The sequence below is a fragment of the Clarias gariepinus genome, chromosome 15, assembly GCF_024256425.1.
Source record: "Clarias gariepinus isolate MV-2021 ecotype Netherlands chromosome 15, CGAR_prim_01v2, whole genome shotgun sequence".
Lineage (NCBI taxonomy): Eukaryota > Metazoa > Chordata > Actinopteri > Siluriformes > Clariidae > Clarias > Clarias gariepinus.
Genome location: NC_071114.1, coordinates 7,882,010 through 8,141,511, shown reverse-complemented (window position 1 = coordinate 8,141,511; position 259,502 = coordinate 7,882,010). Strand labels below are relative to the sequence as shown.

Below are 259,502 nucleotides of genomic sequence, written 5' to 3'. Positions count from 1 at the left end.
TTCTAGTTGGTATTTGTTGTTTTTGTTGTTTTGTGGGATGGTGATATACAGTACATGTTTAACTCGGTTAATAACTCATGACTAAACTTTCCCCTTTTCCCATGATGAGATCATCGTCTGTAGATGAAATGCAGTTCTGTGTACACTGACAAACAGAATGATTCTGTATACTTTATTCTGCTGCTCATTCTGCTACTACCGTCATTAGTTACATCCCCTGTATGGATTGTTGAGACTGTTCCAGAAGCAGCCATGCAAGCCCAAGCCTTGACATTCAATCCACTCTGCTTGATCAATGCTTGTTAACTTAGTATCATGATCAGATCCTATTTTTATCAACAGTTTGTCCCTTCCTTTACATCTTGGTTCCAGGACATTTGTTTTTTATTTCTGTGTTTCTTTGTGAATTCCAATCTGGCCTTCTGATCCTTACTGCTGATGGGTTTTGTTCATCTTGTGATATGGCCTCTATATTTCTTCCCTTGAAGTCTTCTTTAAATGGTGGATTGTGACATCTTCACCCCTGCCCCGATGAGGAGTGGTTTTTAATAGTGATGTCACTCAATGCTCTTTGAATTTCTTTACAACTGTCAGTTTTTTTTTTCTCATGTCCTGCTGTTGCTTTCCTCGTCCTACCTGTTCCATGTCTGGTTGCTAGTACACATGTGTTTCTATCTTTTTTTCCAAATTGTTGTACTGGTTATACTCAATGCTTGTGCAGTGGTTCCAATTTTCCCACTTTTCTCAGAATTGCTTGCTTCTCTCACATGGCTTGTTTTCTTGTCTTTCTGTGCAGTCATAACAGGGCTCAAACCAAGAGTATACCTATTCAGAATGGCAATCAATCCAACAGGCCACACCTGGGCAACAAGATCAATCATGTGTTCCAATATTTTTAATGACGACAAATATAATTAAAAGGTGGCATCTTATTTACATCATTTGGCAGATGCCCTTATCCAGAGCAATTATACAGTACATCTAAGCATTTGAGGGCCTTGGTTAAGGGCCTATCAGTAGCAGCTTGGTGGTGCTGGGGTTTGAACCTATGCACAGTGTTGGCTCAGTAGATAATAGCAGGGTTGGAAATTTAAAAGTAAATTAGACTCTTTACATCGTCAATAATACGAAAACACATTTATATCTCCAGAAATGTATTTATTAATTTTATTTGTGGTAAAATGATTACAAACTAAGATAATATATGTAACCAATATGATGATAAACTACAAGATAAACACCTACCTGGGGTTTTAGGTTCCTCCCAGTGATAAGCGCCATCTAGTGACCTGTTTGACAATGTTTACAGTTGAGCACAAAGCACATTCAATTTGTCATTTATCATTTTTGAAAACATAAGAAAATACAATTAAAACATTGAGGTGTTAGTTAAGGTCCACTGAGTTAGATATATATTAGTCTTTCTATGTTATTTATGTACTAGATTGGTAACCATCATATGAACTCCAGATGTGATTGCATCATTATAAGCCTACTGCACAAAGATAAAGCAATATAATGAAATTTTTAATTTCCAATTTTTAACTACTAAACAATTTTGCCACTAAACAAAGCTTTTAGCCACCCGCTATCTTTGGTCCTATGGGCCAACAATGGGCCCAAGGACAAAATGTTGACATTTTGACGATGACCTTGGGCTGACCACTGGTGCCAACATGGGCACAACGTATGCAATTGCCGTTTGTCCAACTTTGGCCCGACATAATTTTGCTGACGTTGGGCCAACAATGCAGTGCTTTCTGCTATCTTAATCTTAATATCAGAAAATGCAAACTGAAGCCTTTTTTTTGTCTCAAATTCATTCTCAAGTCCTAAAAACTGGTTTTGCCATTCCAATACTTTTGTTAGACAAAATACAATTTATCTCACAAAAGTGTTACCTTTGTAAAATTATTATTATCTGCTATTTAAAAGCTTCTCTTTATTTGTTTATTAAAACAACACTAACAATCATTGCTTTTGTTCAGGGAGAAGTAAAAGAAGAAATATAAAAAGGACTGGCAAGCTGTGACATGTTCATAAGGGCAGAACATGAAGAATTAGGTTAAAAAACCACACAATTTATGCATGGAAATTCACCAGGGCAGGGTACCCATGCTGCTCTGACAAGGCTTTTGCAGCCTCACGCAATCTGACTCATATAATCTCTGCCCCAGTTCTACAGTTCTCCACCCCAGTTCTATCATGAGTTTGCACACACGTTCATGATAGTACATGCACAGATGAAATGACTGAATACTTAAAGATGGACATAACACGTTAGATTACTCGTTACATGAAAAATAGTAATCCAAGTACTCTAACGCGTTACTTTGTAACGAGTTGCACCCAACACTGGTGGTTAGCACTGTCACTTTGCACCTCCAGGTTCTGGGTTCGATTCCTGTGTTTGTTCTTTCATGTTCTCTAAATGCTTGGTGGGTTTTCTCTGGGAACTCCTGCCTATCTAAAGACATACAGGTTAGCCTATTTAGTCTTCCCAAATTGCCCGTAGCATGTAAATGCTGACGGACGTGGTCCTACTATGGTCATACAAAATGGGAGTAAAAACAGTGGTCACCATTGATCTCCATGGTCCCTAGTTAAACTACAGAGGTTCCTGGATGAATGGATGGTAGTAAATAAAAACACTAAACATGACAATTAAGTTGGATAGTTTAAGTGCTACTAAATGGTAAAGAAAGAGAATTTCTTTACTTTGTAGAAAAATACATTACAATTGAAAGCTCCTGGTAAGAATTGTAATCTTTTATGTACTGTATATCTAAAGCAATGTTGCTGGCCAAAACACTGGAGAATGTCACTGTGGAAACTGGTGATTAAGACATTAAGACAAAGGAGGTCTGTTCTGAGAAACTGACTTGGATCCAGGCAAAACAGCCAACTTTGTAATAAGGTTTTAGTTTACTGCTTATGAGTGTTGATCTGCTCCAACTCTTATTGGTCTTGGAAAAAATAACTGCTAAAAAATATACTTTCTAAGATACATTACAGGCATATTAAGCCATAATACATTACAATGCAGCCTTTATATATTTGGGAAAAAATGGCAAGTAATCATATGTGTGTATTTGGACACCATGATTTGTGTTATGTGTAATGCATGTATTTGTGCATGTGAAGATGGGCTATGACTTCCAATTATTTCACGTTTAACTTTGCAAAAGCAAAGCCTTTAAAAGTTTGCATTCATAAACATGCCTTTGGGATGGATATATTTGTGATTGCAGGAATGTTGGCCCATATTCATTTTCGAGCTTGTCTCCTGTTAGTGCTAGTCTTTTCATGTACAACAATATTATAGCAGGATATGTCATCCGAATGTTAATTACACAATCCTCCTGTAAATACACTTTCTGCTGCCAGGTCTTCTGCCCCTGGCCATATTTTGGGTGGGGTGTAAAGAGGTGATTTTTTTTTCTCTGATCCCCCTCACCCTCCCCTCAGCAGGGCAGCATATAAAGTGCCAACCTCTGTCTTAGTTCTGTAGTCTCTCTCCTTCTCTCAGAAAAAGCCACTGCTTGCTCAAGAGTGCAACCATGACAAGCTACAGCAGTTCCTTCAGCAGTAGCTCCTCTCGGGGCCCCGGTTTAGGTGGATCCTCTCGGCTTTCCACAATGAGCAGTGGCGGTGGGCTCCGCTCGATGACTTCGCGTGCTCCAAGCATGTATGGAGGTTCTGGAGGATCTGGTGTGCGCATCTCCACTGTCTCCGTACGTAGTGTCGGAGGTGCTCCAGGCATAGGCTTTGGAAGTGGAGCAGGTTATGGCAGTGGAGGAGGAAGTTATGGCGCTGGATCAGGAAGTTATGGCAGTGCATTAAGCTTTGGTTTGGGAGGTGCTGGAGGAGCTGGTGGAGGAGGTGGGTTTGGCTTTGGTGGGGGTTTTGGTGGTGAAGATCTGGGCATGGGGGCGACCAATGAGAAGGCCACTATGCAGAACCTGAATGACCGCCTGGCATCCTACCTGGAAAAGGTACGCAGCCTGGAGAAGGCCAATGCTGACTTGGAACTGAAGATCAGACAGTTTGTTGAAAACAAGGCCTCCCCTGCTGCTCGAGACTACTCCGCTTATGAGGCTATCATAAAGGACCTTCAGGATAAGGTACCACTTATCATAATTTAATTTGTTACGTATTTGGATATAGAACAAATATGATTCTCTGAATATTTGCTAAAATTTTTTGCTAAAAAATTGACCTAAATCAAAAGCAAGAAATTAGTTTTTTAAACAGATATTAGATTCTGTGCAACATTTTACATATTTATTTTTATGATTCTACAGATCCAGGATGCTACCAGAGATAATGGACAAATCTACCTGAGCATTGACAATGCTAAACTGGCAGCAGATGATTTTAGAACCAAGTAAGTATTCAGTGTTTTTCACACTCAAATACATAGGTCAGATAAATTGCCCCTCACCCATAATCGGTTCCTGAGACATTCTGTGTTTCTGCTCAGGTATGAGAATGAGTTGGCCATGCGTCAGTCAGTGGAGGCAGACATTGCTGGGCTTAGAAGACTCCTGGATCAGCTGACACTGACGAGGTCTGACCTGGAGATGCAGATTGAAGGTCTTAAGGATGAGTTGATCTTCCTCAAGAAAAACCATGAGGAGGTGAGTCATGTTACTGAACAAAAGCTCATATGTTTGAAGCAGTCAAAAGCACCATGTAGTTCCTATTTGAACTGCATAATTTATCTGAAGATCATTTCTCACAAATATTCCCACTTTTTAACCTAGGAACTGGAAGTATTGCGTAGTACCATGTCAGGTAGTGTGAACGTGGAAGTGGATGCAGCGCCTGCCGAAGACCTGAATCGCGTCCTGGCTGATATTCGTGAACAGTATGAAACTGTGGCTGCTAAGAACCAGCGTGAACTAGAGGGATGGTTCCAGTCCAAGGTGAAGGAATTATTTATTATACTTTATATATACATTTTTTTTACGCCAAGTATTTATTGTACTACTGCTTCTCAACTACCTTTCAACATTTTAAGTGAAAGAAAGAATATATATCAGGAACATACTGCTAAACTTTATTTACTGCTCCTTTGTAGATAGATAATCTGAACAAGGAGGTGGCCTCCAGCTCAGCAAATCTAGAAACATCCAAGACAGAGATCACTGAGGTCAGACGCACTTTACAAGGTTTGGAAATTGAGCTACAATCCCAACTCAGCATGGTAAGTCATATATAACTTACTTAATATATGTATTGGCAGATTAGGCATCAGTATTAACATAATTTTCCCAACGATTTCCTTTAAACCCATTCAATCATTAGAAAGCATCTCTGGAGGGTGCTCTAGCAGATACCGAGGCACGCTACGCCATGAAACTAGCTGGACTGCAATCTCAGGTGACAGGACTGGAGAATCAGCTGGTCGAGCTGAGAGCTGATATAGAGAGGCAATCTCAGGACTACAAGCTTCTGCTGGATGTCAAGACCCGACTGGAGATGGAGATTGGTCAGTACAGGAGTCTGCTGGATGGAGAGGGTGCGAGGTAAGAGGAAAAATATGACATATTAAAAAAAAAACTAACATAACATGTTTTTACATAAATTAACAATTTTACCAGCTACTCTACTACTACTACTAAAAAAAGGTAAAACATAAAGTTTTATTTTTAATAATTGCAGTGTCAAAACATTCAACCCTAAAAGTGTGACGGTGAAGACGATTGAGGAAGAGGTGGTTGATGGTAAAGTGGTGTCATCCAAAACTTCTTAAATCCAGTGTGGCTATGCTCAACAGCCTGAAACAACCTGATTTCAACCAATCTTAATTTCAACATGCATTATTCATGCGAAATAATCTGCACTGGAATGAAAAAAATAAAATCACACATTGGGACAACTACACAATGACTACTGTTTTCTATTATGCCACATCTCTGTACAGAATAGTAATCTTATTTGTATAGGAATATTAGTTACAAATAAATATATCCTATTTGGTACTTTTGGTACCTATTGTAGACCTACTGATGGTGGTATAATGTAACTGACATTTGGGTACACTCTACATTTGGTCTGAATAATCAGCTATTATTCAGTAAAGTTTAGGGAAAGTTTTCCCATAGTTCCCCATTTCCAATGTCTTTCTTTCATGACTTTTAGGATTTTTTTTTTAGAGACAACAGCATGTGTTGATGGTCTACAATGGTTGACCTGCAGCTTTTTTTTTTTTTTTTTTTGGGAGTACCACAAGTTTTAGGCATGTAGTTAGTTTGTATTCTTTTCAGTGCAATCTTTGCAGTACCAAATAACAGTCAGCAGGGGGAGCCTCTAGACAGGGAAAACAGGGAAACCAGACAGGATGTTTTGTAGTAACTGTTGTTAAAGACCATCCTTTTTATTATGTCAGGTGTTGCTCATTTAAAGGAGGTGAACATTGTGTATTTGCTTAACTACTCACCAACAGCCATAACAGTAATTACTCACCATTACTCACCAACAGCCATAATGTTAGTTGGCCAGTGAAAGAAGTTAATTTTGGTGCCACAGCTATATTGTTCTTGTGTTAATATACATCTGTGTATAAATTGGTTGCAGTTAAAAAATGTCATTCATAAAAATAACATGATGAACATAGGATTAGTATTAAGTGTATCACAGTATTGGTACAATTAACATTTTATTTTAATTATGGGTGGAGTTCACTGGTTCCCAGTTATGAAAATGAAAACTTAAAATGCACAGTATTACACTGAAAAAAAGTGGTAGGTGTGTTTTTGTGAGCTATCCGTTAAACTGGGATGGTGTTCTTCCAGATTTTATAAGGCAATCGTTCAGGATATACATGTAAATTTGCTAAATCCTCACATTAAGCAATCTTTACAGAAACTGTACTAGCATTACACCAATATACGTTATATATATATGTATAATATATGTTTCGATTAAATAATAATAATAATAATAATAATAATATTAATAATAATTATTATTGTTATTATCATCATCATCATCATTATTATTATTATTATTATTATTATTATTATTATACAAAAAGGTTAGGTTAAAACTTGATTTAAAAAAAGCACATTTCTGGTATGAACAGAAAATACAGACAAATGGTTAAAATATTATTCATTACCATAGTATTAGAAAAAAAATGGAACTGATCTAAAGTATAACATCATGAATACGGAATAAGATGATTAATTAAATGGTCTAAATTCTAATGTATTCATAGTTCACCCAATGGCAGAAAAAGTATTGCATTTTGCTCTTTCTTATACAGTGAAAGTGCAGATCCCATGTAATAGCCTAGTTATTTTATCTTAGCTATCTTTGCTATGTGGATAGAATATAAGCAGTAATGATTTTAACATTTATAAAGATGACATTGAAGAATAAAGCCAGAACTCTTCTTGGAATGTTAGCTAGCTGGCAAACATAACCTGGATGATGACTACAGTAGCTATGAGGTTCTTACAACCAACAGGTAATATTATTTTCATCTATGCAATGACTTGAGCTTTTTGAGTTAGTTCATAATTAGTCAAAAAAATCTTTAACGCTACATATATAAGGTATAACCTTCTTGTGCGCAGCTGTAAAACGTGAAATACCAGAGAGACTTCCTGTTATATCTAGGTTTCTTTTATTGATTTGTGTTCCTAAAGTGTACTGAGCAAATACATGGCAAAACTGATTAGTGCAGCTGATTATTTTAAACATGGATTATTCTTACAGATTCTGACAATCACTCAAGCCAGAAAAGAAGACGCTTACCTTGGGGGTCACTATAAAATAAAGGATAAATAATTACATTAGCACAAGTTTAATTAAACAAACATCCATAAAAACAAAACAGATTCATAAACTCTGTACGTGAAATTCATCTGTTCTTTCCTTCTAGCAGTAACTATCAAGGTGTCATGGTCTTGTTTGTTTTTGGTTATGTTATCATGAATTTACTTAAGTGTGCGCTTCGGGTCAGTAATAATACTTTGGAGCTCTGATAGCTGGGTTGCATAATGGTTTGCAGAGTCCTGTGGACTGGCTTCAAAGGACATTTTTCAGCACGGCATTTACATGAGCTATTTGGTCTTTACCAAAATATACTGAACGTTGAGTCTTTTATTTTCGAACAATATTTATCTGTCATAAAATTTGACGTGTGGTGCCACCAATGAACATCAAATATTGAGCAGCATTCATGACATTGTAGAGTATTATGTTGTTGAGTTTAATGCTTATCTGTCATCTGAGTAAGAATCTGAGCCGGCATTGTGAAGTGTGGTTAATTTTTTTTCTGTCTTTTTGGCACATAGTTTTTATTAAGGTTACAAAGGGCCCTCTGATTGACCTTAAAATTCTTCAGATATTCCAAGGCTTGGATGATAAGATTAAATTCTCCTCCAAAATTTCTTCTTTGAAGACGCACAATGCCCCAGTACCTTTTGCAGAAAAACTGCTCATATTATGATAGTTTCACCTCTGTACCTTTTCTGTTCTTGGAATCAAAAACACAACCCTTTTTGCTCCAAACTTACTAATGCAATTTTGAAACCAAAATGCTTTTCGTTGTGTTTATATTCTTATTTGAAGTCTGAATGCTGCCCTACAGACACCCCTCTCTGTTTAGGGTATCTCCAACTGGAAATGTTGGAATGAACTAAATAGATATAGATATAAGGCTATAGATATTACGAGCTGGTACACAACCTAAGAATAACTTAATATCTCAGCTCATGTCGACAGTATGACTTTGATAAATGTGGAAGTCACTAATAGCTTCAGAAATTCCACTTGTAATTAATCATGAGTAATTAACATAAGTGTTAAAATTAGCTTGTTGTTGTTTGCTATCATTAAGTTAATCTATTTGTCACAAAATTTTAGATGACACCGACATGGAATTGTGCTTCCTTAAAATATTATATGATGCCTCTGGCTAATAATTGTTTTATTACTAGAGTATTTAGCATATAAGTATAGTTAAGAACGCTGGTTCTGCCCGTTTTGGAGGGATATGTGTTGATTGAAGATAATAACTGGTTTAAAAAACTAACAAATAATAATTAGTAGATAAGTATATATAAGTTTCATTTGTAGAACTGTTGTACAAAAGCAATATCACACTTAGGTTGTGCTGTCAGTATATGCTGATATACAGTACAACAGCACTCCCTCATGTGTAATATTATTTAAAACACTGTATATGCACTAGAGGAATAAGAACAAAACAAGTTTAAAAATACTTATTATGTAGAAAATGACAATGCCATCTTTATGATGAATGTGCATTCCATTTTATATACACCTTCTTATTTTAATTCTATTTAACTTTTATTATTTAAGGCATCTGATGGAGAAATCCCTACATCCATGTTTAAGAACAGTCCTCCACATTTCCTGCTCATGTATTAACTGGTGATTTAAATAAGGTGAAGAATAATCCAAGTTTCCCTTGCTATTGCCAAGAAAGTAATGATTTTGGCAGTCCTGATCTAGAAGATGTTTGGAGAAAAAAATGTCTTTGTAATATTATTTCCTCTTTCGTACTGTTCTCCTACCATGCAAGAAAGTCATAAATGTTGGCAAGGATAGGGTTGGGCTTGATGCATCATGGCATACCACTCATTAAGGCTGAAAAGTGGTATTTTGTACAATGGAAAAGGCCAGCCAGTCCTTCCCCCATTTACATGTTGCTGCAAGCTTGAAAAATTATACTTTTGTTTAACTTGAAGGAGGAGTAATTTTGTCTGTGTGTGGCAGATGGAGCCAGCCACTCCTTGGAAACCCATAAAACCAAGTGCTTACCATATTGTGTTGGGTCTCAAGGTCAATCTGCAAGCTATGAAAGGAGCTCTTCAACATTTTAAGATCTGAAGTCATGTTCTCCAAATCATCAGTCTGATTGACAAACTTTTTTTTCCATAGCAGGAACCTAAGATATGAAGTATTTACTCATAGACTTATAGACGATCTTCTTATGGAACCGGCTCACAAAATAAAATAAAGATATTTTGCACAAGCAAATGGTTTACTTTTCTTCAGTTAAATTTTATGGTTTGTTTGATGTATTGATTCTTGGCTGCCATATTGTCTCATACTGTTCTCAGAGCTTTGTCAGAGTCTTCTTAGGTCTATAGAGGGTGCTGTCAGCTGGCCTCCAGCAGCTTCATGTATCTGAGCCCCTAAAAGACACAGCAAACACACTGCATGGATTTAAAATGGATGCCAGTTCGATTAAATAACAATGGAAGACACATATTATTCCATTGTGATCAAATATATATATATATAATATATATATATATATATATATATATATATATATATATATATATATATATATATATAATATATATCTTGTGTAGTCTTGAGTTGTCTTTTGGCATACTTATAAATACTGAAAGGAGAATCTTTGTGTGTGTGTGTGTGTGTGTGTGTGTGTGTGTGTGTGTGTGTATGCATGTGTGTTGAGGGGGGTAAGGGCCTATTTAGATAAAGCCAAATTCCAGTGTAAACTCTATTTATCTTGCTTCCTTTTAAAGCATGTGTGTGATCTAATTGTCAGTAGCACTACATTTACATTTAATTACATTCAATAAGTTACTAGGATGATAAATAACAGATGATTATGTGTAGAGATGATTATATGTAGGCCTACTTTCTGTTTAAGTAGCTGAACGTGTATTACTAAAATACAGTGTGCAACATTCCTCAAAAATCACACTATGTGATTAAAGCAAATGTTTCATTTCCAAACTTTGATGTTCTTGCTGTTGCTGTTCTTCCCTTCATGTGGTTCCACTCAGTGTCATGGTACGCTGAGTTTGGCATGGTCAAGATTTTAGGTATGCCCGTCTGAAAACTCTAAAAATCAAGGTAGCGTTTCAGATGTAAGGCCTACTAAGGAATTATCTTTCAAAAGCTTAAAGATAGAAAAACAAAAATATGAAGAAAATTTATTCGCCTTGCGATCGATTGACACCGGGTATAGGCTCCAGGCCCCTCACGGCCCTATACAAATGATAAGCATCATAGAAGATAAATTAATAAATGAATGATAAATGAATTATTTAACTGATAATTTTGGGGGCTCTTGTACTATCCAACGTCTGGCACAAAATTTTATACATGAAACGTTCATTGAGCAGTGTTTGCACTTAATCTTTTTTTCTTCCTACCTTGTCATGTTGCATTATCACAAAGGGAAGTCATTGTGTAATTGTAGGGACGACTCCTTTCATCACGTTCTGCTAATTAGATGAACAGGATCGCCATATAAGATAAATAACTCCAGAATTTATTTATATCTTCTTACTTCACAGCTAAAAATTCTTACAGTAGACCAGATGTGTACTGACCGCACCCATACTCTTTACTTTCCACCATTAGGGGGCAGACTGAATAATCCAATAATAACTAAAAACGTCTTGTTGAACCAGATTCGCCCTGCTTTCTCTCTTTTCATAACTTTTTTTTTATCACCAGATACTGTCTGCATTTTTATGACTATTAACCAACGTTAAATGATTTTACCAGGAATAAACTGTGATTCCACACAATGACTATATACAAAGAATTGATAAATAATTCCATACAATTACTATATGCTAAACCATAATATGATTAAAATATAATTTGGGTTTTATGTGGCAACTACACATAATAGATGTTTAGTCACAGCTCGCAGTAACTGTTTATTATTCTTTAGTTATGATATCTCTTTAGTTATGTTAACTGTTATAGGATGAATATGAAAATTATACCAAAGTTACTATAATTGCCATGGTCATAGTAAACTATAGTTGGCAAAACATAACTTTAGTTTGTCGAACATTATTCTAAAAATGTAGTAATATTATTTAAAATGCAAAACCACCAGTTTGTGTTTGTAATGGAAGAGAAAACTGCAAAAGAGTACAGAGCATAAACAACTAAGGGGAGGAAGGAAAAGTGCACTGCATTAGTCATACACTGTTTCCCTTAGTGAGACCTCAGTGTTTTGGTTAACTTCGTTGGAGCTGGCAGTACATAGTAACAGAACCAGCTTAAATTTGAACCTTGTAGCCAGATCATGTACTTTACACCCTATCTGTGTTTTACAGGCTGTATCAATAACTAAAGTAATAGATACAATACACTGGTCTTTTTCTGCACTTCATTTAAAGTGATCATGAATTAAATTTCACCGGGGAAATTTTATTACATTTAGTTAACCCATGTATAACTTTTAAATAAAAGTTTTTAAGTTTGAGGGAAAATGATGAAACATGCACACAGCATATTGCGAGCTGTGCCTGGGTTGAGTTTGCAGGCAGTGTTGGAATGCCAGGGCAAATGTGAAGACAGACACACCTTTCTTTACAGTAAAAGAGGTAGGCACAGCATGAGTGGGAATATCAGCTGCAGTGTTAGCTGCGTTTGCAAGCATTTGAGCTTCAGTGAAGCAAAACTTTTTAATTTGTAAAGAACTGATTCTATAACAAAAAGAGTAACAGTAGGACTTTAGATTTTAGCACTGACTTTCTGTGTGCCTTATAGTAACGTTGATGCTTAAAACCCGATGGCTTCTTTATTTCACAACAGTTCACTAGTTCACTTCATATAGAGGACTTAATAGCTTTCAGATTATTACCATTTCATTGATGCTCAATCCCAGATTAACAACCTAAAACTATTTGCCTGTTAAGCCTTATATGTGGCAGGCTGTGATGCACTGGGTGTTCTATTACCTTTCTTTTTTTTTTGTAGTTTTTTCTATATTAGCTTTTCTGTGGGATCGTACCAAACGTGCTAGTCTTTTGTCCGCACAGGCATGGATAAGCCTTGAGTGCCCATGATCCTGTCACCAGTTTACTGCTATGTAATTGTTATTAAACTTGATGGTGGTATTGTTGTGACTGATCTGTGTACAGTTTAAGTATTCAAATAGAAAAAACATGATACCTCCTTAGGCAGTACCTTCTTATAGTTCTTTTTAAAAAGGACACGTTTCTCCAGCAGGTTTTTACATGTCATTTCCAGACTTGAGCGGATTAAGGTAATCTCATCCACAAACATCCTGAGGTAGGCAGTCTCCTCCTCCACCACTGATACACGGACAGCTATCTCCAAATCATACCTTAAGTGAGGAAACAGATTAGTAATGGATTAAGGCAGAAAAAAAAGCATATTCCTAACCCACACATTTTTCTCACTTAATTGGTTCTGAAATGTTCAGCAATTTTTAAATAAGTCTTAACATAAGAGGTAGAGATGTGCTAATGCTAGTGATTCTAATCACTGTTAGACAATATGCTTTATGCTAGTAACCGGCTGCTAAAGACATGAGCAGCAAATACACTACATTATTAAACATGGCTGTCTTTTTACAGAAGTGGTAGACAACCTTATTTGTCCAAATCAGTTCTAGCTGCAAGGTTTTGTTCCAGCTCTAAAACAGGAGCATGTCTGATACAACTAATCAGCTGAATACTGACACAATCCAACAATCAACAACAAAAAGAAGTGCTCTTGCTTTACTTAAAAATGCAGCAACACTGGATCTGTCACATTTATTATCACATCTCATTCAGATAAGCTTTATATGCTGACCTTATATGAGTTACATTTGTAACACGTTTTCATTAAACACCAACTAACCACAATCTATTTAACCCTTGTGAAACAGCTTTGGGGAAAAAAATTTAATTAAAAAAGTGTAATTTCAGGCTTACTTTTGTCCAACATATATTATAATGGTACATCCATTTCGACATGAGCACTTCCACCATTTTTCTAATCTTAGCTGGTCTTGTAAGCTTTTAATGGTGGCCAAGTATTTCGAGTACTCATGGAATGGCACAGTGTGGTTTACTCCTTAAGCTTCCTCTCCAGATCAGCCTAACTACTTTCCAAAGACTGAATCTTCTGAATAGAGGATGGCAGATGTTTATTTAGAAAGATTATGGCTTTTTTGTTGCCTGAAAATGCAAAAGTGTGCCCATGAGCACAGCTGGATCATGAGCACTGGCCTGGAGGATGAAATGTAGGTTTCTTGGTCCCCAGCACATTCATACACACTAAATGTCTTGGTGCCATAGCTTTTAGAAGATAAAGGCATGTTGCTGTTTAAAGAGTGTCTGCTTGCATCTGACTTTTAAATGCTTGGTAAGAATTTGTCCTGTATGTGATAAGGCTTGTAAATATCCCCACATTTCCATTTTTGCCTGTATTTTCTTTCCAGTTAAATGCCCGTATTTTCAGTGACATAATAATATCATAAATAATATCCATGACCATCACTATGAACCTTTTCAAAGGGCACTCATTCCATTTCAGGAACTTCTTTATTCAGGTCATTGTCATAATGGGTAGGAACCCTGTCCTAGAAAAAAAAACAGTCACTTAACCATTATTTTAGAAGTATTTTCAGGTAAAAACTTGTAAAATAAATACATTTGACACTTGAAATTTTTCCTTGTATTGAATGCTGGACATGCAAATTTCTAGATATGAATTTTTTTCTGTAGAAACCTACTCATCCAACCTGTTGGAGCAGGACTGTTCATCTGAAATGAGCTTTCTTAGAACAGCAGGTAATACCATATGGGGGTGTGCAGAGTAAATTTGTGATACACATGTATAAATAAGTCTCAGTGTTCTACATTATACAAATATGATCCAACATCATGCTGAAATGACAATGCTGTTATAGAAAGTTGTCTTACAAATACAGTGCAGATTAATATAATGAAACATATCCAAAATACAAATTTGACTAGAAAAGAATGTAAAATATAAAATCTACAATATGTAGTAATACTGTTACAATATAACTGTATAAATAAACTGTATAAAGTATAAGGAATGTGCAATGTGCAAACTGCAGCAGTATGGGTGGCCATGGAGTGTGAGGTGAGATGATAAGCAGTAGTGGTATTGACCATCTTTAAAGCATACCTATTCCTCATGAAGGGAGTATCACAAGCACATATTTGGCTCAAAATGGGTTTGGCAAAGAAAACAATGCACTGGACAGATTTCAAATGTCACACCCCCTGTGCAAACAATAAAAAATTCAACCGTATCAAGTAATGAAGAGCACTTATTCCAGCCTTATACTGGACGATAGCTGGAGGTTAGGATAACTGGATAGAGACTGTGGTCTTTAATCTGAAGTCCATTCTTTATCTTTAACTTTGACTCAATCTAAATCATGTTATTAAAAAGCTTTTTCTCTAATTTTGGCCCAGTTGGTTGAAACTTAATGTTTATGATGAGCATTAAGAAAAATGGACTAAGAAAAAAATGGACCCAATTTACAGCTAAAAAAGAAAAACTGCTCCCAATGGATGTATATACACATATTATCTGGGTATGAGCTATTCGGCTAATTAGATCTCATAGTTATCTAACTGGTTCCGTTAAAGTGTATTGTTAATTTATGTTGTGTTGTTAATTTATGTTTTTGCATGCATGTAGCACCTTGGTCCTAGAGGAACGTTGTTTCGTTTCACTGTGTACTGAACTGTATATGGTTACAATGACAATAAAAGCCTACTTGACTTGTTTTGACTATTATATAATTTGATAATATACTGTATCTTATTATACGTGAATACACCTTCTAAAGGTTATATGACTATTTCATGCACTTTGCATGAAATTTCCATAGATAAGCATAATACTGAGGAGTACAAAACAAGACAATACAAGAAAGAACATGCTATGCTATAAAAGGGCTAAATTGCTATTCTAACATATAACTGTGGTTTGGTATGCAGTACCTCAGATAACCTTCAGGGATGGTGAAAATCATTTGGATACCTTCTTGATACCGTCTTGTGCAAATGCACCCACGTGCTGAGTGTGCAAATGACCTGATCATTAAATTGCCACTGTGTGGTCTAAATACTATGTGGAGCATCTACTAGGCATAAAAAAGAGCCAGAGACAGAAAGCCTAGGTTTAACCACAGTGTGAAATCATTAAAGTAAAGATTACAGTCACGTGTAAAAGTTAGTGCCCCCTCTTTTGATTGTATGGGGGTTTTTCATGTGTAAAAACTTAATAAAAATCATCTGATCATTAGTCAATAACAACCTTGAACAAACAGCACATACCAATTTGGAAGTCAACATTATTCTTTGAGAAGGATTATAAACAAGTGGAAAGCATTAAAGATGGTTTCCAGTGGACGCCACAGTATCTGTCCGTCAGCTAAAGCTTGGTCAAAATTTGGCCAGGACAATGATTTGAAGCACACCAGTAAATCTACACCAGAATGGCTAAAGAATAAAATAATCAAGGTTTTAAATAGCCTAGTCAAGGTCCAGACCAATAGAAATGCTGTGGCAGGACTTAACAAAATTGTGCATAAGCAAATGCCTAAAAAACTCAATGAACCAAAGCAATATTGCAAAGAAGAAAGGACAAAATAATGTGAGAGACTGATAAAGCCATACAGAAAGCAGTTTCCACCTGACAGCATGCAACAGGTGAACATTGCTAGATTATAGACCTCAATAGAGGGTCAAAACTATAGCCTTGTGTAATGTTATTGAAGGTAATCGTTCTCGTATTAGTGAAGAGATCCGACTGTGCCTTTCCAAAATCTGTAAATAATGGCAAAGAGAATAACTGCTGCAGCTTCAATCAGTGACTCAAGTATCTTCAACAGGAGCTGGTACAGCACATACTGTAGACCCTTGCATGGATTTGATTGGCAAACAAGATAAAAAAGAATCTATATTTGTGGTAATGAGCATGTGGAATTATGAATTACACATGATTTGATGATGTAAACCAGTCCTGTGGTTGCAGGGCATATACACTATAACATCTGAAAGGATGACATTCTTAGTCCTCTGAAGTCCAGATGGAAAACACCCTGCTGCCTTTGAGCAGTGGAGTACATTCAGAAGAACCCTTTGTTCTCAACCATAGAGTTTAGATTTTAGATTTTGTTCCAACCAAGATTGAACTTCTTTTGGTGGCACATGAACAAGAGTCCCAACACAAGGTTTGTACCCAACAATATTTTTATCAGGACGAACTAACATGGTCTGATGTCTCTACCGTAATGACCAAAATTCTAAACTTTGATGTGTCCCACCAAAAGGCCCCGCCCCTCATGGATGGGCTCTATAAGACCTTTTAGGGGCGGTAGACACGATTTTTCAGTTTCTGAAATTTGCAAGCCTTCTTTAGTCACAGTTCCAATTAACAAATATGGCATATAGGTCAGATTTCACAAAGCTGATTTCGAAGTGTCTGGCAATGCAGACAGTGCCAAGCAACACTGACAGAATGTCACCACATGTCCTTGTCTAATTCTCCCATTGCTACAGTATAAGCAAGGATTTACTCCTTCACAGAGGGCTTGATAACTACAGAATGGAGTGAGGATTCCGAGGCAAGTAAAAGAATGGTTAAAAAAATGCTTGCAAAAGCTGTACAGTGGTGGCCTAAAGTATTGAAACAAAAGTAAAATAACATTTTTAATGGCATTTTACTATAATTTTTTTAATAATTAATTTATGATTAATAAGAATAATTTGCTATTGCGAACAATGAAATTGCTATACAACAGTCAACATTTAGTATAAAGTCCTTTATTCCTCAAAACTTGATGGATCTGCCTAGGTACGGACTTAAAAAGACATCTGCAGTACTCTGGTGTTACTTGCTGATTTCATGCCTACTGGATTGCTTCCTGAAGTTTTTGCCATTTGTGTGCAGAGGTTGATACCCCGGCTCCAGAAAGTAAATGTCTGGCCACATATTGGTTTTATTTATTAACTTATTCAGCTGATTCTAATTAGCATCACTCTTCAGCAAAATCAAAGTAATTAGTAAAACCACCTGTTTTTAACTATAATGCATGGCATATATTGTTTCTAAAACTTTTGCCCACAACTCTAGGTGAAGAAATAATAAAAAATCTCCACAAACTGTCATCTGTGTGTCTGTGTTAGATGTTCGGGCGTTGTTCCTTTGAATGTCATCTGGGAAAGCCTCCAATTATGCAATACAAATGTCATTTCAGATATGTGGACTGTCTTGGTCTGTTTATCAGATGTCATATAACCTAAGGCACAAACCTTGGAGCCTGGGTGTGGTACAGTATAGCAGAATACCTTTACCCAATAATTCTAAGCAGTCAATTAAACAGTGGTTAATCTGTCATGGTTAATAATGGATGTCTTAAAAAAACAATAGTATCAAATGATTTGTGAAATGACTTGAAAAAAAGTTGTCATTACAGCTAAGGAGCTTTTTTTTTTTTTTTTTTGCAAATGTTAACCAAACCATAAAGTATGGAAAAAAATTAAGATTTTTTAAGGCCAACACACATGTCGTTGATCCAATTTGCAAAAGCTGTCATGTTTATTAGCACTTATTGCCCAGACCTTGTTCTTACACTTCTTGAGCAATAATTATATAAAATATCTGCATTTAATTACTGATCTAAAATGTAACATTTTATTTACCAATGTGATATAATAGTATTAAACATTTAGAGATAAATGGCTTGCTGTGAAGATGACCTGATTAGATTAATTTGTCATCTAACTAATCATTTAAGCATACACACTGTGAGAACTGCAATCAAGCCTTTGTGAAAACTTCCAGAAAGTCTTTCACATCGCTGTGAAGCAATTTTGGCCCTCTCTTCTTTGCAGAACTGTTTTAATTCAGCCACAGTGAAAAATTTAGGATGGGAGCAAACACTTTTTTATGTCACTGTAAGACGTTTCCTTCAACCTGGGAAATCTCTCTAGCAGCAGGACTATGACATGACTTCATTTTAAGTAACAAGTTGTTTTATTTTAAGTTATAATAATGCACATGCATTTTCTATTAGAGTTTATGTTAGGATTATGGCCTGCTTCCAAGGTAACTATGGCAATAACAAAGTTATTTCCAAAAATGAACAGAACGAAATCATTAGCCTAAAGCCTTCACACTTCATTAACAAATGTAAGTGGCTTGTCATTTTGAGTATTCACACACAGCTTGTAGAGACTAATGAAAGATGTGCTTGAGCAATGCAGTGGGTGTGTTGCTATGAGTGGAGTAGATGAGTCTGAGATTTGCCATCGGGTTATGCTATGTAAACAATTTGCTACCCTGTCTCATGTGTTGTATCAGAAAACAATGGGTGTCGTAGCAGTCAGAAAACTCGAAAAACTGCACTAGAAAACTGTTTTTAACATGCCCTGTCTGAGTAAAGTGAGGTGTTCTCAGATGAATCATCGTTATTAGTCAATATCTACTGAGCTGTATTACTTTAAATGGTGTATGTTTATAGTCTGTTTACGACAAAAAATGTCTTGTCCAAAGGAGCAGGTGAAGTAGAGCCTCAGCACTTACAGTATATCAGCTATTCCAAAAAACGAATCTTTGTAAAGTTCTTATATACAACTTCGAAATATTTTAAATGTCATTAAAATACTATTTAGGTCGCAGATTGGCTTAGTGGTTAACACTTGCACCTCCAGGGTCCCGGTTCGATTCCTGGTCGATTCCTGATTCTGCCCCTCCCCCTTCCCTGTATTTTTATTACAGACAGATAGTTAATGACAGGGTTGCAAATTAAGCTATAATTGTTTTTAATTACTTAGTTTACAGCAGATAGTACAAGTGCAGATAATGTGTCTACAATGTACAAACCACTGAGAAAAGTAATGAGGCAGAGAGGATAATTGAGTGCATAAAAACACGACAAATTCTTGTTTCTTATGAAAAAGCTAATTCAAAGAATAAAAGGATTAAGAAAAATTGTTATGTAGATCTAAGGCATTTCAGTATTTTTAACATTTAGCTGCGTTGGAGATTTTGCTGAAACCCACCAGAGCCACTGTACAATCTCATTGTAGGGTCAAGCATTCTTTACAGCATGTGTTACTCCAAACATGCTATCATCAATTTCTCGGGAATATGCTGAAGGATGACTCATTATATTTCCCGCATGCGCAGTCCAGAACATGTGCTTTTTGCACTGCTGGATTCTTAAATGTGCATTTGTCTTTGTAAATCTTTGAAGTCTTTAGTCCTCCTAATCCTCCTCTACTATAATGACCCTCTTTATGTAGTGGTGGACAGATTGTTCTATGTTCTATGTGTATGTAGTTGTGGACAGATTCTTCTAATCCAATTACTCTGTCCACTGACATGGCCGTGACCTAATGAACAGTTGCTCTACTGTTTTTTATTCATATCATTCTAATACGTAAATATCACGGTCATTTGTTTTGCACTCATAGCTTTCCTTATGCTTTAAAAGGAAATGTCACTTTAGTCACAGTTCCTATTAAAACACAAAGAGTTAAAAAGCCTTTGTTAATGAAATAATAGCAATCTTTCATCAAAAACCCTTTTCCTTTAACCATCTTAGATCAAATCTAACCCCTTTAAAATGAATAGAAGGGGCTTTCGATATTAGCTCTGTTTACAAGCTCTGTTTTTTTGCTGTATAGTCTCACTCAGACACCATATAACCTGGCAGTAGAATACACTATTGACAGTCTGGCCCCTGGCGCAATGCTGCGAATGCTACAAAAGATGAAAAGTATGCACTTGGTAGACCAACGGATCTGCTTCGCCTTTTTTATCATGGAGATGATGGACTCTTCCACTGTGACTGTTGCTTGTCACGGGGTCGTACCATACACCAAAGTTTTGTCACTGGTAATGATCCTTGACATGAAGGACGGGTCATCTACTGCACACTGATGGAGTTCTTGGCAGACTTTAATGCGATGTTTCTTCTGCATCTGGGTCAGCAGCCTGGGGATGTACCTGACTGCAACACGGCGCATGTTCATATCACATGAGGATTGCCCGGACTGTTCTGTTGACAAACCAACAATGGCTGCAATGTTGGGGATTGTTCTGATCATGCACAAGTTGCCAAATAGTTTCGACTTTATGGGGGGTTGAGTTTTTATGGAGGGAAGGTCTTCCTGATCATCTTTCAGTGATGTTCTTTCACTCTTGAAGTGCACGTGCCACTCAAAACACCCCGAACTAATCGCAGCATCACCGTAAACTTTCCGAATCATGTCAGATTTGCCCAATTTCACTCAGAATTTCACAATTCCTCCTTGTTCTAACTTGCTGTCTGTGATGAAATATCAGATGCGATAATGCAGCTGGTCAGAATAGCATCAGTTGCACAGCTCCCGATGTACACAGGTTGATGTCTTTTGGCACACTGACTTATGAAGGTTTATAACACACGCACTGTGAATGTGTGTGCGTGTTACAGTACAAAACTAGTCTTGCATCTCTTTGGACTGTGGAAGAAACCTACCAGAATACACAGAGGAAACACACCAAGCAAGTTTTTAATGGTGAAAAGAGTTCAAATGAGTACAGACCACTCAGGTGAAATAAACACATGACTTGAATAAACTTGGTAATCAAGAAGATAACACTTATTCAGGTTAAAAAAAATTCTTCCTTGATTCATAAGCTAGCTAACTAGCTAGCTCATATTAATTTATACATGTTTATAATCACATAGTCAGCTATTTAGTAAAGCACTCTGATTTATTTATAACACAACAGGAAATTATATTGTTTATAGTGACATCTTAAAGTTAAAAGAGAACTTAAAATGAAGCTAGCTAGTCTAGTACACTTACCTAGTTTAAGGCTTACCTGTATATGTACAGTTTGTACACGTTGGATGTTGAGTTATGAAATGCGAGTGTCTCTGTGGAATGTGGCTCACATAATTATCACATAACTGCTCATTGTCATGTGGTTTCTAAGAGTGAAATTAAAACTGAAGATGCTTGATTAACGGATTTAATGATGCTTATCTGTATGTACTGTTATAAATCAATGTTTAATCTGGTGCCAAAAGAAGACACTCTTGGCAGCGGACTTCATTTTGCACATACTGACTTTAAAATTGAGTACAGTCTTCCAAAGTTAAACACGTTAACACGAGGGCTGTAGCAAAAGGAACTTCAATTTAGTGACAATAACATTTTATAATATTTACAAATAGTCATTCAAATCACACATGCAAACATAGGCATCATGTTTGCGGCATCACTAAACCCAACTCTCAAGTCCTTTTTGAAAATCCCCTTTGTTGCTCTCAATGGTCTCCCACCGTTTGGTTTGTCTTAAATTGTCGTTTCCACATCATGAATCTTCCTCATCTATCTGTGCACATTGCTAGTGTCAATGGTGTCATCTCATAAACATTTTATAGAACAGTGGGTTTGCAAGGAGGATTCAAGAGTTGGAATAAATGATGGCAAAAAATGCATTGCTTTTGATGGAGACTACGATATTGAGTTATTGTTGGTCTTTCGGTTGCTCCCGGCAAGGAGTCGCCATAGCGGACAATCCGATCCGCACACAAGCTTGGCACAGGTTTTATGTCAAATGCCCTTCCTAACGCAAACCGCTCATTTTTATCTGGACTTGGGACTGCTATAATGACTGGGAGTTGGGCATTAGCTGGGAATTGAACCCAGGTCTCCGCATGGCAGATGAGAAATCTACCAATGAGCCACCTATATCCCTCCCCTAATTTGTTGAGTAGTACCTGTGGAGCAAGAGTAATTCTACCAACGTGCAATTTAAACAACCTGTGCCAGTTATAAAAAAAAGTCATGCCCACTTTACAAATAAGAGTGATTGAACATTAATGGACAGTAGTTGAATGTTTAATAAAAAAAACTAAAATAAAAATAAAGTATTTTGATTTAATCATTTGAAAAATGGCAATGAACAGTAAATTATTACCTCAAGCACTGTAACAAGAGTGCAAGTATTTGTTGCTTTTTACTCTTGTTAATTCCCCCTGTCAGAGTGTCACCTGAATAAATTTGTGGCTCCACAAGTGAGGCTCCATTTAGGGTGTTGTTCATATATTTACACAGTGGTTGGTGTATCACCGGTTAGGCAAGAGGCAAAAGCTATTATAACTAATATTTGAAATGGACTAAAGTAAATATGAACTCACATTCATCAGGCACACATTTACTCAGTTACTGTGCGATATATTTTTTACTTTGCTCTGTTTAATTGAGAAAAAAATAGCCTACCTTTAGACCTATCATTTTCCAGGAAGTATTTATGAAACCACAACATGGCTTATAGTCTTTCCTTACAGAAAAAATTTGAAAAATGATACAGGATGATGGGTGTAGATCTCACAAAGCTCAGCTTTCAGGTATTCGGAAACAAAAACATGCACCACCCAGGTCCATTCCAAATGGTTGCTATTAGGCCTTATTATCTACTTTATGTAGGAGGAATCTCATGTCTGCAAATCAACAAAAAATAAACTAGGTAGTTTAACTGAAAATGTAGAGCACATCATCGGGTAATGAGTGATATTCAAATGTGCATGAAAAATTTATATATAAAATGAATTTAAATTGATATTGTGAAGCCGTGCACTGTTATGATCTTCATAAATGGCTTGAATGCTGGCTGAAATATTTTCTGCAAATATTAATGCGCATACAGTACTGTGCAAAACTCTTGAGCCACCCCTTATTTCTCCATATTAAATAAAATTCAATAATGCCGATTAAATTGAAGTTTTTTTCCTGCAACAGGCAAAAGATCAAAATTGGTTGATTATGTAACAACCTCAAAAGTAACCTCATGTCCCATCTCGTCTGTTCCAACCACTCAGTATCTTACATCATCAGTATACTAATCATCTGTCATCATCTGCACCTGTTTCTCATTGATTCATGCATTTGGATCTGTATGATTTATAGGTCACTGTCTACCTTAACAAACAAAATCATTTCTTTGAAACTGCTCAGGTACAGGCAATAGACTGAAGATGTATATAAAAACGTGCCAAAAATGTCAGAAAGTCTTCCATGAAGCCTGGAGAACTGTTTTTCAAGAATAATTAAAATGCAAGAAAGTCTGGCTTACTAGTGGCAAAATATTGAAGGCTCTATATATTACACAGTAAATTAGCCTTGAGTTCTTGTTGCATAATTTACATAGAAAAGCTTTTATTTTCACTCCTAAACATAGTTAAACATATTTACTTCATTGGATTTCCCCCCAAAATGTGTATGGCTTTTCTACATATTATTTTTGCATATTTTTTGCATCAGTTATTAATTGATGAAATTGCATTCTGAAATCTCTTCCAGGCAGATTTTGCATCTGCAAGCAGTGCTGGCTAGTGAATTGGTGCACCACCACTTGTGCATTTTTAAACTTGCTGCAGGTTCTATGAGCAGCTCCATCTGGAATAAAAAAAAAAAAAAAGGTTTTAATAGATTATAATAATCATGTGGTTTCTTCCACAGTTCATCCAAATTACTACATTTTAGTGACATTTTGGACAGTAAAATTGTGAGCTGAAAGCAGTTTTTTTGGTGAGACATGAACTAACTTCATTTAAGATGCTCAGTCAAGTGGCTTTGTAAACGATTAATTATAATTGTTATTATTAATTACAATAATATAATTGTTATTATTAAATTATTCCCAATGACAATTCTTTATCTTCCTAATGAGTCCTTATGGCCAGTAAAAGCCTAATGAATTGATTATATATTAATAAAAACCTAATGAGTTGATCTTTATATCTGCAAGGTTTTAAATCGAATATAAATGACCAGGGGTGAATCAAAAAATCACTTCAAGCTGTATTGGAATTAAGCCTACAGTATATACAATAATATACAATAATATACAAGAGGCATTCAAATCAAACTATGACTTTAAGCACACTAAGAATGGTGGAACTGTTTTAAAGAAGGCTACATCTGTGAATGACAATCACACCCAAGGCAGCCCACTGCAGTCTTTCCTGTGAACATTTATTGAGTGGAATGCCTGATCCTTATCGACACACAACTTGTTGCCAACTTGCAGAAGAGGTGCATCTGTTAGTGGGAACAATCTTTCACCAGTTCCCAATTCACCATTCTTGCACAGTACAAGAATTTTGCTCGGCGTTATTGCCACATCCCCATACAGTCCCGTCCTCGATATAAGCTGTTTACACATGCCATTTACAAAGTTTCTATGGAGCGAGTCTGATCATGGCACTGGTGTACTGAGAAAACCTTCTATCTTGATGGTATCTAAGCATTATTGTAACACTGGGATAAGTGCATTGGTGTAAAAGGGGATTGCATAGAGAAACAAAAACCTTTTCTTTTTTCATACTTTGCATTCTTTATATTTAAAATATGTGAAATGATATTTTAATTAGATAGTATTGTTTGGAATATGGCTTAACAATATGTTATGGTTTGATTTTGTGTTATCGTTTTATCATTATGAGGGCATGGCTTTTCTCCAAGATCTCAAGTTTTTAATCATGATGATTCCTGTTCCAGCAAAACAGTGTGTCTGTATACAATATGAAGACATGGTTTGCCAAAGTTGGACTGAAAGAACTTAAGTGGTCTGCACAGACAGAAAAACAGATTTTTACTCTCATAACTGTTATTCAGCACAATCAAAAGTCCAATTTGCCTCGATCCCCCCTTGTAGGAACAACTAGCTATAAATGTATTAATATGAAAAGTGATTATTCTCTCAGAGCATAACCTTAGCTACTGTTTATGAACATCTTCATTTTGTACCACATAGTGTTATAATTAAACAACTTGCCTGGCTTATATTTTTTTTTTTATCAATTAAAAGATGGCACAATGTGTGTTTATGATGGGTGTATACTATACAAAGCTCTATTTTAGGCAAAGACAAGCAATAACAAGAGCTAAGCATAAGGAATTTATACTACCTAAGCCTCTCGGCTCCGTCGGTTGGGGATGGTAAATCCTTGTGTGATTCACTCTAAATCACCAAGCTTTCACTGCTACTGTGCATATTCTTTTGACCAACAGATTTACTTTTCTTGCATGTATTGTATCATGAAAACACTGTGCTTCTGTACAGAAGAAAGAGTTGCATATGCAATGTGTTGTATTTCAACATTTGTCTGTGACACATCTCTGCAATAAATCAACAGAGAGTCTTCTGTCATCATTCGCTTGACAACTTGACACATGACAAAATATGTGAATTCTTGGCACTTTTTTAAATGAATATAAAACCAGAATTAAAGATATATGGCTATAGTTGTGCAAGGAAACGTATCACGGGGGAAGCAAAATATAAAACGAGGGCTTTTTAGCAGCACTATGTAGAATTTCCACATTTGTCACAGTGGCATTTAACAGGTTCCAAACACCCAGGATATATTGGAAAATTTGACACCTTGCTTGTGCACGAAGAGAAATGTGCCAGCCTGGGAACAATGTCGCCCTTCATTTCATCTCCGGCTCTACACGCCCATACCTGAGTGTGTTTTTACTATGACATGATTCAAGAGTCAGAGTCTTACAACATGGGAAAACTGTAATATGCGGCAGAATGCCAACTTCTGCAGTTTAATACAGGCTATGACACTGGCTAAAACGATGGAATCTCACACATCCTGCCATGAACAATAGAACTTATGAAAAACAATACGAAAGAGGTCATTTAGTTTGAGTGTTGTTTAGTTACCATGGCACTATGGTAGATTAAACAGTAGGTTTGCACAAAAGGCTAAATGTGGATTTAACTGTGGAGAGCATGAAAGCACATATAAGTGAAGGCAATGAAAAAGCACATCCAGTTAGACATATTGCACATTAATATTAAATCCAAAATAGAATTAGTATCAATATAATCTTGATAATGTTACAAATAGGATGAGTCTCAAATTGGCCACCTTGTCAGTTAAGAGGGTGGTTTCATGAAAATCAAAGTACAAAAGACAGGAAGCACAGTAAAGTCAGGCCAATGTGCCTCTCCCATGCTATTACTTTTATACCATATGAAGGAACAAAATAATAATGTTACCCGTAGGAATGCAATTGTATTTCTCAATCTACTGTTAAAGACAATGGCGGACAAGGTTTTTTATTGTTTGAAATCATTAGCCTGAAAAGTCAAGTTCCGCTTTATGTTTTAAAATATTTTGTTCTTTTATTTTTGTACAATGGAACAAGTGCTAAATTTACGAAAAAAATATTCTCATGCAAGGTGGACATTTGCAGGCTGTGAGGCTCAAGGGTGTGGTCAGTGTGACTTCTAAATGTAATCAATGCTGCTAGAACAACCGTGTATTTCCATGCCTGTCCAGGCCTGTTCCCAAAAGCATGCAAAAGATCTCTTTCAGCAGACTTTTCAAACAGACCACAGTCGAACCATGAGTAAGTCTTATCACGGCTGTCACCCAGAGCTGAGCACACCTCTACACAGGGGAGAAAGCACAAAGGTGTGGGGTGTTGTTCATACAATGAATCATGGCTCTCATGAGTCTCAGCTAGCTTAAGACACTAAAGTATCTCAGACAAAGGTAGAATCGAAGCTCAATTAAGTTTTAGGGACAAGCCCTATAAGGTTTTTGTTGCGCACAGTAACCGGGTGGTACACCATGTGCAGTAATTCATCTTATTTGCTTCACATTCCTACAGATTACTACAGATTGTGTACAGAAAGGCTTGTCTTGTTTTTGTTGATATAAAGAAGAAGAAGAAAACTAGGAACATTTGATTAATACTAAAGCATAAAACATATTCATGCATGTGTGTAACAGTGTGTCTGCTGTTTCAGTTTCTGGGAGTGGTGGCCAGTATGTAGCAAAACTGGTGCACAGTGTGGCTCACATCAACGTTTGGTGGGGGGAGGTGAGATCATCTCTGAACTTTAGCCAGCCTTTTCTCCCCCATCCTCCCTTGGACACATCTGGAACTCCGTATCACACCAAATAGCTCACTAGTGAACAATAGCAGGGGAGAGAAAAAATAAACATATAAGACAAATAGAGATTGTCTCTCACAGCACTGGCTTGAAAATGGGTTTAGGAAACTTTACAAGCAGGTTATTGTGACTTTTATGACCTTAACTTTTCGCATACTTTGCAATACTTAATATTTAAAGTATGTGAAATGATATTTTAATTAGATAGCATTGTTTGGAATATGGCTTAACTATATGATATGGTTTGATTCTGTGTAAATCATTATGAGGGCATGGCTTTCATCCAAGATCTTCAGTTTCTAACCATGAAGATTCCTGTAGGTGCATTGCCCCTTTGTGTGTGCATATGTGTGTGTGTGTGTGTCTGTGTGTGTATGGTATTCTTTAAATGTCCTCCCAGCATGTACTCCTATCTCACTCCTCTTTTCCTGGAAGTGAGTTCTGGATCCATGGGAGCCCTGATAAGGATAAAGTGTTTCAAGAAAATTAAGAAGAATGCACTTAAAGGAGGAAGAGAGATGCTTAAATAAATATGATCATTTGAATAATTGACCACAACACAATTTTAAAAACTATGCATATAATTGTATCCTTTGGACTACTAAATATCTAAATGTATACTATATGACCCAAAGTTTCAGACCACCAGATCGCTGGAAGCACACAATTGTCTAGAATGTCTTTGTATACCCTAGAATTAAGTTTTTGGGGCCTCCGAGTGGTGCAGTGGTAAAGCGCTCGCCCTATCATCCAGAGATCGCGAGTTTGATTCCCAGGTGATGCTGTAACCTCTTGCAGCCAGAGAGCTGATTGGCCGAGCTCTCTCACAGGGGAGGGATGAGAGGTACTTGGTGCTCCCACAGTAATCACGGCTCTAAAGCCAATCCGGGGTGTCTGTAAGCTCGCGCAAGTGGAAGGAGTGGATAGCGCTGTCCTCCAAGTGTGTTACGCCGACCCCCAGTTCGAAAAGATACGGTCGGCTGGCGTCACCTGATTCGGAGGTAACACATGATAGTCTTTGGCACTCCCGACTGAGTGGTAGTAGTAGCCTTAATGTGGGAGGCCCTTAGTGGCAGGGAGGAATTGGACACGACTAAATTAGGGAGGAAATCTGGGAAAAAAAAAAAAAAGATTTTGTTTCACTGGAAGGGACCAAACCTGTATAAAATAAAAAGACACGGTTTGCCAATGTTGGACTGAAAGAACTTAAGTGGTCTGCACAGAGCCCTCAAACCCACTGATCATCTTTGGAATGAATTATAACATGCCATGCCTCCTCGCTGGTCATGTGCATAATCTCAACCTGACGTGCTCTTGTGGTTGAATGAGCACAATGTTCTACAACCACTCTTCAAAAGCTGGTGGAAAGCCTTCCCAGAAGATTAAGTGCTGTTCTAGCAGCAAAAAGGAAACAATTATACGCTACCAGTCAAAAGTTTGGACACACCATCTAATTCCATGGACTTTCCTGATTTTAATTTCTTTCCACTGTAAAACAATGCTGAAGGCATCCAAAAGATGCAAAAATCTCCTTTGTACAGTTAATATTAAGATGTCTCTGCTTATGCTCTGTAAAGCTTCATAACGGCTCTAATCTGAGGTGCTGTTTGTTAATTGGTCATTTCTGAGGCTGGTACCTCTAAATGAGTCTCCTCTGCAGCAGAGGTAAGTTTTGGTCATGCTTTCCTGGGGTGGTCTTCATGAGAACCAGTTTCATTATGGTGCTTGATGGGTTTTGCAAATGCACTTGCCAATACTGTTCTTGCTAGAACTGTTCCGGCTGAACAGCTGACCTTCATGTATCAAAAGAACAACGGACTGTTGCTGTTATTAAATTACCCAATGCCAAATGTGTTTTTCGAGTATTGCTCTAAAATGAAGAAAATAAATCCAAACTTGTGTCCAAACCTTTGACTGGTACTGTAAATATAAGAATGCCCATGGTTTTGAAACGGGATGTTTAACACTAAGGTGTCCATATACTATTGACCATAAAATGCATTTGCTACTAAAGCTTTCAGAGGCTGAAAAAAAAAGAACTTAGCTATAACTATGCGATATGAAGGATAATATGAAGTTGTTATTATTATGAGCATCATGGTTTTTTTTCGCGTTTGTCTCTGTACCACACCTTTTTTTTAAAACTGAATTTTGTAATGTGGCCAGGCAGGTACAACACAAGTTAGGCAATTGCTGATAACTTCCAGATAAGCTATAAAGAGTAATATAGAAGACCTTACAGTCAACAGGCAGGACTTTGTCCAGCACTGGATTTGTTAATAATTGATAATATGTCAGTTGTTAAAAAAAAAAAAGGATGCTTTTACTAAATAGAATCCTTTATGGGCATATGCATACTTTATGCAACATTTAAGTAATGTGAAGGGATTAATGTTTCATACATGAACAGTTAAATGTAATACAATAAATACTGCAGAGTTTATTTTCCTTTCCAGAAACACACCAAAGATATAAGTAACTGGCTGATCATAACCATCATAACCATAATAAAAACATTAATTTTGTAAATGATTTGAATATAAGCAGATCTGATTTAGAGTTAGGTTTTACTCCATTTACACACATTAAACTCTGTGTGTATTCCAGCTCTGTCAGGTATTTAGAAAGGAAAGCTGGCAAGCACTGAAGAATGCACACCCTCAAAACTTTTATTGCTTTAAGCATGGTATAAACCTGTTGGTTCTCACATTGTACTCTCTCTTCTTTAGTTACTACTCTTATGGACACACACACACACAAATTCCAAAGTTGTTTCCTCACTGTGGTGGATAGTGGCCTCCCCCTTCCTCCCTCCCTTTTGCTCACACACACACACATGCACGCGTGCACAACGCACACACACGCGCACAGCAGGACACGCCCCAGGGCTCAGACTATATGAGGGGCCAGAGCTGGATTCAGTGGATCACTCCAGGAAGATTCTAGCTTCACGGTAGCTTCACTGTCTCTGAAATTCCTCTTTCAGCTTATCTCTGAAGCCATCCATCAGTCAGCATGTCTATGTACGCACGTAGCTCCTACTCCACCGGCCCTGTAGGCTACGGTGGAAGCACTGTGGTCACCCAGCGCCGCATGGGCACACTGTCCTCAGCCCCTAAAGCCTTCAGCGTCTCCGGAGTCGGTGGTGGCACCAGAATCTCCTCAGGATACGCAAGGAATGTGTCTTCTGGCTTTGGTAGTGGTATTGGCATGGGTGGAGGTGGTGGCTTCAACCTGGCTTCTGCCCTGGACAGTGACGCTACCGTTCATATGAATGAGAAGGCCACCATGCAGAACCTGAATGATCGTCTGGCCTCCTACCTGGATAAGGTCCGCTCCCTAGAAGCTGCCAATGCAAAACTGGAGCTGAAGATTCGTGAGTACTATGAGAAGAAGGGGCCAGTTGCTGAGAGAGATTACAGCGCATACTGGGCCACCATCAACGACCTGAAGGATAAGGTAATGTTAGAAGTTTGTGTCGAAATTAGAACTGTGGGATGTATGGCTTGTAGATTTATAGTTGTATGTCTAAATGTGATTTTCATACAGTCTGATTCATAAGTTCTGCTCTGTAAATAATGTCCAACAATAATTGTCCCTGTTTCAGATCAAGAACGCCACCATTGAAAATGCCAATATCCTCCTGCAGATTGACAATTCCAAACTGGCTGCAGATGACTTCAAAACAAAGTAGGTGCAACTAAGTCATTAAAACTATATCTACAGTAAAGATAGATAGTCTTTAGATATACCTGTTTTATTAAAATCATAAAATAATGTCTATAATTAGAAATGACCACTTGGTGTTAACCCCTTTTTCTTTACTGATCAGATTCGAGCATGAGCTGATAATGCGTCAGTCCGTGGAGGCTGATATTGCTAACTTGCGACGCCTATTGGACCAGACCACCCTGACTAAGGCTGACCTGGAGATGCAGATTGAAGGTCTGCAGGATGAGCTGGCCTACCTAAAGAAGAACCATCAGGAAGTTAGTATTGTCATTATCATTGAAACTTTGCATCAAACTAGGTGATAATAAATATGTTTGAGGAATTGGAAAATTATGGAATAGATAAAACTAGCAATGTGACATTATTGTTAATGCACTAAAAACACTTGGAAAACAAGGATAATTCTACAAGGAATTGATGCTCTTTTAGAATAGGCCAAGAGCAGTCTTATGCCAAGAATCAGTCGGCTAAAAAAAGATGCTATTTTTAAAATTGTCCATATTTGGCAGCAGGCCTCTTCAAGCATTCACTTAGGATTTTGCAAAAGAAAACACCAGAGTGAACTCTGGAGTATTTGTAACTTCAACTTGTATGTGTTGTAGGACCTGGCAGCTATGAGAGCTCAGCTGACTGGAAATGTGAACGTGGAGGTAGACGCTGCTCCACAGCAGGACCTGAACAAGGTTTTGGACGAGATTCGTTCTCAGTACGAAGCCATCACAGAAAAACACCGCAAAGACCAAGAGGCTTGGTTCAATGAACAGGTGAGAGTGGGTGTTTTATTTTTAAGAGGCATGTGGTCATTATTATTATTATTATTCATTGTTTGTGGCCTACAAGATAAACTTTCTAACATATGTTTATCCCTCTGTTTAAGTCGGCAACACTAAACCAGGAGGTGGCCATCCAGACAGAGACCATTCAGACTTCCAAGACAGAGATCACAGACTTGAGACGGACCCTGCAGGGCTTGGAAATTGAACTCCAATCGCAACTAAGCATGGTGAGACTCCAGAAATAGTAGAAACTACTGAAAATGGCAGAAATAGAGACAGATTAAAGGAGAGAATGTGTTATAGCATTCATGGAAATAGTTCCCAAAAAAGTTACATAAGAGGTCAAATGAGGATAATAAAGATGGTAAGAGGGGAGGCTGTAGGAATAGATGGGAGGAGGCTGGCCTGAACGAGGCATATTGGCGAGGAAGACTGCCAAGGGTAACTTGTGTCCATATCCCAGAGAAAAAGAAGGATCCAGTGAGTAAGGAATGTGGAGACATTTTGAGGTGAAAGCAGGCAAATCTGCTAAAGATCTCTGGCTGTGAACATGCAGCACGTTGGTGCAACTGTTGCCATAGAGAATTTTGCCAAATATTTTTTAGACAGGACTTTGAAAATGGTCTGTCATGTATGTGTTGATTTTGACATCTAAAAGTTAGAGGTTATTTCGGGACCTTGCTTAAATGCAATCCTTTTGGCATGAGGCAGACTTAATAAAAAATGCAATGGACACTTTGTCTAAATAAATATCCAAGATTTTTGTGCACTGTCAAAAACTTCCACATCTTCACAACTTCAACATCTTTATTCCCATGATCTGAATGTCATACAGAAAGCAGCCCTGCAGAACACGCTAGCCGAAACAGAAGCACGATACAGCGCTATGCTATCAGGTTTCCAGAACCAGATCAACATGCTCGAGACAGAGTTGGCACAGGTGCGTGCCAGCATTGAGCAGCAGGGCCGCGACTACACCATGTTGCTGGATATCAAGAGCCGTCTCGAGCAGGAAATCGCCACCTACAGAAGCCTCCTGGAGAAGGAAGAATCTAGGTAGTGTCATCATCCGATATGTAAACACATTCTCAAGCATAAAAAATATGACTGATCATTATAATAGCTAAAGTATCTTTTTTTATCTCCTTTTATTAGGACTCCTGGCACAGGTAAAGGTTCATTCTTTTTTTGTGGTTATTGATATACTTTTTGAATTCTCAAGCTTATTTACATAATCAGAACAAATTACAGACAGTAATATATTGTGTTTTTTTTTTTTCCCAGGTGGATCCAGCACGATCACTACCACCACCACCACCGTGCGCCACTAAGCGCGGGACAGAGCACTGCATTCAGAGAAACACACACACACTAAAACATTGTTTCAGTGGGTCATGGCTTATGGTATGCCAATAGCCAATTGTCAACCATGGTCATAATACCCAGGAAATAACTGTTTAAATTTGATAAAGAATGAATCTACTTTCTTGTTGTGTTTGTGAAAGAGTAAAACTGTCTCTGAAAAATAAAGCTGCTGGCAAATTCACTACTGTTCTTGTCTGATGTTTTTAGATCGCAAGAATTAAAAAAATCACTGGTTTGTCTTGGTACACAGACATAAACATGCACAATATAAAAAGCAAGCTGCAGTCTAAAAGCTATGCCTATCAAATTACATTAATAAATTATTATTCATTCATTTTTTAAGAATATCTAAAACTATGGTTAGGATGCTCCAGAACACCAGATAAAAATAACCTTGGAATGTGCAGTTAGTGTGTAAATCAAATGTTCTGTTCACACATGCCAAGTTGGTGTACAGCCTGATCCACTTTGCCACCATTACGACAAATTTGAGTTGGCAGTTAGGACACACTCTTACAGCTCCCTCACAAAAGCCCCCTTTCAAAACCTGGAGACTGTCGCCAGGAAACCACCCATAACAAAAACACTTAGTGGAAAAGCAGAGTTTAGCCTTTAAAAAGTCAGGAAATTGTTCAACCTCCCTTTATCAGCAGTGCTCTTTGACCTTGTGCTAAAGCGAAATGGGAAAAAAAAAAGCAAAGAGCCTCAACATAGGAGGAAGAATGAAAGGGACACACCAAGCATTATTTTAGTATTATCTGTATTAATATTACCTTTGTTTTCAGAAAGAAATAACAAAAAACATTTATTATCTTGGGAGTGTTTCTTTCTTTTTTTTTTTTTTTAAATCTTGAACCTTCTTTATTACTGAATACAAAAATCTGATGCTTATAATAGATATGTGCAAAAAGCACTACCAGTAAAACATGTCCCTAATTATGTTGAATTAAATTCAGATTTCCTGGGCAGAGACGAAGTTTATTGTCATTGAATTTAATCAGTAATTACATAATTGTTGTATTCATCTCCCAGAATATATAATAGCTGTAATAATTTCATATTGTGTCCTTTTTATTCCAAGATTAAGAAATGTTAAGATCATTTCTTTTTTAACAACGCTAGACCAACGTCCTTGTGCTTGTGTAAAGGCTAGACTAGGTGCGGCTGCACTGTTTACTCAAGGGCAGGAACTCGCATTCAAAGTACAGAGTGTTTTCACAGTTAGAGGCCTTTCATCTGTTCTATGCCACAACAATAAATCCATAAATCAATAGCAGCTGTCACATCTGGTCTTAAACGAGGGCATATATCAATGCTTGTAACTTTGCCAAGCAGGGTGTGCATATACAAAGCAACGTAGTGTTAGTCATCAAATTACTGCTGAAAGCTGTAACATTCTGGAACTACTGTCAAATTCTTAATAGCATTTTTAAAATACTTCAAGTCATTATACGCTGCCTTATACAAAGTCACTATTTCAGCAGAGTAAAATTACTGTCCTGCATCAGGCAAACAAACCTATGTTTATTATTGAAAGTAAAAGCATTTCCACATATACAACGAAACAGTTTTATGGACATGACAAAACCACATATTAGTGCTACTAATCAAGCAACAATGTTCCAGTTTCTTAGGATAGCATAAAATATTGGACTTTGGAGCAATGCAAAAAGGTCATGTGGTCTGATGAGTTCAGATTGACCCAATTTCAGGGTGGAAACGGAAGCACATAAAGTGGTGCACCTTTCATGCATAGTACCCAATGTACAAGCCTCTGGAGGCAGTGTTATGATCTGGGGTTGCTTATGTGTCACGTTATGTGGCAATAAAATTAAGTCAGCTGATGACCTGAATGTACTAAATGACCAGGTTATCACACCAATGGATTCTTTCCCTTCCCTGATACTGTGAGCATATTCCATTACCTAAACCATGGTTCTGGGAGCGTGGGGAAATAATTTTCACACATAAATTGTACATCAAACTGTATGAAAGCTAAATTTAATTTTACTGTCAGTAGCTTTTCTCTGGGACAGGCAGTGCATGTCTGCTCGATATTTAATGAATAGCTAAATTCAAGAGATTTTATTTGGTATTTGTACACATGCCAACAAGTATGAGTGCATTAGAATTTTTTTGTGCAGAAGCTCTCTGAGTCAGTAATAAAAGAAAGTTTGAAAAAAAGTTAATTAAACATATGAAATTTATGTAATGATTGCAACTTTAATCATTTTTTTCATCACTTAGGCATGGCAGACATTGTGCTCTGCTTTAAAACGCTGTTATCCAAGCTGCTGCATTAACATGTGGGTCTGTGTAGAATAAAGTGGCTAGTAAACATGAACCAGTGAAGGAAAATGCTGCCAACTAGCCTACATTTTTATTGAGGCAGAAAGGGGGCTTTTCATGGGAAAACAAGTTGAACTTCAGCACCATCTATAATTCAGTTGACATTAATGTCCTGTTTCTGTTTTGGTGCAACTGTAAGTATGTTTAATGATCATTGTAAGGTCAGCTGTGTGAACATTCATAAGGTTTCACAACTTTAAAAATCCATGGTAGGCAAGTTTGCTTAACTCGGTATTATCATGTGACCAGTAAAGACATGATACTTGGAAAGCTTAGTGTTATCTAAACATTCGGGCAACTTTTTAAGGTTACTCTTTTGATTATACAGAATAGCAGTTTATAGTGTGCTATAAAAATGACCACAATGGAGCAAATTTACAGATTAGTTTTTAATTTTTTTTATTGTTCAGTATTTGTTATGTTAGAAACAATGTAATGTAGTCTGCGTTTAAGTGATGTTCCAAGGTTAAGGATAAGATTGTGAACTACTTAGTGCATAAAATAAAGGGCACATGTAGGCTGGGTAAGGCAGTATGTATTCAGTGCAGATCAGTTTTCCATTCAGCCAAACAGCACATACAGTAGTCAGAACAACTGAGCAAACATGCACTAGTGATATTCAAAGCATGTTGTCTAAGGTCATTGAGGTTCACACACACAAAAAAGGATGGTTAATACATTTTAATAATGAAAAAAACTGAACATTGTGTGGATGGATGTGTAAACAGGCTAGAGTTCAGGCAATGAAACAATTAAGCAATACTGTATCTATATCATTTAATACTTTATGTAGTCATAATTCTGTCAATGCATTCTGTTGGCTTTGTACTTCTTCCATAAAGAATAACTTTAAATCTAATCTAAACTGGTGTAATAAACAATAAACAGTTAAAACTGAGTGTTGAATGAGGTAAATGCTATAAAATTGTGAGGAAAGTGTCAATACTTTATCCAATAGCAGCACAAGATTAATGCTTTATAATAGAGATGACGTCGGCCAAATATTACAGAATTTATTTATTATATACATAAGCATGAGTACACAGTAATGCCAGTGTGACAAGCAGCTGGTAATTGATTAAAATAATTATTTTATTTAGCGCCTCCTACTGGCCCTGACTTATACTTCAATAATATAAAGTTGTAATTTTAACATGTTTCCAATAGGAGGCAGTGTAGTGCCAACAGTAAGATACATTTCAAGATTTTGCCATAAGATAAAGAAAACGGATCAAAGACAAGACATTTCAGAGAGTTTATAACTTTAAATGATACTTTATTTCTGCACATTTTTATGTTCATGCTATGTGAACTCAAAACAGTTATAAAGTCAGTTTTAGGTGTAGGTGTTTTAGGTGTAGTCTGTAAGATTTGCGCATTTAGGAGCCGTGAATAAAATATATAGTTGTGCGAGTGTGAGGACAGTGTGTTGTAGTGCTGTATGGTGTGTTTGAAGTTGTTGTTTAAGAAAGTGTGTGTAAAAGACTGAGTCCCGCTGTATTACACAGGCTGCACTGCAGTGTCTATTCACAGGCGCGATCCCACTACTGATCGGCACGGGGGCTTTGACCTGCTCCGTTCCCGACCTGGGCCGGTGCACCCCTCCTTAGGCGACCTGGTGGTCCCGAGCTCCCTCAGGAGCACCATATCGATACCGAACTTAGTGCGGACACCCGATCGGCATAGTCCACTGCAGCCCAGAACCCCTGAGCTCAAACGATCCGCCAGCCTCAGCCTCCCAGTAGCTTGGATTACAGGCACGCGCCACCGCGCCCGGCGAGAGCAGCGCGCAAATCAACAGCATTTAAACCTGCTTTGAGCCGCTTTCTATCGCCATCTAGTGTCAGATGTGCAAGTCGCAGCGACTACGAAATGGAAATCTGTAAAAAGGATGCGGTTTGACATTTAAACAGGACACGTTTTATCTTTTCTCTCTTTTTTTTTAACATGGATTTTTTTTAACTAACGACTGAAATTGTTCTAAAAATCGAACCGTGTAGGATGGAGCGTTAGCATTGTGTGCTACGTGTTCACAGACTGGCTCTCTACAGGGAAAAAAGCTGAGGGATGAAAAACTGAGTAGAAACGTGATGTGTCTCTGGTCTTGTAAAGACCATGTGAAGTTTTTAAAGTATTTATTTAATCCACGAAAATCGTCAGAAATATTGTATTTTTTATTATAGGATGGATCAGAAAAGCAGTTTTCCTTCATATACACTTATGATAAATATCTGCCTTTAAAATGACAATGTAACAATATGGTGTGCAATTGCTCTGTCTAGTGTGTGTGTGTGTGTGTGTTGTGCTGGCATATATTAAATTTAGATAGATTAACATAAATCTTATGTATTAGTAAATGAGATTAGTTTAACTCATTATTAAATGTGACCAGTAAAGACATGTGTACTTGGAAAGCTTAGTGTTATCTAAGCATTCCAGTAAATTCTTAAAAGTCCTCTTTCTAATCTACAAAATACCAGTTTATAGTGTGCTTTATGCTGTAAATGATCAAAATGGAGCAAATTTAGAGATTACTTTTAAAATTTTATTTTTTCAGGATTTGTTGTGTTAGAAACAATGTAGTGTAGTCCATGTTTGAGTGATGTTCTAAGGTGAAATAAAATTTAGGATAAGATTATGAACTACTTAGTGCATGAAATAAAGGGCATCTGTAGGCTGGGTAAGGCAGTATGTATTCACTGCAAATCAGTTTTCCATTCAGCCAAACAGCACATAGTCAGAACAACTGAGCAAAGATGCACTAGTGATATTCAAAGCATGTTGTTTAAGGTCATTAAGGTTCACATTAAGATCATTAAGGTTTACAAGAGGTCATTAAGGGTTAAGTTCCTTGTTGCAGACCCACCTTGAACTTCTGTGATACCTACAGGATATCTCACCACTGTTTTACAGCTCTCATGTCCTGCACCACTCTAACATATTTCTCTGCCACTCCAGACCTCCTTGTACAATACCACAGCTCCTCTCTTGGCACCCTGTCATAAGCTTTCTCTAAATCTACAAAGAAACAACGCAACTCCCTAATGTCTTCTCTGTAATTCTTCATCAGCATCCTGAAAGCAAATACTGCATCTGTTGTACTCTTTCTAGGCATGAAACCATATTGCTGCTCACAAATGCTCGCCTCTGCCCTTAACCTAGTTTAACGCTTTGCTAATTTTTGCTACTTCCTGCTCCACAACAGTCACCTCTTATACTCTTCGTTCGCTTTCATTTTCCTCATTCATCAACGCTCTAAAGTACTCCTTTCAATTTGCACCTGTCCGTACATTTCCATCCCTATCCTCAATCACCTGAACGCACATCATTTCCTTCTCTATCTTTTTCCCCTGCCAACCTGGACAGATCTATCTCTCCCTCCTTACTGTCCAACCTAGCATACAAGTCCTCATATGCTCATTGTTTGGCCTTTGCCACATCTACCTTCACCTAACACTGCATCTGCCTGTACTCCTGTATACTCTCTTCTGTACTCTCAGTGTTCCACTTCTTCTTAGCTATCTTTCTCTATATACACTCCTGGACTTCCTCGTTCCACCACAAAGTCTCCTTGTCCACTTTTTCCTTTTCTGATGATACACCAAGTACCCTCCTACCTGTCTCCCTTATCATCTTAGCTGTAGTTGTCTAATTAACTGGAAGCACCTCCTGACCACCCATAGCCTGTCTCAACTCCTCTCGGAAAACTGCACAACATTCTTCCTTTTTCAACTTCCATCACTTTGTCCTCTGCTCTACCTTTGTCCTCGTCACCCTTCTCACTACGAGGTTCATTTTACGCACCACCATTATGTGTTGTCTGGCCACACTCTACCCTACCAATACTTTGCAGTCACTGATCTCTTTCAGATTACAACGTCGACACAATATGTAGTCCACCTGAGTGCTTCTGTCTCCACTCTTATATGTCATCCTATGTTCCTACCTCTTCTGGAAGAAAGTATTCACTATTGCCATTTCCATCCTCTTTGCAAAGTCCACCACCATCTGTCCTCCTGCGTTCCTGTCCTGAAGAACAAACCTGCCCATCACATTCTCATCACCTCTGTTCCCTTCCCCAATATGTCCATTAAAATCCACACCAAACACCACTCTCACCTCTGGTAATGCTCTGCAGTACTTTATCTAACTCACTCCAGAATTTCTCCTTCTTTTCTAACCCACACCCTACCTGTAGGGCATAAACACTAACAACATTACACATCACACCTTAAATTTTCAGCTTCAGACTCATCGACCTATCTGATACTCTTTTCACCTCCGGAACATCCCTTACAAACTGCTTTTTCAGGATAACTCTTACTCCATTTCTTTTCTTATTAACACAATGGTAATACAACTTGAACCCTGCTCCTAAGCTTCTAGGCTTGCCACTTTTCCACCTGGTCTCCTGGACACACAGTATATCCACCGTTCTTCTCTGCATCATGTCAACCAACTCTCTTCCCTTCCCTATCATAGTCCCAACATTCAAAGTCCGTACTGTCACTCCTTAACTCTTGCCTTTCCTCTTCTTTCTCTGCCTACAAACACACCTTTCTCCTCTCCTTCTTCGACCAACAGTAGCCCAATTTCCACCAGCACCCTGTGGATCAACAGCACTGTTGGTGGCTGTTGTTAACCTGGGCCACAATCCGGTATGGAAGTCCTGGTATGGAAGTCCCGAAGACCCAAATTTAAGGTCATGATTCGATGATTGATCTGCCAAATGTTTTTGTTGGCTGCCCTTCCTGCCACAACCCTCTGCATTTATCCAGACTTGGGACTGGCACAAGAAGACACTAGATAGTCATAATTATATAGGCATTGCATTCTGATGGTTTTGTACTTGTTTTCTACACAATAACTTTGAATAAAATCTAAGCCAGTTTAATAAATCATTAGGTAAAGACAAATAACAAGACAAACAGAAAAGTGTCTTCTTTCCCTTAGCAAATATTAGTCTATATCCAGGAATGGACAGTATTTACTAGCTTTTTTTCTGATTAAATAATAATAATAATAATAATAATAATAATAATAATATCTTAAAAATATAATTTAATAATAAATTGTTAAAACGAAAGAAAAACCAGCTGTTAATGAATGATGGGTAAAATTGTAAAGAAAGAGTCACTGCTGTAAAATCTCTAATCACAGAACGAGATTAATGCTTTATAATAGAAAAGCCTTCAATCAAATATTACATATTTTATAAATTACTGTATAAGCATACACATGATTATACAGTAATGCCAGTGTGACAAGCGGCTTGTGATTTTTTTTAATAAAAATGTTTTATTTAGCGCCTCTTACTGGCCGTGACTTGTGCTTCAGGAATATAAATTTGTAATTTTTAACTTTCTCCAATAGGAGGCAGTGTAGTGCTGATGGTCAGATACCTTTTAATATTCTGCCATAAGATATAGAAAATGGATAAAAGACGGAAAATCGAATGAGTTTATGATTTAAAATATCTGGTTTTTACCATTTTTAGGTTATGTTTATAATTAAAATATTTAATACAATGCTATGAGATTACAGTGGAGAAGCTTTATGTGTAGATGTAATGTAAACGGTAAGATTTACGCATTTATGAGCTGTGAATGAAATGTAAAGCTGTGAGAAGACAGTGTGTTGCAGTGATGTAGAGTGTGTTTGGAGTTGTTGTTTAAAAAGTGTGTGTAAAAGACTGAGTCCCGCTGTATTACACAGGCTGCACTGCAGTGTCTATTCACAGGCGCGATCCCACTACTGATCGGCACGGGGGCTTTGACCTGCTCCGTTCCCGACCTGGGCCGGTGCACCCCTCCTTAGGCGACCTGGTGGTCCCGAGCTCCCTCAGGAGCACCATATCGATACCGAACTTAGTGCGGACACCCGATCGGCATAGTCCACTGCAGCCCAGAACCCCTGAGCTCAAACGATCCGCCAGCCTCAGCCTCCCAGTAGCTTGGATTACAGGCACGCGCCACCGCGCCCGGCGAGAGCAGCGCTCAAATTCACAGCATTTAAACCTAATACCTGCTCTGTCCTCTAGTGGTCAGTGCCAGAATTGCAGAGATCTCACTTTTTTTTCTCTTCTGTTGTGTTTGATGACAAATTTTAAATCGCTTATATTGAAGATTTCCTATGTTTTTAATATAAATGCTACCATATAATGTTTACAAGGGGTCTGCTTATTGTTTCTTTTAGTTACTTCCACATACAAGGCAGAAATGTTCTTGTTAAACTTTGTAATGACGTTGTGCGTTTATTAAAATACTGAATGTTTACGCATTCACATTTTTGCTGAATTATATATATATATATATATATATATATATATATATATATATATATATATATATTAGTTTGTTTATTGTGTTTTGCAAAATAGCATGTTTTGTCTTATTTGTCCAAATAAATAGCATTCACAAACTGTCGTTTTTTGCTGGTTAAAGATGACAGCATATATATTCGTGAGATAAGAAATAACCCGATTTTGAGAGATTTTAAATTCAACGTCAAACACCACATAAACGAGGAGGACAGTGAGATCCCTGGAATTCCGGCACTGACCAGTCGAGGGCTGTAGCGCAGAACCGGTTTAAAAGCTGTTGATTTGAGCGCTGCTCTCGCCGGGCGCGGTGGCGCGTGCCTGTAATCCAAGCTACTGGGAGGCTGAGGCTGGCGGATCGTTTGAGCTCAGGGGTTCTGGGCTGCAGTGGACTATGCCGATCGGGTGTCCGCACTAAGTTCGGTATCGATATGGTGCTCCTGAGGGAGCTCGGGACCACCAGGTCGCCTAAGGAGGGGTGCACCGGCCCAGGTCGGGAACGGAGCAGGTCAAAGCCCCCGTGCCGATCAGTAGTGGGATCGCACCTGTGAATAGACACTGCAGTGCAGCCTGTGTAATACAGCGGGACTCAGCCTTTTACACACACTTTTTAAACTCAGAATGGGTAGAATACCAACACAACAAATTATTTGAAATAAGCTCAGTGGTGGGAAAAAGATGCTTTCACATCTACAGATCCAGACACGACCAAGTCGTATATACAAAGTGCCGTATAGGCCATACAAGTTTAACCCATGCATATTTATTGAAGGGCGAGGAAGCTCCAAAATGTCAGCACTTCAGCATTCTGACTATAAAACATATACTTTTGACTTGCCCAAGTTTTAATACCATAAGAAAAACAATTTCTGCCAGATCAAAATTTAAAGAACTTATTCTGCAAGACGAAACCAGAAAAACCTTTTAAAAAAAAGTGTTTTAGCAAAGTGCATCTAAAGAACATGGTGTAAAATCTTGTTCTTCTGGCTATATATACAGTGAGGTCAATAAGTATTTGATTTTGTATTTGTATTTTGATTTTGCAATATATCTTACTTAGAAATCATGGAGGGGTCTACAATTTTCAGCATAGGTGCATTTCACTGTGAGAGAATCTAAAAAGAAAAATCCGGAAATCACATTGTATGATTTTTTAACAATTTATTTGTGAATTACTGTGTCAAATATTAAATCAAAATCAAAGTATTTGATCACTTGAGTCAATTTTTTTTATATTTGGTACAGAAGCCTTTGTTAACAATTACAGAGGTCAAACAGTTTCTGCAATTCTTCAGCAGGTATGCACACACTGCGGGAGGGATTTTGGCCCACCCCTCCATACAGATCTATTCTAGATCTGTCAGGTTTTGTGGCTGTCACTGAGCACACGAAGTTTCAGCTCCCTCCAAAGATTTTTTATTGGATTTAGGTCTGGAGACAGGCTAGGGCTCCAGAACCTTGATATGCTTCATACAGAGCCACTTCTTGGTTTTCCTAACTGTGTGCTTTGGGTCATTGTCATGTTGCCACAACCCGTCTTCAATCCTCTGACTGAGAGAAGAAGGTTTTTGCCCAATATGTCACAATACATGACCCGTTCATCCTCTCCTTAATACAGTGCGGTCGTCCTGTCCCCTGTGCAGAAAAACACCCCCAGAGCATAATGCTTCCAGCCCCATGCTTTACTGTAGGTATGGTATTATTGGGATGATACTCATTATTCTTCTTCCTCCAAACACGGTTGTTGTACAGAGTTTTACTTTGGTCTCATCTGATCACAGGACTTTCTCCCATGACTCCTCAGGATCATCCAGATGATCCCTGGCAAACTTCAGACAGGCCTGGACTTCAGGGGAACCTTCCCTGCGATTCAAGATTTTAAACCATGACATCTTAGTGTATTACTGATAGTAGCCTTGGAAACAAAGGTCCCAGCTCTCTTCACAGCATTGACCAGCTCATCCTGTGTAGTTTTGGGCTGATTCTTTACCATTCTTAGCATCATTGATACCTCACGAGGAGAGATCTTCCGTTGGGCCCCAGTCTGAGGGACATTGACAGTCATCATTAGCCTCTTCCATTTTCTGACAATTGCTCCAACAGTTGTTCTTTTTTTACCAAGTTGCTTGGCAAATGCCCCCTTGCCCTTTCCAGCTTTGTAAAGGCCTACAATTTTGTCTCCTGTGTCTTTTCATAGCTCTTTGGTTTTGCCCATGTTGCTACTTAGACTTTGGCTGATTGTGGGGTGCACAGGTGTCTTTATGACAGCTAACGACCTCAAACAGGTGCTACTAATTTAGACATAGTGTAGCTGGACTATTTAAAAGCAAAATAACTGGTTTTTGAGGGTCAGAAATCTGGCTGATAAGCAAGTGATCAAATACTTATTTGACACATTAATTCACAAGTAAATTGTTAAAAAAAATCATACAATGTGATTTCCGTTCTAGTTTTCCGATTTAGTTGAATGTTTAATATGTATCTGCCATGAAATAGCCTGTGAAGCTGATATGGCAATAAACCCTAATACAAACGAACAAACTCACTTTTGAGTCTTACAACGCAGATTTTTAGACAAGTGGACACCTTCTTATTTATGCAATTTTTTTAATCAAACAACCATGTCAAGCATTGTCATTTTAATCAAATATAGCTTTTACAGTATAAAATTAAGCAAATAGTTTCTCCAGCACTATAGTGCTTGCTTTATAAAACAACACAGAACTACATGACCAATAACTAGACTACTCTGATCTACATGGGTCATAAAGCATACAAGTGCACATAAAATCAAGCCCCAGCTAAATCTGGGAGCAAAGTTACTTTTATTTAACCAGCCATTTAAATTCAATTTATTTATTTGAATTAAAATGACATAGGCTTCTCCCAAAAGATAATAAGACAATGTACAAGAGGCACCATTGTGGAAAAAATATTTCTCAGCTTTTACATAGAAATTTACATAGAAATAGTTCAATCTGTTCTACAGCATTCTAATTACCCTGATTCATTGGGCACAGCTGTTTTTAATCATTTTAACACATGAAAAACAGAAGCTTTTTGCTGTTGGTTTGTAGACATTCATGGCTAAGACAAAGGAGCTCACCGGGAACCCGTGGCTGCGCATAAGTCAAGACAGGGCTATAAGACCATATCTAAATGTTTTGAAGTTCCATTAGCTACAGTGCAAAGTATTATTACATTATTATACAAGACGCACTGTGAAAAATCTCAGAGGATGTGGTTTTGACAAAATTGACAGCTGTGCTGGCCAGAAGGATAGTGAGAAAGGTAAAAAAGAAGCCAAGGATCACCACTAAGGCCATCCTGATGAATCTGGGCTATGCTGGTAGTAACATCTCAAGGCAGACAGTCCAGTGGACACAAAAACACACAGCAAAAGTGGTGAAGAAATGATTAGCAGACATAAACATTAATGTTTTGTAGTTGTCCAGAGTTCTGACTTAAATCTAATTGAAAATCTGTAGAGGGCGCTAAAGATCCGGCTGATGGCACAGAGACCCTCCAACTTTAAAGAGTTGGACTTCATCGCTAAAGATGAATGGGCAAAAATAACAGTAAAGACCTGCAAAAAGCTGGTCAGCAATTATAGGAAGCATTTGATTGCTGTAATAGCCAATAAAGGCTTTTCTATTGATTATTGAGAAGGGTAGGAAAACGATGCCTCTTTTACATCTGTCTTATTGTCTTCTGGGAGATGCCTGTGTCATTTCTAATCAAGAAAAAAATTGGCTGGTTGAATTAGAGTAACTTTAAGTCCGAATTTTCCAGGGGTATGAATAATTTTGGGCTTGACTGTAACAAAAGCAAGGGCTGTGAAACATTGTCACAGTGTGAGGAGCAGCAGCAAGTTGACTGCACACTCCATTCGCAGGTTATGGTAGCATGCAGGCATTGGGATCTGCACATGGGCAGAGCCATGAATAACATCTTTCACAGGATAAAACAGGATCACAGGCGCATTATGAAACAGTATAGTGCTAACCAATATACACTTCTAGTGTGGAACACGGTGAAAACAAATATTACAATATAATAACAGATGCTTCAATGTAACATAACATACTAGGCAGCAGAAACAATTCAGGTGGTCAGAAAAAAATTATATTTAAGTATATATGTGCAAAAACTTAAAGAGAGTGGGATGGTGTTCGAAATCTATATTGGAACCAGACCACTTTGTATGGTTGTGGTCAGGATAAAAGCATTTCAGAATACATGCATTTAACTCATCAAACCTTGTAGATGATGGGCTACAACATCAGTTAAATTTTTGGCAAACAAAAACAGAAAGTTGATGCAATGGGCACACCACGACCGAACAATTAATGACTGGTTTGAGGTATCTTGATTTCTGCTGAGGCATACAGGTGGTAGGGTCAGAATTTGGCACCAATAGCATGAACCCATGTACTCAATCTGCCTTGAATGGATAACTTAAATGTCCTTCATGTCCATAGATTACTCATCTTCTAATGGCTACCTTCAGCATGATAATGAACCATATCACAAAGCAAAAGGCTAGTTTCATAAACATGACAACAAATGCAGTGTTCTTCAGAGGCCTTTTCAGTCACTTTCCACTTCTCAAATCTAAAAGCGTTTGGGATGTTGCAGAACATGGAAAAAATGTCCAGGAACATCTTGTGGAATCCGTATCATGAATAATCGAGACTGTTTTAAGACTAAATTATGACACTTTTCAGTATTACTACAGTGTTCCTAATAAAGTGGTCGGGAGTGTTCTTCCAATGTGCGAAAAGCCGCGAGTAGCGTTTTAGGGTGTAAATTGCGCCTCCTGCTGACCGTAACCTGTATTTGAGAGATATAAAGTTGTAATATCTGTCGTTTTCCAATAGGAGGCAGTATAGTGCTAATGGTCAGATACAGTTTAAAACTCTGGCATAAAATATAAAATGGACAAAAGACGGGAAAAGGTAGTAAATTTATGATTTTAAAATATTCCGGTAGTTTTTAACGTTTTAGGTTATGTTTATGAATCCAAAAAAGGGATGCTATCCATGAAACTAAGGTGTAGGTGTTTTAGGTGGCGTCTATAATATTTGTGCATGTAGGAGCCGTTAAGGAAATGTAAAGCGGTGAGAGGACAGTGTGTTGTAGTGCTGTATGGTGTGTTTGGAGTTGTTGTTTTAAAAAAGTGAGTGTAAAAGACTGAGTCCCGCTGTATTACACAGGCTGCACTGCAGTGTCTATTCACAGGCGCGATCCCACTACTGATCGGCACGGGGGCTTTGACCTGCTCCGTTCCCGACCTGGGCCGGTGCACCCCTCCTTAGGCGACCTGGTGGTCCCGAGCTCCCTCAGGAGCACCATATCGATACCGAACTTAGTGCGGACACCCGATCGGCATAGTCCACTGCAGCCCAGAACCCCTGAGCTCAAACGATCCGCCAGCCTCAGCCTCCCAGTAGCTTGGATTACAGGCACGCGCCACCGCGCCCGGCGAGAGCAGCGCTCAAATCAACAGCATTTAAACCTAAAACCTGCTCTAGTGGTCAAAGTATGAATTACACACAAGTCACTTTTCCTTCTCGTTTCTCTCGTTTTGCACGGCGTATTTGAATGTCTCAAACAGTAGGTTGGTGGGGTATTACGTCCTGTTTATTTTTATTTATTTATTTATTTTTAAAGATAAACTCTACCTTATGAAATGAATGGACACACGTTGCATTCGCGGTGTCTCCAGCCCTGTAGGCGACGCTGTTTCCCGAGATACGTCTCAGGACTTTCTTCACTGTTGTTAGAAGGAAGAGCGTCGTTTTCAAAGCTTTTTGTAACTGCTAGTCGTTGCCTTGACGCGAAAGAAAACATTGTGCTGGACGAAAAGGTAAGAATATTATTTTTTATTATATATTATCCATATATTTATTTTGTGTGGTTTAAAATATGTAGAGATACATAAAGGCTGATGTTTTTTTAAAACCTATAAATCCAAATTAAGGCTAGCGATGTTAATTAGGTCGATATTTCTTGTTGTTGTTGTTGTTGTGAGGTTCTTAAACATTCTAGGTTATTATTATTATTATTATTATTATTATTATTATTATTATTATTAAAAAGCCATAAGAACCCCCTCACTATGTATAAAAGTGAGCTACTTATTTATTTTATGCACACAGCCCAAATATCAATATTAATGTGTTAGTAAGATATACACAGTCCTGTTCTATTCATTGGAGCTGGAACATTAGAGCTTTACATTTCTCCACTTTCTACTCTATGAACATATTATCATTTAAAAATAAAAACTTTCCACTACATTTAAGTTGCCTTGTTAGAGTTTAGTTGTTGGATCTCTTTAGCCTCCAGCACAAAGATATAAACAAAATAATACAGGAAATATATTTTTGTTGCTTTTTTCATATTTATTCTTAATTGATAGCAAATGGAAAATCTTGACTTTTCGGAGGAAGAGATCCAAGAACAGCTGGCTTTGCTTGGATACGAAAACATCACGAAACAAAGACTGCGTGAATTTAAACAAGGTAAGTTTTGGAGTAGGAATGTGAGAACGTTGGTACGATGGGTGTTTAGGACCTTTTGAACTGGGACATTTTATTGCAGAATAACAGAAAACATGCAAGTGTATGAGACATAAACTTCCTTTATTTTTCTATATAATTCCCTGCTACACTAATGCACTTATCCCAGTTTTTCACTAGTGCTTAGGTGCATATCATTAAGGTATTTTATGATTGGACAGTGTCTGAAACACTGACCTCTCAGGAACTCTATTAATGGCCCAAACATGTGAAAATGGCTTGGAGCAAGATCAGGACTGTACGGCGGGTGTGGCGGGGATAGTCATTCACGGATACATGGCCTTCTATAAAATTTTAGCACCAATACATTTGGAAGTTTTACTATAAATAAGAGTTCCCTTACCATACTGTGTTTGAAGTCTTCTGTAAAAATCGGTTTTACACCTTCATTGACAAGAAGTTTCATCACAAGTTCCTCGTATTTGAAATCATAAAAATAATAATCATCACTTTTCCTGACCTGATCATCACACCTGAGCTGTAATTCAGAAGTGGATTTGTGGACTGTCAAAGCACAGGAAGTTTAATGATTATCTATAGGGAATTGATGAGAAGTTGCATTAAAGTAAGGTTATAATAACATAAAAAGATATTCTTTCAACATGAACAGACCATGGTGTTACTATAGTATTAAATCCGGATATATTAACAAGGTCTTGAGTTGTGCCATTACTGTACAGAAGGGACATAGCATGTGATTGTGATCCAGGCATGTGTTTAGGATACAGGCACAATTCAGTGGCCTAATAGTAATTGTGATAATAAATCTACCTTTCTGCAGATCTTGACTTGCTGATCCTCCATGAAAAGTCCAAGAGCAGCACTTCGGCTGAGTGGAGCTCACCAAAATCTCATAACAGTTCATGCAAGAGTCCACCAGCATTTATTAAAGAAAAAGGTTGGTGGTAACATAGCTGAAAAAACAACTTGATTTAATCAACAAGTTGATTTAATGCCTCTTGTTTGGCTGCAAAAGCCCAGATCGTTAAATTTATTTATTTATTTAGTCCAGGTAGCCGGTGCTGCTTCCAAGTACAGCTGCGTTTTCTCTGGCAATAGCGCAGCAGACCAGCACAGACGGGTATGCACTTACTAAAGCTCTGAGACTTTATCAAATATTAAATCAAACTTCTTATGTTTATATGATTTGCCTAACAACACTATGTTGAACAGGTTTTACATACCTTTTCTAAAAGTGATCCAAAATTGTGCTTTAGTGAGAGACAAATTTTACCTCTCCAATAAAACAGGATGTTATTTAATTGTTAACTGATTCTGGAATGAATTGCAGATGTTTTGACTTCTCAGAAGGACACACTAGTTAGCTCAACCCATTTCTCTCATCATACTATATGCTCTCACCTTCTGTAAAAGTAATTGGATAATAGGGTTATTCATAATAAATATAATCCATCTGTGCATGATTCTGATTCCCTTTTTTGCTGTTGTGTTGTACAATATAATATAAAGTTTTCTCTGAAAACAATATTGCTACTACAAATCTAGAGGTAATCTTTGATGATAGCTAAAAATTTGGCACAGGCCTGTGAGTTTAGCACAAAATACATGTTACATAAAATCATTTGTCTGTGTGCCACTCCCACATTAAAAAATCATGTGTAATATTTAGTGCCCCCTCTTTTAATTCTGTGTGTGTTTGTTTAGGAACATAATAAAAATCATCTTATTATAGCGGCTCTTAATATTGAGCAAATACAACCTCAGACGAGGTTTTTTATAAAAAATCTTTGCTCGTCTTGTGGTAGTTTCGCAAACCGCGTTACTCGCAATTCAAGGCTCCACGGTACCTCCATGATTTAGTAGCTTGTAGATCCACCTTTAACATCAATACCTTAAAGTAATCATTTCTGTTCTGACTTTTTTCAGTATTTCACGTTGGTTTGGTTCATTCTTCTTCATAACATTTCAGTTAATTAAGGTCTTTAGGCATTACTTATGCCTAGCTCTCTTTACGTCACACCTAGGGATGCTTATATTGACCGTTTAACCGTTAACCGAAAGAATGAATTTTGAGTTAAACGTTTTAAAATGTTTTTTAGAAATATATCTAAATATTTTAATTATTATTATTATTAGTAGTACTGTAGTATTAGTAGTATAAAGTTTTGCAGCATAAATATGCTACACATACGCTATTTGTTAACTCATAGGGCATTATCATGTGCAACCATACGTGCCTTCAGACGTATATTGCCGGGCAAGAAAATGAAGCGAGCTAAAAGAGATGCCTGCTATTTTTTTTAACCGAAAAAACTTGTCAATGTCTGAAAAAAATTGCCTATGCCTGATCGTCAAAGCTTCAAAGGTATTTTAGGGTGTTTTTGTTTTGTAATCTTGATTTTTTTATTTAAGTAAAAAATATTTAATGCAGGCCTATTTATTTTATTCTTTTTATTTATATTACTTTGTTTTGCTCTGTTGTCGGAAACGCTGCAGGTGCGTAAAATTTGACGATTTTGGAATCCAAATTCTGTTCTTGATATGTTCTGTGCACATGTTAAAATAAAAACTGAAAAAAAATGTTTGCATATTTAATCAGACACTCTTCAGTTCTATTTTCATTCAATTTTAATTTAATATTCTAATCTGATCAGTTAACGATCAATGTTCGGATAACGAACGTCGGTTGTCGGTTGGGAAAATTAACTGAAATGAGCATCCCTAGTCACACCCCCGCATTTTAGTTGAGTTGGACTTGGACTTTTCTCAGCCAATCTGATGTACATTCTCTGGTGTTCGTCCAATCATCGCTCTGTTGCATAACCCAATTTTGACCAAGCTTTAGATATTGGACAGTTAGCCTTACATTTGACATTAGAATACTCTCGTATACAGAGGAGTTAATGTTTGACTAATTGGCTGCAAGGTGCCCAGGACAAAACAAGCCAAAATCATCACTGCCTCCATTGCCGTGCTTGACCGAGGGTATGAGTTGTTTCTTCTGAAATGCTGTTTGGTTTTTACACAACATGATGCTGGTCATTAAGGCCAAACATCTCCACTTTGTGTCACCTGTTAATAGGACAATTGTTCCAAAAGTCTTGATGAGGTTTATTTTTGTGAACCTCAGTTGTGATTCCATGTTCTTCTCAGACAGAAGTGGCTTTCTCCTATGACATTGCACGGTCTGACTTTGGGGTGAATGTGCTGGGATGCCCACTCATGGGAAGAACTGTCAAGACGGTTACCAATTCAAGAAAGTTTTCCACTTGTGATTAACCTTTCTTACCGAGTTCTTATGTTGAACTCCAAATTGTTTTAAAATGGTTTTATAACGCTTTTGAGATTGATGTGCAGCAACAGTTGCTTATCTAAGACCATTGTTTTTGTCATTCCCTCATGTCATTGAGCAAACTGCCTAAACTTTTGCACACCTGCTGATTATCAGTTAAGCAAAGACTGATGGTTAGCAGCATCATCCTTCCCTCTTAAATTATGTGGAAGCAGTAAGATGGTACTTATGTGGAAGTAGTAAGAGGGTACTTAGTATTATTATTTTCTTTTTGGCTTCATATTTGTTAGATAAATCATGATACAGTGAGAAAAGTTATTTGTTTTTTGTGGTTGTATTTGTGTAATACTAAGACCCACTACCATTATATGATTGTTTTTACACAAAAACACACATAATTAAAAGAGGGGGCACTAACTTTTACACATGATTGTACATTTCCTGTCAAGAGGTTTCTTTTTGTGGAAAAATTGTAGTGCATGATACCCACAATACAAAAATGTTTAACTCTAACTTCTTGTGTTCATCATCAAGGTTCTGACCTCAACATTTAACGATGAAAACTTTGATAGCCTAAACCTGGGACCTAATGACTCGTATATAAAACACTCAGTGACTCCCAGATACCTCAGACCCTCTACAGCTCCTAACAGGATTGAGGTCCAGGAGAAGCCTGCATCCTCTCACATTTATAATTCAGTCCTGAGAGAAAGAGAAGCTGTAAGGGCCCAACGAGACCTTCACACCAACGCAAAACCAGCTCTCAAGAGAAAAGTGCTTAGGTAAGCTTTCTGTCATTAAAGGCAATGGAGAAGTAACCTAATAAACAATGTAAGTAGGATGGTTTTTGATGTGTCGGAGTGTTTTCACATAGAATGCAAACTTTTCTTTCAACTTGTGTGTGTGCATAATAAAAGCTGAACAGTGAGAGAACTAATTAAATGATGTATACCTCCTGAAGGCCGTATGGTGGTGCAATATGTTTTTATTGTATCTAAATGTGTTATTATTATCCTCATTTAGAAAGTTGCACTACTGTTCTTCCAAAGTCAGATTTCGATTTAGAATTTTTCAGATAAATAATTGAGATATTTTCCCCCCCAGGAAGCATAGAGGACATTCTTGGGTGTGTGATGAGTCTACATGCAGTGAAGACACCGGTACGTTTAGGAGCAATTTAAACCTATTCATAGTGGCCGCTGTGTGTCATTGTACTCACTGACTCTCTTGCAGTCTTGCTACCACGGTGTGGTGCTGTAGAAATAGAATCCCTTCGCAGGGAAGCTTATTAGTGCTAATCTCTTTTAAGTCACTCCACCTCTTTGGCTGCCATCTGCCAAAGGCTCAGTAAATGGACTGAGATTTTCAGTGAATTCTGTAAGCAAGCAACCCTCGGAATATATAATGCTTATTACAGAGACCTAGAAAATGTCTGTGAAGATGAGAATGAATCTCTGTCCTCCTCTTTCTGGACTGACCAAGAAAGTGAAGACCAGGAAGAACGTTGTGTAAAGGATGACATGATGGAGACTGAGTTCGAACTCTACAAGCAGGAAATCACCAGAGAAGAGGAATGGTGTATAAAAGACGTCAGTGTAAATGAGCAGACAGGAGAAAAGCTGCAAGAAGGTTATGCTTGCAGAAACAGAGGAGATAATCATTTCGACGAGCAAAGTAAGAATGAGGATTCAGAAAAACTAAGCGGTGAACAGGTGAGTCATCATGATGAAAGCAACGTGAAAGCCAAAATAAAAAAAAATTATGAAGACGTAGTGAAGAGAAAGAGTTGTATAACAGGACCTGAAGATGTGCAGAGTGATGATTATATCAAGAAAGGTTGTGCTGAAGAGGAAATATCAAGAAATAAGCACCTAATACTTGAAAAATTACATGAGTTTGTGGAGTGTAAAAATGAAAAAATTGATGGTAAAGAGGAAGGAAATGATCCAGACATAAATGAAAAGGAGAATGAAGAGGAAGACCAGAGCAAGTGTTTTTTTGATGACATAAGCATGAGGTTGCAGAAGGAGTCTGAAAGCGATGATTTGGAGAGTGAAGAGGAAATAGAATATTTTGTCAGTGAGATTAGCGAGGCCTTAATAAAGGGTGATGAATCAGAAGGAGAAAGTTTAAAAATATCTAAAGAATGGAAAACTTTTGTAAATCATGATGACATTAGCAAACCATTGATGAATAATGAACAGAACTGTACAGAAGGACAAAAATATAAGAAGGATCAAAACACAGAAAGGAGAAATTCTTTAATGTTCGAAAATCATTCAAATTCCGACTATAAAGATGTCTTATTTGTAAATATAGACAGCACTAACGAAGCAGGGTGGATTGACGAAACGTATACTAAGCACAGAGAAAACAACGGCTCTGCTGAGCAGGTTTGTAAGCATAGTGCTGATCCATGTGATGAGGGAGAATATGGTGAGGATTGCCATGGTAGTGTGAGCAGCCTTACAGCCAGCATTTTAACCTCTGGATATGGAACCTATAAACCAGAGTCCCTTAAAGATGATCTTGATGTTGAAGATGACTTTAGTCTGTTTGGACTGGAGATAGACACTGAAAACACTCAGGATGACCCCATTCTGTCCTGGTATCAAGACCCGCCTACTTCAGAACCAGCTGAGCAAAAGAAACCGTCAGAGTCAGTAAATAAAGGTGATTGGACTGCTTTTGACTCGGTCGTTACTAGCGATAGCAATATGTATAATCACCCTGACCGAGTTCAGGGCACAACTGGTGAAAATAGACTGACATCTACTTCTGCATGCACTGAGGATTCCACTGAGATTTCTCTTTCTGCAGAAAGTGTTCATCATGCAAAAAGTGAGAGGAAAGTCACAGATAGTATTCATCTCAAAGTAACAAGAGAGAATAACCAAAATGTGGCATTTTGCAGTGAAGACTGGAAAGACATTGAAACGTTTCGTATATGCAAAAAACGTACATTTAACACGAGACACGTTGACTGTATGACAACAATAAAAGCTGAAGATGGACGCACAAGGCAGGATTTCAACAAGAGAACGCAAGTAAAGTCGCATCCTTTTAGACGTGGGTAACTTTTTTTTTTTGAACATTACCTATTATTGCTTTTTAACAGCTTCTAATACAACTAATTGAACTTAAGTTAATTTCCTGAGTGCTGTTTGTTTTTAGTCTTAGTGATGTGTAATACTATCAGCTTATTCTAATGGAACCAATTGTTAGCTTGGCCAGTACAGTTCTGGCTATATTCTTAAACCCTGGTTGGTTTAGATCCTTCAGTTAGTGCAGCATCTGTGATGGCAATAAAATCTAATGAATTTAGGATGGGGCTGAAGGCATCTGTTTTGAATCAGTGTTGCTTGAGTCTCTTTGTCTCTCTGTCTTTTATTTAGAACCAGTAAGTGAGCTAGAACAGCGTTTAGAGCAACTACAAGTTTCTGCTCCTCATGAGCAATGTGAAAGTTACTCTGAGAGTGAGGACACAAGCGGCTACAGTGACCGACACAGCTCTGCAACAGAGGAACTACCCACTGCCTTTCAAGTCTACCTTCAAGACATGGTCAGTACAGACCACCATTAAAATCTCTGACTGTCCTACACACTGTTCTATATTGATGATGCTAACATTTTTGTTTTGCCTTTCTCTTTTTTTTTTTGCCTTCTTTCATGATGATAAATGCTTTTACTGTTTTTATTAGACGAGATCTCGCAGTGAGAATGACATCAGACCTTGCCCCAAATCCTGTAAGCCTTTAATATACTCTCGCATAAACCCTTTCCAATAGGTTTGAGTCCAAAATCCCTAATTCTTTGATTTATATTTTCCTCAATAGTAACTGACCATGTCATGGCCCTTTTTTTTATATTAATTTCTGTACTACATAACATGGACATAGACTTTTATTTCTATACAGCTTTTAATACTATTTGTTTGGTAACTTTAAAATAATTTGTTATAGAAGAACTTGTATTTCTGTAGTGATTTGTTAATTAACTAAAGCACATGACAAGTTTAAAATTTGTTTTCTGTTTCGGCCTCACGTAACTTTTAACAATCTTTTCTTAGTCATTCGTCCAGTTATGGATCACCCACACACAAGAAACTTGAAGAAAACAGATCCTGTTGCAAAGTAAGATTTTTTTTTTATTAATAAACACCATCTCTATGCTTATATATGTAAGTTTCTTATCATATAATGGTTATATTTAAATAAAACAAATTTCCTTCTCTTCCCACTCAGGTATTTCCAGTACAAACAAGAGTGGGAGATGTTTAAGCCGCCTGGAGAGAAACGCAGAAAAGAGCTACACTGGGCCATCAGGGTACTAGTACTTTATTTTATATTACTTATTCAGGTCCACCATATTCACTGCTCAGCCAAAAAAGCAGCTATTACTATTATTACTATGTTGCTATTATTATTATTATTATTATTATTATTATTTAGCTTTAATTACAGCCTGCATCACCATGCATTGTTTTGATTTTAAAGGTGCTTTAATCTTGGCATGGTTAGGGTCAGGACTTGCAATGGCCAGTTCATGTCAACTCTGAACCACTCTTTCACAATTTAAGCCTGACAAATTGTGAAAAAATGGTATTGTTGTCCTAAAATATGCCTGTGCTATTAACAAAGATTAAAATCTTAGATGTGATAACCTGGTCATTCAGTACATACAGGTCATCAGCTGACTTTATTTTATTGCCACATATAAAGTCTAGACCTAACCAACAGCAGCAACCCCAGATCAGAACACTGCCTCCAGAGGCTTGTACAGTGGGGACAGTTTGACCTTTGCGAACACGGGACTATCTTCCACCACCATGTGACACATTGTCTGACATGTTTAAAAAAAATTGGAAGCTACTCACTGCATCAGCTAGGCTTAAAAGAATTTTTGCCAGCAAAAATATGTTAATCACTGCAGTAATTAGCCAGTCAAAGGCTCTTAAGTATTTGGCAAACAGTGGTGATATTTTTTAAACCAGGAAGCGCAATACATTTTTTTTAATAGCATTATATTGGCAATATGTTAAAAAAAAATTTAAAAAAAAAATTAATGGAGCATATTATGTGACTAACACCCCCCCCCCCTTTTTATCCTTCAGGAACAACTCGCATACCAGCCTCCACCTGTAAGTTACATCTAGATGATTTATATTTGTATCAAATTATTGCTCTTTTTTAAAATCATGTACAGAATGTGGTTTTCTAAAGATCTTTTTTTTGTGTGCAACTTAATTATTTGCAGCCAAAGCCCCAGAGAACATATGTCCCAAACACTTATGTTGTGCCTACAGAGAAGAAGCGTTCTGCTTTACGATGGGAAGTTCGATACGATTTGGCAAATGGCATAATTCCTGCAAAAACACACTATACATAACATAACTTAATCAAATGATTTTAACCTCCATATTAATTTATAAGCTTTTTATTTTTTTCCATGTTTTCCTTTTGTTGTGTGAATGAAATAATTGTCATTTAGATCAGTGTTTATGAAATAAATTTTTTTAATACATAATTGTTCATGGCATGTCACTATAGGACAATTTAAATGGGTAGAGCGGTGTGAAGCGAGAGTCGTGCCACAGCAACTTCTTTTCTAGAAACTTCACCGCCTCCAACGTGAGAACCAGACTTTCATGTTTCAGCATGCTGTGAACATTCAGGCCTGTAAAATGCAAGTTTATGGGAAATGACAGTAAATGGTTAAATGACATGAGACAGCTACCAAACATGTAAATGTTTGCAAAAGGGGCAGGAAGCTTGACTTCCTAGTAAGTGCATTTACTCACCTATGGCTGGAATGATATTTACAGTCTTCAAATTTTCTGTGGCTTGCAGAATGTTGGGAGAGAACTCCTCCCCTCTGAATTGGATTAAAAAAAAAAGTAATAGTAGTAGTTATTTTTGGTAAAAGGGAATTGACTGAGAAATGTTGGAAAAAAGTGATCAAATGTTGCATAAACATAGGGATGTAAATGCATAATGTGGGGAATACTCACACATCCACAATCAGGACTGAATCCCCCCACTGCCTGTGTTTGACCAGTTCCTCTAGGTAGTGTGGGTCTGGAGTGGGAATCTCCAACGAGTCAAGAACATGAAGATAACCCTAGGTGAATAATAGTAACAACAGCTTAGCACATTTAGACAATGACAACTTGGAGCACTTGATTTTGAGACTAATTACAGAAGTAGTCCTAAACCCTCTGGTCTTTATTCGTAGTCCTAAATCCTCTCGCATCAGGAGAGTAAAATCAAATCTAAACCCTTTTTACAACACATTAATTTCCGTCTTAAAATAAAATAGTAAATATTAAACATTGTATGGTGTTTTTCATGATTGTTAAATATTTAAACAAAAAAAAAAAGTGATATTTTTAGGTCCAGAGGGGAAAAAAAATAGTTACTTAACCTTTAATATGAACTCTGTGTCTTTGCTAGTCTACATTACATAATTTGTGTGATATTTCAGTGTTTAATATTGGAAACAGATTTATTTATCGTACCTGCGTAAATTTGGCAGTCAGTGCGATTTTCAGTCCTTGTACTCGCACCTTCATGGGCAGCATGTAATAATAACTGGTTGGGCCTCTTGGACCATGAGCAACTCCACCTAAAATGAAACAACACTGCATTTGAAATTGGATCACTTCATAGCCTTCTTTTTCCTATCCCATGATTCTTTGCGAGCTGAAGAAGAGATGATAGTTGACCGGGGAATATTATTAACTAATATAATATGTACAGTACCGTGTAAAGGTCTTTGTTATAGATTGTTTGTTTTAATTTTAGTAATTTATTATTGAGTCTGGACAAAAAGTATTCCAAAGCAAAATTAAAAGTTACAGAAAACTATTTGTATGCCAAAAACCAAAGTAGTACATCATACAAGCGACCACTTATTAAACAAAAAACAAACTGGAAGCTGCTGGGTTTTGCCTACAAAAATAGGAGATGCAACAATACTCAGAAAAACTCTGGGTTTTTCTGCATGATGCTCAGTACAACTTGCCAAATTTCCTTATAAAACTGCACAAATTGTACCCGACACTTATAGGTAAATTTGTTACACCATATACTGACTTTGTTTAATAAATTACTGTTTACTATATTTATTATATAGTGTTTTTTTCTTTAAGGCATCCTTGCTCTACAGCATTTATTTGCATATGCCTAGGACTTTTTTCACAGTACTGTATATAGAATTTTTTTTTAAATATATAAATAATAATAAATCTGCTCCCTGAGACACAGATTTTCATGAAAGTTTTTTTTAAAACCACAATTATTGTGTTTTTATAAATAATTTATACTTCATATTACAATGATGCAACAGTAAGGGCACAAACAGCTAAAGACGCAAGCAGTCATCTAGACTGTTGCTTTTCGGTTTGAAATTCGGCCTTAAATGGTCTACATGGTGAGCGAAGGCCACAAGCCTATGAAAATCACGTAGACTGCATACTTTAAAGGAAGCAGCACACAAAATGACACAGCCTATATACAGTATGTGTATGTTAGACTGTATTTGTTTCAGTTTACTCTTACCTCCTCTCCACAGCGGGGAGCGAATGCTTCCTTGCCGAGCACGTCCACTTCCCTTCTGCTTCCATGGTTTCCTGCCTCCTCCTCTAACCTCTGCCCTGCTCTTTACCTTGGCATGGCTCTGTAGATTTATAAACGAATGATTACATAAGATGTTGCTTCAGCATGACAAACAAATTATATAAACACTGAACATCTTCAGTCAAAAGCAGGACTGTAAACTTTATAAGCTTGTTGTGATTGTGAATGCTGGTGTTTGATGATCATGATTGGTTATATGGCTACTTACAATTCTTTTGAAGTTTCTCTGCCAGACTTCCACAGCATGGAGTATATCGAGCCTTGTTTGTGGAATTAAACAGACAAAACAAGGAATAAATGCCATTTTCTCTATAAAATTATATTATTGTGTGTATTATATGGTTGTATATATTAGGATTAGTCATAATAATTGTTCATGTCTCTCTGATGTCAGATTTTCACACATCAGTGCAGTAAATAAATTCACTAGTTACCTGACAGGGACAGAAAACACATCAGGGTGAAGATCAACAATTCCCAATGGTTCGCTCTCATAACTTCCTATGGAGTGCAGCCAAGTTTGAACAGGTGCAAGGTGAGCTGGAATATCAGCATCACATCTGCGCAGGACAGGAAGCTCAGAACCAGTGGGGAGAGCTGCCTCTAAAAAATTTTTTAAAAAAGCACTCACAAAGGTGTACATGCGTTACAACATACAGGTAATATCTACAACACTGGGTCACTCGGGAGGGGATTCAGAGCACAAGACAGGGCACAGAAGAACACACTCACTTACACACTATGGGCAATTTAAAAATGCCAAACACCTGACACTGCATGTCTTTGGACTGAGGGAGGAAACCAGAGCACGCAGTGGAAACAAACGCAGCACAGGGAGAACAGGAAAACTCCACACAAAGACCCGAAGCGAGAATCAAACACCGACCCTGGGGGTTAACCCTGGGCTGACTGATATGCCACCTGTTATCAAAACCTTAATTTTTGGAAATACTATAGAGCATATGCAACTGTGGTGAAATTATTTAATTTTACAATAATAACATCTAAATGCTAGCAATCTGAAATTTATTATATTTTTAAAATTCAAATCATTTTTTTGCAGAAGCCAAACTAATGAAAAATCCAAAGTTTTAGAAATGCTGATGTCTGATTTTCATCATGCTTGCATACACGTTGTAGAACGATCACCTGAAAATTACAGGTGAATTCATAGAGTCACAATAATTGTTCATGTCTCTCTGATGTCAGATTTTCACACATCAGTGCAGTAAATGAATTCACTAGTTACTTGACTGGGACAGAAAACACATCAGGGTGAAGATCAACAATTCCCAACGGCTCGCTGATTTACATGATTTACATTTGATGACGCCCTCAAAACTCCATGAAAAGGCAAAGCTCACAGGACTGAAATTATTACAGTAAACACCAAAAAGGACTTTCTCATATGAAGTGGATGTTTTTTTGAATCATGTCTATGCCAATAAAATGTATATTATTTAAAAAATATGTAAAAAAGGCCTAAACTAATGAAAGTATTGATACAGTGCTCAGCAACGGTCTTGAGCCACCCACATTTATTTATATTCTGCTTCCAAAAAGCCAGACCTTCTTATATTTTACATGTAGTCTTGAGAAATAAGTCCCAGTACCTGAGCAGTTTTAAAGGAATGGGTTTTGTTTGTCGAGCCACATAGTGACTGAATTATTCAAGCACAAAAGCATCTAACGTAAGGCATGAACCAGTGAGCAACATGTGCAGATGATAAGATGATCAGGCCGGTGATTAGTATACTGTACTGGTGATGCTGAATGCTGAGCAGTTGGAACAGATGAGAGGGGAAATGAGGTCGCTGCTAAAGCTGTTACATAAACAACCCGTTTTTAAATTGTATCTTTAGGCACTTGTCACGGTGAAACTTTTTTTCCCCTATAATTTTATTAAATTTACATCATTTAAATTATTACAATACATGTCATAATAATTGCAATGTGATGTTTTTAGTGCATCCCTGATTAACAGAACTGCACGAGTGTCAGGGTTAAACCAGTGGATATCTGACATGGGTAAAACATGCTGACACCTTTTGTACAGCCAAATGTAGTAACTAAAACGTCATGTTATATTATAGATGTAAAGTCTGAGATTCTTACTTGGTCTCGGAGCTCCTATGAGATTTGATGGAAGACGCAGGTTTGATGGAAGAGTGTTTTCTCCAGAGACAGACGAGATCAGCTGGTGTGGGGGAAGAAAATAAAGTACTGGTAAAAAAAACCTTCGTCAGATGTCCATTATAAACCAGAATATTGTTTCTGAGGCTAAACTATCACTAAAAATCACTCAAAGTTACACGGTCTGAGCTAGCTTAGCTTATGTTAGATTACTTAGCATTACATTCTAGTGCTATAACGCTGTTTTTCCGTTTCTAGACATTTCTCCTTCCTTACCCGTGCAGTAATGCCTCTTGTACATATCGTGAATGAAGCACGGAACATGATTCTAATCAAATAAACACTTCACAAGCACTCAGTTAATCAACACATCGTACTGTCAAAAGCCTTCTGTTGGAAGGTCGTGTTGGCTGTGTGCCGTCGCTTACATATGACGTTGACCGCTGTTTTGGGCGCCTGAATTATACGTGTTCCAACACGCGAGGGCTCAAAAGCCAAGATAGCATTATTAGCATCAACAATAACGTTAAAGTAAATAATGTTCTATATGATTCATAAAGCGGTATAGACGATAAGTGATTTATTCTATATGAGTCTTAGTAAATTATTGTAAGTTTGTAACTTCTTTCGAAAGTTGCTCATGTATTGTCATGCACTTCATGGTTTTTAAATTTACATTTGATATCATTTCCTCTTCTACTTATTAATCAGGCTTACAACTATAACTAACAAACAACCATCACAACCTGGTTTAAAATTAGTAATGGTCACCACTGATACACAATAAAAAAGGGTGAATAAAAGTTTGTCACCTGACTGACCATTTGACCACAGACAATCTTTAAGAATGTCTCTGTATACTGTACCACAATGATTTATTTTCTCTGGAACCAAAAAACCCAAAACTTATTCCTGGATACAAAGCGAGATCTTATCGACCAACCTCATTTAAGTCAAACCTTTATTTGCTTCATATACATTACTGCATGTCAGCACAGCTGGGGGTCAGAGCCAGTGATACATGATACAGCAGACAGGGATAAAGGTCTTGCTCAAGCACCCAACAGTAGCAACTTGGTTGAGCTGGGGCTTGAATTACCAATCTTCCTTTCCGTAACCCCATGCTATAACTCTTAAAGCTACTACAACTTCACTTAAATGGCTGTAAGCTGAATGAACAGACCCGTTCTCCACAATCTCGTGGAAAGACTTCTCAGAAAGTGGATATTATTATAAGAGGAAATAACCCAATTTTTAAAACCTAGAAATATAAGATCTCGTATGAAGGCAAAGTTTAATTTTCTCTTCATTTAGTAGGACACATTTGAATTAGATTAGCATATTCAATATAATGGTACAAAAGAAAGGGAACAAAACTAATACCTAAATAAATACTAATGTGTCTACACAAAACTAACAGCAACTGTTGCTGGAGCTAAATATTAATATTATATAAGGTTTGTGTAAATAGTAGACTAAAAAGGAACCTAAATCTAAATAAATTACAAATTAATTAATTAAGTAATGACCAAGGGTAATAATACTCTAGGCAAAAATAATTTGCTCATACTGTACCACACATGATTCTGAGCCACCTGCCAGTGTGTAAATAGTTTAGAGCGCATCACCTGTCGGATTTTGGAGAAACAGCAATATTTCACTCTTAAATGCAAACAAATAATAATAATTTAAAAAATCATCTTCTATACAGCTTAAACTGTAAAGTGTTGCGGAGGGCTGGATCCTATCTTTGGCACCTGGACAGCGTGCTCTCATTGCAAGGCACACACACAACCGGCAATTTGGGAATGACAATTACCTAATCTGCATGTCCTTTAAACCCATGTCTTAAACCCACCAAGCAAATTCCACACACATCAACTCGAAGCGGGACTTGAACCTTCAACCCTGGAGGTGCGAGGCTACAGTGCTAACCACTACAGCACCAAGCCACCCTAAATAAAAATATATATATTTAAAATTCAACTTTGGAATCAGTGTGGTGATACATGAACTGCCACACAAAAGAATCACAAAAGGATCTCTAGTACCAGTGTTCTTGAATTTCCTCCATTTATACACAATTTGTCTAACTGTGGACTGGTGGAGTACAAACTTTTTAAGAGATAGTTTTGTAACATGAGGATCATCAACAACTCTTTTTTTGATGTCCTCCAAAAATTTCTTTATTTTTGAAGAATTTAAACACACAAACATTGTGCAGAAATAAGACTTTGATAGATTCCTGTAAATAAAACAGTGTACTTATCATCCTATCACTTGAAAACACCGACTCTGATTTTCACCATAAAATGTATGGTAATTCTAGAGGTTCACGTACTTTTTGCCACACACAGATGTGTCATTGGATCAATAAATAATGAACAAGGATAATAATTTTTGTCTCATTTGTTTAATTAAAGCCTCTTTAGCTACTTTTAGGATGTGTATAACATCTGGGCCCGTATTCACAAAGCTTTTTTCTTAGAATTCTCTCAAAGAGCTCCTATCTTAGCTTAAAAAACCCTAGCTGGGAATCCTAGACTAAAAGTGATTTAGAAAACTTCTCAAAGCAACTCTGAGTAAAAAAAGTACAAAACCTTTATCTTAGAGAGGAGATGCGTTTGACCCTGTTGCTAGGGATGATGCAGCAATTCTAAGACTGTGATTGGTTGATAAAAAATAACCTCAGACCTCTGAGAAGGTCTTGAAATGTGCTCTTTGTGAAAATAGAATACATGATAATAGAACAGGCAGTGAAATCATAATGTTTCGAATCATTTTATCTTTACTAAGATTGAGTCCTAAATTTAAGGGTAAATTCTAAAAAACTGTCATAATTCCAATAGTTATTACTAGTTCTAATAGTTTCCTAAGAATTTCGTCAGTAGGAGCAACTCGGGCTTAAAAAGCTTTGTGAATATGGGCCCAGATGTTTTTTAAAGTCACATTTATGTAATACTATAGACAATTCTAAAAGGCTTCACCAACTTTCAATCACCACTGTATTATTTAACATAATGTGCTAATTATAAATATATAAAAAAGAGAACTTATGAAGAGATAGTGCAGTTTGCACAAGTGACTGACTTTATTTGAAAATGTTATAAATGTTATGGTTGCATCGTATCATGCCTCTCACTTCTTAAGGAAAGGACGATGACAAAAGGCACAGTTGTTATTCTTTCCAAAAGCTGATTTGGGTGATTGCATAGGGCTCAGAACCTCAGCAGATTCAAAATTATTAGATTATAGTATATGAGCAATGCAAATGAACGAACTACAATCAAACAGACAAAATCATAGTTAAGCAATCACTTAAATCAACAGTGAAACTGCTATTTGTGTGTGATAAAGCGAAAACATAAGTAGGAACTGTATTTTTTGTTGTTGTTGTTAAGTAAATTAAGATCTAGGTCTAGAGAAAAATTTAACCTGTTTACCAAAAGAACAATTTGCTCCAGTGCTTGTATTACTTTGGCCAATACTTCATGCTCTTTCAATCCTAAGGGAAAAAAATACATCAATAATCAAAACAAAATTTCAAGTATTATCTTAAGGATCCCAATAAGAATGGTCCACAGGATGGGCTCATCTTCTTCAAATTCTTCTGAAGTGCCTGGCTGTGGGTATTTGGGATGTTCGTGATTCTGCTCTGTAGAATACGAATCTTTTTGAAACAGGTCCTCGGTTAAAGCAGTCTGATCATAAAACACCTTCATCTCAAACTCGCTCTCTGTGTAAGAGGGGTGCCCATAGATCCCAATGCCCACCGGTCTAACAAAGTCACTTGGGACGACGACCACGTCATGGCCGCAGGTGACCGACTGTAGCTTATAGGTATCAAAGTCCGGTCGCAGCGTCTTGTCCGAGACGTATAGGTCGGCATCGCCTTTAAGGCTGAGCATGTGTAGGATGATGCGTCCGTCATGGTTGAGGCGAAGGTAGCTATAGTTGCCTGCGCCGATGTGGCCTTGAACAACATGAAGCAGGACCCATTCATCAGGCACTGAGAATTCCTCCAGACCCTGGATGGATTCTTGGACCTGAGAGAGGAGTACCAGAAAGAACGGGATACGGAAACACAGCATGGTCACTGCTGCCAGCCACCGAACACATCTGTAGCTTTCCTGTAAAGACAAGTGGATAAAAGCACAACTTTTAACCACTATACCTACTAAAGAGAATTTTTAAGTATGCACTCATAGATGCCCTTACAAAATAATGTGTATAATGAAATCATAAATGAGAGAAGAAGATTTACTTAGTATTGTGCATATGGTTTTCCTGATTTATTGGAATAAGAAACTGGCTAAAATATTATCTACAGTAAACTTATTTTAAAATTACATAGACCATCACATGTCATTTAATAAAAAACACCTGAAAGCAATTAATGAGGAAGAGGTAGGCATTGTTAGTATAGTACTATAAAAGTGAATTTTGCACTTACTATTTTATCAAAATTACATTTAAAAAAAATCCATGGTAGAATTTGAGACCATTGCAAATTCAGCTATACAACTTATTTGCAGTAAATTATGGCACAAACTTTAGTGGATGTTCAACTCAAACTGGGACTTTTGCTGTGCAGAATTAAAGAACACAGCAATAACAGTTAAAATAAATAAATTAAAAAAACCTCAAGTGTTTCACTAGTACTTGGATACCATCAATGTTTTCTCAGTTTGCTGGTGCCATGATCAGACGAGAGAAAAAAAATGTTGATGGTCTTTGTGCTGATTTCCCGTTCTTCAACCATCCGTGCACAAGACTCTTGTCAATCTACTGTAAATAAAACTTTCTGTAGCGCAGTGGGCAGTGTGTATGTGTAATACATGCATTATACATAGTACATATTATAGAGGACTAACACTGAAAATTGTATTTAAAAAAAAAACGGTACTGTCAAGGCAATGGTTATTTTTCCCTTGATATTTTAAGGATAATTTGGCGTTCGCTGAATAAGTATCTCACTAGTAATAAGATTAAACATTTAACAAAAATTCATTGAACATTATCCTAACATTACTTATGTGGTACTGTAATATTTTGCCTACAGAATAAAGGCACAAAGCTTTCTGTTATTGCAACAGATCAAAGGTGGTTTAGTTGCTGTAACTGGGGTTGAGACTAAAGTCATGACATTCAAATGACCCAAACAGACTAATAAATATAAGAACTCCGTCCACAAGCAGAATAACTATTATAATATCGGTATGTGATTTCCACATACTTTTGGAATCAGTGACTTAAACAACCAGCTAAATGCTTTAACAGCATTATATTAAACGGTGTTCGTTGGCAAGGCAAACATTTACATTTTAGGCTTCTAAAACCAGACGAAACACTTCTCTCTATCCCTGATAATCCTCCCCAGAGCTTTAAACTGAGCTAAAAGTTTAATAAATGATTTTAAACCTTGCTCTCCACTAGAACAGTGCACGCGCGGATTAGCCATACCGACCCTGGGTTAGCTAGCTGGCTAACAAGAAGTATATCCTGACAACCTACATACGCATAAACAATAATCTAATATGACAATTACGGATTATTAATAACGAATGTCGTGTTTTACAACTTCTTAATACGTAAATTGCGCAGTGATCATGTCTTACCAGTGCATTGTGAAGAGTATTCCGCTTTGAGCGAATACTGAAGTTCTCTCTCTTCTTCATGCATTTCACAAACCAAAGGCGCTGTACTGCCACCTGCCGGCGCGCCAGGTGTACCTTTCATCACAATCCTCAATTTAATTAATCAGCACAATATTTTATATATATAGGCTATTATTGTTTTTTTAATATGTAATAAATACCCACGGAAAACACATAACGTTGATAGATTTCTTCGACCTGGAGTATACCTTGTGAAGTCAATGTAATTTCTATTCTGACCGCGGTAGCGCAGAGCAGATTTTAGGTTTAAATGCTGTTGATTTGAACACTGCTCTCGCCGGGCGCGGTGGCGCGTGCCTGTAATCCAAGCTACTGGGAGGCTGAGGCTGGCGGATCGTTTGAGCTCAGGGGTTCTGGGCTGCAGTGGACTATGCCGATCGGGTGTCCGCACTAAGTTCGGTATCGATATGGTGCTCCTGAGGGAGCTCGGGACCACCAGGTCGCCTAAGGAGGGGTGCACCGGCCCAGGTCGGGAACGGAGCAGGTCAAAGGCCCCGTGCCGATCAGTAGTGGGATCGCGCCTGTGAATAGACACTGCAGTGCAGCCTGAGTAATACAGCGGGACTCAGTCTTTTACACTCACTTTTTATCAAACAGCCTCACAGTAACTTGTACAGCACTACAACACACTCACAACTTACAACATACATTTCATTTACAACTCCTAAGTGCACAAATCTACAGTCTGCATCACATTTAAACCTAACACTTATCATAACAACAATGTGAAACTAATCAGGGATCGTCTCCAATAATGAACTCTCCGAAATTTCCCGTCTTTTATCCATTTTCTGTATCTTATAGCTGAATGTTGAAAGGCATCTGACCAGCTGCACTACATGAATGCAGCTGCACTACACTGCCTCCTATTGAAAGAAGATTAAAATTAAAATTTCAATTTATATTCCTTAAGAATAAGTTATGGCCAGTAGGAGGCGCTAAAATATATTTTTTAAACAACACGGCTTGTCATACTGCTGCCATTACTGTATATATTATACAATATGTATATACATATATAAAATATGTAATATTTGACAGACGGCATCTTTACTATAAATCATTAATCTCGTGCTGTGATTGAAAATTTTGCAGCAATGACTTTCCTCACAACTTTATCCATCATTCATTAACAGTCAGTTTTCTGTAGTTGTAACTTTTTAATTGTTTAGTGGCAATATATTTTCGGGCTTAAAATTATTATTATTATTATTATCAGCAGAAAAAGCTAGTAGCTACTGACAATTTATGAACGTAAGCTAATATTGGCTAAGGGAAAAAAGACACGTTTCTTTTTTCTGTTTGTTTTATTATTTGTACCTACCTAAAGCTGTATTATGCCAGTTTAGATTTAGATTAAAGGTTATTATGTAGGGAGCAAATACAAAGCCACCAGAATGCAACGACTATATAATTATAACTACATAAATTTATTATTAAATGATATAGCTACAGAATTGATTCATTGCTTCATTGCCAGAGGCTTCTAGACTGTTTACACATCCATTCACACAATGTTCAGTTTTTATTAATAAAATGTATTACCCATACATTTATTGTGAACGCTAATAATGAATATTTATGATAGTCGGTTATGTTTAATAGTTGCCAGCAGCACACAAAGTGAGCTACTAAATTTTTTATAGAAATCATGAGAGTTTATAGCCTATGAGGCGCCGTATAGGGCTTAAATCAAACTTTACTCATGCACACACATATGAAACACTTGCATACACATATATGAAACACTCACACATACATATATACTACTAACTGCTCAAACAACTACATATGAAACACTTGCATACACATATATGAAACACTCACACATACATATATACTACTAACTGCTCAAACAACTACATATGAAATGCGCGCGCACACACATACATACTTTCCGCGCACATACATACATATTTTCCGCGCACATACATACATACTTTCCGCGCACATACATACATACTTTCCGCGCACATACATACATACATACTTTCCGCGCATTATTATTATATTATTATTATTATTATATTATTATTATTATTATTATAGGTTCATATATAGATAATCTGCTTTTCTTAACTGCCATATAATTAAAAAAAACATATTTCTGGCGGTTTTTGTGGACTAAATAAACACTTTTTAAAACCTAATATGGTCTTTATAAGATCAGATACACATCATGTTTCTTAATCAGTTTTTCATCACTCAGCTTTTACCAAGTTTTCAGTCATATGAAGAGCTTAATGCAAACTTTACATCCTACACGGTTCGGTTTTTTAGAACAATAAAAAAAAATCCCTATTTTATTAGAAAGATAAAAGATAAAACTCGTGGTTAAAATGTTACACCGATTCCTTTTTACAAATACATTCTATATCTTTGCCTAATATTAAAATTTGTTTGATAATCTGAATAATTTAAGTGTGAGAAATATATATATTTTTTATTTTAGTTTTTAGAACAATTTCGGTCGTTTGTAAATTCCATAGTTTAATGAAAAGAAAAACGACAAAACTCGTGCAGTTTAAATGTCGCTGCAACTTGCACATCTGACACTAGATGGCGATAGTGAGAGGAAATAGAGCAGGTTTTTTTGTTTAAAAGTCGTTCAGTTGAGGGCTGTTCTCGCCGGGCGCGGTGGCGCGTGCCTGTAATCCAAGCTACTGGGAGGCTGAGGCTGGCGGATCGTTTGAGCTCAGGGGTTCTGGGCCGCAGTGGACTACGTACAGCGGGTGTCCGCACTGACTTCGGTATCGATGTGGTGCTCTGATCTTCCAGTAGGTCGCTATTATTGTGCACCGGTTCACCACCTCCCTCTTCAGGCTTGGTCGGTAACCTGGGAGCAGAATGCAACCCCGTGCCGACCAGTAGCGTGACCGAGTCTGTGACTAAACACTGCAGTGCAACCTGAGGAACTCTACGGGACTCAGTCTTTTACACTCACTTTGTAAACAACTCCAACACACCCAGTTACCGCACTACAACACACTGACCTCTTATAACTATACATTTCATTGTTCCTGTGAGGTATTTATACACTTACGCCTTATATATCATGAATGGTGATTTTGGTCACTTTTCGGATTCATAAACTTAACCTAAATGGTCAAAACCACAGGGAATAATTTAAATCATAAACTCACTCGCTTTTACCGTCATTTATCGATTTTCTGTATCTTAAGGCCAACTGTTGAACGTATGTGATCATCAGCACTACACTGCCTCCTATTGAAAAACTATTAAAATCACAACTTTATAGTCTCAAAATACAAGTCACGGACAGTAGGAGGCGCAATTGGTACACATTGACCTCTTAAAACTAGGACAAGGAGCTTTTCATTCCGCTGGAACTACCCTCACACTATTGGGATACTATTATTGGGATACTCTCAAAACAGACTTAAACTCATTCTGGATTAACTACTTTACACACTGAAGTATCAGCCTTCATGCAGACAAAACTTCTGAAATTAATTCCCTTGCTCAGGTGACACAAAGTTAGTGCTTTCCTTTGGTTGTTACAGGGATTGTGATAAATGGAAATACAGATAACAGTCTTTTGATTGGTGGAAATTTTTTTTTTGGTTCTCCAATTTGGGGAAAATGTGATCACTATTGTGCAGGTTCTGTCCAGGCCTGCTTTGACTGCAGTGTTTATCTATTGAAAGCAGACCTATTATGGCCCAAGCACTATGACAGCAGCATGATGACAACATGCCTATGTCGTTATCTCCATTGCTCCGATAATGCTGTTTTAATAGTGCTGATGTCATAAATGTCAGAGGGTTCATTTGTTCTTCTAAGGATTATCATTAGGGCCCAAGAACTATGACATTAGCATGATTTATTTCAAACATACAGGCACTTTGGTCAGTCTTAACATGCTCAAAAACCCATGAAAATTAGCACCCAGTTTGGAATCTGCTGCCACTATGAGGCCTTCAAGTCTGTGCCCTGAGTTCATGGTGGATTTTGCTGCATAGCCCATAAACACTTGCATGTATACATGTCAAACTTGTTACACTTTTGGTATACTTTAGTGCCTAATGGTAAGACCTGCTATAATGAGATCTTATTATTGTTTTACACAAAAGGGGACACAAATCTTTACACATGACTGTATGCACGATAGATAGATAGATAGATAGATAGATAGATAGATAGATAGATAACTTTATTGAGACAGTTGTAGATTGCACCCCTATATCCTACATATAGTCAGTATAAACACAGTAATGTGGGAACTGACCAGACAAAGCAATGCTAGAACAAAAAATACAAGATATTAGAAGCATATAAAAATATAAAAAGCATATAAAAAATTAAATGACAAGAGAATTGAGGTTAATCGCAGTGCAGCCATCAATGTGCAATTTTATATGTGACTAAGTGGAGGTGCAAATGGTATTAATTGTTCAAATACCGAAGTATTTACAGTAATCTCAGATAGGAGTTTTGTGGGTGAACTCCAAAGGGCTGTAGTTGGTGTGTAGTCACATTCTGTCCCGACATATTCCTGTTCCCCCCCAATAGCTTGCTTGATTACTTCTCTTCAGTGGACAGCAATGGTTCTTCTGGGTGGTGGTTTCTCCCTTACCACATGCCACCTTGGCTTGTATGTCATCGGGTCTGACCGTTGGAGTAGGGGTGTGGAAGTGTTTGCGCATGTAACTATTATGAAGTATTTTGTGAGATCCTTATCTTCTACATAACCTACCTCTCTGTTAGTAAGCCTCAGCTGCTGTATGTGGAATTGGTTTGTCATTTATGCATCATAGTTTGCTTTTATAAAAATGGTTTGATATAACAAATGTCTTTATCCGTTTATCCTAAGTACAACAAACTGCTCCCAGCAATCCCGATTTAACTAATTTACTAATTAACAACCTTTCCTTGAGAATAGAAGTGGGTGTGTTAGAGTAGGGGAAAAAACTAAACTGTGCAAATCACCGAGTCCCCAAGGACCAGGGTTGGGAATCAGTGGGTAAAGTAACCTTTATTACATATGATAATAGATTTGGATTAAATAAGATCTGTGGGAGACACTGGTCAAAGCTATGGACCTCTGGCAATAAACCCCACCATGCACAGTATACTTGGTAAAGTATGATATAAATAGTAGTATGCCTCTGGGAGTTGTTTGTGGAGAATTTTAATGTATTGTACACAGGACTTAATGGTATTGTCACACATTCACAGACAGGTTTAAAATTACTAATAAAAATATTATAAAAATGCTATTACATACCTGAGGTTTAAATATATATATTTTATACTTGATTTTATTGTCACAGCAATTTTATGTATCATTTGTTCATTTTTTTTTTTACTGGACACACATTGCTTCTTCCTTCGTGTGCTCTGTTGAATAGTTGTTTGTTTGTTTTTTTTGGCAAAAAAAATGCAGACTTCATGGCAATCTCTTCCTACCTTAGATACACCTTTCTGCCTCTTCTAAAGCACAAGGGTCAAAAGCTTTAAGACAGTCTCAGAAAGCTCTCAGACCCAAGACCACCAAACTTGGCAGCCAAGCATGACGCCTTGAATACTGAAAAAACGCTTTAAACTTATAAAAAAAAAAAAAAAAACAATGAACAAATGATACATGCATTGTGTTTTTCTGTATCACACCTGATGACAGCCAGAGGTGGTGTTGAACATCCTCTAATACCAAGACATCAAAAAAAAAGTCTTAAGGTATTTTTCATTTCTAATTCAGTTTGTGCTGCACAGTATATCTTGATTCTTGCTACTTGATTCTTGCTCTTGGAAAGTTGCCACTGTCAATCCATTAAGCGTGCTACTGCAAAAATGAAAAGATAGTACATATAATATAAAATCAGGTGTTTACAATGCTGTGCCTCATTAAGATGATAAAAAAAATAAATGCATCCTGGATGATGGTAAATAATTTTAATCTTATAACACTTACGGGTGACACCTGGGAATATCATCTTATTGAAGTTGATTAGTGTCTTCATGATTTGGGGTCTTTTGAATCATGGTATCTCTTTGCTCTCTCTCACTGGATAAACTAAAACATATTAAAAGGTATTTACTCAGAAATTAAGATAAAGTATCTGAACTGGTTTGTCTATTGCCTATGGTTTTGGTAATATTTGAGATATCGGGGGTGGGGGAGTTTTCATTTAAGTTAAGAGACTAAGGGACTTGCCCAATGATCAAACTGTAAATTCATGTCTTAGTTTGGGCAATCTGAAGTTATCTTTAAACTATATTTAAAAGCAAACATGTACACAGTCCTAACTGCTTTCTGTTTTTGAGCAAAGACATGCAGTCAAGAGCGGCAGGTGAGGGAACGTCTCACTTATTATATTCCATTAGAAAAAGATTTAAAGAAATCTTGTTTCTCTGATCTGTCTCATACCGTAAATGCGTTTCCAGTATGATTCGGATCTTTTTTTATGGTTAAAATCATCCATTTGCTGAGTTTGACTGTAAATTCCCAGCAAACCACAATAAAGTGCAGAAGCTGGGAGTGCTTCCTCACCATGGAGTGTACAATTCTATGAAAACTGAACTGAGCTTGGGGAATAAGCACATGCCTATGACTATTTGTGTGAATCCCACAAATATACTGTTTGTAGACCTCTTATTTGCTCGACATCACCTTCCATAGATGGGATAACTTATTTCACACAACTGTAATAATAGTTATTTTATATAAAAAGCGACCATTATCTCTGCCATAATAATAAGGATGTGTAAGAGCCCAAGAACTTATAATACTCCAATTCTTTCTAGTGTTTGCTAGCACTAACACAAATTTTACGTTGGGGGAAACTTAATAGCCTACAAATATTTGCAATGCAGTTACAGTTCCTCTTAATTTAGCTCTGCTTACCTTTATGCTAAATGTCTCTAGACAATTTGTTAAATATAAGTATACCATATATAATATAACAATTTACTATAAGACTTTCACAGAAAAAGGCCAGTAATAAAGAACAGAAGACCTATGCCAGAGATGACTGGACTATTTCCAACTAATAGACCGAAGATATCATAATGAGAAAAACTGGCTATGTGGCTGTGCTGTGAAGAATCACCTTTACTGCTTTCCCTGCCTTCTGTTTTCTACTGAAAAAAAGTCAGGAAATTAGTATGAAATAAATATGTAAAAATCAGCATTATTAGAATGTCCTTTATGAGCAAGCTGGGCGCAATAGTGGCAAAAAAAAAACTCTCTGAGATAGCAATAGCGACCATTCTCCGCTGGTAGCTGAAGCGACCATAGAGCGACCATAGTGTCCACCTAGAGAAGGACCTCAGCTGGTCCCTCAACACCAGCTCCCTACACAAGAAAGCCCAACTGCCTGAGAAGACTGAGGAAGGCCCAGCTTCCACCACCAATCCTGACCACCTTCTATAGAGGAACTATCGAGAGCATCCTGAGCGGCTGCATCACTGTCTGGTTTGGGAATTGTGCCATATCGGACGCAAGACCCTACAGCGGATAGTGAGGACAGCGGAGAAGATCATCTGGGTCTCTCTCCCCTCTATTGAAGACATCTACACCACACGCTGCATCCGCAAAGCCACCAGCATTGTGGCTGATCGGACACACCCCTCTCACACACACTTCACACTCCTGCCATCTGGAAAAAGGTACCGAAGCATTCGGGCACACACATCCAGACTGTGCAACAGCTTTTTTCCACAAGCCATCCGTCTCCTCAACAAAAAGGGACTGGACTGATAAACACAAACACACTCACACACACACACACACAAACACAAACATTATCACACAGCTTAACTCAACTACCTCAAAATATTGAGACTGGACTGACTAATCAACACACGTGCAGACACACTGACCTACACCACCAAATTATCGTACACACCAACCTGTTTTTAACAATCTTTTGCACAATGATCATTACTGGACTACATTTTGCACTAATTCCTCAATTCTTGCTGCTGTTTTAAGGAATGTTTATGTTTACCCACTACCTCAACACCATATTTGATGTTCTGTTATGTCGTGGTTGCGCACTGTCACTTTGTTGTTGCTCTTGTTTGCACATTTGCACGTGCACTTTATGTTGTCTATAAAAATGTTACTTAGCTAGTTCGTTTTTGTTCATTTATGTTGTAATTTATGTTAGGTCTCTCTGTCCTGTCTCTGCTAGCCAGCTAACTAGGCCTCTTGGTTAGCTAGTTTAGTGTCTATGGTAATTTATGTTGTAAATTTATGTTGCATGTAGCACCTTGGTCCTGGAGGAACGTTGTTTCGTTTCACTGTGTACTAACTGTACATGGTTGTAATGACAATAAAGCCTACTTGAACTTGAACTTGAACAATAGGTAGAAACCTTGGATGAAACTAGGCTTAAAAGGAAACCCCTCTTCATTTGGGCAATATCAGCAGGAATTGATTTGGAGTTATTCTGTGTGTTAGGTGTAACTCGAAAAATCTACCAAGAAGCCTGGACAAACATGAAAGAAACATTTCTTTAAAGACATTTGTAACTTCAAGGATCGATCAGTTTTTGGATGAACATTGGAGATTAAATATCAGCATCAACAATGCGAGGGTAAACCCTGCTTTCCAGCTAAACAAAAATGAGCATTCTCTGGTAACAATGAGTGCTAGTAGGAGGACTGACAAATGACGGCTATCATCTCTGGCAATCATCTCTATTAAAACAGACAGACTTAAAAAGCAAAGACGGGTTCTACAACAAAGTAGCGTACGTCTTTGTTCAGAATAATAGATGTCCGCACTGTTTGTTACTCCTTTTGAATAACTATTGACACAGAAGCTAGTGGAGTAAGCACATGTCCTTATGGAGAGCCAGTGACAGACACTGGATACTCAAGGTGGTTTTTTTTTTTTTTAAATAAAAAAACAAAAGAAACCTGAATCAGGAAAAAACTTTGACTAAAAAATCTATCATACCCTCAGGAAATTAGAGGATTCTGCTTGATATTTGGCCTCCATAGCCTGCTGTTGCCATTTAGAGAACTCTGTAATTGCTCCTTCTGCTGGGTCTGCTCTTGCACGTCCCCAGCCTTCTCTCTGCATCTCAGCATCTAGTGTATCCACCACAATCAGTCACAATCAGTCACTTAAAGGTATACAGGGCTCAAAGTGTATATAATATGCCAATATGTGTATTAATCTTACATCTCCCCCATGGATGTAGTTTTTGTACAGTTTCATAAAGTTCTCTTTTAGCATTTTTGGTTCCCCGATGAAGCTGGAACATTTTTGAATGTCAGACTTCATCCGTTCCACCTGTGTCCTCATCTGTCTGACCTGAGATGACAATGACAATACAAACAAAGTCAACTTTGGTAAATTGTAATGCTTATTATTAAGGGCGGAACTAAACCTAGTTCAATATTGAAGGGAGTTGAAGATCTTCATCCATGTACAGTAGGTGTGTCTGAGGACACACACAGTTAGACCAAAACAACATACTAAAACAATAGGCTCTACATGACTGGGATATGTGAAAAAATTGTTCACAGTGCTGTAAAGTACATGTGACAAAAAGTTAAATAAAAATATCCCAACTGGTGCAGTTGAATAGCAGAGGAAGGGTTGGATGCAACCAGGTCTCACACAGGGTTGGGGAAATATTTTGCTTGCCAATACCAATTGAGAAGCTCACCTATATTTTGAATGATTTATACATTATTATTATTAATATATTAATGATATGAATAACAACATGCCGGATCCTGTAATTGGCAAAAAAACTGATTCAATTTATACATTTGTCAAAACACAATAGGAACTACAAAAGTTCAGATAACTTGGAATAAATTTTTTTCCCCTGAACTTTTCTCCTCTTAAGGACACAGATTCTATATTTGCCTTTGTGTTGTCCTTTTTGCCTGGATGTAGCCTATTATGTTTCTTGAATTATCTTTGAAACTACCTGTGATGGTAAATCATTACAAGTTCCCCAGTGAGCAATGATCGCCATGTGCCCTTGACTAAGTAATTATTGATAATTATTTTAAAAAAGCAATTGTGGATAAACCAACCCTCCGCCTCTCTGTACACAGCTCCTTTTCTTTTATTTTCAGCTTCTGCTTAAGGTCAATGGCTTTTATCTCCGCCTCAGCCTCGAACTAAAATAAAAACAAAAGGCAAAAGGTCATATTTTTCCGCTTGTAGAATCTCAGAACTTAGAATATAGATGCTTTTTTTAAATCCTACATAATGTCATACTGTTAAACTTCTCACCTTCTTCTCTTGAATCATGTTCTGCAGTTGCTCAGGTTCAGTTGATTTGCGTTCTTCAATTGGTTCAATCAGTTGTTTCTTGATGCAGATTGTATTGTCCTCAATCTGTTTAGTATAAAAAAGATCTTTAGCAGTTAAGTAATGACCACTAGAAGAGTGAATAAATTTCTGCGTACCTGTTATAAAACACAAGAATAAATAATAATATACTGTATACACATATGTTTACATATATAAAAATAACATATACTAAATATTAATACCAGAAAAACAAGGAAGAACACTAGATAAAGGAAATCATAAAACTGGAAAACTTAGAAAACACAACAAAACAATACAGAGCATACATGGATATAGGTAGCAAGATGAGAAAGGTAAGGAAAACAGGATATTATTATTATTATTATTATTATTATTATTATTATTATTATTGTTATTATTATTGTTATTATTATTATTTATTTTGTTGGGAGGTTGAGTTATTCCCTTTTTTTATAAAAGCCATATTTAAAACTCACCATTCATACATTCTTTAGATGACTGTGTGGTGTTGTTATTATTATTAGTATTATTATTATTATTATCGTCTGAATCAAGCAAAAATATTTAAAAAAAAATATTCATCATACCTTCAGAATAGTTGCACAGTCTCCTTGATGAGCTTTGACATGGATACCATGGCCTTTTTTCTGAGAGAGCTCTTTTTTCTTCTGCTGTTCCCTCTGCCTGGCCTGCTTTTGCAAAAGCCAAGCCCTTTCTTTAAACTTCAACATCTAAAACAGTCATTAAAGTTTGTCAGGTGCTTGTATATTGTTTGGAATGGTACATTTGTATACACAATATATTATTTGAATATATGTATATATTAGGGCTGCAAATATTAACGTGTTAATCCATGTGATTAATCTGGACATTTTAATGCTTTACTATTTTTTCTTTACGCAAATTAATGACATGACCAAGTTTGATCCTAATGGCTTCCCATAATTGCAGCACAGTTACACCTTAAACGTTTAACATCACCAGGTGTGCTGAACAGCCAGGTTACTGTGCTGCAATAATGGGAAGCCATTAGAATCAAACTTGGTCATGTCATTAATTTGTTCTAGATGGAAGTTGTGTGCTCAAGCTACATTCAAGGTAAACTATTTTTAAAAGAAAACACCAACTATAAGATACTGGGAGTGGTTGCTCAGGTGGCTACAGCTCTAGGTTGTAGATTTTTGGGTCTGAGGATCTGGGTTTGAACCCCACTGTTGGTGGATTGCCACACCCCGACTACCCAGCAACTGCATCAGGCTGGCCCCATTCGAGAGAATTGAATTTTAACATTTGTTAAATGTTAATGTTTGGGACATAATAAAACTGTAGAATCTGTTTCTCCAGGCATTTCCCTATTCCAACATCACACGTTTATAATACAATTAAATTGTGATTAATCACAGGCTATGACTGTGATGAACTAGATAAAAAATTTTTATTTTTTTATTTTAGAATAAAAAGATTTTTTTCGATTGACAGCATTAGTATATATATAGATACTAATGCTGTCAATCGAAAATAAACTATATATCAATAAAAAAAAACTTATATATATATATATATATATACATTTGTGTGCATGTGTTTGTTTGGGTGTGTATTTTTCTCACCTCTGCTTCGCGGATGTAGGTTTTGCGCAGTTTTAGAAAGTTTTCCCTCAGTGGTACAGGCTCATGGATGAAGTTTGAGCATTGTGCGATGTCAAATTTCATCCACTGCACGAGAGTCTTCATATCATTGACCTAAGGAGGCGAAGACATAAATAATGAGAATGGTAGTTAAATTTCAATGCTTATTATCAGTATTACCAAAAATCTCAGTGGTTACCAGATGCCGAATCCTAACACATCCTAACAGCAAGTTATTCATTACAAAATAAACTGCTGCCCAAATAACTTGAAATAAAGTCACTTATTTTTCCCCTTCTGTATTCAGCTCCTAGACTTTAAATCAATTATAAATACACATTTGCATCCCATTGCTCATAAAAAAGAATGGCAAAAGATCATTTAAGACATTTTTATGACCATAAACCAGACACATTATGTTAAAATAAACCCTGTTCTCTCAGTGCACACCTTTTCTTTCTCCTTGTTTAGCTTCTCTGTCAGCTCTTGGATGGTTTTGTTGTCCTTGGTGGCCATATCAAGACTGTACTCAATGCTTTCTTCCTGTTTCTCTTCTTTAATTGTCCACAGCTCCGACGTCTTACAACGAACACATGAACAAATCTTAACACAATGGTATGGATAAAACACATGAAAATGGTGTAAACAAAATCCTAAATAATCATAGACACTTAATTTTTTACTTGACATTACCAATTTTTCTTCTACAGTATTTCTGTACAAATAAAATCAATTTTAAAATAAAATTTTCCTTACAACAATCAATTTGTAGGGCACATACCATATGCTATATTTATTCATTACTATATGATATTTTTTTAAATGGCTTAACAAATCTCAAACATCCACCTGCTGCTGATCCAGGCTTGGTGTTTTATCGTCTGAAGTTTCCCTCTCTGCCTTATGTCTGTATCGCCGGCAGATTTCCTTTAGCTCACATTCAAGGTTCTTCCGCGTTTCAGTCTGTGTCCCCACAGACTTTTGCAAGGGGTCCTGTTGCTGTAAAATTAAAATGAAAAAAGAAGATGCACAGCACAAAGCAAACGCTTTAAATAACCTCTAAGACTTGATAAAAAATGGATCCCTATTCACCATATACAGGATTTTATAGATAAGTAGACAGACACACAGACACACAGACACAGATAGATAGATAAAGAAGGGAAGAACACTAAGAAAAGGAATTATGAAGACTGGAACCAAACAAGGTGAAAGATTTAGCACTGCAGAATTTGGCACATGATAAAACAATACACAGCTCAGACCTACAAAATAAAAAAAAATGAGAAATTGCAAATTACAGTGTTGCACTATTATTATTTACTCTCATTTATTGTCTATACCACTTTATTCTGTATTTAGGGTCACGGGGGGCCAAAAGCCTATCCCAAAAGCCTTATGGCATGAGGTGGGTTACACTCTGGACAGGGTGCCAATCCATCACAGGACACACACACTATGGGCAGTTTGGGAACACCAAATAGTCTAATCTGCATGTCTTTGAATTGTGGGAGGAAATCGGAGTACCTGACGAAAACCCACCAAGCACATGGGACAACAGGTAAACTGCATACACACCACAACGGGAATTGAGCCTGGCCAGGAATCAAACCCAGACTCTGGAGGTGCAAGGCGACAGAGCTAACCACTATACCACCGTGCCACCTAGTATTATTGCAATTTGTGCCATGTTCCTGTTGTTAATAGATTATTTTCTGAGTTTGAGGAGTAAGAACACTCCATCATGAAGAATCTGAGTAAGTGAAAGACATGCTGGATCCCTAAAATGCCTTTCCCCCCCACAAAAAATAAAAAAAATCAGCAAAAGCACTAATAAAATAATCTGTCATACCTTCAGGATACTAGCCTTCATAGACAGCCTTTGCTTCTCAGCGACCTCTGTCCTCCGCAGGTGATCCTTTTGCCTAGTCTGCTTTGGTACAATCCCAGCCTTCGCTCTAAATCTCAGCATCTAGTGCAGAGTGTGTGTTTGTAACATGTTATATGTATACAGCGTTTATTAGGGATAAGCCGATTATTAATTTCTTTCTTGATATGATCCGATACATGATATGTTTACCATATGATACGACCTTGATAGAATACAATTAAAAGTTCAGCGATGGCTTTGTATGACTGCAGAACACCTGTGATATTTTCTTTTTTCTTTTTCTGGAACTAGTTTGATTGAATATAAAAAGAACAACCATATTATGCAGCGAAATGTATATTACTTTTCTCAAGAAAATTACATTATCTGATAAACAATTTAACTTGCTGTATTGTATTTTAATTAGTTTTTTATGCTATGGCTGATCAGTGCCCCGACATGGCTTGTCGCAAACTGCAAACGGAAATTTTAAGGTTTTCTTTTAACAATAACTTTTTCTTTCCACTCTTCCATAAAGGCCAGATTTGTGGAGTGCATGACTAATTGTTGTCCTGTGGACAGATTCTCCCACCTGAGCTGTTGATCTCTTTCACTCCTTCAAAGGGTCTCTTGACTGCTTCTCTCATTAATGCTCTTCTTGCCTGTCCTGTCAGTTTAGGTGGACGTCCATGTTTTGGTAGGTTTGTGCCATTATCTTTAAATTTTTGGGTGATGGATTCAATAGTGCTTCGTGAGATATTCAAAGCTTGGGGTCTTTTTTAATAACCGACCCATGGCTTAAACTTCTCCCCAACTTTATCCCTGACCTGTCTGGTGTGTTCCTTGGGCTTCATGATGCTGTTTGTTTACTAATGTTCTCTGGACTTTATTTACTAATTAGGTGACTCCTGAAGGCAATTGGTTCCACTGGATTTTCGTTAGGCGAATCAGAGTAAAGGGGGCTGAATACAAATGCACACCACACTTTTCACATTTTTATTTGTAAAAAAAAAAAATAATAAAAAAATAAAATTAAACCATGTATAATTTTCTTTCCACTTTATAATTATGTGCCACTTTGTGTTGGTTTATCACATAAAATCCCAACAAAATACATTTTACATTTGTGGTTGTAATGTGATAAAATGTGGAAAAGTATAAATACTTTTGCAAGGCACTGGATATGGCTCCATGACACATTATCTGAAGCAGCCAATCTGAATTACCGTCCCACAGTCCCTCAGTCAAAGTGTGAACCGAGCTTCTATGCTCAGAGTTTTTACTCCAGAATGAGACACAAATATAACGCCATACAGTATATAGCTCTATGTTTATGCTACTGTATTAACACCACTATGCAGCATATGCATTTATAAATTGTATAAAATGTAATCTTTTAGGTCCACAAGTCATACATTCTGTTATTTTAATTGGAAACAATAAAAAGTTACTAGTTTAAGTAGTTCACACGATACATGCTGCAATATCAAGCGATACCTATCATGATCTGAATCGATAGATAGATCAATTCATAGATATTGGTGTAGATATTTATCTTACCTCTTCTTCACAGATGTACATTTTTCGTAGCTTTATGAAATTGTCCCTCAGTGCAATTGGGTCATAGAGGAAGTTTGCGCATTTCATAATGTTGGTTTTCATGCCCCTCACCAGATCATTCTTTTTTGTGAGCTAAAGAAACAAAGACTTTTAAAAACAGTGCAATTGGTGGTAAAATTGTAATGTTTATTATTCACAAACCATGTGTTTAATCCATGTGGGACATTGACAAATTATGTTTAAACGGAAAAACGTATAAACCAAGCACATTAAAAACTTACTTTTAAACATTTCTAATATATAATGAAATACAGGTATTCCCTGACTTACGAACAAGTTCTGTTCCAGGAGCACGTTTGTAAGTCCGATTTGTTTTTAAGTCTAACAAAGTGAGTCTTACATGCTTTTGACACGAACGCACAATGTAAAGCATATCAATTCACTTTACATTAAATCTGTCCCCCTTTCCCACACTGCCATCATGTGGTCAAAAGCCTTAAGGAAATGAATCGCACAGTGAAATGTTGTCTCTGGGTTTTTAAATCGTGAGGGGAATCTCAGATGTAATTTTGTCTCTGCTTTCCACTCTGTTTTCTCTCCATTTCGAGCTGTTTTCCACTGTATTGGACTTTTTTTGTTGAGTATTTTCCGAAATCAGGATTATTCACAATCAGGACAGCTTTACAGGACGGCCATTTTCGTCATCGTGCTTCTTTACTGATTCATTGAAACCGGTGAGGCTGACACATTTCTCTCGCCCCCCCTACACGTGCACACATACAATATACTGGACTTTAGACATTTTATACACTCACTTAGATACTAAAAATATGTTATATAATTGTAAATATTGGCATCTGGAGCACTGCAGAGTCTTTTTTTTTTTTACAATACACGTGAGCTACTTCAGTGATTGAACCGGAAGTAGAACCGCAGTCTGTTCGTATCCATACAAATGTTCGTAAGTTGGGGACTACTTGTATCATTTTGTTTAAAATTCCTGGACAAAACTCAAACCACACACCTGCTGCTCCAAGGTTTTATTTTCTTGTTCCAGCTCCATGATGGTCTCCTTGTCTGCCTGGAGCTTCTGCTCGTACTGGAGGTAGATTTCGTTTAGCTCAGATTTATGCTTCTCTCTTAATTCCTTCTGTATATCCTCAGACTTCTGCAAGATTTCTTGTTGCTGTAAAGAGAAGATGGAGAAGGAGATACACACAACAGTGTAAATACATTTCAGTAACGTTACCATTATCTTCAATATGTATGGCTTTTGTGTCTGATGCCTCACTGCAAGTTAAAAAGAACTATAAAAATAATCTAAGTGATAAATATTAATGATTACCTAAGCATATTATGTTGAAACAAACCTTCACGTATCCAATATATAATCAGATTTATTAAAACTTAGTATTGAATTTTTTAAAATTCCATATTATTTAATACTGCTTCACAAAACTCAGACACACACCTGCTCTTCCATGAATCTCATTTCTTTTTTCAGCTTCGTGCTGCTCTGCTTCTTGGCACTAAGCTTCTCGTCATACTGGAGGCAGATTTCCTTGAGCTCAGATTCATGTTTCTCAATCAGTTCCTTCTGCTTCTCTTCAGCTTTTTGCAAATTGTGCTGGTGCTGTAAAGCAAAGATGGAGATGGAGATGCACATCATAGTGTAAACACCCCAAGCACACTGATCCTCCTCTGCTTCTTTTGGTGCACTATATCTAGTGCATTCTGTGTCAGATTGAGCCATCAAATGTAAATTTGAGAAAACTAATAAGAACACTATAAAATAGACTAAGTGGGACTGGAACTCAAAAAAATAAGGAAGAATGAATTGCAAAACAAGACACAGTTTAACAAACTTGATAACAGTAAGGTGTGAGCAGAGTCATGTTCTGGAGATGAGAAGAACTGCATCCTAACAGAAATTAGAACATCATTATAACTTACTTACCTCCTGCAGCCTGTCATTATACGTCAGCTTCAGGTCTGTCATGGTACGCAAATGGATGTCCTCTTGTTTCTGTAGACGCTCCTCATAGTTCTGCTGCATGGCCAGCATTCTCTGCTTCAACTCTTCATGTTTCTTGAGTGCCTTAAGCATCTCATCTTTGTGGTCATTTCCTGGTAATAACATTTTTTATGCAATTTAAATCACATATTGTTTTAACCTGAAAAAAGTGGTTTCCCTTTTATTTAAACAGGACATTGTTTCTGCTGCATTTAATTAGAATCAAAGAGCAAACTTTTATTAGAAATATTAAATGCACAAAGCTTAAAACAAAACTGTTTGCAGTGAAATATAAAGAAATGTTATTATGGGGTATAGATAAAGTGAATGTATTTACCCTGTTCCTTCATTTCTTTGGCATGTCGTTCTATTATCTCAGTTATGGTCTGCTTCTGAAAGACTTTCATCTGCTCCGTATCCTTTTTCATCATCTGACGTGGGATTAATAACTGTTATTGAATTAGTCACCAAAATCTACTATTACTTTGGTACACTAACTTGATATATGTTTCTCAAAAATACATACAAATATTTGATAAAAAAAGAAAAAATAAATGATTAAAGGTAAATTATAGCTGTCTAAAATCACACAAGACACCAAATATATTACATTAACCTATAAATTATCTACTGCACTAGTTGGACTAAATTGTCCTTAGAGCTAAATTTTAAGATGTAACTCCGTACATACTGAATCTAAAGTTTAACTTAAAATAGATACCTGCTCCCCTTATAGATGATTTTATATAAAGAGCTGGGCCATGCATGAATCAAGTGTTTCAGATTAAGCTTTTTGGAATACAATAATGGTAACTATACATTCAATATGCAGTATGTAAATGATTACTCTATCTCTGCTTCTTTTGGTGTTGGCAAAATATTTGGTGTATTATGTGTCAAATATCAATACCAGAAAAACTTAGTGGGACTGGAACTCAAAAAATAAGGAACAATGAATTTCAAAACAAGAGAGTTTAACTAACTAGATGTAGATAACAATATTGATATTGATTATAGACATGGTCCGGAGCATTATAACTTAATTACCCCCTGCAATCTTTCATCATGGGTCAGCTTCATGTTCATCATGGTACGCAAATGGTTTTCCTCTTGTTTTTGTAGACGCTCCTCATAGTTCTGCTGCATGGCCTGCAATCTATCCTCCAACTCCTCATGTTTCTTGAGTGCATTAAGCATCTCATTTTTGTGGCCATTTTCTGGTAATATAATAAGTCATGCAATTTAAATCAAATATTGTTTTGACCTGAAAAATTTAAAATATATATTTTATATCATATTTTTATTAATACAATAGTTCAGCCGAGTTTTTAGTGCATGTCATTAAAGACAAAGAAAAATCGCAATAGGTCTTAAGCCAGTGATATCTGAAATCTTAAAACAAGACTATTTGCAGTGTAATAGAAAGAGATATCATAACAGTGTATATACAGTGGATATATCTGCATTAATTTGTCATAAAATGTGATCTGATCTTCATCTAAGTCAAGAGCATTGACAAATATAATGTGCATAAAATAATAATACAAAAAAATCAGATTTTTTATGTCTTTATTGAGAACAACCATAAAAAGCTCATAGCATACCTCGAGTCTTTTAAAGAAAATGAGTTTTGAGGTATAGTGATGGATAAAAACCATGCAAAACGTTTTAAAATGTAAAATTCTTATGTGAGCCATGCCTCACCAAAAAGAGCTGTAAAAAGTGAGTGTGTTTACCCTGGTCCTTTAGCTCTTTGGCATGTTTTTCCATTATCTCAGTTATTGTATTCTCCTGAGAGATCTTCATCTTCTCCATCTCATTATTCATCATCTGCAGTGAAATAAACAGTGTTTTTTTAATTACAGATTCTAAAAAATAAACTTTTATGAAATTAAATTACAACAACCTAGAAATTATCTGCTGTCCTAGTGTGACTAGTACGGCCTTAGCGCTAAATGTCCAGATGTAGCTCTTAAATTCTAACCTGGATTTGGTGTTTGAGAGCCTCAATCTCTTGGTGGAAATTCTGTCTGACATTGTCCCACATCTCCTTGCAGGCCATTTCATTCTGAACCCGTTCCTCCTTCAGAAACTCCACCAGGGCGTTACCGTCTAGGATGCTCTAGAAAGGTTTAACACAGAAAAACACCAGATGTTGAAGATCAAATCAAAGCTTTAGAATCATATAAACCAGGGACACTAAGTCTGAAAGGCTGCAGTAGTATACGGAAAACATTACTCCATCAGTTGCAAAGATAATAGAGATCATTGTAAGATCAGATTAATCTTTTCATCCTCAAAAAGTTGGGCACAGCAAACCTCCTCGGGATGATCTGTTTCTTTCATCACACTCAAATTGCGTCCCTTCTGGTCAGTGATGGTCCAGATGAGGAGGGAGCCGTTCACGGAGGCAGTGAGCAGATACTGATTATCAGGTGTGACTGCCATCTGCACACATGATAAAATAAATAATTGTGAATTGAAAGTTAAAGGTTTGTTGAAAGCAACAAGAACAGTTTTGAACATTTTAAGAAATCAGGCAGTCAGTAACTGTACTCAATAAAACTCACTGTGCACGTTATCATGCACATACTTACTCTAGTTATGGGACCAGAATGCGCCGCATACTCTATCAAGGATTCCTGATCGTCTAACGGGTACTGAATGACTCTGACGTTACCAGCAGCACCTCCGCAAAAGATCGCCTGGCCACAATGAGTCATGGAGATGGCTGTGTAAGTTGAGCCATTTGAGGCCATTTCCTTGTGGATCTAAATGGAAACAAAAACACATACAAATAAATTAATTCGGTCCATCGACATGCAGACTATGAATCACATCAGCAGCTGGTGTCAACCTTCTGAAATATTTTTGTTTGCTAGCTCCTGCACTATATTGCACATAATATAAAGTACAAGCTTATGCTATTCTGTATATAATGTGGTTTTAAACCAATAATTTCGTACCTTGCAGTGAGTGTGGATTATAGTCTTTGTTCATTATGTGTTGTGAAACTGCTGTAATTAGACTTTATGCATGTTTGCCGGAAACAAATACCATATCCAGTGTTACTTGCCTCGCCATCTCGGAACTCATTTAGATTGAAGCCACTGGCCACAAGCAGAACGTTCTCTGTATTCGGCAAGAACATCCCCTCAATGTAGTTAGATGGTTTCGGCAACTTTGTAGACTTGCTGGTCCAGGTTCCACTGTTCCATTCACATATGGTACCATCTGCTGCACATGACACCAGACGATGGTCATCTTTGCTCCACTTTACCGACTGCACCTGAAAAGTCAGGTCAAATTTGTTTTAGGAATGTGACCTGAAAATCTTACCAAGTTAGATACTTGTACAGTATAACAGGATTTAGTGGCCCATACTTCCATGAATGAACTCATGGTCAAACTTTCCACCGTGTGCTAGTAAAATGTACTGACCTTGTTAATGTGGCCATGCAGACTGACTTTTTCGCCTGTGCTGCTGTGGAAGATGTTGACAAAGTTGCTGGTGACCACAGCGAACATGCTGCCCTCATGGCTGAACAAACACTGTGGACACAAAAATGTACCACTTCTTTATTTTCACTCACTTACTCATTGTCTATACCGCTTTATCCTGTGTACAGGGTCGTGGGGGCCTGGAGCCTATCCCAGGAGGCTAAGCGCACAAGACAAGGTAGGATGAGGTGTCAATCCATCACAGGGCAAACACACACTCAGACACACACTACGGGCAATATGGGAACACCAGTTAACCTAATCTGTATCTCTTTGGACTGTGGGAGGAAACCAGAGCACCAACAGAACATGCAAACTCCATGTATACGGACCTGAGGCGGGAATAAAACCCAGAACCTGGAGGAACAAGGCGACAGTGCCGCCAATTCTTTATTTTATGGGATTCTATCGAGGGATAGACACAGGTAGCAGTGTGATAAGAAGCAAATGAAGAAGACAACCTATGCTGCAGGAATCATCTTTGAGAATTTCCTATAAATGCTTCTTAATACCCAACTAATCATAAATCATAAAATCATAAGAACATAATCAATATATCCCTTGCTCTGCATCAGTGTAACGCATAGAAATAGATGCAGTTTTTTGAGTACTTACCTCACTGCAGTCGTTTATTCTGAACTCCTGGATGGTGCGGAATTCACCAACCAACAGGCTCATAAGACAGACGTTATCACCAAAGCCCACCAAGATAGTGAGGCCATTTGGGTGAAATGAGATGCATTTTGGCTCTTGAGGGAACTCCTTAATCAGCTCCAGAGAACTGCAGAAAAAAGACATATCCATAGTGGAAATTAACACTATGGACATTTTAGTACTGTAAGATCTTTGACTCGGGGAGTACCACAGACACACAGACATGGGGCGAGATCTTATGGAAAAAGTGTAGTTTTATTAATATTATTAAATACGAAAAAGAAAGGGACATTTAAGAAGAGAGGAAGGTGAGGAAAAGAGTGCGGTTGTGAAAGTGGGAGTCGGAAGCAGTGTCCGGCTGTCATGTGGTGGAGACAGAGTGGCCAAATGGGCTTATGTAGACAGCAGGTCTCGCAGGTTTTGCAGCGACATTAGCTTGTCACTTGCCCATTCTTTCTTTTGTGTGGCTGCAGGAGGTACAAAGGCCGGTTTGGCTGTTGTTCCCTGGTGACTGCTGTAGCAATCCCAACTAGGGAGGTGGGCCTTAACGCTGAGGCAGTGGCCTTTTCCCTTTGCAATGCCTGTCTCTAAGTAAAAGTTTGTGCAGTTCTTCAGCAGCTGCAGGGCGCTTAAACAGTGGTGTACTGTTCGCCTTTAAAATCCATGGGTCATCCAAATGGCTCTCCACATGTGCAACTCTGACTGCTGACTTTCGAGTGTCTTCTCCTGACTTCTGAACCCTGAGGTGAGCTCCATGCCTCCCTTTTAAAGAGCAGAGCAGAGGTGATCATCTCCCACCAGCCGTGCCAGATTTAGAAGCCCTGCCAGCTGTGCCAGATTTAGGAGCCCTGCCACCTGCTGAAGAGGAGGTAGCATGCCAAGTGTGCTTCCTGGAGTAAGCAAAAAGTGTATTTTGACCGCACACCCTTCACAAGAGAATCCGTGATATTACCCCTTCCTCAGCTCTGAGCTCATGGTTGCCGCTGATACTGCCTGGCCATAATTAAGACCTCAGCGTCATTCACGTCCTGTCTGTGCTGGGTGCCGCCAGATCACCAATGTATGATCTTTGACTTCAGGAAAAACCACAGACACACAGACACAAGGCAAGGTCTTTCAGGGAAAAAATCGTGGGCAGTGATAGTTTTGGAACAGACACATGGGGTACCAATTATACAATCTATGCTCAAAATATACAATATCCTCTACAGTTCCCACACATCAAATTGAAAGAGATTTTTTACTTAGATGATCTCACTCACTTAATCATTTTCTATACTGCTTTATCCTGTATTCAGGGTTGCAGGGGCATGGAGCCTATCCCAGGAGGCTTAGACCCTTGACAGGGTGCCAATCCATTGCAGGGCACAACGGGCAATTTTGGAACACCAATTAGCCTAACCTGCATATCTTTGGACTGTGGGAGGGAACCGGAGTACCCAGAGGAACCCACCAAGCACGGGGAGAACATGAAAACTCCATGCACACAGAGATGGGAATCGAGACTGGCCCGGGAATTGAACCCGAACACGGTGCTAACCACTACACCACCGTGAACTCAGATGATGATTATTAAAATTCTAATTTCTATTTAAAAAACACTTTGGGGAACTTATTTTCCTTTAATGAGTAATAAATGTAATCATCATTGCTAACCTTAAGTTTGAGAAAGGTGCTAAAGCAAGTACAATATTAAATAAAATATTAACAGCTCCTACTTGGTCTTGTAGTTCCAGATTCGCACGGAGTTGTCCTTCGAGCAAGTGGCAAAGAGTGGTTTTGAGGAGCAGGTGGACAGACTGGTAATGCTCCCCGAGTGAACAGCATGAAACAGGAACCTGAATTCAGCCTGCTCACCCTGGAAAAAACAAGAAAAGAGAAAAAACAAGAGTCAGGACAGTGAAATTCATTACATTAGAATGACAAAACACTCTTTTCTGAATGTCTCCTTTATAAATATCACACTCTTTTTTGCTCTATTACCCTTATAATCTCAGTCGAGTCAAGCCTGACATGGTAGATTTGGCCTTGACGAGTACTTATGGCCAGCGTCTTCTCTGATGGACTTAGGCACACTGCTGTAATCCTCTGCTCAGACTGACTTGACTGATTGCTGCATGAATCCTGAGGAATCTGCAGATCAGAAGGACATGGTTCTGAGTGATTATTTAAATTCAGGATCAGTTCCACTCTATAAATGTAGGGAGTGTCAGTACAGGGATCCTTTAGAATGACAAAAAACCCAGCAAAATCCAGTAGTTAGTTAAAACTCAGGCACTGCCAGAGATCCACATGTGGATCAGTCTCTTAACCATAAACATGCTGAGTGATCTCCCTTCATACACTACTGTACCTTGTACAAGAACATCTGGTGAATTAACTGAATATGAATGCACTTACTCTAATTTCCGAAGTCTGCGTGTAAGACTCCCCTCTTTTGTCATAAAGACAAACAAGCCCTGGCCCGGCTGCACAAGCAAAGCCTTTACAGTACTGCGTGATGGCTGTGATGCTCTGTAGTCCACCTGTGGATGAAGAGTCCGTCCTCATTGTTTGCCTGCCGAGAGAGGAAGTGTGGAAAAATCCAATAACATTTTTACCATGGGATGATCCATTAATGATGTTAAAATAGAACAACAAGAGGATGTTAAAGAGCTTCATTGCACCCATCTTTGTTTCTACCTCTCAGAAGCTCTCCCGAGATCACGCCAGCGTCCGGCCTTCAGCATGAGGAGATTTCCTGTTTCTGTCCCTAAGATAATGCTATCCTTAGACATCCACGCATGGGATGTGATGTTTTCCATTTCAAATGACGAGGACTGATTTAGGGAGTTTTTTTCCAATTTAAAAATTTTGAAGACACACTTTCCACTCACACAAATTTGTGTGTTATGCTTTGGATTAAAGCTGACCTGGCATCAAGAAAAGACAACATTCACTATGGAAACTTTCTTTTAGAACAACAATAAAACTATTTCAAAACCACAACATCTGGTTTACCACAAAATCAGTGTGCACAGAACATGTTTCACAATGTCATAAACTACATCCTACTGTTTTACATTCATGTCAAACTTTGTCTTACACAACTCTTGTACACAAAAGTACACATCTACTTGTTTTTAAAGCAATATCAGCAGGATAGCACATAGACCTCCAGGCTCCAGGTCCACCATGACTCTGACCAGGATCAACCAGTTACTGAAGATGAATGAATGAGGGTGGAAAGGATAGTGTAGTATGTTTATGATCATGATAAACATTGTTCTTTTTTCTGAACGCACCAGATTTAATGACCAAATTAAAAAAGTATTTAATGGATGAACTTGGATTATTATTTCCTGGATAGGCCTATGCATGTTTTAACTGAAGAAATATCCTTAGTATTACAAAGTCCACCTAATTTGTAACTACAAGACATTCAGGGTTTTTACCTGACTGACAAAGCCAACTCTTGTGGTTTTCACTAAGGCAATGACCTCATTCTTTTCCCAGTCCCAGTAGAAAAGTGTCCAGTCGGGTGCTCCAGACTGCCCCAGCAGATATTTGGAGTCAGCAGAAAAAGCCAAGCAAACAAACTCTTGAATGTCGATGCTGCCCCCTGTTAGCACTTGTTTCTTGAAGCACTGCTTGTTCTGTAGGTCATAGATGGTGATTGTACCCTGTTCTCTTCTCTCCGACACTGCCAGGTAATGCCTGTCAGGACTAAGAGCCAGCGCTAAGATTCCTTGTGGCCCTTGCTGGTCTGCGTTTCCACCTGTGAGGCAACATGTAGGTGTGATAACTATTCATAGAGTGTATTTACCATTAACCTCTTCCCAGTTGTGTTGGACTAATGCCACTTAGTTATTAACCTAGTTAACCCATATGTATCCAATGATGTAAACTTTAAAGCACCTTTTGTAAGTCGCTCTGGATAAGAGCGTCTGCCAAATGCCTAAATATTAATGTAAATGAAAGACACAGAATTGCAAAGAAATTAAAAAATGTGCAGGAACTGCAGGTAGATTGAATGTTTTGTACTGAAAAGATCTGAAGTTTGCAAAACCACTACAAACCAGGGTAGGTGTTGAAATGAAGAAAATATGTGTCTCAGTACAATGCTTAGTTTGTTTAAAAAAAAATTAAAAGTCAGAAGGAAGTGAAGTTCTTAGCAGCTTACCTGGAATGAACCTGGTCCATCGTTGTTGCACGTTGAAGCACACACAGTTGTTCCCGCTTGGAAAAATGATGGTTTGCTCATTCAAGAAAAGCAAGTTGTTTCTTATTTTTTCAGAAAAACCAAAAGCATGGTGGAGTTTTAGTTTAACTGTCATATCTATTGAGACGTTTGTTAAAGTCCTCTGAAATAAGAAAAAGAGAGAATAAACTTTAAATATGGTGCAGTTTATATGCAGTTTATATTTTCAATAGGAAATTTTCTGCTCCTGGAAAAGTTAGAAGATGTTGATGAATGACATCACGGTCTTACTTGCATATTGATTTTGTAAATTTTATAGCATCCAGCAGCATAAGGAGCAAAGAAAATATAATCTGGCCATTTCATATTATACTCCAAATTACACATCATTATTATTACCTGTTCTTGAAGCTCTAGTTACAACTTGTGAAAGAAATAAGCAATTAACCCAACAGTAATGTTGCTGTATCTCTTATAATATTATGTAATAATACATTAGAATGCCACCACTGTATAAAGCAACATATGCCATGCATTATATCTCTCTCTCCCTGTGCACAAAATAGGTGATTTTACATTATTAGTTTGAACCTATTTGGCGGAAGAGCTGGGCTAAATAACTGGAAAAGTAAAAAAATAACTATGTGACAATGTAATTCAGCTTCTGGAGCCAAGACCTAAGACCTAAACCCAATAGATATCTGTTAGACAATGGTGAAAAAGCCATCTTCTACACATGATTTTTAGGAAGCAATCAAGCAGGCAGTGATTGAGCGAGTGAGACCAGAGTACTGCAGCGTCTTTTTTACTCTTTTTAACAGCCAGAATTGAGTATATAATGTTAATATATTCACAAAATGAATATATTGCAAGTTGATAAAATTATCTGCAGTAGCGGAAAAATCTGCAGAAAAAGGGACACTACAAAATACGGTATTAGATTTCTCTCATGTTTCTGGCCCTCCACTGTGTGTATTCATTCACAGGCTGCAGCGCACACACAGGGAAATAGGAGACTGTTGTTTTAGAGTGGATGGGAGAGAAGAGAGCTGTTCATTTACTATAAATAAATAAATAAATAAATAAATAAATAAATAATATAAAAACATAATATGATCTGTTCTATAGCCCATCTGCTTTAACCTATTTTTTTTTAATTATTATTATTCATAAGACAACCTTTCAGTTTTGTAAATATTTTAGATATAGTGTGTTAAGTCTTACTTTAGGTTAAACTAAAGAATTAGACCATCCAGCTAAGATAAATGTTATGTCGTTGATTGATAAAATCTGGATTAAGGATATTTTATTTTATTTTGTTTTATTTATTTAATTTTTATTTTTCAGTTCCCCCCTAAGGGATTGCCACCTTATTGTGGTCAGGGGGTTTGCGTGCCTCAGTGACCTTTAGAGCTATATCAGCAGGAGCTTAGTCTTCAAGTGGGACACCCAAGTTGGACAGGTCTAAAGGTAGGCCTGACAAAGTGCATTCTACTTCTCCAGGCTTTGGACGCAGCTAACAACACAATTCAGCAAGGACAATACTGTTACTATAAGCACAGGTAAAAAAACAGTGATGTGTACACATGATGCCCCCTTCACATTTCTCACTGCCCCCCCATATGTGCCTGTCTTGAACCGGCACTGGATAAAGTAAGTTTTGAAAAATATTACTGAGAAAACAAATTATTGATATAACTGGGAATGTCAGAATATATGCAGGCCTGGTTGGGCTCTCTTTGCATGAATTACCTGGGCTAAGGACAAAAGAACTAGACTGTTGCTCGGTGCGCTAAAGTCCTCTTTTCAGATTAAAGTTAATTTTGCATTTTATTTAAAAATCATGGTCCCATAGTCTGGAAGAAGAAAAGAGAGGCACAGAATTCAATTTACTTGAGTCGGATGTAGAGTTTGCACAGTCAGTGGTGGTTTGGGGAGTTATGTCATCTGCTGGTGTTAGTCCACTGTGTTGGATCAGGTCCAAGGTAAGTGCAGCTGTCTACCAGGACGTTTTAGAGCACATTGCAAACCAGTTTTATCAAGATGCTGATTTCATTCTCCAGCAGAACTTGGCACTTGCCCAAACTGCCAAAAGTACTAATATCTGCTTTAACGACCATGGTATCCCTGTGCTTGATTGGCCAGCAAACTCGTCCGACCTAAACCCTATAGAGAATTTATGGGGTATTGTGAAGAGAAAGATGCGAGACCGAACAAAACAGAAGAGCTGAAGGTTGCTATCAGAGCAACCTGGGCATCCATAATGCATCAGCAGTACCACAGACTGATTGCCTCCATGCCATGCTGCATTGCTGCAGTAATTCATGCAAAGGATGAATTAGGAAATGCCAACAAAGCATTTCCTCTACCTGGAAATATATCAGTCGCTTCTGTGCCAGCTCAACGCTTGATTGTCATTCACACACAACCAGCAATTTGGGAATGCCAGTTAGCCTAATCTGCATATGGGAGAAAACCGGGGCACCCGAAACCCACATCACAAAATATTAAACACACACACACACACACACACACACACACACACACATATATATATATATATATAGTATATAATATACTGCACTACATGCTGTGACTGCAGGCCTTAGCAAGTGTGCAAGTGTGCATGCAGCAAGGCATCCGGTCATTAAAACTAGCATTAAATAGTACAATAATTAAATGTTAGTTATATTAAACTATTAAAAAAGTTTTTTTTAACTTTACTTTAAATGTCAGTAATGATAAGTGTTAAAGACAGTGTTAAATGTGTTTGAATTTTAAGGACTTTACCTGTGAGAAAACAGCAGGAACATCAGTTTGGAACTCATTTGATCTCGAGAAAGGTCTTTCCAGGAGCACTTGTGCAAAACAAGTGCTGCGTTCCCGTGCCAATTATTCTCTTTAGAAGTGAGTTTTCGAGCGTTTATGACGTCATATTCTGCATTGTTGACGATTATGGTGCGTATGTGGCTGTTGGCATTTACGTGCTGGAATTTAGAATTGCTCCTCCTGTCCATAACCTGGACAATGATTTATTCTCTCACCACCCAGATACACACCACACCTCCTCCTCCGTACTGTCCCGGACCCCTCGATGTCCCTGCTGCACGTCCACACACATAGCGGAGGATCAATCATTAGAATTTGGATCAGTCAAAGACTTTTCGTTCTACCCCGTGGTTTACACTTTTTATTGATATCCGATTTAACCGCGCTTTCTTAATTTTCTCCTCTCGGCTTCCGAAATCTCGGGTCTCAGCGGGAAGTTTAACGCCCCGGAGGACTGGCTCGTTATTTTAACGGTCGATTCAAATGCAGGTTATTACCTTGGATAAATATAGTAGGCTATTGTGCGAAAGTCTTAGGCACACGTAACTGCTGTAGAGCAAACACGCTTCCACATCGAAAGATCAGTAATGTATTAACCAGTGTCAATAATGGGTGTGCCGACCCTTTGCTTAGACATTTGCTTATAATAAACTGATCAGCTATCATTATAATCACATGCCTAATATTGAGAGGTCATGGGACATGTATACTGCTAAACTTAGGACAAAGAATATTATTTGAGAAGTCAATAAGGGTACTAACATCAATATAAGGTTTGTTAATTTTATTATTTAAATTTAACATTATTACTGTACATTACACAAAACTGAAACCATGAAATGTATTTACAAATAAAGAAAATTCTTAAAAGAAAAAGTATTAATAAATTGGCAAAAATTATGATCCATTAATATGCATTATGAAAACTAACAAAAATTTTTTATTATCATCATTTTAGATAAAAAAAATGAGAATGCCATAAAAAAATGAATTTTACTTTCATCTCCCACCACTTTTTACCTTTATTTTTACTTTCACAGCTTTTATCAAAGACATTTCCCCATATCTCGTGTATGACCTACCCTACACACATTTGATGTGTTTATAGTTGCTCATATCTAAAGGTTTAATCTTCAAAGCATGTCGACCTTTAGCTTCTTGTGGACTGCAGATAGGTTTGGTCTTGGGAGGTTTTAGCTGTGTTTCAGCTGTGAATTCTTTAAGATTGCCAGACTGCAGGTGTCTGGAATGCTCTTCGTGTCTCATTGTGCATGATTACAAAAATGAAAGTATAGTTTAAGTTGTAATAAAATATGATAATAAATTCTGAGAAGATTGTTTGTCCTTTTTTATTGTTTAAATGTTTTATATACGACTTCACCTGCTAAATAACTACAGGCACGTCATAAAAAATATATATTTATCACTTTTGTTACTTGCTTACATGCGGGACAGTCTTGATATTTTGATTTATACACATTTAAAAGTCATACAAACTTAAATTATTCTTTTAAATGTGTAAAGCTGCTTTGGGACAATGCCAGGTGTTAAAAGTGCTATACAAATAAAGTTGAATTGAATTGTTATTGAGGTTGCTCTGTGTACTGGTGGTTGATGATCTTAAACCTTCTCCTGGCTAGGCTCTCCAGCTGTTACAGTACTCTCCTACACACATATACAAAAACATATTTAAAGTGCATTCACACTGTTAAAATATTGAGCTATGAGAATACAGATTCAGATTCTATATTCTATGTAATATTCTTGATACAGGTTAGATTTGTCAAGATATTCATTGTCACATGTGTACCTGATAAAATATTATTTAATTGTATAATTGAACATTTACATACAGTAGTTTTAAAAAGATGTCTGAACAGTTTATGGACTGTGCACTATGTTCAGACTGTGGACTGAAAGTGAACACTTCGTAAGCATCAATTATACAGCAAGCAGCCAGTGTTACATTATGATCCAAAATAATTTTATCATAGTTGCGTCTTGAGTTATTATTAGCAATTAGGGGCCTTCGATAACTGTAAATTCTTTACTTAGCTTAGACTATCTTAAGGTCTTATACAAGCATTATTTTAAAGTAAATGTATACATTTATCTGACTGGACTGCTGAGCATTCGTGCCAGATTCCAGCTTTGAGGAATTATTCAGACAGAAGCTAGAAGCCACTTAATCACTTTATAGACAGTAAGTATATGCTGCCTCTAAGGAGATTGATTGACAGAGACATTGAATTCACAAGCAAAAAACTAACTAACTCGTTTGCCTTTCTTCTAAATTATTACAATCCAGATTGATTTTTTTCCATGATGAAAAGTTAAAAAGAAGATTGCACATCTTCTTTCTGTGTTGGTCTTGGTTACATCATTATCATACTGGAGCCATGCAAGGTGGCTCATTTCTTGGGCAAGAAGACTTTAATTTCACCATTTTTTTAAACATTTTTTTTTTCATATTTGCACACATTGGTACACATAAAAAAACATTCAAAAACACACACACATACACACAAACACTAACAGCATTTAGCATGTTCAATGGAACCAGACTGATGGTTTATTATATAATTTATTTATAATATTTCAAATTTTGAGTAGATAGCCATCCTCAACTTTGCAGGGAAAAGTTTTTGAGTAGTAAGGATTTTTTAGGAACTGCACCAATCTCTTTTGCTTCCACATCCTTACCTTACCCCAATGAAACACATCAGGTTGAACAGCTTCAAAATGGCACAAGATCTGCACAAGACCACCCCAGAATGACATAATGTAGCCCAACTGGGAAAACCGCCCAATCTGTCAACAGCGTCATTTTCTGGACTGTTGTGATCAGTTGACTTACTTAAACCAGGCCCAAGGTCAGTACATCATAATTGTGTGCGGTGTTCCTCATGCAGTTCAGACGTTTACCAGGTTGAAAAGTTAAGCTACTACGTTTGGCCTGGTATAATTTCATATATTTTGTGGTTTGAGCGCATTCAGACATGAAGAAAATTCAGTAAGATTTATGGAAATGGTTGTATGTGCAAAAGGAGCTTAAGTCAACCAAGGCCATTAAAAGAACAAAAGTCAACCTGACCTTAGACGATTTTAAAAGGCGTATATTGTGTAAGATGAGAAATAAACGTAGTAGTCTTTATATAAACAATATTTAATTATTATGAACAATTACATTCTCACGATTCATATTCATATAGCTCCAGAGGGCGCTGTTTTCCTCTTTATCTTTATACTCACTGGAAGTTTTTGTGTGTGATTTGGTGCCTCAGAGCCAGCGTAGAAATAAAGCTGAACCATGGAGCATCATGAGTCATTCATATAGCTCATGAGAGCCTGAAATAAAAAAGGTTTAACTTACATAAAATGTGATACACCTTATTTAACCAAGAAAAGTGTGTTGGTAGTCTTAAGTCAGATAAGTCTGCTCGAAAAGAAAACTGTTGTGTCACTACTTATTTATTTTACCTGAAAAGCACTCTGTGGTGAACTTCATACTAAAAGCCCTCTGGTGGGTTTCAGACTCCTTATGATACCTGACTAAGACACACATCATACAGCAATAACCAGGTTCATGCACTTAGATTTGCTTTCAACAGTTGAGTCCTCCTCGCTCGTCTTCCATTTCAAGTCCACTTTGCCCCAATCTGCGACGGATGGTGCGATTTGACACTGATGTACCTTGACCTTGGAGTTCACCTCTAATCTCTTCGGAAGTTGTTCTGGGCTTTTTGGTTAGCAGTCTCTTTAATTCGTCATCAATTTTCCTCCTTGCGGCCTGGGAGGTTGGCACAGTTAGGTCGACCTTAAACTTGATATGTGCAGCTGCGGTCACAGTAACATCAAGCTGCTTGGATATTATAGCCTTTACCTTTAATGTGTTTGTCTATAATGTTCTTTCTTATCTCATGAGACAACTCTCTCTTCAGCTTTCTGTGGTCCATGTTCAGTGTGGTACACACCATGATTCCAACCAGCACAGTGATTACTTTTACACCCTTTCAATAGGCAGACTGACTGATTACAAGTCTGATGCCTGTGATGCCAAATACAGGACACACTTTAGTTTACCATGTCCATATGGTCAAATTATTTGAAATCTTTTCTAGGGGTACCATCATTTTTGTCCAGGCCAGCTTCATTAGTTTAAGAAAAAAATGCAAAGCTTCTTTTGAACCACAATTCAGTCTGATTTTCATTTGTTAATTTTCAATTTATTTCTACTTTTTATTATTTTTAAGTTCTTTCGGGGAACATTGTATGTTTTTCTTTCTTTAACAGAAGGGTAACAACAATTTTGTCCATGTGTATTTTCTGTGTGGTAAGTGTGTTGTGGGGCAATTTATACTATTGTGTATGAATCTTCTCTCTGTAGTCATAGTATTACTACTACTATTGCTACTACTAAATTAATGGCACCCCTGCATCTAGTACTTTTTGCAACCTACATTTGATAAGTAATCAAAATATACCAAATGGTCAGAAAAATAAAAGCACACTCTAATATGTTATCGAACTGGCTTTAGCCTTTATTCTGGGCCCACATTTGCAATTGCATGATTTCATCAGGCTTATGCAATTTCACCAAACTTATGTCCATCCAGAGTTACCTTCTAGAGGACTTTTGAAAGGGCCCTTTTTACCCTGACCCACAAATTGCTGTGAAATAGAGTCAATTTGATCTCGTCAGACCACATGACTTTTTTCCATTGCTTTAAAGTCAAATCCTTATGACTTTTTTCCCCATTTTTTTAGCATCATAAATTAGTGGTTATCTTATGGCCACACAGTTCTTTAATCCTAGTCCTGTGAGTTCTTATTGCTCTTATCTCATTGCAATTCCTACCACATTTCTTATATAAATTTGACACTATAATGCACTGGAGACTTAACTTAATTTTAGTCATTTCAGCAATGTTCTCAGTCTTAGTTCTTGTCATCTTTCCTCAGTGGAGGCCAATTATTTTAGTAACACCTTTTCCAAGACAAATTTTTTTTTAAAAAATTAGAATTTACTCACTGCATTGATTAGGTTTAAAAGAACAATCAAAGTTTTTGCTTATTTAAAATTTGACTTTTTTTTTTGGCTCAGCAGTGTACTTGGATACTTGATTTAGGTTCCATATTTGAAGTGTATTATTAGATTAGCTTTTTATACTGTCACTGGGTATGTGGTTTAGTATAGTAAAGAGAAGCTGTAATTTTTCACTTTTTTTCTTGGGTTTTGTCTCTTTATCCTAAGGGTTGCCGCATCAGATAATTTGATGGCAAGTTCTGGTACAGGTTTTATGCTAAATGTCATTCCTGTCGCTAACCGGGCTTAGGACTGGCACTGCATGCACATGCTGGTTTGTATGGGGTGTAGAGTTAAGGGTCTTTCAATCAGCAACCAAAACCTTCAACCACTTAAGCATTCACTGCCCCAGAAGCTGTTTACTGAGAAACCGAGAAAAAAGAAAGTAAAGAAATACACTAAGGACATTAATTGTGTGAAGATTGCATGTGAATTTGTTCAATAATGCACATTCTTCATTTACAAAAACATGCAGAGCTTTATCAAAACCATTTATTAACCCATTTTCACAAACTGTAGGTGTGACATTTAACCCTTTAGAAAATAAATAATATCAGTGAAAAGTTCACATATTGACTGTGCTTTTGTGGTCAAATTTAGATAAAGACTTAATTTCATGTAACTGAACAGATTTGCATCAGAACAGATTTTTTAACGTTTAAAGGATTTACACTGATTTAGATTTTTTTTCTTTTTTTAATTTTAAAGATTTAACAGTTGGATATGAAGAACAGTCAATGTGAGGTAAAGATACACTGTATTTACATTATGTACTAATGTATAAACATTTGGCATTTTAAATGTGACTATACAATAAGATTTATTTCATTTCACAATTTTGTATGGTTACTTTAAAAAACAGGAGTGCACTGGTATACTTTGAATTAAAAATAACTCCCCTGGATGTATTATGTAAGTTTTTGTATAATTGAAAAAAAAAAAGAATTAGTTAATGTCTTTTATTCATCTGTTTCAAGTCCTTTTCTGCATACTGGAACAGTTAGCCTTTTCAGAATGTAAAGATGTCTCAAATATTTCAAGGCTTAAATTCATCCATGGTTTAGCGTTAAAGAAAAACAGAATTCACTCTGGACATACCAGTCATAGTGTGATTGCAGAAAAACTACTACACTGGATACCCCTGAAAAGTCAGACTGCATTTGGTGAAGGGTTTTCCTTCTGTTAGTCTCTGAGATTTAGTTTTGCAGCCACTTTAAAGTCCATCTGGTCCCTTCATGCCGGACTCTTTGTAGGGTGCTGGATCTACTGCTCTGAGGGCACACTGTGATGGCTCGCAGTATCCGTTAAGACCAGAAGGCCCAGGAGGTCCTGGAATGCCAGGCATCCCGGGTACACCAGGAGGTCCTCTCATCCCATCACGCCCATTGTTGCCATATGCAGGCTGCCCTGGTTCACCTAAGCGATTACAAAGGCACAAACAGGTGTCTGTGAGAGCTCTTTTGACACTAATAGTTAACTAACAGCAATGGATTCTGTATTCTATAAGTTCAAGGTTTATAGAACTAAAAACACAAATCTTTTATTTGATTAAAAAAACACTAAAAAATAACTTTAAATCCGTACTGCTGTAGAATTCTCAAATCTTCCCTATGTCACCTTATTAAAGTGGGTCATACTGACCCAAGCAGAACTTACCTGGAAGACCTGGTGGCCCAGGAATGCCTTTAGACCCGTGTAGTGTCGGCCCTCTGTCTCCTCTGTCTCCCATGTCACCTTTATAACACAATCATATATTAATTATAAGACATTTGCAATTTACTTTCTGCTTGGCATCGGACTATAGATGGAGTTGGAGTCCTTTGGAGTTTACCAAATGCTTTAAACGTTATGTCTAACATAAGATTATATCCAACCATCTCATGTTCTTGACTTAAAGACAAAGCAATGAAACTGACATATATGTTTCAGCCTGTACCTTTAGGTCCTTTTAGTCCAATATTTCCAGGAGGTCCTTTAAGACCTGGCAATCCTCTAGCTCCAGCATGTCCTGGGAAGCCGTTCACTCCAGGCGAGCCAGGGGAGCCGGGAGGGCCAGGAGGACCTGGCAACCCGGCAATGCCAGATGGTGGCCTTGTCAGGCTTGCTGCAAGCTGAGCGAGCTGTTCTGTGATAAAACAGGTTTAAGGCTTTAGTCAAACTTGAGCCGGTAATAGCGGACATGTATTATGTTCTGTATGTTACTCAGGCTGATATTATAATGGCAGTGTTTTTTTTTAGTGTTTTATATATTAAACACGAACCTTGCATAACCCTCATGCAGACATGCTTGATGTGTTCATCTGTTGGTCCTCGACCCTGAAAGATGGTGATCCAGAAATTGTTATTTTTAATACAGGGACAAGTTCAGTCACACTACACACTCACATGATACACAAGAACAGAATGCTTGATAATTAAAGAGGATTAGCAGCAAAAAACTGTCAGCTCTCATACTTCAAATCAGCATCCGGTTGGCTTTCACGGGTCAGTTGTATATTAATTAATCTGCCTGGATGTGTTTAGAATAAAGATTGTACCGGTTTTCCTTGTATGCCAGGTAAACCACGGTCTCCCCGTTCTCCCTGCATGCCTCTGGGTCCTGGCTGTCCCGAGTCACCTTCAGTTCCCGGCTGTCCACGCATTCCCTCTGGACCTTTGTTTCCGATATCACCTGGTTTTCCAATCTGAACAACAGCAAGTCCATGCATGTGGAAGTGACATGGCATGTACCAAAGTAACAACAGGCTACTCCTAATTTCTTAATTTCTAAGTTTTATGCCAAAAGCTAATCAGGCTGCACTCACCGATCCTTTCTCGCCTGGTTCTCCTTGATCACCCTGCGTAAAAGAGGGAACTTTAGAAGTTACAATCTTGACACAAACTCAATATTATCAAATCAATAATTATGAGACTCTGCCTATGAAGAGAAATACACTGCCTGGCCAAAAAAGTCACTGGATTTGAATGAGCAAATGCTTTAAAACCTTGGATTGGATCATTTATTTACAAACAACTAGTAGATTGTTGAAATTATTAAAATTTGTTAAGATGTTGGGTGTCCAACATATTATCAACACCTAAAAGAAATCTTAAAAAAATAACTAATGACTGTGATCAGAGATATTATATACAGTGGAACCTTGGATTGCGAGTAACTTGGTCTGCAAGCATTTTGCAGGACGAGTAAAATTTTTAAAATAAATGTTAATAAACGAGCGAGGTCTTGATAAATGAGTAGTTTTGTCTGACGAGCATCGCGTGTTCAAAAATGAGCCAATGGTTCTTCTCTCTCACGTGCTGCAGGATTGTGGGTAATCGTCTCCCATGCTCAGTCCCAGTGCACGTGCATCACTCGTATATTCAAAATCCGAGCACACGTGTACTGTTTATTATAACATCGTGACCACGTGTGTGCGCACATACATAAAGTAAAAGCCAGTGTCATTAGAGAGGTTCCTTGTTAAAGAACCAGTTTCCAGAGTCTCTGACTCCCTGTAAGAAAGCAGTGATTCTGTTAGTATGTGCGCGCCCATGCAAGTGTCATTTGAGTGGTTCTTGTTAAAGATGTTTCCCGACAAAGCAGTGTTTCCGTTAAACGTGTGTCTGTTTGTGTGTGCACATGCAATGCGATTCTTTTCAATGCAGTTTAATTTGTTTTATTCTTATTTAATATTTTGTATTCATTATTTTTATATGAATGTTTCGGGTTGTGGAACGAATCATTAAAGTTACCATTATTTCATACAAGGTAAGGTTTGATATATAAGTAATTTGATATATAAGCACACTTCTGGAACGAATTATGCTCGCAATCCAAGGTTTAACTGTAGTTGGATCATACTCACAGAAACTCACAGAATTGTGACTAAACAACCGTGTAAGCATATGAAAGCCAATTGTAAGTGACATTAAATGGCTAAGAACAGGGTAAGAAAGGAAGCACATAAAGTGATGCAACCATAATACATAGTGCCCCTGGTCCAAGGCTCTGTAGGCAGTGTTATGATCTGGTGTTGTTTCAGTTGTTCAGGTCTAGACTCAGAAACATTATGACGTCAGCTGATAACCTGAATGTACTGAATGACCAGGGTTAACATGTCTATGGATTCTTTCTCCTGATGGCACGGGTATAGGACTTAATTTGTAAGATTATTGGCCACACCATAATCAAACTGATTTTTTTTGGTCTGGAAGAGTAAGTCACCACAAATAAAGGACAAGAGTAGTATAAATATTTAATTATTTAAATGATTTTTAAAGTTACGTACAACGTCCCCTTTTTCACCTGGAGTGCCCTCCTCACCGGGTGCCCCCTAAACAGAACCGCACAGACAGATTTTATTTACTACAGATTACATTACTACAGATAACAATAATAAAAAATATGTATAATACAGACATACCTGCTCGCCTTTGGGACCAGTTAGACCAACTCCGCCCTGATAATAGTCAGATGAGAAGTTAGTAAAGTATAGTAAGACTTTACCACACCAAAGATAAAACACTTTTTGCTTCCTTTAGTCTGAGTCATAGGAAATACAGACATGTTCGATATTTTGGTTCACATTACAAGCTACACTGATCAATTTTTTTCTCATATATGATTTTTTTTTTTGTTATAACAGGTAACATTCATAATTTTCAAATGGAACTCATGCAATACGTCTTTTTGCTCAAAATATCTGAGTTAAAACATGTCACATTTGTGGAAATGCTTATTCATTTTAAACAATTGGTGAAATTTTAGCTGAAATCTATGATTAGGATTTTTGTTCTGGAGGATGACAATCAGTTGTATTTATTGAGATCCTGAAAGCTAAATTCCTAGGGATTTCATAGCCTCATTTTAGCTGTTTTAGCAGCTACTGCTAGCACTGATATGAAATCCCTGCACTCCAGGTGCTGACTGATGATGTTAGCACCCTACTAATGCACAAAATTTCACATGAATTCCAGTCTGCCCGTTCTCATTTAAGTCGCAAGACCGCACATCAGATATACTGTAAAGTAAATAAATACTGTCAGTATACGGTAATGCTTCAGGCCTTTTTACTGCTATGTGTCATTGGCTCATAAATAATGTTTCGGCAGTAATATAATACATGATTTACTCTTTACTTTTTCCGCACTTTAATTATAGACTTGATTAAAGTATTAAACTGAAGCAAGTTGCAAAAATGCTAGTATTTGCAGTAAGTTTGATTTTGGTAATGTGGTAAAATGGAAAAATATATAAGATTATGAAAGACACCACAGCACTGTAAAGCTTTTAAATCTGGTTGGTCAAACTGTGAGGATTCACTATCTATAGTAGCATCCCTGACAGTAGTCTTGGTTAGAATTCAAATAATCTTACTGATTCTATAATAAGAGCTTATTTACAGATAACAGATCATCTCAGACTAATTATCAACATTATTTTTTATAAATTATTATTTGAAAAGAGGATGTATGACCACAAAGGCAGGCTCGAATGCGTCAGCACTCTGTAATGGTCAGTGTATTCTCCACCACAGGGACAACTTCTTTTTGCATTTGGACTTTACTGTTTCTCAGTAACAGGTTGCATTTTATTTATTTATTTATTTATTTATTTTCAAGAAAAGTTCAAGAGAGAGAAAAATGTTACTACTGTATATCTTAATCTACAATATTGTGCATCATAACAATAAATAATTAGTTTCATAGTCATTTCTCAACATCAAATGTAACAATAAATAGTTAAAAAGTGCATGTTGTTTATTAATAAATTCTAAATCATTTTTAAATTGCTGTGGTATAAGACAAACAATTAAGGACTACTTTTATAGGTTTAAATCACCTTTGAGTTGGTAATGATCCCCCCCCCCCCCCGCCGCCACCCCCACCACCAAAAAAAACGTAACACCACTTTAACACTGATTGTTTTCCTATAACAACATAGCCTTTTTAGTAATTTTTTAACATTTATTTTCTTTAAATTCTTTGCCTCACCCTGTCACCTTGTTGACCACGAAAACCAGGTTCACCTGGAACGCCAGGTAGACCGAGATTCCCTTTAGGTCCCTGTACACAAACACACATACACACACACACACACACACACACACACAAACATATTTAACACTGAATCATTTATGCACTCTGACTTCAAAACCACAAACCATGAAAAAAAATGACTTTATAAGTAGTCTGCCGCCGGGGCTAGGTGCCGTTAGCTGAGTGTAGATGTGGGCCCTGATCGACTGATGCCCCTAGTCGGGCTGGTTTAAGGAATTCCTGTTAAACAGAGGGTTCATTCAGACCCCCGTTCTACCCCGAATATCCTCTTACCAAAGAAAATAACTCACCAGAGCTTCAATAACAACACTCTATTCATAGTTTTTTGCAGCACTGATCGCTGTTGCACAGTGAGACGGCTCTCTAGTGAGACATTTCATTACAATTCTAACTTGGTATGAAATCTGAAAATATCGACCTGGCCTAACATTTGTGGTATTGATAAATATTAACATTTACCAATGTGTTGAAAAAAGGGAATTCTAAGGATAATGAAGTATTCTCAGCTAGGAGCAATTTAACACTGCATACATGTTTTCTCTTCACACTAAACGGAAACTGATATGTGTATACACCAGGTAGAACTACATTTTCACTTTCACATATAAAATTGTATATTACTCATATTTGTTAAAATAGGGAAAATGGTATAATAAAAAAGTTGATTTTAAAAAGATTTTTCTAATTCAAATTCTTTTGATTTGCATCCCCCAGTTTCTCTCTCATTCTTCTACCTATCCTTGTTGTTGCTCTTTTGCCCCTTTCTGCACTGTTAAGCTTTCATCCCTACTTCCTGGGGTGCTCCCAAATATTTTTCTCCCTCTACCTTTTATCTCAACATGATATTCTGTCTCACTTTCAATTTTATCTTTAATATCTTGAATACTTTATTGCCAAGTATTATTACTGATAATTTCTTTACCTAGAGTTATTAGATACTTACCCTTTCACCTGGCGGCCCTTGAGGCCCGTCTGGACCCCTCACCCCTCTCTCACCCTACAGAATCCGTGAGAGAGATTGAGAGAAAAAAAAGACAGAGAAAAAGAGGAGACACCAGTACAGACAGAATATTACGTTATTCAAACAGTAGTTCTGTGTTGCTGTTTGGAGTGATGTAGAAGTGGAAGCATACTCACTGGCCCACCTCTTGGTCCTATTGGTCCCACTTCTCCCTGTTCACCACGTTCACCCTGAAATCATTCAGCCAAGCATTATTTAGCTGATAAAGAAGCATCCACTAGATCAATGCATTGTGTGTCACTAATTTTGTTAATTATTCCACAAAAATGGACCATTGGTAACACAATTACCTGTTTTCCATTGTTTCCAATTGGTCCTGCCACACCTGGATCACCAGAATTTCCCTACAGGAGACCAGAGGTCATAACGTATTCTAATACACGTATACACTCTAATCTGTGTAGAATAACTTGCTACTCAAAAGATGTGCTTGTCCACAATGTGCTACTATACTAATCTTTTTGTTTTGTCATGTCTCATTGTATCCTCCACCCATATAGGACGTTGCTTATTGTTATCTAGAGAAAAAGAGGTCACATGGTGCCTACCTTCGGTCCGCTCACCCCCTTAGCACCAGGAATGCCTGGCAAACCCTAAAAGAAATAAATAGTTATAGGGATTCAAATGCCTGCTTGAGGAAAACATGACAATGCTCGATTGGTATTTAACATCGTTCTAGTTCTGTTCAAACTGATGTCCTTATTTCATTCTCTGTGACTCCTTTATCATATAAACAATGGGTGCGAACCAGAGAAGAGGAATAAAACCCCAGAGCTGTAAAGCATCTATGCCACTGTGTGCCGCCCTGATTTCTTAATCTTTAGTGTGCATGTTCAAGAGGTCATACTTACAGGAAGGCCTTGACTGCCAGCTTCACCAGGAGGACCCGGTTTGCCAGGGATACCCTAAAACAGCAACAGTGACAGATTTGAGGAACAATTCCACCAACATTCAAACTCGCTTGTACAGATATCTTAGCTGCAGCATAGCGAAGAATGAAGGAAGAGTTTATATTTTATAATTTTGTTTTAAATTACAATGATATGATATGATGATCATGATATTACCTTAGTGCCTGGCAATCCTGGGATGCCCTCACGAGCATCTACTCCTGGCAAGCCCTTTGGGAAAGAAACCAGGAATACTCACTATACTTCCTACTACAATTGTAGTGAGATTTGTATTATACAGGTTGTCTTAAAGGTCTCCATACAAAAATATAAAAATGAACATAATTAAGCAATTAAATGCATTACACCAAATGTGCTAACATGAATTCATCAAGAGTGGGAGAGATGAATCTATGTGTACAAAGAATTGGTGATTATGTTTTGTGAATAAGTTTACATTCGGCTAAAATGTGATAACCACACACATGGAGAGCACTAAGTCCTGCTGAGTATGGTCTGTTTTAAGATAAATAATCCAGAAAATATTTTTGGAGTGCTTTAATACTAACAGTTTTTTTGTGATTGCTAGTGATTGCAATTACTCTAATACTTTTAAAACACCTTAGATCTTGTAGCACACTGGTACAAGTACAGTATACAGTACATCCAGTATATCCAGTGTAACCCCTCTTGAGTCTGATTGAGTCATATGAAATTAAATAAAATTACATGGATTAGATCGTAAAAATGGGAACAATTTTTTTACTGTGACTGGCTGCTAAGTACCTAAAGATGCAATAAAAAGCAGTAGCAACCTCATTTCCCCTCTCGTCTGATTTGAATGATTCAAAGGTCACTGTATGGCTTAACAAAAAAAAAAAAAAACACATTCTGCTGAAACTGGTCAGGTACATGAACTTCAGTGACAATGAGAGACAAAAAGACCTTTAGTAAGCCTGGAGAACTGTTTTATAAAAAAATTTTAAAAATAAAAATAAAAATAAAAGAAAGTCTAGCTCTTTGGAAGCGAAATATGAAGAAATTAGGGATAGCTAAATTTTTTTTACATTTTTATTTTTTTTACATTTAAGTTTTGTTGAATTAGTAATATATATAATACATCACCCTATATATATAGAGAGAGACCTTTGAGACACCATGAATAATTGCAATATTAATGTTAATAGATGTGGACTTACAGGTTCTCCTTTAGGTCCAGGTGGACCTAAAATGCCTTTAACTCCTGGAAGCCCCTTAGATGATACAAATCATAAATGTTTTTAATAAACCACAAAAAATGTTTAACCACTGTCCTGTGTTGCTCTATTTGGTTACAATATAAATAAGTGTATAAATTATAAATAACCAAATCCTGTATAAATCTTGTTTTCGTCCTATAATTTTAATGTACTGATGTTAAATGTTTTGTTTTCTAATACTTACTTGAGCTCCCATTGGTCCGGTCTCACCCACTTTGCCTCTTTGCCCTTGATCACCCTAAAGAGATGTTAATAATTCCATCTAATTATTATAAATAAACACTTTAAACATCAGGCTAAATTCCTCATTATTTCATAACTCTATGTAAATGTAACACTTTTGTAACTGTGTAGAGGTAATTTTTATATTTCAATATAATTAAGTCATAAAATTTGAACAAGTCATGGGGTCTGGTTTGGAAAAGTAATTATCAAGATATCATCACATATAGAAAGCACAGGCAGGTTCATACTGTAGGCCAGAAAAATATGTGATATGGATTCTGAAACTTACAGGAGCACCTTGAATGCCCTGAGCACCCACAACTCCATCTATCCCACGAGGGCCCTATTTAAAAAAAAATACAAGACGTATTATGCTTAAGTAGACACTTATTAAAGCTTTCAATTCTAAAACATTAAATATGTCTTTACCCTGTCACCTTTAGGACCCATCAAACCAGTGATCCCTCTTAGTCCCTGTGGACCCTAAAATTACAACATGCACATTCAAAGTGGTTGAGTACACAAGGATGTTTAATGATTATTATAAATGTAACAAAGGCTTAAAATAAAACTAATAACATAATTTCTTAAAAAAATATGTCTATAGGGAGCACGTTACAGTTTTGCCTTGTGCACCAAGGTCTCCAGGGGCTCCTTGTTCTCCCTCTTCACCCTTAAAGAAAAAATGAAACACACCGTCTCATCCACAACTTCTACACTTAATCTTGACAAAACGTCCGTTTAAAATACAGGAATGTGGCTGACATGAAAAACACAGAATCTGTATAATTCTTAAAACCTGAAATTCTGTCAATCATACAAGAACCCATTTATAGCTGTTACCTTATGTCCTTGTCTTCCTGGTTCTCCAGATTCACCTTTGACACCTTTGTGACCCTGCATGCACAAAGAACAACTTTCGAATCCAGTTTCTCAAAAAGATTTACTTGGATTCAGCATTCAGTGACATTTTAGTTTCAATACAACAAACCTTCATTCCTGGTAGTCCACTATGGCCGTTCAGTCCACGTGTGCAGGAGTTTGGACACTGCGAAACAAAATTAGAACTGTGATTATGACATTACCACATGACTAAACCACGCTGCACACTTTTCCATAGTTAGGTTGTCTTGGATGGATATAATTTTGAAAATCTTTATAATATTACAGTCCTTTATGTGTATGTGAAATCATGCACCTGTAAAATAATAATTCATAATTCAAAACAAAACTGTTAATTATATTATCTAAAAATATGTTGTATAACAATTTCTTACCAATTCTTCACCATTCCAAAGACCAGGGGGGCCCTAGAGAGTGTTTCAAACAGAAGATTGTATGGCAAGTGTAACAATGCTTAAATTGAGATTAATCGCTTAATTATACACAGTTATAAATATGTGAAACAAACATTTAACAACAACACTAGTGCAGTATAAAAGTTCACGCAGAATCATATTTAGCAGGACTTACTCTTAGTCCAGGGTGTCCTGGAAGACCAACAGCACCTCTCAACCCCCGGCTGCCCTATTACACGCCACACACAACGTTAAAATATCACTGTTAGGTAGGTTGCTTGGTAGCACATAAAAAAAAAAAAATTATAACAGTTTACATACTGGAGGTCCGGCTTTGCCCAATTCTCCTGGCAATCCATCCTCGCCATCTGCACCCTTCGAAGGAAGCAATGAAATTATGGGGAAGATGGTGATTCAAAAAACCAACAAAGAAATTACAAATTTAAATTAATGAGTTGTAATTTTCAGTAATAAATAAAAATAATATAAAGAATACACTTACAGCTTCTCCATCCTCTCCAACCCCCTTGAGTAAAAAGAGAAGTCAAAAACTGAATTAATACAGAAATGAACTACGGAAAGTACGGAATTAGTGAAGAAAACTTTAACTGAAAAGATGTGCAAATTTATCAACTTTTAAAAATGTATTATTGTACAATGTGTATAAATCATGAATAGAATTCTACTGCATAGTTTTAATAGCAGTATAAGAGAGATGTGCAAATTTTGAAAAAAATTTAAATGCATTTATTTTTATAGTTTCGAGTTTATAGTCTTGTAAATTGAATTTACTATATCTAAACATCATATAAATTTAACAGGTTTAAAACAAACTAAGGATTTTTTATGTATTAGTATTTATAGTTCACTTACAGGTTTTCCTCTAGGTCCAGGATCACCAGGTTCACCCTAACAACATCCAGTAAACATGAACCAACTTAGAGTGAGACCATATTCTTTGTTCAATCAATTTAAATTACTGTACATTTCATAAAATAGATCTCTGCATTTTCAAGATGTGACTCACTTTTGGCCCAACGAACCCAACTGGGCCAGGATCTCCGGCAGGCCCAGTCAAACCCTGAGGAAAATTAAACATTGTCAATTACAGTTTATACTTATACTGAAATGAAATGTATTTTATTTAAATCAGGATTTTTGCAAATGATTTCTTATAAAAAAAAAACATTATGGTACTCAGTCTAGACAAGTCAGTGTAACTCCACCCTGATTTTTCATTTCATTGTTTAAAACAAACTAATTTATTATTGGCATCGAGTAAAGCCAAGTGTAACAAAATGCATGTAGTGAGAAATCAGTAATAAACTTTATTTGTTAATTTATTACTTATTGATCTGTTGTGCTTTTTTTACTGCATTATATTCACCAGAGCCATGATCAGAATATCTGCTTCATGTCTGATACACTGGCCTCCCAGGAACTCCATGACCCAAACATGGTGAAAAGGCTTGGTGCGAGGTCAGGACTGTAGTTTCTTGTAATGTGCAAGTGGTGTTGGTGGAGGATTGTGTGTACAGTTTCCACCGACAGATGCGTCTCTTTTGTGAGTTGGGAACAAGTTATTTGTCGATTTTCAAGAATCGTGTAAGTAATTTGCTGAATGTTTATTGAAACGTCTGAAGTGGGCTATGAGTAATTTCGGTCAGGGTCGCCGTTTTTTAAAATGTATGCATTAAATGTTAAATGTGTGAGTCTCATACTATGCTTGAAGTCTTCTGTAAATCTTCATTCACGAAAAAAAGGTTTTAATCTAAAATAAATAAATATAAATAAAATTTAAATAACCTTATTATTATGATTATTATTATTATTATTATTATTATTATTATTAACAATTGTGTTAAAATAAATGGCTATTTTATAGACTGAGTGTATTTTAGATTGCTAAACTAAGACAAATTCGCAAAAACACTAAAAAACGAGGGCTGCTAAAAAGAGACAACTAAATTAATTTTAAAATCCTTAAATTAAAAAAAAAGAATTACAGAAAATGTTAAAATTTAATTAAGAAAGTTAAAAATTGTTTTTAAAAGCACTAAAATACAAAATAATTTCTTTGCATATACAGTATACTGAACTCGTTTATAAACATAAAAGCGAAACGTCGACTTGAAATACATCCCACGGATTGCAAGCATCTAATTGTGCAAATATGACAAATTGAATTGAATTCTTAAGGCTACAAAAAAATAAGTAATAGAATTTCTATTGAGATGACCAGAGGTCAGATGTCTATAAATCATATCAAAACAAACATCTGACTGGTTTCTGGTCTACAAATGGTAATACAGCTGGTGTGTATTTGACTCCACCCACTGCCACTTCAGTATATAAGCAGCAAAGCCAAGAGATTCAGCATTACATCGATGATATGCCAGTGTAAATTGTGTTCAATTGCCTACAACCCATATATGCTGTGCAAAGGGTGTTGTGGTGCTTTTCTATTGTGGCCAGCTTAGATTGTTTTTTTGCCGAGTTGTGCTGTGGGATCGGCCCAGACAGGGTAACCTTTGGCATAACTGAACCTTGGGTGACCTTTATCCTGTCACCAGTTTACTGGTACATAATTAGTAATCAGTGTTAATGTGTTAATGTTTTGTGGTGTTAATTTTATGGCTCATCGGTATAGGTGGCCCGATTCACCAGTGGTCGGTGAAAGCCCAGATGAAGTCTTTTTTTTGGGGGGGGGCTTCACTATTAATCACAAAACAAGGAATTACAAAAAAAATTGACTACAGCTGGGTTTTTACAGACTGGTTTACATATCCACTACTAGTTTGTTGCTGTTGTGGGGCATTATCTATTATTAGCAGTTTGTACATAAATTCTTTTTTATTTTAATTTTTTTACATTACATTTAATTTCTTATTTAGTACTATGCATTGTAACATTCGTGAATAGCATTTAGGATCCATTTTGTCTCGTCTCCCTTAGCATAAGGCAGCATTCCATTGAAAGCAGTGGAGATCCAGACCCCCAGCCTTCTTCCTGACACACAAAAAGGCTTCTGTGCATGAAACCCACATGGGGCTCTCACTCCCTCACTCCGTCTCTCTCTCTCTCTCTCTCTCTCTTCATCTAAAAGGCCAAATTGATGTTTATTTAAGTTTTATGAGCTTTTTTTTGTGCCCCCCCCCCGCCCCCCATTCACCCTCCTTTTCTCTCGGGGCTAAGGTAAACTACAGAAATTCTATGTGCTCTATAGAGCATCTGTGTCATGCCACTACAGATTTTGCTTGGAGATAAAAAAAGCTTTCATCACTGTTATCAATCGATGTCAAAAGGCATGCAGAAGGAATCTGAATATTAAGACCTACGTCTGCTCCTGGATTTCCTGGAAGTCCGTTAGAACCATTTTTCCCATCGTCTCCATCAGGGCCCTGATTTATAATAAATAGTGAAACGTTACCATGTATACATTGTGAGTCAAAAATTTGAATTTAACTAGAACTGGATTGACTACTTACGGGAGGACCATCTGGACCAGGTCCTGGACCCCTCTCTCCCTGAAACAAACAAAAGGAAGTGCTCATATATGACATGTCACAGAGAAAGACGTCTCACTTGTGATGAAGTGTTTGTTCTGATAACTTCTGAAAATTAGGCATAAAATTATGTTGTTAAAGATGTCTTAAGCAGGACTTACATCAATGCCATCGATGCCAGAAAAACCTGGAGGGCCGGGTAGCCCCCTGGGACCAATCGGGCCCCTCTAAACACACAAACATATAAAAGCATCATTTGTTAACGTTATGACAAAGTTAAAATTCATGTTATAATATGTGAAAGATTGTTTCACATCAGAACATATTTAAACCATCAGCATCATATTTTACAACAATAAAATCACTTTGATTAGGTTATTATTATCGATGATTTCTATTGATTTATTGGAACTTTTATTACATTTAATATCAAACAGCCTTTAATAATACCCCCAAATTTAATTAGGCTTTAATTAAATGCTTAGAGGCGCCACAGTGGTGTAGTGGTTGCACCTCCAGGGTCTGGGTTCGATTCCCGACCAGACTTTGATTCCCGTCTCTGTGTGCATGGAGTTTGCATGTTCTCCCTGTGCTTGGTGGGTTTCCTCCCACATTTAAAAATATGCAGGTTAGGTTAACTGGCATTGCCAAATTGCCCGTAGTGTGTGAATGAGTATGTGTGTGTGCCCTGCGATGGATTGGCACCCTGTCCAGGGTGTACCCTGCCTTGTGCCCTAAGTCTCCTTACATACATTTGTAACTATATTATCCAGATAATTTTAAGAAACTAAAAACATTTTAAATGCATCACTTTTACACAGCACAGCAACTTTCTTCACAAACTCATCAGACTCTACTTGTATCTAAACAACATTGTACAGTATGACGGTGAGTAACTTACCTGTGCAGAACAGATGAGGAATATTTGCAGTAAAATCACCAGTATTGATGCTCGGAGACTCCTGGAGTACTCCATGGTCTCCTGGATGTTTCGGAGAACGCAAAAACCTCCTTTTTCTGTCAATATTCCTCAACTGAGTCACGCCACCGTGCGCCGAGCCGCTGGAGCGACTATTAAAAATTCATGTTTATTCATGAGCACGTGCTCAGCATCGAAACGCGATTGGAGGATACACAAGAAATGGGCGGGTCGATTCTCGTCCTCGTTCCTGTGACCTGAAACCTCTTACAACGCAGCAATAATCATAATAAAGTTTACAATACAGCTAGTGATTAACACAGCAAGTTCTAGAATATTTTTATTTAATTAGTATTTTTTATAATTAAATGAAAATTACATTTCTTTTAGTATTTATTTTTTTATAAAATAAAAAATAAATACTAAAAGAAATGCTACAGTAATGATGCGCGATGCGTCCTCAGTCCTGTAGGTGGTGCTGTTTCCCGAGTTCAGCTTCAGCTCAATGTAGATTGATGTACTGTAGTTTTGTAGTTTTTATATACTGTATAGCTCATATGGTAAAAATAAAAATATTTACTTTTCCCCCCTCACATTCAGGTATTTCCGGTACAAGCAATATTGGCGTATATTTATCCCCCATCGAGATAAAGAACCCAAATTACAAATTATACTAGGCCATCAGGGTAAGACTTACTCACTCACTAATCATCTATACAGCTGTATACAGGGTCATGTGTGGCCTGGAGCCTATCCCAGGGCACAAGGTGGTGGACACCCTGGATGGGGTACCAATCCATCACAAGGCACACACATACACACACTCATTCACACACCATGGGCAATTTGGGAAGACCAATTAGTCTGTGTACAGTAAAGAATAACGTTTAACAAGGTTCAGATTGTGATTGCTAAATGACTGCGTCAGAACATCTTCTAAACTGAAGGTCACGTAAGGGGGTACTGGTATGAAGTGGTAGAGGAAGTGTAATGCTCAGATCTTAATCCAATCCAATCCGTTAACATCCATGCCTTAGTGCGTTAGAGTTGTTTTCTTCAGGACCTGTTAATACGTTAATAGCTATGTGGATTTAATGTCATTAAAAATTAGTATTTATATGGCTGTGTATTAGCAGTTTGTATAAATTATGTTGAAAGAATGAAAGAACTTTGTTGATCTGCAGGAACAACTCTAATAACAGCTTTCACCTATAAATGATGTCCAGATGATACATTACATCAAATTATGTAATACATTACACAATACATTAGTATCAAATAATTGCTCATCTTTACATTTAGTCATTTGGCAGATGCTCTTATCCAGAGCGACTTACATTTTTATCTTATTACACACTAGAGCAGTTGAGGGTTAAGGGCCTTGCTCAAGGGGCTAACAGTGGCAACTTGGTGGTTGTGGGGTTTGAACCTGGGATCTTCCGAACCTTAGTCCAATGCCTTAACCATCATTATGTGTAAGGATTTTAATTACTTATTATCATAATGCATGTTTTTGTGGGTAATCGTCTCCCATGTCTCAGAGCGCGTGCGTCACTCGTACTGTATAGTCAACATCCATGTGCGCGTGTACTGTTCATCATAACATTGTGACCATGTGTGTGCGCGCGTTAAGCAAAAGCAAGTGTCATTAGAGAGGTTCCTTGTTAAAGATCCGGAGTCTCTCTTGTTCAGAAAGCAGAGATTCCGTTAGTGTGTTAGTGTTAAAGACGTTTCCTGACAGAGCAGGAATGTGAAACACAGACAATACACACACTAAACACTGCTTTGTGATTCTTGGTGGAGCTAAAGTGTAGGTTAATTTGTTTTATTTTTACATTTTGTATTAATTATTTTTATATGACTATTATTGGGTTGTGGAATAAATCATCAGAGTTTCCATTATTTCTTATGGTGAAATATGAGTGATTTGTTATACAAGCACGCTTCTGGAATTATGCTCGCAATCCAATGTTTAACTGTATTTGTAAATCAGTTGCAATATGAAAGCATATAGATGCACTGATTGATCAGTTTAAGGAGAACATGGAAACTCCATGCACACAGAGAGCAAAAACAAGATTTGAACCCCCAGCCTTGGAGGTATGAGGTGCCAATGCATAACTCTTAGTCACTGCACCGCCCATATTATAATATATATGTGCATATATATGTATAATATATAAATGCATGTTTTTCTTGTATGATTAATGGATTAATATGTGTTGTTCATTGTTTGTTTTAAATTGCATAAAAAGTCCTATAAATTAAAGTTACACTTTATTATGATGGTCATCCACAAATAAAAATCCTAGTGCTAGCCGTTTTACGTTCGAGGGCCCCCATGACCATGTACACAGGATAAAGCGGTATATACAGTGAGTGAGTGACAGTACAGCTATCCATAGCTAGAAGCCTTGGAGGACAGATCAACAGCCTTGAACTTTTGCTTGTAATCGGTGATGCATACCTGCTCTGATAGCTTTCTATATTTGCCAGCATAAAAAACAAAAAAAAGCAATTTGGATCAAATAGGGTGGCCTTGGGTCCTCACAAGGCATAGATGAGTCTTGGGGGCCCATTATCCTGTCACCAGGATCCTGTCATTGATAATTAATGCTATTGAACTCACAAAAATGTTTTGTCTTCCCAGTACCTGTAAAATACCACATTGTCTCCGGTTCAAGAGTGGCTATGAGATAGTCGTAGCCCATGTCCTGGATACGTGTATGTGTGGTGGCTCTTGAAGCACTGACTCCAGCTCCTTGTAAATCTCCCCCAAATTCTTGAATGTGCTTCGTTTTTACAATCCTCTCAAGGCTGCGGTTATCTGTTGTTGCTTGTGCACCTTTTTTCTACCACATTTTGTCCTTTTATTCAACTTTCCCTTAATGTGCTTGGTACAGCATTCCGTGAACTGCCAGCCTACTGACCCAGTCTGAGAGACCACATAAAGGCTCAGGAAATCTTTGCAGGTGTTTTGAGTTAATTAGCTGATTAGTCTTTTTCACAATATGCTAATTTTCTGAGATACTAATTCTGGGTTTTCATTAGCTGTAAGCCATAATTATAAAAACTAAAAGAAAAAAACTTAAAACATATCAATCTGTGTGTTATAAATCTATATAATGAGTTTCACTTTTTTAAAGTGAATTACTGAAATAAATCAACTTTTCGATGAAATTCTAATTTACTGAGTATACCTGTGTATACAGCACTAAAGCAAAGTGGGATTTACTAACAGCTCGGCCATCCTAGCTCACTTTATTTGTTTGATAAATTCTACTTCATGTATGTTTGAGCTTAACTAAAGTTAGTTTTGTATCCTTTTTTAGAATGTTATTTTTTTAATTATTGGAAAAAAAGGTCCCAAAGGCACCAATGTCAGAAATCACCCAATTTATTACAATATTAATTTTAACCTCCTATTTAACACAGTTGAAAGGAAGCTTTTCTTAAATACTTCTAAATAAGTGTTCTGTGCCACCTAGTGGTAAAAGGTCGCACCTTCTGCCAATGTAAATAGCAAGAGCTAATGTTAACTCCTCAGAGGCACCAAGGGTTTCTGTCTGACAAGAAACTGTTCCGGAAATAGATGTGGGCAAAAAGCTTGTAAATGTGCATGAAAAGTTTTATATTAATGTTTAGAGAAGTTATTCTTCAATCAAAGTATACCAGTAAACTCTAGATTTTAAAGACAACTACAATTGTGAAATGAAATAAATTTTTAATGTATAACCACATTTAAAATGCTAAATGTTTAAACACCTGCAAAGGATTGGCACCCTGTCCAGAGTGTACTCTGCCTCGTGCCCAAAGTCTCCTGGAATCCACTCTAGGCCTCCTGCGACCCTGAATGCAGGATAAAGTGGTATAGACGTTGAGTGAGTCATGTTTACATAAGTTTCATGAGTCATGTTTACACAGTAGTACATAATGTAAATATGTACCTTTACCTAACTGATTGTTTTTCATATTGTATAGAACTGTCAGTTCTTCAGAATTAAGTAGTTCTTAATAAGTTTAAATAATTTTAACCACTCACTCTGTTCAGATACATGTAATTAGTTCTTAATATTCATTAACCACAAAAGTACAGTCAGAAATACAAAAAGTAATTAAAAAAAAAGTTTTTAAAGATTCATACCTACATTTGTAAAAATTAGTAACATTTCTTTTATAAAGCTCTGCATAGTTTTGCAGATAAGTAAACAAAGTACAAATACAAAGTGGAGACAACTCATGTCCTCAATGTGTTACTTTATTTTATGATTTCTCTCATCAGTGAACAGTTACAACTTCTCTCACTATGCTAAAACACATACCCAGTGATAGTATAAATAGCCAATCTAATAATACACGTTTCAAATACCGTACATAAATCAAGTATCCAAGTATTTTAAGTTACGCACATCAAATAAAAAGGCATACAAAATATCGCAGAGGTCCAGTTTGAAGCCAAAACACAAAAATCACACTATTGACATGGCAGTAATTAGTAAACAAAGTTTGGATAAACGACACAAACTAGATCCCATACCTTCCACGTATACAGAATTATTTTTTTTTTCATTACTCAGGTTTTATCCTGCGTTGATATATATATATATATATATATATATATATATATATCTGCAGCTGTTCCCAAATGCCATCACGTTATCCCCACAAAGCCTCTATTCATTTTAATAAGGCATTTTAAGATCTTTAAAAACAAAATAAAGATTTAATGATCACTATGCTGTCTTATAGTTGTAAAAAATACTGTTTGGCAGAGGGTACTCCTGTAACAGTTTGACAAAATATGGGTTTACAAGTCAATGGCTGGAATGAAAGATGCAACACATTAGCATCTGTCTAAATTTGAACAAAATTATACACCAAAGCACTCACTGCCAACAGATGCAGCATTGTAAAATCAACACAAAAGGGGATACTTAAGTGATTTTTTTTTCATCTTTTCAGTATTTTCACATTTATCAATTAATAAGTAGTAACTGTCCACATCACATAAATTCATGGATTAAGTGGTTCCAGCAGGGCTTCGGCACAAGATTTACTGGATGCAGCAATTGTTGCGATGGCCGTTGGAATCTTTGAAGCGAAGACGCATCTTTGGGCGATATTTCTCCAGGTAGAAAAGCTGCTTGCTATTAAATGCCCCACGGCGCTTCCTGATGATACGGCAGAACAAAAATTTAATAGAAATAATCCTTAACCGTGCATCTTTTTATTTAACTCCCTAGTTTGACACCAAGCTCTTTATTAGGAACAAGACCAAGCTCTTACATGCAACTTCTAATCAACCAATTGTGTAGTAAAAATGCAAAGCATAAAATCATACAGATTCAGGTCACAGCTTTGTTCACATCTCTGATTTCGACTGTGACATGATTGTGCAGTTTGATTATTTCTATAACTACTCATCTAAATTTAATTAACTTAGTCATTGTTATAAATAACAATGAGACAAACGCACAAACCAAAAAAGTGTGTCTATTATATGTGCTGCAGCAATGAGTCCAGTTCACAGTTATTGTAATAGTTTTTACATACAACAAAAAGAATAGTGCATCCTACAGAGGTGATCACACTTTACTGTTGGTGTGGCAATTTTTTTTTTTCTTGGCAGTCTTTGGGACTGTTAATGCCAATCAATAATTAAATAAATGCCACAGACTATTTGAGTATTGTTACTGACCATAATCACTTTGTGGGCTGCTACAATTTATGCTGCTATTTCCAGCATGATATTGCACCATGTCACAAAGCATAAATCATTTCAGTCTGGTATCAAAGAAAATGAAGTATCCTTTAGTTGGCTTCCCAGTCATCAGGTCTATATCCAAAAGAAATCTGCAGAAATTGAAGATGCTTTAATGTCAACATGGGAAGACAACGAATTATAAACGCTTTATAGTGTGATTTCTGATCTGTTACCAACAACCAAACCACAAAGTCACAGAGGTCACACCTTTTCTTCATTCTGATTCAACTAAAGCTCTTAATCTGCATCTGTATGATGTTTTGCATCGCCCTGCTGCCGCATAATTAATTGGTTAAATAGCTGCATGACTGAGGATGAAAAAATTATGTGGTTTGGACAATTTTTATAATTTCAAAAACTGGCAGTTACCCGGGGTTCATATCTATTAATAAAATGTTCTTAATAAAGTGTCTGCTGAGTATATATAACCACAAAAAAAAGCCTAGTGCTAGGAAAGGCTAGATCAAAACGAGATCCAATGACACTGTCAGACTGTTTGGTTTCAGCATTCTCCTTCTTTAGCAACATGGCACTCACAAATTTAAACACACTTACTGTCGGATGAACTGAACGGCATCTTCATACTTCATTCCACACTCAATCATAGCGAGAGCAACCAGGACTGGGGCTCTGTGGGAGGGGAACACACACACACAAACACACACACACACAGTTAATGCAAAGGGTTCAGTAACTTTTTCCGTATAGGCAACAATTACTATACTACATTTTAGAGCTTGCTGGGTTGCCGATTGACAACAACCCACACATGGCCAAAAATTTGTGGACACCTGACCATCACGCCTACATGTGTGGAGCCATTACTATGTACGTTCTTAAAAGTGGGACTTTCTATACAGAGATTAGATGTATTCTCTTAGTCAGTCCAGTTGTAGTTATTGTACGCATGCCTGTTGTATGCATAAAACCCTTCTGTAAAAATGTAAATTTACAGTATACATATTTCCTTATAAATATGCAGTTAAGTACCTCTGCTGTATAGTTCAGCGCATAAAGACTTTTGAGACACTATAGACTATTCTACATCAAAGTTGGCTACCAACACTAATCAGTTTTCTTTTTATAGTTAAAAAAATTCTTACAGTCTTACAGTCTTTTTTATTCAATGTATGAACATTTTTAAAATTAAAAAATTATTTTGAAATCTGAGACACTCATGACAATCAGGAAACATTGACAAGTTTTCAAGCGAGAAAGTGCTCATCAGTGTTTAAGGTAGCTGTGCATAAAAATCACAATGTTCTACAGTTCCACAGTCCTATCATATCAGTCCACATATCTCCTGTATTCATACCCATCAGTTATGACAATAAAACCACTGACAGATATGACAAGTTAGTAGCTGAATACAGCCACCATGTGAATAGTTAGTTCTTGAAAATTGTGTTAACAGCCAGAAAAATGTGCAAGCGTAAGCATCAAGCGACTCTGACAAGAGCCAAATTGTTAGGGCTAGGACAGGTGAGTCAGAGCATCTTTAAAAAAAAAAAAAAAAAAAAAAAAAAAAAGCAGGTCTTGTAGGGTGTTCCCAGGAAATAATGGTTAATGCCTAACAAAAGTAGTCCAAGAAAAAACAACTGCTGAATCAGCAACAAACCCATGGGAGCTTGTGGCTGACCGATGTGTGTATGGGCAAGAAAGGTACGCTGTTAGGTCTAATTCCACAGAAGTGTTACTGTAGGAAACTGCTGAAAAAGTGAATGCTGGCTTTGATAAAAAAAAGTGTCAGAACACACAGTTCTTTACAACTTTCAGACCACTCAGGGTGCAGAGGCTCATCTGCTACAAAATGCACATAGGCTTCAGAGATGGATCATGAAGCAAATGAAAGATGATGGCCTTCGCCGATGAGTCATGTTTCTTTTTCTTTATGTCATGTGGACTTTGTGTGGGTGTTTACCTGTGGAAGAAATGGCACCAGAATGCACTATGGGACGATGGCATGTCGGTGGAAGGAGTGTGCTGCGCTGGACAATGTTCTACTTGGAAACTAGAGTACTGGTATACAAATAGTTCAAGTTCAAGTAGGCTTTATTGTCATTACAACCATATACAGTTAGTACACAGTGAAACGAAACAACGTTCCTCCAGGACCAAGGTGCTACATGCAACATAAATTTACAACATAAATTAACAGAGACACTAAACTAGCTAACCAAGAGGCCTAGTTAAATAGAATACCTAGCTAAACTATTTTTTTTTTTTACTGTAGACCAAGTACATTCCTTCATGGCAACATTATTCCCCAATTGCAGTGACCTGTTCCATCAAGATAATGCCTCGTTCCACCCTAAAGAAATTATTCTTCCAGAATGGCCTGAGGAACCAAGGCTTTAAAATTTACCAGATCTCAAACTAATGGAGGGGGATCTACAGTATTAGGCCTGATGTGTTATGATGTCATGGCGCGTCATTGTACATAAAGTAAGCAGTGAGCATAGGAATAATGCACTGCTGCTGCTTGTGCACACACATGCAAAATCAGTCAGAAAGTAAGAACCAGATCCCTCTAGTTTGCATCACACCTGTAACATACAGATTACCGATGGTGACTTCATCATACTGCTATGCTCTCCATTGACGTCTTTAAATAAACTCCACCTACTTCTTCCATGACACTTGAGCTGTTTTTTGGTAGCCATAGCTTCCTGCTTTGCAGCTGTTTAAAAGGTTTCAGATTGCTCCTGTAATTGACGAAGCTAGCTGACTGACTTTTTGTCTGTGACAATGCAGCATGAACAACCCTTAATCAGGATTTTTTAAATGAGATCTCCATTTCCCCCGTAACACTGACAATCTTCTCATTTTGATCAAAGCTCTCAGTCAAGATTACTCTTACAGTACATAATGTTTCATATTTAAATGTCCTTTTTAGTGGAAATTGTGAACTTTGTTTTTGTTGTATTTGACTGAAAAAAAATAACATGTTAAAAATTTGAACTTGGAAACAGTCGTTGTAAAATTAGAACGCAAAGCAAAACAATTTAACCACCCCTTAGCCTTATTTTAGCCTTCAGATACAAAGGTTACATCACACCAGCAACCATATCAATCATTTGACATAAAACATTACCTTCCAAGGCCAGCTACACAGTGAACAGCAATGCAGCAGCCCGGCTCCTCCCTGAACTTAATCCTCAGAAGATTTAACCAGTCTTCAACAATCTGGTTAGATGGAGGAGCTCCGTCATCAAATGGCCAATCCTACAAGGTTTTGAAAGACAGAAGAGAAGACTTGTGTTTTTTATATATATTTACATTGCATTCATCTTCCTTTTGAAGTAACAAAATGTAGAGCAGATATAAAAAAAAAAGTTTAAAAAAAAATCACACAACCAAGATTTTCGTGATGGTGGGGGAAAAAAAGAATGTAGGTTAAACCATCTCAGGATAATTGTGAAACTCAGGTAAACAAACAGATGTTTTTTTGGGAAGGACTTTTTGGCTATAACACTATGTACAGTTATAAAATTTGGCTGACGCCCAATCCAAATGACGTATCCAGAGTGATGTTCATTTATCTCATTATACACCTGAACAGTTGAGGGTCTTGCCCTCAGGTTTGAACCTATGACCTGTCTGTTAAACTACAGTATATATTCATTAAACTAACTTATCCACTAAACATATCGCTTAACCTGTGCAGGGTCACAGGAAACCTAAGGCCATCCCAAGGAACTAAAGGTACAAGATGGGGGTATACTCTAGTTAGGCTGAAAGCCCACTGCAAAGCACACACACTTGCACTCTCAATCATACACTACAGGTAATTTGAAAACACCAATCAGCCTACACAGCATGTCTTTGGACTGTGGGAATAAAGCATGAAGAGAACATGCAAAGTCTATGCACAAAGACCAGTGATGAGATTCAAAGGCACAAGGTGACAATGCTAACCACTAAACCACTGTGCCACTCCCTCAAAAATGTTTGGCATTTAAAAAAAAAAAAGAAGAAAAAAAAAGAAAAAAAAAGAGAGAAATTCCCCTCAGCGAAGCACAGAAAAAAAGCAGCACCATGCTCAGGGGCTTTTGCTTGTATTCAGGCATTATGCTGAAGTGAATAATAAATAGTTCCAATTACCAGTCAATTTTGGCACAATACCATAAGGGTTCTGCTACAACATTTAAGATGATTAAAAATTTCACCTTTTAAAATGGAAATAACTAACACCTCGAAATCAATAAAGCAATAACTTCACCAAAACAAGATCAAAATTTTGGAACAGCCTAGCCAGCATGCTCAAATTTAAATTTTATTTGTCACATACACAGTCATACACAGTACAATATGCAGTGAAATGCTTAGACAACTGCTCATGACCTTAAAATAATTGTAAAGACCTTGTAAATGAAAATCTGTGGGGTGAACTAAAGATGCCGGTGTAGAGGAAATGCTCAATTATTTTGGCACAGGTAGAATTTTTTTGCAAGTAAGGACGGCAACATTTTGATATGCCACACTGACCTACTCTTAATTCTGAGTGAAACTGTAAAGGTCATTCACCAAAGTATTAGTTTTGGGGTGTGCACACTTGTGCAGCCAGTTTATTGTGTATTTTTGGCATTAACAAAACGCATTGTTTTGGTATTAATTAATAGGCTGCAATTACACATAGCTTTGACATGACTCATCTTCTTTTCAGATTTCCTACATTACAGAAGAATGGCATTTTAAAAGGAGTGGGTAGACTTTTAATATCCGTTGTAGCATAATTTTATAGCTTAGACTGGACTTACCAGAACCTGAATGCCCTCTTTGGCCACCAAGTTGGCATCATATGTTGCCTCACAAACTCTAACAACTGTTGTTACACCATACTTTTTAAGTTCCTGTAAAAAAAAAACAAAAAAAAAAACAATGTGAAAATGAACAATGATTTAATTTCAGAAAAATTGTAAGGAAAAAAAAATAGACAAACACAAATTTAATAAACATGCAGGCTCACAGCTGAGCATTTGGCAGAGGCTCCCAATTACCATCGTCAAGGAACATGGTACGCATGAACAGGTAGGTAACTCCAGAGTTTGAATATGATAATTTGTGGCTTTCGACCGGCACTTAAGGGCAACCTCAGCCAAAACCGCATTTACAAATCTACAAAGTGCAATTGCTTAAAAAGGCTCACCTCTATGAATTTGTTTAGGGTGGCATTTGTAGGATTGTGGGTGATGAGGAACCTCATGTTTTTATAGGTGATTTCCACAGGTGCGGGTCTGTTCATACGAGCCATCGCTGACCAAAAAACCAGGTCGACAAAAATGGAAGAAGACTTCACCAAAAAAATATATATATATTTCTGCAGAAAATCAGGAAGAAAGGGAGGGAAGAGAGCAAATACAAAAAAAAACCTAAAGAAAATCGACTGATGAAAAAAATAACTTATAAATTAAAACAAAAACAACAAAAAAAAAAACAGGCTGGTCCTCGGGTGAGCAAGGAAACGGAGGGCCAACGGGGGCAGTGCACTTCTGGAGATTTTTTTTTACCCCATCCAGACTGGTCTGGCTGCTGTGGACGCCCCGCACTTTCCGTGCCCGATCCGGCCAACGTTAAAGCACTCACACAAGTCTCTCTTCGGGTGAGGTAGCAAGGCTCGCCGTTCACTTGTCTGCATATACGCCGTGCTGAGCCTGGCAGTAGTCTCCACTGCCCTTCAGAAACTCCATAAATGTGTGACCCAATACACCACAGAACTGCTGTAATGACACAGACAAGAAAGATGGAGGAATCAGAGTGCGGCAAAAAAAGAAGGGAAATACATCTAACAATGTGACATCATCTACAAGTGAAGCCGGATTGTGAAAGCATGTCATGGCATCATATATTGTTCTGACTTCCCTGCCTAAAAAAAAAAAAAAAAAAAAAAAAAACTTAATTTAACGAGACAAAAAATATTACTGCTGCCAGCAGAAAGGAAATGGATTGATTGCTAAGTAATGAGTGAAATAAATAGAAAATGTGTTTACCAAACTATATGTCAAAGGAGGTCAATCAGCTGAGCTTGTTTTTGATCAGAAGATTTTTTTCAGGAAGGACTTGCAGTATTTTTAGTCAATCTTTATCTAGCATAATGGATTTATGGAAACCATGCAAAATATAAATCCGACATAACCCAGTCCAATTTGCAGCTTGATTATTGACTTGATTTGATTCCCATCTTATCCGGCTTCCAACCTCGTGTGTGAACTTCAACAACCAAGATCAATAATGAAAAGGATTTGAATCATAATAGATTCCTGAAATTAGCAATGTAATTAGTCAGCCCCACTTTAAACTAAGGATAAGACCTAGACATAAGCCACAGCTAGGTAGAGACCATACAAAGAAACAGCAGTGATATGAAGATTTCGCTAGGATGCATAATGTGGATGCGGCAAAATGGGAAAAAAATCTGGCTAGCCTACAACCTGGGGCCCAGCACCGCTTACCTGCAAATGTCTGTGCTGTTCTATCAGCTTTTACACCCTAACTAATTAATGACCGTAATTGTAAAAACATTTACACAATGTTAAAAGAAATATCAGCCTGTTCTTTAGGCATACTACACACATATAAGGGTAAAAATACGGTCCTCCGGTTACATAGCTAACGTTGCTTAGCAACAACATTAAGCTAACAAAACAGAAATATCGTCGACAGAAAATCCTAAACTAAAATATTATTCATGACCCATAATAGAAAAATGCAAGTAAGAATTGGTAGAAAGATATAAATTATTAAGAAATTTAACACAATTCACTCTTTTAAGCGTTCAGGTTGTTATCGCTAATACGCCGGGGTAGGCTAAGCTAAGCTAAGCTAAGCTAGGACAATGACCTCGTTTTAAAATCAGTTCGGAAATTAAAAAAAAGAAAAGAAAACAAACCAAATATTCACACAAATTGACGTGAAAGAGTGTTTAAACCTGTATATTACTTACTGGAATATGCTTACTCATTGAAGATTGTAGCTTAACCATAAAGCCGGTCCGTAGAAAGTCAAATATCTCAAGTGTATCTCCACCATACAGCCGCGGCGCGAGCGTCGAGTCTAATGAGGGGCGGCACGCGCGCGCGGACCAGGCAGCCTGCAGGAGCCGCGCCCTGAGAGCGGAGCGCGCGCGTCACGAGCAAAACCAGGTCATCACCAACACTTACAATAATAATAATAACTGTAATTCCTATTGTATTAGTAACAACAACAACAACAATATATAGTAAAATATATTGTTAAATAAAATAAAAAAAAATCAATAATAATAAAATTAATATTATAGTAGCCCAATATTAGTATCAAGTGGCCAAGCACTATGACATCAGCAGTCCTATGATGTCATAGTATGTAAAAGGCCTTCTTGTTTTTTTTTTCCCACCAATCATCCAGGGCTTAACATGCTGAAAAATGTTAAAAATCAGAATACAAGTTGAAATGTGCTGCCATTACGTCACATGGTCATAACACATTGCCTTCACACAAGTTTTTGCTGCACAGCTCATACACATTTGCACAAACACATGTGAAACCCAGTATACACTTAGATCTGGATTTATACAATCCAATATGATCTCAAGACATGGAGGATGAAAAATTGCGAATGTTCAGCTTTAAACCTCTGCGTAAAAGTGCCTAAGAACTTGAAACACAAGTGCTTGATCATTATTGCTTTTAAACTATTATTATTATTATTATTATTATTATTATCATTATTATTATTAACAACTATACATACATAGTTCTTAATATATATATATAAATAATGCTCCCAATCAAAGGTTTAACAGTATATATACACTTACCTAAAGGATTATAAGGAACAACATACTAATACGGTGTTTGACCCCCTTTCGCCTTCAGAACTGCCTTAATTCTACGTGGCATTGATTCAACAAGGTGCTGAAAGCATTCTTTAGAAGTGTTGGCCCATTTTGATAGGATAGCATCTTGCAGTTGATGGAGATTTGTGGGATGCACATCCAGGTCACGAAGCTACCATTCCACCACATCCCAAAGATGCTCTATTGGGTTGAAATCTGGTGACTGTGGGGGACATTTTAGTACAGTGAACTCATTGTCATGTTCAAGAAACCAATTTGAAATGATTCAAGCTTTGTGACATGGTGCATTATCCTGCTGGAAGTAGCCATCAGAGGATGGGTACATGGTGGTCATAAAGGGATGGACATGGTCAGAAACAATGCTCAGGTAGCCCGTGGCATTTAAACGATGCCCAATTGGCACTAAGGGGCCTAAAGTGTGCCAAGAAAACATCCCCCACCACATTACACCACCACCAGCCTGCACAGTGGTAACAAGGCGTGATGGATCCATGTTCTCATTCGGTTTTACGCCAAATTCTGACTCTACCATTTGAATGTCTCAACAGAAATCGAGACTAATCAGACCAGGCAACATTTTTCCAGGCTTCAACTGTCTAATTTTGGTGAGCTCATGCAAATTGTAGCCTCTTTTTACTATTTGTAGTAGAGATAAGTGGTACCCGGTGGGGTCTTCTGCTGTTGTAGCCCATCCGCCTCAAGGTTGTGCGTGTTGTGGCTTCACAAATGCTTTGCTGCATACCTCGGTTGTAACAAGTGGTTATTTCAGTCAAAGTTGATCTTCTATTAGCTTGAATCAGTCAGCCCATTCTCCTCTGACCTCTAGCATCAACAAGGCATTTTCGCCCACAGGACTGCCGCATACTGGATGTTTTTCCCTTTTCACACCATTCTTTGTAAACCCTAGAAATGGTTGTGCATGAAAATCCCAGTAACTTAGCAGATTGTGAAATACTCAGACCGGCCTGTCTGGCACCAACAACTATGCCACGCTCAAATTACCTTTATTTCCCATTCTAACATTCAGTTTGTAGTTCAGGAGATTGTCTTGACCAGGACCACACCCCTAAATGCATTAAAGCAAGCGGCTTTAAACACACAAGTGTGTGTGTGTGAAGCTAAAGTAAGAAAAGAGGAAGAGAGAGTTGACTACTGTGTAGAATGACTTTCACACACACAGACATATACTGTATACGTACTGATGTTGACTATACAAGTGACGCACGCACACTGAGAATAAGCAGGGGAGACAATTACCCACAATCCCACAGAGAGAGAGAGAGAGAGAGAGAGAGAGAGAGAAAACCATTGGCTCAGGTGTGATCATGTGACGCTTGGCAGACAAAGCACATGCGTACTATTCATAAATTAAGTCCTCAAATATTTCGTGGAAAAAGGTTTGGACGCTTCCTAACAAGTATTTATTGGTAAATAAGGTTAAAGAGATCTCTTTTAAGCTTATTCATCAGTACTATACTGTTAAAACCTTTATTATGTCAAAATTCAATTTAAGCATATAAATTGTATTTTTGAAGCATGTAAAACTGTACTTTTTGTAACTCGCAACCAGAGACTGTCTTGCATCTTTTCTGGCATTGTGTTTATACAAGAAAACTTTGGCAAGAAATTTGCCAGTTCATTGTAAATTTTATACACAATGACTTTGAGCTTTTCTTTATGTTCTGTTTGGAATTTTCACTTTTGAAAAGAAATATGGAGATATATTAATTATTTTGCTTGCAAAATTTTTTATCCACAAATGCAAAGTTATGAAAGTTACCCCGAACTTTTCTTATTTTCAAGAAGAATTAAAATCAATATTAAATCTTTATCTACCTCCTATAACAAAAAGGCAATTAAAACCTGAAATGTATGCTCACTTTTTGATGTTTTTGTATAATTTGTATCTGATTATTTATGTTGTGAGGAAAGATTATGCTAGTTATGTGATTTGTTTATTGCTGTGTACTGTTTGGCTATCCTTGAAGCCCTGGATCTTTGCCTTAATATGTGTTTTGTTACCTTTTGTTGTGTATTTCTGAGCATATTTTTAATAAAAAAAAAAAAAAATTAAGTCCTCACCTGGTTAATAAGTTAAAATTTATTTAAAAATTCATCTTGCAAAATGCATGCAGACCAAGATTCAAGGTTCTATTGTGTAGATGTATCCCAATAAATTAGAATATTATTAAAAAGTTCATTTATTGCAGTAAATTAATTTAAAAAGTGAAACTCATATATTTTATAGATTCATTACACACAGACTGATATATTTCAAATGCTTATGGCTCACAGCTAAAAAAAAAAAAAAAATCAAAATTCAGTATCTCAGAAAATTAGAATATTACTTAAGACCAATAAAAAAAGATTTTTAACACAGAAATGCTGGAGTACTGAAAAGTATGAACATGTTAAGCACTCAATACTTGGTCAGGGCTCCCTTTGCATGAACTACTGCAGCACTGGCATGGCGGCAATGTCTGTGGCACTGCTGATGTTTTATGGAAGCCAAGGTTGCTCTGATAGAAGCTGCAGTTATCCCTGTTGCTTATGCACCTTTTTCTACCACATGTTCCCTTTCCATTCAACTTTCAATTAAAGTGCTGTTAAATTTTCTTTCACTTATTGAGGGTTTTTGGGTGTTCACTCATGCCCAACGCTGTTAAGGTCCTGCCACATCATTTCAATTGGGTTGACATGTGTACTTTGACTAGGCCATTTCAAAAACTTGATTCTTTTATCTTTCAGCCATTCTGATATAGATGTGTGCTTCAACTCATTGTCCTGTTGCATGTCCCAATTATTTTTAGACAGAAGAAGCTTTCACCTGGCAACCCTTCTATACTTGCTTAGTCTTTTTATAATTGTACTGTCATTGACTTTAATATTTAACATGCTCACAGAGGCCTGTAGGGTCTGAGATGAGCTCTTGGTTTTTCTTTGTATTTCTCTGAGCATTGCACGTTCTGACCTTGGGGTGAACGTGCTGGGACTCTTGGAAAGACTATCAACTGTCTTGAATGCTTCCAACTTGTGAATTATTTTCTTACTGTAGAACCTTGAACTCCAAATTGTTTGGAAATGAAACCCTTTACAGATTTCCGACAATTGCTACTCTAAGACTATGACTTATGTTTTCCTCTCTTGGCATTGTGTTTACACACACCTAAATGTTCCAGACCAGCAAACTGCCAAAACGTCTGCATTTTATAATTATTATATAATAATTATAGTTATTCAAGGGCTGATGATTGGCTGTAACTTACCCTCTTAAATCCTGTGGAAGCAGCAAGGGGGTACTTAGTATTGCCCACATTTTGTTTTTTGGCTTAATTTTTGTTAAATTAATAATGGAACGGTGAAAAAAGTGACTGTATATGTTGTTGTTTGTCTGAGGTTGTATTTGCCTAAAACTAAGACCTGCTATTATGAGATGATTTTACACAAAAACCATAGAAACACAGGGGGCAATAACTTTTACACATGACTGCATGTGTGCATGGTGCCTTTTCAGTAGAATCCTGAACATACTCTGAACTTGAGCAGGAAAACTAGACACTGAAGAGGAATAATATATATTAATAATACTTCACATTAAAATGTCGGTCAAGTCAATAGACCTTTTATTATATAAACTCTACCAAATTACAAGAGAATGTAATAGACTGTGGTTACTAGACAAAGCTTTTACAGTATATCTTTTCTCTCTTATGTAATGTGTTTCTAGAAATTTGATAAATCGTGCTTAGTAGCCTGTACAAAAGCTGATGCACAGCAGTTTCTGACCCATTCAATAGTCCAGTGAAAAGCCTGGATTAGTCTGGGTTTGGCCAACCATACGGGATAGTTCAGTTCCAGGTTATGAGTTATATAAACCACTTTGCTTTGAGCACATGGTGAAAGTGCAAAGGAATTGTTCCAGGCTGTCAACATTGTATCTGTTGTCTATAAAAGATGTGCTCAGCCATAGCTCTTGTTTCAACCTGCAGCTCATAAATTTTGCAAACTATATGTATTAAAAGCTCGAAGAAACAAATAACAAATCAGAAGGATCTTCATGGAAAAGGTACAATGATTTCTTTGCAAATTGTTTTTTTTTATTTTGGTTCCATTTGTCATTTCTTCTTGTAATGACAGATGACTAGGATATTGAAATAGTCTGTGACTTTTAGAGATATTGTATTTGTGTTAAACAAAATATTGTTACTGCTACAGACCAAATTCATTGCATATGACTATTACTCATTCTCATTACTTTAGGAAACTGCCTTAATGGATTCAGACCAAATAGATGGCGGCAACCTGAGCCAGTGTACACAGAAGGGAGTAAGGGTGAGTGGGAGACATGTAGCCTCTTTAGAGAGGGACAAAAGAACGACTGATCTGCCCATAGTCCAGTCTAACTTGTCTGCACCAAATCCCACTGACCACTCTACTGTAATTTCGATCAGCCCACACTGTCGGCCCACTGTCTCCACTGAATCACAGCCTCATGACTACACTTATACTGATGAACGGAATAGAGAAGGCCGCTTGGACAATCCACGTCCAGAAGCAGGTGTTTCTACTGTTTCTGAACAAACAATGGAGGAACTGAAAAGCCTATTGAGAGATCGCTCCATTCTTAATACAAGAGAGAGCAATGAAAACCAGTTTGTCGGTTATCGCTGCCATGTCCCTGGTCAGAGAATTGACTGTAAACCAGATGACATACCATCCAAGTCCTTCACAACCTTCAAGCCCTCTTTAGGAAGTAATAGAAGAACAAGAGATAGTGGTTCATCTGGCTGGGAATCCAGTGTGTCATCAAAAACTGGCACACATACAAACAGGCCCATCAGCTCGAAGTTACCTATCAGTGAAGGAACATACCGGGGTGAGACTGGGACATCAAAGACAGGTTAGTGTCCCTTTTTTAGAATCTAGTACAGTACCTCTGTTCTATTAATGCCTAGCAAACTGGGGGAAATTAAAGAGGTACCCTAAAGAGGGTTATTTTTGTATGCTCCGTAGATAACAAGGATCACAATCCAAACATGGAATACCACGGATCTCAAAACGTCATTCCCGAGGTTGAACACATAAAGCAGCAGATCAATCGTGAGAATATAGGCTTTGTCCGGTTTGAAGCCACTGATCTCCATGGTGTATCTAGATCCAAGACAGTCCCTGCTTCCTTATTTCATGTAGATATTTATCTCAGTTCATCCAGCTGACAAAAATATCAACAAAGTAGCCTATATCACTGTAAAATATAAGATACTGTATTGATTATCACTTTTCATTGGCATCATAGGAAAAAGCAGTTTATGGTGTGCCCATGCCTAGGAGCTACCTGGAGCTGACACTGAGCCCCAAGAACAATGAAGTTGATCATCCAGCTGCTGCCAGTTTCGACAGCGATATTCTTCTCATTCCTGATCTCACTACATTTCAAGTCCTTCCCTGGGCTGAGCAGACTGCTCGTATCATTTGTGATCCTTGTACAATCACAGGGATCCCTCTACGCACATCTCCTCGCCTTGTTGCTAAGCTGATGCTTGGCCAGCTTCAATCCATGGGATTCTCCATCTATTCCTCTTTCACATACGAATGCTGCATCTTCGGAGAACCTGAGAGGATGGGCCCCAAGATGATATTTTTCCCTGCCACCACTTTACTGAGTAATCATGACATGCCTTTTTTACAGCAACTGGTGATAGGGTTGTACCAAATGGGCATCAGTGTAGATAGCGTCGCGTCTGCCAGTGGTCCGGGACAGATGGAGATCTGCTTCAAGCCTAAATTTGGGATTGAATCTGCTGACAGTGCCTTCACCTTTCGTACTGGAGTTAAAGAAATGGCCAGAAAGCACAACTACATCGCCACCTTCCTTTCCAATGATACCATTTACAATTCCGGTTCCCTGTCCCACAGTTTATGGGATGTCAATAGCAGGAGAAATCTTTTCCATTCAGGCACCAGTGAGATGTCTGAGATTGGCAAGAAATGGCTTGGAGGGCTTCTCCACCACTCACCAGCTCTTAGCTGCCTAACGGCGCCAGGGATAGACTGCCGCAGCCAGTTTTCCAAAGGCAATATTTCAAAGAGCACATTCTATGCCACTTGTGGCTGCAACGACAACAGCTGTGCTTTTAACGTGAAGGCTCACGGCGGACGAGAGACCCATATTGAGAACAAGCTGGGCTCAGCAATGGCAAACCCTTACATAGTCTTAGCAGCTACCATTGCAGCAGGATTGGATGGTATCAAGCATAACCTCTGTGCAGAACAGTCACTTAATAGAGCTCCAGTGCAGCAGAAACAGTTTGCTGTACCTCTCAAACTGGAGGATGCCTTAGTGGCTCTTGGAGAAGACGCTGTGATTTGTGGGGCACTGGGTGAGCCATTTGTGCGTTACTTTATTGCCATGAAGCACCTAGAGATTGAGACACAGGAAAGTGATACAGACAGAAACAAAAACCTGGAATACTTCATCTAGCTATAATTAGTTAATAAGCGAATTAACCAGTTTGCCAGTCAGAAGTCAGGTAGAATGCTATGGAAAAAAAAAATATATTAACATATTACTTCTGAGAAAAGTAACAGAATGGGGTGATGCAGGGGCAGTTTTGTCATGATGCTCTGGAGTATATGGATCTATTGCCTATGACAACCAAGACACTGGAAAACCCTTGTCTTCTTCAAAATGTTAGGGAAAAACCCACCTTTTTTTTTTTATAACCCACATTAAAAGTGAGTGCAGGAAAATGAACTTGGAATTTTTCTTTTTTTTCTTAAAACCTGCAATTGCCTCAGGCCTTCAAATATCATTTTTTCAATTCAATTCAATTAAATTTTTTTTTTCAGTCCACTCTCAAAATAAAAGAAAGTTAAATTATTACCTTTAATGATCATAGTTAAATTATCATTACTGTAGACAGGCAGAGGCTACACTACTGTGGGATTTTACAAATACGTGTTTTTTTATGGTTTAATCTGAAGATGTTTTCATCTCTGCAGTTATATGAATTATAAGAGATATGACTGATTCTTGGTTTCTGATGAAAACTTTGTAATAGCTAAATAAAAAGCAATAGCAAAATAACTGGAACTGCAACAGATGGAAGTTGATCACTGTCTTTATTGCCAAAACAAAGCATTACGAAGCTACAGAATAAAAGTCAGGTGGTAATGCCATTCACAAAGATGGTGACTGTTTTCAGTGGTTTCAACTCCATAATCCTTAAAAGATTTTTTTTTTTGATTAAATGCAATGACTTTCTTGACTTCTGTTACAATAGAGCCTGATATTCGAGTTCTAGTTTCTATTTATCAAATCTACTAACCTTATTTTTAAAAGGTTTCATGCACATAGAACAAAGCCTATACTGATTTATTAGCCACCTATATGTTAACGATGTTAACTTTTTGCCAATTTTCTTTTATTTTGGCCAGTAAGTCAGTGATTCATAAACCACATCTGTAATCAAGTTATGATCAAGCACTATTTATTCTGCTGTATTAACATCCAAATCATCCACTTCTTTAGTGACATCCTTTTTTTTTTTTTTTTTACTTCTTGGTGGGTGTTGGGGATCTCATGAATCTGGGTGGAGTGGGGGACTTGGCACTCCTAGGTGGGGTGGGAGATTTGGAAGCTGGGGGAGGGGACTTTGCGGATTGAGATGGAGTTGGGGTTGGGGATTTAAAGGACTGGGCTGGACTGGGGGTAGGGCTCTTCACGGATGGTGCAGGAGTCTGGGGCTTTGAGGACGGTGGTGCAACGGACTTGGGTGCTGAGGTAGGTTTTGCCATCTGTCCCAACTTGGGTTCAGGGATGTCCTCACCCAGCTTGTAGACACTGACTGTGATCTCCACAAACTCACCGCCATACTTGTTTCGCACATTGATGCTGTACTTGCCGGAATCATCCACCGTAACGGTTTTAATCGTGAGGCTGGCGAACTTGCCGCTTTCAAAGGAGATCTGGTTGTGATCGTCAGAAATGACTTCCTGTTCGTTCTTGAACCAGGTGACCTCAGGTTTGGGGTCACCCCACACTGTGCATGTCAAACTCAGGGTCTGGAAAGTTGAAAGGTCACAAAGGTATTTTTCACAGGGCTAGATGTGACTATTATAGGTTTTAAATTCATTTAATAGGAATGCTTTCAAAATTATTAAAAGCTACAAAAGTAATATTATCCTCACTCACTCATCGTCATTACCGCTTTATCCTGTATTTAGGGTTGCGGGGATCTGGAGCCTATCCCAGGAGGCTTAGGGCACGAGGCAGGGTACACCCTGGAAAGGGTGCCAATCCATTGCACACACACACTCATTTTACACACTACGGGCAATTTGGGAACGCCAATTAGCCTAGCCTGCATATCTTTGGACTGTGGAAGGAAACTGGAGGAAACCCACCAAGCACGGGACTCCATGCACACAGAGACGGGAATCGAACCCGGAACTGTGGAGGTGCAGGGCGACAGTACTAACCACTACACCACCGTGCCAAATAATATTATCCTTAAACCTGGAATTAGGTGTAGTTTTTGTTAAGTGCAAGGTGGTTAAATATTACCTTATGCTCCATAATGGTGACGACGTCAGGCAGTCCACCCATTACTCTGCCACGGTCTACAGAGGATAAGAAGAAGCATGTTGGTATACGTGTTTGGCTACATGCATTACTCACAGTGTCAAAACCACATTGATCCTTCTGTGAGAATGAGAAACATTATTAAAGCACTGAAATAAAAAACATTGCCAGAATCTAGTCACTGCAAAATACAGTACAGCTACTGCTTAATGGTTTGGTCATTTTAAGTTGTGCTCACTTTTCTCTGCAAATGCTGCAGCCCTGTAAAAAGAAACACAGCTCATTAGCAAAAAGAGATAATCATTCAATATAAATTAGACGAGTGTCAGGAAAAATATAAAATATTGCTGTGTATGTTTTACTTACTTGAGTCTTTGGAATTCCGCATAGGCATCAATGTATGCTGTTTTTATAAGGAAAATTACAATAATACATTAATAATGCATCTTTTCTGTCTGAATCTGTAATAGTAAGGGAAATTATGAAATGCAACAATTTATTATACTGAGGAAATAAAAGTCAAGCCAGCATAGGAATTTAAATAGGCAAATAAATTACGATGCATGACTTGCCTTGTCCAGAGAGGTCAAAGGAACGGGTGTGGGCAGATTTGCCATCGTGAATCTCAATGGTATAATGGCCCTTCTCCCTGTCTGTAGGCTCACAGATCTGCATCCAGGCCATTTCAGACGTACCTCCGATCCTCATCTTCTCCGAAGAGGCGATTTTACTTTCCCTAAATCCCCCAAAACATAGCTCAACATTAAATTCTAAAATTCAAGCATCAACATTGATTAATCATATGATAATCAGAAATGTGTTTGCTCAATTTAATTTAATTTGGCCATCTAGCCAAAAGCACAAATTAACAGAACAAGTGAGTACTTGTGGAACCAGCTGGTCTTCATTTCCTCTGTGTAGTATTTCATGTAGCACTGCAGTCTGATGCCCTCTGGTGTGCACTGCAACATCAGCTCAGATGCAGATGAGCCTGCAACAACCAATAACCATATTTAAATCATATTTAGACTTAAACTTGAGATTATTCCAACTCTCTAACTTCTATCCTCATTCAAGTGAGACACGTTTGCACTACATTTGGCCAGAAAGTGCCCTGTGCAGCAGATAGTGATCTTTTTTGGTACGAAACATTCTGATTGGCTTTAAAATTACAATTCCACAACACTAAGGTTATATACAGTAGCTCCGTATATGACATTTAATCACATGACAACGTACAACATTAAGTCAATAAAAAAATGGAAAAAATTGAATAAGGCTTGGAACTACAATATCTCCTTTAGCACACGTGTGTGTGTGTGTGTGTGTGTGTGTGTGTGTGTGTGTGTGTGTGTGTGTGTGTGTGTGTGAAAGCTTTCAAATGCGGTCAGCATACCAGAAATGCGGGCAATGGCGTTGATGATATCCTCAAAGACTACACACACACACACAAAAAAAAAAAAGAAAAAAAGAGAAAAGCATAATTGGATTATGCATTTAAATATGATGAAAATTCTTTGTAACTAAAAATTGGTAACTTATGTAAAAGCATTACTTTGGCCAGAAATTTCATACGCAGAAATATCCTTTCCACGATCATCACTCAGTACAGCTTTGTAAGTGCCCTGGTCTTTTCTGGAAAACTGTGAAATGGATACAAGTTATTTTAGGCTTAAAACATTGGATATAAAAACATATATAATAAATAAATATAAGTGCATGGATGACATGAAGGAAAATATGTGACTTTGTTACCAAGGGGATAGGAAGAGTGCAGGATCCAGACATGGGGTTGGGTGCGACATCAAGAGTTATTTCTTCATCTTCTTTAAACCATTTGAAAGTAGTGTCTTTTCTTACATTGGCCAACTGTAACACCATCACATAAACATCCCGGTGGTTAAGCGAAGGATTCAAGACAGTGATCACTGTTACTGTATATACCAGGGACATTCGAGTCAAAATGGGACTTTTGATTGTGCAGAATAAATGAACACACTTATGAGGGTAAAAAGTCTCTTTATTTCTCTATATAATCCCCTGCTTCACTAATGCACTTATCTCACTACTGCTTAGATACCATCAAGGTAGAAAGTCTTCTCAGTACACTAGTGCCGCTTGTTTTTATGTCTGAAACGCTGGCCTCCCAGGAACTCCTTTAATGGCCCAAACATGTGGAAATGGCTCCGATCCACCTCGGCTGGGATCGTCATTCACAGACAAACGGTTTTATGTTCAAATGTTTTACTGCAGCTAAGAGTCTCATCAGCATGCTGTGTCTGAAGTAAATGTCAATCATGCCTCAATTCATAAGAAATTACATCACAAGTCCCGGTTTGACTTGAACGCCCCTTGTATTTATGCCACCATGTAATATTGAGATATAGAATCAAATCTGTATTATAGTTATTCTGTATGTTTGCTATGTTATGGAGGTGAACTGTACATTAATCCTGTGTTGAACGTCAGTATGTACCTTGCATACAAGCTTAACAGTGCACTCTTCATCCACATGGAAAGACAGGTACTCTGAGAAATGAGGACCTGACAAATAGAAATAAAAAAGATATAGATCTCATGCAAGGTACTGTACAAATACTCTGCATCAATAGGAATGTTACACACTCAATAGTAAATCCATGCGCTATTACTGTATACCCTGTATTTCATATAGTAACATGGCAATGAACTGCACAGTGGGTGTGTTTTCTTATGCATCATTTATAACCTTGTTTCCTGAGGTGTTCCTTTCTCTGAAATTCAGCCTCTTTGAGCGCGGCCTTGAAGACTGAAAAGAAACGAACCAAGTCATAGTTACTTAGTTAATCTAACAAAAGATAAAATGTAACCAAGATGCTTATCGGATTGTTGATGTCACATCTCACCATCTCCCACAAGCACCAGGGAGCTTTGGTTCTTAGCTTTTCCGTCATGGATCTGAAGAGTGTATGTGCCCTCATTGGATCTGGTAAAGTGCTCAACTACCATCGAAATTATTCCAGTGGAAGCATCGTGGCTAATCTTGTGACCCTAATCTCGCACACACACACACACAAACGTAAACACATGATAGCACTTAAAATATATCCAGACTTTCGAAAAGGCACTTCACGGTATCCTTGAATATTTATCAGCCACTCGGTTAGAACATTTTTACGTGCTTTGATTATTTGAAATACCACTTTGTTATAGAGAACGATAAGACGTGAGGAGGTCATGCACAGGACGTGCTCCGTACCTCAGCACTAGTGACCTCCTTATCATTAACGATGAACCTGTAGGATGCAGCAGAGGACAGCTTCTTGGCCTGAAGCCAGAAACGCACGTGACCTTTCTCAAGAACTTCATAATTCAGCTCTGTCTTTAGGGGAACAACTAAAAAGAAAGGGTAGAAACAATAGTTTATTATTATTATTATTATTATTATTATAATTATTATTATCAATTTATTTTAAATTCCAAGGAAATGCAAATCAGATGAAACAAATATCTGTACTAACGTGGATGTCTGATGTGATAGCTCAGTTCAAGCAATTTTTTCAGCTCTAAAAAGGATCAAATAAATCTGTTAGACATTTTTTTAAATGGAATAAAACAACAACAACACACACCCCTCACAAGGAGCACTAATTTAGCCCTCTGTCACATACCCTCCTCCTTGAGGGTGTAACTGGAAGACACTCCGTCTGTATCAGTCACGGCCACAGAGTAGAGACCCAGGTCTTCCTTCTCGAGGTTTGCGAACGTCAGTCTGGAGCTGCAGGTAAAACAGTTCCACAGTTAATGATTTAAACATCCTGGATGTTCAGTAAAGCTATGATGCGCAACATACGTTCTTCCCACAGCTGATGCGGTGACCCTCTTGGATTCGCTGATTTCCTTGTAAGACTTGGACCAAATAAACTTGGAGTCCTCAGATAACTCACAAGCCTCAAAGGACAAGAAAATATCTCCAGTCTCCTCATCCACACCACATACAATCTCCTTTGTACCTTAGAAAGAAATGGTAAGAAATAATGAATTCACTGGCGTGTACAAGGTGGTAACAAAAGGTTTCGAGATTGGATCTGTTTCCCAGCTCTGTTTTTTCACCGTACATCCTCCTTTAGACACTCCCTCAGAAATTCTTTGTTGAAGGTCTGCCCCCTGAGGACGAATTCTCAATGCCCATCGCTGTTAATGTTGCTTCGTCTGTTGCAATCATCTCAGCATCATACCCATACGCCCAAGTTTCGCCCCCTGTAATAATCCGAGACATGAAGGACGGGTCCTCCACGGACGAGTTCCTGGCAGACTTCATCGCGAACTTCCTTCTGTTACTGTCTCAGCTGTTGAAGGGGTTGAGCTTGTTGAAGGTCTTCCTGATCTCCCGTCGATTCCAGTGATGTTCTTTCACTCTTGAAGCACGCATGCAATTTAAAACAGCTTGAACAGCACATTGCAGCATCGCTGAATCATGTCAAATGTTTTCGAGGCAGATTAGCCCAGTTTCACACAGAATTTCATGTTTTTTCTTTGTTCTAACATGCTATCCATGATGAAATCGCAGACGTTGTAACACAGGTGGTCAGGATAGCACCAGTTGCACAGCTCCTGATGTACACAGGACGATGTCTTTTGGCACACTGACTTATGAGGGTCGGTGCTCCCTGTGACTTTGCATGCAGCCTTGCGCTGCCATCTGATAGCATGTTACAAAACTAGTCTCGAAACTTTTCGATACCACCTCGCTATCTTGATCATTAGAAAAAATAATAAACAATATAAAGGTATACGTACCTGGCAGAGCTTTAATACACACAGCCTCAGACACATCTGACTCTTTTCCTCTACCTGCAGAATTCACTGCACATACTTTAAACACATACGAAGCTCCATTTTCCAAACCAGTCACCTGCATGACAAAAAATAAATAAAAAAATCATAATAGTGTATATTGTAGGGCTATGTGTAGTTCACCATCTTGCCTGATATTTCCAGATAGGTTTTGACTCATGCATGAAATGTTTCACTTGTAAATTTAAAGCACTACTTTTAAACCTTGCCCATGAGGACGCAAATAAAATACAGGAGAGGTGAAATGTATATCGTGACTATATTGAGGCTGATGAACTGTGAGTCATGCTAATTCGTCATCTTTGCAAGTTTATCGCAGTTCAGCAACCTGGAATCCACCCACATTAACTGGCTTCCAGCCTACGAAGTGTGATACCACATTAGTATCTATTATATCCTAACAATAACAGAGAGGCAGGCCAATCAAAATAGATTCAAACAAAACTGCTGACTAAGATAAAGCAGAAAGTGTAAAGCTTAAATATGGGTAAAAAAACAAAACCATGGCTCTTTCTGAGAGCCAAAGAAAAATGATATATCTCACTCACTCATCTTCTACTGTACTGTATACCGCTTTATCCTGTATTCAAGGCCGCAGGTACCTGGAGCCTATCCCAGGAGGCTTAAGGCACGAGGCAGAGTACAAACATAAGCACACTACGGGCCAATTTGGGAACGCCAATTAGCCTAACCTGCATATCATTGTGGGAGGAAACTGGAGTACCCCGAGGAAACCCACCAAGCATGGGGAGAACATGCACAAATCGAGTCTGGCTGGGAATCAAACCCGGACCCTAGAGGTGCAAAGCGACAGTGCTAAACACTACACCACCGTGCTGCCTAAAAATATATATATATATATATATATAATTCGTATAAGTATTTTTATTTCATAAGCTCATTTTTATTTTTATAGTATTGTGTTCTGCTGAAAAAAAAACAACAACATAAATTCCGGGTAAAATAACATTCTGAGATCCGCAATCTATAAGCTCCTTACTGTGTGTATGGATTAGAATGCAGGCGATGAGAAATTCATCCATTACCTTTAAGTAACTATGGTTCACAACCTCTGCATTCACTGCAACAAAATCAAAGGACCCCTTCTTGGCCATTTCCAAAAAGTAGCCTTTGATGGGAGTGTCCCCAGTGTATACTGGAGACTTCCACTGAACCAAGAGAGAATCATCACGCACCTCCCAGAAACTGATGTCATATGCAGGACCTGAAACAGTGAAACAAATGTGTTAGGAAAAACCTAAAGCAAATATATTTATTCACATTTAAATCATTTAATCAAACCCTGTAAAAAATGAAAGAGCATTGCTTGCTCATGTGTTAGCGCAAGTCGGATTTAGGAAGGAGATTTTTGGGGATGCGATGGAAGGTTAAGACTAAAGTGGCACACCTGAGCAATATTGTTACCAAGAGGCAACCTCCTGTTCTGAAAAATGGGTACCAAAAAGTGCAGTTCCTCCAATGACCACTAGGATCACTGGTGCCAAAAGTGAGTCAATCCTCATTTGGAGCACTCCCAAAAAATCTTGAAAAAAACATGATTGTTATTGGTCTGGTCAAAAAAAAAAAAAAAAAGTTTAGATGGGGCTTAGGTGATGTCAGCTTCTGCCAAGATGGTTCGAAACCACTCTTCAGAAAACCTCTAGGTGACATCAAGGAGGGTTTGTCCAGTTTATAGAATGGGTTTGAAACTTGAGTGGTGGTCTTTTTCTTTACTTTTTTTCTCTCCTTGAGATATACCTATGCATCCATGCAGTTATTAGCAGTGCAAAACCAGACAAACAAACTGATTGAAGATGCACCATCACTTTTTTTTTTAGTATGCCACAAACTGAAAACCATTGCGATAGATAGTGAGCCAAATTAAAATGTTTACGTGTGCTCTTGCTGTATTGTCTAAACAGGTGTACTGCTGAGAAACCTACACGTCTTTTTCCTTATCACTGGTGCCACTTTATTACTTGGATTATTGACCATTACAGCACTGGGTGTCTTAAATATATTAATGCATTAAATTTAACATGGGTATATCTGTCTATATTCTGACCACAGAAACTCACCAGGCTCAGGCATGGTCCAGGCCTCACAAGCAAATGGCACACTGGGTTCAGACGGCATACCGACACCAGCCATATTGCCAGCTTGAACTTTAAACTCATAGAAGGTGCCAGCAGTCAGATTCTCCACCTGTGTATAAAGTCACCAGAAACGTCTTTACAGAGCTGCATCACACACACTAGTATCAGGTATCAGTCCTATGCCACTTATTTGCCGCGTATTTTCTCACAGTCGTACCTAAATGCCAACAACAAATACCATGGTGATACTTTGTTATGTAAGTGCAAAGGGAAATGACATATTTCAGAATTAATGATGAAAATCAAAGCAAAAGAGACTGCGACCATGCAAAGAGGATCAACTGCAGCATGTTCCTACAAAGACCTGAGCATGAACAGGAAAATCAGTGGGTGTTATCATTAAATGATACCACAGGGTGCCCAGATGACAGCATTTTTGTGGGTGTTATCACTGAGCTACCCTTCATCTACACTTTCAAGGTGCAATTAATTGCGAAGATCAACCACGTCTTAATTTTGCGCTTGCCCCAAGATCCCAAAAATACATCTCTGTAAGAAGTGCCTACCTTATAAACCCTGCCTGTGGCAGGCCTTGAGCCGACCTCCTTCCACAATACAGAGTCTGCTTCACGTTTATCCAAGTAGTAGGACGTGATCCTGCTTCCGCCTGTGCGTTTGGGCCGTTTCCAGGCCAGGGTCATGGAGGCTCCATCACAGCTGAGCAGAGTGATGCCGTATGGTGCAGAGGGAACAGCTGAAAAGTGAGGAAATGTAGTTAAGCAATGGGACGCTCCTCTGTTTCGAGACTGGACTGCTGGACCAGAATTATTTTTGCATAATTTCTCACTTCCTGTTTGCATTTCTTTTTTTTCTAGACTTGTTTCTAAAGTCACTTGAATAAGTGTGGCGTTCGGAAACTCACTCACTCTCACACAGTCATCGTCTATACTGCTTTATTGTGTATGCAGAGCCATGGGGTGTCTGGAGCCTATCCCAGCAGACTTAATGTACGAGGGGGGTACACCCTGGATGGGGTGCCAATCCATCACAGGGAGCACACACACATATACACTCATACGCTCATTCACACACTATTGGCAATTTGGGAATGCCAATTAGCCTAATTTCCAGGTTTTGGACTGTGTGAGGAAACTGGAGTACCCAAAGAAAACCCACCAAGCACAGGGAGCACATGCAAACTCCATGCACACAGACCCGAGGCGGGAATCAAACCCGGACCCTGTAGGTGCATGGCCACAGTGCTAACCACTAAGCCACTGTGCCGCAAGGACCAGAACAAAGTGCCTAATTATACAAATTGATTTGGAACAATATTTCTGAGCAGACATCATTCAGGGTACGAGCATCAATTAAGTCGATTTAATGTCCACACTGTGTGTGAATTACTCTAGTGGAGAGACTGTAAGAATAAAAATAGGAATGTGAGGTTATTAAGGGGTACTGATACTGGAGAGTGAGTTTAGTTGTTGAGGAAAGTACAGTATACTGTATAAAAACAACATACCATAATCAACTCCTTTCCCTGTGTGAGAACAGCAAAAGAATCGATTGCCAATTTATCTTTTATTCCCATTAAAATACAGTATGCACAAAAAGTCGCATAGCTCCTGCTGGGAGTAATGTTGTATTTAAAAAAAAAAAAAAAAACTAGTACAATATACAATAAATAAACTGACACGATCAAGGCAATATTCCACATACAAACATGTGAGCACGCTTAAATACATGCTTACCGATTGCAGCATCGATGAAGAGTGGATCAGACTCCTGAGACTCCTCACTCAGACCATAGGCATTCACTGCCTGGACGCGGAATTTATATGTATCGCCAGAAGTCAGGCCATGGACCACAAACCTGTCCAGGTACAAGTTTAACCTCAGTTTCTTCTTCATCTATTAAAGTGATGAATCTTTAATTTCGTGTGTAAAGATGGTCTGTACCTGGTGTGCTTGTAGGGCCTGTGGTTACACGGGATCCAGGTCTTGGAGCCAACAACACAGCAATCCACATAGTAGCCCATGAGGTTTTTGCCCTGTTTGGGGGACTCCCACTGCACAAAGGCAGATGTTTTTGTGTTCCTAGAAGCCATGACCTTACCCGGGGCTGAGGGAACGCCTGCATGATACACAGTCAAATATATATTTTAAAAAGAAGAAGAAGAAGAAAAAGAAAAAATAGAGTCTAGAGCATAGCAATGTTAAAGACACAAAAATGTTCTGGGAAGATGTTTTTAATCAGTGGTGTCCTGATTTGTTCCATTTCTTACTTGACAGTCCTTTTTTGACAAAAATAAATAAATAAATTAATTAATAGATAAATAATAGACATTCTGAAATGCAAAGCAAATACATAAAGTCAATCTTTCCACACAGTGACAGCAGAAGCCTTTGGAGGTGGTTGTAAATAGCTTTGTGGTTTTCTGAAAGACTGACATGCTTTGTGTTCGTGTGAAGCGGCAATACAGTACACACACAAGAACACAACTTAGGCCAGTTTTAGACTGTATGAAACTTACAAAAAAGATTACGTCACTTCAAACGACAATACGATTACAATACATTACATCAGTGTGAGCTTCTGAGAATATTGTTTCATTTTGTGTCAAACTGAGATTCTAATCAAGAACTTCAGAGGTGGTTATCAGCTGCCAGTCACATGTCACACGTTCTAGGACTTCAAATCTCAATGTCATTTTCCTTTATGACATTAAATTCAGTTCCAAAATCCTACAGTGTAACACTGGCTTTAGCTCCGGGTGACACGTCTGGACTGGTTATCGTGATAATACAAGCATAGTGAACATTTGTGCTCTTCACAACCAAAGAAAATGTGGTGATTATATGTTCATAACCAAAACATGGTGATTTATACCTACCGATGTTTGGAATGCTGCCTGTAAAATATACCATGAGACACTTTTATCAAAGAAGCTGTTGAAGTTTAAGAAATTTTCATATAAAAATAGCTTAAAATTAGTTTAAAGTAGTTTAAAATGGCTGGATTTGTCATCTGCATGATTTCTACATCAAAAGTTTTGAGAATAACACAAATATAAATTTTGACAATTACGTTGTTTATGCAAAGAGTCAGTATTTGCGGTGTTGACATTTCTTTTTCAAGACCTCTGCAATTTACCCTGGCATGCTGTCAATCAACTTCTGGGCCACATCCTCAGCAGTTCAGTCTTGCATAATCAACTTTTGACGTTTGTCAGAATTTGTGGGTTTTTGTTTGTTCACAAGTTCTCAATGGGATCATGGTCTGGAGGGTTTCCTGGCCATGGACCCAAACTTTCGATATTTTGTTCCCCGAGCCATTTAGTTATCACTTTTGCCTTATGGCATGGAGAATGGAGAATGTTTTTGTACCACTCATTATTCATGGTTGTGTTCTTAGTCAAAATTGTGAGTGAATCCACTCTATTTGCTGAGATAAGCCCCACACATGAATGATCTCAGGATGCTTTACTGTTGCTCTGACACTTAGGACTGATGGTAATTATACTGTACTTGTAATTATACTTCAGTATACCATAGTAACATCTGACAAACATCTGATTCAAAAACACTAAAATTTTTTAACTTGAAAATGAATAATTGTGCCATTCTCAAAACCTTTGGCCACGGCTGTATAGTATAATTATTTATAAAATTTATTACGTCTAGTCAGGACGACGTTATTGATTAATGAAAACCATACAGCTTACCATAAGGGTCTGCCTTCTGGATGAGAGCTGTAGGCTCTGATGGCTCGCTCGGGCCGTACTTGTTGACTGTGATAACACGGAAACGGTATGCTTTCTTGTCCTCCAGATCGTAAAGAGGGTAACGTGGTGAGCGTATTTGTATGCCTGTGTCGACTCTCTGCCACAAGTTACTGTCGCCCACCGACTGAGGGACAAGTACAAAGTCAGCCAGGGTAAAGAGCAAGTCAGATCAGGAAAGAAATTCATTCCTGAAGCCTGTTTCGATGGTTTGTAAGGCTAAGAATCTAGTATGCTATTAATATGTAATAACCATTGAGTCGTTCAGACCAGTAATGAATATACATACACCATATAGTACATACGTACAAGTTCCTTTTAAAGACAAATATATTTAGATTTACTTAAAAGCATAATGCTTGTTCAACAAACTAATTTATCGACACACACACCTTCTCCATGAGGTACCACACAGTTGCCCGTCCTCTGGGAGTGGGTGGTTTCCAGCTCAGAACAATATACGTTTGATTTATTTCACTAGCATGCACATCTGTTGGGGGCTCCGGCAATGTAACATACTCTACATAAGAACAGATCAGGAATTGATTTTGGAAATATAACTTCATACATTTGCTACATTTTTTGCAATCATTTACATTAATTTTAAACAAAAATAAAAATTAGACAAGGTAAATATTTGGTTTAGATTACTAGTAAACTGTAATGGGGAAAAAAACCTAGAAGAGCTATAGATTTTTTCAATCACTGTTGCACAGATCACCTAAATTATCTCATTATAGTGAAATATAAGGTGGTATCAAAAGATTTCGAGAGTAGTTTTGTAACAGGCCAAGAGATGGCAGCACAAAGCTGCACACACAGTCACAGGGAGCACTGACCGTCACAAGTCAGAGTGCCAAAAGACATCATCCTGTATACATCGGGAACTTGCGTTAACCATGTCTGCGATTCCATCATAGAACAAAGATGGGACAATCTGGATGTTTGCTTGAAGTTTGTGCCGATGATGCAATGAGTAGTTTGAGTGGCACACGCGCTTCAAAAGCAGAAGAACATCACTGGAAGACGACAAGAGATCAGGAAGACCTTCAACAAGCTCAACTCCCAAAAATGTTTGGCAACTTATGCCAATCATCAGATGATCATCGGAAAACAATCAACAACATTGCCGCTGTTGTCCGTGTCTCATAGCAGTCCAGGCCATCCTCACGTGTGTTCTGAACATGCGTCGTGTTCCTGCCAAGTTCGTTCCCAGGCTGCTGACCCAGGAGCTGAAGGACCATTGTGTCAAACTCTGCCAAGAATTTGGTCAGCCCACCATTAATGACCTGTCCAAAACTTGGGTGTAAGGGTACAACCTTGGGACAAAGTAACAGTCTTTACTGTGGAAGAGCCCATCATCTCCACGACCAAAAAAGGCGAGGCAGGTCCACAGCTCAACCAAGTGCAAGCTCATTATCTTTTTTGACATTGTTCATTGAGAATTCATCCCGAGGGGCCAGACGGTCAATCATGAATTCTACTGCTAGGTTTTATGGCATCTGAGGAAGCGACTGGATCTTTGGAATGCAAATCTCATAACTTTTTGATACCCCCTTGTACAAAGCATACTTTTTCTATTTACTGATCAAAATATCAATAAATAAATTTTCTTAATTAGGTAATTAAAGCTAAAGTCACCATGCATTTACCTTGTCATAAATTATATAAGTTCATCAAAGATATTATCTACAGTATGATTACAGTCTAGAAAGGGGTTTTAGGAAAGGATGACATTTTCCATGACGTGAGATAAGACTTACGGGAGACGTTAATGACGGTTAAATCTGAGGTTTAGTTTAAAATTAATAGATTAAATGAATTAATCAATTAATGGAAATAATTTAAGTTCCTATCTATAAACCATCAGACCAGCCAAAACCTACTTATATACAGTATGTATGAAAAAGAAATGCAGTTTATTAATCAGAGGCTTTAAGATGAACAGATTACAAGCGCTTCTTTGATAAACAGGATTTTACTCATATTTATAGTTCTCCTACTATTTTATTTATTAGGTATAAAAAAATGATCATGCAGTGGTCATGAATTCAGTGTGATGTTAAAATGCTTGGAGTTTTAACACCATACTGCACGTGGACTTTCATTTTCATTGTTATAGTTTTAAATCACAGTAATGCTAGATTCAAAAAGATTATAGAATATTAACCATGAATCTTCAGTGATTAAATTATAGTTTTAATAGGTACTGACTGCTGTGTGGATGAACTTGTCACAGCACTCATTATGGATGCATGTGCATGCACCTCAGTCGGTATGTTAAAGATGAAATAATACAATATTAGTTTTTTTTTATATTGGTATAAAACAATGTAACATTAGTGTTTCTTTGAAATTAGTTAGTTGTTTTCACAATCATATCACAAAGTACCTCCTTGCAGGTCTTCCTGTCGAATTGCAATATCATACTTCCCTTCGATTTTAATCACTGTTGTGACAGTAAAGATAACTTGTAACACTTCCGTCATTGTGATATCGCTTTTATACAACAGTTTCACAAACACCATTTGTTATCAACAGATTATGATCTGTTATTTTGCTCAGTATAATAACACATATCATTATGAACCAACTAACCGCTAACGGCAGAGCTGGCGACTGACAAAAGGTGAGGAGAATACACTATGGTGTGGTATGGAGACGATCCTGTAGCTCTTGTAAGTCTTCTTTATATTTCCACATATTCCACCTTGGAATGTCAACTATGATAAATTTGAGATTCCAGGATGAATTCTAAATAGTGTTAAGTGAAAAGTTAGTGCACTAGGGTGTTCAATCTATGGCCAGGTAGTGCCCTTGATCAGGGGTTGAAGAGTGATTTGGAATTCCGCCTTGTCTTAGGAGCTAGTTAGCTTTGTAGCCATAAATAAAAAACATGGATGTTTCAGAATCAATTATTAATGAGTCAAAGTGTTTTTGTTTTTTTCAGATGTGTTTTCCTGCTGGAACCGGGACCGATAGCTAGTGTAATTGACGGTTATTAGGACACCTGAGACTGTGAAAGTATACAGTTAATGGTCTCAGTGCTGTTATCATCCATTATCATCACTTATGTAATACATCTTGTCCAGTCAAATTGTTCAGTTGAAACTAATTGTTGTATCATTCAATATGATATAGCCTGTTGTGACTCACAGCATTGTGTTTTTATTCCATCCTCCATTGATGGTTCAGTGGTACCAACCTCTATTAATCAGAGGCAGGTCTTTTGAATCCTTGAGTTATGGACTCAAGTCTGGAGACTACACACCTCTTCACTTCAGCCTTCCCCTTACCCCCTGGATTGACTCTGGGAAGATTAAAACATTTCTGAATTGCTGAGGAAATCACACCTTACCTTCCACATCACTTTCCACATCAGCAGCAATCACTCCAGAGGACATCCTGGAGGGCAGGCTGATGCCTGCGCTGTTCACAGCCCGGACACGGAAGTGATAGGAATCCCCCTCGGTAAGTCCATGCACGGGAAGCTTGCACACCTTAACGGGGGTGCCATTGCACTGGACCCAGTCCTTAGTTCCAGATTTGCGTCTAGTCAGGATAACAGAATGAAATTAGACTTAAAGCAGTATCATATATGAACTATTTATTAATAAAGACCTAATGTCCTAACCTGTCCACAAAGTAACCGGTGATGGGTGCCTCATTAGTGAGATTGGGAGGCTTCCAGGAGACGAGGACATAATCCTTATTGGCGTCAGAGGCGGTGACGTCCATGGGAGCTCCAGGGGCTCCAGCTACTGCGGGTGCAGCATCTGGATACACAAATACATAAACATATTTTCTTTCCTGAAATGATGAATAGGATGCTGTTAGGTCTGAACAACCTTGTATGTAATGGTTCATGTGATGTTCATGAATTCGTTAAGAGCATTGATCATACATTATAAAACAGTATACTAAATACATTCACCATGCACCATGTTACAAAGCCTAAATCATCTCAAACTGGTGTTACCTTTGGGATGTGGTGCAACGCGAGATCTGTTTGACAAATCTGCATCTGTGTGATGCTATCATGTCAATATGGACCAAAATCTGTAAGGACTGTTTTCAGCATTTTATGGAATCTATGCTACAAAGGATTAAGGCAATTCTAAAGACAGTGGTGTCCTATCCAGTACCTCAATCATGCATTTGTAAGTAAATAATGTACTGACAAAATAACAATGTAAAAACAAACATTTTGCATTGGTAACCAGTGTTGGGTGTAACGCGATACGCGTTGGGTCGGCAAGTTATTTAGTCATATTTTCAAAAATGTAATCCGTTATTCAGACAGTTTATGAGCCAGACAGACAGCAGTCATTCCTAATCCGTTATTGTGTTGATGTGAAAGTCGTCCTAGAAGCCCCGCCCCCGATAACCCAAAACTCATGGTAAATCATGATGAACCGTACTTATGACCACCGCGCAAAACCGCGTATGTAAGATAGGGATCTTAATAGTTAACAGATTATGGGCCAAACTACCCTAATCTGCGATGGTAGAATAATGGAAATGGAATGCAATGGAAAAGTACTCAAACTAGTTACTTTTATCAGAAAGTAACGCTGTAATGTAACTGATTACTTTTTGAAGACAGTAATTTTGTAATGTAATTAGTTTCTACCAACACTGTCGGTAACATACCCTTGACAAACAGGTAGGCGCTGTGCTCGGTGGTTCCTTGCTTGGTCCAGATGCGCAGTGTGTACAGACCCTCATCGTCCTTGTTCAGGTGAGGAAGAGTCAGCCTGGCAGCCCCTCCTCCAACATGCATCTCAGCCCATCTGGATGTTGTCAGCAGAGTTTCTAGTTGTGGAAACACACACCCAGTTAGACGAGGCGGACACTCAGATGTGAGATTTGAAGGGTATTTACTGTATCTTTCAGACACTTTAAGGAAGTTGAACCTATTTACCATCTCTATACCACATAACCTCTGGTGGCAGATTGGGAAGGTCAGGCACCACCACCATGTTCGCCACCAGAGTCAAGGACTCGCCCTCTGTGCCAAATGTCACTCCAAACCTATCGAGCAGGGTCACTTCTAGCTTGCTGCGTTGGATATCAGAGGGCAAAGGTGCTATGAGGGGTTAAACATAAAATACAAAGTCTTTAGCCTGTGCAGTGATAGGGGAAATGATTTGAATACAGATACCGAGTTCTTGTTATATAGCTATAGCCATATCCGTATCTATACATCTCTAACAAGACCTTGTTTCAATACTTTGGGAATCATGACAAAAAACATGACAAGCCATTAGTTGCGCACCAGGCTCTGTGTCTTTTAGCCTAAAACCCATCCTCAGCTGTAAACAAGGCATATTTTCCATGACTTATCTAGACTTTACGATGGAACATCAGATGACAGAGGATGTTATTTGTAGCTAATGATATCAACAAGGCTCTTTAGATCTGGGTGTTAGCCAGAGCTACTCACCATGGCCTGGAAGATAAGAGCTCTCTGCTGCTCCAGATGGTCCTGCATGGAATAATAACGAACCGGTTGGCAAAAGTAAGAAAGAAGAAATGTGACACAAGGACAAGAAGTTAAATGGCGAGAACAGGAGGAAATCTTACTTCTCACACACACTGTGGCCTTAGAGGTGACCTTTCCCTGGGAGTTGGTAGCCACAGCGCTGTACACGGCAGAATCGGCTACTGTGCATCTAAAAGGAAAACGTTGAATGCCGTTGTTTTAATGAAGCAACAATTTAAATACAAATGTTTAACACAGCGTACAATAATGAATAAAAGATTCAGTCTTATATTGTCAGTCTTTTTTTTTTATTGTACACTCATTTAGTAAGATACTTAAGAGGGATTGGAGGAACACACTGTGAATTTATTATTTTGATTTGATTCAAATTCTCAGAATATTTTGAAAAAAATAAACGTTGCACAGGTCCACCATATCTTGAGAATAAATATATATCTTCTGTTGAACATTTAAATTGAATAAACAAAGTGTCTGAGCTAGAACTGAAACATAGGGAGTTCAAAAAGAGCTCCAAAGTGGGCTAAAGTGCCCAACTGTCATGGCTTTTGGTGTATGAAAATGTATTATAACCTAGGTGGTTTTAATGTTATGGCTGATCAGTCTTAGTCTAATTCAGGACTAACTTTAAACTGGACATTTCATGAATTCGAATCCGTTTTAATTGCGCGGCCCAGAAAGAACAAGGAAAAACAGGAAAACCTCCCTGAGACCTTCAGGGGGGCTGGACGCAAAAGGAAACCCATTACCCTTTTTAGGTGACCCTGCCAAGTGGGGGTGTAAATCAGTACTCCACAAATACCAAGGTTAGGTAATCCACTGAAAACCACTGGATAAGACATAGCCAGAAATGAATCTTTGGGACAATCCACAGCCATAAAACATAAACATATAAATCTGACAGTCTACAGTATTCCCTAAAACGCCTAAAACGTCTATTTAATTACTTCTACAGTCAGCTCATAATGCACATCAAATCAATATCAAATAAGTGTAAAAAAAATCCCTTCTTTAATCCGTATGTCTTTTAAATAATGTCCAACAATGTTCATGTACTGTTGCCTAGGTGCAAGGGTACAACACAGTACAGAACATGATCCTCCCGCCCCACTGCTAGGGTACACTGGACCAGGAAAGAGATCTTAAAAATGCAGTGCTGGTCTTGAAGGAGAGGCCAGGGTGTGAGAATAGAAAGAAGAAATGTGACCTTCAGTCTGCGCTGCCTATTTTAAAGTCTCTTAACTGCCTCGGCACCAAAAACGACCAGTTTCCTTGATGTCCAGGCAACTCCTCCTTCACTTTCAAGTCGCTAGTGTTGTTTAGAAAAAAATAGGCGAAATGTGTATTTGAAAGCTAGTTTTTTTTTTACACAGAAAGAGCGCTGGATTGAGTGGTGACACGGGCAGAGAGAGAGAGAGAGAGAGTTTCACTACTGTAACTTTGGAGTGGATGGGACTCAGATGTCAGGCATTCCGGCATTAAATGACACATAGCTCAGCAGTAAGGAACGAACAGCTGAGGTGTCTTGTAGATGAGGGAAGGTCCGATCTGAGACCAAATAGGAAACTTTCACTGTGACACAGAGGCCGTTCACTGTCTCTGGCTAAAGCAGACTCTGAGTTCAAATCTATCTCTAATCGTTAACAGATTGTTCTGAAAACTCAGCCTTTTTTCGGGTTCAATTCTATATATTTAACAGTCAATTATTTTTTACTAAAGAGGCTTAAAAGGACATTTGAGTCTTAGGAAGCTCTTGAATGGTTTTAACATTTATGACAGATTCCCCTATATAGGAGCAACTTACATTTTTGGGGTTTTGCTCTAACGGGATTTGAATTCATAACCTGATCAATAATCATAAATCCAAGTGGATTAAATTAACCACAGAGCAGTTTAACCCTTTCCCAAAAAAAAGCCTAATATTGGTAATATTTGATAGATATTAGATATTTTTCCTTAGAAACATGAAATGATTGTTGTGATTAGTTCATACCTGCTAATAATCAGACTGTGAACTCCATATTTGTTTTCGATTTTGTATTTTCCAGGTGTGCTCAGAGGGTCAACAGGAACACCATTCTTATACCTGCAAATGTACAATAAAGACTGAGAATGTCACAAGTGCATGGATGGCCTTTTCTAATTATCACTTTAATATTGTGCATAAAAGTAAAATACTATTTTGGATTATATCCATAATGCATATTTAAAGGATAAATGCACTGGATGGCTACATCCTTCAAAAGAATGATTTAAAATTTAGTACACTGAACCTTAAACCCCCTTTATATAAAAATATAAATAATATATAAGAATCCAAAATATATATATATTTTTAAAGTTGCCTGTTTAAGATACGGTTCTTTAAAATAAAGAACAAACCATTGGACGATCGGGGTGGGAGTGCCAGCGACAGTGCAGAAGAGCTTGACTGGAGTTTTCTCCCACACGGTATGAGATCTCAAACCCAACAGGAAGTCTGGGACTTTGGGAATCTCATAAGGAAGCTCCGTCCTGACATACTTCAATGCTCTCACCTAATTAGAGAAATAAACAGCCTATAAGAATAACGTCCACTGGTACACGACAAAACATCTGGATGGACATTTACTATTATAATACTGTTTTCAATTCTATAGCCAGTTCATGTATACGTGCATTCTCAACATAATCTTAATTTCCAAAGAAAAAGAATTCACCTCATTTGTTATCTCAATGTTCACCACTTGCTCATGAGTTGCCGTCCTTATACTGTGCAACTCTTCCTGTAGGGAAGTCAGATTTCTCTCCAGATGAGAGGACACACGCTGATATTCCTCCATTCCTTCAGGTGCCCTAGATCACACACAATTTAATCCCGGTGTAAACGCATACTGTATAGCAACTGTGCAAAAAGGACAATAAGTCTGTCGGAACCCAAAACGTATACTGAATACATATTGTTACAGTAATGTTACAGTATTGTTACAGTATAAAAAACATCTGGATACATAAAAAAATGTGCAAATTCTGTGAGAGAAAACTCATTCATATAAAGAATAAGTTACAGTGCAGAAGGGATATCATTTATAACTACAGTGAATGTGGATGCTGGTTGAGGTTCAGGTGTTTTCTGACACTCTTAGGTTCTTAAAATAGCCTCCTGAGTGGTAATGGCTACATCTGCCAACAGTCTCACCTCTCTCTGAAGGCTGGCACCGTATAGGCTGGTTCCGCCATAACCTCAGTGGCCTGGACCTGCTCCTTCTTTGTTGACTTGCTGCTTGATATCCTGCCAAATACCAATGAACAGTCAGTAGAAAAATCTTGCATTGTGTAGTACATGGTAATAAAAGCTATAGGCCGGTCTTTAAAGCAGCTTTTTATTAATTTTTTTACAATAATAGCCATTGTGCTGTTATGAAGCCATGTTTGTCTGTTTTGGTAATAGACATTACCGAAATGCAATTACAAAAACTATTATTATGCATTCCTGAACAGATGTCTAAAAAAGAAAAAGAACAATAAGAATTTAGGTGTATTTTTGTGGGATATAAAGTGTTTGGTATCGCTTCTTATCCAAGAAAATGGCCACTTAACCTATATAACCGAACCCCAAATTCAATCTGAAGACATATAAAGATCTACAAAAAGTAATAAGTTCTACAATTGAACAGTAACACTTGTTATCAAATGCATGTATACGGCTAAATGTGATCTCCTGCCTGACCATCACACCCATATGTACCCATTCCAAACATGTAGCTGGACCCCCTTTGCTGCCACTCTTCTCTGAAGGGTTTCCACTAAAATGTACATGATGTCTTTACGTTCATTCAACCACCGATGAGTTGTGATGAGTCTGGTGTGCACTCAGCCCTCCAGTTCATCCCAAAGATATTCAGTACGGTTTAGATCAGGGCTCTGTTCTTCCAGAGTTCTTCCAGTTCAACCTTGGTAACCCATGTCTTTATGGAGCTCGCTTTCTGTCATGATGAGAAACATTTGGGCTTTTTTTGTTTTGAGGGGAATGGTTATCTTACAGCAACAGGATACAAAGATATTTTAGACGAATGTGTGGTTCCAGCTTCAGAGAAGAACCACGTATGGCTGTGATGGTCAGGTCTTCATAACATTTTGGCCATATAGTGTATATTGAGTCATAATCTAAAATTGGCTAAAAGTCGATATTGTAAAACAATTCTATTATGAGCATTTTTATATATTTAATTCCTTTGTTGTTCTTTCACCAGGAAGTGATGCGCATGCATTTTGCAAAGCCACTCATTTGACAAAAACACCTTTTTAGCAGTAGGCACTTCAATTTCACACCTTTTTCGCCAGTTTTAACAACTCCAATAGCAGTATACTCTATAGCATCTATCTTCCAGCAAGAACCCGCAGCTCTGGAGTCGTTTGCCAAAGCTTCACTAGCTTCTTAAAAGAATGCGAAGAAAAGCAGCATTAGTTAAAGCCACTGCTGAAAGCCCTATGCAAGTGTGCACAATCGCACACTTAACAGCGCTCAGTCCAATCCAGATGCTGGCCCGTACCTCGATGAGATCTGCTGGACAACATGCTTTGAGCTGGAATACTGATGTCCAACCTTTGTCTGTGTTTTCTGATATATCGGCATGGCCCTCGTAGGCATGTCAGGAAAAACTTCCAAAACAAAGACCCAACAATCATCCCATAGGCTACTGAACATCTAATACATTTTGTAAACGGACAAAATATGTTGAAAATATGCTGATATATTAATATATTATAATATCGCCCATCTGTAATACAGCCTAACTTCACAGTTTTTAGTATATCATGGCATTTAATTTTACCTTTATTGTGTTATCTTTCAACAGCGCAGCCTTCATAAGTTAATGAAACCTTATGTAGAAAATGTTTTTATATTAACAACCACATGTAGGAGTAATGTGTGGATTGCGTCACTACTTATTTACACCACAACACCATTGATTTTTTTAACAAGTGCTGCTCTGACAATAATGACAATAATATAAAGGTTTTTTTTTTGTAAAGATTAATTTACAAAAAAAATGCTTTACTCAGCATTTTCAGTGATCCTGTAAAGTTAGTGATGAGATGAACTTTTTTGTTTCACTGCTCTTCCACAACATTAAATGTAACTAGACATAGGTTTTTAAAAAAATTAAATAAATAAAAATGATTATTATTGGCAAAATTGCTGTTATATAAAATAACCCATACAATACACACTGAGACATGATGTACATAAGATATACATTAGGTTATGTTCACACTCAGGTCACTCATACTGTACTATGTTTTCAATGTCTTTGATATTTAACATTAGTCTGATATTATTACCTAATGAGTCTCCTAAACTGACTCACACGCGTAAAGAAACAACTTGTCACGAGATGCGTTCAAGCTCGGTGTAAAAAAAGGCAGATTACTCAGTTACTTCTTTGGTCTATGTTCTTGATTTTTTTTTTATTTGGCTTTTAAACATTTTAGCTTTTCACTGGAACTGCAGACACGTCATCATATAACCCCACTCCACCTTTTCTTTTAAAATCAGTTGCAAAATGCACCTTGGAATTTTGCTTGGACAGCAAAATCACTCAAATGATTACGTAATCTGTTACCTCATTTGCGTGTCGGTTAAATCCACCTTCGCCATCATCTACTATTTTCCCTAGCACAAAAATTATGACAGACGTACAAATCACTTAAAAATCCGGTTTGACTGTTCACACTGAGGTTGCATTGAGAAAAAAAAAATCTGAATTGAAAAGATCGGATTTCATGTGATTGGTGTTGTTTACACTGATGAGGAAAAAAAAAACACATTCCAGTCAAACGGAACTCAACAGAAAAAACAAACAGGAAACAAAATAATCCATTTGGATCACTTTCGCCTGCAGTGTGAACGCAGCCAAAGACGTGGTAGAAACCGAGGTAGAAAATGATTCTTGACTTGGCTGCAGTTATTGTTTGTAGCTAAACAAACTATATTTATCTACAAGGTTTTACAGATAACTCTGAGTGTGTGCGTGTCATATACAGTGCCAAAGACACTTTAGTAAGCAGTCCTGATGTAAGGGTATGAGTGTTAGGTGTACAGCCCTGTGCACTGATAGCTGTACACTGTCTTCAGTTACTGTATGGAGCTTTAATGTGAAGCTAAACATGCAAACCTTTCTTGCCTTGTGCTTATATATGATGTAAAGAAGAAAAATGTGTACATTTTAATCGATTATTTAATAGAAAAAAATGTAATGATGTAATAAGCTCTAAACCTTATTTTTTCTCATGCAAATGCATGTAACACAACTGATTTAAACACAAGCTTATACTGGTAACGAAATACCACCTAAACAGTGATTGTGTCCATAAACAATTACAGCTGATATTATAGATAGAAATAATATGATAGATTTCTTCTCTATTGATAGAAACAGATGTCGGAACAGGTTTGAGAGGTTTGTTAAATATTTATGATGGCAAAATAATAATAATAATAATAATAATAATAATGTGAAATATTTCGACTTACCCCCGGAGAAGTGAACGGCGCTGAATGTCAGGTCGGCCTGGGAGCACTTGGAGGCGTCTTGCTGAGGGTAACAAAAATACTGCCTCTCTCTCAGACGAAGCCTGGCTTCTCTCTTCCATCCCATGTATGGTGACACTTCAGACTATATATAGCGTTTACCTCCATTTTCAAACCACATTTCACTCTCTGAGTAACTGCTAGATGTGCGAGCAGGTTAACGCTGGAAGATGGCTGGCTCAGGTTCACTCAGGTGTGTTTTATCTTACCCTGAGATACTGGGGGACGATACAGGTATATGTTACAGGCTGGAAGAGAGTTAGTGAATAGAAAAACCTAAAATAATTTAAGTTGTTATAGTAAACTTATTGAACACATTTCCACTCATTTTAACCATTAAAAAAAAAATTATCATTCATTTGATTTTTATTCCATTTAGTCAGCGGCTTCGATCCTGAGAGAGCATCAGGCTGAAGGCACAGTTAACCGAATCCAGCTAAAAATAATTCACTTTCAAGTTTTTTTTTTTCATTTCTGCTATTCTTTTTATCATGTCTTGCCATAGAGTCCTTTTTAGGGTCCTTTTCATGCACCCTCTCTGATGCACCAGTTGCCAATTCCTATTTTTAACAGGAGACTGAAGTTTCAGCAGCAGTGCCTGATATCCTTCTGATGTTCAGCTTGAGAATGATTCAGTTCATTAAACCGACTCTTTTAAACTCTTGAGAGTCAACTCTCATACATGTATTAATTTTTTTCTTAATTCTTGCAGGGTAATTTTTTCCGGCTTATATATGTTACTCATTCATTCTCTATACTGTCTATTTCCCAGGGGACTTGGGGCATGAGGTTATCGCAGGGAACGAACATGCATGCACACACTCACCAGACCATTTGTAAACAGTAATTAACCTAATCTGCATGTCACTATACTGTGGCTGGAAACCTAAGTACCCAGAGGAAACCCACCAAGCACGGGTAGGACATGCAAACTCCATGCAGACCTGGGGCGGGACTCGAAGCCTTGACCCCAGTGGTGTGAGCCGAAGTATTACCAAGTAAAAAAATAAAAACTGGAGTGACTAGAGTTCATTATAAAACTTTTAGTGGAAGTAACATGGCTGACATAAAGCTGAAAGAAAAATACAAGATTGCTAAATTCTGCAAAGAACATACAAAAAGTGACACTTTTCCCGCTCATTTTGTATGCATTAAATTCATAAATTAACCTTTATCCATACTTCCTGTTGTCCCAATTCATTCACAATTTATTTTAAAAGCAAAACTGTAACTTGTATACGTCTGGATCGTATTTATTTAGGTATCTTTACAGTCACAAAAAAAGAAACAGTTAATTAAAGTACTCTACGTCTCTATAAATGATCACAAAATTGCATAATACAAACATCTTACATCTTTAATCACAACTGTATTATAGAACCCTCTTAGCATCTGAGCTGTTTGTTAGTGAATTTGCAGGAAGTTAACCTGTGATATGGCTTTTGGGATGCAGTTATTTAAATGCATGATTATATATATATATATATATATATATATATATATATATATATATATATATATATATATATATATACATACACACACACCATAAGACAAAATAATCTACAGGACAATTCTTATAAAAAAAATGTCTAAGGAGTCAGGAAGAGCTAGTACTGATCATTTTTGTATAAATGAGTCAATTCTCCTTGGTTGTTCAGTTCAATACCTTTGACTTAGTTATTACATTTTTATGCACACATTTGCAATGCAATGCAATGTCATCATATATTTAATAATACATGATAATTTGTGACCACAAGCTTTCATTAACTGACAGCATTAGCATCACAGGTTTGCTCCCAAAAAAGCAACATTTAAAAAAAAAAAAAAACCTTAATCAGCTGGTAAAGTCCTATGAATTGGGCATATTCGCCCTCTAGTGGTTGAAAGCTGAAGTACAATTAATTTCTTATTCTCACAAAAACACAAAGGTTCTACAGCAGTCAGTTAAAACACTGCATATTCCCTCAATCCTATACACACTAAAGCACAACCAACATAAAAAGGGGGGGGGGGGACCTTTTTGCAAACATGTAACCATGGAGACAGCATTTTATTGAATGAGTTTGAATAACAAAAGCACTGCAAAGTTTAACAATTTGACACCCGGTTAATTTTTTTTCTATAAAACGGGGCATACGAAAACCTGAGCAGGGTCACATCAAATCAAATTGATAATTTCTGAAGCATCTTTGGTTTAATACGTCTTAAAGGAAAATTTAATATATATACGAAAAGCCTAAAAGATATTTACAAATCATATACAACATCCATCCCTGTGCTGTTTGAGTGCCGTTTCTGCATATTTTCCTAAAAAATCTCTACAAAAGGAAAATAAAAAAAAACCCTCATGTGCTTGAATTCGTATGCAGTCAGCAAGAAAACACATTTAAAGTGCATTACATATCAGTAGTCTGAGTGCAAAGAATAATGGAGGTAAACTTTGACAGGCCGCATATCATATAAAGGCATCCTGTACATTTGTCTTATTACACAGTGTAATGAGACATTTAGGGAATTCAGGTGCTGTAAAACCTTTTTTAAAGTTTGAAATAATAGATGGATTATGTGTGACATTCAACTGAATTGTGTGTAGTATGATACAATGTGCACAATATACTATATATGTTTAGTTATGCAATAAAGTGTTTAGTTGCACATAGTGAAGTTGGACTTAATCATCCGTGGGCTAAACGGGTGCAAGCTGTTATCAGGGATTCGACCAAGTAAAACCTCGATTGAGTCGCTACATAGAGTAGTTTGCCAAAGTGACTGAGTCACTGAGTTACACAGAAATTAAAGCAGACCCAGCACAAAAATAGTAAGAATGTGTCAGAACAGGTCGCACAGTAGTCTGATATTGTACGAACAGTAATAACAATATTTTAAAGAACAGTAATTGATAGCAAGTTATTTGTAAAAACACTTTTAACGTGGCTAATGTCTTTTTGAAGTGAAGAGAAACAAAACACACAAAAGAAGAAAGACATTAAAGCTTGGAAAAAAAAAACTTAGTTTGGCATTTTCACAAAGTGCTCAGAAGAATTGGGGGACAAAAAAACAAAAAAAACAAAAAAAAACACCTCGCCAGGCATAAAATTCAATCCAAGGATACCAAATAATTGCAAAAACAAGCAAACACTGCAACATGTCTGGTATTTGGCAGTCATCTAATTAAAATATACAAAAACATGAATGAAATTTAAATTAAAAACAAACTGCCACGTTTATCTACAAAATCATACAACATTCCGTTAGTATATTAATTTCACACCCTGCAGCTGTCGGGCTGATCAGTATTAACAGTGACATCATAAATCAACTCTGTTTGTTCGAGACAGGTGTTTGAAGGTGTTCAGTCCTAACACTGAAAGACACTGAGGCTTGATTTCGCCTCGTTGCCGTTTTCCGGGCTGCATGCAGTGCAACGTTCAGTCAGTCTCTGCGATCATGCTGGCGCTGTCCGCTTCGTCGTAGTTCCTCCGGTAGCGTACTGTAGAGGAGTACCGGTGCCGGGTCTTTTTATACACGACGAAGATCACGACTGCGATGACACAAAGCAGCACGATGATGAAGAAAACCAAGGCAACAGGAGTACCTTGTGATTCTGAAATAAAAGAATGAAGGATATAACTGAGCTTTTAGAAGTATAACAGAAATATTCAACTGTAGAAGTATTTAAAATAACTTAGAAAAGAAACAATCTTAGGAAAGAAAACATACTAGGGAAGTTGTATAAAAATAAACAAATGTAGCGGAATTACCATAAAGTTTGATTTCTTTCATAATTTTCCAATACAGTGGAACCTCGGATTACGAGCTTAATTCGTTCCGGAAGTGGGCTCGTATTCCAAAACACTCTTAAACCAAATTTAATTTTCCCATAGGAAATAATGGAAACTTAAATTATTCGTTCTACAGCCCAAAAAAATAAATACATAAATATAATTAATACAAAATATAAAGTAAAAATAAAACAAATTAACCTGTACTTTACCTTAAAAAAATGTAAAATTAAACCCCAACAGATAAGGGTTTTCGTTTGTGCATGCATAGTGTATGTTTATTTGGCAACCTGAGAGGAGGGGGGATGAAGGGGGGCTCGCTCGCGTTCACACCCCCCTTCTCTCAGGTTGCCAAACAAACACACAAACTCCCTGCCTTACACAGACACAAACACGCAAAAACACTGCAGGCACTAAGACCCAGCAGGGGAGACGATAGGTCTCGGCTTTACAGCTCCCCTTCTCTCAGGTTGCCAAATAAACACACAAACAGCGACAGTTTTCAAAGGTGAGGAGCTGTTTAATTTTTGTTGTTGTTGTTGTTTTACTTTACAGTAGTAATCCCGTTAGTATGCACTCACGCGAGTGTTTTAAAACGGTTTTAAAAACGGTCTCTCCGTTAATGTGTATGTGTGTGTGTGTGTGCACGCACGCGGCACACACATCTCACACACACACACACACACACACACACACACACACACACACACACACACACAGCGCGTGTGTGTATTCACCCAGCAGGAGAGACGATTACCTACAATTCTGCTGCAAGAGAGAGAAAAACCGTTGGCTCACTTGTGATGACGTAACGCTCGTTGTTAAAACAAGAAGCGCATGCGTGAAACATGGTACTCGGTGCTCGTTAACTAAGACAATGCTCGTTTTTCAAGTAAAAAATTATTTAAAATTGTTGCTCGTCATGCAAAACACTCGTAAACCACGTTACTCGTAATCCGAGGTTCCACTGTACGAACATTTTATTTTAGTTAAGTATACGTAATAAGTACAATTAGTGTTCAAGTCAAACCAGGACTTATGTACAGAATAACAGAACACGGTTATGAGAGCAAAATATCTTACCCCTACTACACTAACTCACTCATCCCAGCATTAAAATCAAAATCCTGTCACGGCTGCTGTTATAGGAAATTAATCAACAGCTTCGCAACTATCATATTTGAAAATTCAACAATGATGTCATATGTACGGTTTGGGAAGTGCAAAACAAAATAAATTCAAAAACAAAATAAAATAAAAAAACAAAACAACAAAACTGAACACAAAATAACATTCTAAAACAAAAAAATTAAAACGAATACAATATAACTAATCAGAAAACACAAGGACATATCCAAAAACAAATTACCAAATAAAAAATACAACAACAAAGATTCACTCAAACCGGAAAGGGTAAGTATAGTTCGCAAATTAAATTCTTATCGCTGATTGGATGAGACATCTGTCACTCAAGACATACAAGAAGTACTATCAAGTAAAGTTAGAATTATTTTTAAAGACAATTTTAGTCATTTAACACAACTTAATTGACCAAAGTGCTGTATAATTCTAAAATACTGAAATGAAAACTGAAATGAAAATGCATCTAAATGTCTGTGTGGCTGCAGCACTACCTGTATATTTTAAGTGACAGATGTCTTGTCCAATCAGCAGTAAGAATCAACAAGCCAAAAAAGGTAGGTATGGTTTGAGAATTACATCCTTACCGCTGATTGGACAAGACATCCGTCACTCAAAATATTCAGGAAGTACTGCAGCCACACATAGGAACGTTGATTCTTACCACTAATAAAAATTATTTAATTCAAACTATTAACAAACTATACTTACCTTTTCCGATTCGAATAAATTGTTGTGTTTTCTCATTTGGTATTTTGTATCTGGATATGTCGTTGTGTTTTCAGATTTGTTATATTGTTTTCGGTTTTGTTGTTTTCGGTTTGTTGTTTTGTTATTTTGTTTTAGAATTTGTTATTTTGTTTTCAAATTTGTTATTTTGTTTTTTAAATTTGTTATTGTTTTCGGTTTAGTTATTTTGTTTTGCACTTCTCGGCCACCGTAAATATGAGATACTTTCTGTGAATTACACAGTATCAGTGCTGTCTCCAGACAGACAACAGCTGAAGAAGTGAAGATGCGGTGCAGAGGACTCACTTGCAGAGGTCTTGCAGACGGTGCGGCTGAGGCTCGTGGAGCAGTCCGCTGTGCTCCACGTTCCGTTTAGAGACACCAGGACGACACAGTCATGGGGGGGCCTAAAGCGGCCCCAGTTGGAGAAGTCCAGCTTGCTACCATCCATCCACTCTAAGGTTTTATCTGTGAACCAATTAAATGGTATTTATTCTGAAACATTAATTTAAAGCAACCATTTGTAAAAGATGCCGTAAAAGGATAGTCAGTTCTAATGTTGTACATTTTCGTTGTACCTTTATCGTTCTGAGTTAATCCCAGCCAAACACGGGTTGTGGCAATTGGATTTTCCGCAACGTGCCGTGTGACAAAGTCATTCTCATCCATGCTTTTAATTGTTAAGAGCTCAGAGGAGGGTTCTAGACAGCATAAGAGAGCACAGTGTTAAAAGTATTACGGACATGATTTCAAAACATGAGACAAAATCCATTTAAAAATAGGTAGAATTTCCACAATTATATACTGTGGAACCTTGCATCATAAGCACAAATCATTCCAGAAGCAGGCTTGTATTTCAAAAATCGTAAATTAAAGTGAATTTCCCCATAAGAAATAATTTAAACTCAAATGATTCGTTCCACAGCCCAAAAAAATGCATAATATAATTTAATACATAAACATAATTCATACAAAATATAAACTAAAAATGAAATAAAATAAATAAAATTAACCTGCACTTTAAACCTTAAATAAAAAAAAGTAAAAATAAATCCTGACAGGTAAGTGTTTCCGTTTTTGCATGCAGGCACTGTGTGTGTGTGTGTGTGTGTGTGTGTGTGTGTGTGTGTATGTAGCTAAAGTAAGGGAAGAGGAGGAATCAGTCCCTCCCCTTTTCTTGTCTTACACAGTAACACTTCCTCACATTCACACTCACACATTAACGGAAAGACTGTTTGATCAGAAAAATTAGCAAGGAACATCGCCAACAACTCTCGCATGAGCGCACGCTAATGGAATCACAGTTGTAAAGTAAAAATAAAAAACTAATTAACCTGCACTTTACCTTTGAAAAGAATCGTGACAGAGCCTTGTTTCTGTGTAGAGAAGAGTGTGTGTGTGTGTGTGTGTGTGTGTGTGTGTGTGTGTGTGTGTGTGTAAGGGCGAGAGGAGGGGTGTGTGTGTGTGAGTAAAGGGGCACAGTGTCAAATTACGCGTTTGCACATAACGTCATGCTGACCCAGGGAAAGAAAGAAAGGGGATCTTTAAGCTCTAATGAGACTTTCTTTTGGTTTTCACGTGCGCGCATACATGTGTTATAATACTGTACACACAAACATACAAACACAAAATTAAATGTTTTACGCACACATACGTGGTCACAGTGTTATAGTAAACAGGACAAAAACCGACGCTTGGTGTTAAAATGCATGCGTGATACATGATACTCGGTACTCGTAAACCAAGACTTGTTCGTTTTCCAAATCAAAATTTACTCACAATCCAATCAAAAATGACATTTTTAGTTCATAATGCATGGTAAGAGACAAAGATATTGTCAACTTACATGGGAATACACATCACTAGACTGCACTTCACAAGGATTTTAAAACAGGTTTTAAGATACATACCCAAGTCCTTACAAACGTTTTGCGCATGCTTATTGGAGAAGACCGAGTTGTTGTACATGGTCATGACAATGGCGTAACAGTTTCCTTTATACTGCAACCATGAAACCTCTCTGTTACTTTCAGGACAGTTATCACTGGACTGAGCTGCGATATGAGGTGCTGGCAACAAAAAAAAAACAAGCATATTAGAAAGTTTGATAGATCAAGTGATACTTTACTTAAGTGCCGAAACTCCTGGGATTTTCGGCTGTACTCTGGGAGTTTACATTGAAACAACAACCACAACAAGAACAGTGTTAGTGGTAGCTCTGTGCCATTTCTGGCTTCACAGTATAATAGGACATAGGGCTTTGTGTCATTAATCAAGCTACATGAGGTTATGTTTGTATACAGTAAGTGTATTTTACTTGGTTTGGGGTTGTAACAAATGGCACCCTCCATCTCAGCAGAACAGCTGACCGAACTCCAGCTGCCTTTAGGGTCCACGTACACGCATTTATCCTCTGAAACAGAGTCTGTACTCAGAAACTCTTCAGGTTGAAACTGCAACGCCGTCCCGTCTGACCACTCGTAAGGCCAGCCGTTGAACTGCAGAAACATCCAAGATTCCATTAACACCATTATGTTTATCAAACCTCATGTTATGTTACACAACAAGCACTACAACTTACATCGAGTCTGGAAAGCCCAATCCAGAGAGGAAATCCATCTCGTTTAGCAATCAGTGCCATATCTGTGTTGGTCGTTTCGTTATGAATGCTAACAAGATGGCCGCCATCAGTGTTGCATTCCTTTAGCGCTTGATACCAGTTTAGTTTCTTAGCAACCAAGCGGAAGCTATAGCCAGATGGAGTTTTTACATCAACCGGGTCCTTCCGATGCTCCTCTTTGGGATCTTTATTAAAAAAAAAAAACATAGTCAAAAATGCGTCTTTGGTACTTTGAGTAAGACCTCTTGTGTTGTTCGCTGTTGTGAATTCACGTCTTACCGTTTTCTATTTTGCAAACCACAATGGACCTCTGCTTGAAAGGTTTAAAGAAGCTTTCATTTTCATACAGGTACCATTCTCCAGACAGACTGAGACCAGCCATGAAGGGCTCTGTGGCTGTCGGTCGTCCCCCTTTCCAGTTGGAGTACTGAACGTAGGTATCGTCGTACCATTTCAGTTTCCCATCTATAAAACAACAAAAGTATAACACTCACTCTCTCACTCCCTTTAACGCTTATACTGTACAGGGTCACAGGAGGCCTGGAGCCGATCCCAGGGGACTCGGGGCATGAGGCGGGGTACATCCTGAAAGGGGTGCCAATTCATCACATGGTGCACAAGCACACACACACACACTACGGGCAACTGTAAATGGCTTTAGACTGTGCAAGGAAACACGAGCACACACCAGTGCCTGTACTGTGTGAGTGAGTGTGTGTTGGCATGTGTGCTTATACCCTACAATGGATTGGCACCCCCCAGCCCGCTCCCCCCGCCAAATGCCCTGAGTTCCATGATATGAACTCCTGTACAAAAATAAGAAGATAGTTAAAACAAATAGAGTATTATTAAGTATGACTGATAAGTACCTTTCTTGTCTCTGTACATCCCCAGCCACACAAATGAAGCCAGGTCTCTAAAAGGCTGAAGCTGTGTCCTAATGAATTCATTCTCCTCTTCATGCCGAATAGTCAGAATGTCACCCTTTCCAACTAAGATCAGGAAAAAAAAAAAAAACATAAATTGTTGCTGATAATATTTATGAAACAAACTGCCCCTTTCTCCACGTTTGCTATATTTTGCAATTTGATTCTACTGTATAGTAGATATATCGTCACAATTTGATATTTATTCACTATTCAGATTTTTTTTTAAACACTGACCCTTCCCATAACTCATATCTTAGCTTTGTTCAACAGCTTGACAACTGAATTTAAACATAAAACATTAAATGTAGCCCATTCCTTATACCATTACTTTTCTCACTTAAAAAACACGAGCAGCATCTAAACAATATCTCTGTAACACACCATAATTATTTTTTCAAAACAAACTTGACAATTAATTCTCTCCTATTACTCGGATGAAAATGTGTAAATTGTTCGGAGTGTACCACCTGAGCTTCACCGCCTCAAAAACCTCCAAAGTCTCAAAACTCAACTTTATAGTGAGCGTGCAAGGTGTGTGATTGCTAATTTGTGCTCGTGGTGTTTTGAGACTGGTGTAAGCTGGTGTGTATTGTGCGGACAAAACTGAGACAAATTTATTCACAGAGTTTGGGGAATTTTAACATGAGTAATCTTTTTTTCACAATCACAGTTGTGTAGTGTTCCTGGGACTGACAATGTCTTCCTGAAAGACAATTCCATGAAAGAAAAAGAAAAAAAAAGAGAAAGCAATTCCATATTTTTTTACCAAGAGAGCAAAAAAAAAAATCTAATTTAGCTCTTCATCAAGATTAACACTCATCATCTCTGAGCAAATGCTTTTCTGTTTATAAATTTGTACAATTCTAATAATCATAACCGATAATATGCTTAACAAAAAGAGAATGCGTTTTTGCTTGTTTCCAGAATCACATGTCCTCTCCAGCCCAGATTGTGAATATGCTGATTTATGACTCAACTGATGGCTGTTTTTTCTGCGTAGGCGTTTGGTTCAGGGTGTTCATCAGTCAGTTAGTTAATTTCACAATGCTTTCAGAGACTGCTGATTTGTGACCATAAATATTCATTTAAGTATAAACCATACCGAAACTCTGGCACGTCTTCCGCTCGCTGCCCTTGTCATGCTCCTGCCATCTCGAAGCCTGGAGCAGAAATGTGTAGCAGTTGTTTTTGAATGGTATCCAATTGGGTCCATTGCTCTCATGTGGACACTTAGTTTGTTTAGAAGGTATGCTGTTATCTAGTTTATTTAAAAATAAAAAATATTTAGTTATTCCGATTACAAGTGAGCATATACTTATGTTCATAAAAAGTGTTTTTGAAATTTTCCGACCTTGTGGCTTGCCACAGATAGTCCCATTAAGCTTCTCTTCACATTCTGTTGCCTTCCAAAAGCCATCAGTGTCCATATAAACACACCTTCCTACAACCTCGTCTTGGCCCCAACGACTAAACACGGTATGACTGTGATCTGTCCACTGGTACAACTTGTCCTGAGAAGGTAAAAATAAAAAAAATTATACCAAACTTGAAACTCTATAAAGTGTTGCACTTGTTTGTGTGTGTATAACCAAGTATGTGGCATTTTCCTCATACATCGTTACTGAAAAGTCCGATCCAGAACGGGTACTGAGCTTTGCTGACAAGCACTGAGAGCACAGCTTGCTGGTATGTGTCAGCCACACTCGCCAGGTCCATTCCATTCGTCTTACATAATGCCAGAGCATCGTACCAGGTCATATCGTTCTTCAAAAGCACCTTAAATGTCTTATTGTTGGCTTTAAACTCATGCTCAATGATGTCAAATTTCTTGTGCTTATCTAGGAAAATAAATCAGACCAATTGGATATTAAATCAACCGATCAATCATCTCTGCTAAATAAACTGGAATATCTCAAAAGGCAGAAGATGTACACATGGACTACCTGCATAATGCTGGCAGATAGCAACGGGCTGCTCATAAGAACAGGAAGTGTAGTCCCAAGTGCCCAACATGTCCGAATGAGGATCATTAAACATATAGGCGCAAAGCTCCAAACCATCCTGCTCCATTAGCTGTACAAAAAACAGACAAATGTAAGAAAGTTTGTCTAAGTATAAAGTGGAAAATACAGTGTAGTAGGTAGTGGAACTGTATCGAACACTTGAAACACAGGAATACTTGCATTGATGTACATAAGACGCAGCTGGCCGTGGATCAGTGGGTTAAAGTTCTGGTACTTGATCGGTGTGTTGTCCACCCATAGATTGTCCTTCAAACCTATCCAAAGCTTTTTTGGTCTATCCACCAGCAGGGTGGTGATGAAGTCTGAAAACAGAATCGAGCATAAACACTAGTGCAAGAAAAAAAAAAAAAGAAATCATATTGCCAGGATTTCCTGACTCATCTTAAACTGAGCTCCAACCAAAAACAAACTTGCAGAAAACATTACGTTTAATATGCACGGCCTTCTGGTGCATGTCGCAATCCTAGGTTGTTCTCCAACATAAACACGAAACCTGGTTACTCACCCTGTTCGACTTGGTCTCGGATGGACAGGAGACTTCCTCTCATGGTCTGACACACTTCGTTAGCTGCTTTAAAAGTCAAGACCTGAGGCTTGATCACTGTGTAACACTGTAAAACAAAAAAACGTATGAAAAAGTATGAAGCTATGATTTTAACCCATGCAAGGCAAACCAGATGAGTGGCAAACCTTGTCCCTGAAGGCTTGCTCGCTTTGCTCGCATGGCTTTCCGGAGGGCTGCGGTTCTGGAGTTCCTTTCTCTGAGGATGTGACGTTTATTGTTTCGCACACAAATGGCTGTTTGGACTCGCATTTTATCCGGAAATCTGTAATGTGATGCGGTTACTGGTTACAGATGGACAGGCAGAATGATTACGATAATGAAATAACTAAAAAGTGTCATATATTTTTCAGTACCTGGTGAAAAGGATCCAGGGCTAAATGAAGTACATCTGCCCAAGAGCATGGAGTGATAGACATGCAGACGAGCGAGCCTAAAGAACAGTGATTAATAAAGCAGTATTAAGTAAGTACGGGGACCTGCATATTGCTTTTTGCTATCTGGATTTACCACCCGAATTCATGCCGCTCACCTAACAGGAACAAGAGCACCAGGTTCACGGAGGTCCACCCACCAATGCTCAGTACCGGCATGCTTCAAAGGAAAGAAATTATAAATGAATAAATATGGCTGTATGCTTTAGAGGTGGCATTCTGGCATGGAGCATGAGGTTGCAGATTTGAGTCATACCTTGTAGAGATGTTCACGCAGATGCCTCGCCGTGTTTAATGAAAGAGGTGTGGCTAGTTTGCTTTTGTTGCTGCTGCAGTACATGCTCGCCTCTTCATAGGACAACCTCGTATTGTTTACAAACCAGAACTCCTGCCCATCCATGAATACCGAGGTGTCATGGTGGCCGTCTGCAAAAGTACACAATAAAATAACATCAGCTTCCTTAGTGTGAGATGTACGCATTGTCTGGGAAGAGGGGGAAAATGTTATACTTCACCTGGATTATACCATTCGGGATTCTTTGGGGTTTGACCTGGAAGACATCAAATAAAACAATTACGCAACTTTAAACAAGCATTAAACAAAGCATTATGTCATTACTGCTAGACAGCCAAAATTATTAATGACTGATATAAACATACTTGTGCAAAATCTAAAACCCTTCGTTGTTCGTGCATAGCTTACCTCGGGGGATCTGACATACCCACTCCAGTTCAGCGTCACAGTGAAAGGCTTTGGGGTAAAACTGATTGGGACCATCCGTCGTCAGGAATATGAACAGCAGTAGGTATCTTTTTCTGAGAGACTGGTTACAAAACAGAGACAGAGCATGCACAAAAATAAAAGACTGAACAGTGACCTTTTTTTTTTAAATTCTTTTTATCTAGCATTGGTGAATTCTCTGATCGTAATACTAGCTTCAACTAAAAATCACAGGTGTCAACAAGTGTTCTCTAGTAACAAACGTCTTCTGGATGTACGTGTAGAAAGATGTTTTAATATTTACTTAGCAATATTGGAAGTCTCTAATATAAGCATTGTGTAACTGTCACTGCTCCAGTCTGACACTGGAACATTTTTAGGCCAGAATGTTTTTCTGCCTCTTTATAGCATGACAACCTACAAGATTTGTTTTGATAAACCTAAGAGATAGAGAGAACAAAAAGACAGGGTGGTGAAGCTGAGACAGTGGTGGCTCAGTAGGCTATGGCACTGAATTACTGATCAGAAAGTCGAACATTTGAGCCCCAGCTCCATCGTGTTGCCATTGTTGGACCCTTGAGCTAGGCCCTTAACCCTATCTGCTCCAAGGGTGCTGACCTTGTGCTTCAGTTACGATGGGATATGCAAAGAAAGAATTTCAGTAACGTACAGGGGTTGGACAATGAAAGTAAAACATTGGCCAATTTAGTGTTGGAGGTTTCATGGCTAAATTTGACCAACCTGGTGGCCAAACTTTATTGATTGCACATTCCACCAGTAAGAGCAGAGTGTGAATGTTTAATTAGCAGAGTGATACCACAGTTTTGCTTAAAATATTGCAAAGCACACAACATTATGGGTGACATATCAGAGTTCAAAAGACGACAAATTGTTGGTGTGCGCCTTGCTGTGACCAAGACAGCAAGTCTTTGTATCAAGTATCTGTATCGAGAGCTACAGTATCCAGGGTACTACCAAGAAGGACGAACCACATCCAGCAGGAGTAACTGTGGACACAAGAGGAAGCTGTCTGTAAGGGATGTCCAGGTGCTAACCCAGATTGTACCCAAAAAAAAACATAAAACCACAGCTGCCCAACTCACTGCAGAATTAAATGTGCACTTCCATTCCTTAACTCTCCTGTTTTCATCAAAGCTGTTCAATGTAGGGTCAATGTACTGTACATGGCCGGGCTGCTATAGCCAAACCTTTGGTCACTCGTGCCATAGCCAAACATGTATTATTCTCTGATGAGTCCACATTTACCGTTTTTCCCACATTCAGAAGAGTTACAGTGTGGAGAAGCCCCAAAGAAGCATACCACCCATACTGTTGCATGCACAGAGAAAAGAATGGGGGTGGGTCAGTGATGGTTTGGGCTGCAATATCATGGCATTCCTTAGGCCCAATACTTGTGCTAGATGAGTGCGTCACTGCCAAGAACTACCGAACCATTCTGGATGACCATGTGCACCCAATGGTTCAAACATTGTATCCTTAAGGCAGTGCTGTGTATCAGGATGGTAATGCACCAATACACACAGCAAGACAGGTGACGGAGGAGTGCTTTAATAAACATGGAAGTGAAGTTGAACATCTCCCATGGCCTGCACAGTCACCAGATCTAAATATTAAGCCACTTTGGGGTGTTTTGGAGGAGCGAATCAGGAAACGCTTCCCTCTACCAGCATCACATAGTGACCTGGCCACAATTCTGCAAAAAGAATGGCTCAAAATCCCTCTGGCCACTGTGCCGGACTTGTATCTGTCATTCCCAAAACAAACTGATGCTGTATTGGCCTCAAAAGGTAGGCCCTACACCATACTCATAAAATACTGTGGTCTAAAACCAGGCGTTTCAGATTCATTGTCCAACCCCTGCATATGTGACAAATACAGGCTTAACATAAATGTGTTCTAAGCAACCACCCCAGCTACGAGGGGTTTTAAGTCAAACTGGGACTAGTGATGAAATTTTTCATCATTGAAGGCATAAAACCGAGTGACATTTACAAAAGTTCAGTATGGTATTGAGGCTCAGCCGCAGTAAAACATCAAGAAATGTTTTAAAGAAGGCTGTACGTCCGTGAATGATGATTCCGCCTCGGACTTCACTTTAATAATTTCTTTGAACATTTAGCGTTAACATTTACACCTGATCCTTGAAAGTCGGAAGAGATGCATCTGTCTGTGGAAACTGTAAACACAATCATTCACCAACACCACTTGCACATTACAGGAACTCGTCCGGGAGTTATTGCTGCGTTACCCATATAGTCCTGACATGGCTTTAAGCCATTTCCACATGTTTGGGTTATTAAAGAAGTTCCTGGGAGGCCAGTGTTTCAGACGTGATGAGGCAGTCTGATCATGGCTACGACGTACTGAGAAAACTTGAGGAAACGACCTTGATGGTATCCAAGCACTAGTGAAACACTGGGATAAGTGCATTAGCGTAGCAGGGGATTATATAACGTGGTGGTTATATTACTGTAGTGTCATTCTGCACAATGAAAAGTCCTGGTTTGAATTCAACAGTCCTTGTAATTTGATGTCCTTAACATTAAAAAGCACAACATGATGTCATTGTATGAACTTAGAATATGTGGCAAGTTTTGGATTATGGATTATGTGGGATACAATTCCTCCTGTCATGTTTTATTCCTTGACTAATAAACCCCAGCATAAAGCACATAACTGCCGAACTGTACCACAGGACAGCTGTGCTTCATGTAACTGATATTCTGGTGTTCTGCATTTCTTGAGATCTCCTTGAGCTCACCTTGAAGGCAGTGCAGTCTCTGTTATACTCATCGTCTTCATGAAACTCCCCTGGAAATATCTTCATGGATACCTGGAACACAGCAGAGAGTTAAGACATGCCATTTGTAGTCTGTAAAGGAAGAGCAACTAACATGTCTTGTGAACTGTAAACTATGAACAATTCAGAGACTTCTGGAGCAGGTATCAGTGATCTAAGTAACTCACAGGCTGACCATCACTCCACTCCCATCGGTTGTCATTGTTTGGATTCCTCCGATTTAAGCCAACCCAGAAGTAGCGATCGTCACTGCAGAAGAGAAAATGTAATCAGACGATATAATTAATGATTCACAAAAGTTGTTGTTTCACACTCATAAACAGCGTGTGAAATTTTTATGGGCTGCCCTTTCTTTTTCCTGCCATATCCAGATTCTATGCTCTTAGCAACTATATACCAAAATACATAATTTACCAAAATGCTGGTAAGTTTTTAATTGTTTTAACTGTATTAAATTTGACAATGGAAAAATACTATTTGTTTTGTCAATTTACTGCCAGACCTTTATGGTTTTAACATTTTTGTTATAGCGGTGAAAAAAAAATGTTTATTCAATAAGCTACTATTCCATTTGAAAGATTTAAATCAACCAGAAGTTTTATTCACACAGAAACTTGTGTCCAGGTTTCAAGCAGTTTTTATAATGTCCTGTCTAAAATGTCTTCTAAAATAACTCAGAACTTAGGCTTAGGTTCACATTATCAGCCTATAAAGTAACTTTTTTACCTTAATGTAACAGATCGGATGCTGTTTCAGAAGACAGACACATCCTCATTCGAGTCAGAAAAAAAAGTCTCTTGTATTTATGTGAACCGTTATGACACGCAAATCTGATCTAACCAAAGAAATCATAATTGAGCACTATGGATTATAATGTAAATATAGCCATGATCTGGCTCTGTGATATGAACCTCTGTTCTCCTTTCTATTACATCTGATAGTGTCTCACATAAAGCAATCATTTCTGTGTTCATTTACCGTTTTAGTAAATATCTCACACTAATATCTGTACCGAGCGTTGGATTATTACAGACTGTTCGAAATTCGAAATGAGGGTTTGAGCTGCGAGTTTAATATTTTTGTGCATTATTTCTCAATTATTTTGTCTGTCAAAAACAAACAGGGTGCCAATAGAGGAGTTTTACTTGGAATTCAAATGTGTTGCTTCCTTAGACACAAGAAATGCAATAACCAGTTAATAAATTTCAAGTCTGCTGGCAGCATGTACAAATATCGTCAAGCACAAAATATTTAAGCAGTTATGCAATCTATCTCTAAAAGGTTCTAAACTTTATCATTATATAAACATATTGCCATTGCTGAAAGACAGTGCTCTGTAGCAATTTTGTGACTTCTCACTCTCAATGCCAACACTCACACTCTGAAATGTTAACGAGTAAATAAATAAATGAATGAATAAAATTAATTAAAAATTAATTTCAAAAAAATATGTCCTTCATATGAAAGCAAAATCAAAGTATGCAACAGCCTAGAATGGTAAAGCATATAAAAATGCTCTCATTTTGGGAAGTGTTAAGAGCCCTTGGTCAGTACTTTTTTTTTTTTGGTCCTAAAAAGGCCAAGGCTCTATAAGCTTTGCACATCTGGATTTGGGCGATTTCTCCCTTTCTCTCTGGCTCTATGGGAAACTGAACTGCCATCTACAGGTCTTCCCATAAATGCGCTATAGGGTTCAAGTCGGGGCTTTGTCTGGGTCACTGATGTCCATGCAGAAACCTGTGAATGAAGTGACGTGTTAAAAGTTCAGCCTTTACCCTAGTCTCGGTGCAATCTGGAGCAGGTTTTCTTTAATTGTGACCAGTCTGAGCAGCACCTCTATAGCATGATACTACCACCACCATGCCTAACTGCAGGGATGTAATGAAAAGAATCATAAATATGGAGTTAATTATGTGCCAAAATTTAACAAAACAAACACAATCTGCTTTGCAAAGAAAAAAACGACTCTCTCACAAATGCAGCGTTTTGCAAACAAACACAATCTGCTTTGCAAAGAAAAAAAATCAACTTTCTCACAAATGCACCCAACTTATGAATATGAGTGGAGAACAGTTTTGAGGTGTCCATTATATATCCAGACAGCCAGACATATTAACAATCCACTATCTTTAGGATAGAGCTCTGTAGGGGAATACAGTTATATCAAACCACAGTTGCATTTTAATTAACTATTGAAGGCTGAAAGAACTGCCATTGGCTTTTCATATTCATAACGGACGTATGCGACATGATGCATCAAAATCTTTTATAATTAGTGATCATATCTACATTTAAATAATCTGTGTCTGTAGTACAATCCTACATTGTAGACAGTTGTTTCAGCACAAGGTGTAGATACAGTAAGATGCAAGAATCATTGTATTAGACTGCATGAAATTTATGAAACTTTTTACAAGCAGGTTTGTAATAGAATTCTGTCTGTAATTCAGTATGTTAACTGTTCATTTATAGCTTTCCCCCCCCCCCCTTATAACTTTGTTAAAGATTATTTAAATGTAGATATGATCACTAATTATTATAATTAAAATGCAACTGTGGTTTGATATAAGTGTATTCCCCTACAGGGCTTTATCCTAAAGATAGTGGATTGTTAATATGTCTGGCTGTCTGGATATATAATGGAAACCTCAAAACTGTTCCTCACTCATATTCCTCAGGGACATAAGGGTAAACCATATAAACACGTTGTACGAGGTCTCGGGAAAATAGAGTAAATTGACCGGTAGCGCCATCTGCTGTTTTGGAAGAGGAAGTTGCTCCATTGCATTTGAGAGAAAATACGTTGGGCGCATTTGTGAGAAAGTCGATTTTTTTTCTTTGCAAAGCAGATTGTGTTTGTTTGCAAAACGCTGCATTTGTGAGAAAGTCGATTTTTTTCTTTGCAAAGCAGATTGTGTTTGTATGTTAAATTTTGGCACATAATTATCTCCATACATGAAGAGCATAAAAAGATCCCTTTTTGTCTGATGAGACCTAAAAAAAAATGTTTCTCATGCTCTCAAAAACCTTTAAGTAACTGAACCAAGGGTCTGAATACTTCCTTCTGACATTATCATTTCCTAATCAAGCGTTTCAATACAAGCCCAGGTGTTTGTATGTGTGTGACTTGATGTGTTTTGTTACCTAATAGAGTCTCTCATAATCTCATGGAGAAAACTCATCTCCTCCTGCTCAGTGAAACTTGGCAGATGAGCTCCCAGTGCCTCACAAAACTGCTCTGCCTCTTCCCACGTGCGCTTACGACTCACTCTCTCTTCATTGAACACCTACGTATGCGCAAACACACATGGACAGCAGCATGAAGTAACTGATGTGTGATTCTCACCAAGCCACGGATACAAACAATATGACGTATACAAAAAATATGTGCAAACCTTGTAACAATACTTCATTCCCTGTCTGGAAACCCAACCAGGAGGGCAGGTGTCATTGAGATGAGGGTCAGTTGGTGGAGTCGGGGGAGTAGGTTCAGAAGAAATGGAAATCTTGCAGATACTACCGGCTTTAAATTCGGTGCAGTTCTCCACAGTCCATTGACCCATTGGCCTTGTGGACATCACCACACACCCTCCTGCTTTAGCTGTAATAAATATATAAACACACACGTATAAGCAGCCTGTAGTTGACACTTTTTCAGAGACATATGTACTGTCATTTTAAAATTCGTATCATATTCTTATCATATGTGACAGAATCTAAGAAACTTTGCTCAAGTTTGCTCAACCTGGTTCTCCCCATTTCCAGTTGTCATACGTGATTTTGCTTGCTTTCATTCTGCCTTGTCCATTCTGGCTGATCCACTGGTACTCTCCTGTGCCTTTAGTGTCCTGAAGCCCAGTCCAGAAATACTGCTGCTTACTACTTGCATGCTCCTTTAGCAGAGTGTTAATGAAAGCTTGCTCAAATCTAATTAAGGGACAGAACGTGTGAGAACGTCAGGCACACGGACATCTCTACTGACCTTGTCTATTGTTTCATATCCATCTAAACGTTTACCTGTCATTAATGATGAGTTTACAGCTGTTCTTATAAGAGACTTCCTGTGTGTCAACTTTGTAACAGAAATTTTTATATCTTCTCCAATTCTATATAAAAATATAGAGAAAGGAGTCTTTACATCATCTTACTTTTATATAGTCTTAGTTCTGCTTATTGCCAAACAGGAAAAAAAAAACAACAACTAAAAAACAATGTCTTACCCCATCTTGTGGGCAGCTATTTTTTGTTGCTGTTTCATTGACCGTGCCAGGTTTCTTACATAGGAAGGACTTTTGCGCACTGCAAGAATCTACAGACCATGTGTGTACCTGAGAAAGTGAAAGATGACAAAGTGGCGGTTAGAGACATTTCTTGTCTAGCCTGCTCTCTGAACGGTGAAGTGTGACTTTAATAATACGGACTGTATAATTCTAGAGACAAACGGATCGGAAGTTAAATAAGGAACTCAGCAAAGCTCCTTCAAAAGCTCAGTGGTTAAGGCATCGGCACTACGGTTTGGGAGGAACACGTTACTTCTAAAAAGGAAACAGTTAACAGTCAACAGTTCTGTGAAAGGTTTTTCAAATTTCCACAAATGGTTTAGCAAAAACTTTGTATAGAACAATGATAGGATAGAAATTCCTATGTATCGCCTACCGTATGTTTAGCAAGTTTTCTGTACTTTTCTCTCTCCTCTTTTAAAATACACAGTGACATGATGTTTCCTCATTACATGTAATGTTGTAAAATGTGAATAAAGAGGTAATGTTCCTATTCAACCGACTCATAACGAGGTAAGAAACTTTCAATATCAAGCGAATATCAACATTGATCCAACTTTATTTGGGTGAGGTGAAGCCTTTAAACAGCAAGTTAGCTTAGAAATCTGAAAAACACATCACCAGGACTTAAAGCAAAAATAAAATTCTTTGCCTGAAAGGTAAAAAAAAAAAAATAAGGACATGATTAAAAAATTTGGTTTGTTACATGCATTTAATAAAACGTTATCTACCGTGTTATGTGAAGATCGTAGATCGAACATCTTGTGCACTGATCGCAAATATATATATTTTTTTTATCGAAGTTTTAATTTATATACATATGTATTAGAAGTCTGAACTTGTCATTCCTCTATAATCCTACAGTCTATAATCCTACAATCCTACACAAACTCCAAGTATTTAGGTCAAGCATGTTGCACTTGTACAACACTACTTTATTGGTTCTTCTTGATCAATACCTGGCTCATTTTCATACACATTTATTTTAGCATCAACTTGCTGCTCTCTGAGGTCTGTTTGCATTCCATTTCAGTGTGTGTTTTGTTTTCATCTACCATTCACTTTAATAGGAACACCTATACACCTGTTCATTTATTTCATTTAATTAACTAATCATGAGGCAGAAGTAGAGCAAAAAACGAATTATGCAGATACAGGTAAAAAGATTAACATAATGTGCACATCAAACATCAGTAGAAGGGAAAACATGAACTTTTTTTCCCTTTTTTTATTTGGATTTTTTTTTTTTTTTTTGCAGATTTTCACCCTAATTTAATTGGGCCTCTGTCATTTCAATCATGGTATGGATGTTTGTACAAGATGGGCTGGTTCAGGTATTAAGAAACACGCTGTTGATCAGAGAGGTCAAAGGAAAACTACAGATTCAGAGCTGCCAGGAAGGTTGGCCTTTTGTTTTTTTTGCCCCATTCTGTGTAGAAACTGTTGGTGCCAGATGGTTAGTTTAAGTATTTCAGAATATTTGGGGATTTTCACACACAACAACCATGACACAGGTAATGTCACTGAGATCACACTTTTTCCCGACTCTATGTTGATGTTATATGAGGAGTGTTCACGTCAAACCGGGACTGGGAGGAAAATTCTCATGAACAAAAACAATAAACTGTTTCTACCTTGATGGTATACAAATCGCTAGTGAAACGCTGGGATAAGTGCATTAATGTAGTGGAGGAATATATAGAGAATTAAAGGTAGTTTTTACTCTGATATTATTCTGCACAATCAAAAGTTCGTTCATGTGATATGCTTTTTGCACTGCACTGATGCAATTCATTGGCTAAATAGATAAATGCCTTAATCCCCAGGTGTAAGGTGTTCATAATAAAGTGGACTCGATTAATGTACAGAAAAAATATAAACAGAACCAATAAATACAGATTTATTCTATGAACATAAATTAATTATTTAAGTATTAGACATACAGTAAGATTTCAGCTTTTTCTTTTGTCCTGAGATTTCTACTCACTTTAAAATTAAATTAACATTAATGTTCTATGACAGGGGTGAGCAACCCCAGGAGAGGCCTGTGGCTCTTTCACCCCTGAGTATTTAATTTAAATTAATTTCATTTTAGGTTTTTTAAAATGTAATTTTAAATTTGAATATTATAGTAATTAAAATAAACCGTGTTTAATTTTTTTGTCGCTTAAAATATGCATCACAAACACAGATGTGCGTCACGCGATTTATTGAGCTTTTTGAGCCCCGGGTTTTATTCAGGTTGACAGCTGACTGGACGCTCCCATACACCCAATAAAAGAATGAGGTCACACAGACACAGGCGGCATTTTTGGTTTGCTGCAGGTGGAAAATTTAAGTTCGTTATTATATATATATATAAATACGAAGAGGATTTAATAAGATATTGAATTTGGTGTTTAAAAGTAACCTTCAATCCAGCGTTCAAAGAGTTTTTGTTGCATGCAAAAATAAAATTTCTTTTTCTCTGTAGCAATTCATTGATTTCCTAAATGCAACACACTATAGTTTTTTTCTTTTTACACATAACATAAAGGTAAAAAACAATATATGTGGTGTTATCTTTATTTTAGATGTCATTTAGACACTAAATGACATCTAAAAGAAAATAAAACACCGGGTGCCACAAAACCCTTTAAATTTTAGAGGGTTTTGTGGCTCCCCGTGTTTTATTTCCCGTGAGAAATGGGTCCCAATGGCTCTTTGAGTGTTCAAGGTTGCTGACCCCTGTTCTATGATGCCAGAGTGAATTTATCATCATTGTAATAAATGTCATTCTAAAAAATCTGTCGAAATAAATATTCAAACAAAAATATCTACAGTATTCAAGTAAACAAAAAGCAAACAAGACGTATCAGAGTATTATTATTTAGAGTTAGAAAGAGCTACACGCCTAGCAAGGTTGTGGAGACGCGCCAAAAGCGAACTGCTGCATGTGACTGCCTGTGGGTTAGGAGTGTTTTGCTCTTTTCTTGCTGTGACATCAATAAGATTAATCGCTGTGGTTTAGCGAGTCTTGAAAATTAGTCAAGAGATGGTTCCTTCTTTTGGGTAAAATTATAAGTACACAAAAATACATTACTGCTTAACAGTTTCCCTACTAACATAGAAATCTGCAGCACTTTACACGGTGTCATAGTTAAAGTGAGTCTTGGCTACAAAATTATGACACTGTCCTCACATAGCTCTTACTACGTGGGCTCAAATTTTGGTTTGACAAATTTTCAAGTCAAACAGAGAAACAGAAAATGTTAGTTTGGGTTGCGCAAATACTGTAGATTGCTCTGCATTTTGAGTACCAACTAATTTACCAGAAACAGATCTTCATTAAAAAAGCAAAAATTAGCAAAAAATAAAATCTTTCTTGATTTAAACAAATACAATATATCCAGTGATCCTGGATCCACATACCAAGTCAGAGAGAACCACACAGCTTGTGGTGTTGGGCTTCAGCACTGAAGGTTGATGACGTGCCCAGTACGTAAATGAGGCCTTCGCTCCATCTTCCCACTTAAAAAGTTCGGTGTTGCTCTCAGCCTTAAGGCCTATCCATGGGTTCAGAGTCTCTGAGAAACACAAAGACATAAGTCAGTTTCCTTCTGGCTTATTGACATTTGCAAAATATTATGATTTGTATCTTGATAGTGTGTTGCTTGAACCGGTTTTATGGCAGTCTCTAAAGCTCCCAGGCATTGGGTGTGTATCCTGCTACTGTAGTCAACACAGTACATTTCTCTCTCAGCTGCCAGTCCAAGACCCGTTTTCCATGTAACTGAACTGATTATAAGATTACACTGAATTGCCTGATGGTTCTAGGTCACTCGACTCGGTGATGTCATATGGCTTACACATGTTCAAATGACCCAAGTATTAGTTATGACTTGTTACGGTGTATTTATGATGCACGTAACCCCGCTACAAACTGTGCAAAACCTATGCCGAACCATATGAATGAGCAAGACCGGTCAATAACTCCTAGACTTTCTCACCTGTTAAAGAGATAGCTTGGATTTTTTTTTCATGTCTGTCATGAATCAAAATTAAGTTGCATATAAGTATGTAACAATAAGTATCGATTTTTATAAATTGCCCTGCTCTGCGCACTAACTGGAAAGTTTGTCACGTGGAAAAATGAATACAACATAAGTACTTGGAGCACATTTCCCCAACCCTTGTTCCAAGCAAAACCGCATTTTAAAGTTTAGCAGAGACTCTTCTGAACTAAATGATCAAAAAGATATCGTTCAAAGTTACAGCGTATTTAGTACAAATAATTTTTTATTTGTTGTATCACCTGGATCCTAAGGTTTTGGATACGTGTGACTGAAGAAGTTATGAAACTGACTCAAGCATCAGTATACAGTGCACAGAATTTATTCTGTAGTTTAATCTGCAGAGTGTGCAACTATGGAAAAGCAACAGCTCAAAGCTGTCCACGTAAACACTAAACAACAAACACAAGTCTATGGTCTCAACCAAGACAATTAAATTTTTTTTTGTTTTTTTTTTTTGAGCGTACTATTTGTACCAGACTACGACAGGCTGTACCGACCTGTGAAAAACTTGCTGGCGCTAATTCATGACTCTGTTTCAAGATCAAATGAGGGAATGTACAGTAGGAAAGGGACACTAATATGTTTTACAACGTGATCATTCACAACAGCAACAGAAGAACCTGGCATCACTGACCATTAGTAAATCACACATCTGTCTATTTTTGGCTAAGCAGTACTACACACCTCTGTGCTAAATCGATCATTAATTTGGGTTGGGGAATTTTTTTATTTACCACAGTTGTGTTTAAATAAACCACTTTTCTTTTTTTTTGTTTTTCTGTCTTTAGTTTTTTTAAAGGAAGCGAAGTCGTTAACTTTTGCTTTGATCTGATAAAGCTTGTTGTTCCTCATTGTTTTTTTTAATCATCACATCGATATTACTCAGTTATTTTGCTAACATATAGAAGATGTAGGTACGTCAGAGGAAATGATATTTGATTATGCCTACTTCTTGTAAAATGCATGGTGATCATGTGCATGTCCTCCAGAGTGTGAATGCTGGCCAGCTGAGCATTGTCCTTCATACACACTTGCTGCGCCATATCGTAGGTCTTTTTCTCCTCCATCTGAGTCCCGTAAAGATTATAGCAATAACCCTGCAATGGGAACCATCCACTTTCACACTGTGTGTACACCTGTTTATCTATTAAGGGAGAGAGAAAGCAATATCACCACAAATATCTTAAATAAAAGACTATTTGGACACCAGACATGGTTTTATATCCCACCTGCAGTGTCAGTCTTGCTGCTGTTCTCTTTTTTCTCACAGATATACGGCAGCTTCTTCTCACATGTTGTACCAGTAAATCGCAAGTTAGAGATCAGCACCCCGCACTCTGGTAACATCCAATTGTGCAGGCCTGAAAGCACAACAGTTTATTAAAATGCTTTAAAAGAAAACACTTCGATAAACTTATTTTTCAGATGCTGATATCATAGCTGTACCAATGGAAGCACCAGAGCGTTCACAGTCTTTAGAAATCACACACAATGAAAAGGACTTCTCCCACAACATTTGGGCATGAATAGATAAAGGTCCTATTCAAGCCGTAGATTTGTTCAAACTGATGCACACACACACGCGTCCACGTTTTCACACTGACCTTGGGCGACAACAGAAGCCTATTGTCTTTAGGGCGGAGTCTAACACACTCACATAAAGGTGGTGGGATTGACCCATCTCTAGCCAGAACAATTGAAGATACTGTTTTAAAATGAATCTAAATACAGGCTGATGGACAAAGTACTCCAGGCCATGTTTCACACATTAAACCTACACTGTGTGTTAAAATTGATAACTAGGTCAGTTTTATTTTGCAAGGGTTTGAAATAAAAGCGTTCCATTACCTGTTTCCCATGGGAAATAAACTAATGGTGATGCGTCAGTCCATTGCCACCCCTGTGACCAGTCCAGTTGGTTCAGCCCGATCCAAAGCTGCTCCGGTAAATCTTTTGCAACTTTAGGTGCAGAGATACATCAGATTTATTTGAGTGTTAAAGTTCCAGTCATACATTAATATACATTAATGAAAGAATCATTTTAGGAATAACTTGCTTGAGTAAAATTATACTATGGAAGAAAAATAATACTACACCTACGACAGAAGAAAGTCTAGACCAGGGGTTCTTAAACTAGGGGATGGATTTACAAACAGCGGTGTGAGAGAAATCTCTTATTTTGTTGTGTTCAATTGTCTTACAATTTACCAAATCACCAAGGACCAGCTGATATGATATTATTATGATTCTGTTAGTTTGAAGATTATATATTCAGTTGTGTAATTTAATAAATAATTATTTTTTTAGCTTTTGCAATTTTTACAATTCTAAACAAACTAGCTTCTACCAGACAAGATGCTGTGCTGTCTGAACATGTGAGAATTGTTTAGTGCGCACCTCCTGTAGTATTTTGAAGGAACAGGAACAAAAACAAGAGTCAGTGTGACGGTACATGAATTGCCACACAAAGAATTCAGATATGCAAAAAATCAATCCGCATCTCCACAAATTAATATTTGAAATGTCAAAGACAAATTGTCCTGTCCCTCCACCACTAAACAAAACCTATGTTCAAATCTCAAATGAATTAGTAACTGTTTAGGTCAAAATTCCTCAAACTGTTTAGATCAAATTATTCGCCATGTTTGTTTAGAATTGCAACTAATACTGAACAAAAAAATATTAATACCAAATTGGGATATTTATAAAATTGTGGTACTTACAGAATTACAATACAAAGCAAATCGGTAAGTTCAAATATTGCGTTAATATTGTATCGGGTGACCCCTGGTGGTCCCATCACTAGGGTAAGTAGGGTAAAAATGATAAACCTTGGCGTAGTGTTGTTATGTCTTTTATAACAACACAAGACATCCCACTAGACTGATAAACCAGTGAGAAAAATATTCATTTTATTGTCCGTTACTTATACTACATAGTGCATGTAACTATTACAGTACATTTTATAAAATATAACAGCAGTCCAAGGTTACAAATAAATGTTGATTGATTGACGTTCATTTCCCTCAAAAGCTCCAAGAAACCCTAATCTAGATGCTCAAATAGACCAGGTGAAGTCAGGTCACAGTATGATTTGAAATAATAAGCACTGTCTGATTTATTATGAACCATCTCCCAATAATTCACCCTGTATAACCTTCTACTCCTCGCTGTATCATAAAGGATAAATGGTTTGTTTATAGGTGTATAATCATATTTACAGTTCTGCAGTTCTTCAGGACTGGATACGCTGAGTAAGTCTCCACCCTGACTACGGCAGGCATCCCGTGCCTCGTGCCAAGAAACCATCGCCGTAGAGACCACCTGGTAACATCGACCATCGAAGGGGCCGTGCCATAATTCATGGCATCCCTCCTCTGAGACAGCCAAAGAAAGAAAGAGTAAGTGACAGAGTCAGGGGGATTGATCTTACATTTTCGCTTGCACAACAATTCAAGAATAATTTTCTCAGTCATTATTGAACATTTCCATTTCACATATATACAATACAAAACTTTATTATTAATGATCACTAATTATCATTATTATAATAAAAAAAAAAAATCCATTATAAATTACTTAGACTCCACCAGCACAAAAAAGCGAAAGGATATATAGTAAGCTCACCATATTTTAGACAGGCCCCCCACTTTCGATCCTTATCATAGTCCTCAGTTGTGGAGCACCAGGTGGGAGAATGGATGGCGTCGGAAAGAAGACAGCTGTGATGCCACGTGTTATTGTAGAGGAAGGGAAAGGTGCAAGGTGCACCGTTAGAGTTACCACCCATAGTGTGAATAGCTAGGAAAACAAACAAACAATAGTTTATTACAAAGAGAGACAGAGTAATACACACACACACACACACACACACATGGAACTTTGTGAAAGAAATTTGGAAAAAAAAATTAATGGAGTTTACTTAAACACTTGGTAAAGTTTCAAGGTAAAAAAATCAACAATAATGCTATGCTTAATAGCAAATCTTTTACATAAAAAGCTTTTCATAAACCATAAGCATTAAAATTAAAACAAACAAATAATATATATTTAAAATATTTCTCTTTACATATAATAAACCCTGAATGTATGACTTTTAAAATAGATTTACAAAAGTATATATATATATATATATATATATATATATATATATATATATATATATAGAGAGAGAGAGAGAGAGAGAGAGAGAGAGAGAGAGAGAGAGAGAGAGAGATAGAGCACACTTGTATGTACAAAATGTAATGCAATAACGCGCCTATTATGACATACAAAATCACTCTGGAGAACAAAAACTGAAAACAAAGAATGAGATTGGGAAATGTCCACATTGCGCAAGTTTCCCAGAAGATCAACACATTTTTGGAGGTGGTGCTTATGTTATAAAGAAAAGCGTTTTTACTAAAGAGTTGTAGCCGTTGCTAATAGATGTTTTAAATCTCTCTCACACTCAAACGAAGGTATGTTCGCACAGATACGCAACTGCAAAAAACATTTGAACTTGAGTTGTCTTTGCTGTGCATTGGTAAACAGGATTACAGGCGTAATTGATTGGGATCGTGGAACTAGAATTTTTCAAATAAACTTTAACCGAAAAAATGTGTCATCAGTAATTATTGTTAATGATTAATCGATTATTGTTAAGGCGTTCAACAATTAAAAAAAATAAATAAATAAGAATTTGCCATACTAATATGAATAATTATGGCAAGATAGGTGATACACACTGGCTCATACACACTGTAAAGTTGCTTTGGAACCAGCTAGACCAGCTAGTAATCAAACAACAAACACCAACCATGTTTAGAAGCAATATAACCATGTTTAATGATAGAACATTACAAACAGAAAATAATGATATCACTTGACATCATCTGACAATGGACTATAGTCTGGGCGTGGAGGTTAATTTGTCTTTGTTTTAAATTGAAACGAAAGTGGAAGTACAGATTTGCCCTGGATAATGCCCAGAGCATTTTTTCCACACTGACATCTATTATCTGTTTATGAGAAAGCTAACTTAAAATGAAATCCCCTAAACCTCCACAGAGACTGGCGTACATTACCTTATATAAACTTGTGTGTGTGTTAAATATACACTGTGTGTGTATGTACATATATACATACATACATACATACATACAAACATATACACACACATACAGTGTACATATATACATTATATATATATACATTATATATATAGACACACACACACACACATTATATATAAAATAATATACATACAGTGGTGTGAAAAACTATTTGCCCCCTTTCCTGATTTCTTATTCTTTTGCATGTTTGTCACACAAAATGTTTCTGATCATCAAACACATTTGACTATTAGTCGATGATAACACAAGTAAACACAAAATGCAGTTTTTAAATGATGTTTTTTGTTATTTTGGGAGAAAAAAAATCCAAACCTTCATGGCCCTGTGTAAAAAAGTAATTGCCCCCTGAACCTAATAACTGGTTGGGGCACCCTTAGCAGCAATAACTGCAATCAAGCGTTTGCGATAACTTGCAACGAGTCTTTTACAGCGCTCTGGAGGAATTTTGGCCCACTCATCTTTGCAGAATTGTTGTAATTCAGCTTTATTTGAGGCTTTTCTAGCATGAACCGCCTTTTTAAGGTCATGCCACAACATCTCAATAGGATTCAGGTCAGAACTTTGACTAGGCCACTCTAAAGTCTTCAATTTGTTTTTCTTCAGCCATTCAGAGGTGGATTTGCTGGTGTGTTTTGGGTCATTGTCCTGCTGCAGCACCCAAGATCGCTTCAGCTTGAGTTGACGAACAGATGGCCGGACATTCTCCTTCAGGATTTTTTGGTAGACAGTAGAATTCATGGTTCCATCTATCACAGCAAGCCTTCCAGGTCCTGAAGCAGCAAAACAACCCCAGACCATCACACTACCACCACCATATTTTACTGTTGGTATAATGTTCTTTTTCTGAAATGCTGTGTTACTTTTACGCCAGATGTAACGGGACACGCACCTTCCAAAAAGTTACTTCCAAAACTTTTGTCTCGTCGGTCCACAAGGTATTTTCCCAAAAGTCTTGGCAATCATTGAGATGTTTTTTAGCAAAATTGAGACGAGCCTTAATGTTTTTTTTGCTTAAAAGTGGTTTGCGCCTTGGAAATCTGCCATGCAGGCCGTTTTTGCCCAGTCTCTTTCTTATGGTGGAGTCGTGAACACTGACCTTAATTGAGGCAAGTGAGGCCTGCAGTTCTTTAGATGTTGTCCTGGGGTCTTTTGTGGCCTCTCGGATGAGTTGTCTCTGCGCTCTTGGGGTAATTTTGGTCGGCCGGCCAATCCTGGGAAGGTTCACCACTGTTCCATGTTTTTGCCATTTGTGGATAATGGCTCTCACTGTGGTTCGCTGGAGTCCCAAAGCTTTAGAAATGGCTTTATAACCTTTACCAGACTGATAGATCTCAACTACTTTTGTTCTCATTTGTTTCTGAATTTCTTTGGATCTTGGCATGATCTATAGCTTTTGAGGTGCTTTTGGTCTACTTCTCTGTCAGGTAGCTCCTATTTAAGTGATTTCTTGATTGAAACAGGTGTGGCAGTAATCAGGCCTGGGGGTGACTACAGAAATTGAACTCAGGTGTGATAAACCACAGTTAAGTTATTTTTTAACAAGGGGGGCAATCACTTTTTCACACAGGGCCATGTAGATTTGGAGGGTTTTTTTTCTCCCTAAATAATAAAAACCATCATTTAAAAACTGCATTTTGTGTTTACTTGTGTTATCTTTGACTAATAGTTAAATGTGTTTGATGATCAGAAACATTTTGTGTGACAAACATGCAAAAGAATAAGAAATCAGGAAGGGGGCAAATAGTTTTTCACACCACTGTAATATATATATATATATATATATATATATATATATATATATATATATATACATATATATATATATATACATACACACACACACACACACACACACACATACACACATATACATATAAAAAACTCAGAGTGTTCCGCAAGAAGAGCAAAGATTTTTAATAAATCTTGACTTAAAAAACGAGTCTTGGTTTACGAGTACTAGGTACCATGTATTATGCATGCGCTTTCTGTTTTGACGCCATCATGTGATCACAACTAAGCCAACGGTTTTCTCTCTTGTGCTGCGAAATTGTGGTTAAATCGTCTTCCCTGCTGGGTCTCACTGGTATAATCAATATCCGTGCACGCATGTACTGTTTACTATAACACTGTGACCACGTGTGTGCGTGTGTACAGTGCGCGTGTGCTGTTTCTTATAACACACGTGTGCGCGCATGTAAAGCAAAAGAAAGTCTCATTAAAAGGTTAAAAATCTATTTTTCTCCCACAGCCTCTTTTATTTGTGTGCGCGCGTGTAATTTGACACTGTGGCGGGTCTTTGTGTGTGTTTGAAGCACCCCTTCTCTGCTTCACACACACTCAAACGCACACAAAGGTTAAAAATCCATTTTTTATTTGACATTGGTTGTGCTGGTTCACACATTCTCTCTCCAGAATTTTGGGTTTTAACCGATTAATCGATTAACCAGGAAAATAACCGCCCGATTAATCGGATAAAACCCAAAAGCCCAAAAAAAGAATTCCTTTCCAATTTTATTTGCTTTACGAGTGTTTTAAAATACAAGCCCTCATCCGGAACAAATTATGCTCATAATCCAAGGTTCCACTATATATATATATATATATATATATATATATATATATATATATATATATAGAGAGAGAGAAAGGTTTTGTCTGTACTTTGGTCAGAACTTCCTCTCTCAATAATATCTTTACGTTTTATACATTGGAAAACCCGAAGGTGGGCGTGGCTATATGCATCACTCAACAATGTTTGGCAGGCGGCTTTGCGACTTTTCAATCAATTAATGAAATTATTTAAAAACTGGATGTTGTATTTCCCCGGGCTATCTTTGTGTAATAGTAAAACGTTGATGATATCAATCATTATCTAACAAAAGTTTGGACACACCTTCTAATTCCATGGTCTTTTCTGATTTTTTTTTTCTACAGTATAACACAATAATGAATACTGAAGGCATCCAAAATATGCAATAATCTCCTCTGAGCAGCTGATATTGAGATGTGTATGCTCTGTAAAGCCTTCAAAACGACTCAAACCTAAGGTGCCGATCGTTAAATGGTGATTTCTGAGGCTGGTAACTTTAAATGCACTTGACGATACTGTTTATGCAAGAACTGTTCCAGAACAGCTGACCTTCATGTCTTAAAATAACCACTGACTGTTGTTGTTGTTGTAACCTAATTGCCTAATGCACCATGTACTATTTCATTCGTTTTGAATGACGTTCTAGAATGTAGAAAATTAAGCCAAACATGTGTCAAAACTTGACTGGTAATGTGAAATTAATGTGAATATGGGCAGAAAAAAAAAAGTGACATTGCATAACCTTATTAAAATGACGTGTGCCGTAATCAAAGCAAAAACCAATCCAATGAAATATTAGTGTGTGTTTTTTTTTTAGGCAGGGCAGTGTGCGTGTGAGCGTGTGAATTACCAGGACTTAGAAAATTATTGACCCAAGCGAAGTTTATTATATTGTACATTTATATGCACTTGTATGTAGGGTTGGGTATCGTTTATTTTATTTATTTATTTTTTTCGATACCGGTGCCAAATCAATACATTTAAAACGGTACCTGTGCCAAAACGGTGCCTGAACCGATACTTTACAAAAGCCACAAAATGATGGTGGATGACTCAAGAATACATTTTTATTGAACAAAAAATGTAATGCTTAAAATTGAACAATATTTTAAAAGTTTAAAGTATATGAATATATAAATACTGTTGTAGTACTACTAATACTAGCTGGAAAGCCATAATTATAAGGGGAATCCATGCTGTACTCTTTGTACACCCACGACTGCGTGGCCACTACCAACTCCACCGCCATCATCAAGTTTGCTGACGACACTGTCGTGGTGGGCCTGATCACCAACAATGATGAGTCGGCCTACCTAGAGGAGATTGTAAATCTGGAGAACTGGTGCCAGAGGAACAATCTCCTCCTGAACGTCAGCAAGACTAAGGAGCTGATAGTGGACTTTAGTACAAAGCAGGAGAGGAACTACCAGACCCCCATCATCAACAGGAGCCCAGTGGAGAGAGTGGACAGCTTCCGATACCTCGGTGTTCACATCACGCAGGACCTGTCATGGTCCTGTCACATCAACACCCTCTAAGGTGCTCAGGAATTTCTACTCCTGTACCATAGAGAGTACCCTGACGGGAAACATTACGACCTGGTTTGGAAACGGCACCATGCAGGACAGACGAGCTCTACAGAGGGTGGTGCGATCAGCTGAGCGCATCATCCGCACCGAGCTCCCTGACCTGCACTTGATCTACAGCAAGTGGTGCTGGACCAAGGCCAGGAAGATTGTGAAGTCCCAACAATGGACTGTTTTCTCCGTTGCGGTCTGGGAAGCGATTCCGCTCCCTGAAGGCCAACACAGAGAGACTGAGGAGGAGCTTCTTCCCGCAGGCGATAAGGTCTCTCAATCACATCACACCATACAGGAGTAATGTCTTTTAAACATTGACACTGACTGGACAATCATGGACACATTCATGCAATACATATTTACATATCTGAAGCTATTGCACATGTCACTTTATACAATACATGTTTACCTGCCATTGCACATGACACTTTAAGACATTTTAATGCCACTTTAAAACATTTTAAAATTTTTATATATATATTTCCCCTCCATATTCCCATATTCTATATTTTGTGATATTTTTACACGCCCTTATTTGTACAGTTTGTTTATTTTACTAGTTACATTTATTTTCCTTTGTATTTTATTTCTTTTATTAATATTTATTCCTTATATATAGTTTTTTATTTTCTTTTTAAGGTCACCAGCGGTCGTATAAGCATTTTACTGCATATCGTACTGTGTATGACTGTGTATGTGACAAATAAAATTTGAATTTGAATTTACATTAGTATTTTACAAATCGTTTGACCATTTGTTAGCATGAATGCAAGATTTGCATTTGGCGATTAACTTTACATTAGCCTACTACTAACCTGCGGAAAGGCTGCTGTCATCATCATAATCGGTAAACTCCTTTTTGCTACGGTTGGTATGACTGGGGCTGGCGACGCCCACACCGATAGTGCCAGCTGCTGTCCGCAGGTTGTCAAACACGGTGTATCCCTCTGCTTATTTCGTGTGCCCTCTAATGTTATTAGATTTGACGTGTTTCCCCCTTTACACACCACTGCTGTAAAACATTTGCTGCACGTCGCGGTGTCAGAATCCTTTCTTGTGAAATATAGCCACACTTTCGACCGTTTAGTTTTAGGCATTTTAACGAAAGTTTAATTTAGCAAGCTAAGATAGCGGTAGACCACCTGCTGCCATCAGAGTAAGTGTAACGTTAGCTGCTGCATTCACACGCATCTCGGATGGTCTCTCATTTACTGATGATTAGTGCTTTTCATTTTTTTATTTAATCTAATAAACTTTTAATCTACAAAAATATATGAACCCAAAGAACAAATACTTCAATCAACAGTTCAGGCATTTAAATGGCACCGAAATTACGCAATTACGTTTCGGTCCGGTACATACCGGTTATATAGGTACCGGTGCCGTATTTGCACCGGTTTTCAGTACCCAACCCTACTTGTATGTACAGCATCCTCTTTAATTCTCCTCAGTCTGCTGTTGCTTTTAGTGTCCTGTAATGTCCTGTATCCCAGGTATACGTATAACTTTCCACATGTGCAAAATCCCTTTGGCGTCTTCTATCTCTGGTGGACAAAAATACATAACTCTCACCACAGTCGACACTGTGACAAAAGACCGGGAGGGAAAAGGAGAAAGAATTTAAGAATTTTTTACACTTAGGGCCACGAAAAAAGAATTCACAGGTCTCAAACACTGTCCCCAGACACACACATGCACACAATGAGGAGGATGAGGAGAAAAAAAAAAAAAAGATTTTCAAAGCTTCAGAAGTGCACTGTTTAGACTGAGGTTGCGGTTGCATTATACAAACTGCTTTCAAAACAACGAGCATCTTACAAGAAGTGTTGCAAGAAAAAAAACGCCCTTCCTGATGACAACACCTTGACAATCATTCCACACACTTAATCACCATTTCTAATTTTGTTGGTTTTGGTGCACTTCTTTTGTTCATTTATTGCTTAATACACTTTGGGTTACTGTTTACATTGGCTGTGTGCGTCTTTTCTTGTCCTGAGTGGCTAACACTTCACAAGAGCGTAGATTAAAGTTCCCACGTTAGTTTAACCCGGTAATTAAATTATCTGATCGTTACAACCTAATCTTCATTGGTAAAACTACTCTTAGATGCTTAGCAGCAAAACAAATTGAGCATGTGGACCCCATGATAAGCTTGTTTGGGGACTGAAGGACGAGCACCTGACAGCTACTATAAGACATGGTGGTGGGTTATTGATGCTTTGGGGGTTTTTAATGATTCAGGGGCTCGTGAGAAGACTGACAGAATGAATACCCCAAGCACCAGAATATTTTAAAACAAAACCTGGCTCCTTCTGCCAAGAAGTTCAGGTTTGTCCATAGATAAACCTTTATACAAACATTTGACGTTGCTAGATAGAACCAGAACAGCCAAGGTAACACAGGAACACAAAAACAATGCTTAGCAATCATCATCTCCTGATTTGAACCTGCATGAACTCCTGGGTCTTTAAGGGGACATGCAGCAAGGTTCTTCTACAAATGCCTCCACCCTGGTTACAGATACAAGTTTGATTATCCAGAACAGCCGTCACAAAATTAAAACTTTAGATTTTTTTACCTTTTTTTAGGAAAAACTACACAACATCACTCACTTTGTGACGGAGCTTAATATTACTTAATTGTACAAGAAGGTGCCATTAAATCTGACTCCCATGTATGTACACCCTGGAGTCTCTTACTTTTGTATGGCTGTTCACAGATGTTCTCCATAGTGCCTCCTCTTCTCCAGGAATCGGAAGAGTCCCGTTTGGCGGTCACAATCCCACCATCGCTCACGCTCAACTTCATCTGATAGGTGGTGAAAATAAATCCCTCATAGCAGTGCCACATCAAAATGGCGTCTTCCGAACAGTTGATGAGGGACAGTGTTTTAGAGAGAATGTCCAGTCCCAGGCAAGCGGACAAACCCGCATGGAAGAGCCGATGTCCTGAGCCCCACTTCCACGACTGCGCCACCGCTGACGAACAGTTTCCCAGTGTCAGAGAGTCATTCTGAGCCAGGAAGCATTTGCCTGTGCCTTCGTGCTGGATGGCGAAAGTGTCCTCACCTGCGGGACAACAGACAGACAGACATGTCAGTGAAGCACAATGAACATCAAGCAGGAACTTACCAAGCCATGAGTGACTTAATCTTGATTTTCCATGGAACGAGAATACACCCTGGATGAGAGGTCAATCCATTACACTCAAATTCACATCACAAGGACTTTTGAGGTGTCTTCACATTAGGGCCTGGGGATCGTTTCTGAGAACACTTGACCTTAAAGTCTGCTTTATTTTGATCAGTGAGAACACAATCGTTCCACGGTCATGAACCATGTCAGAGTCTGCTAGAAAAGGAGGTCTCGAAAATGACACAGCGTACTCGGGCACAGATAGTATGAGATATGGACGCCCATCTTATCCTCTGACCTACATAGGCATAGCTGATAAACTAGGAAGGCATGTGAGAATATTAATAATGCGAAAAATATAAATAATATTAGGTAAGGTTAACTCTTCTTCTCGTGTTCAATGGCGAGTCACAAACCAAGTAGGGGCCATCTGCTGTAACAAAGAGTGTAAATACGCAAAAATAAAATGAATGCTGGCCAGCGGGTGAGTAGAAAAGGGTGAGCAATTCATTACATTACTAATGTGAAAACCCCCTTAGAATTACAACCTACCGAAATAATTTGGATTAGTTTCTAGCATTCGGTGCATTCCCTACCATGGCCTGGGTTTAAGCCAACTGTGATCAGGGAACCGGTGACGAGGTTGTACAAGTTTGTGCAGTTTCACGCTATCTGGTCTAACACCTGTGCCAAATTTTAAGATTGGCGCATAAGAAACCGAAAGTGTAAGGGACAAACCGTAAGGGACAAAGTTCTCGAAATAGGGAACGCCTAGAGCTTGGTACATAACCCGGGACGCCGAGAGGCTTTTACTTCACTCCAGCCCAAAGCAAGGAAATATTCCTTCTGACCCGCTGTGACCCTCGATACTGAAATTTCACACATGAAACCAGATCTCCAAGCACTTCTACCACTGCTTAAGCTCTCAGAATTAACCTGCGATTCAGATTAAATAAAGGCAAATCTAATTAACCGAGGGTGAAGGGTTTCACAGTCTACGCACAAGCTCTTCTCTTGGCAATAACCTTCTCGGAAATGCTTTCATTTTTTAAACCGATTTTACGTGCAGTTTTGGTTTGCAAAGCGCTGACAGAGAGTGAGTATTCCAGGCCGTGGAGTGTTTGGGTGGAGACCAAGCCCACTGCTGGGGAAAACAAAAATGTACCAGGACGAGCAGGCAAAGGGATTAAGTTTTCTGAGAATTCTAGGACTTAGAATATGTTTAGACATAAAACATGACTGAAGGATTGTTTTGTTAGCATAAAATCATGTCTTTGAGTAGTTAGAGCTGAAGTTTAAAAGCAAGAGCATGAGGATTTGTGTTTTATAAACATTGTAAACAGTTTACAGAAGTAACTTGTTTATTAGTAACATTTTGTTTTTACTTAAATAAAAGGAAGTTCCTGATTAAAAATGAAAAAAAAAAAAAGTGTGTGAGTCTTGGGAGAAGTTTAGAATGGGTCACAGAGTACAGTACAGTAGTCCCAGTTAGTGCTCATGTAAACACCACTTCCTGGATACGCAGCTTAGCGACCAGTCAGGTGTCTATTTAAAGCCAATAAAACTTTCCTCATACTTATAGACTTCTCGAGGCTTCAGACTCATATTAAAAGTGTGTGTGTGTGTGTGTGTGTGTGTCCAGCCATGAGCAGGAATGCAGGCTTACCAGTGCTCCCAGTGCGCGCGCAACTCCCCACATGTACTGTGCTCGCTCCAAACAGAAGGCACAATATCCCATAAAGCGCTCCCTGCCCGGTCCAGTCCATGGTCACAAAGTTCAACACCGCTGTTTTAAGTCATTCGTCAGTCTAATAACAATAACAACAACAATAACAACAACACCCGGACACTCTGGAGCGCGTGTGTGTCGCACGAACCATTACCGAGCCTCCCCTCCCAATGACTTGCAGCTATGAAGCCTCTCTCTGTTTAGCGTTCTTACTCTCCGAAACGCAGCGTCGCGATTGGTCAGCTGCCACATACGTCACGCGGAAGCCACGCCCACGTCATAGAGGCATTACGTCAAGCTTACTGTATTATTGATTTTTACTGTATTATTGATTTTTACTGTATTATTATTATTGACTGTGTTTAAATTTACACACAGGTTACCTGACTATCACATGTAAATAAGTTTAATCTAAAAAATATATAACTCTGGCCATGTTTTTCCACTAACTTTTTGTCTAGTTTATAGTGCAGCTGAGGCCAGAAGTTTTGAACATGACACAAATATTCATTTTTACAAAGTCTGCTGCTTCAGTGTTTTGAGACCTTTTTGCCAGATGTTACTATGGTATACTGAAGTGAAATTACAAGCATTTCATAGGTGTCAAACACTTTTATTGACAATTACATTATGTTTATGAAAAAAGTCAGTATTTGCAGTGTTGACCTTTCTTTTTCAAGACCTCTGCAATTCACCCTGGCATGCTGTCAATCCACTTCTGGGCCACATCCTCAGCTCAGTCTTGCATAATGAATGCTTGAAGTTTGTCAGAATTTGTGATGTTTTGTTTCATGCTGGAAAAGACATTGTTCATGACCAAACTGTTCTTGGAGGACGTTTTTCTACCATTCTTTACTTATGGCTATGGTTACCATAGTAACATCTGGAAAAAAAAAAGATCTAAAAACATTGAAGCAGCACACTTCATGTAAATTCATTTTTGTGTCATTTTCAAAACTTTTAGACTGTGAAAAATATAGGACAGGACCAATTCTTTATAGACTGCACACACACACACACTTTGAACTGTGGGAGGAAATCGAAGTACCCGGAGGAAACCCCCTAAGCACAAAAAGGGGCACATGCACATAGACCGGAGGCAGAAATCGAAACCTCTGCCCTGGAGGTGCAAGGAAACTGTATTAGCCACTTTTTTTTATATACAGTAATATACAGTAATAAACTGTACATTTTGCATGTCTGTACGTTGAAGATATTTGCTAATAACATAAGATGAGTAATAAGGGGGTGGTAAGATGAGTTATAGGTATTCTATTACTCATCCTACATCAAGATGGTTATACTGAACAAATTTTAATGGGGTTTTCACAGGTGCATTTGGCCGAGATTGACATAAAGGCTAACGTATAGGCTTTGTTTCATTGCAATCGGCTCTCGGGAGGATAACATGTGCTACTCTAAAATTTAAATGGAAACGCCTATATAAAAAAAAAAATTGTGTACTTTCATTACCACAGATGGCGCTGTTTAACATGTGTTTTTGGTTAAGCTTGGGGTAACATATACGCTTGGTTTTACCACAATCGATCCCTTACAGCATATCATATCATATCATATCATATCATATCTCATTCATATTCTCCTCTTATCATGTACAGGGGTGCGGGGGCCTGGACCCTATACCAGGAGGGTCCAGGCCCCTAACTGCATGTCTTTAGACTGTGGAAGGTAACTGACCCGGAGGAAACCTGCAAAGTACTGGGAAAACATGCAAACTTCATACACAGACCGGAGGCAGAAATCAAACCCTCAGCCCTGGAGGTCACGAGGCCACTGTGTTAATCTCTATTCCATCTGTGCCTTAAAAAAACTGCCTGGACTAAAAATGAGAGACAAAAAAAGTCTTTCAGGAGGCCTGGAAGGCAATTCCTCAAGACTACATTAAAAATAGAAGAAAGCAGTGAGGGGTGGCTGAAGACTTATGTACAGTACTTTCTAAAGAGGGGACGGTCACACCTCCAGGGCTGACGGTTCGAATCTTGTCTCTGGTCTATGCACATGGAGTTTAGAACAAGAATGATATTCTCATTGTGCTTTGTGGGTTTCCACCAGACACTTCATTCCACCACAGTACAAAAACAAGCATTGTAGATTGATTGGTGTTTCCAAATTGCCAGTGATCTATGACTAGGTGTTTAAGTGTGTTTGCTTGTGCCATGTCATGACTTGGCACCCCATCTGGTGTTTCTTCCTCCTGCCTTGTGCCCTGAGCACGTTGGCATTATTTGCACTGAGGAATAAATGAATAAATGCATAGACTACAAAGAAACATAGTCGCAAGGTACATCAAGCACATCTCCTTTATTTCAACTTGCTGTGAATCAGAACTGTGCATAATAGAAAAAAGTCATAGCCTGTCTATGTGTTGGATCTCACAAGTAAAAAACTGAATGTACAAACTACCCAACTCGTACAAATTATTCCACAAATAAAGGTACATTAAAAATAGGAGTGAAGGGCCCTTGTGGTAGCTTCATACAGCTGTTCTTTTTTTCCTACTCCATTACTAACAAAACAAACAGGGGGAGTAAAACTATAAACTGTGATCAGTACTGTACAGCTAGTTTATCCCATGTGGTACAAACAAAAATAATATCATCAGACCAAGAAGAAACATAACATTGACCCAGTTAACCCTTTCAATGCGTACAGTGCATATACAAAAAGAATGTACAGTAAGAATCTTGTGATCTATATCAAGGCTGGTTTTAAGAGATGACACATTATACTGGTTAGTCTCATGTATGTGGTTTTACGCAGTAACCAATACGTGACATAGAAGCGATAATATTTTACAAATTAAATCCAACTTAGCACAGCTGATTTTACCACTTATTCAAAATTTTGACAATATGAAAAACAGGACCTAAGATTATAATGAAAAGACAATCAGACACTCTATATGAGTCTTATATACACTACTAGTCAAAAGTTTCGGCACACCTTCTAATTCAATGATCTTTCTTGATTCTTATTTCTTTCTACACTGTAAAACAATACTGAAGGCATCCAAAATATGCAATAATCTTCTCTGAACAGTTGATATTGAGATGTGTCTGCTACTTCTGCTCTGTAAATCCTTCAGAATGGCTCTAATCTGAGGCTGGTAACTCTAAATGAATTTCTGAGGCTGGTGACTCCAAAAGAACGTCTCCTCTGCAGCAGAGCTAAGTTTCGGTCTTGCCTTCCTGAGATGTTCTTCATGAAAGACAGTCTCATCATGGTGCTTGATGGGTTTTACAAATGCACTTGACACAATACTCTTCTTGCAAGAACTGTTCCAGAACAGCTGACTTTCATGTCTTACAATAACAACGGACTGTTCTTGTTCTTGTTACTTAATTACTTAATTCTGTGTGTTATTTTATAGTTTTGAAATGTTGTTCTGGAATGTCGAAAAGAAATCATTGTTGTTTCATCGTCTGTACCTCGTTATCCTGTTTGCGGTCATGAGGTGCCTGCAGCTGATCCCAGGAGACCTAGGGCACAAGGTGGGTTACACCTTGAACGGGGTGCCAATCCATCGCAAGGCACACACACACACACACACAGACAATTTGGGAATGCCAATTAGCTTAATCTGCATGTCTTCGGACTGTAGGAGGAAACCCACCAAGCACAGAGAGAACTTTCAAATGCACACACACCTGAGGTGAGAATCGAACCCGGAGGTGCAAGGCGGTGCAATTGAATTATAAGGTGTATCCAAACTTTTGACTGGTACTGAAGCAGTTATTCTAATTTAGTCGGCTACACACCCTGACATTTTACTGTACATGTTTTGTTTTGGGATTAATCTTTTTTTCCGATGTGGAGTTCATCAGTATTTAGGTGGTAGAGGTTAATGCTGGATTTGGAAAGCCTCTGTGGCCTTTTTTCCAGTAATAATATCAAAACCGAGCACTGGGAGCTGAAACGAGATAAAGTGCTTCATGTGATTCGACAATAATTTGTTCCGCTAAAACATGACTCACAACTGAAAAGAATAACACTCGCTATAAACCATGTTCAAATACTGATAACAAAACTGTGTGCTTTCGGTCCAAAACAAACAAGCCTGCTTTTTTTTCGCTGCTTTGGTGTCTTGCAGCTAATTTTAAAGCTATTAAAGACCATTATTCCTGAAGAATTCATTGTTTATTGTTCAGATCCGAGCTAGAACAAACTTCCTGTCGGACAAGGCTTTCGAGATTGGCCTTCTGAGAACGATCTTCATGTGAACGCGTGTCAAAGTCGCATAAGTAAACAACTCCCTGAATACTGTAAATGTTAGCGATTAACTCTGGACAGCTTTTCCTTATTACCTGTCTTTGATGTTAACGTTTAAAAGCACGACAACGTCATGTGCATAGTGTTGCCGATCGCGGCTAAGAAACGTTAGATGTGGATTCAAGTTTGGTCCTGATCACAGGATCCCTGATGGGAATCTCTCTCTCTCTTTCTCTCTCTTTCTCTCACACACACACACACGCACATGCACGCTCAATCACACACACATTAATCCTACTATCCCTATGAGGACAGAATTAATGCAGCTAATTATTGCTATGCTACACCTAAATCTAACCCCAACCTTACCTCCAGTAACCAGTGGAGGTTGTTTTTTTAAACAATACAGTCAAAGATTCTTATCCTTCTGCATGAACAAAAAAAAACACATCCCCGAATATCCAATCCACTCCACCCAAATCTTTCACACACTACTCCTCTGCATGTGTCTCAAGGTCCGACAGGAGGACGTTGCCGTCTGAGTCTGTAGCATGAGAGCTGTAAAAGGCGCTGCCGAGTGACGGAAGCCTCCTGAAGCCCAGTGTGTTTCTCTTGTAGACAAACCAGAGCAATCCAGCCGTCACTGCAAAGAACAATATGGCCACTAAGACTGCGGCTGGAACGACTCCGTAATGCAAACCTGGAAGACACAAAATATTCATTCATTTGTGTGTGCTTTAACTCAATTTAATCGCAATTTCCCAGCTACTACTGCTTCCCCCCTTCAGGAGTGAAGCCACCAGATCTTTCTGCTTCCCATACACCCTAATTAGCCAGCTAAATGTGATATGATGGACATGAAAACCATCGCGCCGACACAGAGAGCAAGTCTAAAGTTCTGACCATGTCAGTGTAAAGATATGAAGGCAAAGATTATAATTATCCTCCTGCATAGCCAATGGCAAAAAAATGCATTAAAGCTTGAATTTCCTGCCTGTCTCTGTTCCTGCAGTGCATTGCTCTGTCTTGTACGTAGAAGGCGATCTGTTTTATTGGAAAATGTTCGTTGGCTGAAATATAGTACAGCACAATGCTGGGAAATCAATAAGACGGCAGCTGAGGCTTGTGATGGATGAAATTTCCCTTACATAATCAAGTTATTAATGTAGGATGTTAAAGAGAGAGAAAGGCTGCTGAAGGGTAGCATAGGAGATGAGTGAGAAAGAGACAAAGCTTTTTACCAGTTAAGGGCTCCACCTCCACCTCTGGTACTGACTCTGTCATGGAGGAAGAACAATAAGGTTGTCAGGCATGCAAATTTACACATATGGCAAAATTCATAGACAGACAGACAGACAGACAGGCAAGCAGGCGAATAAACAGACAGACAGACAGACAGGCAGATAGACTGACAGACAGACAGATACACAGACAGATAGACAGACAAACTGACAATAGATAGATAGACAGATAGACTGACAAACAGACCGACAGACAAACAGATTGACAGACAGGCAGACAGACAGATCAATAGCCAGACAGACAAACAGACTGACATACAGATAGACAGACAGATAGACTGACAGACAGATAAATAGACACACAGGTAGATAGACAGACAGACAGACAAACAGAAAGATAGACAGACAGATAAACTGACAGACAGACAGACAGGCAAGCAGGCAAATAAACAGACAGACAGACAGACAGACAGACAGGCAGATAGACTGACAAACAGGCAGACAGACTGACAGACAGACAGATACATAGACAGATAGACAGACAGATAGACTGACAGACAGATAAATAGACACACAGGTAGATAGACAGACAGACAGACAAACAGAAAGATAGACAGACAGATAAACTGACAGACAGACAGACAGGCAAGCAGGCAAATAAACAGACAGACAGACAGACAGACAGACAGGCAGGCATGCAGGCAAATAGACAGACAGCCAGATCGACAGACAGGCAGATAGACTGACAGACAGGCAGACAGACTGACAGACAGACAGATACATAGACAGATAGACAGACAAACTGACAATAGATAGATAGACAGATAGACTGAAAAACAGATAAACAGACACACAGGTAGATAGACAGACAGACAGACAGACAAACAGAAAGATAGACGGTCAGATAAACTGACAGACAGACAGATAGATGGACAGACAGATAGATAGACAGATAGCCAGCGTAAAAAATTAAAGCGTATGAATATATATATAAGTTATCAGACATTAGTTGAGATATTAAAGCAGCTGAGATATTGCACTTAACAACATTGCACATATGAACAGTGTGATCTGGACAGACAATTAATTAAAGAAACAAAGATTAAAGACAATAATCCAAAAACGTTTGAAGTATAATCAATATAATTAAGCTTCCCAATTCTATATTACTTATTATATTAACAGCTAGATAACAGGAGTATTTGAAGGTATATGTAAATGACATGTTTCAAAAAGTACGAGTGCAGACGTAGAGGTCCGGTGTCTGTAAAACGTGTTTGTACCTGAACGGGTTTTGCATATGAAGCCATGCCTGCTTGTGCAGTCAGCCAGGAGCCACCCGGCATCTGATACCCGCATCGACACACACGTGTCAGCGTTCATCCCGCTCGCATCCGGAGCCTTCAGGGGCCAGTTGGTGTAATCGAGTGCAGAGCCATCCAGCCAGGTTAAAGCATTCTCTAAAAATAGCATTTTCATTATTAATTAAACGCCATTTCTCTCTTTATTTCGTCAGTTGTGCTTCAGTATGCATAAAGTTGTCTAGTAAAGAAGACAGTTACTGAAAAGTCCTTTCATTTGTCTCTGCATAAAGAAAACAGTTTCATATAGAATGTTATTTTAAAAAATAACTCCTCCTTAGAAAGCTAGAACTCTTAACCATTCTTAGAAACGTAATAATATTATTTTTTTCTATGTAAATTTTTATAAGTATATCTCTCTTACTGTCCATGTTATAATAAATGCCCAGCCACACAGTCTCAAAGCTGCCATAAAAGTTCTTCATCTGCTTCAGGAAGAAGTGGTTCTCCTCCTCGTCTCGTATCGTCAACACGTCAGAGGAATTGTCTAGAGATTGCAGAGAGTTATGATCACAATTCAAAGGTGCTAATCCACCCATAACTATCCCAAAATCTGAATAAAAACCTGTTTTTGCTGCAGTGGGACACTGATTACAGGGACATTATTCCCTTTACAGACACTAGGTGGAGCACTTGCAACATGCTTTCGATAAGCCGGCGCTGCAGTACCTTCTTTCTTGCAGCGTTCTCTTGCTTCATCTAGAGACATTCTTAAGACAACGGGCCTGAAATTGTAGCAGCTTTGGCGAAACTTCACCCACGTTTCTGGACATAACACTTCGGAGGAGATTGCTATGCTTTCTGAAAGGGGGACATCGAATGTCAGACAAGAGAAAAAGGAAGACACATGGGTAAACGAGTATGTATGGATAAGAAGAACCCACTTGGGGGAGGTACGTAGCATAGCGCTCCTGAAAGAGGCATGTCACACTCCGCTCTTCTCCAGCCACCGGTGATGTCCATGTACACACAATTTCCCAACACGAAAGAACTGTCCTCGCTATCGTCATCCACCGTGTCCCAGTGTGTGAACATATTATCTCTGCCATCGATCCAACCATAATTTATACCATCCTGTGGAGAGGGACTTGTTCACACACATGCACCTATATATATGTAGACTGTTAGCCGTACTGTATAGGTACAGTATACTCACGTCCTGACTCAGAAGTCCGATCCAGTGCGGCGCTCCAAGTCGGTTGACTAGTACGGTAAGGTACGCCTGGTGGAACGAGTCAGTGATACTCACAAGCTCTGCATTTTTCTCCAAACAAGCAGTCCGGGCCTGGAACCAGCTCATGTTGCCACGGACTACATGGTAACTCCGGTTCTTATACTCAGAGAAAGCTAGGGAGGCCGGGCTAGGAAAGGAGTGGGATGGACGTTTGGTTTTGTCTGAGATGGGAAAAGACACATAGAGTCATGTACAAACTATCAGCCAAAACACAGTACTGGTGCTGATACAGTGTGTGTGCCAAAAAAGCTACTTCAGAAGTTTATGCAACACGAAAGTGACCAATCTTGTTTTCTTAAAAATTTCTAGTTGCTAATTTCAGCCGTTTTGGAGAAATGATGTGTCCCCAAAATCAACATTTTTCACTTCAAACAATAATCATTTAAAATGCATTTTTTTTTTATATTTCCTCATGTGTATTAATACTAAAATTAGGGTAAGTGTCTAGAAGCATGTGATCTGTAATAATGGTTGCTTAAACTAAAGCATTCGATTTGTTTTAGGTAAAAGCTTAAAAAGCAAAAAAAAAAAAAAAAATGTAGTGTCCGTAACCATGTCAAATTCAGGATGTGATATCATAACAATTTTGAATTTTAGAATAACACACTTTTTCAGCTTTATGTTTATTCATGTGAAATCTAAACTGGCCAAGTTTTATCTGAATGACAGTTAGGATCACTGAAAGATTGGAATTCAAAAAGGTTACAGACACTACAGACATAAAAGAGCATGAAATTGTATTTAGCACATGTGTTTCTTTTTATCTGATAAAAATATAAACGTGTATGTACTGTTTATTTACAAAAAAAAAGAATGAAGCCGGATCAGGAGATAAGTATTAGAAAAAATGCTATTATATGATCCTATCTGAAAATTCACTTTTTCACCTGGGTGAGACACTTTTTAGCACCAATAAATAATAATAATGTTTTGGTCGTATGCGACCATGTCAGTTTGAAGTACAGACACACAAAGATGTTGAATTAACTGATCGCACCTTGTGGTTTTTGACATACAAAGCCGTAGCTACTCTGGCTGCATTTCTCCTTGTACCACTTTCCAGTAAAGTGAAAGTTGTGCGTGTTGGACAGAACAGCGCACAAAGGCTCAATCCTGTTACGCGACCACTCCTCCTGCTGTAGACACAGAAGAACAACACGTCAAATCCACGCTAATACACATCTAATACAATCTTTTTTTTTTTAAATTAGGCACATCTTCACGTACAGCTTCAGAGTGCTCGGGTTCTACAGGTGACCAGTTAGTGTAGGTAACAAGCTTCTCATTGGTCCATTTCAGAGTGTCTGCATCCTGTAAGCCTATCCAGACTCCATCAGATTGGCCATCAAGTAGCATAGTGATGTAAGCTTAAAAAAAAACAATTATTATATAGAATTATTTATCAGTGCTAAGAGGTTTTAAGTCACGTTCCGGTTCAGACATGAGCAGCCTCACCTTGCTCGATCTCATCCTCGATTGAGACCAGCATGCCTTGGAAGCTAGAGCAGATGGACTGAGCGTCTTTCCAGCTCTTTCCCTCCTTCGGCCGGGATGGGAGGTGCAGCAATAGACACTACCCGATTAAACCAGGGATGAGAGATGAGAAATCCCAGCAGCAAATAGCAAGCAAAAATCTAGCAGCGTAGAAAAAAAAAACCTGAAACAGAACTGGGCGTGGCTGTAGTGCACTGCTATCAGTGATCCATGTTTCACCTTGTGCCCGAAGTAGAACCAGTTTTCTGGGCAGGCGCCGACAAAGTGAGGTTCCCGCGGAGTCTCTACCACCGATACGATCCTGCGTTTACATACGTAACCATGTTGATCCACACAGCGAGACGTTGACCACGACCCTACACAGAATGCATGGAGTTAGTGAAATTGTATGTCGTCCAAGAGAACATTCTGAGAACCGTCAGCTCACCTGTCAGAGACATGGAGACGCAGTTTCGTCCAGGTTGACTGCTAGGCCTTCCATTTTTCCAGTTCTCATAATCTAGAGCTGTTCCATCAGTCCAACTACAGGATCAGACAAAACAGATATAAAACATGCATTCATGCACACACACACACACACACACACACATAAATAAGCATTCAGCCAAAACATGGTATTGGTGCTAAAAAGTGTCTCATCTGTAGGTGAAAAAGGGAATTTTCAGATAGGATCATATAACACCATACAGTACTTTCATAATACTTAATGCTTCTTATCTCCAGATCCATGCTTCGTTCTTTTTTTGTAAATATGCATAAACGTTTATATTTTTATCAGAAGAACACATTTTCTATATACAATTTTAAGCCCTTTTATGTAGTGTCTGTAACTTTAAAAAATATATATATTTTTAATTATCTTAATTGTCATTCAGATGAAAACTTGGCCAATTTAGATTTCACATGAAAAAACATAAACCTGAAAAAGCGTGTTATTCTAAAATGCAAAATTGTAAAAATATTGCAAAATTAATTTGTCGTAGTTACGGACACTACAGATTATTTTTTGGGGGGAAAAAATCCTTAATTTTGCATGGAGTGCTTTAAATTAAGCAGCAATGTTTACAGGTATTATGCTTCTAGAGAAATAAACCAATTTTAGTATCAATACACATGAAAAAATACTAATAATTTGCTTTATAAATGATTATTGTTTGAAGCAAGACCGTATAACACTGAAAAATGGCCATTTTTAAAAATCACAGCAAATCATCTCTCCAAAACGGTCGAAGTTAGCAACTTGAAATTTTTACGGAAGCAAGATCGGTCACTTCCATGTTGCATAAACTTCAGAAGTAGTTTCTTTGGCATGCACATTTATTGTATTATATGCATAACATAAAAAAAATTATCAGCACCAGTACTGTGGTAGAATTGAATAAATATATTTAAAGAAATTCTTTATTATACTGTAAAATTTAGGAGTAGTAGTATTTTTCTAGTAACTAAATAAGTTATAGTTGTTAGTTTTTCGACTGCTCCCGTCAAGGGGGCTCCATCCGATCAGTGCACCATCTGAACCGCACACAACTTGGCGCAGGTTTTACACCGGATGCCCTTCCTGACACAACCCTCCCATTTTATCTTGATGTTTGACCGGCACTGCATGCACTGGCTGGAAATCAAACCTTCCACATGGCAGGTGAGAAACCTACCACAGAGCCACGAATGCCCATAGTACTGACTAAATATAAATATGCGCCATCACCTGAAGCCTTCAGGTACACTGCTAGTTGACAGGCCGATCCACCATTCAGTGGCACCGTGAGCAGCCTAAAAATGACAGAGAAGAAACGTGAGAGAAAAAGGAAGACATCACTGCCTATTATGGCCTTCCGTAACCAAGCGTCCAGTCTTCACATCACCTTGAAGGTGTCTATAATTCCGGGCAACTTAAATTCTATGGACAAAAACACACTATACGGTATGCGTGTGTGTGTGTGAATACCTACTTTCATCATACGGTCATGAATGAACGCCTGTTCCTCTTTGGAGTGTAAGGACAATAAGTCAGCTCCCAGCATCTTACAGGTGAACAACACCATCTCCCAAGGGTACGCCTGGCTGGACAAGTAGTACTCAGCTCCACGGTAGAACACCCAAGGCTCATTCTCTACACACGTAGGTATAATATAAACTGTGCTTATTGTAATATCAATAGAAATAAAACTAGCCTAAATTAAAATGCAAAAAAGTAATTTCTAAGGCAGTTGTATGCACGTACAGTACTGTTCAAAAGTCTTTATCTACCCGTTATTTTTTCAGCATCAACTTCAGCAGCAGCCTTATTTCCCCTCTCGTCTATTCCCACAGTACTACTTACTGTAGCATTCAGCATCACCAGCATACTAATCAAAGCCTAATCATCTGCACCCGTTTCCCACTGGTTTATGACTTAAGTCTTTTATGCTTGAATGGTTCATAGATCACTGTCAGCTTAACAACAAAAAAAGGACAGGGTGTACAGGGACTGGATTGAAAATGAGAGGCACCTTTTAGGAAGCTTGGAGAACTATTTCTGAAGATTACATAAAAAATATAAGACTCTACCATCTTTTTATTACCCATCAATACGGATTTCCTGATTATTAAACAGTAGTAACGAGAGTAAAGTTGACACGCACTTCTGGTTCACTTACCCTTGTTGTACCAATAAGGATTCGTTAACTCCACACCTGAAAAACATGGGAACATTTGTCATGCAATTACAATGTTAGATAAAAATGACTTGAATTTATTGGAATTGAAAAATGCATTTTGAGAGACGTACGGAAAACATGAACACCATGTGGACACATATGGACAAACCGAGACCCACCTCTGGGCACCTTGCAGACCCATTCATGTTTGGCGTCACAGGGTCGGGGTGTAAGTGCGTTCGTTAGATCGCTGTACACTGCACAGTTGTGGGTGCTCATATCCTCGTTGTTGTCGTCTATGAACGATTTCACCACCTGGAAGACAACCATGCGAATGGGGGTCCACTTACATCATCACTTAAAAGTCTTAGTGGTTTCCGAAATGTGTTTGTTAATCATCCTGCTAAAATTCAATTTGAAACGAACTCAAATTCACTACTTTTCTAAACCTGCCGTTTTAGTGTCTGTACTTTAACAGAACTACCCATGAACTCTCCTTTTTTACGAGCCAATCACAACGTAGAGACCTAAAGCAACCATGTTTGGAAAGTGAGCATTTTCCAAGCATTTGCAGGCTTTTTCCACCCAATAAAAAAGAATTATACGGTTTGTTTTTTATATAAAAATTATATTATATATATAATTTATACATATTGCATTAATTCATGATTGCATCCTTAATGTTTAGTGATATAAAAGTTAAAGATTAAAAAAAGATGGCTAAGTTAGCTGTTAGCAGTCAGATGCTATCTGCTAGCCTAGCTCTTGAAAATGGTGCCCAGAGAGTGGCAGAAATGGGCAGAGTTGAGCACTGAGCGCTAGGGGAGGGTTTCTTGATATATGAGGTCACAATAGGGGGAAAATCTGATTTGCTTGTTCGGCGAATGTTTTTTTTTCTTCTCATGACTCACCTGAATGTCTAAAAGTGACAAAAAATTTAATTTGTACATAACAGGTGTGCTTTAAACTGAGGCATTAGTGGCGGAACACAAACAACACAACCTTCTGAAAAAATGGGTTAATAAACCATGAAAATCAAGTCTAAATGTACGGCATTAAGGACAACAGGCAGGATACTGTGCATTATATCTCATTATGTCTCATTTAAATTACTTAAAAAGAAAAACATATACATACAGAAATGCAAAGGTTTTTATTTGTCGAAGTAACATTAAAATACTGCTATATGTACTTGCTAGTGAGCAAAAAAGCATATTATGGTCCCTTACATGTATGCATTTGTATTTCTAACCATTCATATATCCATATATCTCCTTACCGGAGTACCATCTGACCACTCCCAGGCTCCGGCAGACTGCGGACCTCTTTTAGTAAGGCCGACCCAGAACCAACGACCCTCTGTACTGGAAGAGAAGAATAAGAAGAAAACAGGGAGGAAAAGAAAAAGCGTGAAAAAGAAGAAGATAAATCACTAAGTCATAAAACAATATATAAACAAACTGAGATGGCGTCTGAAATGCCTAGTGTTATTTGTGGCTGTGTGAGCCAACCTATTAAACATCTTAGTCAGGAGCTGTTTGACGAAGACCTGTTCCTCGTAATAGTGAAAGCTGGCGAGGTCTGTGCCGAGCGCCCGGCAGAAAAACTCTGCTTCGGCCCAGGAGCGACGCATCAAGACCTTCTCGTCGTGGAACACCTGAGGGACCACAATTAGAAAACTCCATTTAGTTTTTTTCACTTATTTAACTTAAGGGCTGATTATTTGCTAGATATGAGAAAAAAATTTATTAGGTTATGTATTGCGATTTTTTTGTGTGATGATTCACAATACAGACTACGCAGCTTTATGTTTTAAAATAAATTTGAATTTATTTATGTTTGCCTTGGGGAAAATGCAGTTCCTTTATAATCCTGCAGGTGGTGCAGTTAAACTATTCACACAGGCAGGCATCACAGCATCCTGTATTGGCAAAATTTGTTTAGTGAGCGAAGACATGAAGTTAGCTAGTGTGAGAGAAGAGGATGCAGAGGACAGGGTTAGATGGAGGCAAATGATTCGCTGGGACGAACCCTGAAAGGGAACAGAGAAAAAGGAAGCTTCGATTTTATTTTATGTAATATCGTATAAGGATATTTAAAAATTGTGATACTTAAAGAATCGCTATAGAAATCGACCTAGCTATCATGATAATACCTTTGAGGATGTGCGTCTCTATTATTTACTACCTGCTTAGTAAAAACAGTATCAGATTTCCTTCTGTGTACGATTTCTTGCATGATGGTGTGTTTACAGACTCTCACACCTTGTAACAGTGTTGCAGGCCGTGTTGACTCTCCCATCCGACCTTACAGGGAGCGAGAAGGTCTATGTGCGGTAGAGAAAAGAGGACATCGTAGTAACTGCTCACACTCTGCTCACACACCGCTAAGGCCTTAAAGGAATTGCAGTTCTTGACCTCCCAGTGGCCGAGTCGTTGCCCTCCTGTCATTGCCACGCAGCCTCCTCCGGTCACTACTGCAAAATATATATATATACACAATCTAATTACATATGCCACCACAATGGCCATGTTCTGACTGTTAATAACACAATTGTTCGATCCCTAATATGAGGGTGAGTCGAAAATTATCCGCACCCCGGTTATCAGCGCTTTCCGTTTAAAAGCCACCGTCTCCCCAGTCACTGCTGTGCAGGTGGTACATCAGTTTCGTTTGTAACCGCGGCGAAAGGAAAAATGGATACCACACAAAAGAAGAGCAGTGTGCAGTGATTTTTTTTTTGTTGTGCGGTCTGAGGGTGTACATGGTGCCGTTAATTGTTAAAGATTTTGTGTGCAGTATGGAGAAAGTGTGTATGAATGGATAGAGAGGTTCACGGAAGGTCGCACAATAACAAACAACTGGACAGTTCTGCCCACGCTGTTGACACTCGGCAAAAACTTTATTTTGAGTTGTCAAAGCATCCTCCCTATAGGCCTGATCTCACTCCATTGGACGTTCTCCTGTTTGGTTCCCTGAAAGCAGCCCTACGAGGATGAAGTTTCACTTCTGATGAAGAAGTGACGACAGCTGCGCATTCGCAACTTGCAGTGCGTGAGAATACAATGCATACAATGCGTAATATATTGCTTTATTAAAAAAAAAATGACATAGGGTTAATGTCAGCACTGCTGACTCACAGGGCTGGCGGCGGTTCCAGTTGGTATACGTGAGCGGTAGCGTGGTGCCGTTTTGCATCAACCACTGATAATCTACAGTCTTGTTCTGGTCCTGGAGAGCGGTCCAATAAAACTGGGATGCAGAGCCGTTCTTTGCACTGATCAGGCTGTTCAGAAATGCTTGCTCAAACCTGCATTAAGAATAAAAAAAAAAAAACAGATACTGCTTTGAACAATGATTACTGTGCACGATGTGGGCACTGAGATTGTAAAAAGATATACCTGTCATCGATAGTGACAAGAGATGATTTACAGTAATAACCCTTTATAGCATCCTTGAAAGTTTGTTCCTGGTCAGCAATCTTGTAGCAGGAATTCCCCTTCCTCTTCCATCCCTTTCATTACAGAGACAGAGACGCCACCACAGAGGGTCGTGACACAAACATGAACCACAAAGACAAAAACACAGGAAGGATTTCATAAGCACTTTCGGTCACGCATGAGCATGGCGATTCTTAGATTACTGTACTCAAAGAACGTTAGAAATACAAAGGAATATGCATTAAATTGACAACTTGTTACAAAGACGTGCGATCTTTATAATATAAAATGACACAGTCTCTGTTCGACTCCCACCGCTAACGCATAACACTGACAGAAATACCCGAACATGCACGTGAGAAACTTGAGAAATATGCTAAAATGTTCAGTTTCTCAGAATCTTAGTCAAGCACATGGTACAAAGGCCCCTGACTGTGTCCATCTGTCGTGAGCCAGTGAGTTACTGAGGAATAAGCAGCGTTTAGGTCTGGGGCTCTGCTTTAGGGGTCATTAGGAGAGGTCAGATCTCATCAAGCTGCCTATGTTTTCACAACTGCTCTTCATTTGGCCCTGATTGCACTGACCCTCACCTTAAAGGCATAGCGCATACACTTATACACACACACACACACATACACACACATATACACACACATTAACATACTGCCTGTAACATGAACTAGCCAGAAATGATCTAGAGCCATCTGCCACCAATTACTTACTGTCTTTTATACCTCTCAAATGGTGATTTTGAGAGAGTGTGTGTGCGCGCCAGTGGTGAATGTACAAGCCCGGACGTCAATAGAACGCCTGCCGGCACGTGTGCTAGTGTGCATGTGTATGCCTTTGTGCTTCGGTCTGGATCCGTACACTGTCTCCTTTTGTCTCCGGGCATGTTGCCGCCTATGTCAGTTTGTCATACTCGAACAATCTCTGTTACAAGGCCAATTCCTTACCAAATAAAAGTTCAGGCTGACACATGTCAAGTGTTGAATCAGACTACTGTCTCCTTCACCCCGCTCTGGCGTCACTCTCACCCCACCGTTGTACTGCTTTGCACCGTACAAAGACTTAGACAAGCACTGTGTCTGTAGTCTGTGCCTCTAACCATGCTGTACCACTCTGAGTTGTCTTTCCAAGCACAGTGGAAAAAAAAAAAAAAAAAAAAACTAAAATAGGCATTAACCACAGTATTCAGGTGGTCATGTGATCTCCAGACTAAAGAAAGGCTGCCCATCAACAGATGCAATAGCTTGAAAATGACGAGCGTATTTCTGTGCAATTAATGCAACTGTACAAGTAATATTTAGCAGCAACAGAAATTCAGGATTAAAAAAAATATCTTCCAGGAAAATGAGATTTTTAAAGAGAAATCCTTCTTCTTCAGCAGGTTCATTAGCAGGGTGCAGAGCAGCTGATGAGGTGCGTTTCTGTCATCCATCATCTATTTAGAACAGAATCCAATTATCAGCTGGTTTATGTAGCCCTGGTGTTTTCACGTTACCAGATTACATAGGCCTGTGCAACGGCAATGCTTCATTTATTGCCAGATTTATTTATTTTTTTTCATTTGGCAGGCTTCTTTTGTGTAAGTGCATTCATTTATTTTTCGATCTTCAGAAACAGCTTTATGTTGGTCTCTATAGCGCTTGTTCTGTACAGAGGTGCAGCAGGCCTGGAGTTCTATCCCAGGGAACTGGGGATACATCCAGATCCATCACAGGACACACAAGCATGCATGTACACTATCGCTCACACACTAGGGAATAGTTATTTGGAAATGCCAGTTAGCCTAATCTGCATGCTTTTTGGACTGTGGGAGGAAACTGGAATACCCGGGGGAAACCCACCAGGCATGGGAAGAGAATGTAAACGAGCACAGACCCGAGGCGGGAATCAAACCATCAACCTTAAAGGTCACACTCCTTGAGACTACACCACTTTTTTCATTACTATTTCTTGAAATTTATATCTGCATTGATACCTACAGTACCAACACACCCACACTGTAAACCCGAATAAGTTGACAAAAGTCAAAAAATTCGACGTAATCAGTTACAATCAGTACGTAATCAGTTTTTTAAGTGCTGATGTTTTCATTTTAAGTAGACGAAACTGGATATACTTTTTTATGTTAATCGTTCTTTACTTGCATTATTGAGTAGCCTAACTCATACTATTTAATAACAATTATTGTTACAAACCAAATCAATTGTTGTTGGTCTTTCGGCTGCTCCCGGCAATGGGTCGCCACAGCAGACAATCCAGTCCGCACACAAGCTTGGCACAGGTTTTACGCCAGATGCCCTTCCTGACACAACCCTCCCATTTTATCTGGACTTGGGACAGGCACTTTATCCAGTTGCTGGAAATCGAACCCGAGCCTTTCGCATGGCAGGCGACCATTGAGCCACCAATGCCTGATTGCCCTGATGACTTCAGACACAAAATCGCTCGTCTGAAAGATTTTAAGATGGTGGAACTTTAAGGTGACCTTTAACTGTTACTTAAGTACTTACAGATACTTAAAATATCAAATTTGTTCAGCTAACTTAAAAAGTGTCATTTCTACAAACTCATAAATACTAAAAAGTTCGAAATACTCATCAAAGTCTATTGATTTGAACTAATTGTAATTATTTAAGTTAACTGTACTCAATATGTTTAATTACTTTGAGCAATAGGGTTTACAGTGCATCTCAGTTAGAACTTGAGAGGAAAGGGTTCTAAAGCAACCTGTCTTTCAGCTGGTCCTATCAAGGGGTCGCCACAGCGGACCATCCGATCCACACCACAACTTGGCGCGACACAACAGCTTTTTTAAAATAAAGCTGCTTTCTGCCCACCTGTGGGCAGCCTTCTTCCCATTCTCCAGTTGGGTGTAGGGGTACGAGGCCATTCATTCGACAAACTGCTGGAAACATCTTCTCACACTCCTCCAACCCCCAGTTCCCGTTCTGCAACACATAAACACATGCAAAAAGGAAGGAATCATATTGACTTTTGCTTTGTTTATGACAGATCCTGTCTACCTGAGCATTCAATCATGAAGAAACCTTTGACCTTTGCCAGCAGATCTCACCTTCCTGTCTGCAGCAACACACATGCGTTTGTCATCACTGTGAGGAGAAGGCTGCTGCCGTTGCCAGGATGTAAAAGTGACAGAGGAGCCATCTGACCACCTGACTGTTGAAGAACCAGGCTCCATATATAAACTGATCCACACCTTTGTGTCAGAAGCTGGAACCCAAAACAGTCACTTACTTATCTACATAAGTACACAACTTATAACAGTGTTTTTTTTTAAAGTTCCCGTAGTTAGTAATACCTTATAAATAATATACTACAATATAGTAGTCATTACCATATAAACCTGAACAGCTGAATTATTGACTATTTTCATTAGAAACATTCAGGCTAACCGTTAACAAGGAGTGCTAGCAGTAGCTCCTGCTCTGAGAGGGAGTGGATGGCAGTCAGTTGTGCCCCCAGAGCCTTGCATGTGAGAGACGAGTTATCCCAGCTGCCCTTCTCCTCCACATAGCAATAACAGAAGCCATTGTGACCAATCCAACCATCTATGCACTCAGTCCTCTTATACTGCCAGTTATCTGAATCAGGGAGTAACACAATACAAATCAAACGCAAAGAAAATGCCTATTGTTTCTGCAGTACTAACATGTGAATGTTCTGTAATTGAAATTCAGGCTGCAGGTGGACCACAGCTGTTACCTCTGGTAGAACATTTACATGAGAAAAGATATTCCAACTCATTAAATGTTAGGGATTGACGAAGCTGTGAATTGTTTAGAACTTCCTCAAAACCTTGGATGAATATCTGGTGGAATGGATTAATGAGTGGACGGACTGATTAACAGAAGGAAGGATTGTGAAAAGCCTGATTGTGTATACATAGATCTAATGTGGATTCATATATAAATCTGATTGGATGGATCAATGTGAATGGATCAACAAACAGACAGATAGATATATGAAGAGATGCATGAATGCAGATGGATTGATAAATGATACAAGGTGAAGATAAATAGATGGGGCAATCGGATGTGGATTTTTGGATGGCTGACTTTTAGATCTGTTGAGTCTGGATGGATGGAGCGATGGATGGATAGATCTGTTGTGTCTGGGTGGATGGATGAATGGATGGATGGAGCTGATGTGTCTGGAAAGATGGATAGAGCTAATACAGTATGTCTGGATGGATAAAAAAAACATTTGATGTGTCTGGATGAATGGAAAGATCTGATTTGTCTGGATGGTTGGAAAAAATGTTTGTGTCTGGATGGAAGGACAGATCTGATGTGTCTGGATGGATTACCAATAGGCTCAGCTCTCCTGCTGATATTGGGAGTTTTCTTGCAGATGTAAGGCAAAGCTGAATCACAGGACAAGCTCTGCCAGTGCCCTGACCACAGATCCGAGTTAAACACCCCACACAGCTGGTTCTGGCCCACCACAAATGGTGCCATGTCTGGCCGCAAAAGGAAAAGTGGAAAGATGGCAATGTGAATTATAGTAGGCATCATTCAGAGCATATCAAGCAGTTATGACATTAATGACAGTTAGGAATAGGAAAATAATTCCTTCTTAGTCCCAATTACTTTTTTGCATATAGCCTCAAAATGTCATAATGACTTTTACATAAGGCTGCGCACAAATGTTAGTAACCTGAGGTATACTGGAGTAGAGCCAGGGGGGATCCGTCAGACCACTGCCACCCCCCGTCGTGAGCTAGGTGGTTTAGCCCAGTCCAGACTATCACACCCATGTCTTCCAGTCTGTCTGTGGAGAAATGTGATGCAATCATTCTGGCAGCAGGTACATTAACGCATAAACATGCTATGTGTGTATAGTTGTATGTGTATGTGAGTGTGTGTACCTCTGATGTAGATGTGCTCAGCAGTCTGGGTGATGGACAGAAGACTGGCTCCCTGTGACTGACAGGAGGCGAGAGCTTGGCTCCAGGAGAGAAGAGAGTAGAAGTTAAACTGATAACAGGCATTCAGTTTAGCGTTGCTCTCCCAGAACGCATCACAGGCAGGCGCTGCGTAATACATAACGTACAGGAAATGATTTTAAAGATAAATACGATTTAACTTCTGACATTATAAAAAAGATATGATTCATAGTTGCATATTGTCCTAACATACTGTGTGTGTGTTTATTTTCTGAAAGATTGAAGAAGAAGAATATTCAATTATTTGTCACATGTACTTTACAGCACAGTGAAATCTCCTCTTTGCATATTCCAATTAGGAAACAGGTATGTATTGTATGCATCAATTATTTATATGCACATCTATGTTCTTAAGAGTTCTCTCTCTCTCACTTTCTCTTGGCTTTAAATTGCATGATACTGTATCGGAATTTAGATTTAGTTTTAAAAGTGTCCATAAGTAAAAAAAAAAAAGTATATATATATATATATATATATATATATATATATATATATATATATATATATATAAAAAAAGCTTAAAGGCTTTGCCAATAAAATAATAATAATAATAATAATAGGTATAATAATGGTAATAATAATTATTATTTTTCTTATATTATATTATATTACATTTTTAACATTAATTAATTAATTAATTAATTAATTTAAAGAATTCGTTTTAAAAGTCTATGGTGTTCTGTGTACCCTGGCATAAAGCAAATAAACATTTTTTTTTTTTTTTTACTGCAGAAAGTTTGCAAAGTTTGGGAATGACAAATAGTCTTAACAAATATAGAATGCTATGCAATGCCCAGTAATCCACTCAATAATTTGAAGGTTATTTATATTATATTATATAGCCTCAAATTGACGTTATGCAAGAGTGAAGCTGGACATTTTACGTACTAAGCACAGAGTATCTGCAGGTACTCTCGAGGCAGATTTTATATTCTTTAAACACAAATGTTATTAAAATTGTCTATTAAAAACATAACTAAAGAATATCTATAGGATATTTTAGGAATCACTCCAACAGACCATGTGAGAAAACTGTAGTAAACCCATAGTAATAAGCAGGATATCTGTCTTTACGCTAACACAAGAGTTTGAATTTAAGACAATGTAAGACATATTGCAGACAAACAGACATCCTGTAAATAAGACATGCAGCTAAATCAGCTGCTAGAACTATCATCTGTCCTTATCCAGCATTTCACACAGTGAACCAAAAGATTCTCTTGTCTATCCTTGTAAGCCTTTTATTCTGTAGCATGGCATGGCAATAGTTTGCCTCCTACTTGGAAGGTCAGTCGTATGAGGTAACATGGAGGGAATCCACATCGGACTTTCCACCGGTGACACACAAGGCTTAGTACTTGGTCCTCCTCTGTTCCTCCTTTGTACCCGATCTTTTGCTGAGGTCATATCCTCACATAGCTTTTTCATACCTTTGTTATGTGGATGACACTCGAGTCATTCTCTCCTTTCCACACTCAGACACTCAGGTTTCCAACCAGAGCTCAGCTCGTCTGGCAGACATCTCATCCTGGATGGCAGCTCATCAACTGAAACTTAATCCTGGGAATAACTGAAATGCTGTTCATCCCAGGTGACTCATCCGCCTGTCAGGATCTTATGTTCTCCTAGGACAAGACTTAGATCACTTTTTTAGTCACTGCCTGTATCCTTGGGGTAACCCTGGATAATCAACTGTCCACTTCCCCTCACATGGCTAATATTACTTGATTTTGTTGATTTCTTCTTTATAACATCAGAAGAATTTGTCCGTTTCAAACCACACAGGGCACTCAGGTGCCTGTTCAGTCTCTTGTTATTTCATGACTGAACCACTGCAACTTATTCCTGGCAGGTCTGCCTCTGTGCACCATTCGTCCTCTGCAGCTGATCCAGAACTTGTTTTTAACCTTTCTAAGTTCTCCCACAATACCCCACTTCTCCACTCCACAGTGGCTTCCTGTATCCGTGGCATCAAATTCGCAACACTGATGCTTGCGTACAAATCTAAAAACGGCCCGGCGCCCACTTACCTCAAATTACTTAAAACACACAGCACTGGCCTCCGAGTGGCGCAGTGGTAAAGCGCTTGCCCTATCATCCGGAGATCGCTGGTTCAATTCCCGGGTGATGCTGTTTTCCTCTCACAGCCGAAGGCACAGAGAGACCTAATTGGTTGAGCTCTCTCAGAGGGATGAGAGGTACTTGCGCTCCCACATTAATCACGGCTCTACAGCCAATCAGGGGCGTCTGTGAGCTTGCGCACGTGGAAGGAGCGGCTAGCGCTTTCCTCCGAGTGTGTTACTCCGCCCCTAACTGAGCAAGCAGTTCGAAAAAATGTGGTTGGCTGACGTCACGCGGTTCGGAGGAAAAACGTGATAGTCTCCGCCCTCCAGGCTGAATGGTAGTAGTAGCCTTAATGTGGGGGCCCCTTGTGACGGGGAGGAATTGGCTACGACTAAATTAGGGGAGAAAATTGGAAAAAAAAAAAATATATATATATATATATATATATATATATATATATATATATATATATAAAAAAAAGAACACACAGCACTGCACCACATCCTCTAGCACTGACATCTAGACATGCATCCTGTTCTGATTCCTAGGTGGCGGAATGAACTTCCGTCCAGCTGAGTCCCTGGCAATCTTTTAACAATGATTAAAGACCTATTCTTAAGTGTTAGAGTTAACTTGTAATGCTCAACTTTGATATCCGAGCGTTACAAACTTACCATAAAAAAACAGTGTTTGACTGATGGTACTCCTAGTTAGTAACCAAGTGAACCAGTGTACAGATATATTTTGTGATGAAAACTTCAAAGCAATTATGTAAGTAGATCTGGATATGAGCGTCTGCCAAATGCCTAAATTTAAATGTAAATGCAAATGTAATGCACAGTACATTACATATACTCTGATTCTAAATGAACTGAAACAGAAAAGCATACAAACACGCTAATATCCATGGCGTAAAAAAAAAAAATCATGAAGTGTTTTTTTTTTTTTTGAGCTTTGCATACAAAGTTAGCACCTGCATTCGGGCAGAATCCCCACTTCTGGTCCTGGTCATAGCTGCTGGAGGTGGCACACCAGAGGTGCTGATCCTCTCTGCCTTCTGAGGTGCAGTCCCAGTACCACTTCCCGCTATACTTAAAGGGCAGGGCACAGGGCGAACCCTGGGCATTCCCTAACAGAGTGTGGATTTCTGCAAACACAAAAACACCCCCTTGAGCATAAACATGTCATGAATTTTCTGTAAATCTCTGTAAATATATCATCTTACTATCCTGTAGTGATGGGTCTGAAGAACGAGTAGTCTTAGAGAGTTAATTTTCTACTGAGCGCGCATGCGCAAAGCATCGCACAACCTCCGTAGGTTATATACAAGTAACAGAGAAATGAGTAGTTAGTCTTTTAGTTTGAATTGTTTTGTCACATGACTCCCATAGAGGCTATGCAGTGCAATAGATAAAAAATAAATAAAATAATAAAAAACTCAGAGTAGAAGAACTCATGAGAAGAACCGTTCAAAGTTTCCTGTGTAATGCACTGCATAGCGTCTATGAGAGTCACGAGATAAAAGAAAGAACGATTCGGACCAGAAGATATGAAAGGGGATCTGCTCATTCTGTTTATCATAATATGTCCTTATCTGCATTGTAATATTTTTTTAATTACTGGAACTATAGCCAAAACTTGTGTATGTAGATGTGTTAGTGGGAGTCTGTTTATTAAAAATGTAACATTTTATTTTATTTCTGATCAAAAGAACGAAATGAACCAAACGACTCAGAAAAATATTCGTTCATTTTGATGAACAAGATTCAAAGAACCGAGTCACTAAAATGATCCAAACTTCTCATCACTACTATCCTTTATACAAACCCAGACACTTTGCTTAACTAATAGTTTGAGTGTTTTAAATAACACATATGACATTTGTGAGATGAGCTAAAACTATTTGCATAGACATCACCGTAATAACTTGCCTTTGTAAGGGTATGTACAAGGAGCCTCTCCAAGCTCTCCATAGATCCTCCACTCATGCATGATGGATCTCTTAACTGTCACCCGGGAGTCCATCACCACTAGCTTCTTCTGAGTGGTTCCGTACAACGTGTAACCGTGACAGAGCCACCACTTGGAGTGCAAGAAAACGTCACACTCGAACATGCCCAGTTCGGACTGATGGTTGGTAGAGTTGATTCCCATGCACTTGTTGGTGCCAAGGTTGAAAAGGCGATGGCGAGACACCCACTTCCACAGTGAACCAGCTGTTGGGGAATCACAGCTGGCCAGCGAGATGCCGGAGGAGTTGGAAAAGAGACAGCGCTGGAGAGATACACTCTCCAGGAGGAATACCCCTTTATCTGTGATAAAACAGACATATAGCTGGTTACTTAGAAGAAGGTTATGAGGAAATGTAGCATTAAATAATAGCATTGGCAACTCATGGCCACTTTAATGGACCTGGACAGAAAGGATCAGTTTGTGCCAAGTGTGCTAATGTGAGATAAATAAAGATGAGGAGTTTATTGGAAAATGAGATCCATTCAGCGAGACAGGTATTGCACACGACTGATAAAATGCTACACAGTCAGAAAGAAAGCACCACTATATCTTATTTCACATCACCTCATAGTTCAGAGTTCCCAAAAACCTGAAGGTGAGGGTCTTTATTCTTTTGGACAATGACATGAAAGTGTAACTGAATATCTAATCTAGAGGCAAAAAACACAAAGACACTGCTTTAAACAGGAGCCGTGGATGTAAACACCTGGCTGCCAGACGAGAGGAAAGCGTCTGTCTGAGTGTCTTGGAGACTTCTCTGATAGTCTGGGTCACTGAGACAAGCCTAAAGGTGAAATACTTGGGAGCCGCCTTTACTTATGACCAGTAAATCACATTCTTCGCATTCATGTAATTCAGGGAAGGGGTGTGTGTTTGTGTGTGTCTAGGGAGTGGGGTCGGAGTGTGTATCAGTTTCTCAAATATTCAAAGCCGGCTAATGATTTGAAACCGTTGGCTTTCTGTTTCCCTTCTCAGAGAGCTCCGGACTGTGTTTCGAGTTCTTGGAATACAGTGACTCATCAGAAGTGAGGTCAGCCATATTACTGGAATGGCATAAGTTCAGCAGAGCATATCACAACCTGTTTCTGACCTGTAGAAGAACATTTGTTTGGCCCCCATGAGGAAACGTTCTGGGAAAACTAGCCATAAATATGCTTGTTTTTTGTTGTTGCTGACGTTAAACGTAGGGATCAATAGAAGGTCCTAAGGTTTTCACAAGGATAGTAAGAGATGGGTGTGTGTGTGTGTTAGCTTGAGATTAGATCTCACCACTTATTACCCTGTTACTGTCTGAAATAAAGAGAGAGATGGAGAAAGAGGTCCTTCCAGACTTTTGCTGTTTGTGCCTCTCACTGAGACGGACTCACATTAAAAGAAGGGAAAGCAGCTGAAGTGCTGGACGAACTCCAAATGGCCCCTGAGTCTTTCAGTTCTGGAGGCCAGAATCCCAATGTCCATACTCACACACTTCATTTAGCTGACCTTAATTTGATGTGACAAATAGGAAACTGTTTAAGTCTGCACGTATTTTATTCCTGTGTCACACCTTGGACACCTTGGTAAAGTATGCATAATTCATTAATGATGTATTAACTTTATCTCTTTTTTTTTTAATCCTTAAACTCAAGCATCGATAACGTCTATTAAAAGACATTCAGACAATTCAGACTTCAAAGTATGTATTTGGGTTTTCAGATGTGTCAGTTAGAACAAAAGTCATTTTGGTCATAGAAACAACGAAAACAACCATAGAAACTCACGATTATGTGTAGTTGTGCAACTTCTTTGCATTCGTGACCAAGTCTCTAAGTTTTCACTCAGTCGAGAAAAGGGGAAGTTGGTTAAAATGCAATAAAGTTCAGTTCATTATGTTGCCTATTTTGTGCTGAAAAAATTATGTCACTCTATACTGCACACTCCTGAGCCCTATAAGTGTATATAAAAAAAAAAACAGCTAAACAAATAATGCTGAATGAAGATGTAAGAGCTACCATAATACATGAATTAAAACACTAAATTAAAGTTGTACGCGTAAAACATACAGTTCATCTTAGGCACCCTGTGTTTTAGTCTAAACTTTGTTATAAAACCTTCCAGAAGAACAACCATCTTAACCAATCTGGCCTGCATGGGAGAATGGCCAGACGGAAGCCACTCCTCAGTAAAAGGCACATAACTGTCGCCTGGAGTTTGCCAAAAGGCACCTGAAGGACTCTCAGGCCATGAGAAAGAATTTTATTGTTGTTGTTGAAGCACCTTTGAAGCACCAATTCCATCCCTTAAGTCTTTTTGAGTATGATGCTACAAGATGGTTTTCCTTCAGGAAGGTTCTCCTCTCTTTACAGAGAAACACTGGAGCTCTTTCAGACTAACCATCATGTTCTTGGTCACCTCCCTGACTAAGGCCCTTATAATAAATAATGTGCAATCAACTAAATTTACCATAGGTGGACTCCAATCGAGTTGTAGAAACATCTCAAGGATGATTAGTGGAAACAGGATGCACCTGAGATAAATTTTGACTGTCATGGCAAAAGCTGAACATGACAAACGCACATGATGTGTATAAAGTTCTTCATTTATTGTCAGCATGGAGAGCATATTTAAGATTTTGGCCAGATGCCCTGTGTCACATACATCAAAAGAAGAGAGACCCAGGGACAGACAAACAATAGGACACTTTTGCTGTTTAGGTCTACTGCATTAGTCTCAGAAGGACTGTGCGTGATTCTGCAGGGTGCTCAATAAAATGTTGCAGCTAATTTTCTTATAAAACTGCACAAATTGGACCTGAGACTAAAGGGTCCTCAAAGTGTTGTCATACCAAATACTGACTTTGTTTCATTAACTATTTGTTACAGGGCTTTATTGGGTGTTTTTTTTTCTTTAACATTTATTTGCATGTGCCTAAGACTTTAGTACTTTATATATGATGCAATCATACAGATAGTAAGCTTTTCTTTTTGTTTTTGTTTAAAAATGCAAAGACGTGTCAGAAAGCAAAAGAATTGCCGAATATTCATTCATGCAACTTTATGCAAAGTGCGTAAAAATCATTTGATGACCATCTTTCGAACTGCTACTCTATGTGAAATCTACTTCGGTTAAAAACAAAGGCTTCACTGTCACTTCCTGTTCTTTTTTTTCTTTTTTTTAGACACGTTTCTTCCTCACATATTGTAACGAACTCTAGTCACGTGAATGAGTACAGCTTTCGGAAACTCACTCACTTATTTATTATCTATACCGCCTTATCCTGTATACAGGGTCATGGTGGGCATGAACACACTCTTTCACATTCACACACCAGAGGAAACCAGTGTACCAGGAGTAAACACATCAAGTGCAAACTCCACACACACACACACACACACACACACACAGACTTGGGGTGGGAATCGAACCTGGACCCTGGGAATCGAACCTTAAGCCCACAAATAAAAAAATATCTATTTGTCATGTCATAAAAATTGTTGTAAGGAAGTTGCAGAACATTTTAAGCGTCTTCAAAGTGGATTTGAAAACTGTTTGAAGTTCATGGGAGCGGGCTTGGGGAGATCACGTGATGTGTTGCAGCATATCAGATCGCATCAACATCGGGTAAAAAAAATCTGGTTAATGATTCTCGTCTATAATAACTCGCACCTTTATAATGAGTGCTCTCTCTCTCTTTCTCTCGACCTCAGGAGTAATGCTTGATGTGTTTTGTTTTGTTTTTACGGTTTTTCTTTTATGACATGTTGATGTATTTTGCAGACCTCAGCAAAAAAAATAAAAAAAATAAATAAGTAGAAACGACAAAACAACGATATAACGTGTCTGCCGAGGACGAATCACGAAATAACCAGTTTAAAGACTTACTGTAGAGGTCTGAGAGTTGACTTTGCTCGAGAACTTCATGTTGTGTGAGTGAAGCCGCAGCAGCAGCAGCAGCAGCGCGGCTCGAGCTGGTCAGCGCGAGCAGCAGCGCCGTACACACTCCGAAACAACACGCCTGCACCCCGAAGAAGTGCTGCTGAAAAGTTACACCAAGGGCTCGCATTTCCACAGTTGTGTGATGAAGAGTTCCGGTGAGAAGATACCCGAGATCATTCCTGACTCCGAATTTCTCACCACTGCAGCTGGAGAGTTTTTATTGTTTTTTTTCTCTCTCTCTCGCAATTTTCCGTAAGTTTGTTGGGATTCCTACGTCAGCGCCTCCGCAGGCAGGCAGGCAGGGAGCAGCAGGGTGCTGAGGGTTCCCCTCCCCTCCCCTCCCCTCCCCATCCCTATCCCTTCGGCTCGGACCGGTTCTGGGCGGGTTCCGCTCTGTCACGCACCCGGCTTTCTGAAACACATTCCAGACTGAACAACACAAAAAAACACACTCTTAAAACGAACACACTCCTAAAATGAAGTCACACTGAAAACTAAAGCATTTTTAAAACTACTGTACCACACTCCTACAAGTCTTCTTAAAAGTTACACACTCTTTGCTCTTAGAACTAAAGCATTTTTAAATCTAATACACTCTTAAAACTAAAGCACTCTTAACCCTCACGCACTCTTAAAACTAACACACTCTTAACACTAACGCACTCTTAAAACTAACACACTCTTAAAACTAAAACACTCTTAATACTAAAGCACTCTTAACACTAACGCACTCTTAAAACTAACACTCTTAAAACTAAAACACTCTTAATACTAAAGCACTCTTAAAACTAACACACTCTTAAAACTAAAACACTCTTAAAACTAACGCACTCTTAACACTAACGCACTCTTAAAACTAACACACTCTTAAAACTAAAACACTCTTAATACTAAAGCACTCTTAACACTAACGCACTCTTAAAACTAACACTCTTAAAACTAAAACACTCTTAATACTAACGCACTCTTAAAACTAACACACTCTTAAAACTAAAGCACTCTTAATACTAACGCACTCTTAATACTAACACACTCTTAAAACTAAAGCACTCTTAATACTAACGCACTCTTAATACTAACACACTCCTAAAACTAAAGCACTTTTAATAATACAACATGCGTAAAACTAAAACACTCTTAATATTAACAAACTACACTAACGCACTCTTAATACTAAAGCACACTTAAAACTAAAGCACTCTTAATACTAACGCACTCTTAAAACTAACACTCTAAAACTAAAGCACTCTTAATAATAAAACATGCGTAAAACTAAAAGACTCTTAATATTAACACACTCTAAAAACTAACACTTTTAATACTAAAGCACACTTAAAACTAACTTAACAGAAACCTAAAATCATTACCAAATTAATTTTGTTTTATATATTTATTTATTTTAACTATAACCTAAAACTAAAGCACTTTTAAAACTAACACACTCCTAAAACTAAAGTATTCTTGAATGTAACACACTCTTAAAACTAACAAACTCCTAAAAAACAATGAAGTCACACTGAAAACTAAAGCATTTTTAAAACTACTGTAACACACTCCTACAAGTCCTCTTAAAAGTTACACACTCTTAAAACTAAAGCACTCTTAAAACTAACACAATCTTTAAACCAAATTGCTTTTAGAACTAAAGCACTTTTAAATTTAATACACTCATAAAACTAAAACACTCTTAATACTAATGCACTCTTAAAACTAACACACTCTTAAAACTAAAGCACTCTTAATACTAACGCACTCTTAAAACTAACACACTCTTAAAACTAAAGCACTATTAATAATAAAACATGCGTAAAACTAAAACACTCCTAATATTAACACACTCTTAACACTAACGCACTCTTAATACTAAAGCACACTTAATACTAACTCACTCTTAAAACTAACGCACTCTTAAAACTAACACACTTTTAAAACAAAAGTACTCTTAATAATAAAACGTGTAAAACTAAAACACTCTTAATATTAACACACTTTAAAAACTAACACTCTTAATACTAAAGCATACTTAAAACTAACTTAACAGAAACCTAAAATCATTGCCAAATTAATTTTGTTTTATATATTTATTTATTTTAACTATAACCTAAAACTAAAGCACTTTTAAAACTAACACACTCCTAAAACTAAAGTACTCTTGAATGTTCTCTTGAATGCACTCTTAAAACTAACACACCCTTTAAACCAAATTGCTCTTAAAGCTAAAGCACTTTTAAAACTAATACACTAATAAAACTAATACACTAATAAAACTAATACACAAATAAAACTAATACATCCTAAAAACTAATACATCCTAAAAAAAAAAAATACATAAAACTAATACATCCTAAAAACTAACACCCTTAATACTAAAGCACTCTTAAAACTAACCTTACAGAAACTTTAAATGATTCCCAAATTAGATTTGTTATTTATATATATTTGAAACTAACACTTTCCTAAAACTAAAGCACTTCTAAAACTAATACACTTAAAATGAAAGCACTTTTAAAACTAACATGCTCTTAAAACCAAAGTACTCTTAAAACTAAAACACTCTTAATGCTAACACTTTTAAAACTAATACTCTTAAAACTAAATCACTGTTAATAATACATGCTTAATACTAACACACTTTAAAACTAAACTAGCAGAAATCTAATTATACTCAAATGATTTCATATATTCTTTCTTTCTTTCTGCCCTAAAACTAAAGTATTCTTAAAAGTAACACTCCTAATTTGATTCAGTTGGGCTAGTTTAAAGACTGCTAAGTTTTAAGAGTGTGTGTGTGTATATATATATATATATATATATATATATATATATATATATACTGTATATATATATATATATATATATATATATATATATTAGCACACACACACATGCTATATTGCCCAAATCTGTAATGACATTGTATCCAAATACATATGCTTCAATACAGACTTAGTTCTTTTGCAGCTCTAACAATTTCCACTCTTTTTGGAAAGCTGTTCGCGGGATTTTGGAGTGTTTCTGTGGGAATTCATGCCTATTCATTCTGTAGAGCGTTGATGAGGTCAGGCACTGATAATTGCTAATGCTGGACGAGAAATCCTGGCTCGCAATCATGGTTTCAGTTCATTCCAAAGCTGCTCGATGGGGTTGAGGTCAGGGCTCTGTGCGTGCCAGTCAACTTCTTCCACACCGAACTCATTAAACCATGCTTTCTGCACTGAAATAGAAAAGGGCCTTCCCCAAACTGTTTGCCACAAACTTGAGAGCATTGCAATGTCCAAGATATCTTGGTATGCTGAAGCTGTTCGAGTCTGCACACTCCATTCGCAGGTAATGGTAGCATGCAGGCGTCAGGATCCCTCTAGTGTGTAAATGAATAACACTGGATTGCCAGCAAAAATCCAAGTTTATTAGAGGTTGAAAATTTAACTTAGGACATAAAAACAGTACAAGGCTCAGCCTCATATTTATAATCAGTAATTATAGAACACCACAAAACAACACACACACAAACACACACACCATTTTACAATAGGATTTACCAAAATGAATTTGTTGCAGGTTAAACTTTTCCAGTGTTCTGACTCACAGCAGTTAGCAATATCATCCAGTTAAGAAGACTACAGTACACTCTGGATTAAACTGATAAGCTTACCTTAGATATTAACTCTATTAAAATGGCAAAAAGTTACAAAGTATGTAAAGTAGGTGATTGCAACCACTTAGACAGTCCACTGAGACAGTAAATACAAAGACAAAATTATGCCTAAGAGTGCAGACTACATCACACTGTTTTGCAATACTATTGAAGTAAACATAAAGTGTTCTATCAGGAAATAAAATGAGTCAACATTTACCCGAAAAGTGCCATCAAAGGTCTGTAGGCATTCTTAATCACCCAGGTCATTGTAATGCCAAAGGTGCTGTTCTTCAACTTGCTCGAAGTTCTTCAGAATGTTTCACTTCTCACACGAAAGGTTTCATGAGTTCGATCTAACTGGCTTTAAGTGACGGCTGTATAAACTCTGTGTCAACTATTTAACTGCTCTATGGAGTTGACAGGATGACAGGTGAAATGTCTTCAGAACTTTCAAGTGCCACTAAACAGCACCTTTGGGATTGCCATGACCTGTGTGACTGAGGTTCTCCACAGACAGTTGTTTATATTTATAAGCTGGAAAATGTGCTGCAGCAACGGCATGCATCATATTTCAACACATTTAAAATACGAAAACAACCAAAAACAGAATTGCTTTAGTCAGATATCTGTGACTTGTCTGCAGGAACCGATAAAAAGGTGTTTTCGTTTTGAGTCCTGCCAAAGATGACACCTCATAACACAAACATGAATTTAAAAAAATATTCAGTAGCCCAGGAAACAATTCAACATTCAAAAATATTTCTATCAAGGAATAAACATGGCTGCTTAAAGAAAACCATAAAAATGTCCAATTTTAGCCATCTCCACTGAATAATCATGAATAAAATACACCATTTTATCCCTATTTGCATTTATACATTTTTTCTACTTTAATGTTTTTTTTTATCAAGGTTCAAACCAATTCTGCATTTGCTGTCTTAGATTTAAAAAAATAATTTAGCAGCAAATATATTAACAATAAAAAAAACAGTTCCCATTTGCTCTGAAAAAAAAAAAACAGTCACTCATATATGCACACACATATATATACACACACACACAAGATTTCATGAAAAAATACTTTACAGTCAAGTTAGTACATTAAATCAGTCCTTTAGTCGTGTCAGCAGATCTCGTCTCTCTGTCGAGCTGTATGTTTGTATGTCACATTCTTAAACGTTGAAGTTGAGCTTCTAAAAAGAGGGTTTGTGCCCTGCAAAGGAAAATACGACAAATGGATAAGAATAAATTAATTCATTCATTCATAAAATAATATTTATTAAAAAGAAAAAAAAAATCCCTAACTTACCGATTGCCATTTTGCTTTAGCTTTCTCTGCTTCAAACTTGGCAACTTCCTTTTGGTCGTGAACATATATGAAAAGCTTCCAAACCACCGCAAGTATGATGCCAATTGTGAGTACAGACATACAAACGCCTAGAGCGATCAATGCGACATTTAGAGGTTTGGGACAATCTGCAAGACAATCACACAAGCACAAATATTAACAAAGACCCATATGAACATATTTTCATTATTGATCTTTCATGCCCATAACTGGTTTATTGTAAATGACACCCTTAGCAGTCTCTGTTATTTGGTTCTCTGTTATTTGACACATTAATTACAGTTCCTTGCTCGTCTTTCTACAACTTATGTCATCATTTGTACTTGGGAATTTACTTTTGTCACATTTATAGCACTGTCAACTTTATAACAAAGCTGTATCCCCGGATTGAATTCTGCCTCTTATTTAAGAAAGCCTGGCTTAAAGCAGCTGCCAAATGGAAACGGTAATGGTAATTACAGGGTAGGTGAGATGACTGGGCTCTTACCAAGCCTGAGCTTGTACACAGTGCTTCCTGTTTCACCGCCCACCAACGTGAAGGAGATCAGACACTCGTGCTCACTACGGAGAGCGCACATTATTGCGTGGTTCTCGTCAAAGTCTAAAACAGGAAAAGAAGCCAATTGTTTGTGAGGGATGAATTATGAAAGACAGTTACAAAATAGAAAAATTAGGCCATAGTTTGTAGTATAAGGACAAATTTAGATATCATTAATGTCCCACGTTATAAATGACTAAACCATATTATAAATTAGTGTTACCTGCAACTGACGTGATGTAATGCATTTGTAAACACAAACAATCTGCGACAGCATTATTTACACCATTACTATTTAAATAAAAAGGAACCAACACTTGGATGAATTGAGTTTTTTTTTTTATATAATGATGAACCAAATATGACCAATATTTATCAGCAAATGTCCAGTGATTATACCAGAAAACCAGAGTTCACCAAAGTTCAGCCTATCAACATTTGGGAAACAGCTGTAATTTACATGAGGCATAAAAAGTAAGGAATAATTTAGAATTGGAAGGGAAAAAAATCAGTGTTTCGGAGGAAGAGATTTGCACCAGGCCTTTATCAGCAAGTTAATCATTTTCCAAAGAAGTGTTTTATTTAATGTTCCAACAATTACAGTTTTTTTTTAATTCAGTAATGAACAACACATTGTGCTTTGGAACCATGTAATAGTTCTATTATTGCAGCCTTTTGTTCAGCTATTTTTTTATTTTTATTTCTTCATAGTTATTTTTTTCTTACACTTACAAAGTTCATACAAACAAAAACTGCAGCTTGTCATATTATAGAGAAACCAGAAAGTGCACAATCCGAAGTCCTGAAGGCTCCCAAATTTTTATTGTTGTTGTCATTATTATTATTAGTAGTAGTAGTAGTAATTGTAGTAGTACATATTTTTGATGTTACACCTTTAAAAAAAAAACGAAACATTCACTCCTCTTTCCTTAGACTCGCAGTGAGGTCCTAGCAGATGACTGGCAGTGTTTGTGTCTCTGCATTGTACGTCTCAGTTGGAGACTACTCCACACCTCATTCCCTGCTCCAGACTAAGGCCTTTATAAAGGCCTGTTCTTGTCAAGACACTTAATGAGCTTATAATCATTGAGCCCTAACAATGCACAACAGCCTGAATGGCTTGTACATCTTTGTTAAGTGTCAAAAGATCTAATCTATCGCACGTGGGTTTGTTTGTGTATAACTAACAAGTTATGGTAAGAAAGATTGTGTACAGATGCTGGAAACTGTGCAAAGTGATTTTAACTCGGGCACGGCGCAGGTTGATTGGAAATTTGTCATGCGCTAGTTTCATATTTGTGTTGTGGAATTGCTGGAAATATTAAAAAGAATGTCCTTTTCAAGAAACCGTAGAAAACAAAAAAATATACAGATTTCAGAGTAGGAAAAGATATTAGTAGGAAAGACATTTACAGTGGCAAGAAAATGTATGTGAACGTTTTGGAATTTCATGGTCTTCTGCATTAATTTGTCATAATCTGTGATCTCATATTTATCATAAGTCAAGATTATTTACAAATATAACATGCCTAAAATAATAACATTAAAAAAATCAGATCTTTCATGTCCTTATTAATAACAGTCTTAAAAAACTCATAGTGCTGGTAAAAAAAAAAGGATGTGAATTTGTGAGTTATTGACATCAGAAAAGCTAATTGGAGTCAGGCGTTAGCATACCTGGAGTCTTGTTAAGAAATGAGTTTGGATGTGTGGACTAGAGCAACTCTGACAAAAACACTGAAACTTTCAAACGATTAAGAATTGTTAAACTACATGAAGCTGGAAATAGTTACGAAGTGATTTTAAACACTTTAGAAGTTCACCCGTCTACAGTTCTACAAACGATCTACACATGGAGACACAGTCAAAATGAAACTCTGTAGAAGTTCATTGGATGATGCAACAGGACAATGACCCAAAACCCAATCTAGACGTAACAAAATGGCTTCAGCAAAACAAATTCTGCCATTTGGATATAGAATAAGACAGAGCAAAGCAGCTCTGCCAGGAAGAATGGGTAAAAATTTGGAAGAATTGTCTAAACTGATCCACAGCTACAGTAAGCGCCTGGTTGAGGTTATTGGTGCCAAAGGGTACCAATTTTTTTTTGGCACATTATATTTGTCAATATACTTGACTTAGACGTAGATCAGAGAACATTTTTATGACACATTATTGCAGGAAAGCAGGAAATTTAAAAAGATTTAAATACTTATATACAAATATGAAAAAAATATTATTTAAACTAATTAGTTTAGACATTGCTTTATTTAAATTAGTTAAACATAATTATAGTGCTAGGTAATATGACCTCAAAGCAATATCACGATTAATTAAACATTTTACCTCATTAAGATGAAATAAATGTATGATTTTTTTTTTTTGCACTCATAGTTCACTGGCAAAGTTTGTACTGTGAATATGAACTATTGAAGTTGGCACTCTATTGCTTCTATGCCGCACACTTTAAAGGGGAAGACACATGATTCACACGAGGTAGAATTATTTTAAAGAGACAATACATGAACACACACATGGTGGAAAAAAAAAAACTATTTTATTCCGTTTTAATAAGTACCATTTAAATTTTGTAAAAATTGTAAAAGAATAGTGTGATGTTATGGCATGTACATTTTTATGAACAGTTTTAACACCGCATGCCGCATTTGTGCAATTTATGTCCATTTACATATGGAATTCATAGTCCATGTAAAGTACCCAATTACAATTAAAAATAAAAAGAAGTATTCATACCCCTTGAACTTTTGAACGTTAACATATTTTATCGTAGACCAACACAAAGTGGACATACATAATTGTTTTGTTTTTTTTGTTTACAAATAATTATCTGAAAAGTGTGGCGTGCATTTGTATTTAGCGCCCTTTACTCTGATACGTCTACCTAAAATCCAGTGGAACCAATTGCCTTTGGAAGGGGTATGAATACTTTTGCAAGGCACTGTACATTTAAACCTACACAAATTACATTTAAACACACCACGTCCTCACACTAGGCAGTAAGAGTCAGTGAAGAATGTGTTCACTGACCTGTAAAGTTGCTTACTGTGGTATGAATATTATTACACTTAAGGACACACTCTTCTGAGGGTTCGCCAGTTCTCAGATAACACTCCGCACAAGACCTGTAAGACACACACATACACACATACACATACAGCACATATACCAAGAGAAAGGTTTTGTGTTTGCTGAAAGAAGAAACATGGAAACTTTTCTTGTGACCCCTTTTAGAATTTCTTGTTCTACAGTACGTCCCTTTACAGCTTTTCATCTGAACAGCTTGGCTTTAAGAAAAGGGAAGTGAGACACTGATGTCCTTTGATATGCTTTCACTTGCCTTGTGAAAACAACTAGACAAATTTAAAATGAGAATAAAACATTTACACAGATACACTGATCATGTTCTAGACCCATCCCTAAACACACACACATGATGTCCATCGAAGGGGAATCGAACCCTCAACCCTAGAGGTACGAGTCCCTTGTGCTTACACACTATGCTGCCATATTCTACAACATTCACTATATCTCTATTTTATGTGTGCGAGACAGAAGAGTTGAATGTACCTGGTTGTGCTACAGACATCTCCACAGGTAGCACACTTCTCACATTTATCCCCTGACGCACCAGGAACAGAACACTCGCATTTCCCGCATACACACTTCCCACGTCCGCTGCAGACCGACCCATCAGCAGACTCACAGGTGTGTGTGCTGGTGCTGCAGTTGCAATATTCACCTGTCCAACCGTCATGGCATACACACTCGCCACAGTCACAATCTCCATTACCTAAACACACAGCCACATACAAACATATACACTGATTCATTTCTGTATATAATATAAATACAGAAACACACTAAATACTTATATATCTATTAAAACGTTGCTTTTATATATTTTTTATTGCATCAAATTACTAAAAATGCTTATGATGAAGCTTTAACCTATCTCCAACCTTAGATTTTTCAGGATGTCTGAACCACTGATCATGTACACCAGCAGTCCTATCCTGGATTATCCAACATAACATAGCTCCAACATAATTCACTTTCAGCGAGTCCCTCATGTGCTTAACTGTAGCATATGTAAACATTATGCATGTGGACTTTGCCATTCGTATGAAATGTGGCCTTATCACTGGTAACAAAATGCTTTTTCGACCTCCTCATCTTCAAGTTTCTGTTGCATAGCAACCAGTGTTGGATGTAATGTGTTACGGAGTAACGTGTTAGAGTACTTGGATTACTTTTTTGATGTAATGAGTAATCTAACGCGTTAGGTCCGCCAAATACTCAGTTACTAAGTTATTTTTTCAAAAATTTAATCTGTTATTCCGACAATTTATGTAATCCGTGACCCAGACAGCAGTGATTACGTTAATGTGACCCCAAAGGTCTTGACTAAGACAACATGCATGAGAAATCACAAAGGAGTTTTCATTTTCTGCAATGGATGAGTACTTTTACTAGTTACTTTTACCAAAAGGTAATGCTGTAATGTAACTTTTTACTTTTTGAAGACAGTCACTTTGTAATGTAATTATTTACTTTAAAAAAATACCGTCTCCCCCAACACTGATGGCAGCACAGAATTAAATGTAAAACATTAAACTTAGTTTTTGCACAACTCGTTAAAATTTAAGAACATTTGAGTGAAAATCGGCTATGTTGTTAGACTACGAAATTATTTTTTTTGGGACACCCTATATATGTTTATTGCATATGGTGTATCTTAATTGCTTTTATTTACTATATATGGAATTTCTGCAGTTTTATAAATGACACATTTTCACTTGGCTCCTGGATCGCTGTAATGAGAGGTTTGAAATCATAAAATGCTAATCTGTTGATGTCGGCACCACTGTTTGTTAGTGACATACACATCAACATATCATCAATTCAATAGAAATATACAGTAAATATAGGGTATGACACCACAGCAATTAGACACTAAATGTTTGTCGTTTCTTAATAACAGGAGACCAATCTATATAAATGGCCTAAGGTCGCTTATATCATTGTGCCAACATTTTTTGTTAACCACCTCTTTAAAAAAAATGGACATGCTGTTGCAGGTGATTTAGTGTGAGATATATGACATGCAAACTAGAGAGAAGGAAACAATAACTAAATGTGGTTTTTGAGACTACTGGAAGAGGAACTGAAACTAAATCTGAAATTAAATAGAAATTAAAGATATTACAGTGCATAAAAACTGTAATTCTGACAACTGTTATTAAACAATAATGATCTTTGACAGCTTCCATATATTGCACTATTAGTAAGACATCCTAAATAGCATACATTATATAAAATATCCTAATGTCTTGTATTGACGGAACAAATAAGTGATTGCTTTTAATATGTCATTGAAGAGACATCTGGCAAGATAGATAGGCCAATGTTTTTTTCCCCCTTTTTTTTTGTTGATTTCTTTTCCGATTTTCTTCCTGATTTAGTCGTGGCCAAGTCCTCCCCGTCACTAGAGGGCTCCCACATTAAGGCTACTACTACCATTCAGCCGGAAGGGGCCGAAGACAGCCGTGCTTTTTCGAACTACCGCATCTTTTCGAACTGCTTGCTCACGCACCGTTAGAGTGGAGTAACACACTCGGAGGAAAGCGCTAGCCGCTCCTTCCGCGTGCGTGAGCTCACTGATTGGCTGTAGAGCCGTAATTAATGTGGGAGCACAAAGTACCTCTCATCCCTCTGAGAAAGCTCGGTCAATCAGCTCTCTCTAGACCTCCAGCTGTGAGAGGTAACAGCATCACCCGGGGATCGAAACAGCGATCTCCGGATGATAGGGCGAGCACTTTTACGACTGCGCCACTCGGAGGCCTAATCATATTAAGCAACATCACACGAGAGGGAGTGCTGTTGCACTAAATATCAGCACGGCTGTAATGCAGGCATAAACACGAGGGACTGAAGATATCGCAGGAAACACCCCTGGCCACATATACACAGTTATACACAGCTTACACACAGTGCAACAAAAAGAACAGCTTCACACTTCAACACTTCAGCATATAAAAACTCGACTTCTAACCTGAGGAAACATGTCACGGTAAGTTTAGCTGTTTCACTGAATGTTGCAATTTTAGCATATACTGTAGAATTGTTATACCTATACTATAATATAAATATTATCTATCTAGACATATATATGTATATATATATTATAATAATATATAATTATTATCATTTCTACAGAAACAAATCGGATATTACGATTGAAACAGTTACTTAGTACTTGAGTAGTATTTTCACCCAATACTTTTTTTTACTCTTACTTAAGTAATATTTTGGATGACTACTTTTTACTTCTACTTGAGTAATATTCTTTTGAAGTACAGCTACTCTGACTCGAGTACAATTTTTGGCTACTCTACCCACCTCAACTATAATATTGCTTTTACATAACAGTTCGACCAAACAGTAACAGTAACAGTAACATAACAGTTCCCTCAGCACTTTGTGATAGAATGAATTCAACTGGATTGTTTCCAGAACCGAAGCTGTTCCTCCGATATCTCCAAAACAACTCCTAAATGCTGCCCACTCTCTTTCTGTTTAATTGTCTCTCTCTCTTGTAAACAAACAGACGCTGGTATGTGCTACTGAATAATCAACACTCTCTGCCTGCTGTACTGGAAATCACTTGATGTAGGGCTGCCTGGCAGAACTGTGACACCGTGACTAATGGATCCTAAACTCCCTGCATAAAACATTAACGTGGGTGTCAAGACTGCATGTAATTACCGGGGTGTTTTTGTTTCATTAACGTTCTGTAGAGCGAGAGATCACACACACTCCTCCCTACACCCGGCGGTGTCTGAGTTTCTTGTCGAATCAAACGCGGCCCTTTTCCTTGTCTTTTTTTGGTTGCTCCTGTTACTGACCTCCACACAGCTTCCCTCTGAACCGGACGCAGGAGAAGTTATCACACTCGCAGTATTTTCCATACACGACACCGAAGCTGGACGGGTAGCACGCACACTGGCCGCAAAAGCACTCGCCCTGGCCGTTGCACACCTCTGCACTTTCATTGGCCCTGTCCAGGGTTGTACACACAATATCACACAGCATTAAATGAATGAATGTGGAAAATTAACCGACACACCTGTGTATCAGCCATCTTTCCCACCTGCAGTCACTGACTTGACCTTTGTCTTCTGCGCACTCACACCTGGGACCTATGAACCCTGGGTCACATACACAAGAGCCACACTCCAGAGTCCCTTTTCCTTCACTGCAGTGTATGCTGTTTAGCTCGGCTGTCCTCTCGCAATCGCACACACACAGAGACTCCAGCTCCACCTCCAGAGTGTCCTGGAAGCCCACGGGCCGCAGGGAGAAATGACGTGGAGCGTCCAGACAGCTGTCAAGCTCCACCGTCACGTTAAAGGCCACCTGAGAGAAGAAAATTTCCCTCAACACGATGTGTGTTCAATTATGCAAGGCATGCTAAGCAAGCCTTCCAGCACACCCCCATGATAGCATAATTCTAAAACTCCATCACTCAGGCATCGATATAGCCTCTTATTTTTCCAGATTTATATTTAATAGTAAAAAGATAATAGAACATCTATTTGTTATAATATACAACAACAACAACTGAGGACTCACAGTGTCTCCAACTTTGACATTAGTGCATTGTTTAAGACCCGGCTGGACTGCACCATCTGAACAGAGAGTTGTGAAAGAGAGCTGAAGATTTTCAGTGTCCCCCAGAACCTCCAGTTCAATCTCTGACCTCAGCTCCTGAAAAATTAAGCACACCAGATACATCACTCTCCTCATAATAGGCTTTCCTATTCATCTCTATCAAGGAACCTCGGTAGTCCAACCAGGGGCTGTGGAGACCAATGGTGGCCATTGTATTTATTTCCATTTTGTACAACCATGGTAGGACCTCCAGTCAACATTTACACACATTCACACACTATGTGAATAAATAAAGTGAAATAAAATACATTATTCCAATTAAACATATAATGCATTCGAAATTAATACTAACAGTAACTTACATTTTTTTAGAAGAAGTGTGAACCATGCATTATGGAAAAAAAAAAGAACAAGTCAAGTTTTTTATTTTAATTTAGAGCTTTAAATGACAGTGTGTGAATGTTGTGTACAGGGTTGCCAGGTCATTAACTTTCTATCACAACCATTTAAAAGTTACCAAGTTGTGCGTATTTCTGATTTGCAGTATTAATATGCAGACATATGCAGAACCTGGCAACCCTAAAAGTTCATTAACATGAAGCTAATATTCACTATTTTTTTCCTGTAGTGGTTTTCTCTAGTAGTTTGAGCTCCAAAATAAGATCTTTTAGACTTGCATGAAGAAACCCAAAAATCGAATAAATTAAATATGAGGGGCTTTCAAGTCTCATGAATATCTCATGAATAGTATAAAACTGATTGACATTAACAGAAGACTTCAAGCACAAAATGGTGATGAGACTCTTACAGTAGCTGCGGTAAAACATTTAAATGGTTCAAATGTTTTACAGAAGGCTGTAAGTCTGTAGTCGTTCCTGTGAACATTTAGCAACTGGAACACTTTTAGGAAAAAACGGACTGGTTTGAAAAGAACAAATGCATTCTTTTTTATGTCATACTGCCCACTGCACCACTTATACATTACAGAAACATCCCCAACATGCCACATCCTCTGTACAGTCCTGACCTCATTCCCACCAATTCCATCTTTTTTGGGCCATTAAAGGAGTTCCTGGGAGGCCAGCGTTTCAGACATGAAGCAATCAGTCCAATGATGGCTCCGACGTACTGAGAATATTTAATGGTATTTTAGCACTAGTGAAACCCTGGGATAAGTGAATTAGTGTTACAGGATTATATAGAGAAATAAAGGTAGTTTGTACTCTCATAACTGTGTTGTTATTCTGCACAATTAAAAGTCCCGGATTGACTTGAACACCCCTTGTATTACTAGATATCTATTGTTTTCAGTTATTCAGTGACATTGTTAGTTGAAACAATTACATGTAATGACCTAAAGCTATAACACGTCCCTGCTATAACACTTTTCTGTCTCCACCTTTCTGTAATGGTGTTTTGCAAGATTTTAAAGCGTGGCTATGAGGGTTTGCACATTCAGTCACAGTCAGTTTGACAATCCAGTTCATCCCAAGGTGTTCAGTGGGGTTGTGTTTATGGAGGTTGCTTTGTGACAAAGAGCACAGTCATGCTGGAATGTGTGTGGGTCATGTAGTTATTGTAAAAGTGAAACTACTGCACACAAAGACAACTCTGTATGTGTGTATGCAAAAAAAGCCCAAACATGGCTACAATATTCAAAAGCTCACACCAACTTTTTGGGATGGCAGAGAGTTATACCACACGATGTCTTTGTGTATATTTTCTGAAATATTCATTATTGTACATTCATTTTTGAAAGTTTCATTGTAACAAATCATAGCATTTAAATCTGCATTTTATTTAAACAAATGCAGGAATGGGTAGCAGTTCTGCTATTTAAAACAATTAGATAAAGCAAACATGTATTAATCAAAACTAAATAAAGTAAATGAAAAAGGTGCACCACAACCAAACAAAGATATAAACAATATTTACAAACTATATATAATAAACGGTATGTGTATGTGTGCAAGTGAGTGGAAAATGTCCGAAGTCCGTGTTTATTGTATGTGTGTTAGAGGAGTATGGTTCGGTCTCACCAGGGTTAATTAAATCCGAGAGGCCGATGACGGGGGGTGAGAAGTCCGGGGAATATGTCCAGTCCAATCTCTCCTTCGCTCGTCCAAACAAATAACGGCAGCGCTAGTCCACCATTACTACTCATGAATTTTCCCGTGTGTGTGTGTGTGTGTGTGTGTGTGTCTTTGCGCATGCTCCGTTCCCGTACCCTTCGCGTGTATGCGAAGTGTGCATGCTCCGTGCCCTTACTCTTTGGCATTTTTCCCCATTTGGGGCTTGCCGTAGATAGGCATGCGCACTTCGCGAGTGATAGAGTTCAGTTTTGGTGAATGGTTGAGAATAAACAGTTAAAAAAGATTTCGTGTGCTCTGATTTTTTATTGTTTTGTTTTTTTATTACAAAGTGTTTAGGCGAACACGGCAAGAATGCTCGGCCAAATTAACAAGAGTGTGGTAACATTAATTGTAAGATGGGCAAGTTGTTCGCGACGTAGAACGTGGGTGGACATTATGCACATATGTTACGGAGTGACGTGGATCCATAACAGAGTAAAAATAGATTTGCTAACGACTCGTTTAGGCGAATGCAATTCTTTTTTTAATACACAAAAACTTCATTTATCATGCACCGTCAGATAGTGCAGATAGTTTATGTTCACCTACAGCTACATGACACACTGCAAGAAACAAAATATTTGAAAAAGCATAATAGTGGCACTTTAAAACATATCTATATAAATTGTTTGCCCAAGGGTGGCACGGTGGTGTAATGGTTAGCCCTGTCACCTTGCACCTCCAGGGTCTTGGTTCAATTCCCCCCTCATGTCTGTGTGCATGGAGTTTCCAAGTTCTCCCCGTGCTTGGTGGGTTTCATCCAGGTATACCAGTTTCCACCCACAGTCCAACGACATGCAGATTAGGCTAATTAGTGTTCCCAAATCACCTGTAATGTATGCAAGTGTGTGTGTGTGCCCTGTGATGGATTGTAGCCTGCCTCGTGCCCTAAGTCTCCTAGGATAGGCTCCAGGCCCCTTCAGCGACCCTGTATACGGGATAAAGCGTTACTGACGATGAGTGAGTGAGTGGGTGTTTGCCTAAGGAGGCAGTGTTTATTTAACCATCCGTACTTTAGTGGAAACCACCAGGGTCATTTCTGAAGGATAGCTAGCATTAACTCTCCCTCTTTAGGGTTTAGCTGAAAGCCTGCTAATCTCGAGGACGAAAAAAAATTTCAGCATGTTTAAAACACACACCACAGCGTTTTTCACTCAGTTTGTTGCTGGTATTTTCCATTTTCATACAAATCCTGATGCAGTTATATTTGGGATTTTTTTTTTTTTGTTCTTACATTCTGCCTACTTTGCATTATTCAGGCGGTATAAAAACGCAGCTGAAACCCCTACTTAGTTCCAAAAGAGATGCTAAAGAGCTACATTCACACTCAGAGCTCTCTTTGTTAAACTGACAATAAAGCATGTGACTTCTACAGACACGGAGACCATTTCAGAAGAGCTCAGCTCCGACGGATTGAGATGAAGTAAGTTATTAGAGAGCTCTGAGAGGGGAAAGAGGAAGGAGGGAGTAGGGGGATGGAGCAGTAGAAACCATGAGATCAAATGCTCTAGAGAGGACGAGTGCAGGCATGCTCCATAAACATTAAGACTCAGACGAGAAAGAAAGAAATAAAAGAGGCATGAAAGCAGCGAGCCCCTGTATAACGTGTGCACCCACACTCACCAACATGAGCAAACATATCCAATCAAGTTCAAGTGCTATATGACTCAAAAGTTTCCTTGGCACCATGTATTAACTAAGAGTTTCCTATTGCAGTGTGGCCACAGAAGACTACCAGGATTTGACTTTTTCTAGCATTCGCAGCTTAAAGTCTTGCACCCTTATTAGTCTTGCACCCTGATACCCGAATCAATTCAAAGGCAAAAAAAAAAAAAAAACTACTGTACCTTATAAGCAGTTAAGATCAGTTCCAAAACGTTTCGGGAATCTTTTTCCAGCACGCCCACTTTTGCGCCAGGAATTAGATCTGCATAGTTCTGTTTAAAATGGGGGAGAAATACAAATATATCACATAAAAGCAGCCACTGGATCATGGAATGCAAAAGGTAGATACAGAGATATAGTGGGAATGACTCCAGAGAGAGCTTAAAAAGGGTAAAAGTTTAACTTGAATACATGAGTGACGTGATCGTGTTTGAACATGTCGAAACACACCTTGAATAAGGCATATGACTGCAGCATGGATCTCGTCCTTATGATATGTGGGACTAAGAGGAAACCTTTCATGCATGCTTTCGAAAAAAATACATGAAATCTGAGCGTCTTGATTTCACCTGATAGGTCTGTCTCTGATTTTCAGTCACTGCAAATATGAGGAGGATGTTGTTTTCCACCACCTTGTCTATAAGCTGGCCTAAGGTTGGATATTCCTAAAAATAACAAAGTAAGACAATCGGAATCAGTCTAAATCAGAAAAAAATGCTTGAGTTTTTTGTTTTTTTTCCGCATTTATCCTGATCAGCTGACTGTTTAAAGGCTGTAGGCTTCACCTTACCAAGTGGCCTGCCATGGAATACTCATTGTTGCTGTCTAAATGGCACTGTCCATCGTTAGGGGTGACAATGCCAGCCATTTTGCTGTCCATCCCAAAATGAGAGTCTGCGTCGCTCACAAAAACCAGCAAGCGCATGGAATCGTTCCGCCACCCAATTTTATCCTATGGGAAAAGATTTTGTATTAGACGCAAAACAGATTCCTTTCACAAAAGCAATGGTCCAGTGCATACAGTATGTGGGATTAAACATAAAACGCCTCACCCCACACACTGCTGCCTGCATGATGGCATCAAAGCCGCACTCTGGAATGTCATTGTTCGCTGAGACACGTTGCTCAGAAATGATCTTGTTGAATTGGTCGGTGCTGCTTGTTAACGGTAGAACGTGTTTGTATCCGAATGTGGGCAGGCAAACTTGTTCTATGCCCCTGAAAAACAACATAAAGTTCATATGATAAACCGTTCCTTTATATTAGTCAAGGTGTTTTTGTAGAACGCACGAACATATTGTCGAAAATTGGTCTGTTAACTTAATAAGCATTTAATAAGCAGTGAATTAAGAGGAGGAAGGGTGGGTTACCAGCAGGGGTTTTCCAGCTCCACTGGAGTGATTTTAATAAACGGCAGAACTGGTTTCTCCACAAATGAACCAAATCCTAAACGAAAATTACTTGTGAGACTGGCCATTTCTTTGGAAAGAGTCGACCCCAGGAGTGTTATTTTCTGCAGATCATCGAACATCGAAGCTGAGAGGTCCATAAGGTAATACATATCGACTGGATAGTCTTCTGATTGTTGGACTTTTACTTGGAAGGATGCTTGGGTTCCTGGTGTAGAAATAGAGGAACAGGAACTTCAGATTCTTTAGCACATAAGAGGTTTGGAAAAATAACTTGAGTTACTGTAAGTGAGCTCTTATGCTTTGTTTGCTAAAGTATTATAGCAACATTGTAATATCATAAAGGAAACAACATTCTTATGTCCAAACATTTTTTTTTTTTTACTTCAACACAGGATAGATGAGTTATGTCATTTGATTCATTATCATGTAACATGATCAGCCTAGACTTAGTTCCGAGTTCCTAAAGAAACTTCATACTGTGAATAAGCTAAGCATGGAAAAATGCCAATTCCAGCTGTGTCTATTTTCCCAGCGTGGCCTGATACACTTGCAGCTGTTTGACATGGCAGAAGGACGTTTAATATCAGACCTATATTCTTCTAACGGTTCTGATCAGCATGCTGTACATCTCACCTGGCCGAAGTTTGAGCGCCATCCTCTGCGGTGTTATGTAGGACACATTACTGGGGTCCGCACTTTTTCCCAACGGCCTGTCATCCAGCAGCTCCACATCATTCTCCGGGAACTGAATGAACTCTTGTGGACATTTCTGAAGAAGAAGCTCCTTACTTATACCGCAGCGTTCGGTCACCCCTAAAGAATCTGTGAAGTTCTGTCGAAAAAAGTAAAAAAAATCCATGTGATTGCCAGATGTTTTTTTCTTCTTCAGTTTTTACAGATGTCTGGAAGCTGCTATTTATCAGTAAAGTAGGAGTTAACCCATTACTCTGAGCCTCTGTGTTTTTAGACAGGCATATCTGTAGGGTTTGGTGTTTATTTGCTTTTAAGCTAAATAATAATAGTAATAATAATAAAGGTAGAAAAATTTCACCACGGCACTAATTGTCAGTGTCAATGAAACCCATGCTTTTTTAGATAACATCCTGCTGTGGGCTTGCTTTGGCTCAATTAATTTAACACAAAACCTGCCCATTATACCCATATGTGCTTTTAGACACCTTCGTCTAGCTTTACACTTCCTGCTGGTATAATAGCCTTCACTCATCTGGGAAAGCTTTCCACTGGATTTTGGAGGAGTGAGGCGCTCTTGTGATGTCGTGTGAAGAGACCTGGGATGCAGTTGGTGTTCAAGTTCATCCCAAAGGTGTTTGTTTGTTTTTGAGGTCAGGGGTCATTAAAGGAAACTCAAATTCTTCTACTCTAATCTTGGCAAACCATGTGTTTACAGAACTTGCTTTTGTCAGGTTGGGACAAGTTTGGAAATCTTTGCTTCAGTCAAGGGAAAATGTAACGCTACAGCACACGCCACATGTTGGTGTAAAGGTCAGATGTTTGCATACTTTTGAGCATATAGTTTACACCATGGTCTCGATGAAACACTATTTAGTTCCAGTGTATTTAAGTTGTATTAAGTATAGGGGACTGACTTTTGACTTGACCTGACTTAACCTAAAATTTTATTATTATAGACTCAAAAATCTGTCTATGACATTTTATTATGCTTGTATTGTTAGCAGGGTGTCCTAAAAGTCCTCATACATAGATAACGCTCTTTTAACCACTTAACAAAAAAAATCCACTACATGCCATTTCTTTGTACACACACCCACACACATGCACGGAGTCAACTCTGGCACTCATTACGAACTTGTGCTAACATATCTGGTGTTCTGCATGCAGTTGCATTTCGAATGCATTCCTTTTAAATATTTTCCATGGCCTTCACCCTTGTTTAAGCTGTACATTAATGTTTTGCTGAAAAGAGCCAGTTTTACTTTTTGTATGGTGGCATCCTCATTAAATCGATCATGCTGTGTATTAACTCACTTGACCTTAACAATTCCTTGTAAATAGAGTGTATTGAGTTGAGTTGAACTGAGGTGAGAGTGTACCTGTAGAGAGCACCACGCGCAGTGCGGCCCCAGCTGCATGCACTCGCCACACGTCCGTGCGCCTTCACAGCTGCCTGAACACAAAAACAAGACTTGTTCAATCCGTCCATCCATCCATCTAGGAAACTCTGTAGTCTAACTAGGAACCAGTGGTGATGTTGTGTGTGGTAATGTTTTTTTATTCCCATTTTAACAACTTTCAGTCAACATTCACCCACGCATCCGCACACTACAGGGCAATTTGGGAAGTCAGGTTATTTTTTTCTGCCTGTTTTTGGAATGTGGAAGGAAACCGGAGTACCCAAAGAAAACCCACTAAGCACTGGGAGAACATGCAAACTCTGTGCACACATTGACCCCGAGGCGGGAATCAAACCCGGACCCTGAAGGTGTGAAGCGACAGCGTTAACCACTAAACCGCTGTGCTGCCAAAGTAAGATTTATTTAAGTGTTTACATTAACCCTTACAGTGCTCCTGCAAGTCAGCAGGATAAATTTAGGCTCTTATAATTAATACAACATTAATATATCTTGGATTAATGATCCATATTATCCAACAACATCATTATTATTATTATTATTATTATTAATGATCCATATTATCCAACAACATAATAATTATTATTAATTATCCTTATTATAAATAGCATATAAATAATCTAACATTTCATTCCTGAAATCAGATATATTTATAAATACTTATATCTCACATGTCACACTCAGGTGTTTACATGTTGACCAAAAATCAGAACATAATCTGTACATACAGTGTAAAGTTAACTTACTCACTCTCAGGGTTCATTAAACACAGATTCATAGATATAGTGTCTAATAACACCTTTTATTTTAATCTCAAGTTTAAAGCTTACAGCTCATGAAGAACTGAGTCTTACCTTCTACCGCGCTGAGCCAGAAGTGGAGGAAGAGGCTGAGCAGAACAAACCCCATGAGTCCTCAGAGCTGCTGTGGAGGTGAGAAATGATGAGCGCGAGCCGAGTTCATATCGCTCATGGAGACACAGAAAAAAACGGCTAATAGGTGAAGCTAGGCTGGTTGGTGTGTGTGTATGTGTGTATGTGTGTGTGTGACGCTCGTACACGCAGCTACTCCGTTCCGTCTCACCTGGAGGGAAGTGTAAAGTGGGCGGGCTCTGTTACCTGGCTGAGCTTCAAAGCGCACTTCCGTCCAGGTGAGAGAGGGAGAGAGCGCGAGCACGAGCGCGGGGAAAACAACAACAACAACAACAACACGGGTTAAATCTGATTACAGAGTGTCACACCGGGTGCGCAGTAACACAAATAGGTCATATGTTATGTAAAACAAATAAGGAAACACAATGATACAGTAATACAGTGTAATAATAATGACTGTTATTATTATTATTGTTATTGTTGTTGTTGTTGTGTTTAGGCTAGTGGTTGTGGTGGTGATGTTTTTAATCCTGTTGTTGTTGGTTGTATTATTATTATTATTATTTTGTTAGTGGTGGTGATATTATTATTGTTAATTATTGTTGGTGGTGGTGGTATTATTAATATTATTGTTGTTGGTGGTGGTATTATTAATATTATTGTTGTTGGTGTTTTTGTTGCTGTTGGTATTATTATTATTATTGTTGTTGTCGTTGTTGTTGTTGTTGTTAGTGGTGGTGGTATTATTATTGTTAATTATTGTTGTTGTTGTTGTTGTTGTTGGTGGTGGTATTATTATTATTATTATTATTGTTGGTGGTGGTGGTGCTGGTGGTGGTGTTTTTGTTGTTGGTGGTATTATTATTATTGTTTTTGTTGTTAGTGGTGGTGGTATTATTATTGTTAATTATTGTTGTTGTTGTTGTTGGTGGTGGTGGTATTATTATTATTATTGTTGTTGGTGGTGGTGCTGGTGGTGGTGTTTTTGTTGTTGGTGGTATTATTATTATTGTTTTTGTTGTTAGTGGTGGTGGTATTATTATTGGTATTTATTGTTGTTGTTGTTGTTGTTGGTGGTGGTGGTGGTATTATTATTATTATTGTTGTTGGTGGTGGTGCTGGTGGTGGTGTTTTTGTTGTTGGTGGTATTATTATTATTGTTTTTGTTGTTAGTGGTGGTGGTATTATTATTGGTATTTATTGTTGTTGTTGTTCTTGGTGGTGGTGGTGGTGTTATTATTATTATTGTTGGTGGTGGGGCTGGTGGTGGTGTTTTTGTTGTTGGTGGTGGTATTATTATTATTATTATTATTATCATCATCATCATCAATATTGTTATTTTTGTTGGTGGTGGTGTTTTTTTTTGTTGCTGTTGATGCTGGTGTTGTTATTATTATTATTGTTGTTGTTGTCTCAAATTAGCCATTTATTGTGCACTTTGAATTATTAGTCAATCTTTTCACATGCTAAACCTACTGTATAAAGTCAAGAAGAATTCTCACTCAATCACTCATCATCTATACCGCTTTATCCTGTATTCAGGTCACAGGGACCTGGATCTTATCCCAGGAGGCTTAGGGCATGAGGCAGGGTACACCCTGGACAGGGTGCCAATCCATCACAGGGCACACACACACATACTGTACTGTACACACACTCACACACCACGGGCAATTTGGGAACGCCAATTATCCTAACCTGCATATCTTGGGACTGTGTGGGGAAACCAGAGTACCCAGAGGAAACCCACCAAGCACGGGGAGAACATGCAAACTCCATGCACACAGAGACGGGAATCAAGCCCTGACCCTGGAGGTGCAAGGCGACAGTACTAACCACTACACCACTGTGCGTCTTCAAGAATTATTTAAATAAATAAATTAATTAATAAATATTCATTCATGTTATAATGGCCTGTACATCGCATTGTTATTAAATTGACATTGAGTTCATCCACATCATAATGGAAGACGTAACTACAACAACAACAATTTAAGATTTTTTAAAAATGTAAAAATATCCAATACGCCAGTGTGGCTATCTTACTGCTCGTAAAAAGGCCCTTGTAAAAAGCCTTTGGGGCTTTCAGCTGTTAACAGCAACTAAGTTGGGAATTTACCTGGTGGGAATAGTACATGCATTCTCAGTTCTTTACAACTTCAACAACTCGAGATCCAGTGTGGCTTTTACTTAATGCTTTAATAACTATGTTAGAGGCTACAGACACATGCGTATATACATATATACTTATGCGTGTGAATATTTTCATTGTCTATATATGTACATATAGTATATATGTACTTCATTAGGTACATTTGTTCAACTGCTTGTTAACACAAATATCTAATCAGCTAACTACACGGCAGCAAATAAACACAATGGTCAAGACAATATGCTGGGCATCAAGATGGGGAGAAAAATGTTATTTAAGCTACTTTTACCGTGACATAGTTGTTTGTGCCAGAGGGGCTGGTCTGAGTATTTCCAAAACTGCTGATCTACTGGGATTTTCACGCACAATAAACTCTAGAGTTTACAGAGAATAGTCTGAAAAGAGAAAATATCCAACAGATGGGCAGTTGTCTGAAAATACCTTGTTGATGCCAGAGGTCAGAGGAGAATTGTCAGACTTGTTTGAGCTGATAGAAAGGCAAAATAATCTTTAATAATGTTTTATTGCAACCACGGTATGCTAAAGAGCATCTCTGAATGCAAAAGACATCATATCTTGAAGCGGATGGGCTACACCAGCAGAAGATCACACTGGTGCCACTTTGGAGCTGACCGAAATGAAGACTGGATAAATGTTGTCATTTCACGTCATTTCAAAAAGCCAAAAATAACTAGTTTCTCGAACATGACAATGAGTTCACTGTATTTAAACGTCCTTCACAGTCACCAGATCTCAATCCAGTAGAGCACCTTTGCCATGTGATGGAACGGGAGATTAACATGATAGGTTTGCAGCAGCAAGTACATGATGCAATCATGTTAATATGGACCAAAGAATGTTTAAAGCACCTTGCTGAATCTATGCCATGACGGATTAAGGCTGTTCTGAAAGCGAAATTACAAAAAAGTATCCTAGCAAGATGTACCCCATGACGTCATAAGTAAGTGTGTATTCAATAGATAGATGTTTTTAAAATCCCTGGGTCACACTTGTTTACTATCTTTACTATGGTACATGTCTCAACAACGTGTATATACCAAAGAGTGATGAGTAACGACTGTAATATATTTAGGTTCACCTGCGGGGCTGCAATCAGTTAAGGTTAATTAAGGCTGCAAACAGATGTTTCACACACACAGGTGTAGCCCCGGCGATCCCCAGGCAATGACGTTAAAAACCCTACCTTATCTCTAAACCACTTATCTATAATCAGTCATTTTTGTCTCAAAAATGAATTGTTTTTATTCATAAATACTGCTTAGACCAGTTTTTGAGATTTTTGCGATTTAGTTATTTTTACTTCTAAGCTTGTTTACCAGGTGTAAGAATGTGCACTTGTATTGTAACACCCTATCCTGGTTGTCTGAATAACCTAATGACCTTTAAGACAAAAAAAAAAAAAAAAGCAGGAAAAGAAAACGAGTGCCGGACTTTCGACTCAACACTTTTGAAATCTTTTGAAGTGTGTTGTTTATTATCCAAATATAAACATCATCAATGATTCGAACAGCTTAGATTTCTACATGAATTATACAGGACGTACTGACGGTATCCGTGTTATTCTTAGGAAAGCATACTGGGCCATACGTATGTAACATTATCAACGTTTGTTGTTTTGACACAGTAGATGGAGGGACTTTTCCTAGCTGAGTAATGCGCATTCCATTCTGCATGGATGTGAACAGGTGTGTATGTGTGAGAGACCGCGAGCCACACCTGGCTGAGCCTCCAGCGTGAGTCAGCGTACCCGTCTGTTAGACTATGTGCCGGTCAAATAAAGATAAAACGAAATTAATGTTTAACACAGCGAGCAGCTAATATGACAGCCAGCCATTGTTGTCATAATTTTAAAAGTGACAGAAAATTTAATGATTAACGTAATAAGAAGGAAATCACACACATATAGTACACACACACCAGGTGCAAAGACTGCCCGAGCGTTCCCGGATGCAGACACGTTGATTGAGACAGACTGATACGGCAAACATTTGTAACATGAAATTATATAAAGTGTGTGGAGCACATCCTGAAGCTACCAGATCGCTTATAATCGCATTGTCTTTGATTTCCCCTCGGTCCTTCCATCACTTCTCTTCCTTTCTTCTCCTCTCCTCAAGTCTCTTTTTTTATCCTTTATGCTTCTGTTCTTTTAACTTTTAACTTCACACCACGAGAACTCAGATAACTCAAACTCAAAAAAAAAAAATTGTCCGTGTCATGATATAGCCGTGACCTTTAATTCTATCAAACGTCCTGAGTCCTTTTGAGAATGTAATTCAATGTCATGATCCCTGTAATGGTTACGTACCTCTAGGAGCCTCTTCGGCTACCATAGTGTCCAGGCTGCCAGCTGGATCCGTGATTATGCACCGGAATCAGCGAGACCTGGATCGCCGTCTCATGCAGTGTGTGAAGAACGTCCCTCCAGAAAACAGTAACACTAAACTTGGAGTATCAGAGGAGCTTTATGGAGCATGACGCCTCTCTTTTCCCTTCTCTCTCTCTCTCTCTTTCTTTCTTGCTCTCCCCCTACTCACCAGCACGATTACACACACACATACACACACACACAATCCACAGCTTTAAATGACAGCAGCAACTGTCTATCCCCATTCACTCACACATTCATAAGCTCCGTTCGTTATAGAGAAAGGGAGGTCGTTGGAATGACAGGCCATATGTGTGTGAGTGTGTGTGAGTGTGTGTGTGTGTGTGTGTGTGTGTATGTGCATGTCTTTCTCAGAGACTGTAGGTTGGTGGTTTTAGGCTGGCTGCGTTAAAGTGGAACTGATTCTAATGGAACGTACATGTCAGGTGTTTTTTTAGCCAGTGTCTGGTCTCATATGGTTAAAGTGCGTGTGTGTGTGTAGTTTCAGTTGTGAGCTGTCTGCGCCAACTGAGCTGCCCTGATTCATTTTTGAACCGTTGTTCGGGTCTGGCAGCGTCACCGGATGAAATGTAAAACAAGATGCCAGAGGAGGAGGAGGAGGAGGAGGCAGGGACGAAGTACAGAAGTAGAGGAAGAGGAAAGAAGGGAACGTCTAAAGAGAGAACAGGATTAGTTAGGGTTCTGTGATTGTCTGCTGTGACACCCACACACTTAACCACACATACGCAGTTGATCAGGTGCTCTCTATCTCACAGCAAGGTACGTAGGTGGCGATTTTAACCACTTTCACATTTAACAAAAGTTTCAGGTTGAAGCTTTGGAAATCCTTCAAATACCACAAATGTGAGACTAAATTAGTTAACGGTCCTGTTTTTATCAAACGAGTCGCTTTTTGGTGGTTTTCTTTCTTTCTTTTTTTTTGAAGGAATCTGTAACATGAATCTTCGTGTTGGTCCAAATCATGCTTTTCGATTGCCTCTTATATGTATAGTATCACATGCAGAAATCTATCTGGCAGAACCTAACCTTCACCCTCCCACAGGGGAATATGTGCATGTGTCCCGTCAGCTGTGAGGCTTTAGACAAAGAACGGGTGCGATGTCAGTTCGGAGACGTGCGAAATACGAGATATCTGGCAAGCAGAAGCTCTAGTTAAGAGAAGCTTAAAAAAAATCAGGGTGTTTGACCGTCGTCTTTATTCTGCAAACAAAAGGAGAGAAAAGAAATGATGATTTTTCAAGAATGAATGATTTTGACCGTAGTGTCATAGTTGGTACCCGTGTATGTGGGGTAAGCATTTATATAACCGCTGATTATACTCAGAATGGTGAAATGAAGGCAGGAATAAGTCGGATCACCACTCCGGACAGTTGTGCCGAACATCTCAGAAGATCGAACCTTGAGGCGGAAGCCCTCGGTTGGCACAGGGCTCCCGAATCAGAACAGAACTTTCTGTTCCGGACCATACTTAAGAAGACTTAAGTATGGTCCGGTGAATATTGAGGCGCACACATGGTAGGGTCCGAATGGGGCACCAACAGCAGAAAGCCACAGACTTAATGTGCCCGGGGCCAACATTCCAACCTGGTGGGGGTTGTGTAACGGTGTGAAGATGATCATCGATACCAAGCAATGATCACAGACTGTTTAAGTGTCATTGCTGAACATGTGCCTCATCTTCAAACAGTAAACAGCAAACTGCAAACGCCATCTCAAACTGGGCGCACCGGGTTCACCGGATCCGAATTCAATACGACACGTTTGGGAGGGGAGAGTCACATCATGAAAGTGCGCACGGCTCATCTGCACACGCAACGCACGTGATCCAGCGATGACAACGTGGACCGGGATCTCACAGGAACGTCCTCGTGGCATCCGTGCCGTGAAGAATCGAGGCTGTTTCACATGAAGCACATGAAGCAGTGCCCTGCGCAGTGTTTCTGTTGAAGTGCTGCGGGGGTGTAAACGCTCCCCGTTACTGTACCGCCGTGCTGCTGAATCCGTTTTGCTCAGACGTTTCCTCTTTCAGTAAGGCTGGTGCAATTCCAGCAGACACACGTTTACATGAATCTGCTCTTTCTTCTAGGATATCATCATCAGTGTATCAGTGAGTATCAATAAGCCAGATGATAATCGAAAAGATGTGTGTCATTGTTGATGGTGAAACATTTTGTGAGGAATCTCCATTGTCAACGTTTTGTAAATTCCACCTACAGTTCTGTCGTCAGTCACGGTTTCCATCACAACAGAAGACCTTCCGCTTTCATATCTTATTCATTTCAAGAAAAAAAATAAACAGTGCTGTATTTTTTGTAAAAAAAAAAAATTGTGTGTAAATGTTATAAAATTCTACACCGAACACAATTCACACACACACACAAGTACACAAACGCAGAGACACGCATACCTACACAGACACATATACACACACCTACACAAACTTATAAACACACACACACACACACTTACCTAAATAGCACAACTACACACACCTAAACACTGTATTAAATGTAACATTATACAGAAATTCATGCATACACAGGCTCACAAAGACACACACACACACTCATATATTTTGACACACAGACAGATATATGCTATGCAAACACACACACTTACACATACCTACACACCAAAACACTTACTCACACACCTCAGACACACGCACACGGAGACCCACACACAGATTCCTATAGTGTATATAATACTGTATATAAAACTCTACACATCTGTTTTCGCTTGAATTTTGTCTCTCGCTTTAAATCACATTAAACCTGGAGGATGATGTCGTCATTTATCTTGTTTTTTCCCACCTTTATAAAATCCTACATGTTTATCAGACTATTTATTTATTTATCCTGTGTGTATATTTTTCAAACAGTTGAAATATTTCAATATGAAGATACATCTGTGGATTACAGTGAGACAAACGAAACTGTGTCACTCCAGTGTGAAAACCAGGAAGAAAAAAACAGAAACTGAAATTTAGTCACACACACACACACACACACACACGGCCCGTCATTCCAGCGACCTTCCTCCCTTCTTATAAAGTATATAGCTTATGAATGTGTGATATTTACACAATTACACCCCCCACACCACACACACACACACACACACACACACACACAAACCCCTCCAGCAGACCCACACACAGCTACACATTATATTACATTTTACATCCTACACACTGACACACACACTCTTTCTCTCACATACACACACACCCTTAGACACACACACATATGCCTGCACACAGACACACACCTTCACACATATACTCTCTCTCTTACACACACACACACTCACAGACACACTTTTACACACATACACACACACCTTCACACACATACTGTATAGTACTCACAGATACACACACATGTGCGCAACACACACACACACACACACACACACACACACACAAACCCCTCTGGCAGACATACACACATCTACACTTTATATTTAATTCAACATCTTACACACACACACACACACACACACACAATACCTAGATTCAGATATCTATGTAACATGTCAGACGAGTGTGTCAGGGTTTATGACAAATGAGGAACAGAAACACGTGTGAGCACAAGCCCGGATTTTTTAAGTAGGAAATTAGCGAGACCCCTGAGGATAGCGTCCTCGATACATCCACATACACACACACACACACACACACACACATATATATATATATATATACTGTATATACACATGGTGCCTGCCAGTCTCTGGCATCAGCTCTTCTTAAGCTCGTGGATTTGTAGCTAAACCCCTGCAGGCTGCTATTACAAAGGCGGCATGGGGAGGAGCGCCGCGCGGCGTCAAGACGAGACGAGACCCTGCCTGCTGGAGAGACGATCAGACGTCTCAGATGCGTACGCTCGTTTGAATCGAACTCGTCCTTATAGCTGCGAGGGTCAGCCATTGCTGTTCTCTGTATAATATCACGACTCATTTGTTCCCTGCAGCACTTTTCCTGTGAAGGGTCACAGAGGTCACCTGGGGCGTGGCACCTGGGTAGGATGAGGATTTGGACACATCAATCAGTCTATAATGCATGTCTTTGGACTGAAAAGAAAACCCAGGGGACCCTGAGGAAACCCTGAATGCCAAACAGACCAGGGACAAGACGGCAATCGAACCTTCCCAGCCCTGGAAACGCGAGACGACAGTATCAACCAGGGCAACACTAACGACCCGTTCGCCCCCGCCCCTCCTTCTGTGCATCATATTAACCAATTAAAGAGCACCACCTGCTGGTAAATATTTGGATGAAATGCAGGCCTGTTATACGGTTTCTTGTTGCGATCTGGAGCTCCTAGAGAAACCATGATGAGAAAATATATTAAAAACGCTTCCTGCGCAGCGGTAGGTGCTCGTGGCTTGGAGAAGACAGAGAGTGCTCCGTGAAGACGACGGCGGCTGTGATGGATTAATTATCCATGCTCATTTCTCTTTCTCCGACAGCAGCCTGCAGCACGCGGATGAGTTCAGGAGCGCCTTCATTCTGGCACAATGTGTGTCCTGCTCGAATCCCAGGCAAGGAACGTCAGGATGTGTAGTTACTATTCCCAGAAATACACTACAATGTTCTATTACATACAAATCTAAAAAAAAAAAGAGACAACAAAAACAAATATTTCACATAGAGATGGCACCGATCACGGTTATATGTTTAAATATATTTGATTTAATTCTGTGAGAGATTGGAAAACAGTGTTTGGATTTTTTTTTTCCGTAAATGAGGATATTTATATATATACAGTACTGTGCAAAAGTCTTAGGCACCATATTATATGCTGTACCAATTTTGTTATATGTTTATCATGTCTGCATAATCATTCAGTATTTCCATATATAACTTAAAATGTATGAATAAATAACATTACGGGAGAATATATAAATAAATATATAGTACAAGACAGACCAGTTTTCAGATGGAAACAAAAAACCTAATGTAAGCTTCTGGGATTTGCATAAAAAATAGAAAGGAGCGAGTGTGACAAAGTTACCAGAAGAACTCGTATTCTCCAGCAAACTCAGTAAAACCTAACAACTGTTTTCTTATAAAACTGCACAAATCTGTGTCTAAAACTCCTGATTTTAAGCAAATATATAATCCAAATACTGAGCGTTTTTTATTACTCTTTATCTAAGTTTCTTTTATGCAGAAATGTTTTTAAAAGCATCTTTTGCTTACACCATATTTTTGTATGTTTAGCTGTTAGGTTTTACTGAGTTTACTGGAGTTCTTCGTCACACTCGCTTCTTTCTGTTTTTATGCAAATCCCAGGAGCGTACATTGGATTTTTTTGTTTCCATCTGAAAACTGGTCTGTCTTGTACTATATTTTTTTTCTTTAAAGCCATGCA

General features: G+C 38.0%; 13 protein-coding genes across 16 annotated transcripts; 4 read left to right on the top strand and 9 right to left on the bottom strand.

Moving 5' to 3' along the window:
• Window positions 1-3,521: 3,521 nt before the first annotated feature.
• On the top strand, window positions 3,522-5,886 carry LOC128543058 (keratin, type I cytoskeletal 50 kDa-like). The gene is made up of 7 exons (XM_053513358.1): window positions 3,522-4,124; window positions 4,305-4,387; window positions 4,484-4,640; window positions 4,767-4,928; window positions 5,084-5,209; window positions 5,311-5,531; window positions 5,668-5,886. The coding sequence occupies exons 1-7, from the start codon at window positions 3,561-3,563 to the stop codon at window positions 5,756-5,758; spliced, it is 1,404 nt and encodes a 467-aa protein (XP_053369333.1). The 5' UTR covers window positions 3,522-3,560; the 3' UTR covers window positions 5,759-5,886.
• A 24,774-nt stretch (window positions 5,887-30,660) lies between these two features.
• LOC128542848 (keratin, type I cytoskeletal 19-like) lies at window positions 30,661-33,801 on the top strand. Its single transcript, XM_053512976.1, has 8 exons — window positions 30,661-31,206; window positions 31,355-31,437; window positions 31,580-31,736; window positions 32,082-32,243; window positions 32,357-32,482; window positions 33,091-33,311; window positions 33,411-33,424; window positions 33,540-33,801. Exons 1-8 carry the CDS (start codon window positions 30,763-30,765, stop codon window positions 33,584-33,586), a joined length of 1,254 nt encoding a protein of 417 aa, XP_053368951.1. The 5' UTR covers window positions 30,661-30,762; the 3' UTR covers window positions 33,587-33,801.
• A 14,281-nt stretch (window positions 33,802-48,082) lies between these two features.
• Window positions 48,083-57,657, top strand: hyls1 (HYLS1 centriolar and ciliogenesis associated). Of its 2 annotated transcripts, XM_053513794.1 has the most exons (12): window positions 48,083-48,157; window positions 48,713-48,815; window positions 49,654-49,770; window positions 49,880-49,953; window positions 52,660-52,907; window positions 53,230-53,285; window positions 55,521-55,687; window positions 55,827-55,872; window positions 56,195-56,258; window positions 56,370-56,451; window positions 57,239-57,265; window positions 57,382-57,657. In XM_053513794.1, the coding sequence occupies exons 2-12, from the start codon at window positions 48,716-48,718 to the stop codon at window positions 57,511-57,513; spliced, it is 1,113 nt and encodes a 370-aa protein (XP_053369769.1). In that variant the 5' UTR covers window positions 48,083-48,157; window positions 48,713-48,715; the 3' UTR covers window positions 57,514-57,657. The 2 variants fall into 2 exon arrangements, with proteins under 2 accessions (XP_053369769.1, XP_053369768.1); XM_053513793.1 differs by lacking the exons at window positions 48,083-48,157; window positions 48,713-48,815; window positions 49,654-49,770; ... (1 more) ...; window positions 52,660-52,907; window positions 53,230-53,285 and adding an exon at window positions 53,318-55,194.
• mrpl4 (mitochondrial ribosomal protein L4) lies at window positions 57,623-62,312 on the bottom strand. Its single transcript, XM_053513795.1, has 9 exons — window positions 62,172-62,312; window positions 61,878-61,959; window positions 60,197-60,365; window positions 59,971-60,022; window positions 59,685-59,802; window positions 58,643-58,749; window positions 58,136-58,245; window positions 57,926-57,999; window positions 57,623-57,801 (listed from the first exon to the last, which is right to left on the bottom strand). Exons 1-9 carry the CDS (start codon window positions 62,217-62,219, stop codon window positions 57,656-57,658), a joined length of 906 nt encoding a protein of 301 aa, XP_053369770.1. The 5' UTR covers window positions 62,220-62,312; the 3' UTR covers window positions 57,623-57,655.
• A 2,650-nt stretch (window positions 62,313-64,962) lies between these two features.
• c15h6orf120 (chromosome 15 C6orf120 homolog) lies at window positions 64,963-67,589 on the bottom strand. The gene is made up of 2 exons (XM_053512616.1): window positions 67,514-67,589; window positions 64,963-66,025 (listed from the first exon to the last, which is right to left on the bottom strand). The coding sequence occupies exons 1-2, from the start codon at window positions 67,571-67,573 to the stop codon at window positions 65,426-65,428; spliced, it is 660 nt and encodes a 219-aa protein (XP_053368591.1). The 5' UTR covers window positions 67,574-67,589; the 3' UTR covers window positions 64,963-65,425.
• A 5,630-nt stretch (window positions 67,590-73,219) lies between these two features.
• LOC128543211 (cilia- and flagella-associated protein 57-like) lies at window positions 73,220-96,368 on the bottom strand. The gene is made up of 30 exons (XM_053513577.1): window positions 96,312-96,368; window positions 93,230-93,410; window positions 92,502-92,824; window positions 91,750-91,979; window positions 91,468-91,624; window positions 91,051-91,200; window positions 90,786-90,925; window positions 89,029-89,194; window positions 88,354-88,464; window positions 87,989-88,201; window positions 87,510-87,683; window positions 87,232-87,360; window positions 86,897-87,034; window positions 86,649-86,742; window positions 85,960-86,129; window positions 85,250-85,343; window positions 84,856-85,025; window positions 84,370-84,531; window positions 83,923-84,084; window positions 82,899-83,030; window positions 80,312-80,467; window positions 79,919-80,047; window positions 79,451-79,582; window positions 78,428-78,571; window positions 77,799-77,903; window positions 77,597-77,683; window positions 76,728-76,859; window positions 76,500-76,633; window positions 73,506-73,598; window positions 73,220-73,376 (listed from the first exon to the last, which is right to left on the bottom strand). Exons 1-28 carry the CDS (start codon window positions 96,366-96,368, stop codon window positions 76,502-76,504), a joined length of 4,170 nt encoding a protein of 1,389 aa, XP_053369552.1. The 3' UTR covers window positions 73,220-73,376; window positions 73,506-73,598; window positions 76,500-76,501.
• Window positions 96,369-101,640: 5,272 nt separating this feature from the next.
• col9a1a (collagen, type IX, alpha 1a) lies at window positions 101,641-116,453 on the bottom strand. The gene is made up of 32 exons (XM_053512608.1): window positions 116,302-116,453; window positions 115,562-115,627; window positions 115,383-115,421; window positions 115,233-115,295; window positions 112,922-112,975; window positions 112,768-112,803; window positions 112,397-112,420; window positions 112,216-112,269; window positions 112,070-112,123; window positions 111,874-111,906; window positions 111,588-111,644; window positions 111,440-111,493; window positions 111,216-111,269; window positions 111,026-111,079; window positions 110,886-110,939; window positions 110,556-110,609; window positions 110,312-110,365; window positions 109,290-109,343; window positions 109,074-109,127; window positions 108,771-108,815; window positions 108,513-108,566; window positions 108,339-108,392; window positions 108,145-108,198; window positions 107,136-107,207; window positions 105,566-105,601; window positions 105,431-105,475; window positions 103,967-103,999; window positions 103,700-103,846; window positions 103,424-103,478; window positions 103,099-103,287; window positions 102,819-102,896; window positions 101,641-102,578 (listed from the first exon to the last, which is right to left on the bottom strand). Exons 1-32 carry the CDS (start codon window positions 116,374-116,376, stop codon window positions 102,376-102,378), a joined length of 2,052 nt encoding a protein of 683 aa, XP_053368583.1. The 5' UTR covers window positions 116,377-116,453; the 3' UTR covers window positions 101,641-102,375.
• A 4,108-nt stretch (window positions 116,454-120,561) lies between these two features.
• On the bottom strand, window positions 120,562-127,485 carry ptp4a1 (protein tyrosine phosphatase 4A1). Its single transcript, XM_053513799.1, has 5 exons — window positions 127,233-127,485; window positions 126,844-126,936; window positions 125,178-125,308; window positions 122,639-122,713; window positions 120,562-121,490 (listed from the first exon to the last, which is right to left on the bottom strand). The coding sequence occupies exons 1-5, from the start codon at window positions 127,335-127,337 to the stop codon at window positions 121,373-121,375; spliced, it is 522 nt and encodes a 173-aa protein (XP_053369774.1). The 5' UTR covers window positions 127,338-127,485; the 3' UTR covers window positions 120,562-121,372.
• Window positions 127,486-134,149: 6,664 nt separating this feature from the next.
• lgsn (lengsin, lens protein with glutamine synthetase domain) lies at window positions 134,150-136,402 on the top strand. The gene is made up of 3 exons (XM_053513886.1): window positions 134,150-134,821; window positions 134,935-135,107; window positions 135,218-136,402. The coding sequence occupies exons 1-3, from the start codon at window positions 134,194-134,196 to the stop codon at window positions 136,400-136,402; spliced, it is 1,986 nt and encodes a 661-aa protein (XP_053369861.1). The 5' UTR covers window positions 134,150-134,193.
• A 622-nt stretch (window positions 136,403-137,024) lies between these two features.
• On the bottom strand, window positions 137,025-161,327 carry myom2a (myomesin 2a). 2 transcript variants are annotated; one of them, XM_053513800.1, is made up of 38 exons: window positions 161,243-161,327; window positions 159,258-159,366; window positions 157,904-157,996; window positions 157,425-157,560; window positions 157,108-157,262; window positions 156,719-156,811; window positions 154,809-154,897; window positions 154,669-154,710; window positions 154,147-154,311; window positions 153,876-154,037; window positions 152,857-152,998; window positions 152,581-152,774; window positions 151,615-151,671; window positions 149,615-149,742; window positions 149,166-149,349; window positions 148,335-148,352; window positions 147,400-147,574; window positions 147,192-147,313; window positions 146,004-146,191; window positions 145,420-145,546; window positions 144,388-144,566; window positions 143,285-143,399; window positions 142,338-142,497; window positions 142,156-142,262; window positions 142,006-142,050; window positions 141,744-141,880; window positions 141,391-141,535; window positions 141,234-141,293; window positions 140,982-141,049; window positions 140,261-140,374; window positions 140,061-140,148; window positions 139,902-139,940; window positions 139,391-139,496; window positions 139,078-139,241; window positions 138,872-138,908; window positions 138,744-138,766; window positions 138,488-138,543; window positions 137,025-137,985 (listed from the first exon to the last, which is right to left on the bottom strand). In XM_053513800.1, the coding sequence occupies exons 2-38, from the start codon at window positions 159,353-159,355 to the stop codon at window positions 137,476-137,478; spliced, it is 4,521 nt and encodes a 1,506-aa protein (XP_053369775.1). In that variant the 5' UTR covers window positions 159,356-159,366; window positions 161,243-161,327; the 3' UTR covers window positions 137,025-137,475. The 2 variants fall into 2 exon arrangements, with proteins under 2 accessions (XP_053369775.1, XP_053369776.1); XM_053513801.1 differs by lacking the exons at window positions 148,335-148,352; window positions 149,166-149,349; window positions 149,615-149,742; window positions 151,615-151,671 and having other exon boundaries at window positions 161,243-161,325.
• A 2,166-nt stretch (window positions 161,328-163,493) lies between these two features.
• Window positions 163,494-199,722, bottom strand: ly75 (lymphocyte antigen 75). The gene is made up of 35 exons (XM_053513731.1): window positions 199,487-199,722; window positions 197,386-197,754; window positions 189,030-189,203; window positions 188,624-188,779; window positions 187,251-187,361; window positions 186,632-186,763; window positions 186,352-186,546; window positions 184,759-184,913; window positions 181,288-181,395; window positions 181,085-181,173; window positions 180,813-180,994; window positions 180,463-180,668; window positions 180,212-180,354; window positions 177,235-177,316; window positions 177,029-177,100; window positions 174,229-174,349; window positions 174,041-174,076; window positions 173,782-173,951; window positions 173,624-173,685; window positions 173,448-173,524; window positions 173,220-173,356; window positions 173,035-173,140; window positions 172,689-172,831; window positions 172,449-172,578; window positions 172,120-172,343; window positions 171,857-172,016; window positions 171,608-171,763; window positions 170,446-170,568; window positions 169,856-170,041; window positions 169,538-169,761; window positions 169,274-169,454; window positions 168,867-169,025; window positions 167,535-167,657; window positions 167,263-167,424; window positions 163,494-164,909 (listed from the first exon to the last, which is right to left on the bottom strand). The coding sequence occupies exons 1-35, from the start codon at window positions 199,584-199,586 to the stop codon at window positions 164,734-164,736; spliced, it is 5,130 nt and encodes a 1,709-aa protein (XP_053369706.1). The 5' UTR covers window positions 199,587-199,722; the 3' UTR covers window positions 163,494-164,733.
• A 2,130-nt stretch (window positions 199,723-201,852) lies between these two features.
• On the bottom strand, window positions 201,853-228,463 carry pla2r1 (phospholipase A2 receptor 1). The gene is made up of 30 exons (XM_053513732.1): window positions 228,102-228,463; window positions 224,159-224,539; window positions 223,201-223,374; window positions 220,086-220,250; window positions 219,875-219,988; window positions 219,525-219,677; window positions 218,611-218,799; window positions 218,271-218,428; window positions 218,035-218,145; window positions 215,150-215,262; window positions 214,889-215,058; window positions 214,013-214,224; window positions 213,260-213,405; window positions 213,028-213,112; window positions 211,928-212,063; window positions 211,749-211,784; window positions 211,062-211,222; window positions 210,818-210,882; window positions 209,537-209,631; window positions 209,329-209,465; window positions 209,071-209,188; window positions 208,843-208,982; window positions 208,613-208,751; window positions 207,538-207,776; window positions 207,266-207,455; window positions 207,051-207,182; window positions 206,746-206,868; window positions 206,304-206,480; window positions 205,021-205,056; window positions 201,853-204,479 (listed from the first exon to the last, which is right to left on the bottom strand). Exons 1-30 carry the CDS (start codon window positions 228,280-228,282, stop codon window positions 204,271-204,273), a joined length of 4,485 nt encoding a protein of 1,494 aa, XP_053369707.1. The 5' UTR covers window positions 228,283-228,463; the 3' UTR covers window positions 201,853-204,270.
• A 3,084-nt stretch (window positions 228,464-231,547) lies between these two features.
• itgb6 (integrin, beta 6) lies at window positions 231,548-254,358 on the bottom strand. 2 transcript variants are annotated; one of them, XM_053513629.1, is made up of 17 exons: window positions 254,044-254,358; window positions 249,545-249,614; window positions 248,652-248,725; window positions 247,213-247,411; window positions 246,538-246,784; window positions 246,220-246,385; window positions 245,958-246,119; window positions 245,737-245,832; window positions 245,350-245,439; window positions 241,332-241,466; window positions 240,850-241,115; window positions 240,605-240,756; window positions 237,267-237,489; window positions 236,727-236,821; window positions 233,628-233,741; window positions 233,102-233,268; window positions 231,548-233,005 (listed from the first exon to the last, which is right to left on the bottom strand). In XM_053513629.1, the coding sequence occupies exons 2-17, from the start codon at window positions 249,597-249,599 to the stop codon at window positions 232,916-232,918; spliced, it is 2,331 nt and encodes a 776-aa protein (XP_053369604.1). In that variant the 5' UTR covers window positions 249,600-249,614; window positions 254,044-254,358; the 3' UTR covers window positions 231,548-232,915. The 2 variants fall into 2 exon arrangements, with proteins under 2 accessions (XP_053369604.1, XP_053369605.1); XM_053513630.1 differs by having other exon boundaries at window positions 249,545-249,611.
• Window positions 254,359-259,502: the final 5,144 nt, after the last annotated feature.

Coding starts and splice junctions, on each gene's coding strand:
- LOC128543058 (XM_053513358.1), top strand. CDS start 3,561: ATGACAAGCTACAGCAGTTCCTTCAGCAGTAGCTCCTCTCGGGGCCCC. Junction 4,388..4,483: donor GCAGATGATTTTAGAACCAA/GTAAGTATTCAG, acceptor GTTTCTGCTCAG/GTATGAGAATGAGTTGGCCA. Junction 5,210..5,310: donor TACAATCCCAACTCAGCATG/GTAAGTCATATA, acceptor TTCAATCATTAG/AAAGCATCTCTGGAGGGTGC.
- LOC128542848 (XM_053512976.1), top strand. CDS start 30,763: ATGTCTATGTACGCACGTAGCTCCTACTCCACCGGCCCTGTAGGCTAC. Junction 31,438..31,579: donor GCAGATGACTTCAAAACAAA/GTAGGTGCAACT, acceptor TTTACTGATCAG/ATTCGAGCATGAGCTGATAA. Junction 31,737..32,081: donor TAAAGAAGAACCATCAGGAA/GTTAGTATTGTC, acceptor TATGTGTTGTAG/GACCTGGCAGCTATGAGAGC.
- hyls1 (XM_053513793.1), top strand. CDS start 53,646: ATGATGGAGACTGAGTTCGAACTCTACAAGCAGGAAATCACCAGAGAA. Junction 55,195..55,520: donor AAAGTCGCATCCTTTTAGAC/GTGGGTAACTTT, acceptor TCTTTTATTTAG/AACCAGTAAGTGAGCTAGAA. Junction 57,266..57,381: donor TCGCATACCAGCCTCCACCT/GTAAGTTACATC, acceptor AATTATTTGCAG/CCAAAGCCCCAGAGAACATA.
- mrpl4 (XM_053513795.1), bottom strand. CDS start 62,219: ATGTTCCGTGCTTCATTCACGATATGTACAAGAGGCATTACTGCACGG. Junction 59,803..59,970: donor AGAGAAACTTCAAAAGAATT/GTAAGTAGCCAT, acceptor ATAAATCTACAG/AGCCATGCCAAGGTAAAGAG. Junction 58,246..58,642: donor TGACTGCCAAATTTACGCAG/GTACGATAAATA, acceptor TTATTCACCTAG/GGTTATCTTCATGTTCTTGA.
- c15h6orf120 (XM_053512616.1), bottom strand. CDS start 67,573: ATGAAGAAGAGAGAGAACTTCAGTATTCGCTCAAAGCGGAATACTCTT. Junction 66,026..67,513: donor ATACTCTTCACAATGCACTG/GTAAGACATGAT, acceptor TTGTCTTTACAG/GAAAGCTACAGATGTGTTCG.
- LOC128543211 (XM_053513577.1), bottom strand. CDS start 96,368: ATGTGTGTGGACGTGCAGCAGGGACATCGAGGGGTCCGGGACAGTACG. Junction 86,743..86,896: donor CTCTCAAACACCAAATCCAG/GTTAGAATTTAA, acceptor ATTTCACTGCAG/ATGATGAATAATGAGATGGA. Junction 78,572..79,450: donor CCTACATCCGCGAAGCAGAG/GTGAGAAAAATA, acceptor TGACTGTTTTAG/ATGTTGAAGTTTAAAGAAAG.
- col9a1a (XM_053512608.1), bottom strand. CDS start 116,376: ATGGAGTACTCCAGGAGTCTCCGAGCATCAATACTGGTGATTTTACTG. Junction 115,296..115,382: donor CTGGTCCAGATGGTCCTCCC/GTAAGTAGTCAA, acceptor ATTATAAATCAG/GGCCCTGATGGAGACGATGG. Junction 108,816..109,073: donor CTGGCAGTCAAGGCCTTCCT/GTAAGTATGACC, acceptor TATTTCTTTTAG/GGTTTGCCAGGCATTCCTGG.
- ptp4a1 (XM_053513799.1), bottom strand. CDS start 127,337: ATGGCTCGTATGAACAGACCCGCACCTGTGGAAATCACCTATAAAAAC. Junction 125,309..126,843: donor AAGAGGGCATTCAGGTTCTG/GTAAGTCCAGTC, acceptor AAAACCTTGTAG/GATTGGCCATTTGATGACGG. Junction 121,491..122,638: donor GCCGTTCAGTTCATCCGACA/GTAAGTGTGTTT, acceptor CCGTATCATCAG/GAAGCGCCGTGGGGCATTTA.
- lgsn (XM_053513886.1), top strand. CDS start 134,194: ATGGATTCAGACCAAATAGATGGCGGCAACCTGAGCCAGTGTACACAG. Junction 134,822..134,934: donor GACTGGGACATCAAAGACAG/GTTAGTGTCCCT, acceptor TATGCTCCGTAG/ATAACAAGGATCACAATCCA. Junction 135,108..135,217: donor TCCCTGCTTCCTTATTTCAT/GTAGATATTTAT, acceptor TTGGCATCATAG/GAAAAAGCAGTTTATGGTGT.
- myom2a (XM_053513800.1), bottom strand. CDS start 159,355: ATGCCTACGAGGGCCATGCCGATATATCAGAAAACACAGACAAAGGTT. Junction 143,400..144,387: donor TGAACCATAGTTACTTAAAG/GTAATGGATGAA, acceptor TTTGTCATGCAG/GTGACTGGTTTGGAAAATGG. Junction 141,881..142,005: donor CTATCACATCAGACATCCAC/GTTAGTACAGAT, acceptor CTTTCTTTTTAG/TTGTTCCCCTAAAGACAGAG.
- ly75 (XM_053513731.1), bottom strand. CDS start 199,586: ATGGACTGGACCGGGCAGGGAGCGCTTTATGGGATATTGTGCCTTCTG. Junction 177,317..180,211: donor ATTATGAGAGACTCTATTAG/GTAACAAAACAC, acceptor TCTCTTCTGCAG/TGACGATCGCTACTTCTGGG. Junction 172,344..172,448: donor TATCTGCCAGCATTATGCAG/GTAGTCCATGTG, acceptor TTATTTTCCTAG/ATAAGCACAAGAAATTTGAC.
- pla2r1 (XM_053513732.1), bottom strand. CDS start 228,282: ATGCGAGCCCTTGGTGTAACTTTTCAGCAGCACTTCTTCGGGGTGCAG. Junction 213,406..214,012: donor GCCTGCAACACTGTTACAAG/GTGTGAGAGTCT, acceptor GTGGTCCCTCAG/GTGTTCCACGACGAGAAGGT. Junction 210,883..211,061: donor TTCATGACCGTATGATGAAA/GTAGGTATTCAC, acceptor TGTCATTTTTAG/GCTGCTCACGGTGCCACTGA.
- itgb6 (XM_053513629.1), bottom strand. CDS start 249,599: ATGGGGTTTGTTCTGCTCAGCCTCTTCCTCCACTTCTGGCTCAGCGCG. Junction 246,785..247,212: donor GGCGCTCAAACTTCGGCCAG/GTGAGATGTACA, acceptor TTTCTACACCAG/GAACCCAAGCATCCTTCCAA. Junction 233,006..233,101: donor CTAAAGCAAAATGGCAATCG/GTAAGTTAGGGA, acceptor TTTCCTTTGCAG/GGCACAAACCCTCTTTTTAG.